Raw genomic sequence first — 253,007 nt, forward strand, 5'->3', positions numbered from 1 at the left:
ATTACTGTGCAAATACAGTCCTGCCACCAGAGACATGCATAAAGCTTGTAAATGTTGAAATAAAAGTAAATTTCTCCTACTTTTTGTCCACATCCCAAGGGAACCTCTTGGGCCACCATTTGGAAGGCCACTGCACTGGCTGTGGGAAGCTCTCGGAGGAGTTTCTGAGGTGGTCCAGCACAGCGTGCTCTGCCTTGGTCCAGGCAGAATGCGGAGCACAGATCAAAAGCAAGGACACAGGTCTAGAGTGGCCTAAGCGCCAAGCCCACCCATTCTCCTCTATCCCTCTCCAAGACCCCAGAGGAGGGCACTGGCACTGCCCTCCCTCAGCTGAGGCCTGATGGCAAGAGCCCTCCTGTCCAGGGCTGCAGCGAGGCACCTGGGCCCTGGGCTCCATCGAGGCCCAGACCTGGGGCTGTGCCAGGGCACTCTACTTGGAAACATGATTTTTTAAAGAAGCACATCAACCAAAGCTGAAGAGCCAAGCTACGCCTCTTGCAAAACTTGAGCAGTAGACACAGAGTTGGAAGGGCAGGGTCACCAGGAAGCCTTAGGGAGAAGTGCCCTCGCAGCTTTCAGATGCTTGCAGCCTCTGGCTTCAACTGGGAGTCAGAGGCGGGACCCCCACCATACGGGTGGCTCTCAGAGGTACCATCCCCACCTCTGGTCCAATCGCGCTTCCATGAGAAGCCCACCAGTGAAGGAGGAAACAGACAGAACAGGCTCCATCTTGAAAGCAGGACTCCATCTTGGGCGGACTGCAGACTTTGAGCTTTTTGCCCAGTATCTGTGGAAATTACATACCAACTGGAAAACCAGGCCCCCTGGATGGAACCCCAGGGCTCATAGCTAGACTCTATGTTGCCTAAGAGAATACCCTAATTATCTGTGTAACCGAATAGAATCATAAATTCTATTATGCTTATTGGGGTATGACCACAGGCCTATTGATAATTGTCCAGTGTTAACTACCTAGGCTTAAGGCATATGAATCACGGGTTAACTTTGATTGTATCTTTCTTTTCCTTTGTTCAGACTAGTTTCAGGGAATTTGGGGAGGTGGGTTTGGGCACATACACTTAGGGTATATAAAGTTTTCAGAAAAACCGGTCAGGGTCCTTGGCTGAGAGGAGACTCTGCCTTGGGCCCGCCGGTGTAATAAACTGCACTCCACTATCTGCATTGTCCTTCTGAGTGAGTTTGTTTCCCGGAACACGTGGCTACAACATTTGGTGCATGGGCCAGGAAACTCCTCTCTTTGAGGAGACAAGTCCCATTTGGGACTACTCCGAAGCCTCGAGGCTCGAATCTTCTAGAGGGGGGAAGGCGCCTCGCCCTTCTGGAAGGATTCTGCTTCTCAATGCCTGGACCTTTCACGTTAGCAGTTAGTGGACGGTAGCAAGGGAACTGAGCGCTCAGGTGCGGAGGAACCCACCTGGTAGGGTGGAAGACGGGGCCTGATCACCCCCCTAGGAGGGATTAGAAGGGGCACAGACCCACAGGAGCTTGGATTAGGCAAGTGGCAACGATTGCTTGGTACACAGGTTGACGAGCCTGTTAGGGTTTAGGAAGGAAATTTGTGAAGGTCATTTAGGAGGTGGTGTCCACGCCGTCTTGGGGAAAATTATTACCAAGCAATTGCCAGGGGATTTTTGGGAGAAGAAACTTGGTTTTTGTGTGCTCGTATTCTGCTCTTGTCAAGGAGGTGTCCCGTCTGCTATGAAATTCTTGACCCCCTTGGAATTGTCAGGCTAGAAGGAGGGGGATACATAAGTGAGTATGAATTGCCTTTTCCGGAGACGGCCTGGGACATGGGATATTTAACCCATCTGTGTTTTCATCCGCACCTGATCAAGCCCACCAAGGCAGAATGGACTTTAAAAGTTAAGGGAGAAACAGCCTTGGACCATGTGGTGTTCTGGTCGGCTGTGCTGACCAGCAGATGAAGGCATGCATATCCCCCTTTCTCCCTCTGGGATCTGGCAGGTAAGGCTCTTCCCACCCCAATTAGGAAGGAGGCAGAATGGCAATTTAAGTGTCATTGAGTGGAAATATCAGAAGTACATAGGGTGCTGAGAACTTCGTAGATGGAACGAAAAGGAAAAGTAGAAGAAGGTCTGAGAAGGTAAGCAAGATGGGAGGAGTGAATCTAAGGCAACTGTATTGGAGTGCAGGATTCAAAATTTAAAGAACGGATTTGGAGGAGACTATGGGGTGAAGATGAAGCCTAACCGGCTCCACATACTCTGTGAGGTCGAATGGCCCCGTGTGGGAGTAGGATGGCCCCAAGAGAACACCACGAACTTAAAAATAGTGGGAGCAGGCTATGCAGTAGTCACAGGAGAGCCGGGACCCCTGGATCAATATCCACATACTGACTCATGGCTCGGGTTAGCTCAAGACCCTCCTACCTGGACAAGGTTCTGTACCCAGAAGGGAAAGGGAAAAATATCAATGGCACAAAAATTGACTGATGATGAAAAAGGAAATTCTATAGGATTTGGACAGGGATGACCTGCCCCCTCCCCCATACTGGATAATGATGCGCCTGCCTCCCAGTGCTCCACCAGGACCAGAGTCTGCCTTAATGCCCGATCCAGGGCCAGGTGAAGTTCCTGCAGCAGCCACTTCTCTTCCGCCAGCTCTCCCAGAGTTCATAGAGCCGCCGTTCGTAGAGCTCCCAGCAATGGAGACCTCTGATCAATGCCGCCAGAATTCCACCTCAGCTGGACTTTCTAGATTGTATCCACCTCTCCCGGTGAGTACTGGTGGGAAGGGGGAAGAAAACACAGCAATTAGACAGAGGCTGCACTCCGCCAAGGAACAGAGGGAAAGAACCCCACTACAGATGCCCCTCAGAGAGCTACAACAGCCTCCAGTTCAGGACACATGGGGCACTACCAGCAGGCCCCTGTAGCTTATTATTACCAGAAATTTTCCTCTACGGATATATTAAACTGGCAGAGACACGCTCCACTGTACTTGGGGGAGCCACAAGCCGTGATTAGGCTAATGGAGACTATTTTTCGAACCCACCACCCTGCATGGGATGACATGATCCAACTACTAGGCTCCCTTTTCAGCACTGAGGAAAGACACAGGATCCTGAGGCCAGAAAATGGCTAAGAGAAATGGCACCTGAGGGTACTGCAAACCCGCAGTGGTGGGCAGAACTAGCCACCCCATGAGAGGCCCGATTGGGACTGTAACACAGAGGAAAGGAGGGGCCACCTGGAGAGGTATCGGGCGGCTATTTTATGAGTTCTCAAGAGGGGGCCCCAAAAAGCTATGAGTATCGCAAAACCCTCCAAAGTGATTCAAAGGGAAAGCAAATCACCCTCTGAGTTCTGCGAAAGACTGTGCGAGGCCCCCCAATCAGGCTTGCAAAACAAGTCCCACTGGTAATAGAACTCAAACCCGGTACAATTACGTCAGCACCTGCCTTGGGCCTGCCAGACCTTGCTAAGCCATTTACTCTTTATGTGACTGAAAAGGACAAGGTGGCTATGGGAGTGTTGTCCCAAATTATGGGGACATGGGACAGACCAGTGACTTGGACAATGTTGACACTGGGTGGCTGGGATGCTTATGGGCAGTTGCTGCAGTTGCCTTACTGGTCTGGGAGGCAACTGAGCTGACTTTGGGCCAAGATTTGTTCATAAAAGTCCTGCATGAGGTCAACACTCTCCTGTGAGGGGACCCCCATAAATGGCTGTCAACATCCCGGATTACTCAATACCAGGGACTGTTATGTGAGAACCCCCATGTTGCTACTGAGCCTTGTCAGGTTCTGAGTCTGGCCACTCTCTTTCTTGTGGGAGAAGGTGGGCGCTCACATGATTGCAAGGAAATATGCCAGCAGGCCTAACTTGAGAGACCAGCCAATCCCGGACCCAGATTTGGTCCTGTACACCAATGGCACCAGCCTGGTGAAACAAGGACAATGACTGTTGGGATATGCAGTAGTCATGGAAGAAACCATCATTGTGGCTAGCTCTCTGCCATCACACTGGTCCACTCAACAGGCCGAACTATATGCTCTAATCCAGGCCCTCCAGCTGTCAAAAGGACAAAATCTCAGAACTGCACTGCCTGCTCACAGGTCAATGCTGCCTCTTGGCACAGACAGGAACCTCCAGGGATTCAGGTAAAAGGCACACTGCCCTTTGAACACCTGGAAGTGGACTTCACTGAAATGAAACCTCACCGACACTACCATTACCTGCTGGTCATAGTATGTATGTTCTTGGGATGGGTAGAAACTTTTCCTACCCGGACTGAAAGAGCATCAAAAGTAGCCCAGTGCCTGCTTAGGGAGATAGTTCCCAGATTTGGATTTCCTACCAGCATTGGATCAGACAATGGCCCGGCTTTCATAGCTGATTTAGTATAACAAGTAAGCAAAACTTTAAACATCAAGTGGAAATTACATACAGCATATAGGCGCCAGAGTTCTGGGATGGTGGAAGGAACCAATCGGACACTTAAAGAGACACTCTCCAAGTGGATCTTAGAGACTGACTGCTCCTGGGTGGACTTGTTTCCGACGGCTCTGCTCAGACTCAGGATGACCCCACAGTCCCATGGCTCTTCTCCATACAAAATTGTATATGGGAGACCCCCACCCATAACAAAACAGGTGTCAACAAATTTGCCTCAAGTAAGAGGAGATGAGATTTCACAGCAGATGGATCAACTGGGTAAGGTAATAAATCAGGTAACTAAGTTTGTACAAGAAAGGGTGCCATTCCCTCTTGGGGAACAGATTCACGAATTTGTGCCTGGGGATCAGGTGTGGTCAAGGACTGGAAACATGACTCCTTGGCCCCACATTGGAAGGGTCCACATACTGCTGTTCTAACCAGCCCGACAGTAGTTAAAGTTGCAGGTGTCACTCCCTGGATCCACCACAGGAGGGTGAGGAGAGCATACCACGCAGACCCGGAGGACGCCAAGTGGACTACACGGACTACACAGAAGGACCCCACTGAGCCCCGTGAAACCACGATCATCTTAAAGAAGAAATAGAGATGAAGCTCTACAATCAACTGCTGCTACAAGGACTTGCTGGTATCATCTTGAGACTAACCATAGTTTCAGTACAAAGACAGACCTGTGCTATAATTAAAGTTGAATGTTGTGTATATAATCCTGATTTATCTGGCTATATACCAGCCACCCTAGATGACATGAAAAGTCAGGTAAAAGTTATATCTGATGATAATCTTCCTTTTTGGACTTCGGTCCTACCTTGGGTAAAGGGTGATTGGTGGAAAACTATACCATTGTTATAGTTGCCCTGATAGGTCTGCTTTGCGGACTGTTATCTTACAATGTATTATGAACTTTGTAACCAACCCAAAGGTTGATGTCGTTCTCCCAAATTGGAGGTTGGACAGTCAGGGTGCAGTATATCCCTATGAATGATGCTCATACTATGAGTTAAGAGCATCACGAAGGGGGAATGAAGGAGGAAACAGACAGAACAGGCTCCATCTTGAAAGCAGGACTCCATCTTGGGCTGGACTGCAGACTTTGAGCTTTATGCCCAGTATCTGTGGAAATGACATACCAACTGGAAAACCAGGCCCCCTGGATGGAACCTCAGGGCTCGTAGCTAGACTCTATGTTGCCTAAGAGAATACCCTAATTATCTGTGTAACCGAATAGAATCATAAATTCTATTATGCTTATTGGGGTATGACCACAGGCCTATTGATAATTGTCCAGTGTTTAACTACCTAGGCTTAAGGCATATGAATCACGGGTTAACTTTGATTGTATCTTTCTTTTCCTTTGTTCAGACTAGTTTCAGGGAATTTGGGGAGGTGGGTTTGGGCACGTAACACTTAGGGTATATAAAGTTTTCAGAAAAACTGGTCGGGGTCCTTGGCTAAGAGGAGACCCTGCCTTGGGCCCGCCGGTGTAATAAACTGCACTCCACTATCTGCATTGTCCTTCTGAGTGAGTTTGTTTTCCAGACCGCGTGGCTACAACACCAGGACTTGTCTTCTCCAGCCACAGAACCCCTCCCTAACCCAGGCCCTGGCAGCTGAGATGGCTCCAGCATCCTGGCCCTCCCCAGGACTTCTTGACATCCTGCCATCCCCACCACAGGGCCCCTTTGCCCAGTCGGGTGCCTCTTCTTTAAACTTTGTTCCTCCAGGGCCAGCATTAGGGGAGTGCCAGTTTTTGGCCTGCCTGTGTCATTGGTAAGTCACCCAGGGCCTCCAGGGCCTTCTTTCTGAGCCCACGTGCGTGCACCGAGGGGGAGGGGTGCTGGCGGGAAGGAAAGAGGGGTCAGGCCTCTTGGCCGCTCAAGTTCGACAGCCGCCCTCTTGTCCCCGCACCGGAGTTTTCCTGTAGGGTGTTGGAGCAGGGAGATGACCCCAGTCCCAAACCCTTCGGAGTCTGGGGTCTGGGGTCCGCTGGGGGTGGCACCAGAGCCCCCCGCTGGCTCCGGGAAGGCGGGAGTCGAGCCGGAGCTCAGCTCCCACCGCAGCGCTGCCGGAGGGGCTCGCGTCCTCCCCCTCGGGCTCGCAGCCACGCCGCAAATGCCCGGGAGTGTTTGACTCAGAGTCAGTTCCCCTTGGCGGGAAGGGTGCACACACGCCCCCAGACCCGCGCCAGCGCGGCGCACTCCTGTGCGGCCCGCGCGGCCCCGCACTCGGTGACTGCCAGTCCCCTCCTTCCGGGACCCCCAGTACCTCCGCCACACCTACGCCCAAGCCCCGCCCGGCCATCAAACTCCGGTCTGGAGGGCGGGCAGGCGCCGGCCGCGTCGCCCCCACCCCGCCCAGCCTTCACCTTGCCGGAATTGGCTCACGGACACGGGTTTGAGGGTTTGGAGCGGATTTATTTTTTTTCACATTTTTTCCAGCAGACCACATCCCCGCCCCCCGCTCGCGGTCCCCCGCCCCCTGCACATATACCCTACACACGCGCGCACACACACACACACACACACACACCCGGCGCGCACAGACAGACACGCTCCCTCCCTCCGGCGCGCTCTACCACTCGCCCGCCCGCCGCGCACGCAGCCGGCCCCGGCTCCCCGCGCCCCGCGCCCCGCGACCCCCGCCCCGCCGCCGCCGAGCGAAGCCGGGCTGGGCTTGGAGCTGCTCATGGAGAAAGTGCCCGGCGAGATGGAGATTGAGCGCAGGGAGCGGAGCGAGGAGCTGTCCGAGGCGGAGAGGAAGGCGGTGCAGGCGACGTGGGCCCGGCTCTATGCCAACTGCGAGGACGTGGGGGTGGCCATCCTTGTGAGGTAGGTGTCGCCCCGGCCCGGCCGGGCCCGGAGGAGGGACGGCGGCAGCGGCTCCGGGCAGAGGCGGGCTCGGCCCGGGTCCGAGCTCGGGCGCCACCTTCCCAGCTGCGACTGGGGCCCGGGCCGGTCTGGGGATTGCGGGTAGCCTGGGGCGGTTTGGGGTGGGCGAAGCCCTGGCCGAGCCCTTCCTAGCTCTGGGCGAGGGGCTCACCAGGAACTAGGAACTAGACACAGAAGGGAGGCATCTCCATCCCCCTCCTCTCCCGGGCCTCAGAACTCCTGGTTCAGCCAGCCTTGCCTACCTCGCCGCGACCTCAGCAACCCGCAGCTGTTTTGGACACACGTTTTACGGCCTTTCCAATAGGGGTCATGGGGGCTCCCCATTCTAGAGACAAGAAAACTGAGGATCAGCCAAGGAGGACAAAGAGAAGCAAACCCCTCTCTCCAGCTCAGCCCCTTCCCCTGTGCAGAGACCTGAAAGGGCTTCGGAAAGGGCAAAAGAATAGAGGTCAGAAGAAGTGGACCCCAGAGGTCCCACTTTCCTAGCTGGTCCCTTCCTGCCCCTGGGGCCGGGCCAACAGGGAGCTCCCAGGCGAGGTGCAGGTGAGTGGAGAAGTGAACAGTCCCTGCGGATACAGGCCCTGCTGAGTTTGATGGAGGGAAAGGGAGAAGCTTGGGGAGACAGGGCCCCATCCTGAACCCCAGATCTGGGGAGGAAAGGTCATGGGTCTTGGGCTCAGGGGTCATTCAGGAACCACATGCCCCCGAGGGATGCACACACAGAGTGACACTGTTATTCACACTCCTACACACCAGTCAGTGCACATGCATGCCATCCCCACAGAGTGCATAAGCTAGTACCTGACTCCAGCTCCAGATCACTGCTCTCTTCCCACACATGCTGGTCCCTGGGGGGTGCAGGCATGGAGGCCCCAGACCCACACTCACCCCCCAACTGTCTGTCCTTGGCAGAGGGAAGCTATCAAATCTAGGACAGATCGGGGCAGTCTTTTAGTTTAAAGATGGGGTGAAACCTCCCATTGGAAAGGACAGTTGAAGTGCATGCCTGTCTCCCAGGCTTGGCCCCATCTCTGGCTCCTCTTTTTCTCCCACACTCTCTCCCTTCTGCCTCCCCCAAGCCTGGGACCTACCCAGCTCCATAATGATGTGCCCTGATTCCAACTTAGTAACAGATTTTGGAGGAAAAAAAGAGCAAGCAGCACTCTTGAGGAGTTCCAGGAGGGCGCCCAAGGAAGAGACAGCTATTTGGGCAGCTCCCAGGCTCAGAAACAGCCGGGGTGATGGGGAAGTAAGAGGGGATTTCAGGTTCCCAAGCCATCAGACATGGGAGTTGCATCTCGGCACTATCAAGCACCCACACGGTGGGTCGCAGAGTCAGAGATGCATCAGGCTGCATCCAGGTGGGGAGGGGCGGCGCAGCTTTTAGCACTGAGGCCTCAGGATGCACGCGGATACCCACACAGGTCACTAGGAGGAAATGAGGCGAGGTTAACAGGACCATGGCTATTTTTTGTCCCCACACCCTGCCATTTGCCAATAAGGACATGTAGAGGAGGGCACGGCCACTCACTCCGGTATTCTTGCCTGGAGAATCCCATGGACAGGAGCTTGGCGGGCTGCAGTCCATGGGATCGCAAAGAGTCAGACACGAATGAGCAACTAAGTCCAGCACAGAAGATGTGTGCACAGTTCCGCTCCTGGGATCCCACCCAACTTCCCCAAGAAAGGGGAGTGAGGAATTGCCGAGGAAGCAACTGAACCCCCGAGGTGTTTCTGGAGGGTCTGAGCTCTTGGCAAGGTTTTCTTTCTCTCTGTGTGCCCCTCTAGTTCCCTGGGGGGAGCTAGTTTCTCAGAGGGGACTGGGTTGGGCTGGGGAGGTGTTTACCAAGTGCCCAGGCCCACAAGTAACCCAAGAAGACCAAGATAGCAGTTAGATCTGGCTTGCTGATAACCCCCGGCTACACTTCACCTGACCCCACCTCGGTTGCCCAGAGCCCAGCCCAGCCTGGGAGAGAAGCTGGAGGAGCAGACCCTCCGTCCCACCAACCTCCCTTTTCTTTCACTCCTGCACCTGCTGTCTGCCCCAGGGTGGGCGGTGTTAGGGGGCAAGACTTATAAGCTTCCCAGGGCAGGCCCCTCCTCAGATCCTGCACCCCACCCCCCGCCCCCGTTTTGTCCTGACTACCTCCTGATGGGCCATCCACAGCTCAGGTGGAGCCCGAGACAGTAGCCCTGGGGCCAGTCTCACCCCCTGAGGGGGCAGCAGCCACAAGGAAGGGAGCAGAGGGGCCGCCCAGACCCCACACCTCCTCTCCCTGCTGGAAGAGACCAAGAGGGAGCACCCATGCTCCAGGGGGCTCCCCTCCCAGTTGTAACTGCCGCCTTCCCCCTCACACAGACAGGCCTATTTCAGGCTCTCTTGGAAGCCCAGATGCCTCTGGAAGCTGAGAAACTCCCCAAGGCTGGCCGCTGAGGCTTCTCCCAGCAGCAGCTCAGGCCAGGACTGAGAGGGTCAGGAGTAAACACAGGGGGCCCGGGAGAGACCCCAGGATGAAGGAGCAGAGCTCAGACCCTTAGACTCTCATGGCTCAGAAGAGGGACAGGGCAGGACTGTCCTTCCTTGGGGCTGTAACGTGGTGCTGGGTGTTGTTGGGCAGCGGACCCACTGGGTCCCAGGCCACCATCCCCGGCAGAGCAGCCTCTGAGATAGACTGGGGACGTCATCAATGTGGGAGCTGCTCCTGCTCCTTCCTGGTCCTGCTACCCACTCCGCTGGGCAACCTTGGGCAGCAATTCCTCATTGAGGATATGGAGATAAAAACAGTGCCAACCTCAGAATGGTATCCCAAGGATTAATGAGATCGTATATTAAGTGCTCAATAAATAGTCCCTGTTACCTCCTCGTCATAATACCCGCCTGGTTGTGGCATTAAAGGAAACCCCAACAAGTGGACATCCTCTGAGTGTTGTTAGAAATTAGTGTTCTTATTGCCGTGTAAGAGCTCCAAAGTCAGAGATTCCCCATTTAAAGCCAGATTGTGTTTTTCATAGCTGTCCTTCACTATGATGCTTTTTCCCAATGTATTTCCAGACCCATCACCTCATTTGTCCTCACCAGTGTATCTGTGAAGTAGCGAGCAGGGGTGCGGGGACTCCTCTCACACTTTTGCAGACAGAAGGTTGTGAAGCAATTTGCCCAAGGTCACGCTTGGCCTCTGAGAGGGGCCCTCCCAGCTCTCCATGTGGACTGTGTCCCGGTCACTCCTCCGCCAGCCTCCGTCTCATCGCCTGCAAGGGTGGTGGGGGCCAGCTGTTCTCCCTGCATCTATCCCAGCTCTCAGATCTGAGACCTGCCCCAAGGGTCATTTTAGCAAATTACCAGTTCTCTCTGATCACAAAGGGGGACACTCCGAAGGTGTGAATACAACCTGAAAAAAACAGGTCCAAGACAGTCCGTCCTTTTTCTGAGGCTTCAGTTAAGTTACATAAGTTCTGATCGAGTCTGGCCACGAACCTCCCTGTCCCTACTGGGAGGGAGATGGAACGCGAATGTCATTACCACCATCCTGCAAACCACAGGGCCCTGGGCCAGGGTGAAGGGTCAGAGGGTGCGTGAGACCCGGGCTCTGCTCTGGGGCTATGGGACCCAGACGGGTAGAAAGGGAAAAAGCCGTGAAAGGTGGCAGGGAACCCACTGATGGCCTTGGAAGGAAAACAGTCACCCTGGGCCGGGCTGTGTGCTCCGAGAGAGGCCCAGCTGACACGGGGAAAGAAGGAGGGAGGTGGTCCATTGTGTGGAAGGGCAAGCCAGCTCACCCGAGGAATCTTTTACCAATGCTAAGTGAAGCTGTCCCGCTGGAGCATAGGGGCAGAATATGGACCCCATGTTGGAGAAGCAGGTGTGGGACAGTTTCTAAGAAGCCTGGAATCTTAAAGAGTTTTGACTGTGTCTGGTAGGACAATGGTGAGCAATGGAATGTTTCTGAGCGGGAGAGCGACCCAGTGAATGTGATGTCCTGTGTGCTGAGTCGTGTCTGACTCTTTGCACCCCCTGGATTGTAGCCCTCCAGGCTCCTCTGTCCGTGGGGATTCTCCAGGCAAGAATACTGGAGTGGGGTGCCATGCCCTCCTCCAGGGGATCTTCCCCACCCAGGGATCGAACCCAGGACTCTCGCATAGTGAATGTGATATTTGGGGGTAATTAGACAATTGCAGATAAACCCGAGAGGGAAGGGGAAGATCACCCTGGGGTCTGCCCCAAGGTGTGCACGGGCCGGCTGGAGAGGTCAGATGTACGGACAGACTGGAAGGACTTACAGAACCACACCAGGCAGGTGACATCAAGCGATGTACTTAATAAAATCAACCGATGACTGTTTACTGCAGGCTGAGGAGGGACAGGGTAGTGAAGAAAGGGGCGGCGTTGGAAGGGCTGAGTCTCATTTCTTCCCTTCCCTTCCGTGACAGGAGTTAAGTCATAGTTGGGGCCTTCCTTTGTTTAGGAAGAGAGCTCTGACCATATCATAACAAAGGCCTTCACTGAGCACCCTGCATCCACACTGTGCCTGGGAGCTCTCTCATCGCCTCCTCCCAACATTCCACAAGGACTCTCAAGAAAGGAACAGTGACGCCCATTTCATGGATGAGGAAACTGAGGCTCAGAAAAGTTAACTGTCCCCCAGATCAGCACCAGCCCGTGATTCCCAGAAGGCAGGCTCTTCCCCTCTCACCTGCGACTGGAGCAGGCCTTGAAAAGCGTGTGGTGTTTGGGAAGAAGGCAAGAGGCAAGGGAGCAAGAAAGGCAGAGACCTGGCACAGGACGTGCAGATCTGACTGCTGGAAGAGGCCGGGACCCAGGGAGGGGCTTCATGTCAACCAGCTCGGCCAGAGGAAGGGCCGGTGTTTGAGGGACGGCTGCAGGTGGTGGCGTGGGAGTGGGTCCTTCCTCCTCCCCATCACCCTCTCCCACCTGTGGGAGCTTTGAGAACCAGACACCCTCAGGACCCAGCCCCATCCTGCTGCCCCTCCTGGGCCCTCCCTGCACCCCCTCATCATCCAGGCACTGCAGGGTGGGGCCCGAGGCCACCCCCTGCTCAGCACCCACCTGCCGCCTCCTGCAGGTTCTTTGTGAACTTCCCATCGGCCAAGCAGTACTTCAGCCAGTTCAAGCACATGGAGGAGCCCCTGGAAATGGAGCGGAGCCCGCAGCTGCGGAAGCATGCCTGCCGGGTCATGGGGGCCCTCAACACGGTGGTGGAGAACCTGCATGACCCCGAGAAGGTGTCCTCTGTGCTCGCCCTGGTGGGCAAAGCCCACGCCCTCAAGCACAAGGTGGAGCCCGTGTACTTCAAGGTGGGTCCCTGGATGGGTGCTGCCACCCAACGGCAAGCCCCATTCGGCTCCCGAGCCCCTTGGTCAGCGACAGCCGGGGGTGCCACCCAGCCTCTTTTCCCGGCGTGGCTGTCCCCTGGAGGGGCAGCAGGGTGGGGCTGGGTCCTGAGGGTGTCTGGTTCCCAAAGCTGCCAGATGCTGTGTCCTGAATGATGCCCTCAGCCAACCACAGGATTCTGCGGGCTCTAGGGGGTGGGGGGTGGGGGTGCTGGGGTTCACTCCCCTCTGCCTTCTCTTCGTTCTCAGATCCTCTCTGGAGTCATCCTGGAGGTGATCGCTGAGGAATTTGCCAGTGACTTCCCCCCTGAGACGCAGAGAGCCTGGGCCAAGCTTCGTGGTCTCATCTACAGCCACGTGACCGCTGCCTACAAGGAAGTGGGCTGGGTACAGCAGGTCCCCAACGCCACCACGTAAGGAGGCAGCCTCCCTGCCGTGTCCTCCCCTGTCCCCCGGCTTCCCACCTTTCCTGGCACCCAGGGGCTGACCACCCTCCAGGGCAGGGACACTCCCAGGGAGAGTGGCTCTGGGGTGGACACAGAGAAGAACAGGCATGATAGGAAAAGGCCCACTCATGCCAAGGGCCCCAGACAGATTCTCCCTGAGCAGACCCTCTCCTCCCCTAGAACTGGGGGGGGGCACGCAGAGCACCCCAAGACCGAGGCTGCCCTGGGCAGAGAGGCTCAGAAGGTTCCTGGCAGGAGGCTGGCTCATCAGGCCCAGAGGCGGCCCAGGCCAGCTCTGGCCACTTCCTCCCTGGGTACCCATCACATGGGGCTGTTTTTCATCTCGTGCTGAGCAGCGCTCCCTCCCACCTTGGCCTCCAAGCAGGCCGGAGCCAGGAGAATCACGGGGATGCACGCACGTGCCGAGCCCACTCGGGGCCAATGTGGGTGTCCCTCCCACGCACACCAGCAGGGCGGGTGTAGGGGAGGGTTGCTTCCGGGCTGACTCCGGAGTCCACATTCCCAGTTCTGGGGTGAGGGCCCTGGGGACGGGCTCCGAGAGGGTGGCCAGTGGCCTCCGGGTGACTCCAGCTGACTTGGAGCACGCGGGGAGGGCTGGCCCCTAGACGTGGCGGCTGGGAACACTCCAGCCTCCCTGGGCCCCAGTGGGGCTGGGGCTCTGGGAGCTCAATGGAGGGGCGGAGGCCAGGCCAGGCTGGAGGCGGGAGGTGGGGAGAGGCGCGGGGGCGGGAAGGGAATGGGAAGCAGGGGTCAGCCAGAGGCTCGGGACACGCGTTGGAGAGAAACAGTCCCAGCAGTTTCCCAGGGAAGAGGCGGCGTTCCCCCCGCCCCCCCGGGGCTCCAAGCTGGGAGCTGGCCCACGGGGCCGGCCGGACCTCTGCTTGCAGGCGTCCCCGCGCAGCTCAGGTCCTCCGAGGGCAGCCTGGCGAGGCCCTGCCTCCCGGCCTTCCTGCCACTGACCACCCTGGCCCCCACCCTCTCCCGCTGCCTTCCCTGCCTCAGCACCACTCAAGGGAGCAGAGCCCTCGGGGACTGCTGGCAACAGCCAGGGGGCCGCTCCAGATGTTTGCAGCTGGGCCCTGGCTGGCCCCAGATGCCAGAGAGGATGGACAGGAAGCCGGCAGGCTGCTTTTTACCTGCTCAGGAGGTGCTGGCAGGGCCTGCAGAGCTTCCGGAAGCAGCCGGAGGGGCCGGGAGAGGGTCAGAAGGGGGAAGGGGGTTTGCCCTCCCACGCCTCTCCCCAGGCAGGCTCTGCCGCCAAAGATGAGTTTGTTTACAGCCAGGAGAGGAGACTTCCTGCTTCTAGAGAAAAGGGCTTTTTTATAGGGGCCTGGAGAGCCGGGCAGAGAGAGCTGGCCGGTGCGAGTGAATCAGAACCACATGGACAGCATTTCCCGACACGAAGCCCCGTCGCCTCCCCTCTCTTGCCTCAGCCGGACCCCTGGGACCGAAATCTTGCCAAACCCTAAACATTAGGAAACCGCCGAAATCTCTGGCCTCCCCCGTTTCTGCTCCTGTGGGCTCAATGGAGATGGGCTGGCATGCCCTCCTGGGCCTCAGCACCCCACGTTTCTGAGGGAATCCCCTCATCCCTTTCCGCACTCTTGTCTCCTCAGGGCACAGATGTAACCCCCAAGAGAGTGTGTCTCCCTGGGCTCAGGGCCTGCAGACCCAACTACTGCTGAGTCCAAACGGGCTCAGAGGGCGGGACGGAGTTCCAGGGCAGAGTTCTAGAAGGCCTCCATCTAGCCTCGCTTATCAGAGACGCAATATTGGGCCAGACGCCATTGTTTATTGAACTGTCTCTGCTTAAGGGTGTGTGTGGGTGTGTGAGCGTGTGTGTGTGTGTGTGTGTGTGTGTGTTTGATGGGGGGTAATCAGGAGGTGGCACTGGGGGTAGGGGGTGGTGAGTGCAAAGGGGACACCCACAGGTGGCCCGAGGGGGTACCACAGGCCAACCTGGGAGTGTCCGCATCTCACAACTGAGGACAAGCGCTCATGTTTGTATGGTTCTTTGCAGTTTGTGAAACACTTTCAGGCAGTTCCATCACTCAGTTCTCATGGAGGTGGGCGTTGCAGGCAGGACTCAAGATTCAGAGGAAAAGATCTGGGGCTCAGGGGGCTGGCAGAGGTCGTACCGCAGGTTCCTGGCAGAAGAGGGCCTTAGAAGCTGGGAACAGTGGGCTCCTTTCAGGGGAGCCCACGTGGGTCTCCGGGAGGATAGTGTTTGTCTCACCAGTCCCTGACCCCTGGCCCCTCCGCGAAGGTCCCCTGGCCCCACGCTGAGGCCCTAGTAACCTGTCACCTCCTTCGGTCTCATCCACAGCCCACCGGCCACACTGCCCTCTTCGGGGCCATAGGACCCCCTACTTCTCCCCCGTCCCTGGCAGCACCTTGAGCAGAAGGCCGAGTTCTGAGGACCCTCCTTGACCCTCCATCTCTGGGTGCCAAGAAAGCTGGAAGAATCCCTGACTCATCTTCCTGGAAAGAGGCTGCCTCCGCCTGGGCCACAGTCCCCCCTGGAGCCACCGGGAGGTGACACCGGCTACCCGGATGCCGACTCCAAGGGCGCCAAAGCGGGTGGCCTGTGGGGATGGGGGACCCTCCCTCCTTGAAGAGCCGGGCACACCCTTCTTAGCTTTTCTACTCACTGTTAGAGACCAGCGGGGATCAGGGACAGGTCTGTGAGTCACTCGAGGAACGGAGAGTCCTGTTTCTATCTGCCTGGCCACACGCTGGTCTGGTCTCCGCATCACTTATCTAGAGTACCATGCACACGTCTATTGCATATACAGATATATTCTATATACAACCTATATAAATATATATATATATACATACATATCTTATAATGTGTACAGTGGGGCCCAGAGGCACGTATGAGGCTTCGGTTCTGCCCACCGAGGGGTCCTGGCAGCTTCTGGGCAGAGATCAGAGTGTTCTGGAAGAGACGATGGGGGTCCCACAGAGGCACAGAGAAGGCCACGTGGCAGGGCGGGGGTGACACAGCTCGCCAGCAAAGTCCAGACCCTTCTCTCTGACCAGCTCCCCACATCCCAGCTCTCCACTCGAGGCAGAAAGGTTTTGGCGCGCCCTACCTCTGCCTCCTACAAAAAGGAGGTGGCTTCCTGACTTGCCCCCAGATGGGCTGGGGCAGGCAGAGGGGGCCGGAAGTTCTGGACGGGGTGACTGCAGCCCGCAGGGGAGGGACCGTGGTCAAGAAACCTGGAATGCCGGGTTCCATCTGCCTTTGCCGGTAAGACAGTGGGAGGGAATCCAGGCTGCTTGTCTGCCAGGCAGGGCGGTGGTGATGGGACCAGATGCCTCTGTCTCGTCCTGGCGCTCTGAGGGCCACGGGCCTTCCCTCCCCTGCCTCGCCTGGATGCTGGCTGGCGGTCGGTCCTGTCCATCCATCCAGGTCGGCATTGCTGGGGATTCCCCCACCCATGTGTGCCCCTGGGTTGTGCGTGTCGTCCTCAAGGATGCTTCGCTGCTGTGGTTTCCCTGCCCGCCTCCTCCTGTCCCGTCTTCGTGCAGCCGTCCGTGTGACTGCCTGTCCTCCTTTTGTAGTTTCTGGCATTTGTAACCAGACCCAGCCGTGTCATTAAACAGACTCGTTCTTCCCGTGTCTGTGCACGCTCATTTGGTCTTTTCCTGCCATCTGCCCCTCGCCTCTGTCTCCCCATCCTGCGTTCAAGACCGGGGCATTTTTCTTGGAAGGTGACCTCCCCACCAAGGATCCCCCTCACCTGCCTTGGCTGGTCGCGGGCCCCCCTGACTGGGGCTCACGATGGTGGTGCGGGTCCCCCTGGTGGTTCAGTCGGGGTCACAGAGCTGCAGACTGGAAGCTGGGCTCTTGAGGGGTGGGGTGGGGCAGAAAGGAGTTTAGGCTTGTTTTAAAATGTCCGGGGGACTTTTCACCTTTTGTTCTGGAAATCTCCCTGGTGCGGATAGCATAAGCGAGGGAAGACTCCAGGGAGAGATGTTCGGAAAGGAAGATCCTGCTAGTTTAGAGAGCCAAGCAAGCCAAGGGCGAGGCCTTGACCTTCCAGACCTGAGCTGGGTGTCCCATACCCTGCTTGCTCCTTGAGGTTCATGGGTGGGGCAGCCTGTGGGCGTTTGGGAAAGTCTGCCCTTATAAGCCCTATCCCCCCAGGACCACCCTGAACCCTCAGCTCCCAGCCCCTTCTGCCTCCCACTCCACAGCCTCAGGCCAGACCTGCCCAGCCCCCACCCCTGATGGCGGCAACAGTCAGCAGCACAACTCCCCGAGGAGCAGAGCAGAGCAACCGGGAGGTCACCACCCCCGGGGTGGGCTGCAGGGGAAGCAGGAAGTAGCGTCTGCCCCTGGGGAGGGCTCCGGCTGCCTGGGAAGATTCAGCTGACATACAAGGAAAGTCTCATCTCCCCAGGCCGTGAACTCCTTGAATGCAGGCTGAGCCTCCACTGCCTGGACCTGGCACAGCAGAGGTGCTGGATAGCAATCCAGGGAATAAATAAATTTCGCTCTTAGAAAGCAAGACCAGTACCTGGGGCCAAAAATGAGATGGGCGCTTCACCGACACAGGCACACAGGCGTGGGTGTGCAGGGTGGAGAGGATGGATCGAGAGCAAGGCTTTTCCAGGGACAGAGCGCCTGGCTCTGCAGGGACTGTCTCCCTACGCTGTGTGACCTTGGGCAAGTCACTCAGACTTTCCGAGCCATGGGTCACCTCTGATTTAAAATAGGAGTGAACATGAGAGCTGTCTCGTGAGGCAGGGATGAGGAGACCGAGGATGCATGCCAGGGTCCTGGGGACGTGGGAATGCTCAGGACACAGTGACCGCCAGGTCATTGGAAGCAACAAAGAGAAGGACAGCGGGGCGGGGTGGGCGAGGAGCTGGCTAAGATGAGTGACTGCCAGACTTCCAGGTTCCGGGCCTCATGGTGCCTGGTGGGCTCAGACTGAGCCAGAGCCAGAGGGCTCTGGGTGGGGGTTGGGACCGCCTGGCTGTGGTCCCCACAGTGGCTGTGACTAAGAGAGGAAGGGGCATCTGTGGTCGGACGTAGGGGGTATTCTCTAGAGAGGAAAACCCCTCCCCATTTCACTTCTCTTGACCCGGAGGGGCCCCGGAGATGGGAGTTTTTCTGGAACGCGGCCCAGGAGAAAGATTCTCTCCACTGCCCACCCCACAGAGGCGACACTGGCAACTGGTGAGTCACCTTATAGTTGGGGAAGGGGTGTTGCTTGAGGAGGGGGCTGATAAAAGTCTGAACAGAGGCGATGATGCTCCGCAGGGCTCACCGGGTCCTGCGGGTGGCAGGCTGGAGGCAGGGGGCTACCGGGTACAGGAGCAGTGACTGACGTTTTGTTCTATGCTCTGTGCTGAGAAATAACCTTGTCGCCGACCGAGCGGAGCAAGTGGGTCAGCTCCCCTTGGCGGTGAGCGATGGGGTGTCAGGAACGCGGGCGCAGAGGCTGTCTCCTTCCCTGCCAAGCGGACCCGGTGAGGCAGCCCCACAGTGACCCCTGCTGGCCGAGGCGGGAACGTCACGCTGGAAGAAGCCTCAGCCTAAGCGGGCGGGCCAAGTTATTTGTATTTTCCTTCCTCTGGGGCTCACCTTCCTCTGACTCTTTATTTTTGGCCGCGCGTGGCTTAGTTCCCCGACCAAGGATAGAACTCAGGTCCTCGGCAGTGAAAGCCCAAGTCTTAACCCCTGGACCAGTGGGGAATTCCCTCTCCCTTGCTTTAGAGGAAGTGGTGCCCCAACCAAAGTGAAGTCGCTCAGTCGTGTCCCACTCTGTGCGACCCCAGAGACGGCAGCCCACCAGGCTCCCCCGTCCCCGGGATTCTCCAGGCAAAAACACTGGAGTGGGTTGCCATTTCCTTCTCCAATGCATGAAAATGAAAAGTGAAAGTGAAGTCACTCAGTCACGACCCCATGGACTGCAGCCTACCAGGCTCCTCCGTCCATGGGATTTGCCAGGCAAGAGTACTGGAGTGGAGTGTCATTGCCTTCTCTGAGCCTAAAGCCAAAAGAAAAAGTGTACACCCCAAGTATATTTATGAAAATATCCTCCCCTGTTTTGACCCAAGGGGGAAAAAAGTAATTTTTAAAAGGCTATACACAAAGCCCCACATTTCCTAAGCTGCTAGGTTACCAACATCAACAGATAAACTCACTTAATTGGAGACACAACAGCCACACAGGGGTTACTAAAACAAACAACAGGGACTTCCTTGGTGGTCCTGGGGTTGAGAATCCACCTGCCAGGGCAGTGGGCATGGGTCGGACCCCTGGTCTGGGAAGATCCAAGGCCCTTGCCGCAGCCACTGAAGCCCTCATCCCTAGAGCCCGCCCTCTGCGACAAGAGGAGCCACCTCACTGAGAAGCTTGGGCGCCACAGCTAGGCAGTGGTTCTGCCGGTGGCGGCACCTGGAGAAAGCCCGTGTGCAGGAGCAGAGACCCAGCACGGCTAGGGAAGAGGAAAAAAAAACAGTGGCCTGTCTTTGTTTAAAATTTTGAATTTTTTTGTTCATCATGGATATTTTTGTTTTAATAAAGTTTTTTTAAAATATTGTATTTATTTCCTTTGATTACTGCTCCCATCCTTAAATATTGTGTCCCAGGCGAGTGCCTCATTCATCTCACTCTATTCCCAGCCCTTTCTCAGTACATCCTTTAAGACACCCCAACTGAAAAACACTCATCTTTGGCCTCAAAAGTTCCCCTCCTCTAAAGCAAGGGAGAGGGAATTCCCCACTGGTCCAGGGGTTAAGACTTGGGCTTTCACTGCCAAGGACTTGAGTTCAATCCTTGGTCGGGGAACTAAGCCACGCGCGGCCAAAAATAAATAAAGAGTCAGAGGAAGGTGAGCCCCAGAGGAAGGAAAATACGAATAACTTTGGCCCGCCTGCTCAGGCTGAGGCTGGCCAGCTGCACTCCACAGGGCTGCAAAAGAGTCTGATATGACTTAGCAACTGAGCACACACCCTCAGACCATAGGGGAACAGCAAGTACCACCAAGAGCCAGGGATGAGTCCTGAGTAACTGCACAAGGGCAGGTGGGCAGGCCTAGCCCTGGGTCCTCCAAGTGGACTGATCTCATGGAAAGGAGCAATATCCTCACAGCCCAGAGTGTCCTCAGAGCCCATCCTGTCTCACCCATCCCTCCAATGTGGACATGGGGAGAAGGTAGTGAGGAGGGGTGGGGGAGGGGAGGAAGGAGGGGGAGAGGTGGGGGGAGGAGGAGGGGAGGGGCCTCCAGGGGCAGGTGGGAAAGTGTGCCCTTGACCTCGTGTAAGTCCAAAGACAGAACGTGCAATACCATTCCTTGTTAAAAGCAACAGGTTTATTATGCAAAAACCAAAAAATTTAAGTGCGCTTCAGAAAATGTAGCCTCACCCAGAATCCATCACCCTCGCCCAATCTTCCAGATTTTATGATGCTTGAAATTTTTATACGTAGCTTTAAAAATAGCATTCGCGGGGGTTTTTGTATGATTACGAAAGCAATACATGATCACTGCAGGAAATTTGGGGATGAAAGGAAAACACAAAAGAAAAAAGTCACCTGTGATCCCTTCAAGCAGAGGCAATTCATTACTGTTAGCGTTTTGGTCTAAATCCTTGCAGCCTCTTCCCTGTGCTGACATACCTCACACCTGCCATATACGTATTGCGTTTTACGTCAAGTTGGGATCCTATGGTTCGCGTTGATTTCACCGAGATCTCTTTGCTAAATGGAGCCTCTTGGAGTTTGTGCAAATCAATGGTTTATGTCCGGGTCACATGGTGTCGATGACAGCTGACTCCACAGCGGCACATGTGCCAGACATGTTTCCAGGGAGATTCTGACTGGCCCTTAGTTTGTGTGTTTGGGGTTTTTTGTTTGCTTGTCGTATTTTGTTTTAAACGTGTTTTGGCTGCACTGGGTCTTTGTTGCTGTGTGCAGGCTTCTCTAGTTGGGGCGCTCAGTCTCCAGATCACATGGGCTCAGTAGTTACAACACGAGAGCCTAGTTGGGGTTTGTGGGGTCTTAGTTCCCCAACCAGGGATGGTGGAATCTGGGCCCCCTGCACTGGGAGCATGGAGTCTCATCCAGCGGCCCAGTAGAGAAGTCCCTGGGTCCTCAGTTTGAAATGACCCAGGGAAGGAGGCCACCGTCTCCTCCCAGGGAACCAACACAGAGCCCCGTCCCCAACCTGCAGTTTCCACTCCCACCCCGGTGTCTTCTCCACTCAGCACCCAGAGGAGGAATAAGACTGTATCAGCCCTCCGCTCACTCCCATCAAACCCCCCCACCCACCCCCCCCCACACACACAGCTTCACATGGTCACACTCAGAGCGCAGAGTCCTGGCCTGGCCCACTGGATGGCACCATTTACCCCGGGGCCCATCTCTCCAGCCTCATTTCTGTTTCCATGCTCCAGCCCCACTCACCTCCCTGGTGCTCCTGAGAGGCACACGTGCTCAGTCCTGCCCCAGGGCCTTTGCACCTGCTGTTCCCTGTGCCACGGTGCTTTCCCTCTGCCTCATCTCATGGCTCTGTCCTTCCCTTCACTCAGGTCTCTGCTCAAAGTTCATCTCAGAGAAGCCTTCCCTGGCCACCTCTCCAATGCAGCAGGCCCATCCCATCCGTCTCTCTGCGCCCTGGTCCAGGTATCCTGCTGCTCTGACCATGACCTGATATTACACTTTGGCTTGTCCGCTTCCCTCATTGCACAGCCTGCCACGAGGGCATGAACCTCACGTGTCAGAGCCGGACTAGGATGAGGTGAGTGAGGCACTTGCCTCTGGGGCAAAACTTACAGGGCATCTCAAACCCCGAAAATCAAGAGAAATCTTTTTTTCTGTCCACACTCAGAGGCATGTGGGATATTAGTCCTCCGGTCAGGAAACAAACCTGCATTGAAAGTGTGGAGTCTTAACCAATGGACCACCAGGGAAATCCCAAGATAAATCAAATTTTAATGCATTTCTTTTTTTTTTTTTTTGGCCATGCCCCTCGATTTGTGGGATCTTGTTGCCTGACCAGGGACTGGACCCTTGTCTTTAGCAGTGAAAGCACAAAGTCCCCTGGACCACCAGGAGAGTCCCCTAGACCACCAGGAAAGTCCCTTGGACCACCAGGAAAGTCCCCTGGACCACCAGGAGAGTCCCTCCTGCAATATATATATATTTTTAGATAGAAGTTAATGCCCACAAAATCCGTGATGGAAAAAAATCAACATTTTTAATGAAGACAGGATCCATTTTTCCTGCCCTTCTGTCCTGTTTAGATCCGTCCAGCTACAGCTGACGCTGGGAAACATTCCTGAATGAATTAAGAACAGCCGGGGAGAAAGCGGAGTCGGGTGGAGGCTGAAGACTGGAGGCAGGTGGACAGAGGGAGGAAGGACAGAGAGGAGGGGCCACCCCGAGAGGGGCCAGGCTGGGAGTCTGGAGGAGCCCCCTGCCCGGAACGCAGCTGGGGAAAGAGATTAGGTGGAGTCCTGAGAACCGGGCAGGGATGAGAGGCAGGGAGTTTTTTACTCGAAAACTGGGCTCGACTCGGTGGACATTGAGCCAAGAGACACAGTCAAGCCAAACAGTGGGAGAAGGAAGCATTTATTACTTGTAGCAAGGAGAAACTTTGGGGAATCTTCCCCAAAGCAGCAAAAACGGGGACATTTTTAAAGCTAAGGGTATGAGCATATTCATAAAGGGGGTGGGGTGGGTACATGTATATTCATGAAGGGGTGGGATTGAATGGTATATGTATATTCATGAAGGGGGTGGAGCAGAGGAAAATGAACGCATCGAATTGGGGCAAAGGTCAAAGGAGACCAAACTTTAGCTGATTGAAGTTATGAGGGTCAGAAAAGGTCACCAGCATCATTCTTGAGGTTCTGGTTGACCTTGTGGCTGAGGGGTTTAAATTCTGCAAAACAGCTCAAGAAAGGGCTCCAAGCTAATCTTTACCATTGAAACAAAACCTGAAGTCTTTACAACTGATTTATTATCTTTGCTATTATTACTTCTCTTGCTTGATAACATTTTTTTTTTTTTTTTTTAGCTGCATTGGGTCCTAGTTGTGGTTGGCAGGATATAGCTCCCGGACCAGGAATTAAACCTGGGCCCCTTCTATTGGGTGTGCAGAGTCTCAACCTCTAAACCACCAGGGAAGTCCCTTGCCTGCATTCTTTTGTTCTCTTAAAATCACTAGTTACTAAAAAAAAAAAAAAAATCACTAGTTACTGAAACCTGTTCAGCAAGCACTGTGGCCAGGCTTAGATCACAAAATGACTTTTCAGCCAAAAATAGCATCTCTTCTGCCAAGAAAGCCGTGCCTAGTTCCGGGGACCCCCTACCCTATCTACTAATAAGTTGGGCTTCTTAAAGGATTGCAAGAAGCTCTGACAAGGAGAGTCAGAGCTAGAGCTGGTGGTGTGGTTTTGGTGGTTGTTGTTATAGAACTTGAATAACTCAGTGTGTTGGTTTCCTGGGCTGCTAGAACAAATGACCACAAACTGGGTGACTTAAAAAAGCAGAAACTTTTCTGCTTCTCTCACAGTCTGGAGAAGGTATGGGCAGGGCTGCACCCGCTCTGATGGCTCAGGGGAGAATCCAGGTTATTGATGCTGCTGTTGAGTTACCCAGGCGTGACCGACTCTTTGTGACCCCATGGACTGCAGCATGCCAGGCCTTCCTGTCACTCATCATCTCCTGGAGTTTGCCCAAGTTCATTTCCGTTGCATTGGTGATACTGTCCCGCCATCTCACCCTCTGATGCTCTCTTCTGTTTCCGCCCTCAATCTTTCCCAGCATCAGGGACTTTTCCAGTGAGTCGCCTGTTCTCATCAGATGATCCAAATACTTGCACTTCAGTTTCAGCATCAGTCCTTCCAGTGAATATTCAGGGTTGTCTCCTTTAAGATTGACTGGTTTGATCTCCTGGCTGTCCAAGGAACTTTCAGGAGTCTTCTCCAGCACCACAGTTCGAAGGCATCAATTCTTTGGTGTTCTGCCTTCTTTATAGTCCAGCTATCGCAACCAGACGTGACCACTGGGAAGAGCACAGCGTTGACTTTACAAACCTTTGTCGGCAGAGCAATCCCTCTGCTTTACAACTCTTTGTCTAAGTTTATCGTGGCTTTCCTGCCAGGAAGCAATTGCCTTTTGATTTCATGGCTGCAGTCACCATCTGCAGTGATTTTGGAGCCAGGATATAGGGTCCCCTCCAAAAATCCGTATGTTGAAACCTGACCCTTCAGGTGCTGGTACTCGGAGGTGGGGCCTTTGGGAGGTGATCGGTCGTGAGAGTGGAGCCATTGTGATGAGACTAGTGTCTTTATCAGAGGGATGCCAGAAGCTCCCTTGTCCCTTCTGCCCTGTCACCTGCTGCAGCCTGTCACCGCCCAGCGACACTTTCCTAATCATGTGGCCCCAGTTCAGACCCAGATGAGTCCTGAGATCTCACAGAAGAAGCAGCTGATGGCCGGGGAGGGAGGGGAGTTGGTTAGTGAAGTGGATTAGGGACCTTGGATCTGAGAGTGAGGGGAGCTGGCGGGAGATAGCGAGTGTTTGTAGACGTCATGTGCTCAGCTTCTTCTGATAGTGTGCAGGGCCCTGTGGGCTTCTGGGCACAAGGCCTTTCTGTGTTTCCCCACTTCTTTGATTCCAGGAAACTGCCTTTATTCAGCCTCCATGATCTTTCCTGAGTTCCAATGGGCAGATTCAAGCAGTTGTTGGTAAGGGGAGAGGATGGGAGACCAAGGAGAAACAGTCAAGAGCAGCCTTGGGGAAGATCCTGTTTCTTCACTAAGGGACACACACAACAATTTATTTGAGCTGTTTTGCAGATACTAAACCCCCTTCCAGGTGGGAGAAGTCCATGATTAAAGAAGTCATGTGCTGCCCACAAGTATGGAGCCCCCCAACCAGTTGGACCCAAAGGTTGACGATGCCGACTCCTACTTACCTCACCACCAATCCATCAAAAGAATGTCCACAAGCTGATCATGCCCTTTTTGGGCAATTAAAATAAAGCTTCTCAGTGTGTCCAAGTTGGGATACATGGAGACATATGAGTCCATTGTGTCCCCCTTCGCCTGGCAAAGCAATAAAGCTATCCTTTTTTATATCACCCAAAGCCCTGTCTCCAAGATTAGATTTGGAACCAGTGTACAGAGAAGCGGAGCTTTCAGCATCACTTCCTGTTCTTCTTCTTCTTTTAATATTTATGTATTTATTTGGCTGCACCGGGTCTCAGTTGCAGCACGCAGGATCTAGTTCCGTGACCAGGGATCAAACCTGGGAACCCTGCATTGAGAGCATGGAGTCTTAGCCACTGGACCCCCAGGGAAGTCCCCATGTGCTCAGTTTCTTATTTCCAAACTGAGATCTAGGCTGATAGTGAGGGGATCCAGGTGTTTATGCACACACATACACACATACACACACACACACCTCTTAGCTAAACAAAATCATACTTGAGGCATTATTTTGCAACTTGCTTTTTCACTTCGAATATCTTCATATGTGTTGCAGATGGTCTTAGTCCATTCAAGCTGTTATAACAAAATGCCATATAGATTGGCTGGCTTATAAACAGCAGAAATTTATTGCCTACAGTTCTGGAGGCTAGAGGTCTCAGATCAGGAGCCAGGTTCTGGAAAGAGCCCTCTCTGGGGTGAGAAGTTGGCAAACTTCTCATTGCATCTTCTTGTGGCAGAGGGGCAGGGGAACTCAGGGTGGGGGGGTTCTTTTTATTTGTATCTATTTGGTTGTGTCAGGCTTTAGTTCCAGCCCATAGGATCTTTCATTGCACGCTTCTTGCTAGCTGTGGCACACGGACTTAGTTGCCCCATGTCATATGGGATCCTAGCTCATGATCCAACCCCAGGTCGAACCCACATTCTCTGCATTGAAAGGCCGATTCTAAATCACTGGACCACAAGGGAAGCCCTCTTAATACAAGGGCACTAACCCCATGCATAGGGCTGCCCTGGTGGCTCCGTGGTAAAGAACTCGCCTGCCAGTGCAGGAGACATCAGTTCGATCCCTGGGTCAGGAAGATCCCCTGGAGAAGGAAGATTCTTGCCTGGAGAATCCCATGGATGGACTGGGGGTCACAGAAGAGTCAGACAGGACTTAGCAACTAAACAACAACCATCTCATCCCATGAGAGCTCTGCTTTCATGACCTAATTATTTTTAAAAAGCCCCACCCCCAAAGCCTCTCCTTAGGAGTCAGGTTTCAATATATGAATGGGGGGAGGTGCAAACAATTATCTACAGCAGAAGTCTTCCTGGCTCAGTGGGTGGAGCCCAGCCACATTCTTTAAGGGTGCTATTCGGGACTTCTTTGTGTGGATGTGTTTTAGGGAAAACTCACTCACTGTCTCCTTCTGCTTACGCTTGCAACAGTTCTGACGCCAGATGTGTGGGTTTTCACACCAGGCAATTCTGACCCTAACGGCCTGGGTTAGCAGACACCCCATAGGTTCAAAGTCCCAGCCCCACAAGACTGTAAGCCATGGGTCTGTAGGTTACCTACAACTTGTGTCTGACTCAGCTACCAATCAGAGGCTCCAAGGACCCCCTCTTTGGGTTTGATAATTTGCTGGAGGGTCATAGAACCCAGGAAAAGAGTTTACAAACTGTTGCCGATTAATTACAAAGGATACATTTTTAAATTTTAATTTTATTTTTCACTTTTTTTTAACATTTGAGTATAATTAGCCCCTGGGACACTGGACACCCCAATACTTCTCCTGAGGAGCAGGTGATCGGGCCTTGACGGGGGCTCATGGTAGAAATGGCTCATGATGTTGACCTTTCAAACAAAGAATAAAATCACAATGACCCTTGAGACTGACCAAATTGCCCAAACGACATTCTGTTTCGATGATGGTGGCTACCATCTCAAGGCTACAAGACCACTGGATTCCAGACCTCCGGCTACGAGACTGCAGGACTCAGCTGCAGGCTAAAAATTAACCATCCCTTCAGAGCATTCTTCATTGGCGGGATATAAGAAAGATCCCATCAGAAAGGGAGGACAGTGGTTCTCTTTAAGGGCCAGTCACCCTCTCGTTTTCCCTCTAATAAATTTCCTTTTCTTGCCTGACTTCCCAGTTCGCTCTGTTTTTCTTCACCCTAGCCTTCCATTCTGGGAGGGGAGATCCACCGCAACATGGTGGCCCCCTCCCTTGGACCTTGCCGTGAAACCGAGATGAGCTCCAGGACAGGACTCTCCACTTGCCTTGCTCGACTGACATCCACACACCGGCCCACATTTCATCCCTCAGTTGCAAGGGTGAGTGAAATCCCATTCTCTCTCTCTCTCTCCCACCCCCTTTCTTGTTTCCAAGTCCTAGAGCTAGGCCGGAGGATCCCCATGGACCTCACTTTGAAATAGGGGACGCCCATTTCAAAGCAGACTATTATTCCTCTCTGAGAAGGTCCTGAGAACAGAGACACCTTTTCCCTGGGCCCTTTCTCCTCGCTTTCTCCCACCCTCGTCTAATCTCCCTATTTGGCCACAACAGGAAATTCTCAATCCCAGCCCTCAAGGATTATTCCTCTAGGATGCTTTCTCTGAAACCTAAAAGCCTTGGGCTTCCAATGGGAGATAACCAAAAAGCCTTATTTACTGTTCTAACACTGGCCGCAATACAGACTTGATAACAGGTCCCAATGGCCAGAAAACAGAACTCCCGATTATAATACTCTATGGGACCTCGAAAACTTCTGCAAGTGGTCAGAGATCCCTTCTGTTCAGGCTTTCTTTGCTCTCTCTGCTCTAGACCCTCCCTCTGTGAATCCCGGTCTGCTTCTCAGATGCACTTAGCCTACTGTGGGCCACATCCTCCGCATACAGTGTCTCTCGATCCCTGTTCAGACTTTTCTTCTTCCTTCGACCTTTCCAACCACAGCTGCGGTGCGACCCTGTCACTGCGCCAGATCCAGTTCCACAACCTCTACCTTACACCCCCTTCTCCCTCCCTCCTTTTCTATCACAGGCCGCCACGCTCCCGAACCTCCTCCCCTGCCTGTTCCAAAGGCAAGCTCTGAGACCCCAGCCCCACTCTCTACCCTGAGGGTCCCAAGGCTCTACCCCAACCTCCTTAGATCCCCTCCCGGTAGCCTGTCCTGAACAATGTTAAAACAGGAAACTTCCCCGCAGGACCCCGCTCCTTCCCCTGCCCCGACTCCTCTTTTCCTGGAAGCAGCTGGAGCAGAAGGCTTTGTTTGGGTTCCCGTCCCAGCCTCCCTCATCAATCTATCGCAAATCAAAAAGCGTCTTGGCTCCTTCTCCTCTGACCCCGGGTAATTCTCTAGAAGAATTCAAGTATCTTACCCAGCCCTACGACTTAACCTGGCAGGATCTTTACATCCTCCTTCCCTCCACTCTCCTCCCCGAAGAGAAGGAACAAGTATGGCAAACCTCTCAAGCTGATGAGACACACAGGACTGAGGACACGAAGCCCGCAGGGGCCACGGCTGTCCCCCCCAGAGGTGAGCCCAACTGGGATTATCAGGCAGGGAGACCCGGGCCAGCAGCCCATCACGTGGTTGCTTGCCTCACTGTGGGCCTTCAAAAGGCAGAACATAAAGCCATCATCTTTGATAAGCTCTGGCTAATACCTCAAGGGCTAGACAAAAACCCGGCACAATTTCTAGCCAGGTTAACAGAAGCCCTACAAAAATATACAAGATTTGATCCCACTTCAGCAAAGGGCAACCATTGTCCTTAACACCCATTTTATTTCCCAATCGTCCCCAGACATCTGAAAGAAACTAAAAAAGGCAGAAGGCCCTCAAACCCCCCAACAAGATCTTTTAAATTTACCCTTTAAGATTTTCAATAATCGGGAAAAACAGGCAAAGCTAGAGAAGGCCCAACGAGATAAGGCCAAATACCACCTTTTAGCCACTGCCCTGCATGGCTCCAGATTTCCATCAACCAACAAAGGCAGGAAGCCATGTGGGCCCTGCTTCAAATGCGGCAAAGAAGGCCACCGGGCTGGCTCGTGTCTAAAGCCAAGGCCCCCTCCAGGCCCGTGTCCCAGCTGTGGCATAAAGGGACACTGGAAAGTCGGCTGCCCAAATCCCCCTTAGGGATCCAGACATCCCCTCCTGGCCCCGAGCAGCAGTCCTCTGACCCAGCTCTGCCCAGCCTCCTCGGACTCGCTGTTGAAGATTAGAGGTGCCCAGGGCTCCAGGCCCCGACTCTCGCCACCTCTAAGGAGCCCAGGGTAACTCTCACAGTGGCAGGTAAGCCGATCTCTTTTCTCATCGACACAGGGGCCACTTACTCTGCTATGCCTGCCTACTTGGGAAAAACCAAGGTCTCCCAGGTCTCTGTTATGGGGGTTGAGGTTTTAATATCTACACCACGAATAACCGAGCCTCTACCTTGCACATTTCAAGATACCCCATTTTCGCATTCTTTTCTCATACTCCCCTTAATGCCCCACTCCTATTCTTGGAAGAGACCTTCTCACAAAATTCAAAGCTTCTATTACCATCCCAACCCACCTTCCAATCTAGCCTGGTTACTGCTCCTTAACACCCACCACCTCCGCAACAACAGGCTCCTTTCTGTTTTCCTAGACAAAACTCTGTAAACAACGGTTACCGTCAACTAGGAACCATAGCACCGCACCCCTGTAATAACACTTCCCGTCTCTCCTTCCCTTCAGGCCGATCGGTCTACCACGACTCGGGAACTGCAGGACATTCTTTTGCTTTCTCAGAGAGACTTCCTTCTACGCCTCTTGTAGGGGCTACGCTGGCAAGTTCACTGTCAGTTTCAGAGACTACTAGCAAGTTCCCAGAAAGACTCCTATTTGCTATCGATTTCAGCTGTTGTCTTCTTACTGCTGGAATGTTTTTCTTATGTGGAGCCACCGCCTATTTACGTCTTCCCACTAACTGAACAGGAACATACACCCTGGTATATCTGACCCCAGATACTTCTATTGCTCCTAGCAATCAGACCCTCCATATCCCGCTAACTCATAACTGACCCCAGACGGGCAATTCAATTCATTTCTCTATTGATCAGTTTAGGAACAGCGGCGGGGATTGGGACAGAGACCACAGGACTCACAACCTCTTTAAATTATTACCAAAGCCTTTCTAAAGACCTCACTGAGAACCTAAAAGAAATAGCTACCAGCCTCATCACTATCCAAAACCAGCTAGATTCTCTGGCAGCTATGGTCCTCCAAAACAGACGGGGGTTAGACCTTCTAACATCAGAAAAAGGGGGCCTGTGTCTGTTTTTGGAGGAAACCAACAAATCAGGCGTTGTAAAGGAAGTAGCAAGAAATCTGACAAACAGGCCTCAAGACTACGTCACCACCTCAGGAATTCGTGGGAAAACTGGCTGAACAATTGGAATTGGATGCCCTGGGTCCTACGTTTTCTAGGCCCTCTCCTCTGCTGCTGCTAAGTCGCTTCAGTCGTGTCCAACTCTGTGCAACCCCATAGATGGCAGTCCACCAGGCTCTCCTGTCCCTGGGAGTCTCCAGGCAAGAACACTGAAGTGGGTTGCCATTTCCTTCTCCAATGCATGAAAGTGAAAAGTGAAAATGAAGTCACTCAGTCATGCCAGACTCTTAGCGACCCCATGGACTGAATCCTTATTCTAACTTTCAGCCCATGTGTAATGGGTCTTCTTTCAAAATTTCTTCAGGATTGCTTACAAGGCTTCACCAACCCAACTATCCATAAGCTACTTCTAACTCACTCAAATTATCAAAATCTTCAACCCCACATAGATCCCCTTGACCCACATTCCAGCCTTTTCTTATCTTACCCCCACGATGTCCCTGTCCCCAAGGAAGCAGTTACAGAAGATTGACCTTCGGCCCTTATCCTAAATCAAAAAGGCTGGAATGATAGGGTCTACATGGGGGCTCATTGTTAAGATGGCTCATTATGTTGACCTCGCAAACAAAGAATAAAATCACAGTGACCCTTGAGACTGACCAAATTGCCCAAATGATTTCTGTTTTCTCACTGGTGTCTACCTTCTGAAAGGTACGAGACCATCAGATTCCAGACCTTCGGCTACATGACCACAGGACTCAGCTACAGGCTAAAAATTAACCATCCCTTCAGAGAATTCTTCATTGCGGGGTGTAAGAAAGACCCCGTCAGAAAGGGAGGACACTGGTTCTTCCCAAGGGCCAGTCACCCTCTCGTTTTCCCTCTAGTAAATTTCCTTCTCTTGCCTGACTGCCCACCTCACTCTCTTTTTCTCTGCTCTTGCCTTACAGCAGGCAGTTCTCAGGGTGCCAGGGGTCTTGTAATCCTCAAGCACCCCTGAAGAGGATCACAGGACAACCTGAAAGACATTCAGGATGGCAGGGGGAAGAGCTATATAGGCTTTAGCATCTTACCGACACTCACAAGCCCTCTTAAGAGGCGCGCCCGACTGCCAAGTGTATACAGACCGAAAGGAAATCCCCCTGCGTCCCTTTGACCACAGGTGGCATCCCTTGGTGCAGTACCCCGTAGCGACACTAGGTGGCGGCCCTGCACCATCAATGCCAGGAGCAAGCGGCGGGAGATCCTGGTTCCCTTCTCCGGAAAACCCCTCAGTTTCACCCACCCAAGTCCATTCTTTCCTGACTTTGTCCTGTGGAGCCCGTGGGTGAGGGGAGGTAAACCTGGAGCATAAATGGAAAGGAACTCTAGGGTCTTGTGTTGGCTAAATTCTGAAAAGAGAGGATGACTTTCTCAACAGACCCCACCATTTGGGTCTCCAGGTCCCACCCTCTCCAGTCCCTGGACTCTTAGCAGCCTCCTCACTGGCCTCCCCATCTTCATCCAAACCAGTCTGTTACTGTGTGGTCCATGGAAAGAGCTGGAAAGAGTGTAGGACTTGGGTCCAGCACTCTCTTCTGGGCTCCATCAGCCGTGTGGCCTTAGGCACAGCCCTAAACCTCTCTGAACCTCAACAAGAAAGTGGGCATATCCCTTCATTCAATAGAACTTCATTGTGTTCTAAAAAAAAATTAGAGGGAGGGGATATATGTATACATATTGCTGATTCATTTCCGTGTACAGCAATTAACACAGCACTGTAAAGTAATTACGGCTGTCAGTCATTCAGTAGCGTCTGACACTCTTTGAGACCCCACGGTCTCTATCCATGGCTCCTCTGTCTGTGGAATTCTCCAGGCAAGAATACTGGAGTGGGTGGCCATTGCCTTCTCCAGGGGCTCTTCCTGACCCAGGGATTGAACCTGGGTCTCCGGTACTGCAGGCAGATTCTTTGCTGCCTGAGTCACCAGGGAAGTAATTATACTCCAATAAAATAAAAATAAATGAGCCTGTAGGAAGAAAAAGAAATTTAGTTTAAATCCTAGCTATGACTAACAAAGAAACCGCTAATATGTTACTCCCCAGGAAAGGTATGTCATCAGAGCTTTTTTGAGTTTGTGAACTGATGACTTCAAGGTCCTTTGCCCTTCTCTCCCAAGGGTCACGATGTCTCATCTCCTTGAATCTGAATGTCACGAGGGAGACTTGGGATTGCTCAGACGTGAAAGGAAGCCTGTCATTCTGCTGGGTTGGGGAACCGGTCAGTGGTTTCTCCTCTCTGCTGCCTTCCTGCAAAGCTTCTCATTTTAAAGCTGACTGTGTGGTCTTTACTCACAAAGCCTGTTTCCTCATTGTAAAACTCGCCCTGACCTACCTTGCAGGATCACTGTTGAGACTGAAAAATGTAAACATGTCTGACAAAGCCCCCTTTCACAGAGGGCTATATGAGTATAAAAGAGTAGAATGCAACTTCTCAATTAAAAAAAAAAAAAAAAACCCTCCACTGGGACTTCCTTGAAAGTCCAGTGGTGAAGACTCCATGCTTCCAGTGCAGGGGGCATGGGTTTGATCCCTGGTGGGGGAACTAAGATCCCACATGCTTCACAGTACAGCCAAAAAATAAAAAATAAACCAACCTCCATTACTTACAAGATAAAATAAAAACACTTTATCCTGATCCATCAGAGTCTCCAGCACATGCCCACCTGCCTGCCCAGTCTTGCTGCTGTCCATCATCCTCCCAGCCCATCCTGGGATGCAGCCCACCCCAGAAACCAGAAGCTTTCCCCCAGAATCACCCCTGTGTCTTCCTGCTTGTTCAGTCCACCTGGAATGCCCTTTCCTCATTCCTCCCTATCAAAATCTTCCCTATATCTTTAGGCCTGTTAAAAGAAAAGCTTAGACTGTGCTTTTTGGTTAGAAAAGTAATGCATGCATATGGTATGGAATGAAAAACAAGTCTCTGTTTTTCTCCTCTTAATTCCCCTCCCTCAAATGCAAGGTCACGCCACAAGCACACTTCCGGGAGTTTATGTGGATCCACCAGCACATAGATGTACATTCTCTTTAAATGTAGGTAAATGGAATTATCACTTCCCTGGTGGTTCAGTGGTAAAGAATCCACCTGCCAATGCAAGAGATGCAAGAGACTTGAATTTGATTGATCCCTGGTTTGGGAAGATCTCCTGGAGAAGGAAATGGCAACCCACTCTCGTATTCTTGCCTGGGAACCTGCCATGGACAGAGGACCCTGGCGGGCTACAGTCCATGGGATCGCAAAAGAGTTGGACATGACTTAGTGACTATACAACAACAAATGGAATCATACTTACATATTAAATATGTAAGTATAACTACACTTATATATATACATGTAACTTGGATGTATTCCAAATCAACATAGAGAGAGGTGGGCTCCCTGCTTTTAACAGCTGGGTGAGGGACTTCCCCGGCAGTCCAGTGGTTAAGACACTGCGCTTGCAATGCAGGGGTCACTGGTTCCATCCCTGGTTGGGGACTAACATCCTACATGAGCATTTCTGAGCATTTGCCAGAAGCTACAGTCAGATGGTGACTAGGTTCAAACACCAGTTGCTCCGTCAACATCTCTCCCTGCGTCAGTGTTCTCATCCCTACAAAGGAGACGATAATCGTGGTACCACTTCCGGAGTTGTCTTGAGTATTACCTGCAATAACGTGTTATAGCCCCTGGATCAGGGGAAGGACTCAGGATGGCTGGCTGCCCTCTCCTTCCCCCTCCGATATCCCATCTACCCTATGGAGTGCCAAGCTTTGCGCGTGGGCCCTGGTCTAGCCTAGTCTGCACCCCGCAGCTTCCCCGGATGTGGATGTGGATGTGCATAATAAATAAATGGCCCCTGCAGGGGCCGTGAGGAGCAATCCTCCAGCTTTGGCCTGACCCCCACTCCGCAAGGCCTGGGGGATGGGGAGGAGTAGAGGTGCCTTTCTCTGGATGGTCCACAGCACCCCCGAGTCCCTCCCCCTCTTTCCTTACCATCCACCCCCATCCGGGTCAGTGATAAATAGCAGGAAGGTGGGGGTCAGGAGCTTCATAAAAAGCCAAAGCCCTGGCCCACCCTGGGACCAACATCACTGTCTGATTCTGGTCCCCACAGAGACCAGACACCGTCTGCCTCTCCCACCCCTGACCGGTGTCTCACTTCAAACTTGGCTCCTCTGGGCCAGCCATGTCTCTCCAAGGGGTGGGTTTGGGGGGAATAAGAGCCTGCTCAGGGCTGAGAAAGGGGCATTTGGACACAGAAGCTCACCCCAGATCTCACCACCGCCCCTGCACCCCCCACCAATGATTTTATTTGTCTAGTCTACCGCAGGAGGCTAGGCCAGAACATCAGCATCCGGAGGAGGGAGCATGGGCACCTGGGCAGCCAGACCCCAACCAAGGGGTGGGAAGGCCAGGACAGAGTGACTGGGCACCAGCAGGGCGTCAGTCGGGGCCACACACACCAGGGGGACCAGTTAGCTGGGTCCTGAGGAGAGATGCCTCTGGGAAGGGAGGGTGCAGGGGTTTGGGCCCGGCTGCAGGGCACATGCTTGAGACGTCCTGTAGGAATGGGAGGGCAGAGGAGACTCTGCCTGCCCCCACCCCAGTGGAGCTACAGGGCCAGGGGCGAGGCTGCAGCAGAGGAGGGAGGCTAGGAATCAAAGCTGAGATCTCTGGGCTGAGAGCAAGTAGAGAGACTGGCTCAAAGTTGAGGAGACACTGAGGTCCTCCTGTGGTAACAGTAACAGCACTAGCAGCTAACGATAGCAGCTGCTCACAATTATGAGCACGTGCCTCCTGCCCTTCAAGAGGTTTCTTACAAGAGACAGGGCCTACGTTTCAGTTCAGTTCAGTCACTCAGTTGTGTCTGATGCTTTGTGACCCCATGGACTGCAGCACACCAGGGTTCCCTGTCCATCACCAGCTCCCAGAGCTTGCTCAAATTCATGTCCATTGCATCGGTGATGCCATCCAACCATCTCATCCTCTGTCCTCCCTCTGTCCTCCCCTTCTCCTGCCTTCAATCTTTCCCAGCATCAGGGTCTTTTCCAATGAGTCAGTTCTTTGCATCAGGTCCCCAAAGTATTGGCGCTTCAGCTTCAGCATCAGTCCTATTTTTTTTATCAGGGCTTATTTTTACCTCCATTTTTATTTGTTTATTTATGCAGGATCTTAGTTCCCCGACCAGGGATCGAACTTAGGCTCCCAGCAGTGGAAGCACAGAGTCCTAACCACTGGACTGCTGGGAAATTTCTTTTACTCCCATTTTTTAAATTTATTTGTTTATTTTTAAAATGAATTATTTATTTAATTCAATTATTTGGTTGCACCAGGTCTTGGCTGTGGCGTGTGGGATCTAGTTCCCTGACCAGGGATTGAACCTGTGCCCCCTGCCTTGAGAACACAGAGTCTTCGCCACTGGACCACCAGGGAAGTCCCTTATCCCCATTTTAAAGAGAAGGAAGCCGTAGGCTCAGAGAGGTTGAAGGAGCTGAGTGAGGTACAGTGGCAAGCCCAGGATCTGAGGCTTCTGTGGCGGTAGAGATGCCACCACCAGTGGTTTCACAGGTAAGAAGGTGGGTCCAGGGTGGCTACTATGTTGAGAACAGGCTCAGACGGGATCCGCGGCCGGGAGGCTGACCCCGCAGTCCAATCTCCAGATCTTGAGTGCTGTCCTCGGACGCAGGCACCCGTGAGAACCAAGGTCCTGCCCCATTAGGAAGGTTCCGTGTCATTGGGCCAGAGGCCACACGGGTATTTTTTTTAAAACTGGGCCTCCCCTAAAGGAGATTCCTGGAACTTTACCAGAGACCCCGCCGCCACACAGGCACTCAGTGAGGGCTTCTCCCAGGAGCAAACCCTAGGTCCCCATCTGTCCTCGGCGCCAGGCCTGGGCGCAGTGCCGGGGGCGAGTGGGCGGGGGAAGTTGAGTAAGACCGGGTCTCTGCCCGGCCGGGAGCCTTCGCTGCGGCAGGATGCGGGGGAGGGCGCGTTTGCGGTGGACGAGAGTCTAGAGCAGCGATGGAAATCAGAGGAGGCGTCCTGGAGGCGGCAACCGCAGCAGGACTTGCAGGCGAGACTCTCCAAATGAGTTTGAAGGAACGCCTGAGGGCTTAAAGGCCCGAGGGAACAGGCTCGTTTGATCCAGGGATGAAGGCTCTGGGAGGAGGCTGTTATTGGAGAGGTTTCTCTTGGAAGCTGACGGGATGATGGCACTTCAGACCTAGATTATACGTTTTATTGGGGGATGAGAGGACGGCGCCCGGAAGAGAGTAGCTCCGGCGGAAAACAGGGTTCTGCCCGGGCGGGGACATCACTGGAGCGACCGAGGAAGGGCAGTGCGACCCTGGAGCCGCAGAGGATGCTGGCCTAGGGGACCGAGCTCGGCCCCGCCCCCAGAGCTCGGCCCCGCCCCACCCAGAGCTCGGCCCCGCCCCACCCAGAGCTCGGCCCCGCCTCCAGGACCCGGACCCGCCCAGGCGTCCGGCCCCGCTCCCGGCCCCGCCCCCGCCGACCGCGCGCAGGTAGGGAAGAGGCGGAGCGCTGGGGCCCCGCCCCCGGGAGCCACTACCCAGCGGCTGGCCGGCGCAGCTAGGAGCTGAGTCCCGGGGACTTGGGGCCGCAGGGAGGTGAGCGCGGGGCCCCGGGAGGGGTCGGTTCGCGGCGACTGGGCACCGGGCGCCAGAGGGGCCGCGGGGTCGCGCCCGGGGCCGCGGTGAGTGACCGGCGAAGGGTCCGGCGCTGGCTCCACGTGGGCCGATACCCGAGGCCGGGGCTGGACTGGGACGGGGCCCTTGGACCGGGTCTGCTGGCCCCTAGGCTCAGCTCGGATAAGACACCTCCCGGGTCCCTGGGCCACGAGTCACCAGAGGCAGGGACAGGATGATTGGGCCGCAGTTTAAAGTCCCAGGAGGAAGAGCGGGGGGGAAAGCCCCAGGGCAGGACCGCGCAGTCCCGCCTCGCCCCAGAAGCGCCCGGAATTCAGACCTTCCCCGCCCCTCCACTTTCTCCTGGGTGAGCTGCAGCGACCGGGGAGTTTGTTCGGCCTCGCCGGGGTGGAAACAGGTGCCGTAGCCAGGCCGGACCGGAGCTCAGAAGTTGGACCCAGGAGTCCTGACTTCTGGACAGAGGGGCTTGAGTACTGCGTTGAGTTAGAGAGGAGTATGTCTCTAGAGTATAAGCCCCTAACTCCAGGGCAGAGAGGAGCCCGGGGTGGAAGGCCGAGGGAGAAGGCCTGGAGTTGGAGCCGAGAAGGGAGAGTCTGAGGAGGGGAGGGCTTGCGGACTGACACCCCACGTGGACTGGCTGCTCTTTCCCAATGGCTAGCCTTAGGACCCTGTGTGGGTGGTATTTGCTGAAATGTAATGGGCCCAGCGTCTGTGTCTTGTTACGGTCACTGTAGGTGAGGCAGAGCAGGGTGGAAAGTGAAGCTTCTTCAGAGCAGTGACCCTCAAACGTGCCTGGGGGAGTGGTTTGCCTGCCAGGGGACATTCAGCAGTGTCTGGAGAAGTTTTGGTTGTCACACCTGGCGGTGGGGTAGGGAGGGTGAGTGTTGTGGCTCCCAGCATCTAGCGTGTAGAGGTTGGGGATGATGCTAAACATCCTGGAGTGTGCAGGACAGCCCCCTACCCCATGAAGAGTTATCCAGCGGGAAGTGTCAGGAGTGCTGTGCTGAGCTTGGAGCGGTACCCGGTTCATCAGGTTACTTCTCACTGACTGCCCCTCCCTGCCTCAGTTTCACCAGGTTAGAGGAGGAAGAAACCCAAATGAGATAAGCAGTAAGAAGGCGTGAGGGCAGTCCTGTCCCAACAGCAGGCTGCCCTTGGTGCCACCAGCCTCTTTCCTACTTAAACCCCAGGCCCTGCATTAAGCAGTTCTGGGTGCCATGGGGAGGGGCTGGAAACAGGGACTCTCTCACAGCTGGGTCCTGGAGTGCTTCACCCCCAGAGCACCTCCCATGCCGGGTGAGCCAGGGCAGCCCTGGGGGTCAGACATCCGCACAGTGTGGAGGGTGGGAAGGGGGTGAGCTCTGTGCTCAGAGACTGCCCAACCCTTGATTGCTGGGCGGGCCTGGATGCCTGACACCATGTGACCAGTTGTCATTTTCCCTTCTGAACCTACTCCTAACTCCTCAGTCACTTATATCAGGAAAATAACATCCAAGGAATAACAGGACACATTCCTTACCGCTTCACAGTCTGCTTCCCTCCTGCAGTAAAAAGTTCCTCGGTGGCTGTGGGAACCCTGGGTGAGATGAGAGACCCAGGGTGGGCCCTGATGCTAGTGCAGCGAGGCGCCCCCTGCTCCTGGTGTTAGCAGAGCCCCAGTGAGAGATGGGGCTCACCGGAGCCACAGGCCAGGGGGTTTCCCGGTAGGGACAACTCTGAATTAATTATTTGTGTTGGGCTCCCCGCTGTGCAGGGAATTGCAGCGGGGGCTGTCATAGAGAGGGCAGGATGGGATGAAGCAGCTGTCCACGCCCAGGAGCCCAGGCCCCCTCACTACCCTCCCTGCCCACTTCTTGACAATCTCCATTCCCACGCCCACCCTCCATCCTGTTTACGTGTGGTTCCTGGCCTTCTCACCTGGGAACCCTGGTGGGGTCGGAGTGGCAGTTTCTGGTTTGACTTTTGCTTTGGGGGGCTTCTTTTAATCTTTTAACTTTAAAAGGCTGGAGTGAGGCTTTCACCTTTTCAGCTAAAACAAAAACAAAACCAACCTGTAATAGCGACCTCCCATCTTCTGTGTGCCTCTGAAGGCATAAAGCAGCCGTCAGACTTGCACAAAGCTGTTCAGGAAGTAATCAGCAGGGCCTCACGTTGAACCTGGGCCACCTCTTCCAAGTCCAGCCCTAAAACCCTGTGCCACCAGCTGGCAACAGAGTACCAGGTGACTTCTACCTCATTTACTCATTTCTGAGCTGCAGCAGTACCTGGTGTAACACACTTGGACACACACACACACAGGCAGACGCTCACTGCCCAAAGTGGGGACTCCTGGTCCTCTAAGAGGAGGAATGAATCATGCCATAAATGCACTGTGGGGGTCGCTGGGGTCCAAGCCCAGCTCCGGGTCAGGGGTGGTGGCCAGAGTTCTCTGCAGGCTGTGTGACTTGCTGTGTAAACTCTTCCCCAGGTGAGGCCTCAGATGAGAGCAGGAAGTCAAGGGATGGTATGTTTATGCCTGTGACTTGGATGAGCCATCTGGCACTTCCCTGTGGGTTGGGATGAGGGGTGGCAGGATTAGGATGGCCCCGCCACCTGCCTTGTGCAACATCGAAGGGGATGTACACTCCAGACTGCAGGTCCTCTCGGGTCTCCGTGACGCCCACTTTGGAGCAGACCTTAGTGTTGCCCTGGCCACCCTTGGGGATTTCCAGAGTGAGCTCACGCCTCTGCTCCCGATTTCCCATCCAGCTGGGCCAGCCTGGGGGAGGAGTGGTGACCACAGTGGGGAGGCTGCGAAGCAAGGGCTGCTCTCAGGACCAGCATAAAGAGAGCATTTTCTTCTCCGCATCAGAGCAGTACAGACAGCCACTGTGTCCACGTTCCCTCGTTCAGTAAGTTTATCTAGGGACCCAGATGCAAGGCTTGCGGTTTCAGAGCCTTGGGAAGGCACATTCTGAACCTTCCAGGAAAGTTGTTGTTCAGTCACTCAGTCATGTCCGACTCTTTGCGACCCCATGGACTGCACGCCAGGCTTCCCTGTCCTTCACCATCTCCCAGAGCTTGCTCAAACTCATGTCCATAGAGTCGGTGATGCCATCCGACCATCCAGAAAAGTGGCTGGCACTAAGTGGGCAGCTCAGACAAGGGGGACCCATCAGGGATGCTGGCCGGGAGGGTGGGGGTGGCAGTGGGAGGGGGTGATTCTCAGCTGGGGGAGCCAAAAAGCAAGGCACAGGTTCTGGCAGGTGCCTGGGCTATGAGAGTGTGGTCAGTAGGATGGAGGGGAGGGTCCCTTAAATAGTCTGTGCCTCAGTTTCCGCAGCGGGGTCACAATGGTCTGCCTGGGAGGATCCCAGTGGTGGTTCATGTGAAGCTTGGGCAGGTGTCTGGCTGCACGAGGAGCATGGTGAGGGAGTAACAGAAACATCACAGTAACAGGGACATGTCCGTGTGCCCTTGGGATGGACTCATGGTGAGGCCAGAGGTCTTACCATGGCCTGCTGGGGGGACAAGCTGAGAACAGGCTGTGGAATAGCATCGTGGCTGTGTCATCCTCTAGAAGTAGCCGGGTCTAGGGTGGGGGGCCTCAGCATCATGGAGGCCACGGGAATGGAGGGTGGGTTTTGGAGGGAGGGAAGGGAGGACCAGGCTGTGAACCGCTGGCCCCCACTCTCCAGTGTGTGCGTCATGTTGCTGGGTGGGGTGGGGGGTTTTGTGGAGGCCGTGACCCTCAGCCCTGCTCCCCGCTGGCCGGGCTGTCTGGAGCCGGGAGCCAGGCCAGCTTGGCTTTCTCTGCCTCCCAAGTGTGGCCCCAGAGCTTGTGCCACGAGGATCCTCTGGTGGTCGTCCCCTCTCCTGATGGCTCTCCCAAGGTCCTGCCCCTGGGTGCAGACCCCAGAAGGCCTGGAAGAGAAGGGGGACCTGCGCAGGACTGGGTAGAAGCCGGCCTTGGAACTGCTGTCTTGCCCGAGCCCTGGCTCATTAGCTGATGGCTTTATCAGCCAATGACAATCGTGAGATAAGGACAAGGATGAGAGAATGTTTGTGAAAGCCCTAGATAAGCTGGGAAGTGCCACCAAGCGTTAGATGATGTCATTTCTACTTGGGGGGGCGGGGAAGGACTCATGAGTCAAAGGCCTGTGCACCCCAAACTCACTCCAGCTCCTGAGTCACCACCCCCTTCTTCTGCCACTTCGCCTCACCAGTATCCAGATGGCAGGAGGCCATAGCCCCACGGCCTAACTGTGTGACCTTGGACAGGTGCCTTTACCTCTCCGAGCCTCAGTTTCCCCACCTGTCAGAGATCTGCTGCCTCTGGGCCGCTTGGCTCAGATGTAGAAACCAAGTCAGCCATGGTGGCGGAGGCCAGCCAGGAATAAAAGAAGCTACAAGTTACCCTCCACCAATGTTCCCTGGCGTTGGGCATTCACCACGTCATGTCATCTCTGCTGCATCACCCCATTTCACAGCAGAGAACACTGAGGCTCAGAAGTCATAACTTGCTCAGTCTTCCAGTAGATAGGAGGCCAAGCTAGAGTGTGAGCCCTCTCAGCTCCCATTTCTCGATAAGAGGACCTCAGTGGCTCCAAAGCAAGGTGGAGAGATAGAGCTGGTAATGTGTGCGGAGAGCCCCTCTGGTCTGAGGGGCCTGGCTGGCCCACGTCTACGCAGCAGGCGTCAGGACTGGGGCCAGCTTCTTCCAGGGATGGAGCAAGCCCCAGGGCAGGATTCTGGGAAGTCTGGTTTATTAGCTCCTTAATGACTGTTTACAAGCTGAAAAGTGTTTGCCTGGCATCTTCGCTCCATGCTAACGGCCGACCCCAGCCTCCAGGAGTGAGGGGCACCCGGGGCCCTGTCCTGAGTGTGTTGAGGTGAGCGACCCTGGGCAGCCCAGGGCCCAACAGTGGCTGAGTGACAGCGGGCGAAGTGTTTAACCTTTCTGTGAATATCAGGCTTTGTCCCTCAGCTCCCCAGCCTCCCAGGGTGACCCCATAACACACTGAAGCTCAGAGACGCCAAGTGGCTTGCTTAATATCACACAGTGCTCAGGACTGGGCCTCTGACCCCGTCTCCCCAAGTGGGACAGCGTTCTCATTGTCTGGAGCCAGGCCACAAGGCGTGGATGGGAACTGGGTGGCCTCCGCCCTCGCAAGCTCAAGACAGAGGCCTGCTCTGTGTGCCGGGGCTGGTCGTGTCTGCAGACGCCTCAGGGTCCGGGAGACCCCAGCGGGAGGGACATGGGCCTCTCCTCCTCCCCTACCCGTGTTGCACCCATCCCCCGCAACCACTGAGCATGTGCTAGGTCCTACTAGTTCCAAGGACCAGTGGAAACCCAGCTCCCAGTACCTGCAGATCCTGAGAGAGGCAAACTCCTCATGAGTATTTGGAGCAAAGCCTGGTTCACGCCAGGTCTGGGTCAGTGTGGTGCCCAGCGATTCATGTGCCCCTCACCCCACCAGGCTCCCTCCTGTGCCCTGGTATCCAGCCTGGATGGACCAGAGCCTTCCGGCTGTGCTCCAGGAGCAGTAGAACCAGGAGGGAAAAGACCAGCTTCCCAGAGGAGGCCAGGCTGCCAGGCAGAGCATCCCAGGACCCAGCCGCTCCATCCCTTCCCGCTGTTGTCCTTGAGCGGCCTTCGGCCCCCAGCCGCTGGAGGCTGCTACTTGTCTGAGGTCTGGAAGGTCTCTGCCCAGCTGCTGTCCCTGGTCTGCTTCCATCAGCAGCTCCTGGAGGCCAGAGATTCCCAATGGGGCCTCCGGGAGGGCACCGTGGTGGACAGGGCACAGCATTGTGGTTGGTTGGGGCCATCTGGTGGCATTTCCCTCCCAATAATGCCTGTCCCCATATGTTACCAGCAGTGCCCTACACCTTAGGATGGGGGGCCATGCGGCTTGGGCAGTTCCAGCTGGGTTTTGGAATTGGGGTCCCTACAGGGGATGGGGCATTCACATCTCTGCCGGCCAGCCCCCCACTGGTGTGTGGTCCTGAGCAAACCTCCGGGTGGTACGGGGTGGGGGCTGGGAACATGGCAACCTGTCCTCCTTGCCCCTGCATGCTCTTGGCAGTGGCCTGGAGCCTGGCGCCCACGTCCCGGGTCTGTGGTTGGCCATGACTCTCAAGCTACCCCAGCCCGGTCGTGGGAAGCCCGAGCCTGGTTTCGGATGGGGAAGGTCACCAGGCCCTTGACCCTGCGCTCAGGTTCTGTATCTTCTCGAGTTTGAGCAGAAAGCAGGATCAATCCAGGCCTTCCTGGGCCAGGGCCCTCTGTGAGTGGGGCCTCTCCCTGTGGTTGGGGCGCCAACCCACAAGTGGTTTCATTTTTCCTCTCCGTTGAGGGTAACTGGGCTGAAGGGCGGCCTGTGAAATAAGTCTGCTGGCTGGCTCCCCTGGGGAAGCGGATGCCTGCCAGGAGGCAGGGGGTCCCGGGGAGGGCTCCCGCTGGCCTCTGGAGACAGATGGGCATCCCCTCCCCACTCTCCTTCCTCTAACTCTGATGGTGGGGTTTGCGGCCCCAACCTGGGACACTTGCCTCCCTCCCTTTTCATCTGTCCATTTTTGGTCTTCCTGGTCCTGTCCGACCCTCAGCTGGCCTTCTTGGCTCTTTCCTGCCAGGCTCTCCTATCCACACTCACTCTTGCCAGGGCAGGGAGGCATTCAGGGTGAGTCACTGGCTGCTCAGGCCAGCGTGGGGCCGCGGGTAGGGATCCTGGCCAGGTGGCACCTTTTACGTAAGCTGCCCCTTGCCGCAGCCAGAGCAGCCCCCCGCTTCCCCCCGGCCCCCACCCCAGCTCAGCAGAACCAGGGCTTGCACTGGGGGATTGCACGCCGCCCGAGGGCCCGCTTCCTCCTTGCCGCTTTCTAAAACCGACCCGGTTTCTAGAATGGCTGTGGGGAGGAAAAAAGCGGGTTTCAGTTTCTGTGACAGGGAAGCAAGAGCGGGGAGAGGCCACTTCCTTGCCCCCCGCCCTCACCCCAACATCCTGTGATTCAGCGGGGGGGACAGGCAGGACCCAGCTGCCTGGCCGCCTCCCTTCCCTCCAGACTGCCCGCCTGCCACCAGCTGGGGGGAACCTCTGGGCCAGATGGTGGTTTCTTCTTCCTCTGTTCAGGGTGCCTGAGGCCCTCGCTTTGGGGGATCCCCTAACCTTCCTGACCTTATGGTTCAGAAAGCCCCTCTTGGGAGGGGCTGCTCATCCCTCCTCCCAGGGCCCCCTCCCTCCCTTGTGTCCCCACATCTGGCCACACTCAGGCTGAGTCCTTGTGTCAAGTTGCCCTGCCTGCTTCTGGCTCGGGAGGTCCTCAAAGCCCCAAGGGGTGTGGAAAATCCATCCACCGTGAGCAAGACCCGGGGATGGCTTCAGAAACCTGCTGGTGTGTTGGTGTGGTGGGGGTGGGCAGATGGAGGGAGAAGCAGGACACCAGAGTCAGATTCCCAGGGATGGAACCACACCTGGGGGCAGGGGGGGCGGGAACGGTGGGCCCATGCAGCCTGGGGAGGGGGCACCTGCCCTGGTAGGGCTCTGGCGGGGGACCCGCTGCGGGGAGGCCTGGCTTGCCCTGGCGGCTGTGGCTGCCAGGACAGGGCTCAGCTGGTGGTGCCCGGCCCCGCCCTGTGGGGAAACCGGATTCCCTGGCGAAACCAGCGTGCAGTGTCTGAGTCTGCGTTTCTGCCCTGTGTGTCTGATCCTAGGCTATGCCTCTGGGCGTGGAGGCGGTGGGGTTTCAGACCCTGGGTGTACCTTGGGGTGACTTGAACTCTGTACTGCACTTGCTCTGGGTATGTACCCCCCTACTCCAGGCTGGACCCCCTTCCTCTCCCCAGGCCCCTTTGGGGTCTCCTGGGTGCCCTGGGACTGAAGGCCTTTTTCTGGGACAGGCCCCCACCAAGGCCAGAATTTTTATGGGCAGGTGGCAGTGGTCCAGCCAGGTGGGTCCAGCCCTCAAACCTCCCCACCCCTGACCCATGGGCTGGATGCTGTGGCAGGCCTGGCGGGGGGCTCTCAGAGAGCAGCGGATGTGACTGGGTCAGGAGGAAGCCTGGTCCCAGGATGTCACAATTTCCTCTGCAATGAGCAAGCACTTTTGGGGCGCAGGAGATAAGCATTGGGCGGGGTAGGCGCTCCCAGTGCTCCCAGCGCTCCAGCACTTTTTCTGCCATCTGGGCTCTTCCACGCCCTAGACTTGGGTTATGGCGGGTGCCCAGAGTCTGTCCACAACCCCTGAATCTACCCCAGGCACCTGCCACCCCCAGCTCCTCCCTCCCTGAGTCTGGAGGCAGGGGCTGGGCTTCGGGTGCCCCCACCCACCGTGTCTGCATCAGCTGGGGGCATATCCCCTCTGCAGGGGGAGAGTGACTGGGGCAAAGTGGTGTGTTTATGCCCAATATGTGGGCTCAAGGATGTCACGGCGGTACATCATTTTGTCCAACCCCCCTTGCTCAACAGAGAAGGAAACTGAGGCCATGAAGGTCACGCTGCTTACAGGCCAAGGCTCTGGGCACCACACTATGAGGATGGTTACATGGCTCCACGTGAAAGGCGCCCCTGCCCTGCCTCTGCTCTCCAGGACTGGCCACTTCTCTTTGGGACTGCTAGGATTTCCCTGGGGTGGGTCCAGTCCCCCCACCCCCAGCCTTGGATTGGGTCTGCCCTTCTTCTCATCAGGAGCTCCGAGTCAACCAGGGATCCAACTGTTTGGTGACCTTACTGAGCTCAGGCCTGGCAGCCCCAGACTCACCCCCAGCCTCCCCCCGCTGCCTCCACTCGTCCTTGGTGTCAGTTTCCCAGGGCGGTGCCCGCCTGGTGCCCTCTCACTGCGCCCTGGTCCGAGGGGCAGCCCAGTGGGAGAAGTTTCCGTGCTGGGGCCCCAGGAGAGGCTGTTGTCTTGGAGCAGTCCCCTGAGTGGTGCCAAGTGGCGTCTGAGGCGCCTGCCTACTGCCCGTCTGCCCTGGGGTGCAGGTCAGCACTCCCCACACGTGGGAAAGAAGGAAGAATGCCCAAGTCTTGGTCAAGTCTTAAGCAGGAAGCATCCCGGGCCCCCAGCTGGGCCTCAGATAGCTCTCTGGCACCCACTCTGTACCCAGAGCTCTCATCTGCAGTTGTAGGACTAGAGGTGAGAGGCCCTGCTCAAAGCCAGAGGACTGCTGCCGTGAGGAATCGGGGGGTCCCGGGCCCTCCCCCAGCCTCCAGCTTACCCCATGGTGGCCCCTTGGGCACCTCTGGTGACCCCAGGCCACTGAGGAGCACGGCTTGCAAAGTGCTGAGATGTTCGACCAAGTTTCTCTCCAGGCTGGACTCTGCCCTGTCTCCCAGATAGCAGGCTTTCTGGCTGCAGGTGTACTCCTGATTTAGGGAGAAGGGGCGCCTGTGGCCAAAGAGGCTTCGGGCCCTGTAGCCAGAGCAGCCTGAGTCCCAGCTGCTCCCCATCCTGGCTGTGTGAGCTTGGGCAAGTTACTCAACCCCTTTGAGCCTCCATTCTTATTCACAAAAAGGTAGTTGATAATATCTACCTCAAAGCAAGTTTTGAAGACAGAGTAGGATAATGCAGGTAAAGGGCAGGCAAGGCCTGGCCCACCTGGGGCCTTGACCCCGTCCTGCCCGCAGCAGCCCTCAGGGGCTCCATCAAGGGGCCCCTACTCTACTATACCAGCATGCCCACTGTGTGGACTTCTCAGAAACAAAGGCATGCCCTCAAGCTGTTCACTTTTTTTTTTCTTTCGGCCGCAGCACACAGCATGTGGGATCTTAGTTCCCCAGCTGGGGACCAAACTGTCCCCCCCTGCAGCAGAAGCACAGAGTCTTAACCCCTAGACCACGAGGGAAGTCCCACGAGTTGTTCACTTTTTAATCCTTTTATGGTGTGTATGTGTGAGTCACTCAGTTGTGTCTCTTTGTGACCCCACAGACTGTAGCCCACCAGGCTCCTCTGTCCATGGAATTCTCCAGACAAAAATACTGGAATGGGTAGCCATTCCCTTCTCCACGAGATCTTCCCAACCTAGGGACTGAACCCGGGTCTCCTGCATTGCATAAGTGAAGAAGATTTCACCTAAACTAATTGTTAAAGAGCCAAAACATGTCTGAATCCTTTAAACACTGCCTTGAATATCTGCCTTTGTTTAACTGAAAAGAAATCTTGATCAGAAGATAGCCAATAATGCCTGCGTTTTTAAAAGTTCAGTGTTTCTAATGAAGCTCTCTAGAAACAAGAAAAGAAAGTAGGGAGCGTATTGATTATGGTTCCCAGCCCAGAGGCCGGGTCTTTATGTGGTTTTGTTAGGTACACGCCCAGAGGCCCCTGGCGTCTGGGCGCTCTAAAGAACCTAGCTCATCATCACAAGGGGAGAAGAGGGGTTATTTCTTAATCTCCCACCTTTGAAGCTGGTAGAATTATCCCCATTTTATAGATGAGGAGACTGAGGTCAAGAAGATGGAAAGATACACTGGTCCTGACATACCCCCTTGAGCCTGCCTTCACTTCCTTATAGGCTGTGAGCACCAAGGAAACAGCCCTGCATGACCTGGAGTCATCTGTCTGTCTTTCCATCTGTCTCTGCATCCAGCCACCTCTCCACAGAGCTGAGACTTGACCCCAGAGCATCTCTGCAGAGTGAGGAAAGGACTAGAACATGCTCTAAAGTCCTCAGCAACAAGACCCAGGGAACCACAAGCTCAGCCCACAGCCTGAAGGTAGGTAACTGGGTAGCCGAGTAGCATGGACCCCAGGTACCAGCTGCTTTCCTTGCTTGCTTATCTGACTTTGAACAAATATGTACTGATGCTACCCCGTGGGCCAGCACTCTGCTGACAGTAGGGATTCAGCTGTGAATAAGGCAGAAAGAGGGAGACGAGCAGGGTGAAGCAATGGAGAGACACATGGGGTGGGAGGGGTGCTGCCTCAGGCAGTCAGGGGGTGCTCCTTGGAGGAGGTGGCACTCAAGCTGGGACCAGAATGATGAGAAGGAGCCACCTGCTGTGCACAAGCGCTAATCTGATCTGGAGAGAGCCAGCAGGGTCCCAACCAAAGGCCCAACATTTATGGAGCACGTAACTTTTTTTTTTTAACCATCTTTATTAAGATATAGTTCACATTCAATTTATACAATTCATGTAAAACTCATCTACTTTAGGACATTTTCATCATCTCAGAAGGAATCCCCCGTCCTTTAGCTGTCACCCCCAGCCCTAAGCCATGACTCATTCTTCAGTGTATAGACTTGCCTCTTCTGAACTTGCATTTGGACCCCTGGAGTATGTGTTCTGTCTGTGTCTGGCTTCTTTCATTTAGCGTAACGTGCTCCAGGTTCATCTCTGTTCAGCCTGTCTCAGCGAGTCATTCCGCTTTGCGGCTGAGTAATAGTGTCTTGTGTGGATTTAGCACAGTTTGTTTACCCATTTGTAAGTTTTTTCTTTTTTCCCCCATAGATTATAGTGCCCTGTTTTAAACTTTTATTTTGTATTGGGCTATAGTTGACATATCATGTGTTAGTTTCAAGTGTATGGCAAAGTGATTCGCTTATACATGTACGTATATCTATCCTTTTTCAGACTCTTTTCCCATACTGCAGATTTTTTTTTTTTTAATTGCACTGGGTCTTTGTTGCTGTTCACGGGCTTTCTCTGGTTGTGGCGAGAAGAGGCTCCTCTGGGTTGTGGGGTGCGGGCGTCTCTTTGCGGTGGCTCTTCTCATTGTGGAGCACAGGCTCAGGTGCTCGGGATTCAGTAGCTGCAGCACGTAGGCTTGCTGGTTGTGGCTCAGAGGCTCTAGAGTGCAAGCTCAGAAGTTAGGATGAACAGGCTTAGTTGCTGCGCGATATGTAGGATCTTCCAGGACCAGGGTTCAAACCCGTGTCCCCTGCATTGGCAGATGGATTCTTATCCACTGTGACACCAGGGAAGACCCACTGCAGAATACTGAGCAGTTTCCTGTGCTGCATAGTAGGTCCTTGTTGATTGTCTGTTTTGTATATAGTAGTGAGGAGGAAGGAAGGAACGGGTGTGTGCTCAGTCCTATCCGACCCTTTGTGACCCCGTGGACTGTGTAGCCTGCCAGGCTCCTCTGTCCATGGGATTTCTCAGGCAAGAATGCTGGAGTGGGTTGCCATTCCCTTCTCCAGGGGATCATCCCAACCCAGGGATCGAACCCTCGTCCCATGCGTCTCCTGCATTGGCAGGCTCATTCTTTACCTCTGTGCCACCGGGAGCCCCAGATATAGTAGTGTGTATGTGTTAATCCCAAGCTCCTAATTCATCTCTCCCTCTTCCCACTTGTATTTTGATGAGCGTTTGGCTTGTTTCCACCTTTGAGTTCCAGTGAACGTGGAGCTGTGAACATTCCTGAACGAGTATCCGTGGGCAAACCACCTAAGTGCGTGTCATGCGTGCAGTCATGTGATGCCCGGGATGTCTCTTTAGGGGAGGGGGTTACTCCCCCCCATAAGGAGAGGACCTAGGTGACCAGTGATCAGATGCAGGTCAAACCCCGGGCTACCCAGCTCCTGTCTGTGCTTTTGACCATGACCCCCCAGCACCTCCTAATAGAGCTTGGCAGGTGTAGGGCAGTGAGGGACCCCGGGTGGCCTGATTGGGGTGAGGGTGGGGACCAAGGAGGAGACAAAGTGGACGAGGGGCCCAGCAGCCCCGGTGAGAAGTTTGGACTTGGTTTTAAGTGAGAACTGGAGATCCTGGCCTAGTGTTGAAAAAGGCGAACTCTGCCACTGGGTGGAAGTGGTCCTGGGGTGGGGGCTCGAGGGGGCAGCAGGTCAGGAGGAGTCAGGAGGCTGCTGGGACCCTGCAGGTGAGAGGCGATGGTGCCTCACCTGGGGGCCAGGCAGGGGTGAGGAAGCAGGCAGGCTGGAAACAAAGGTGGCCGCTGTGTTGCCCTGACATCTGGCACCCTGGCCACATGTGGCCCCACCCCGATCAGAAGATGGATATGAGGGAAGAGAAATTAGACCTGCCCCAGCAGCCTTGGGATGCAGGGAGAGGGAACAGCAAAGGATTTTAGCAAGACAGAGGTCACAGGGCAGAGTGAGAGGTGAAGTGGAGAGACTAGTCAAGTCAGAGGGTGTTCGTTCTGTTGGGTCAAAGAGGGTATGGGAGTCACTGGCACCTGGGAGGATGGAAAAGCCCCAGATGGGGGTAAATTGCTACTTCCTCCTGGCTGGGCCATTTGGAAAGTTCCACTGAAATTCAAGACACACTTATTCTTCAGTCCAGTCATTCCCCTTCTACTGTTTGTCTGTTACAAAACTTGGAGGTGGTGCTAGTGGTCAAGAACCTGCCAATGCAGATTCGTAAGGAGACAGGGGTTCAATCCTTGCGTCAGGAAGATCCCCTGGAGGAGGGCATGGCAGCCCTCTCTAGTGTTCTTGCCTGGAGAATCCCAATGGACAGAGGAGCCTGGTGGGCCACAGTCCATGGGGTCACACAGAATTGGACACCACTGAAGCGATATAGCATAGCACAACACATGTGTGCTACACATGATGTAGGAGCACACATGTGTAGGAGCCTACACATGATGTAGGCAAGGGTGTTCCTTGACACTGGACACAAATCTAAGCAACCATCAGTCTGGAGTTAAATAAATCTTGGTACATTCCATTCTTAGAAACATTTCCAGTCTTCAAGGCAGATCAGGTAGATCTGTCTGCGTTGACAGATAAGGATGTCCATGCTGTCGAGAAATGATAGACGTGCATGTAAAGTGTTAAGTGGCCTTCCCTGGCGTCTCAGTGATAATGAATCTGCCTGCCAGTGCAGGAGATGCAGCTTTGATCCCTGGGTCGGGAAGATCCCCTGAAGCAGGAAATGGCAACCCACTCCGATATTCTTGACTGGAAAAATCCCATGGACAGAGGAGCCTGGTGGGCTACAGTCCATGGGGTCTCAGAGTTGGGCACGACTTAGCAATTAAACAACAACAAGGAAGTGTTAAGTATTGTGTCCTTTTCCAGGTGCAGAGAAGTACCTGGCGGCATGTTCCAAGCTCTTTCCTGGAGCACGGGGTGACAGGCGGGCCAGCAGTTCACTTTCTTCTTTAGTCGTCTGGGTCTTTTTTTTCTTTTGCAGTGCTCATGTATCATTTTTATCATTAAGATGTAATATTCTTCCTTTGTGAAAAGAACAAAGTAACAGACAGATGGCAGTTTCATTTATCTTTGAAAGAGGAACTTGGTAGTCTGGGGGGACAGGGACTAGCACGGCGGCTTTCTCATGTTCCCAGGAGTTAGGTTGGACCTTCTCTTCCTCGCTCGCAGCCCAGGGATTCCTTCTCTGAGAACCACCCTGCTCCCTGCACAGATGCGGGTCCCTTATATGAGGGCTGCCTGGAGCCTTCTCCCTGTCTTCCCGAAGCCCTGCCCCAGGCAGGGCCCTTTGTCCAAGGAATCTGCCTTCCGGCCCCCTGGCCTGCTCTAGCCAGACTGATGGGCAGGCCAAGATCACATCCCTGGTCCTCACATTCCTTTCTGGGTGTGGTCCTCGCCTGAAGCAGAGAGACCAGAAACGGAATGAGGTGACAAGTTGGGGACCTCCCAGGCTCCTGCCGGCCTAGAATGCAAATGAAGGATGAAAATAGACCTTCTCACCATACCCCACCCAGCCCGATTCAGCGTGCTGCTGTGTGGTTTAGTATCGGAGTCAGTTTTGAACCAACTGTCCACGGGTTGTTCTCAATCTAGGCTGTCCGCCGTAGCACGCCCTGACACCCTACACTGTCCCCGTGTCCCCCCTGTCCTGCCGCCTCTCGACGATACACCTGTGCCTCCTCTGTTTCCCTTCCAGCTGCCCTGCCCCCTTGCCCACCATGGCCTCTGATGACAAGAATGGCGAGAGGGTCTCCTCGGTGTCCAGCAGCCGCCTGCAGAGCCGGAAGCCGCCCAACCTGTCCATCACCATCCCTCCGCCTGAGACCTCGGCCCCGAGCGAGCAGGCCAGCATGCTGCCCCAGGTAAGAGGGGCCCCCACTGTGTCCCCTGGCACCTTTAGGGCAGTTTCACTTCCTGGAAGGGGGCCCTTCCGGAGCCTGTTGGAGCCCCTGCTGTAGACTTCACCCCCTCCTTCCTGGCCCCCAATGTCACTGGGAGTGACTCCTGAACTCAGGAACTCAGTCTCATGGCCAGCCAGGGAAAATAGGAAACTCTTGTCAGTCCCACCTGGGAATTGGCTGTTTCCGGCCCCAGTCCCTTCTTTTATTTATTTTTATTAGGCTATGCCAGGTCTTAGTTGCAGCACGCAGGATCTAGTTTCCTGGCCAGGGATTGAACTTGGGTCCCCTCCACTGGGAGCACAGAGTCTTAGCCACTGGACCACCAGGGAAGCCCATCGGCCCCGGCCATTCTGCGGGCGGTAGACTGTCTGTGACTCAGGGGAAGGGGCACCCCGACTCTCAGCGTTCTGCTTGTGCAGGAGAACGGGGATGAATCAGCGTTCCAACCAGTGCTCCATAGAGTCCATCGAGAATCTGCTGCTCACAGCGTGGGCTCCCACGCAGCCCAGGGCCCCGGGGAGGTGATCTCGTGCCACCCACAAAGCCAAGGGCGCTTTCAAACACGCAAAGCCGGGCCAGCCTACGGCTTAGCCACGGCCAGGACCTAGAGGGGGAGCCCTGGATGGGGACCTGGGGAAGTGAGTGCCAGGCTCCCGGACACACTAGAAAAGGGCCCATCTGACCCTCAGAATGAGAAAGCGGCTCAGGGTCAGCTGGGGTCGAGGTTTGTCCTGTCTGGGTTTTCACATCGGAAGCCAGAGCAGAGGCAGCCGGGGAGGCTCGGAGCTCCACGGAGTCACAGCCCGTCTCCCTCTCCCGCCTCCAGGAACCCGGAGGGCAGAGGCCCAGGAACCCGGCCCTCCTGAAGAGCGTCAGCCTCCAGGAGCCGAGAGGGCGATGGCAGGAGGGTGGCCCGGAGAAGCGTCCTGGCTTCCGCCGCCAGGCCTCACTGTCCCAGAGCATCCGCAAGTGAGCACACATTCCGCCCCTGCCTACATGCTCCCCCATGCAGCAGACCCCCTTTCCCCACCCGACGGACTCTGACACTCTGAGGCCCCAAGCCCCTTTGTGGGAGGCGTGGACAAGCAGCCTATGTTCTAGGCCTGGGAAACTGAGGCCCGGGCGGCTCTGTGCCTGGCAGGAAGACCCAGCAAGGAGGCTGCAGAGGGTCCAGGAGCTGGGGGTGGACCCTGCAGTGCAGAGCAGCTCCCCCCACCCCCAGCTCAGCCCTCAGGCCCTGGACTTTATTCCCCCGCCTCTGCCCGTCCAGTCCCTGGACACTGAGTCGGGGGGGTCAGTCTGCCCCCCACCCCCCACTGCACCCACACATGTCCTGTCACCTCCCACTGCACACACATGCACACACACGCGCCCTGTTGCCTCCCCACACACGTGGCCCGCCGCCACGGTGACATGTGCCCTGTGCCCTGTCCGCCCCCGCAGGGGCGCAGCCCAGTGGTTCGGGGTCAGCGGAGACTGGGAGCTGAAGCGGCAGCACTGGCAGCGCCGGAGCCTTCACCACTGCAGCGTGCGCTACGGCCGGCTCAAGGCCTCATGCCAGCGGGACCTGGAGCTCCCCAGCCAAGAGGTGCCCTCCTTCCAGGACACCGAGTCCCCAAAGCCCTGCAAGATGCCCAAGGTGGGCTCCAGCCGGGGACAGGGCCATCAGGGGCCCAGTGCCCAGCGGCCTCTGCTCACCGCCTCCCTCCTGTCCAGATCGTGGACCCCCTGGCCCGAGGACGGGCATTCCGCCACCCAGAAGATGTGGAACGGCCCCACGCCCCACACCCGCCGCTGACACCCGGGGTCCTTTCCCTCACCTCCTTCACCAGCGTCCGCTCGGGCTATTCCCACCTGCCCCGCCGCAAGAGGATCTCTGTGGCCCACATGAGCTTTCAAGCTGCTGCAGCCTTGCTTAAGGTAAGGACACCTGTGCCCGGCCCGCTCCCTCTCCCCCCTCCCAGGCACCTGCGTCTGTGCCAGGGCAGTGGCTGCTCCGGGATCCCTGAGCAGAGAAGGGGGCTACAGCCCAGCAGGCAGACTCACCCACATCCGTCTAGCCCAGCTTCTCCCTAGTACAGGCAGCTGGTTCTGCACCAACACACACACAGGAGAAGTAGGAGGTGAAATGTACAGTCACCGCTCCCTGACCCGTGTTTGTGGAACCCCCGTTACATGCTGGGCATGGGGGCACCGCAAAGAGAATTGAGCCAGTGTCCCTGCCCTGGAAGAGCCCTCAGCTCGGGTGAGGGGAAGATGTCACCATGCGGTGTGACAGGCGCTGGGGCCCACCCAGAGGAGAGGCTGCCCTGTCTTGCCCAGGAGAGGGGCTGATGTCAGAGAGGGCACTTGGGAGGTATAAAGAAAGTTTCACCAGGAAGGGAACAGCATTCTCAGCAGAGGGAACGGCCTATGCAAAGGCCTGGGGGTAAGAGGCAGTAGCAGGTAGTTTTAGTGAAGGGTGGTCACAAGAGGAATCATGGGAGGTGGGATCAGAAAGGTCAGCAGGGGCCCCGTGGGTTGTGCCAAGAAGCCCGAACCTCGGGAGTAAGGGTGCAGGGTGAGTGGTGGGGTGCCAGGGGTGCCAGGTACCCAAGCCTAAAGGCGGGAGGTTGCCAGGAGAAGTTGGCAGCCAACTGCGGAGAGAGAACCGTGTGCAGGCCGGGGGAGGAGCTGGAGCCCAGTCCCGGCCTCTGCAGATGCTCCTGCTCTGCGCAGGGTCCCACCTCCCCAGGCGGATGGCCTTGACACCCCTTTGGCGTCGGGGCAGGACCACCTCCCGTGGGCCTGACGCCCTTGCCTCTGCCCCACACAGGGGCGCTCGGTGCTGGAGGCCACGGGACAGCGGAGCCAGGTGGTCAAGTGCAGCTTTGCTTACCCCAGCTCCCTGGAGGAGGACGCGGTCGACGGGGCAGAGACATTCGACTCCTCGTTTTTTAGTAAGGCAAGCATGGGGTGTGTGGGCCCTCGGGGTCAGGGGGCTGGGGTGGGCGGGAACTGGGGGAAGAGACCCGGCCTCCCATCATGCTCTGCTGGGAGCCCCTCAGATATCCAGAAGCCTGTCCGTGGGATTGGGGTGCCACCTCTCGGAGCTCCCGGGCCCCCCATCTTTCATTGGCAAAGCAAGGGCCTGGGGTGGGGCAGATGCCAGCGGAAGAGTCACTATCAGGGCCCGCAGACACATGTCTCCCCTTCCTCTCTCCCCGGGAGCCTGTCCAACATTGTCCTGCCCTTGAATTGAGCTGTTGGGGGGGCAGGGCAGGGGACAGTAACTCCTCACACTGTCTCTTTCTGTGTCCCCGACTCCACCCCTACCCCAGGAAGAAATGAGCTCCATGCCCGATGACGTGTTTGAGTCGCCCCCACTCTCCGCCAGCTACTTCCGGGGGATCCCACACTCAGCCTCCCCAGTCTCCCCTGATCAGATCCCCCTGTGAGTTCTGGGCAGTCTTCCCGGTGGAGCGTGGTGGTGGCCCCGGGTGTGGGGGGCAGGGTGGAGGGGTTCCCCAGATTGCAGGTCCCTCCTGGTTCTCCCCTCGTGGGAAGGAGGGGGTGAGGGTACCTGGCTGAGACCGCCGTTCTCACCAGGAAGGAGTCCAGCCGAGCCCCGGTGCCCCCCACCAAACGCGGCAAGCGCATCGCCTCCAAGGTGAAGCACTTTGCCTTCGACCGGAAGAAGCGGCACTACGGCCTGGGCGTAGTGGGCAACTGGCTGAACCGCACTTACCGCCGCAGCATCAGCAGCACGGTGCAGCGGCAGCTTGAGAGCTTCGACAGCCACCGGTGAGCCGCCGGCCGGGCCTGCCCGCTTTGAGACCTGGGGGTGCTCACTGTCCCGGCGGGCTGCTCCCAGGAGAAGGCCCAGGGAGAGGGGCTGGGAGCCACCCAGGAGGGACCGAGGGGCTTCCAGATCCCCCTGGGCCCTCTCCCGGAGCATCCCTCCTTGTTCAGCGAGCCTTTGATGAGCACCTCTTATGTGTCGGGGGAGCAGGGTCAGTCCCTGGGGTCACCCTGCGAGTGTGCACGTCACCCAGGAAGAATTGTCGGGTGTTGCTGCCTCTCCTTGCAGGGCCCGCTTTCTCCTTGGATCCCAGACAACAAGCATTCACTGAGTGCCACACAGGCCCTGGGACAGCAGAGCAGGGCAGGTGTGGTGGATCAGAGGCGTGGTTTGAAGCATTGATCCCGAGTGAGGGGCCTGTGGAGAGGGACTATGTACAAGACCTTTGGGAAGCCAGAGGATTGGGAACAGGCCATTCTCTGTGTACAGTTAGCAGCAACCTGATAGACATTGAACCCCAGATCACAAAAAATTAAGTGATGGCAGTTGTGAAGTGTGTCCCGGAGGAGGACAGAGAAGGAGTGAACAGAGGGTGGGGAGGTGTGTGGTCAGGAGGAGCAGCAGTCAGCTGGGTGAAGAGAGACGGGGCCAAGGAAGCATCGTGTGCAAAGGCCCTGGGGCTGCAGAGCACGGGGTGCCTTCCCAGAGCTGCAAGAGAAGGAGAGGAAGGAGGCCAGGAAGGTGGGCAGGCGCAGCAAGGCCTGGCCACCAGTGGGAGTGGGCAGCGTTAGACTTGATTCCCAGAGCAGCGAGAAGCCACGGGGAGGGTTTCAGGGGGGAGAGAAAGGCATAGAGGTGCGTGTTAAGAATTGCGGTGGTGGACGAGTCTGAGCAGAGCAGTGGAGGGTTGGGAGCAGGTAAGAGCTGTCGGCAGCTGGGTGTCACAGGCCTGAGGGTAGGGGCGTGAATCCAGCTCTGCTGACCCAAGGCCCTGCCCACAGGCCCTACTTCACCTACTGGCTGACCTTTGTCCACATCATCATCACGTTGCTGGTGATCGGCACGTATGGCATCGCTCCTGTGGGCTTCGCCCAGCACATCACCACCCAGCTGGTGCGTGGGGCTCGGGAAGGGGGTCTCCATCCTGGGAATCCTAGCCTCCCCTCCAAGAGGCATCCTTGTCTTGGGCTACCCGGTCCCTCCGAGGCACAGACCTGGCCCAGGCAGGAGGGGCTCTGGGCTCTCTTCTGCCTTGCCTCTCAGCCCCTTCCTGGAAGCCCTTCCCTGGGACTAGGAAAGCCCTGACCCTGCCTCCTTCCGCCACTGCACCAGGTGCTCAGGAACAAAGGTGTGTATGAGAGCGTGAAGTACATCCAGCAGGAGAACTTCTGGATCGGCCCCAGCTCGGTGAGGGGCCCAGGCACGGAGGCATCTCAGCAGGGAGCCACCTGCCTCTGTCACCCCCAGCTGGGCAGAGAGGGGGGTTGTGTCTATCCTGGAAGCCCTGCTCAGCAGGAGCACCCTCGGGAGGAACACACTGGCCAGGTCTGGGCCTGAGCTTACAATCCCCACCCCGGCGGCCCCCTCCCCAGATCGACTTGATCCACCTGGGAGCCAAGTTCTCGCCTTGCATCCGGAAGGACCAACAGATCGAGCAGCTCGTGCTGCGGGAGCGAGACCTGGAGCGGGACTCGGGCTGCTGTGTCCAAAACGACCGTTCGGGCTGCATCCAGACCCAAAGGAAGGACTGCTCGGTGGGGGCCTGGGCCCTGCAGCCCCTCCTAGCCCCATGCCGTCCCGAGCCGGCTCCGCTGGGCCCAGCCTGGGGGAGGGGCCAGCAGGGGCAGTGTGAGCACACTGCGTCCATCCTTCCGCTGCCCTGCGTCCATCCTTCCGCTGGCCTCCCTGGGCTCACGCCCCCTCCCTGGCTTCACATGCCCCTCCCTGGCCTCACACCCAGTGTAGGCAGCCTGCACAGGGAGGGTATCAACCTCCCCAGCCCCAGAGAAGTGAAAGCTAAGTCCTAGGAGTGTCAGCGAGGGGTGGGGGTCTGGGAGATGAGCCAGAGGCCTGGACAGTAGGGAATGAGCCCCTGCCCTGGAGGGGCCCCTACCCATGTCCTTGTCCAGCCTGCCATGACCAGCCCCTCCCCATCCTCCAGGAGACTCTGGCCACTTTCGTCAAGTGGCAGGATGATACGGGGCCCCCCATGGACAAGTCTGATCTGGGCCAGAAGCGGACTTCTGGGGCCGTGTGCAACCAGGACCCCAGGTACCCATGGCTGAGCTCTCTGAGAAGACGAGGCTGAGTGTCATGTAGTTGGTGCCACCCATTGGGGTGCTGGCCAGTGGGCATGGCAGGCTGGGGGTGCTGGCCGGGGGGCATGGCAGACTGGGGATGCTGACCAGGGGGTGTGGCAGGCTGGGGGTGCCAAGGCCCCACATTTTGCCCCCTCCAATCTCTACTTCCAGAACCTGCGAGGAGCCAGCCTCTAGTGGTGCCCACATCTGGCCCGACGACATCACCAAGTGGCCGGTGAGTGAGCGGGGAGGAGAGCAGTCCAGGGAGGGCAGGGAGGCACCTGGCCACCGCACAGCCCCATCCCCGCTCCGTGCCCCTCCCGGCAGATCTGCACAGAGCAGGCCAAGAGTAACCTCTCGGGCTTCCCGCACATGGACTGCCAGATCCGAGGCCGCCCCTGCTGCATCGGCACCAAGGGCAGGTGAGCCGGCCTGGACCCTGGGCCCGAGCCCCTGTGCTCCTCCTCTGCCGCTGTCCCCGCTGCCGCTCCGTCCATGCTGTGAGGGTCCCTGAAGAGGGGCACCCATCCTGCCAGTGATGCCTGCTGCGGCCAGGCACTGGACACCAGGCGAGGGATTGGGACTCAGTCCCCTGACGTCCTCCCTTGCCTCCCTGTCCCCAGCTGTGAGATCACCACGCGCGAATACTGTGAGTTCATGCACGGCTATTTCCACGAGAAGGCCACGCTCTGCTCCCAGGTGAGGCGGGGCCCTGGGCACGGTGAGCAGCCTTCACGCCCTCCTGCAGCGGGTGTCCAGGCCCAACCCCGCATATCAGGGCCTTCCATCCAGCCGGGTCCCAGGGACTGACCACCATGCGCTCGACCCAGGTGCACTGCTTGGACAAGGTGTGTGGACTGCTGCCCTTCCTCAACCCCGAGGTCCCCGATCAGTTCTACAGGCTCTGGCTGTCTCTGTTCCTCCACGCTGGGTAAGAGGCGCCTCGCTGCCCAACCCCCAGGCCCCCATGGTGCCCGCCCACCTGGACCCCTGGAGGAAGGGCCCCTGAGCCAGGGCACAACCTGCTGGGCCCCAGTGCCCCCCAAGTGCCCGGCCGGTGGCCACGGGTGGAAGCTGATGTCCGTGTGTCCCCGCCCAGCGTGGTCCACTGCCTTGTGTCCGTGATCTTCCAAATGACCATCCTGCGTGACCTGGAGAAGCTGGCCGGCTGGCACCGCATCTCCATAATCTTCATCCTCAGCGGCATCACCGGCAACCTCGCCAGCGCCCTCTTCCTCCCGTACCGGGCAGAGGTGGGGAACTCGGGGCACTCTGGGGAGTGGGCGGGGTGGGGCTAGCCCTGCCACTTCCTTCCCTGCCCCCCCACCCCCACTACCCTACCTGGGTCAGCCAGAGGGATGCACAGCCCCCGCCGTGTCAGGCTCAACAGTCGATGGACAGCTAAGCTGGGGGCTTCCTGGCCAGTTCCTTAGTCTGTCCCTGGGCACAAGGGAGCAGCGATGCCCCCAGGTCACGTGTAGAGGTCACCTCCAGAAAGACCTTCCTGGACCGCCCCCACCCCCAGCCCCTGCTTCATTTCTCTCAGTGACCGTGACCGCCTGCCACTGCGCCCCTTAGCTACAGGCGGGGCCGTGTGAAGTCGCCCTTGTGGGGCCGTTCTTGCTAAGAAAGCAGGGTTCGTTGGTCGGTTCCCCCTCATGCTCCGGGCTGGTTCAGTGTCTGTCCTGCTCGCTGTGCCCACTGTGCGCATAGTAGGGTGTCTGCAGAAAGGGTGGGGGGAACGAGTCCAGCTGGGTTCCGGCGGCACTGGCTGCACCTCCCCCTGCCACCTCGGCCCTCAGCTTCGGGGTCCCCACCGGAGGAGCTCACGGACAGGATGACGTGGGTCCCAGGGTTCCAGCCTGGCTGTGCCCAGGGCTCCCCGCTGGCTCCCGCCCGGCGCCTGGAGGTGACCGTGTCCGCGCCCCGCCCGCCCGCCCCAGGTGGGCCCTGCAGGGTCGCAGTTCGGCCTCCTGGCCTGCCTCTTCGTGGAGCTCTTCCAGAGCTGGCAGCTGCTGGAGCGGCCCTGGAAGGCCTTCCTGAACCTGTCGGCCATCGTGCTGTTCCTCTTCATCTGCGGCCTCCTGCCCTGGATCGACAACATCGCCCACATCTTCGGCTTCCTCAGTGGGCTGCTGCTGGCCTTCGCCTTCCTGCCCTACATCACCTTCGGCACGAGCGACAAGTACCGCAAGCGCGCCCTCATCCTGGTGTCGCTGGTGGTCTTCGCCGGCCTCTTCACCTCGCTGGTCATCTGGCTGTACGTCTACCCCATCCACTGGCCCTGGGTCGAATACCTCACCTGCTTCCCCTTCACCAGCCGCTTCTGCGAGAAGTATGAGCTGGACCAGGTGCTACACTGACCACCTGCCCGGTGGGGCCGGCGTGGCTGCTCCCACCCAGCTCGGAGGATGTGGGGACTGTGTCTGGACCGAGCTGTGCACCTGCACAGCACCCTGCCCACACCCCAGAGACCCCATGGGGCTGGCCCTGCTCCCAGGAGCTCCCTCCCCCAGGAGAGGCCAAGTCCGAGGGGAGACGCTCCTAAAGGTGGGCTTCTTGTGGGGCCGAGGCCCCCTTCCTCAGGCCTGGGCTTGGGGACACTCGGAGCCTGTACATCTCTGCAGCTCGGGGCCCAGGCCCTGACAGACCTCCACTGCCCGGTCGTCAGGACCCCTCCTGGTCCTGGGATGCTGCTCAGCCCCTACCTCCGGCTCTGCTGGTACGGTCCCCACCCCACCCCATTACTGTGAGCTAGCTCCTCCTAGGGATGAGGCTGGGGTTCCTGCCAGGTTCCCAGCCCTGCCTGGCCATGGCCCCCCTGCCTGTTGTCCCTCCCCTCTCTGCCCTGTGAGTCCATGCCCAGCTTCCATCAGCGGCCTGGTGAGCCTCCCCATTACGCTCCTGGACCAGACCTGGTGGGAGAGGCTTTGGCCATGGTCTGGGACAGAGAAGGAGCAAAGAGACGCAGCTGGACTGGGAAGCTGAGAGCCTGGGCTGTAACCCAACAGAAGCTAAGCCTACCAGCCCACCCCAGGGCCTCCAGGCCCTCCCAGCCCTCCCAGCCAGCCCTTCCCCTCGAGTTAGTGTTCAGCTTCCTGGGGCTGGACTGATGCCAACCAGCTCACCACCCTCTGCCTCACTTCTGCCAAGAAAGGGGCAGGGCCACCCTGTGGACCTGCGCCCAGGGGTTGCCCAAGGTCAATCAGGACTTTTTTTTTTACCAATTTATATCATGGTCGTAATTTTTTAAAGTAACGCTAACTTTGTATGGACAACGTCTGAAATGAATTAAATGATATTCTTTAAGATAGAACTAGCTTTTGACCTGGGGCCTCAGTAAAATAAAAGCTGGAATTTTAGCGGTGGGGTGGCGGGGGTCAGCCATGAGGAGCAGGAGTCAGGGGTGTGACCCAAAGGAACCGTGGAAGCTTGGGGGACTTTCGAGGGATTTGTTAGGGGCAGAAACCAGGTTGGGGTCACCTGGAGGGTTTCAGGAGGTGCGCTGAGACGATGCTGGTAAATCCTTGGACTCCCGCGCTGCCCCAGCCCCAGCTGCTTGTAGAGATAGTCAGGGGTCTGGCTGGGTGGAGGGGAGGGCCGGCCTGGCAGAAGCAGTGCTGGAGGTGGGGGTGCAGCTATTGGCCATTCACTGCACATCCCCCCAGCCCTTCACTCCACACCCGACGGGGCACAGGCACGGTTACTGTGGGCAGGGAACCTGGGGCGCTGGGGTGATGGGACAGCTAAGAGGTGGCCCCTGCCCTTCCCTCCCCGCCGGCTGCCCCTACTCCAGAGCTGAGGACCAGACAGGGCAGTCCTGGGTCTGCGGGGATAGGGTCTCCTTTGGTGAGACTCAGAAGCAGGGCTGCAGGATGCCTCCCACTGTCCCCAGTTCACAGACCCAGCATGTGTGGGCGCAGTTTGGATGCAGGGGGTCCAGAGGGCCTGGCATGGACAGAGAGGAGCACACAGTACTTGCGCCCCAGGAGGGCACCCGGGTTGGGAGCAGCCGCCCCGCCTTCTCTTTATTTCACCCATTCTCTCCGTTCCGCCATCCCCTGGGAATCACCACCTCCCTTCAGACCAAGCAGAGCATGGGGACGGTAGGGCAGAAAAGGGGACCAGCTGGGGACAGGGTAGGAGCCCCCGACTGTGGGCTCCCCAGTGGGGCACCAGGTCAGGGTTGACTGTTCCGGCGCAGGGCGGCGTGGCCCCACAGGAAGCAGTGCATCTCCGTGAAGGTCAGTGAGCCCACGACGATGGCACATGGGCCCGCGGGATGGAAGCCGAACCTCTGGTAAAAGGGCACCAGCGCGTCCTCGCACATGAGCAGGGCCCAGCGCATGGCCAGCTGGGCGCCCACGTGGTGCAGGTAGCGCCAGAGCAGGACGGAGCCCTTGCCCTGCTGCCGGAAGCTGCGGTGCACGGCCAGCGCGTGCAGGTGGGCGCTGTGGCCCCCGGGCCTGTGCAGTGCCAGCGACTCCTGGGCCGAGGGGTGGACACGAGTCAGGGTCGCCTCTGTGCACCCCAAACCACCCCCGCTGGGCTAAGAGCAGCTGCCCCGAGAGTCTCCAGTCAGCCCCCTTCTACCCAAGTGAGGAGCTGTGTCCCCAGCCCCTTTGTGGTCCCCCTCAGGAGAGCCTTGAGCCCCAAAGGACTGGGCTGTCTTGCCAGGAGAAGACGCACCATGAGCTCCCGTGTTGGATCTGGAGGAAGACATCCCAGCCTCCCGCTCCTCCCCCATCTTCTGCCTCCATGGGAAATGGTCTCCTCCTTTCCTGAGGCCTTCCCCGGGCCCGGGCAGGTCACCCCCATCCTCACCTGAGTAAGTCTGTCCTCGTCCCACAGGGAGCCGATGATGAAGGCCACGAGGCGGCCCTCCACGAACCAGCCCAGGGACAGCTCAGGACACAGGGTCAGGAAGTGCTGGACCTCGTCCAGATTCAGGGGGCAGTTGCCGGAGACAGAGATGAAGGCTGCGTCAGGAAGCGCGAGTGGGTGACCCCCCAGTGCACTGAGCATCTGCTCAGATGCTGGGTGGGCTCCCCGGGTCCCCAGGCCTCCCCTGGGAAACCATGGGATTCAGGGCTGCTCTTCCCCCCACTCTCCTGAAACACGCATGTGCTCCTGCACACGCACAAAACACACCGTCAGACACTCTGGGGGCCCATCTGCCAAGGACAGGGGACTCCAGGGTCTTCTCCCCAAGGGCAACAGCGGCAGGGTTCAGCAGAGTCCTGGACCCTGGGGGGCCAGGGGGCTGCTCACCCTCTCGCTCAATCTCGAACACGCCGGCAGCGTCCTCTGGGGTGAGGCAGCGGAACTCATTGGCAGGGAGCGTGTGGCGCCGCTGGCGGCCTGGGGACCCTGGGATCCCAGAGGGCAGGTGCAGAGGCGAGGGTTTCAGGCAATGGACGCTCGGTGTGGACATCCTGGGTATGGCTGCCACCCAGGGGGTCGCCAGCTTCAGAAGGGGCCTGTGTGACAAGGAGGGTCCCTCCACACCTGTGGGAAAGGGGCGATGGTCAGGGGGCTGGTCCTCATCTCCCAGGGGGCCGTCCAGGGCGATGGCACCTCTTGCCTCTCTTGTAGGGGACCTGGAGTGGGGAGTCTGGGTGCTAGGGCGGAGCGGGCATGTAGGGCATCGATTCCTCCTGCCTTGTGCCTGCTCTGGCTCCTTGGGCCCCTTTCTGTCTGTCTCCCTGACCCCCATCTACGTGCAGATCCAGCTGTGCCTCCATTACGAAGCCTGTAATCTGGGAGTTGCCCTCCCCACCCTCCTCCACCTTCTCTCCCCTTGTCTCCAAGCCTCAAGCAGGGGACTCCTGTTCCCGGGAGCCTGTGGGAGGATCCCACTTACCAGGACCACAGGGCCAGTTACCCTAGAGGCCGTCCTTGGGCTCAGGAGCCAGGGAAACCCAGGACCTGCTTTTGTAGCAGGTGTGGCCGGGCAGCGCATGACAGTGTCCTCAGAGGTTTCTAAGGCAATGCCCCACCTGCACGTCACTGCAGGCAAGACAAAGCCAGCAGGGCTGTGCCCTGTCCCCAGCCTCTGAGGGCAAAACCTTAGGCTGGCGTGCAGAACACAGAGGGGATTACAGTAGCTGATGAGGCCCCAGGGGTTGGGGAAAAGATCACTTGGGACTGCTCAAAAACAAAAGTCAACCGAGTCCATTCTAAGATCAAATTGGCTTTATTCAGGGATTCATGAGTCAGAAAACTAAGATCATAGCATCTGGTCCCATCACTTCATGGGAAATAGGTGGGAAAACAGTGGAAAGAGTGTCAGACTTTATTTTGGGGGCTCCAAAATCACTGCAGATGGTGACTGCAGCCATGAAATTAAAAGACGCTTACTCCTTGGAAGGAAAGTTATGACCAACCTAGATAGCATATTGAAAAGCAGAGACATTATTTTGCCAACAAAGGTCCATCTAGTCAAGGCTCTGGTTTTTCCAGTGGTCAGGTATGGATGTGAGAGTTGGCCTGTGAAGAAAGCTGAGCGCTGAAGAATTGATGCTTTTGAACTGTGGTGTTGGAGAAGACTCTTGAGAGTCCCTTAGACTGCAAGGAGGTCCAACCAGTCCATCCTAAAGGAGAGCAGTCCTGGGTGTTCATTGGAAGGCCTGATGCTAAAGCTGAAACTCCAATACTTTGGCCACCTTATGCAAAGAGTTGACTCATTGGAAAAGACCCTGCTGCTGGAAGGGATTGGGGGCAGGAGGAGAAGGGGAAGACCAAGGATGAGATGGCTGGATGGCATCACTGACTCGATGGACATGAGTCTGAGTGAACTCCGGGAGTTGGTGATTGACAGGGAGGCCTAGTGTGCTGCAGATTCATGGGGTCACAAAGAGTCGAACACAACTGAGCGCCTGACCTGAACTGAACGTGAGTCAAGCACCATCCCACCTGGCAAATAGAAAGTTCAGGGCTTCCCTGGTGGCTCAGTGGTAAAGAGTCCGCCTGCCAAGGCAGCAGACACAGGTTCGACCCCTGATCCGAGCAGATCCCACTTGCCGTGGAGCAACCAAGCGCCTGCATCTCAACTGTTGAGCTTGTGCTCTAGAGCCCGGGACCACAACCACTGAGCCCCGGCAGCCTGGAGCCCCTGCTCTGCAACGAGAGAAGCCCCCGCAACGAGAGGCTCGTGCACCACAACTAGAGAGAGCCCGCGTGCACCGACGAAGACCAAGCACGGTCATAAAGAAGCAAATAAATATTTAGAAAGGCGTTCCAAAGAGTTGTACAAAATCGGAGACGTTCAAAGGCTGAAGGGACCAGGAATGAGGAGAGAGCTTATAAGGAATTCCTTGATGGTCCAGCGGTTGAGACTCGGCTCTTTCACTACTGGGGCCTCAGTTTCAATCCCTGGTCGAGGAACTAAGATCCAGCAAACCAAATGGTGCAGCCCCAAAATTAAAAACAAATTTTTTTTTTAAATGAAAGAGCAGATGAGGTCTATCAGGAAGAGTACATCACTAATGGTGACCAGGAAATTCCAGATAGACTGGTTTAGCATTCCAGACCTGAGAGAGGCAGAAGCTGCCAAGAGGTTAGGTGTTAAAACCTCAGTTTGGTGCAGCTTAGCACTAGGGACTCCATTTTGGGCCTGTCATCGATTTCTAAACAGTGTTAAGCCTCAGGGGTCAGGCTCTAACCTCTGCTCTGGTGTTTGCTGGTTGGCTGGGGCATCACCCTCTGTCCCCTGGGGACCTGGGCACACCCTCCTCTGAGGGTCCTTCCTGCCCTGGCAGCCCAAGATTGCTGCATTTATAGCACTTGATACCTGCTGAACCCTGGATCAGAGTCTCCTTTAATCCACATGACAGCTCCGCCCAGTGAGTATGAACCCCATGTCAGAGAGAGGGAAACTGAAACTCAGAGAGGTGAGGCGACCTGTATGTTACCCCCAGGGCTGCTAGGCCCCATTGATTTTCGCAGCTGTGACCAGTTCACAGCTTCGCCTCTCTCCTCGTGGTCATCAGTGTCCTCCAGTCAAGGTCTGCCAAGCAAAGGGAGCTAGTGAGCCACCTGTCAGCTCAAATCTGCTTCTCAGATGGGCAGGTGGGACCAGTGAGCCTGGAGACACACATATGGCTGTAGCTGCGCTGTTCAGGCCTTGCTGCGCCCACAGGGACAAGCCTCTGAAAGGCCTCCATCACTGACTGACCCGCCACTGAAGCCCTGTCCACATACATTACCTCCTCCATGGTGTAGATAACCAAGGTCTGGTTCTGCGTGTGCACCTCTTTCTGAGCGCTCTGGGGAAGATCTCCAAAGGCAGGGTGTGTGTGCCAAGTCACTTCAGTCGTGTCCGACCCTGTGTGACCCCGTGGACTGTAGCCCACCAGGCTCCTCTGTCCATGGGATCCTCCAGGCAAGAATACTGGAGTGTGTTGCCATGCCCTCCTCCAGGGGATCTTTCCGACCCAGGGATGGAGCCCAGGTCTCTCGGGTCTCCTGCATCGGCAGGCGTGTTCTTTTGCCACCTCGGAGGATCAGTGCCTGTCGGGGGGTGGGGCTTTTTTAAAAATCCCAGCTGTACCCCAAGTGGCATGCAGGATCTTAGTTCCCCGATCAGGAGTGGAACCTACGCCCCCCTGCAGTGGAAACTCAGAGTATTAACCACTGGACCACCAGGGAAGTCCCCTCAAAGGGAGCTTTGGGGGAGGTGCTGGAAATGTAATGTTACGTTCTTAAATTTAACTTGTGTGATTTTGTGCATATTTGTTCTACTTGTTTACTTAAATATCCGGAAGACTGCTTCACTTAGCAGGTCCACTCCAGAGTTCCTGGTCTCCCTTGGCCTCACCCCATGCCCAGGGCTGCCCTCTGGTCTTAGTATCTGATGTGAGCTTTCCCTCCTAAATCTGGAGTCTCAGCAAACTGCCTCCTGCTCCCCTCTCCTCTGCCGCTACCCCAGCCCCTCTTCAGGCCAGCAGATGGCCCCTGGCTTCCTTTTCCACCCCCAACTCACACCCTTCCTGCAGCTCTCAGCCCCTCCCTAGCCAGCACCCAGCCCCATTGACACACACCGCCTGCCCTATCGGCCCTTAGCTTCTACTCCTGCACAGCAGAGCTGACCCCTGTCCACACACCACAGGAGCCCCTGCTCTCACCAGGATCTGGGAGGCACTCCAGTGCTGGCCAGGCCAGGTGCTGCTGGGCCCACCCAGCCCTGGTGCTGGAGTGACCTCAGATCAGCCCAGGTGCCCCCGCACCCTTTCACCCAGGGCCCCTCTGCTGTCTGAGGCCCAGCAGAACCCCCAGAGCTCACATGACCCCTGCTCACCCCACCTGCCACTGGGCAACTTCCTGTCTGGACGACTGGACTTTTCAGGACTGACCAGAAGACTTCCTCAGGTTTGGCCTTCACACCTGCTGGGAGGAACATGTCCAGGACCTGGGCTGGGCACCCCCACCTCCAGCCTGGGGTCCCAGAAAAGGCCTCCTCTGATAGGGGCTTCCCAGGTGGCTCAGTGGCTAAAGAATCTGCCTGCCAAGCAGGAAGATGTGTGTTCCATCCCTGGGTTGGGAAGATCCCCTGGAGAAGGAAATGACAACCCACTCTAGTATACTTGCCTGGAGAATTCCAGGGACAGAAGCCTCACGGGATACAGCCCATGGAGTTGCAGAGTCAGAAACCCCTTAGCCACTAAACAGCAAAGCTCTTCTTAGATCCTGTGGCTCCGCCTTGCCCCCTGGTGGCTGATCACAACAGCCTGGAGCCTTGAAGAAATGCACGCTGTTGAATGCACCTCTTTTGTTTGGACACCATATGGCCTATGCTTTCTGGAAAACCCGTCTAGGCACATGGATCCTCAGAGAACAAGACCAATAGGATACAAAACACAGCTAAACTGGGGCATGGCTCCCATGATGGGCAGGAAAGGGCAGGGAAGGGTGATCACGAGGCCTCTCTCCTGGTCAACAGGAAGAAAATGACAATACCCTATTGCAGGGAGAGGGTGATGGGAACAAAGATAAGGGTGCCCTCTGCAGTGAAATCAACATCAAGAGTGACAGCAATAAAAATCTGCTGAGGTTTTTTTTGCCCTAGCCCCAAAGCATGTGGGTTCTTAATTCCCTGACCAGGTATTGAACCCAAGTCCCCTGAAGTGGAAACGCAGAGTCTTACCCACTGAACTGCCAGGAAATTCCCTACTGAGGCATTTCAGATCACTAGACTCGGTAGTCAGAAAAGGCAGTGGCACCCCACTCCAGTACTCTTGCCCGGAGAATCCCATGGATGGAGGAGCCTGGTAGGCTACAGTCCATGGGGTCGCTAAGAGTCGGACATGGCTGAGTGACTTCGCTTTCACTTTTCACTTTCATGCATTGGAGAAGGAAATGGCAACCCACTCCAGTGTTCTTGCCTGGAGAATCCCAGGGACGGGGGAGCCTGGTGGGCTGCCATCTACCGTCTATGGGGTCGCACAGAGTCGGACACGACTGAAGTGACTTAGCAGCAGCAGCAGACTCACTAGTGATGTTTCCTCCCCATCCCCTGGGCTGTAATTGAATTTGTCAACCAAGGGAGTAGCTTCAGGTGATGTCAGTTAAGTCTGTCCAATTTAGTAAATGAAAATGCAGGACACCTGGTGAAATTTGAACCAGGTATACAACAAATACTTTTTAAAGAATGGATGATTCCCAGGTGGCGCCTAGTGGTAAAGAACCCGCCTCCCAGCACAAGTAGACTGAGAGATGCAGGTGCGATCCCTGGATGGGGAAGATCCCCTGGAGGAGGGCGTGGCAACCCACTCCAGTGTTCTTGCCTGGAGAATCCCCATGGACAGAGGAGCCTGGAGGGCTACAGTCCAAAAAGTCGGACACAACTGAAGTGAGTTAGCACGCACACATACATGTGATATGTAGAACATTTTTATACTAAAAAAGGAGTTTATCTCAAATTTCAATTTCACCAGAGGTCTTGAATTTTGTCTGGCAATCCTGTTTGTAAGGTATGAGAAGGGAAGTGGTCAGCCTGGGCCGGTAAAGGGCCGTGAGGGAGCCAGGGAGAATCACAGGTCTGCACGGGGCACAGAGCACAGGGAAGTGGCTACCTGAGCCTTGGGCTGGCTGGACCCTTTGGCTACCAAACCTCATACAGTTATCGCCTTCTTTTCAAAAGTCCACATTCTGCCATTTCACTTTTATGAAAGGCTTACATTAATACCTGTTTTCACTAACCAAAAGAAGTCTGAAGAGGATTTTCACTATTCCATAAAAAGAGGTGAAAATCGAAAACAGCATTGGGGGGTTGTTTGGCAGCGAACAAACAACGCAATAGCAAAAAGCCCGAGGGAAGACGTCCAGGAACCGGAGAAACCCTTGACTGAGGTTTTCACTGTGATTGCCAGGGCTGCAATGATTACAGGAAAACAGGACTAATTTTGAAACAGCCTGTGGGTTTAAGGCCGCTCTGCACGTTGACTGCCTGCCGAGGGTTCTATGATAGAACAACGCGTGAGTCTAAGCAGTCAAGCTTACTGTCCTATTCCCAGCCTTCCCCACCAGCCCCACCAGCCCCACCAGCGACATCAGGCACAGCAGACAGCGACCCTGACCTTTGACTTTGAGGCAAGCAGGCCTAGAAGACACAGCTGTTAGTGACCTGCCTGCCCTGATGGATTCAGACGGTGGTGAGATGTTATTAGATGAACTGCCTCCTCTCTGTCTTGCAGCCCAGTCTCAGGTACCTTCCTCCCCTGCCAGCACCAAGACTGACCCTAACCCACTGTCATTACCACCTCTCAGCCTCCCAGTGTGTGCTGTCTTCCCCATTCTGGTGAGTAAGTCTAACTGTCATACATTATTTCTATTCGATAAACGCTGTGTGATTATCTTATTATTCCTGCCTTCGCTTTATGTTAGTGTTATTTTAGGTTTTATGTGCTATTTGGTATGATTTGGAAGGTTATTTGGGGGATCTGGGAACACTCAAAAGTGGTTCCATATAACTTAATGGTAATTGCTTCTTCACTTTACGCCCTTTCAGCTTACAAAGGTTTTCATGAGAACTCCCTACTTTCCGACAGTGGGGGAAACCTGTAATGTATACCCTAGTTTGATGCCCCCTGCTGTGACTGGCACCTGTTCAGCTTTCCCTTCTTCAGAACCATGGTCCTCATGCCTGGCTGCCCATTAGAATCCCATGGGAGCTTTAAAAATATTCCAATACCTGTCTCACCCTCCGAGATTCTGATATTGAAGTCCTGGGATGGGACTCCAGGCCTGTGTACCTTCCGCAGGGGATTCTCCTGTGCAACTTGGGCTCAAAATCAGTACTCAAAGTGCCTGTTCTCCCAACAGCCTTTTAGTCATGATTTTGCAACCTGTTTGTCTTCCTGTGGGGAAAGAATGTGGGTCACCCAACAGAGGTACCCAGCCTGTCGTGTGCACAGAGCCCGGGAGTTTCAAACCTCTGTAGCCCCAGCCATTGTTTCCAGTGGAGTCTGTGGCAGTGGGCGAGAGTATAGCCGGACCAAGAGCTGCCTGGCTGGAACTTATGGCAGTGCACACGTGGGTTGAAAGAGAATTTCCAGACACATGTATTGCAGAAAGGAGTGAGTTTATTAAGAACAAAGAGCAGAGATAACGTGGGCACTGAGAGCACAGCAGGCCGACATCTCCTGACAGGCCAGGGAGAGCCGACCCGACGGAAGGGAGAATAGAGTTTATTACTGGGAGATGCTGTTAGAACAGCAGGTGCTCAAGGGAGGGACGACGCTTTTCGTGGGTTGCTGTTGTTTTCCAGTCACTAAGTTGTGTCCGACTGTCCGGGACCCCCTGGACTGCAACATGCCAGGCTCCCCTGTCCTTCACTATCTCCAGGAGTTTGCTCACACTGATGTTCATTGAGTCGGTGATGCTATCTGACCATTTCCTCCTCTGTCGTCCCCTTCTTTTGCCTTCAATTATTCCCAGCATCAGGGTCTCTTATGGGTTAGTAGACAGTGTTTAAAGCCTCAAGACAAAGAAATTTCTTGCTGGAGAGCTGACTTTAGGTGATTGGTTAGAGCGCTATAGGGTGAGCACTGGCTCACTTGACTCATCTGGGGTCAGGAAGCTGGCTGGTGATGATCGGGGGGCTTTTGGCAATGGTAACAAAAGGGTTCAGTCCACTTTGGAGGTGACTGTGGTTCTGGACTCTGCTTCTGCGGCCTTGGGGCAGGACTCCACAGAACTGCTGGGAATATGTAAGGTTCCCCAGAGGACCCTGCTAGAATAATGGGGGGCATGATGAGGGCCCCCACAGGGACCCTGGAATGAAATGGAATTCCCGCAGAGGCCTAAACCCACAGTTCAGCCCCCTGGGCCCTTGGAAACCCCACCCCACAGGCCTTCCCTTCCTGGTCATGACATTTATCTCTTGTGCCCACTCCACTGCCTGTGGCTGTTCAGAGGCCTTCTGGGGCTCTGCCCAGGCTGGGGGCTGAGGGGGCAAGAGAAAAATGCCATCTACCCGTGAGGCAGTCACAGGTGACACCACTGTCACTCCAGTGTAGAGACGAGAGGCCAAGGCTGGGTAGGGGATGCAAAGTCAATGCCATCAGATGTGTCCGAGTGGGGACTCCGGCTCAGGGGCTGCGTCCCAGGCCCCTGGTGATGGAGTTCTACTCTCTATGCCACGGACTCCCTCCAGCACCAGCCCCCTTGAGAGGGTCCTGCAATCACGGCTCCCCCGGCTCTGACTCGGCTCACCTCTCGCTTCTTCTCCCCAGGTGCTCCCCTTTAGGGATCCCATTGTCACCTCTTCCACCAGATCTCCTCTGGGGCCCCCCAGCCTACAAGACAGGGCTACACACACCTGGGTGCCAGCTGCGGCTGCCCACCAGGTCTCTCCCACAGGCTCTGTGGTCCCAGGCAGATCCTGGGCAATGGTGGGCTCCTGCTCCAGAACATTCTGTGACAGTGGAGCCAGGTTGTCAAGGGCACGTGGAGAACCCCAGAGGACCATGGGACCTGACTGCCCACCTGCCCAGCAGAGCCTCCCTCTGACCCGGCTGAGCCCCCACCCCACTAACGCTCTGTAGCGGTGAGATGACCAGACAGACCTGGCTGTCTTCATGAAGGAGAGGACGTTGGAGTCTCAGTATGGGAAGGATGTTCTGAGGGGCTGCATGTCCCCACAGGGAGAGTGGGGGCTGAGCTGCGGGATGTTCTCTCGGGGCCGAGGGTAGGCAAGATGAGCCGATAACCAGAAGAAAGGTAAGGAGACGAGCAGACCCAGAATCAGGAGCATCACAGAACCCAAGGAGTGGCCAGTAGCATCTCCTGCAGCCAGGAGTGCAGAGAAGAGCTCAGCTTCGCCCTGATGGCTGCTGGGAGTCCTTCCAGGAGAGAGGGGTGGGGGCGGGTAGGGGCCAGAGGCACCAGGGTTCCTCTGGGTGACAAACCAGAGGTAGCAACAGAGCAGAGGACATCGGTGAAAGGTATACTGACCCACCAGCATGGCCAAGGCCTGGAGAAGTCTCCCCACCCGACCCTGCCTCAAGCACAGAGACAACGGTAGCTCAGAGGCACCCAGGAGGCCTGGCACAGGGTGGTACTGACCACCAGTCTGGGCCAGGCGAGCAAGGGCCGCGTCGGTGTCAGGGTCCCAGGGAGCTTCTCAAACGGGGCCCCACCTGCTCCCTCTCCTCTTCCATGTGACAGCTGTGAGGTTCCCACTGCTGATTCCTTAATCCCCGGATGAGAGGGAACAGCCGAACCCCTGATTCATGCTCCGAGGTCACCTCTATGCTGGGACCCCGCCCTTCACTCCGCCTCTTCTCTGCTTTCTCTCCGTGACCTTGACCACCGCCTGCCAGCACATCCCACAGCTGCGAGTTAGGCCAAATGAAGTCGCCCTCCTGTGACCCTTCTTGACCCTAAGAGTCAGCAGTTTGTTGATCAGTTCCTCCTCAGGCTGCGGGCTTGTTCAGTGTCTGTCCCTCCCAACGTGAGCCGCCCGGAGCAGGCTGCCTGTCCTGCTTACAGCCCTGGACGTCCACACATTCGGTGCTCAATGTTTGCAGGAAGTGGGGAAGGGAGGAGTCCAGCCGTATTCTGGCAGCTCCAGCAGCACCTCCCTGTACCCCGAGGCTCTCGGCTTTAGGGTCCCCACCCTGGGAGGGGACAACACATAGGATAACCCGGGCCCCAGAGTTCACGCCTGGATATGCCCGGTCCTCCCCGCAGGCTTCCAACTGGCACCTGGAAGTGACCATGTGCCCTCCCCACCCACCCTGCTCATCATCTGGCTGTAGGTCTACCCCTGGCCCTCACCTGCCTACCCTTCACCAGCCGCTTCTGCAGAGAAGTACAAGCTGGACCAGGAGCTACACTGACCACCTACCCGGCGGGGCCAGCACGACTGCTCCCACCCAGCTTGGAGGAGGCAGGGACTGTGTCTGGACTGGGTTGTCAGCCTGCACAATGCCCGCCCACCACACATCCCAGAGACCCCACGGGGCTGGCCCTGCTCCCAGGAGCTCCCTCCCCAAGGAAAGGCTGAGTCTGAGGGGAGACACTCCTGAAGGGGGGCTCTTTGGGAGACCGAGGCCCCCCTTCCTCAGGCCCAGGGTGGGGGACACTCAGAGCCTGTGCATCTCTGCAGCTCGGGGCTGAGGCCTGACAGCCCCTGTGCTGCCCTACCATTGGGAGCCCTCCTGGGGGTGGGCTGCTTTCTTCCAGGGTCCTGAGCTGCTGCTCCGCCCCCACCTCCGGCTCTGCTGGTACAGTCCCCTCCTCATTACTGTGAGTGTGCGTCCTGGGGACGAGGCTGGGGTTCCGGCCACGTTCTAAGCCCTGCCTGGCCACGGCCTCCTGCCTCTTGCCCCTCCCCATAGCAGAGTCAGGGTCTGCTGGGTGGAGAGGAGGGCTGGCCGGGCCAAAGCAGTGCTGGGGTGGGGATATAGCACTTGGTCACTCACAATGCCTCCCTGCTGCAGCCTCGGGAAGCAGAGACCAGAACCCGCCCCGGGACTCAAGGGTGTGGTACACGGCGCCCCCGTGATTGTCCCAGGAAGCATGCCCAGCGGACATTCTTGGGGCGGCACGTGCTCTCTGCCCCGCTTCACCGCCTACCCCAGCGTCCGATCCCACGGAAACAAATAAGATATTCCTGATCAACAGCAGAGCCTTAACTTTACTCCCTCTTTAAGGTGAGCTAATCCAACTCCCCTGTATAGCTATTCCCTAATGATCTCATGTGACTTCTGCCAATTAAAGTGCGGGCTGAAAGGGGCCATTTTGTCTTCCTGCCATGGTGGGGGGAGGGGCCTGACTCCCCGCTGGCCAAATTATATGTGTCTGTCTTTTCATTACGTGCTCAGCCCCGTTTCAGGTCTATCTCACCCGCTGTGCAGGACGCGGCACCACCACTCAGTCCTTCACCCCCCACCTGATGGGATGGAAGTTACTGTGGGCAGAGGACCCAGGGCACCTGGGGTGGTGGGGAAGCTGGGAGGTGGCCCCTGCCCTTTCCTCCCCATGGCTGCCCCCACTCCAGGGCTGAGGACCAGACGGGGCAGCCCTGGGTCTGCGGGGATAGGGGCTCCTTTGGTGAGACGCAGAAGCAAGGCTGCAGGATGCCTCCCACTGTCCCCAGTTCACAGACCCAGCACGTGTGGGCGCAGTTTGGATGCAGGGGGTTCAGAGGGCCTGGCATGGACAGAGAGGAGCACACAGTACTTGCGCCCCAGGAGGGCACCTGGGCTGGGAGCAGCCTCCCCACCTTCTCTTTATTTCACTCATTCTCCCCGTTCCACCATCCCCTGGGAATCACTGTCTCCCTTCAGACCAAGCAGAGCAGGGGGACAGCAGGGCAGAGAAGGGGACCGACTGGGGATTGAGTAGGAGCCCCCGACCATGGGCTCCCTGGGGAGTCAGCGGTCACTGTTCCGGCGCAGGGCGGCGTGGCCCCGCAGGGAGCAGTGCATCTCCGTGAAGGTCAGTGAGCCCACGACGATGGCACATGGGCCCGCGGGATGGAAGCCGAACCTCTGGTAAAAGGGCACCAGCGCGTCCTCGCACATGAGCACAGCCCGGCGCACGGCCGGCTGGGCGCCCACGTGGTGCAGGTAGCGCCAGAGCAGGATGGAGCCCTTGCCCTGCTGCCGGAAGCTGCGGTGCACGGCCAGCGCGTGCAGGTGGGCGCTGTGGCCCCTGGGCCTGTGCAGTGCCAGCGACTCCTGGGCCGAGGGGTGGACACGAGTCAGGGTCGCCTCTGTGCACCCCAAACCACCCCCGCTGGGCCAAGAGCAGCTGCCCCGAGAGTCTCCAGTCAGCCCCCTTCTACCCAAGTGAGGAGCTGTGTCCCCAGCCCCTTTGTGGTCCCCCTCAGGAGAGCCTTGAGCCCCAAAGGACTGGGCTGTCTTGCCAGGAGAGGACGCACCATGAGCTCCCGTGTTGGATCTGGAGGAAGACATCCCAGCCTCCCGCTCCTCCCCCATCTTCTGCCTCCATGGGAAATGGTCTCCTCCTTTCTTGAGGCCTTCCCGGGGCCGGGCAGGTCACCCCCATCCTCACCTGAGTAAGTCTGTCCTCGTCCCACAGGGAGCCGATGATGAAGGCCACGAGGCGGCCCTCCACGAACCAGCCCAGGGACAGCTCAGGACACAGGGTCAGGAAGTGCTGGACCTCGTCCAGATTCAGGGGGCAGTTGCCGGAGACAGAGATGAAGGCTGCGTCAGGAAGCGCGAGTGGGTGACCCCCAGTGCACTGAGCATCTGCTCAGATGCTGGGTGGGCTCCCCGGGTCCCCAGGCCTCCCCTGGGAAACCATGGGATTCAGGGCTGCTCTTCCCCCCACTCTCCTGAAACACGCATGTGCTCCTGCACACGCACAAAACACACCGTCAGACACTCTGGGGGCCCATCTGCCAAGGACAGGGGACTCCAGGGTCTTCTCCCCAAGGGCAACAGCGGCAGGGTTCAGCAGAGTCCCAGACCCTGGGGGGCCAGGGGGCTGCTCACCCTCTTGCTCAATCTCAAACACGCCAGCAGCGTCCTCTGGGGTGAGGCAGCGGAACTCGTTGGCAGGGAGTGTGTGGCGCCGCTGGCGGCCTGGGGACCCTGGGATCCCAGAGGGCAGGTGCAAAGGCAAGGGTTTCAGGCAGTGGACGCTCGGCGTGGACATCCTGGGTGCGGCTGCCACCCAGGGGGTCGCCAGCTTCAGAAGGGGCCTGTGTGACAAGGAGGGTCCCTCCACACCTGTGGGAAAGGGGCGATGGTCAGGGGGCTGGTCCTCATCTCCCAGGGGGCCATCCAGGGCGATGGTGTCTCTTGCCTCTCTTGTAGGGGACCTGGAGCGGGGAGTCTAGGGGCTAGGGCATGGATTCCTCCTGCTCTGTGCCTTCTCACCAGCTCCCTGGGCCCCTTTCTCACTCTCTGAACCCCTGTTGATGTGCAGTTCTTAGGGGCGGCTGTCCCTCCCTTACAAAGCCCATGAGCTGCACATTCCCCTCCTGTCCTCTGCCTCCTTCTCTCCCCCATCCCCAAGCCCTAGGCAGGGGACTCCTGCTCTCAAATTCTAGGAGCCCAGGGTCCAGGGTTCCACTTACCAGGACTCCTGTGTTACAGGAGCTCTAATGTTCCCCCCACAGAGCCACCACTCCGGGAGCTGTCCACAGCCTCAGGACCAGAAAAGCCCAGACACTTGTGATGTTGATCTCAGAGATTTCTAATCCCCTGCCTGCCCCACCCCCACGTTACAGGCAGATGCAGCCAGCAGGGCTCTGCCCCCCCACCCCGCACGCCAAGCCCTGTCCCTGCTGGCTGAGGCTGAAACCTCAGATGGCACGTGGATATGGAGGATTACAGTGGCTGGCTGAGGCCCCAGGGTTTGGGGGGATGAGCACGGGGCTAAGCCTCGTGGGTCCAGTCTAATCCGTGTCCTGGCGCCAACTGACTGGCACAGGCGTTCACACTCTGTCCCCTGGGCAAGCCAGCCTCTGAGGGTCCTCCCAGCTCTGGCAGCCCGAGCGTGTCATCATTTAGAGGACTTGCTCAGTGGCTGATCAGAACCACAGAACCAGAGGCAAGAGGCCAAGGCTGGGTATGGGATGCAAAGTCAACACCATCAGATGTGTCCAAGGGGGGACTCCGGCTCAGGGGCTGCGTCCCAGGCCCCTGGTGATGGAGTTCTACTCTCTATGCCACGGATTCCCTCCAGCACCAGCCCCCTTGAGAGGGTCCTGCAATCACGGCTCCCCCGGCTCTGACTCGGCTCACCTCTCGCTTCTTCTCCCCAGGTGCTCCCCTTTAGGGGTCCCATTGTCACCTCTTCCACCAGATCTCCTCTGGGGCCCCCCAGCCTACAAGACAGGGCTACACACACCTGGGTGCCAGCTGCGGCTGCCCACCAGGTCTCTCCCACAGGCTCTGTGGTCCCAGGCAGATCCTGGGCAATGGTGGGCTCCTGCTCCAGAACATTCTATGACAGTGGAGCCAGGCTGTCAAGGGCACGTGGAGAACCCCAGAGGACCATGGGACCTGAGTCTCAATATAGAAAGGATATTCTAGGGGCTGTGTGTCCCCACAGGGATGCTGGGGCTGAGCTGGGGGATGTTCTCTCTGGATGGAGTAGGGGGGCAGGATGAGCCATTAACAGGAAGAAAGGTGAGGAGACGAGCAGGCCCTGGATCAGGACACATCCCAGAACCCAAGTACTGGACAATCAGCAGCATCTCCTGCAGCCAAGCGTGGAGACAGGAGCTCAGATTCTCCTAACAAGGACACCCCTGATGGACTTTACGAGTCCTTCCAGGAGAGGGGGTGGGGGAGGGTGGGGAACAGATGCAGGGGAACCACTTTATGGTGACAGAGCAGAGGCGGCAGCAAGGCAGAGGGCACTGGCAAAAGGCATAATGACCTGCCGGCGTGGCCAGGGCCTGAAGCCTCCCCTCACCCAGTCCACCCCACCCCCAGCACACAGCGTGCAGCAGCTCAGCTGCACCTGGAGGGCCTGGCACAGGGTGGGGCTGCACCTGATCCCCGCCACGTGTGACAGCTGCCCGGTTCCCACTGCAGGACCCCAGGGAATCCACCTGGGGGAAACTGAGAGCTGGACCCCATGAAAAACTCCAACGATGCCTCTGAGACCCCAATTTTCCCACCAGAGCAACTGAAAGGCCCAGACAGGCAAGGAAGACAGCATTCAGTTCAGGCACTTGTGAAACTGTAAGAGCTGTGTTGTTTGGTGGTTTTGAGGGCAGCATCTTTCTCTCATTCTTCCCCTGCACTTAAGATCTGCCCTGCACAGAGTGCACAGAGCACATTTTGCCTAATCATATTTACCTTTCCAGCCTTCCCAGGTGGCGCTGTGTTGAAGAATCCGCCTGCCGATGCAGGAGAGGTGGGTTCGATTCCTGGGTCAGGAAGATCCCCTGGAAGAGGAAATGGCTACCTGCTCCAGTCTTCTTGCTTGGAGAATCCCATGAACAGAGAAGCTTGGCGGGCTACAGTCCATGGTGTTGTAAAGGGTCAGGCACGACTGAGCGACTGAGCAAAAATTGACCTTTCCAAGCTTAACCTGTCACTAGATGATTCTCCAGGGGATGGAGACCGAGATGGAGCATTGTGTGCAGGAGGTTCACCCGGCAAGCTCCCAGCAGCTTATAAAGGCCTGGAAAACAGAGATTGCATTGAATGCGTGGCAGCGAGCTAGATACATAGACTAGATTCTCTCAGCTAGGTGTTGATTCTTCTGCTGATGAGGATGACGCTTAGCTCCTCGACTGCCTGTGGATTTCTTCTGAAGCCTCCTTTGGATAGATAGCTCCTCTCAGCTGCCACCCCTGACCTCGGACGTGGGGTGGCTGCTCCTTGTGCTGTCGCAGGCTGGCACTCTCGGATGCCGCCCCTGACCTCGGACATGGGGTAGCTCCTCTTGGCCGCCGCCCCTCAGGCATGGGGTCCTCCTGGCTTCTGCCCCATGTCCAAGGTCAGGGGCGGCAGCCGGGAGGAGTTACCCCACGCCCAAGGTCAGGGGCGGCGGCCGAGAGGAGCAACCCCACATCCAAGGAGTGGTGGCTGCGCGGGCATAGGAGGGCCTAGGGGAGCTACTCCACGTTCAAGGTCAGGAGGGGCGGCGGTGAGGAGATACCCCTCGTCCAAGGTCAGGAGCAGTGGGTGCGCTTTGCTGGAGCAGCCGTGAAGAGATACCCCACATCCAAGGTAAGAGAAACCCAAGTAAGACGGTAGGTGTTGCAAAAGGGCATCAGAGGGCAGACACACTGAAACCATAATCACAGAAAACTAGCCAATCTAATCACACTAGGACCACACCCTTGTCTAACTCAATGAAACTAAGCCGTGCCCTGTGGGGCCACCCAAGACAGGTGGGTCATGGTGGAGAGGTCTGATAGAATGTGGTCAACTGGAGAAGGGAATGGCAAACCACTTCAGTATTCTTGCCTTGAGAACCCCATGAACAGTATGAAAAGGCAAAATGATAGGATACTGAAAGAGGAACTCCCCAGGTCATTAAGGTGCCCAATATGCTGCTGGAGATCAGTGGAGAAATAACTCCAGAAAGAATGAAGGGATGGAGCCAAAGCAAAAACAATACCCAGTTGTGGAAGTGACTGGTGATAGAAGCAAGGTCCGATGCTGTAAAGAGCAATATTGCATAGGAACCTGGAATGTCAGGTCCACGAATCAAGGCAAATTGGAAGTGGTCAAACAGGAGATGGCAAGAGTGAACATCGACATTCTAGGAATCAGTGAACTAAAATGGACTGGAATGGGTGAATTTAACTCAGATGACCATTATATCTACTACTATGGGCAGGAATCCCTTAGAAGAAATGGAGTAGCCATCATGGTCAACAAAAGAGTCTGAAATGCAGTACTTGGATGCAATCTCAAAAATGACAGAATGATCTCTGTTCGTTTCCAAGGCAAACCATTCAACTTCACAGTAATCCAAGTCTATGCCCCAACCAGTAATGCTGAAGAAGCTGAAGTTGAATGGTTCTATGAAGACCTACAAGACCTTTTAGAACTAACACCCAAAAAAGATGTCCTTTTAATTATAGGGGACTGGAATGCAAAAGTAGGGAGTCAAGAAACACCTGGAGTAACAGGCAAATTTGGCCTTGGAATAAGGAGTGAAGCAGGGCAAAGGCTAATAGAGTTTTGCCAAGAGAACGCACTGGTCATAGCAAACACCCTATTCCAACGACACAAGAGAAGACTCTACACATGGACATCACAAGATGGTCAACACCAAAATCAGATTGATTATATTATTTGCACCCAAAGATGGAGAAGCTCTATACAGTCAGCAAAACAAGACAGGGAGCTGACTGTGGCTCAGATCATGAACTCCTTACTGCCAAATTCATATTTAAATTGAAGAAAGTAGGGAAAACCGCTAGACCATTCAGGTATGACCTAAATCAAATCCCTTATGATTATACAGTGGAAGTGAGAAATAGATTTAAGGGACTAGATGTGATAGATAGAGTGCCTGATGAACTATGGACTGAGGTTCGTGACATTGTACAGGAGACAGGGATCAAGACCATCCCCATGGAAAATAAATGCAAAAAAGCAAAATGGCTGTCTGGGGAGGCCTTACAAACAGCTGTGAAAAGAGGAGAAGCGAAAAGCAAAGGAGAAAAGGAAAGATATAAGCATCTGAATGAAGAGTTCCAAAGAAGAGATAAGAAAGCCTTCCTCAGCGATCAATGCAAAGAAATAGAGGAAAACAACAGAATGAGAAAGACTAGAGATCTCTTCAAGAGAATTAGAGATACCAAGGGAACACTTCATGCAAAGATGGGCTCGATAAAGGATAGAAATGGTATGGACCTAACAGAATCAGAAGATATTAAGAAGAGGTGGCAAGAATACACAGAAGAACTGTATAAAAAAGATCTTCAGGACCCAGAAAATCACGATGGTGAGATCATTCACCTAGAGCCAGACATCTTGGAACGTGAAGTCAAGTGGGCCTTAGAAAGCATCATTAGGAACAAAGCTAGTGGAGGTGATGGAATTCCAGTGGAGCTATTTCAAATCCTGGAAGATGATGCTGTGAAAATGCTGCACTCAATATGCCAGCAAATGTGGAAAACTCAGCAGTGGCCACAGGACTGGAAAAGGTCAGTTTTCATTCCAATCCCAAAGAAAGGCAATGCCAAAGAATGCTCAAACTACCGCACAATTGCACTCATCTCACACGCTAGTAAAGTATTGCTCAAAATTCTCCAAGCCAGGCTTCAGCAATACAGGAACTGTGAACTTCCAGATGTTCAAGCTGGTGTTAGAAAAAGCAGAGGAACCAGAGATCAAATTGCCAACATCCACTGGATCATCGAAAAAGCAAGAGAGTTCCAGAAAAACATCTATTTCTGCTTTATTGACTATGCCAAAGCCTTTGACTGTGTGGATCACAAGAAACTCTGGAAAATTCTGAAAGAGATGGGAATACCAGACCACCTGACCTGCCTCTTGAGAAACGTATATGCAGGTCAGGAAGCAACAGTTAGAACTGGACATGGAACAACAGACTGGTTCCAAATAGGAAAAGGAGTATGTCAAGGCTGTATATTGTCACCCTGCTTATTTAACTTCTATGCAGAGTACATCCCGAGAAACGCTGGGCTGAAAGAAGCACAAGCTGGAATCAAGATTGCCAGGAGAAATATCAATAACCTCAGATATGCAGATGACACCACCCTTATGGCAGAAAGTAAAGAGGAGCTAAAAAGCCTCTTGATGAGAGTGAAAGAGGAGAGTGAAAAAGTTGGCTTAAAGCTCAATATTCAGAAAACTAAGATCATGGCATCTGGTCCCATCTGGTCCCACTTCATGGGAAATAGGTGGGGAAACAGTGTCAGACTTTATTTTTCTGGGCTCCAAAATCACTGCAGATGGTGACTGCAGCCATGAAATTAAAAGACGCTTACTCCTTGGAAGGAAAGTTATGACCAACCTAGATAGCATATTCAAAAGCAGAGACATTACTTTGCCAACTAAGGTCCGTCTAGTCAAGGCTATGATTTTTCCAGTGGTCATGTATGGATGTGAGAGTTGGACTGTGAAGAAAGCTGAGCGCTAAAGAATTGATGCTTTTGAACTGTGGTGTTGGAGAAGACTCTTGAGAGTCCCTTGGACTGCAAGGAGATCCAACCAGTCCATTTAAAGAAGATCAGCCCTGGGTGTTCTTTGGAAGGAATGATGCTAAAGCTGAAACTCCAATACTTTGGCCACCTCATGCGAAGAGTTGACTCATTGGAAAAGACTCTGATGCTGGGAGGGATTGGGGGCAGGAGGAGAAGGGGACGACCGAGGATGAGATGGCTGGACGGCATCACCGACTCAATGGACGTGAGTTTGAGTGAACTCCGGGAGTTGATGATGGACAGTGAGGCCTGGCGTGCTGCATTTCATGGGGTCGCAAAGAGTCGGACACGACTGAGTGACTGAAATGAACTGAACTGAACTGAACTTGGATAGATAAGCTGAATGTGGTCTTGTCCTTATTTAGGGTTTTCAGTATCTGCCATAGTACACAGTTTCCTAAGGAACCTTCCAGACCTTTCTGGAACGGAGGCATCAAAAGCAGGGAGAGATCGCCACCTCCTGGAGAAAGAAGGGACCTACAGCTCCCTAAGGATCTGGAGCCCTGCTGATTTTCCAACAGAAAAATCCTGGGAGCCCCACACATGACATTCAGTTTTCTAGTAACCACATGAGAAGATGCCAAAAGAAACAGGTTAACTCGATTTTAATAGGACATTGTATTTAACCCAGTAGATAAGAAGTATTGTCATTTCAACAAATAACTGATATAAAATTATTACACATATTCATATTCTGTTTTTTTTCCTTATTATACTGAGTCTATAGCTTGGTAATAAAACTATCTTGAATCATAAAAAAGAGTACATAGTACAAATTTATGGTATGGTGTGGTGCCAATTATATGTGAATCTATACTTGACCCTTTTGTTTTAAAAAAATATATCATTTCTATAGTATATAATTATATATTTATTATAGAATAAATACAAAATACAGATGAAGGATGACAAAAAAAGTCGTGTGTATTTTATATTTACAGCACACGTCAGTTCAGACCAGCCACATTTTTAAACGATGCCTAAATAACTGTATTTATTTATTGGCTTCACCAAGCTTTAGCTGCAGCACAGGGACTCTTAGTTGTGGCATGTGGGATCTAGTTCCCTGACCAGGGACTGAACCCAGGTCTCCTGAATTGGAGGCACCGAGTCTTAGCCACCAGACCACCAGGGAAGCCCAAGATCAGCCATATTTCAAGTGCTCGAGAGCCACATGTGCTTAGGGGCTCCTGCAGAGGGCAGCCCAGATCTAGAGACTGAAGTTTAATGAGACAGCAAAATCTTGGGGAAGGGGCAGCGCATATGTATGTGTGTGCGTGTGTGTGTAGGGTGAGTGTGCCTGCGTGGGGTGTGTGTCTAGGAAAAATGGAGAACTGGGGACTTGAGCAAAGACAGAGGTGTGCAGTGACCTGTTGGCATATTCGGGGCCTTTGAGAGAGGCTGGCTTGTTTTGCACAATCATTTAACAGAAATATTTTTTTTAATTGAAGTATAGTTGATTTACAATGTTGTGTCCACTTCCGCTGTACAGCAAACTGATTCAGTTATACACAGATATACCTTCTTTTTCATATTTTTTCCATTATGGTTTATTACAGGGTATCGAATATGGTTCCCTAGGCTCTACAGTAGGACCCTGTTTTTTATCCGTTCTATATGTAAGAGTTTGCATCTGCTGACCCCTAACTCCCAATCCATCCTCCCACCCCTCAGCAACCTCAAGTCTGTTCATTCTCTGTGCCTGTGAGTCTGTTTCGTAACAAAACTCATTTGAGCACCTACTATGAATCAGACCTGTGCTAGATTTGGGAATACAAAGGTACAAAGAAGACACAGTACCACAGGAGAGACAGGCATGCAAATGAATGGTCCTAATAGAGTGAAATAAATGCAGTCAGGCAGGTATGATTAGGTAAGTGGAGGAATTAGTGGGCACATGGGGCTCTTGGAAGACGTCATAAGATGAAAAGGAGTTTTTTACGCAAAACCATGGGCTGAAGCAGAGGAATAAAAAAAAGCCAAGCAAAAGCACAGAGGCACTGGAAAGTCAGGATCCTGGCGTGGGCAGCTGAGGCTGCAGCATGGAGGGTGTGAACTGGGTGCAGAGGTGGAAGATGTGATGGGAGGCAGCTGGGAGAAATGAATGAAGGAATTCCTGAAGGGCCCTGAGTACCACTCTCTGAATGACCGTGGAGAACCACGGAAAGACACTAAGCTGAGGAGTGTTTCTATGCCAGTCTTCCGGGAACAAGGTGGTGAGGGGTGGAGATGAACTAATAGCAGCAGCTGACGTTGATCAGGCTCCTATAGTGTCCAGGCACGGGCAAAGCATCTCCGATCCTTCATAACAGTTAAATTCTAACTGCCTTATCTAGTAGATATTGCTAACATTCCCAAAGGAAACCAAAGCTCAGAGAAGTAAAATAAGTTGTCCAAGGTCACCTAGTGAGTCAGCGGCAACACGAGCTTCAAACCCAAGTTCACTTAACTCCAGAACCTCAGCCGTAACCACTGCACCATCCCATCACCCCAGCCCCATCGGACCCTTACAGTGAAGCAGCCAGGGGCTATTTGCGTGTGAAAAGGGAGGGTGGAGGGACCAGGTTCTGGGCTTAGCTGACTTACAGAGCTCCATATCAAAGGCTGACCCTCAGGTGGCCAACTTGGTACCTTGGACACTTATCCAGGTAAGTGTCCCTGCCATCAACCTGGATGAAGACTCTGGGAGAAGGAAAGGGTTTTACGGAGAAGATGCCACTTTGCTCCCGTGGCTGGTCATCCAGGAAGCGCCCATGCTTTGGTGGTGGGGCAGTGGTGGTGAAGAGTGTGGCATGGTTAAGCCACAGCAGCCCTGTTCCTGTTCTGCAAGCTGGTCTGCCAGATTTGCTATCCTTGGGCCCTGAATCCTCAGGAAGGAGGGAAGCTGGACGAGCCTGCCAATCCTCAGCTCACCCTTTCCACTGTCACCCCCAGCACAAAGGGTTTCACCCTGTGGACTGCAACCCATCCTCATGGTCAGGAGTGAGCGGCCAGCCAAAGACCAGCTGCTCCAGGTCTTCATTCTGATTGTACTGCAGGGTGACCTTGGGCGTGTCCCGCGGTTAGTTCACCCAGGGCATCAAAGCAAGGAGGAGTGAGGCTCCAGGAACAAAAAGAGCCTTTAAAAAATTTTTTTAATGATGGTACTGATGAACCTCTGGAGGAGGAAATGGCAACCCACTCCAATGTTCTTGCCTGGAGAATTCCATGGACAGAGGAGCCTGATGGGCTACAGAGTCGGACACGACTGAGTGACTAACACACACACGCACACACTGATGAGCCTGTTTGCAGGGCAGCAGTGGAGACGCAGACATAGACGACAGACTTGTGGACACAGCAGGGGAAGGAGAGGGTGGGACAGATGGAGAGAGTAACAGGAAACATTAACACTACCAAATGCAAAATAGATAGCCAGTGGGAATTTGCTGTACAACGCAGGGAACTCAAATGGGTTTGGCGACAACCTAGAGGGGTGGGAGGTGGGAAGGAGACTCAAGAGGGAGGGCACATATGAATACGTATGGCTGATGCATGTTGATGCATGGCAGAAACCAAAACGGTATTGCAAAGCAATTATCCTTCAATTAAAAATAAATTAAAAAATTTTTTTTGCCTGAGCTGGGTCTTTGTTGCAGCATGAAAGCTTAGTTGCCCTGCAGCATGTGGGATCTTAGTTCCCCAAACAGGGATTGAACCCATGTCCCTTGCATTGGAAGGCAAATTCTTAACCACTGGGCCACCAGGGAAATCCTAAGAGCCCATGATTCTAGAGCAAGCCGCTGGTGGAGCTCAAAGGCATTTCTCCAGCCAGCCACTGAGGGTGTGGGACGGCTCCTCAGGGCCACACCCTTCCTGTCCCCCTTTCCCAACCAAAGACCCCAGTGCTGCAGGCAGCCTAGAGCTCCCAAACACTCATTGCAAGGTGGAAGGGACATCTCTGGGCCCATCTGGATTTCCTCCTACTCAGAGGTTTGGAGAGGCCAAGCAGGGTAGGGTTCCAGTAGGGGGCAGCGTGGGGCTCACCATCACTTGACGGTTCTGGAGAGGCAGCTGTGGCCAGTTAAGGCAGGGAAAGACACAGCCTGCTTCACGGGGATCTGTTCACTTGGCTGCCAGTGACTTAGCAGCAGCAGCAGCAGTGCTTACTAGGCACCAGGTTACACATATTAGTGCGAGGATCCACCAGCTTGAAACAGGTTGAGCAAGGGAGGGATCAGCATTTGCAATCAAGGGCTCTTGCCTACAACCTAGCACGTTCCTGGTAGTGGTGGGGGAGTGGGGACAGCCCAGTCTGGGGCGGTGCTTCACAAAGTGGGGCTGATATTTCCTCACTCACAGGTTAAATCTATGTAAAGATGGGTAATCTATGTAAAACACTTATCATAGTACCTGGCATTAAGTTACAGCTCAATACATGGTAGCTATTATTAGCCATTATTGTAAGAAGCTGCAGAATAAACATGGCACGTCTTCCTGGAGTGCTAATTTTACTCAACGATTAGGGAGGAAAGGACATTCTTATTATATTAAAACAAACACTGGCATAAGCTGGAGAAGAATGCAAAACTCACTTAGATTTTTGACATCAAACAAAGATCTGCCCTGCCCCTTCTAAGATCTTGCTCACCCCCCATCCCTTGATGGATACAGAGACTCTGAAGGAACTCCCTGGCAGTCCAGCAGTTAGGACTCTGAGCTTTCACTGCCAAGGGCCAATGTTCAACCTCTGGCTGGGGAACTAACATTCCGTAAGCCTGGAGGCCTGGCCAAAAAAAAAGACAAGACTCTTAACTTGAGTCAGGAAAGCTGGGTTCCAACCTGACTCTACCAGTTGCCCTTAAGGCACTGAATTCCTTGGGCCCTGCTTCTCACTGGTAAAATAGAGTTAATTACACCTGTATTTAGAATTGTGAAAACAAATAAGATCATGTGGATGTGTCTGCCACAGTGCAGGTCAATAATAAGTTATCAATAAATGTTAAGTGATCAGGGGCCAAGGAGACAGAGCTAAAGGGACATGGTAGATGGAACAGAAGCTACTATGTCACTGCTACTAAGCCTCCCAAGTCTTTATGGGGAAAGGAGTAGGGAAGTGTGTCTTTACAGCAATAATTCCAGATGGATATTCTGCACTGTGGTCTGGGATAGGAAGGCCATGACTTGGGAATCAAGCTTTGTCTCGCCATCATATCCTCATTTCCCCTTAAGTCTTTTTTTCCTGTACCTTAGTATGTGAATTTTCCAAGATATATGTCCACTGACAACCACTCCACGCTCAGTAATATATCAATACTCTGTAAGTACTTAACTCAGGGCATCTCAAGTACTCAGGTTGCCATCTGCACTTCATGTGTGCTTTTTTTAAATTAAAAAAAAAGTGTTTTCCCTTTCATGAATGCTCATAACTTTTCCATGAGTATAGTTCTATATCCTCGGTAGCCTATAAACTACCCAGTGCCTTTTCTGAAGAACCTAAATACTGAAATATTGACTTATCTTGCTAATTTACCACTTGTGGTCTTGCAGAAAATTGTGAAAAAAAAATGATTTAAACTGAGAAAGGTGAGGAGGGCCATATCTTGAGTATTCCTAATTTCCTTTCAACAACCCAGCATGAATCTGTCCTCTGAGAATGTATCTAAATCTTTTGGAAGTTACTTAGGAGAGACACATCAGTATAATTACTTCTGTTTTATAATTACTTTTAATATTTTAAAATGGCAATCTGGAGCAGACTGTAAGTCTAAGAATTCTGCCAGTCTAGAATGTTAGTCTAGGCAGGGGGTTTGAAATATTATAATAATGTAATATATAAAAAATTCCTTTATTGGGGAACTATATGCCAGGCACTGTTCTATTTCACTTACTCCTCTCAACTGCCAGATCACAGAGGTACTGCTATTACCTCTCCAATTTTACAGATGAGAAAATTAAGGTGAAAAGAAGTTTATCAGCTTGCCAACTTTATAAGGTTAGTGTCTATGCCCAAAATTGGAATCGACAGCTTACACTCTTAATTACCCCTCTCTCCTCCTTCTTGCAACACATAAGCCTCAAGGAGCTTTGAAGTCATCTAGATGAGTTTAAAGCCAAACCATAGGGGCCACTAACACTTGCTTACGTTTCCAATCTTTCTCTGGGACTTCACCAATTCCTTGACCAGTCCCTAAGGGGTCATGACCTTCCAGGCTTTGCAAAGAATTCCCTAATGCAGTACACTCTAGATACACTCTATATTTAGCCTTGCTTACAAGCTGCATTGGAGTTGCCTTTAAGCTATTTAATGTGTGTATGTTTCGTCTTCCCAACTAGATTGTAAACACCTAGAGGACAGAGGCTGTATCTTGTTCCTTCTGTATCCCTCCCAGTACCTAGAAGTAGACTGGAGACGTCTAGGGAGCTCATTAAGTGTTGCGGACGGTCTCCGGACCATCCTCCGCCCTGCCTCGACCCCTCCCCTCTTCCTCGGTGAGCACTCCACTTCCCACTCCTGGGTCCCCACCCCTGTCTCCTCTCTCCGTCCTTTTACTCCCTCTGGCCCCGCCCCGCCCTCGTGCAGTGCATCCCTTCACACCCCGCCCCTCGCCCGCGGCAGAATCTCCAGCGTCCCCTAGCGACCAGACAGTAGCCCCTAGCAACCGCATCTCGGTTCCCTGACGACGGCGGCACGCAGCCACGTCAGCGCGCCGTGGCCCCGCCCCCCGGCGCCGGCAGGCCCCGCCTCCCCGTGCCTTTTTCGCCGCTGCTGCTGCCGCCGCCGCCGCCGCCGCCGTCGCCGCCGCCGCCCGAGACTCGCGCAGCGCAGTTATGGCGGATCCCGCAGCGTCCGCGCCCGCAGCCCCGGCTCCCGCCCAGGTCCCGGACGCGCCCCCGAGCCCGGACGCAGTCCCCGCCCCGGCCCCGGCGCCCGCCGCGGACTCGGGCTCCGGGCCATCCTCGGACTCCGGCCCCGAAGCCGGCTCGCAGCGGCTGCTCTTCTCCCACGACCTGGTGTCGGGCCGTTACCGCGGCTCGGTGCACTTCGGGCTGGTGCGCCTCATCCACGGCGAGGACTCGGACTCGGAGGGCGAGGAGGAGGGCCGTGGGAGCTCGGGCTGCTCGGAGGCGGGGGGCGCGGGCCACGAGGAGGGCCGGGCCAGCCCGCTGCGCCGCGGCTACGTGCGCGTCCAGTGGTACCCGGAGGGCGTCAAGCAGCACGTGAAGGAGACCAAGGTGCGGTGGGCCGGCGGGCGGGGGCCGGGCCGGGGGCCCGGCGGGGGACCGAGTCGGCCGCTCGAGCCCTGGGCCGAGAGGGGAGGCGTGCAGGGCGCTGCCCGGTAGTGGTGCCACACTGCAGTGGGGCCGAGATGGGAGGACAAGCCTCCGCGGCAGGGACGCTCCGGTGCAAAGTCATTGCACCAGCCCTGGGCCACCGGGCCCCGGGCTTCCCCCACGCGAAAGACTGGCAAGCCCGTGCCAGGCTGCTGCGGTGTCGGCCTTAAGATCCTGTATGTGAACCCAGTCCGGTGGGGGAACTCCTGGGGCAGGCACGCTCTCGGCCTTACACCAGTGCGGCGTTCTTGTGACCCCCCAGAGCAGCTACCTACTGCATTGTGCATCCAGAAAGGAAGGCCGTGCCGGTCCGTGCAGGGAGGGGTTGTGGGCATTCCAAAACAAAAGATAGAAGTGAAAATCTCGGCCGACCTGAAACCCCAGGAAGTTCACTGGATTGCAGAATGCGTTATTATGGGTGAAGAAAACCAGCCCCTTTGTGTTTTAGCTTGTTGCCTGGTTTTAACTGCTGCAGGGAACTTTGAGTAAAATCATTAACAATCGGAGCCCTGATATTAATAGCCCTGGTGGTGCAGGGAGGGATGTGGCAGCTACTGACTGGAATTGATGACTCTCTTAAGTATAGTTGGACTTTCTTGGGGGGGAAAAAAATACTATAGAACCCTGGATGGAGAGGAGCCACCCATTTGGAAACCTGAAGGATTTGTCTTACCTGAGGCCATTAAGCAAATAGCAGACTCCCCCGTTCATCATCATAAAATTTAAACCGTGAACCAGGGTTGGTTTGGTGGCTTTTCACATCTTGTTTTCCCCGAGTGTTGAACTCCTATCAGTAATTCACAGACACACACGCCTCTTGTATCTTTCACCCCTTTTTCATCTCCTCCTCCTCCTCTCCTTCAAGAAAACATTTCTTGGCAAAAATCAGGCCTGGACTGTTTTAGCTGCCCGGGATGTTGAGTGGTCTGATTTCAGGGGAGGGCACTTTAGAAGTTAATCAGGGTTTCTGACCCAACGGGAGACGAAGGCGACCTGCACAAGGGTTCTGTGATGACCGGTCTGGCTGGGAAGAAGTCCCCACTCTGGAAGAGCCTGTGATCTATTTCCTAGTGGCAGAAGTCACCACTGATACCAGCAGGGTCTTTTTCCCAGCCAGTACATGCGCATCCATGGGCACAGAAATCCTTGCACAGGACCTCTAGCTTCCCCTCAGAAAAATAGGGATCAGGCAGTAGCTTCTCTGAGTCGGAGAGAAAATGATAAGTTCATGCAGAAGTATGTGGAATAGATGACCTTTTGCTGCAGAATGCCAGTTAAAAATCACTACCAGTATTGTTGGGGAGACAAGACTTTTTGCTCTATACACCGCGTTTGTGTGTGGTCACACTAGCGAAGGTTGTCACACTGGTGAAGGGTTGCCACCGTCTTTCCATTGGTTCTTAAAAAACGTTTTCCCTAACCATCTCCTCTAGAGGTTTGTGACTTCTGGGATGGAGCCCGCTGGACTCTGTCAGGGCCTCCTGCCCTGGGACTCACGGCGGCAGGCCCGGCTCACCGCTGGGAGCTGCAATGTTTATCCGTTGTTGTTCCTGTTCATCTTGACTTTGGTGGTTAACTTTGTTTACAGTTATGGTCAGTCTGTCTCCTCCCCCAGTGTGTAATTATATGAAGTTTGACTTAAAATAATCTATTTTGGAATTAAATAGAAAATAAGTTTAAAGCCCCAGGTTGGGTATATCTTGAAGCTGCCCTCTTGCGACTTGCTTTGAATTCGGTGAAGTCCATCGTGGCCCCAGTGGGGATGTTTTCTTTGCTCTTGTAGTTTCTGCCACTTCTGAGCTTGGCGGAACCTCAGGAACTTGGGGATTCTAGGATGGGGTGACACGTAGTGCCCATTCGTGGATGGCAGGACGTAGTGCTTCTGTCTGGACTTGAGAATAGGTTTATTGGTGGGGAAGAGGAGAGTTATACCTGGTAGGTAGCTCTTTATTACCGTGAACCATAGGCACAGATGGCCCTGACCAGTTCTGCTTCTGAGGTTTTGCTCCTGAGCACCCATTGGGTGGTGGGGTGGGGCCTGGGACCGTGTGACATTATGGTTTAGGAAGATTTTCCCTCTCAATTCCCACTGCTCATATACCCATTGAAGTGACAGTGTGCTGTAAAGACCATTAGACCGAGAGTGAGCTTTCAGGTTCTGATTCCTACTCCATCACTAATCTGGTTATGAGACTTGAGAACCCAGTTATTGATAGGATGAAGCAGTGACAGTCTTGGGAAACTTCTTTTTAAAGCTGCCAGCCATTGCCATTTTATAAATAGTGTCCTTTTAATGTGAATTGTTTGGTAGGCTGTGGAGTGTTTTTTGTAGTTTTTGTTAATATGGCAGACAGTGAGTACTCTTAGTTTCTTAATTTCTTTTAAGTTTTTAATGAGCAAATTGAGAAAGAGAGATGAAGAGGACAGTCAACAAGTCCTGTCGCCTCCTGGCCACTACCGTGAAAGTTATCAACAGAAAGATAAATTGTTCTTCCTGGAAACTGCAGGATTTCTGGTCTGACTCCTGAGGCTTCAAGCAGCCAAAGTTATAAGCTTCTTTAGGACTTAAAAAGAGGCACGCAATCTGTGCCCCTTCCTTTCCTTGCGCTCCCGACCCCTTCAGTGTGATAGCTGATTTATCCATTTGAGACTTGTCCCATTGGGCCAGGGGTGTCCTGTGTGGAGACTTCGGCCTTCCCATCAATGGTCATCCTTTGAGTAGGTTTTTGGAATGAAGCCGAGTGCTGACAGCCTCTTGCCCTTCTTGCGCGTTGGCTAAACATGGTGGGTCATTCTGATCTCCACCTGTCATGGTTGGACAGAGCAGCCTCTGTACAGAAGAGCGCCAACTGCTGTTTGTCTGAGCAGGTTTCGGGCCTTCCTGTTTACCCTCCTTTGCTTTCCTGTCTCTTGTGCGTCGTCTGTTGCTCTTAGCTGCCACAGTTTTCACGGTCTGTCTTTCATGATCACCCTCCTTTTGTGAGGTGGTGTGTGTTTTTGTGTGTGGCATTCCTGGTGACAGGTCCCTCTGGAATTGGCTGTTGGGTTTATTTTTGGCTCCTCCTCAGGCCAGCATTTCCACGGGGAAAGCTATTTAGTGTAGCATCATAGCGTGTGAGGTTTGCTTGCCTCACTGGTCCAGTGCTGGACCCATTAAAAGCAATTGTTCTCAGTGATGTAATAGGAAGAAGTTATGTAAGGTTAACCAAGGTGCAGGACTGAGTGCATCGAATTGCATTTTATTCAGGTAGGATCACAGTGCTGTGGCATCTCACCACTATGCTGTGATTTTAACCTTTGTCCCTTGGCTTCTGGTTTCTAACTCCTAGGCCCCAGTGTCTTCCTGGCTTCTCTGGCCCACTGCCTAACTCAAGGGCACTTTCACCCGATGAGGGACATGTGTTTGCGTCCTGTGATTGGAAGTAAAGACCTTTGGGTACTTTTGCTGGCTGTCACCTACTCTGAATGACCTTGGTCTCGTCACTGCCTTCTTTTCTCTGTCTAAAATAAAATACAAGGTCTGTCTTTCTCGCCACTGAACTGAGCCTGCACAGGTAGAATAACCAGAAGCTTAGCTGGGTGGTGCCCGGAGCAGCCTCTTGGCTGTTGGCAGACACTATCCTGATGTCCATCAGACAGGGCCAGCCCTGTCCCTTCAGGAGATCACATCCATGCGTCACAGGGTGATGCCCCTCCCCAGAGAAGCCAGAAGGTGCGGTTTGTTTCAGTGATGTAGGAATTCCTGTTTGATGATGTTGCAGTTTACGACCTGGTGGATTACACCTTTGACGACTTCTTTAAGCCTCTTCTATAAACACTCATGATCTTCACTCTTGTTACTTTACAAGAAAACAGTAATGGACATTTAAAGTAACACCTGGCAAAGTCTGCCAGCCTCCAGGAGGGGGATGGAATGAATGTGTGTATGTAGGTATATGTATCTTCTAGAATCCAGGGGCATCTTTTGAAATTCCCAAAAGACAGGAAATGAGATTGTGAATTACAAGGATGGCAGAGTATTGCTTTTGTATTTAAAGATTACATAATGCTGGTTCTTCTTACTGTGTTACTGTGTGCTGGGCACGCGATAAGTGCTTTATGCGTATCGCTCACTTAAGTGTACAACACCCCTGGGAATTAGGTACTATTATTATTGTTTAGAGGAGGAACCCGAGGAACAGAGTAGTTGTGTAACTTATCTGGTCACACTGATAATAGTGGAGGAACCCAAATACAAGTGGAAGTAAATATAGTTTGCTGTCACCTGAGGTTTCATAGGTCGTTAACTAGAATCGAGTACCCCCATCAAACATGAGTCACTGCCCTGTGGTTGGCATTAATCATCCAGTCTTTTCACACTTGGATGTCCCAGTGGGCTGGGAGGGAGCCACAGGCGAGGAGAAAGGGCAGGGTGTTGGGATGGGTGGAAGGTGGGCCAGTGGCCACAAGGGAGGCCATCTTGGTCAAGAGCAGAAGTGTGGGGGAAACACCCTGTCTGTGCTGCAGGCTGCTTCCCGCCTACTTTTGTCATTCATTTCCTAGCCCCTTGGTCGTTATCCAAACAACTGTCAGAAGACACTTTATTTCTAGAGAACCTGTGAATACCCCTAGATGTTGAGTGAAAGAAACCTGTGCAAGTCTGATTCCTTGCCCGCAGGTGACCGGCCTTCCTGTGTTGTCTTAGACGAGGGCGCTGTCAGGAAATCCATCGTGACCTCCTGGCCCGTCTTGCTGCCATCGTCACCCTCCCGCTGGGAATGCTGAGTCATGAGCCAGGTTCAGGTGGACTCCCTCAGTCCCCTCTCCTGGGCCAGCCCCTCCCCCGTCAGGCTGACTCCGCTCCGCACCTGTTTTTGCTTTAGGCCACTGAGGTCCTCTGGTGCTTTCCCCTTCCCCGTATCCCTGGCAGTCCTGCCTTTCTGTTTGTCACTTTCCTGTTCTACTGAGAGGAACTTTTTCTTTTACAACTTTACCCATGGGGCCTCATGGACTCCAGTGGGACATCCATGGGGCCAGCGCTTTACAGAAGGGCTGCGGGTGTAGTGGGTGATGTGCATTGCCATCGCAACAACGCTGGACCCGTGAGCAGTGCAGCCGACCCTGCGGTCCCCTCGGAGTTGAATTTACAGTGATTTTGGTGATGAGCGGGTTCTCTCTTAAAGAGTCTTAACCCTTGGAAGACAGAGTCTGTGCTCCTGTTCTGATTGAAAGAAGCTTTTCGGAGTTTGCTGCCCAGATCAGAGTGGGAAGATGCTCAAGGGGGGAAATGGCCAGCAGGACCGTTTCCAGAGTGCTTTTCGCTTTACATAATGCTGTCACTCACATCGACTAGCAGTTTGGTGTTTTTAACCGTAGCTCCTCCCTGAGGCTCCAGCGGCCCGGCGGCTGGATGCCAAGCCCTGAGAAGGACGAGGTTGTCAAGCTCCTGAGCCCACAGTGGCAACTCTGACTGAGCTGGAACACACGTTCAGAGTTGCTTCTCTCACTGACATTTCTGCCAGCCTCAGGGGGCTCTATTAGGAGCCACCTGACACGTGTGGTTACCAACAGCGAAGAGCGAAACGCTTACTGGAATTTTTTGTAGTTCAGAATAGAACTGAATCATGTTAGTGGATGACCCTCTGAATGTATCTACTCCAAGGTTATTTGCCCGTGTTTTGCTCGTCAGCTACACCCTGCGGTTGAGGGTTTCATGTCCTTCGACCCAGGCTGACTGATTTGAATGGATCTCTTGGTCCATTGGGTCCGCAGGTCCACTGTGTTCTTCTGAAGCAGGATTGTGAAAAAGGTCTTAGGATTTAAACATTGAGGCAAATGATAGCTGTTCAGAGGGGTTCAGCTCAGCAGTAGGTCCTGGGATGTATGTCTTTTGGGGGTTAAATCTAGTTGACTGGCTGAGGGGTTTTTGGTGTGTTTGCATATTTTGAAAGACTGAAACATTTTATTTTCTGCAGCAAGATGAAAGGAACTAGACACCAGATCACTTATGGTTTAAGTTGATAGCATAGCTATATCTGGTAAAAATTCATTCTGACTATGACAATCTGAGCAATTAAAAAAATTCAAGATACCGAGTAGTGCTTCACAAAAACAAAAAAAACAAACTGCAGTCAATCCTATTCAACAATAAAATGAAAACCCCCAGCTCCTGGAGAGATTTCCTGCAGTCTGAAGAGCGTTCTTCATTTGCATCCTGCAAGTGAGAGCTGGTCCTTCACACTCAGCAGCTCTGATGAGGTTCTTCCTCCTAGCTTTAATTTTAATCCTTTTTTGTGGGAGATGCTGCTGTGATGAGGGCTGGCGGAGCTGCCTTGACAGGCATGTCCACGGGACTATACTTACTGGCCGCCTAAGTGCAGGTGGGAAGAAAGACAGACACACACATCTGTGTCTCTGGTGTGGCTTCCGGGAGCATCAGGACCTGACATACTCCGGGCTGAAAGCAGCTCTGACTGTTTAATTACTTGAGGGAGTTTGAGGGCCCTGAAGGCTGATGATGTCATCTTCAGGACAAGGGAGAAAAAGCAGCTCACCCTCCCCCAGAGTGCTTTGGGGGCACCCACCACCCCCGGGTGAGAAGGAGTGTCTGCCTCCATTTCCCCATGACCGGAGCATCCCAAAGCCTTTCTCCTTCTGGCCTCCCACTGAAGCGTGTGAACAGCTCTCCCGAAGGTCACAAAGGCCTAGGGAATTCCTGGTCACGGTACTTACAACTTTTTCTCAGTCCCTGCCCTGCTGACCCTCCAGCCTTGTCAGTATGGTCCATCAATCGCCCTCTTAATGGAAACTCTCTTCCATTGAGTTCCACTCTTCTGGCTGAAGTGAAGCAGGTAAAACTGCTTTCCTCTCAGGAAATTTTGGAGAGTCCCCGCTCCTCTGGGCTTTTCTTCAGCACTCTCATCAGCCTGCTCTGCTGTGTGCTGTGCTTAGTTGCTCTGTCGTGTTCGACTCTGGTACCCCTTGGACTGTAGCCCGCCAGGCTCTGCTGTCCATGGGGATTCTCCAGGCAAGAATACTGGAGTGGGTTGCCATGCCCTCCTCCAGGGGATCTTCCCAACCCAGGGATCAAACCCAGGTCTCCCACGTTGCAGGCGGATTCTTTACTGTCTGAGCCAGCAGGGAAGGGCTGCTGGCACCTGCATGTCCGTCCGTACTCGCTCATTCCCAGCTGCTTCCTCGATGTCTCCATCCTGTCATCTAGAACCTCCGACTTTGCGAGTGTTACCTGCCCTCTCCACCCGCAAGTCTGTCGAATTTTAAACATTTCTTTTCCCAACTTTTTATTATGAGACAGTTTTAAACACACAGAGAAGTTGAAGGACTAGGCCAGTGATTACTAATCACCAGCCACCGTGAGTCAGCAGTTCACCTCATGCCAAGTTTGCTTTATCTGTGTCTGCAAGAGTATGTAAATACACTTCCTCCAGAGCCCCTGGTGAGTCAGGAGCAGCCGCTGTGACGCTCACCTCCAAGTACTCAAGTGTGCATCTTCCAAACATCAGAACACTTGGGATCATTTAAAATTCTCCTTTTGGGGCTTCCATTCTGACCCTTTTTCCCTGTGATAAATAATGCTGCTAGGAAAATGGGTGTACAGATATCTCTTTGAGATCCTGTTTTTCAGTTCTTTTGGGTATATACCCAGAAGTGGGATTGCTGGATCATATGGTAATTCTGTTTTTACTTTCTTGAGGAGCTGCCGAACTGTTTATCCATTGCAGCGATACCATTTTGCATTCCCACCTGTTGGGCACAAGGGTTCCAATTTGTCCACACCCTACATTTGTAATTTTTGTTTATTTATTTATTTTTTGATAGTAGCCATCGTGCTGAGTGTGAGGTGATACCTCATTGTAGTTGTGATTTGCATTTCCCTAACGCTTAGATGAGCGGTGTTGGGCATCTTTTCACTTGTGTGTCTTCTTTGAAGAAACATTCATTCAGGTCATCTGCCCGTCTTTGACTTGAATTGTTTTCTGTTGCTGCTGAGTTTTAGGGGTTCTCTCTATATTCCCTGGTAGCTCAGTCAGTGAAGAATCTGCCTGCAGTTTGGAAGACCTGGGTTCAATCCCTGGATCAGGAAGATCCCCTGGAGAAGGGAATGGCAACCCACTCCAGTGTTCTTGCCTGGGAAATCCCATGGACAGAAGAGCCTGGTGGGCTGCAGTCCACGAAGTCTCAAAGAATCGGACACGGCTTAGCGACTAAACCACCACTCCATATTCTGGACGTTAATCCTTCGTCAGATGCCTGATTGCAGGTGTCTTCTCTCTCCGTGGGTGTTGCCTGTTGCTCTCTTGGCAGTCTCTGGATGCATAAAGCTTGTTTTAATTTTCCTGAAGCCCAAGTTGTCTGTTTAGTTTGCTTTGGTCGCCTGTGCCTCTGGTGCCAGGCCCCGTTCTCGTCTGTCGTCAGATCTTTGTTGGAAATGCCCCTTGCGTGCCCCGCAGGTCCTCTCTCCTGCACTGGTTCTGCGCTCTGACTGCCCCAGCCCGGACACGCCTCCTGTCCTCCGGACCCCTTTTCAGCCCAGCATGTAGGGTGAGCTCTCCACCCCCAGCCTCCTGTCCTGCCTTCACGTGGCTTCGGGGCTCCTCACCTACTCTCAACAGTCTTCTGCCCCTTCATTTGAACCCCAGGTCACCTGTGCTGTTCCCTGGAGTTATATGATCATACAGCTGAACACCCCTCGTTCTCTCCCCGGGTGGGGTGCTTCTTGAGAAACGGGGCTTTCTGTGAAAGCTTACTTTCCGAATGACTCACATGGAGGAGTAACTCCTTCAATTAAAAATGGATGTAACCACCCTGTTTACCTGTGGGGCTAGGGGGAGTAGGGAGAGCATGGTAAATGATCCCTAGTCACACCTGCGAAAGCCGATGGCGTGGAATCACCTGGCTCTTGTTAACACAGGTTCTTCTGACACTCAGACTGGGTTGGGCGGGCCCGAGGACCTGGAGGGGAATGTCCTCCCTGTGATGCAGAGTCTGCTGGTTGGAACTAACTACCCTTTGAGTTGGACTGATGTATAGGTGCTTAAAAACCCTGTTGTAGTAGATTCAGTGTTTTAATCTGCCCCACACCCCAAGTTTTAAGTATATATATATCTGATTTGGGGTCTTGTCTCCCCTCTGCTTTGTCTTCTAGTAATAGTGTTAATGCCAGAGATTGCAAAAGATGGGCCACAGGAGGGAAGGGACATTGAGTTGCCCTCGATAAGCAGGCAGTGCTTTCAGGTCCTAGTAGCAGAAAAACCTGTTTTCCTCCCCTCTACCCTTTCCCCTGGGCTTCCCTGGTAGCTCAGATGGTAAAGAATCCGCCAGCCAAGGCAGAAGACCTGGGTTTGATCCCTGCATTCGAGAAGACCCCCTGGAGAACGGAATGGCAACCCACTCCAGTATTCTTGCCTGGAGAATTCCACGGACAGAGGAGCCTGGCGGGCTGCAGTCCCTGGGTCCCAAAGAGTCAGACCCGGCTGGGTGACTAAGCACACACACACTCCCTTTTCCCTACTGACCGGTATTTATACGCAGCTGTCTCTAAGACGTGTCGTTGGATTTAATTTCTTTTAGGGGTGAAACTGTATGACAGTTGTTATGAGTAGAATGCAGCCAGTCTGAGAGGAGAAGGGCTGGAATTGCTGTCTTGTGTCCAGCCCGTATCCGTGGATTGCCAGCTCTGCGCCAGGCAGCATCATGGTTACTTTGAGTGTGTCATCTTTCTCTTTACCTAAAGTGTCAGAGACCCGGGTTTCCCAAGGGCTCAAGCAGGTGATGCCCCTCCCGTAACAGCACCGTGGACAGAGTCTTGGTTGTGCTGTGTCTTGGGTGCCTGGAAGCAGCCACGTGAAGAGGGATACCCGCTGTGGAAATGTGTATTCAGCCTGTCCCCCATCTTTCTTTTATTCTTATCATTGTCCTATTGCATGTCTGCATTATAAACTCTCTTGAGGTTTATAGGAAAGTTGTAAGGACCATGGTATACCCTTCTCCCAGCTTCCCCCAAGGTTGACATCTTATGTAATATGGTACAATTGTCAAAAGCAAGAAGTGAGTCCTGGTTCCACACCATTAACTGAAATACGCACTTCTGTTTGGATCAGTTTTCCACTCCTGTCCTCCTTTTGTTCCGGGATCCAAATCTATGACTCCACATTGCACTTAGCATAATTGCCTTTTGAATGTTGGAAAAACCATTCTAATTGCTCTTGCTCTTTATCTAATCCACACTCCATCCTTTGCCCTGAGTCATTGTATTGAAGAATTTTGCTCAACAGCTTTTGATGCCGGAGAGAAGGGGTCAAGCTCTCTAGAAAGAAACAGTTGGAAGCCACAGGAACCATGGACGGCGCCGGAGGAGAGCAGAGGGCAGCCGCGGGTGGACAGGTGAATGCAAGGGCGTGGGAGTGTAGCATCCAGATCAGGTGTGCGGGGAAAGTGCAGGCTCAGTGGCCTCTTGTCAGTCTCTGTGATCATCACTGAAGAAAAACTGGTAGGGTTATTCTCTTATTTGTCTTAGATGACAGTCTGTTTTGTTTTGCTTTTTTTTCTGATTGCTCAAGTTATTTTGAGTTACTTATACATACTTAGTACACAGTTGCAAGAACATACAAAAACTGGTTTACGAAAGTCACCTATAATTCCACCACTCAGCTATAACTGCTACTTATCATTGCAGTGGGTGGTTATTCTAGTCTGTTATGAGCGTATCCATATTTGTTTAGAAAAGTGCTTACAGTGCTCAATCCTGGCCCCACGCCACTTAACAGACTTAAAATGGACCATGTAAATAGACCGTTTGCACATGTCCAGGGGAGTTCAAGTTTGCAGTACTTGGGTATCTCCACAGAACAGGGGAAGCTTTAAACCCAGAGAATCGTCTCCTCTTTGCTGGTCTGTGTTCCGGAACACAGCATTCCCACGACAGGCAGTGCCGTCTGCGTGGAAGCCCGGTCACGTTTGTTGCTGGGCAGGCGACCCCACCTGCTTTGTTTGATGTACACTGATTCTCTTGGGCTCGAACCTAAAGACTTACTCCTAGGTTGTATTTTATGAAGTGAATTTTAAAAATGTATTTGGTTATTTTATTTTTTGCTGCCCTGGGTCTTTTCGCTTTACGTGGCTTTTCTCCAGTTGTAGCCAGGCGGGGGGCTACTCACTAGTGGCTGTGCAGGGCTTCTTGCTGCAGAGCATGGGGCTCAAGGTGCATGAACTCGGAACTTGTGGCTCATGGGCTTAGTTGCCTCACGGCACGTGGGATCTTCCTGCATCAGAGGCCAAACCCATGTCCCCAGCATTGGCAGGCCAGATTCCTATCCACTGAGCCACCAAGACAGTCCCCAGATTGTATTTTAGAAACACCACCAGTGATGGATACTTTGGCCGCTTCCACCTTGCTTCAGCCTCGGGGCCTCAGTTCCGAACCTTCTGCGGAGCCCACGGTGGCGCTGGTGCGCTGTGGGCGCCTCACAGGCTTGTTCAGCCCTTCAGGGTCCTGTCCTCTGTTGACTGGCTCATCCCATAAACTACATTCAGATGCAGTTCCCCCTGCAGTTTCTGCATTCTCTTTATTAGAATTGTCGCCCATACCTTGGGGCCTTCATATTCTCCCCGGTTGGGTGTTCAGAGGCAGATATGTTTCTTTTTGGTAACATTTTCATTTCACAAAGAATTTTTGATACCGTGATTCTTAATGTCCATAATTCCATCCGATGGATGAAGCTGTTTCTTGGATCCGTCTCTGTCAACCAGCTCAATTGTTGTCAGGTTTTCAGTTTTAAATGATGGGACTAACATCTCGTACTTTTTCTCTCTCTTTGTCTAGCTCTGTAAGTTTCTTAGGTTAAATTCGTAAATGAAATCACTGGTCAAGGGGTAGGAGTACATTTTTAAGACTTGATTCACTCTGCTACACTGCCCTCCCCCAAGTGGTCTCCACTTAAACTTCCATCTTAGAACGCCTGTTTCCCAGCATGATGCTGAAGCCTTTTGTAACTTAGGCAGGAGCACCCAGCTAGTTGGCAGTATCTAGAGGACTAGAGCACAAGTCAGCTGACTGTGCCCTGGTTGCCAAGAAATAAGCCCTTCTTGTGCCAGGGGTTGGCGCTGAGCTCTGCGGGCCGGGCGGGCCAGTCTGTCGTGCCTTCAGCTCACGGCGAGCATTTTCTGCAGGCAGAGGGCTGGACGAGGGGGCAGTGGGTAAAGCTGGGGTGCAGGAAGTGCTCCCTGGGGCTTGGAGTCGTCATGGAGACCTGTGATGGCTCCACGTCCACAGCTCGCCCCGTAGACAGAATCTTGGACAGTTTCTGGGACTGGACGAGATCACCCTGAGCACCACTCAGCATAGCGCTGGCTAGCAGCTGCCGCTGCCGGGGAGTCGTTCAGCTCTGCTTCAGTTTTCTGGTCATGTTTGGGAGCCCGCACGGTAAATATGATTGCAGTTCCGAGGGGGGATATTGCTAATTAGCTTGCCTGCCCTTTAAATTGAAATCTTAATGCTCTTGTGTGTGTGTTTAAATAGATAATATATGCAGATGGAACAACATTCAAAAGACTTAAAGAGGATGTCATGAAGTATTTCCTTCCTAACATTTCTTCTCCCCAGAGACCATCACTATGACCAGACATAGTCTGTTCTAAGCATATATATTTAACAAGACTAGGCATATATTAACACCCCGCTGAGAATGTCTCTGTGATGGTTCTGCAGCAAGACTGAATTAATTAGATTTTTTTTTCTTTTTTCAATATTTATTTATTTGGCTATGTGGGGTGTTAGTGGGGTCTTAGTTGGGGCATGTGGGATAAAAATGTTCCCTGACCAGGGACTGAACCCAGGCCCCCTACATTGGGAGGATTGAGTCTTAGCCACTGGACCCCCAGGGAGGTCCCTAATTAGATTTTTAAAACTATTTGCTACTTCTTTCTCCCTGCTCCTGCGTTTTACTAAGATGCGATTGATGTGCAGCTTTGTATAAGTTGAAGGTATCCAGCATAACAGTTTGACTTAAATATATCATGACATGATGACCAGATTAAGTTTAGTGAATATCCATAGTCTCATAGATACAAAATAAAACAAGAGGATTCTTTTCCTTGTGGTGAGAACCCTTAGGATTCACTCTCAACTTTCATAGATAACATACAGCATGTTAGCCACATTTGCCACGGTGAACATTGCGTCCGTAGTACTTACTTACCTTATAACTGACAGTTTGTACCTTTGACCACCTTCGTCCAGGTCCCCCTCCGGATTGCCCCTGGTAACCACAAATCTGATCTGGTTTTCTGAGTTTGTTCTTGAAGTGTATTTGACCTACAGCACTGTTAGTTCCTGGTGCACAACATCCTGTTTCAGTATTTTTGTACATTTCAAAATGGTCTCCGCTATTCTCTGCTTGTTCTGACATGTATGTATATATATTTTCCTCCACACCTCCCCCCCCCCTTTTTTTTTTAAATACGATGGCTTTCTGGACAGCTGTCTGCACTTGCCAGGTCATACTCCAGGCCGGCCTGGGTGGGGTTCACCCTGTTAGCTTTGCGATGTTGAGTGATGGACTTAAGAGTGTCCCGTCCCTGGCCTGTACTTCCCCACTTTCTCCTCTCTGCACGGGCAGTGTGCCATGTTGAGTTGGGTACCACAGGGAGAGACCACGGTGCTGTTGGGGGCAGTAGGACCAGCGTTTATTTTCTCTTGGCACCTGCCCCCAAGCCCTCTGTCTAGGGTCTTCTCAGTAGCCAGAGGTGCCACTGATGTGAGTGGGGGCTATTGGCGGTCCTTGAATCAGAAGACCCTTGGTGGAGCCCAGGATGGGCGGGGTGCGGAAGAGGGGAGGGGAATGACAGTTGTGGTTTGGTTTGTTTGTTTGTTTTCAAGTTTAAATGAAAAAGCATTCCCGGAAACTTCCTAGTGCCTTTTGTGTCCACTCTTGGCATTTTGTTCACGAGGCTTGAAGGTTCAGGCTGGGGCCACCCCAGAAATCCTTCCAGAAGCCAAGGCTAAATAAACTCTTGTGAGGACCCTCCACAGCCCCAGAGCAGACCGTGCCACGGGCAGTGGGCTGTTGCTGTCTCCAGGGCAGGCCTGATCCTAGCGCCCAGGCTCTCTTCCCTGTGGCTCCAGTGAGACGTTGCCCAGGTGGCGCAGCGCACAGAAGCACTGTGTCCTTGGCAGTAGTTCCCAAGGTCGGCGTGTGTTTCCCCCATAGAGGGGCTTCCAGCTTCCCCGCCTCCCATGGACACTCCTTAGGTTCCCCTCTTCTGTGCTGGTGACCCTGGACCACAAGGGCGTGATCAGTGCAGGTGGGTCTGGTGAGGCCTGGGGACGGTTACTATTGGCTGCATCCGGGTTTTAGGGTGTCGAGGTCCATGGCAGCAGGGAAGGGACTGGAGGGGTGATCAGATTTGGTTTGACTCCTTAATTTTGTAATTGAGGCACTAAGACCCCGAGGGGCTAAGTGGTTGAGATCAAGGTTGATGGGAGCTACAAACGGATACCAACACTAAGCCTTAGGAGAGAGAAGTCCACAGGGGGCACCCGTCTAATTCTGAGTAGAAGTCGAGGGGGTCAGTGGTGTTGATTTTAGTTTTCTGGTGATTTTAGTTGTAGTGGAGACAGTTTCTGGTTTTTGACTTGGAAAATAAAATCTATAGTACAGAGGATTTAGGGGATTTACACCATGACTCAAGAGACATATTCCAAGAAAACTTTCTACTCAAGACCATACAACCAGGCAGCTTAACCTGGGCTTGGAAAAAAAAAAAAAGAAAAACAACAGCCACCAGCTTTCAGTTCAGTTCAGTTCATTCACTCAGTCATGTCCGACTCTTTGCGACCCCATGAATCGCAGCACACCAGGCCTCCCTGTCCATCACCAGCTCCCGGAGTTCACTCAGATTCACGTCCATCGAGTTGGTGATGCCATCCAGCCATCTCATCCTCTGTCGTCCCCTTCTCCTCCTGCCCCCAATCCCTCCCAGCATCCAAGTCTTTTCCAATGAGTCAACTCTTCGCACGAGGTGGCCAAAGTACTTTATTGAGATATAACTCATATGCCCAGGTGGCACTAGTGGTAAAGCACCCGCCTGCCAATGCAGGAGACATAAGAGATGTGGGTTCGATCCCTGGGTCGGGAAGATCCCCTGGAGGAGGGCATGGCAACCCACTCCAGTATTCTTGCCTGGAGAGTCCCACGGACAGAGGAGCCTGGCAGGCTGCAGTCCACGGGGTCGCAGAGTCAGATATGATGACGCAACAGACCATAAAATTCACTCTTTAAGGGAAGACAGTTCAAATGGTTGTTAGTATATTCAGAGGTTGGTACACCCACCATTACAGTCTAAATCTAGAACACTTTCATTACCCCCCAAGAAAGAAACCCTATACCCATCAGCAGTTACACCACATCCCCCTCTCCTCTCAGCCCCTGGGAATAACCAACCCCTGGGAATAACCACTTTCTGTCGTTGGGGGTTTGCTTGTTCTGGACGTTTCATATAGTTGGAAACATAAAGAGTCAGCCTTCTGTGTCTGTGTGGCCTTGTGTGTCTGACTTCTTTCCCTTAGCCTGTTTCCGAGTTTCCTTCATGTCGTAGCACATAACAGTGCCTGCGTGCTCAGTCATGTCTTTACAAACCCATGGACTGCAGCCCGCCGGGCTTCTCTGTCCGTGGGATTCTCCAGGCAGGAATACTAAGAGTGGGTTGCCGTTTTCTTCTCCAGGGGGTCTTCCTGACGTAGGGATCAGACCCACGTCTCCTGCATTGGCGGGAGGATTCTTTACCACCGAGCCACCTGGTAACGGCACAGAACAGTGCTTTGTTCCTATTTACAGCCAGGTGGTCATCCACTGTGGGCTTCCCTGCTGGCTTGCTGTTATCAGGCTTTGGATGACAGCCATCCTAGTGGGTATGCAGTGGTGCCACATTATGATGCCATGTGCATTATGACTAATGATGCTGCGTCTTTTCATCTCCTTGATCGCCGTTTATGTATTTTCTTGGGAGACCTGTCTGTTGAGATACATCCTTTGCCCATTTTTTAGATCGGGTGATGTGTTGACTTGCCTCTGAGACCCTGCATTTGGGTCTTGTCTCTCCTTTAGACCCTGGCAGGTGGGCCCCCTCCTGTGGTAGGTGCCCTGTCTGTGTCCCTGGGGTCTGTGCGAGGTGTCTTGCTTTACACTGGGATCTAACTTCCTTTCCTGTTTAAGTAGCGTTAGGTGATTGAGACCCGTATTAGACTGAAAGATCTTTAGGTTCTGCATCTTTCTAAGAGCAAAGTTCTGATTGCGGTGCCTCTGGCGCTGCACAGTCCTGTAGAATGAGGGTGGGGTTGTTGAATGGGGCGTCTTAGACAGCGGGGCAACCTTGCACATATGTTCCAGTCGCTTGGAGTATGCATAGTATGCCACTTACAATTGAAGGTTGTCAAAGGCATAGACGGCACCGTCTTTTCTTCCCCCTTGACTCTCTCGTAGTACAGATTGTAATATTTCTTATGCGGTAGGTGATGAAATGGGGTTCTCCGGATAAAGAATTCATCTGCCAATTCAGGAGACGCAGGTTTGATCCCTGCATTGGGAAGATCTCCTGGAGAAGAAAATGGCAGCCCACTCCAGTATTCTTGCCTGGAGAATTCCACGGACAGAGGAGCCCGGCAGGCTACAGTCCATGGGGTCCAAAAGAGTCGGACACAGATGAGTGAATAAACAATAGCAACAGTGATGATGAGATGCTTGTTGGTTGACGTTAATGTGCTTTGGTCCCCGTCGTTTCTGGAGCCGTTTGGCAGGTGGCCGTGCTGAGACGGTGCAAGGATGCCTGTGTGTGACATGGGCCTTTGTCTGCAGAGGCCCTGGGCTTTCCGAGCGTGTCTTGGCTGCCGCCGCTTCACAGATCCTCCCTCCTCGAGCGGCATGGCCGGCTGCCGAGGGGCACATGTGCTGCTATTTATGCCCTGCGACTTTCTCAGTGGTTGTTTTGAGGTTAGCATGTAAGAATCTCATCTCATTTTGTAAGTGTGTGAAGTGTTGATTCCCCACGCCTGTTGGCTAACAATGACTGCAAGTCCCTCCCTCCCAGAGCCCAGCTTTGTCCTGGATCAGTTCTGATTGGAAATCACAGCCATCTATGGAATTTAAAGTTTCTTTGACATTTGAAACAGAAGCCGTTTGTAGGAGCAGACAGGTGGCCCTTTCAGAGCATCGAGGGAGTTTCAAGCGGAGTTGTGCTTTCTCTTCTTGTCCCCCATTTCGAATCTTGGCGCTGCCATTACTGGAAGAGCCTGTCAGAGATGCCCTGGTGTCCAGTAGCTGGTGTGCACGTACTTGTAGGGGAGTGTTGAAACTGGAAATTTCTAATTTGAGTTTGTGATTTCTCGTTTTTGTTGGCATGTTACCATCTCTCCATCTTCACACACGTCCCATTGTTGCTGCTGTTCAGTCGCTGAGGCATGGCCGACTCTCTGTGACGGACTGCAGCACGCCAGGTCCCCCTGTCCTTCAGCCTCTCCCAGAGTTTGCTCAAGCTCGTGTCCCTTGAGTCAGTGATGCCATCTAACCATCTCATCCTCTGTCACCCTCTTCTCCTCCTGCCCTCAATCTTTTTTAGCATCAGGGTCTTTTCCGGTGAGTCAGTTCTTCGCATCAGGTGGCCAAAGTATTGGAGCTTCAACTTCAGCATCAGTCCTTCCAACGAATATTCAGGGTTCATTTCTTTAGGACTATAAAAGTGAAAGTGTTAGTTGCTCAGTTGTGTCCGACTCTTTGAGACCCCATGGACTGTAGCTTGCCAGACTCCTCTGTCCATGAAATTCTCAAGGCAGTAATACTGGAGTGAGTAGCCTTTCCCTTCTCCAGGAGATCTTCTCAGCCCAGGGATCAACCCTGGGTCTCCCCCATTGCAAGCAGATTCTTTACTATCTGAACCACCAGGGAAGCCCTTTAGGGCTGTGGTTGTGTGTAAATACTTTGCAGAATTCAGGTTAAGGAGCTGTAGTTGACGTGGCATGCTTGGGTTAACATGGGTGATTGAACACATTCATTTATTTCCACTTCCTCCAGAAACCCTTCTAAAATGACAGTAAAAGAATTATTTAAATGTCTAAACCCAACGAGGACCAAGAATAGGAGAGAAGACAATAGACAGGAGGCTTCAAGCTGTGGAAGATTGTTGGTGGAAGGCAGCAGAGCAGGCGCTGAAATCCGCAGCTACCTGCCCAGGGGAGCAGTATGGAAGCCTGGGGTCCCTCAGTGCTGGGACTGTGTCTGGGCCTGAAGATGGGACGATTCGCTGACAGTCTCCATGGGAGGAAATGAAGCTCCCCAAGTTACCTGTCTGCTTGTACCAGCTAGAGAATAATTATCTCCTCTGCTCATAAGAACAGAGGCTGATGCTCTGGAGAAGTCCTCAAACCAGACACTCTGGACGAGGCACCTCAGGCAGAGCAAAGTGGGCAGCCAAACCCTGAAAGGGGATTCAGGGAAGTCTGTCCAGTTGAGGGGAAATCCCAGAGCCTGAGTCCAGGCAGGGCCCGGGGTTGGAGGACTCCCCTCTGAAAGAAGAAGTGGCGTCGGAGACAGACCTGTGGTCGCTAGCGCTTGGCAGGCCCGCAAAGCAGGAGCTGGATGCGTCAGCTACATGATCAGTACGACTCCAGAGGCTTGCTTGTGTGCACAAAGCTTCCATCATCTTTTTATTGCCTCAGCTTTCCAATTTTTTTATTTTGAAATAAATGTAAATTCCTAAGAAGTTGCAATAAATGGTCCAGAAAGGTCCCCTGCACCTTCCATCCAGTTTGCCCCAGTGGTTACATCGTACGTAACTACGGACAAAGCCAGAAAATTGCCATGTCCCGGATGCTTGTGTATGTAGCTTCACGTAACCACCACAGCAGTCAAAGTACAGGCCTGTTCCATCATCACAAAGAATTCCCTGATGACTCATTTAAAGATAGGGATGGACAGCAAGGATCACTGCCTGTTTTCAAAAGGTTCCCAGCACGAAGGGTAGAGGCCAGAACAAGCAAAGACAAAGATATATCAGAGGAAACAGCTGATAACTGCAAACAGAAAAGCCCTCAAAACACATAGTGAATAGCCTCAGAGAAATAAGAGTCAGTATTTTGTCAGGGAAATAAAACAGGATGCTATAAAAGTCAGAAGAGGAAATAATTCTTAGAAATTAAAAACACAACATTAGAAGGGAAAAAAGTGTTGACAAAGACTCCCAGGAAATAGACCATCTGACATCTAGGCAATCTGTAAAGAGAGGGAAAACAAAGGGCAGAAATGTATCAAAGAAAGGAGAAATGTTTCCAGAATTGATGATCACAAGGTTCCAGGGTGGTGAATGGGAAAAGTCCTAACTGGCACATTCCTATAATTCCAGAACACTGGGGATAAAGCTTCCAAAGTGACCAGTCACTAAACAAGTCTGGGAATGAAGATGCATCGGATTCTCAACTTCATGGGAAGCCAGAAGGCGACGGAGTAGATTTCCAGTCTGACGTGGTAGATTAAGCTAATGTACAATAGAACCACTCTTAAGTGCAGTCATTTAGAAGTGCTGTGTAAAATATAACAAAGGTGTTAAATATAACTGAACATATAAGAAAGAAATGAGATAACAAGACACAGAATCAAAGAGGGAGCCTGAAACCACAGCAGGCTGGTAATGGCATGGCAGCTCTGGGGTGGGGATGTGTGTGTTAGTCACTCAGCTGTATCCAACTCTTTGAGACCCCATGGACCACAGCCTGCCAGGTTACTCTGTCCATGGAATTTTCCAGCCAAGAATACTGGAGTTGGGTTGCCATTTCCTTAGTCAGTTCAGTTCAGTTGCTCAGTAGTGTCTGACTCTTTGTGACCCCATGGACTGCAGCACACCAGGCTTCCCTGTCCATCACCAACTTGCTCAAACTCATGTCCATCAAATCGGTGACACCATCCAGCCATCTCATCCTCTGTCACCCCCTTCTCCTGGTTTCAGTCTTTCCTAGCATCAGGGTCTTTTCCAGTGACTCAGTTCTTCACATCAGGTGGCCTGAAATATTGGAGCTTCAGCATCAGGCCTTCCAATGAATATTCAGGGTTGATTTCCTTTAGGATGGACTGGTTTGATTGCCTTCCTGTCCAAGGGCCTCTCAAGAGTCTTCTCCAGCACCGCAGTTCAAAAGCATCAATATCTTCAGTACTCAGATTTCTTTATGATCCAGCTTTCACATCTGTACATGACTGCTGGAAAAGCCATAGCTTTGACTGTAGGGACCTTCATCAGCAATTCCTTACCCAGAGGTTAAACCCACATCTGTGTCTCCTGCATTGCGGGCAGATTCTTTACCCGCTGAGCCATCAGGAAAGCCCCGGGGATGTTTACTGGGCCCTGAAACAAGCCCAACAATAATGTAACTTTGGATTCTTTTAAAGATGTGTAGAATTGAAATAGAAATCCCCATTAAAGGGCTGTTAAGGGGGAAAAACAGACATGAGAAAATCTCCCCCATGGAGCCAGAGAAACGATGAGGAAGTTTATCACTGTCTTGCACTCAGGTGCTGGGGGAAGTCTCCTGTGAGCGATCGAAACATCCGAGTCTGAGGTCTGTGTTATAATCCCTACGTGATTTAGGAATCCCCAGGCCCGCACCAGGCTGGTGATACTCCTGGAGCCACTTGTCGAAAGAAAAGCAAAGAGTTTGTAGAACAACCCTTGCACAGCTCAGGCCACCTGGAATCCTACAATTTCTACAAATTATGAGCTCATGCCAATAAATTATTAAACATATAGAAATCATAAGCTAGAGTCAGGTGTCGCAACAAACAGGAGGATTTCCAACATTTTACAACTTCAGATGATAGAAGAGATCTTAATATAATGTTTACGGTGATCACAGGGCTTAAAGAAAGATTAGAAATCAAGAAAAGATTAGGATACAGTACATTTTAAAGAGGCTGTTTTTTTTTTTAAGGACCACATACAATCTCTATGATAAAAACTCTAGCCATTGCATATAAAACCCAACAGAGATGTTAACCGGCAAAATAGACACACCCCAGGAGAGAATTATGCATGAGCCAGAAAAGAGATCTGAAGAAGTTAAGTGGACTTAAGCACAGAGATCCAGAGAGGTGGTGCAGAGGGGAGGACGCAAGGAGGACCCGGGCCGGCTCTGATGGAGTTCCCAGAGGGCTCAGCCACATCTTAAAAGCAGCTTGAGAGGAAAACAGAGATCGCTCCCAAGGCTCAACAGTGAAGCTCAGCAAGTGTCTACAGAGTAATAGGGAGGTCAGTCCACGGTGGAAGAAAATCTTCACGAGGACGGTAAGACCAGCATATCATTCTGTCGTGAGAACAGAATGCAGGCATTGATTCAGGAGAGAGGGACATGTGTATGCCTGTGGCCGACGCATGTTGGAGTATGGCAGAAACCAACACAATACTGTAAAGCAACTACCTATCCCCCAGTTAAAAATAAATTAATTTTTAAAATATATAAGCATTTTCATAGAAAAGGAACCCAAGTTTATTCACTCACAGACTCTCACTGGACTTCAGGAAGAAGGAAACTAAACCCAGGTCAGAGACGGCAGAAACTTGTGGTCGAGCTGAATCATGGTCAGCATGTAAAACTGGGGTCGTTACTGACTTGAGGAGAGTTAGAAACTAAAATGCTGACACAGCGGTCAGTGGAAATGCAGGAGAGGGTCATGGGAGTGAATACGAAGATCTTTGAACTGTTAAGGAAGAATGGGAGGGCAGCTGGTTTCCTCTAGACTTTCTGAGTCGGTCGGACACGTTAGGATGTTCATAGTAGAAACAGGATCAAGAGCCTTCAAGCCAATAGAGGGAGAATGTTCAGAATTATAAAAACTAGGTCATCTCACTGGAAAAAAAGAGGAAAGAGTGCGGTAGACAGAAAGACAGGTAACGGAAGGAAATCCGCACAGATCACAGTGAATATAATCGGAGCAGCATCGCCAGGTCACACCGGAGGCTCTCAGTTTGGACGAGCAGAGCCCTCGACGCTCTGTGGGAGCATCACAACCAGCCAGTCGCCTGGCAAGTGTTTCTGCCCAGCCCACAAGGACTGGAGGGGCGTGCTCCCGCGGACCTTCCTCCGGAAGCTGGGGGGAGGTGTGCTGCACCCAGACCAGGGGGTGTCCTGGGATCCAGGCCACGAGATCCACCCAGGCAGGCATTGGAGAGGGGCTGGAATCTGCAGGAGGGAGAGGGACAAGACCAGAGCCGTCCTGTTAGACGGGGGCCCCCCGGGGGTGGGGTGGAGGGCTGATCCCTGGGCCGGGCCGATGACCACAGTCCACGTGTGACGGGACCCTGCCCTTGAGCAGCGGCTGTTCTAGTTGGAGGAACAACTCACATGTTCAGAGGTGGCGGCCAGCAGAGGGTCTCTCGCTGGCCATGCACGACATTTATGAGGCTGAAGCCTAGCCCTGCAGCCTGCCTGAGCTGGCACAAGGCTCGGCTGCCCTGTGGGACAGCCAGCCTTGTGGAGGAGGCTGGACCGGAGGCGCCGCCCTGGTTACCTCACAGGCTGCACTCTCGAGATCTTCCCTGGGCAGCTCCCACCAGACCTGTCTTCGAAGTCTTAAAGAGAGGCCCTTCCCCAGCCCACGTCCCCTCCCTGGTCCCTCCTTCCAGCCTAGTTCCTGAAGGAGCTGCCACCCTCTGCTGCCTGCTTCCTGGGGGGCCAGTGGCTCTCTGGTGGGGGTGCTGCTGACCACTGCCTCTGTCCCCAGCCCAGTTCCCACGGGTTCCTCCAACGCTGTCTGCTTCCAGGGCGGGGCAGGTGCTGCGGGAGAAGGAAGCGGGGCAGTCAGAGAAGGCCTTCCTGATGGGGTGACGCCCAGGCAAAGACTGGAGTCAGCTGTCTGGGCCCGTGTAAAAGCCGTGACTGTCACCGTGGAGGCGCCTCGTGTGTGACTGCTCATTGCACTTCATGCTCCTGGCTCCTCCCAGCCTGATGTTTCGTTAGCACCAGGCACACGCAGCGTCTGGCATCTTCGTAGGTGTGCAGACTGTTGTGTTAGTGTGTGGATAGATGGATGGCTGGTGCACAGTCGCTTGAGCAGCCTGTGACAGATGTCAAGGGAAGCCAGCCCAGGCTTCTGCAGGGTGGGCTCTGTCCCTGCCCCGCCGCTGGGGGAGGAGAGGCGGGTCTGGAGCCCAGGCCCGAGGGAAGCGGGGTTCACGCTGGGTGCCCAGTCGCACCTTCTCCCTGTGTGGTTCACTGCACAGCTCTGTGCTTCACATCCCGTTTCAGGGCCATTCAAACTGACCAGTGAAGTAAGCCCTGCAATCGTTGGCAGAGCATAAGCAGGGGCGGGCAAGAGAGCTGCCATTTCCATTACTCGCCACATGCCACTCGTGTCCTGGGGGCTTCCATCTCAGAACCATCACAGACCTGCCACCTGCCATCACCCTCACGTGACTCAGCTGGGCCTTGGAAGGATTGTGGCAGAGTGCTTGTTCCATCTTCCCCCACTTAGATTGATGGGGGTTCCTGGATGCAGCCTGCAGGAGGTGGGGAGGATTCTTCAGACGCCAGCCTGGGGTCGTCTTCTGGTTCTTCTTCACACTTCTGGTTCCGCGGCCTGTTTGCCAGTGATGAGGGCCCAGGGATTAAGAGAAATAAGGCCAGCCCTGGTCCGAGGGGTGGGCTTTCCTGGTGGCACAGTGGTGAAGAGTCCCCCTGCCAATGCAGGAGATGCGGGTTCAATCCTTGGATCAGCAAGATCCTCTGGAGATGGAAATGGCAACCTCCTCCGGTGTTCTTGCCTGGGAAATCCCATGGAACAGAGGAGCCTGGCAGGGTACAGTCCATGGGAGGGCAAAGAGTTGGACACACCTGAGCAACTTAGCATGCATGCAGGTTGGAGAGAGAGCAAGGCTGAGACGTTTCTTGTAAAAGGTATATACCGTGTACCCTGGCAGGTCTCCAGCCCTTCTCAGGCAGGGGTGCTAACGCTCCAGGGCGTCCACCGAAATGTGTTAATGCATTTTCATCGATGCTGATTGCTCCGGTCCCTCAGAGAACAGAAAATAGTCACCTTCTGTGCCCTGAGGGTTCAGGTGACATGACTCTGGCCTTTCTGTCTTTGGAGGAGTTGGGAGCTTGCAGGACCGAGCTGGGTCTCTGGCACCTGTAAGTGTTTCCTCCTCAGTGGGTGGTGGCGAGCCCTTTCCTTGTTCCCAGCCACGCCAGTTACCACACGCTCAGCCCAGAAGCCGGCTGCTCAGTAAGCATTTGTGCTTCGTTCTGTTAGAAATCTTTGCCCAGAGGGCAGGCTACCCGATCCTCCCCTGGTCTAATTCTGGTGACATGGGATGGCTGAGAAAGGAAGACGTGACTGTCGAGGTGGGCGCTGGTGAGCGGTGAGGCCAGTCAGCTGCTCCCCGGCGGGGGCAGCCTGTCTGTAGGGCTCCGGGTGGCTATGCCGTGGACTGAGGGCATCAGGCCAGTTCAGAAGGCCGTCAGCACTTTGGGAGCAGCTGGCTGTGGGACCGTTGTTCAGGGATGTGAGGCCCTGGCTTGCTTTCCATCCCAGGGCGGGGCGGTGCTCACCTTGCTTCCTCCTCGCCTGTCTGTGCCTTGGCCAAAGCTCTTGCTTCCTAGGCAGGGGGGGGGGGGGAGAGAACATGTTTGCAGCCCCCCACCCAGTTTGTGTTAGAAACATGGAGTTTGGGAGTTGAGGAAAGCAGAGGATCACAGTTATTCCGGGGCGAGTCCTGGAAGTCCCTGCCCCCTGGTGTGGATCTCCCTTACCTGCCCGCTGGGTGGCTCAGGGAGTGGGTGGGATGGGGGCACAGAGCCCTCACGGATGATGGAGACAGAACTGCCCAGGAGGCCAGCCCCCCGCCACCGCCCAGCCCACCTCAGTGAGAACCTGGCCCTGGAGGAAAGACAGCCTTGGACCAGGGCTCTGGTGTGTATTTTTACTGCCTTTTCCTCCTATATCTGCATTTTTTAAAATAGCAATGCTGAATGAATCCCTGTCAGTCTGAGTCTGCTGTGGAAGGTAGGATGCATTTCGCAGGGAGTGTGGCTGTTGATCAGCAGCAATTCTCAGCATTTGGGAGCATGGACCACAGGCGCTGTGGGCTCTCCTGTGGAGAAGCGTCCCCAGCCTACCACTGCGGGAACAGGCCCAGCTCTGCCGGCCAGCGATGACATCATCTTGAAGGTGATGTCACTTTTCTTCGGGTTTGAAAGGAGGGAGGTGAAGAGAAGGGGGCAAGAGCATCTGGGAGCTGAGGTCCCGGTGGTCATCCCTGAGGACTGGACCAGGCAGAGACTGGGCTTCCTGCCAGGATGGTTCTTTCTCAGACTCGGGGTTCTTACCTGCAAGGAGAGCCGCGTTCAGTGCACCAGCTCCTGCCCGTCCGGTCACCTAGCTCTAAAATCCTCGTGGTTTTTATGGCTGTAGTGTGGGGCCCGGAGCTGCCTTCCTGCCTGGAGGTCTCCACCGTGGGAAAACCAAGTCCCCTGGGTGTCCGGGGACACGTGCTGGCAAGTTCCGCTCTTTGCCCCCTAGGCAGCAGCCCGCCTGGGTCAGGTCCCAGGGCTCTTGGCCCCCAGGGTCTAGGGCTTTGTTCTTGGCATCTGTCTGGAAGCTGACAGAGGCCAAGGTCTGGACCACCTGAACAGAGGTCAGAGTTGGGGCCACATCATTTAGAGAACCTGGTCCCTGTGTGTGCTCAAGGGCTGACCCACTGGAGTGTGTCAGGGATACTGGGGGAGGTGTTGGGGGTGTGGGTGTAAGCCCAGCCTCACTTTGCTTTGCTAGTTATTGTAATCCACCTCACTTTTGCATCTTGATCCCCAGGTTTTTTATCTTTAAATTTAAAAAGTTAATAACAGGGACCTCCCTGATGGTCCAGGGGTTAACTACAGGGGACAAGGATTCGATCTCTGGTCAGGGAACTAAGATCCTGCTCAGGCCATGGTGTGCGGCCAAAAAAAAAAAAAATCTAAAAACAAATGTCCCTGAGTAGTCAGGGCCCTCTTTTGTTTTAGAAGAAAGCAGAGCTGTTTTAACCAGGCTGGTAATCGGACTCGCCCAGGGAACATTAAATAGATTGCTGGTTTCACCTAGAGGTCCATTCAGTAGGTTTGGGATATCAGGAATCTGTATTTTTGAAAGCACTCTGCAGATTCTGATGGTTGCTTTAAAACTTAGTCCTCCTCCCAAGGGACCTGCCAAGGTGGCGTCCGCTTTTCTTCATAATCTTTTGCTATTTCAGCACTGCTGGGTTAAATATATCTAGACTTCTCCATTGTGTTTTTATGGGGCCATTGGTTCGTTTCTACCAGTTGCCCTTCAGAGATCAAACACAGTGGTGGGTGTTCAGCCAAAACACTGCCTTGCTGTTGCTGATTTTAGGGCTTGGCGTCTGCAGGTGGGTGTCCAGTGGTTGAGACGCATTTTGAATCCCTCACTCTCAGAATCGTGTCCTCCTTCAGACCTGTGATACTGTGAATTCTAGCTGAGACGTCCTTCCTGTGTGAGACCTAGAGGAGCTCAGAGGAAAGAAGTTTCGTGCTTCGTCAGACAGAAAAGAAAATCAGGCCAGGGCCTCGTGTGTTGGCATCTGCTCACTGGTCACCCCTTCTCCTTCGACAGCGCAGGGGCTCCGTGAGGCTCCAAGGCTGGTCCTGGTGGGGGCCGGGGACGAGGCTCACTCCATGAGTGCCAGCTCTGGGACCACCCCCTGCACGCCATCTCCAGGCCCTTGGTGCTGAGCGGGCCCTGAAGACTCCTTCCCTCCCACCCCCAACCTCACTCCCCCGGGCCCGAGAACGCCCGTGCTGACCCCTGGCCCGGTGCCGTCTTCTCCTTACCGGGTCCCTGGATCACACCTCTCCCAGGGTAGGCATCTCAGTGCCGCCGTGCCACCAGCTGAGCTCTCTGTCTCCTGCGCGTTCTGATTCACCCTCGGCTGACTCTCCTTGATCCACCTCACTCTTGAGTCATGGAGATGGGTGTGTCTGCTCTTATTGAAAGGGGAGGAGAATTGTGACCATATAAACAAGAAGGTGGTGACTGGCAGACTCCGTGATTTCCTGAGATTTTCTTTGAAAGAGCTCCCTGATACTGAGATCCTTTCAGTTTATACAAGACTTTTTAGAAATGCCCTCTAAATCAAAATGCACCTGTATGTTAATTTTTCCCTCTGTTTCTGTCTTTGTAGATGTTAATTTCGTGTATATGTTTCCTCCAGCTGAGGTCTGAGTTCACGGGGAGAAACCTTCAGGGGTCTGCCTGTGGGGTTCCCAGCCTGGGTCATCGTTCTGGGAGCTAAGCTGACATCAGACACGTGGGGGTGGGGGAGGGGTCTGGAGAGCAGCGCTGAGCCCTCTCTGGGCCTGCTCTCTCTGCCCACTCAGGGATGCCCAGCAGCCTAGCCATGAGGACAGGCCTGAAACCATGCTGCTGACTTCTCCTTTATCTCGAGGAGGGAGTTCTTCTCACTCTGAAGCTTCCTGTCTCGTACCCTCCTCCTGAATCCAGGAATCCTGGGCTCTTTGGACCTTTTTGGAGCCAGGCTGATCAGGCTGGGGCCAAGACACTGAGGGCAGTGCTGAGTTCTTGAAGGTGGGCGCTGCCCTCCCCCTGATGCTGTAGCATGAGAGACCCAGCTCTGCTGCCTGGGCTTCCACTGGTCCACTGCCAGGCACAGCTCCCCAGTCCTTCCCTCCCACTTAGCAGGCGCTTGGACTCGGTCCCCTTTCTCTGTCCCCTTGGGCACGCTGCGCCTTGGGCCGTCTCCGCAAGCTGGCAGGCCACAGCTGCAGTTTCCAGGCAGTGATGCAGTCATGATGGATTGCCTGGCCCTAATTGCAGGCTTCTGGTCTGCGGCATGCCATCAGAGCAAGGGGGCCCTGGGGACAGGGCCACCACCCTGGGAGGTGAGAGTGTAGACGCCTGGCCAGCATAGCTTTCATCTGAAGGGGTGTGTGTGGGGGGGTGACCTTTGCCTACATCTTTGATGGACGTCTCCTCTGCAGCCTGGCCCTTCCCACCTGCCCTTTGGCTACAGGAGTTTTTGTGTTATTTACTCGTATAAGTGTTTTTCAGGTATTTTCATTTTGTTTCCCCCCAACTAAATGTAAGTTCTGTAAAGCTGGGACACATACCTTCGTATTTGTACTCTTATCTTGTTCTGAAATCTATAGGAAACACTAAAAAACTATTGAATTGATCGCCCTCAGTCTTCAAATTCAGCGGAGCTTCTGCTGAGTGGTTTCTGTAGCATGTGATTGACAGAATTTTCCAGCGAGGGGCACCAGTGTTGGTCTGTTCTCCCACTGCCCAGCCGTTTCCAGCTTTTCTCCTGCAGGCACGTGAGGCCCTCTGGCCATTTGTGTTTGCTAGGATCGAAACCTTCAATCCTCAGGTGGGCAGCTTGCTGATGGCTGGATTTTTAGGGACTTTCAGTCACATGATGGTCAACTGCTGTGAGAAAGTCATTACTCTGGCATTCGCTGGGCTCACTGGCCAGTCAGGTCCCCAGATCCATTCAGAACTGAACGCTGGCAGTGGAGCCCGGCTCCAGCCCATAGTTAGTACCATTCGCTGCCACGCCCAGTGGGACTGTTCTGAAAGCCAGCATACTGACATTTTAAGTAAGGTCAGAAAGAGTTAAGAGTTTCCCCAACCCCACAGTGTCTCCGTGTAAACGTTTGGATCCTAGGATTTTTTATCGTTTGCTTGGTTCTGGCTCTGGACGAGCTTCTGACTAGAAGAGATGTCTCCCTCCGCTTGATATAACTGGCTGAAACCCAAGCCAGAAAGGACCCAGCCAGAGAGGATCCTCAGGGCAGCTGGGTAGGGTGGGGGCTCTCAGACGCCTTGAAAGTGACCCACCATTGACTACACCTTTTACGTAGTGACCCAGGACTCATGTATGTTATTTATGCAACTGGAAAAGTTTTCTCAAGACAGTACTCACCCTTCCTGTATGTGATAAGCCCAGTGTTGGCCATGACCCACTAAATTGATTTCATAACCCACTAACAGGTCCGAACCCTCGGTTGGAAACAGTGTTACTCAGGAATTCCTGGCGGCCCAGTGGTTAGGGCTTCCCACTTTCACTGCCGACGGCCGGGGTCAGGGATGGGGATCGCACAGGCGTAACTGCATGGCAAAAGAGAAGAGAAATCTCTGCTCTAGGGAGCATCCATTCTAGGGTTCCCAGGGCTCTTTCAGGGTTCTGCCCCGAGGGGCAAACTTCCAGTCTGCCAGCACAGCTTCTCTGGCCTCCAGATTGCATTTGTGTTGGAAGGAAGGAGTCAGTATCCCTGGGCCTGCCCTTGTTCTTTCCCCACCCATCTCTGCACCAGATCCTTCTACGTCCTTAAAAGACTGTGTACATCCCTCGTTTCACATTTTGTAATCTTATCAAGCCTTGAATCCGTAGGAACATTAAAAAGAGTTTCATTAACCTCAGTCCTAGGTTTTAGCAAAGTTCCTATTGAATAGTTTTCCTCTAGTCTCACCCCCCAAACTGAGCTGGGCTTCTCAGCCAGTGGCCAGTGTGCCCCGCCCCTGTCTCTGCAGTGAGCCCGGGCTCTCACAGCCAGGTGGACCCAAGGGCAGCCGGACTGGGACCTACTGCAGCCTCTGTGACCTTGGATGAGGGAGCGAGGGGAGCTGGTTAGGGGACCCGAAGTCCCTCACCCCGCAGTGATCACTGTGCTGGCTCAAGGGGCAGGAGGGATCATGTGTCTCGGATTGTTTTTACCCCTTGGGAATAGCAGGCCTTTAGAAATTTCCAGCACTGGTCTGACCTCATCATATTTCTTTGAGGAATCGTTCTTTGAGTCCTGGCCTAGGTAAACAGCCTCATCGCCCAAGTGTGTCTGCTGGACCTGCCACTTCCCCGCACCACCCTACCCCACCCCAGGAAGGGCCTGACTCAGTCCATTGACTACAGCCCAAACCGGGGTCACAGCGGGCGCATCCCCGCCCCCCAACACACACGCCATCTTCCACGTCTTCCACTCACTCGCCAGGGGCGCCGTGTGGGGCTGGCAAGGGGCTGGCCGACAGCTGGTCCTTGAGCTCCAGGTTCAAAGCTACCCGCATTATCAGTTGAGGATCTGGTGCGGCCTACATCACTAACCCCTGGAGAAGCCCCCATGGTTCTCTTGCTGTGGGTCTGAAGGACACGTCTCTCCTCCCCCATGTTTTGGCCTCCAGAGTTTGACAGGACAGTGGTGGGTGGGTGGCTTCCAGCCTCAACACAGACGTTCACGCTCCTTTCAGGGCCCTCCTTTGCCTGTTGTCCAACTTCCTACTGCTTCTCCTCTCACGCTAGGGGCCCCGTTAGTGGGTGCTGATCTTAGGGACCAGGCACAAAGGCCCCTTTTATCCCTCGAGCATGTGCTTGGCCCCCACTGAGCATGCCAGCCCGTAGGACCACCCAGTCCTACAGGATGTGATGTTCAGATCCACTGGAAAGGAGCATCTTGTTTCAGCTTCCTTGTGTATTCAACCAGTTGATCAGCCTTAGTTTGTCTTTTTCTCTCCTTAGAACATTTTTATTCAGTGATTTAGGTTCTTCCAGGTCAGCTGGGAGCAGTGTTGTGATTGAGGGTCTAGACCCTGAGCTGCGGCACCATCAGTGCCCAGCATCAGAGCTGTAGCGCAGGGGAGCTGTGTGCGCCTTGAGCGGCCCAGGGGGAAGGGCCAGAGCCCCTGGGAGCCCAGAAAGGGGTGGGGTGGGCGTGTGAAGCCTCCCTGCAGGCGGCGGTCCCCCGTGGGGCCCCCTCCTGTGCCACCACACTGCTTTCCAACTTGAAGCTCCCCGTTAGTTCTGACCTCAGGAAGCAGCCGGAGAGCGATCCCTTAACCCACCCCCGGTGTCCGCACCACCGCACTCCCCTGGGGGCAGCCTCCGGGCTCCTCAGCCTCCGCACCGATGATGCTTTGGGCTGATCATTCTCCGCCGTGGGCTGTCCTGTGGTTTGTTGGATGTTTAACAGCATCCCTGGCCTCCACCCACCAGGAGCCCCTTCCCCCAGCCTCAACAGCCAGGTATCCCCAGACATTACACGTGTCCTCTAGGGGTGCAGTTGCGCAGTTGAGAACTCTGGGCTGCCTGGTCCCATTGCCTGCTCTGCAGCTTCTTCTCTGCCCAATTGCCTGGTGATTCTCCCAGCATGCCCCGCTGCAGAGACCTGCAGGGGCTTCCGCCTCGCTCAGGGTGGACTCCCCCCTGTGCTTTCTCTGAGGCCCGAGACACCCGGCCTCGCCTCCTGTTCACTGTTGCTGTCACAGCCTCTGCTGGCCATTGAACACTCTAGGCACACGCCGCCGGGTCTTTGGGGCAGTTCTCTTGTCTGCTTGGCAAGCTCCCTCCCTTAATACACTCAGACCTCTGGTCACACGTCACCTTGGAATGGCCTTTCCTGATCACCCACTTAAATAGCTTACTCGTGCTCACCTCGTTCCTGTGCTTCACTGAACGGAAGCTGAGTCAGAGCAGGACCTGTCTCAGCAGTGCCTGTTCTCCTGAAGCCTGGCTCCCCCACCCCCAAAGGTGCAGGAATCCCGCCCCCCCCCCCAAGGGTGGCAGGCATGTCGTTTGCTACTCGTTTCCAGAGGAGGCAGTGGAGGCAAAGGACGTATGTTCTTGGATTCCACCAGGCACATCCCTCAGACATGTCCCAGAAGTGTCTAAGCACAGGGAATTAATTATTATACCCAGGATCTTATAATAAAATAAATGTACCAAGGAAAAAATCTCACAAAAACAAATCTCCATGCTATACACTTGAAACTAACCCAGGATTGTAAACCAGCTGCTGTTGCCGTTGTTCAGTCGCCAAGTTGTGGCCGACCCTTTGCAGCCCCATGGACTGCAGCGTGCCAGGCCTCCCTGTCCCCCACCATCTCCCGGAGTTTGCCCAAGTTCATGTCCATTGAATCGGTGGTGCGGTCCAGCCGTCTCATCCTCTGTCGCCATCTTCTCCTTCTGCCCTTCAGTCTTTCCAAAGTAATGCGTGTTCGTTTTAGAAACCACCTGTAGCCCCTCTTCACTCAGACACTGTGTCATTTTGGTGTGGTGTCTTTTTTTTTTTCTGTTCAGAAGCTTCTGACAGCTACAACTCTCCTCCAGAAATGTTAAACCATAGTTGACCACCTCAGAGCTCGTTCAGAATTCTAGAGCTGATCGTGATAAAAACTACATCAGAGTGCACCCAACAAAGAATGAGACTGTCTGGCTTAGTCTTCCTGTGATCCTGGCCGTTTCCTGGAGCAGGCACAACGCCCCCTGGTGTCAGCACTGTGTCCGGCACCTGTGGTCTGGGTACTGGATCTCTGGAGGGCGGGAGGAGCAGAGGGCACTCTGCTGAGAGAGACCAGGAGGCTTCCCCCACCTGTGGCCTTGGCCTTGGTGGGTGTTCAGGGGCCCTCATGACGTCCACCAGCTGAGGCCACGACAGCTGCCTGCCATGTGTTCCAGAGATGAGCAGAGCAGTTACTGCTTTTACAACCAGGACAAGGATTGCTGTCTTGCAGAGTGCATGGAGCTGCCAGAAGGGTGGTCTGCTCCGTTCTTGTCTCTACAGCTCTGGGAAGGGAGGAGCTTTTTCTGTGGTTAAGAGAATGGACTCTAGCTGGACTGCCGGAGTTCAAGTCCAGGCCGCACCACTGTGGAGCCGTGTGCCTCTGCATGCGTGACTTCTCTGCTCTTTGTCCCGGTCTCCTCTGTAAGGCCAGGATGGTGTACTGATTCTGCGGGGTTGTGGAGGATCTCTCAGGTTAAAACGTGAACTGCTTGAAGACCGCGTGGAACGTGACACACACGAGGTGTGCTGTCGCTGTGGAGAGGCCTCCAGAGCAGGGGTTCCTTCTAGAGCCTGTGAGATGCCGGGAGCACATGCCCGGAGCAGGGAGAAGCGAGGAGGACGAGGGGAAGGCCCGGTCCGTGGGTGGCACCCGGCAGACGTGCAGAGAGCGGTGCCTGGTGTGGGGGCATGCGGGCGCCCAGGAGGCAACACTGTGGAGCAGAGAGGAGAGCCTGGCAAGTCATCCTGCCCTCCCGGGCGTCTTGTGCTCTTCCGGGATTCCCAGGGGAGGGCACATGGACAGAATCGTGGCTCCGGCGCCCTGCTCTCCTCCCTGCCGTCCCTGCCATTCCCACTCGGCACGCACTGTGTCATTGTCATTGTCCTGCAGGATTAGAAGAGTCTGGAGACCCAGCTTCATGGTGGGAGGGAATCCGGCTCTGGCAGGAGGCCGAGTGCAGGTCGGGAGAGCCCCACCCGGGGACACGTTGGCTCCCCAGCCCTGCCTCTCACCCCCCGGGAACTGTGTGACCTGCCTGCCCCGCGTCCTGGCAGCACTTCTGCAGAGGGAGGAAGGAGAAAGCCCGCCCCTGGCCTGGCCGTGATGCCAGCTTTCATGAGCTGTGGCATTCTTGCTTGGGCCTCCGAGCAGCAGCCTCAGCGACCCCTCCGCCCACAGGGGCAGCAGGGCTGGGCCACGTCCCTGCCAGGACTGCAGTGACTCAGGGTTCGCCCCGGGCCGCTGCCATCCTTTCCTCAGGATGCTCTCAGGGACCGACCCCGACGTGAGGTGGGGCTGCTGTGCTTCACGGCCAGACGCAGGGTCACCTCCCACCCCTCGCAGCACAGCCCCTCTCCAAGAGGGCTTCCCCTCGCTGCAACTCCTGGTTTCCATGGCAACTTGGAAAGACCTGTAGTTGTGGTTTTTTGAAGTCTGAAATGAGAGCCGAGGTTTGAGATAGAGCAGGACGGCACGCTGAAAATACCGTGTCCTCCCCGGGCGTCTGGACCCAGAGGGTTAGAGGACGGGAGGTTGGCTGAGTTAGCAGAACGGCACCATCGTTCCAGTACCTTCTTGGCAGAGTTCCACATGGCCCCTTGAAGCCTCCTGGTATCTCCCAGGAGACCCCTCCTGGGGTCTCGGAGCCTGAACTTGGGGTCATCAGCCTGCACCTGGGGGCAGCGGAGGCGGGTGGAGGCATCATAGTGGGCGTTGGCTGAGCGCTTACTGTGAGCCAGGCCCCCGGTGGCTCTCTGTGCTTTCACCACCTTGTGAATCTTCTGAGCCCCCGGGGGCTGCAGTGCCGTCTCTCAGATGAAGGTCCGCTGTGCCTAACCCGGGGCTCCCTCCCTGTGGGAGCATCTCCGTCACCTGTTGGTGGCAGGCCCGTTGCTTCCGCTTTCCTTGTTTCATAAGTTACATTGCACGGATGCCAGGGTTTTGGTGACCTTGAGTGTGTCTCCCTTCTCAGTACCTCAGGCCACCTCATGGAGGTCACCTTTCCAGGCCCCAGGTTCTGCGGTGGCGAGAGTAACCCTGAGGGTCTTCAGCTGGGTGTCTGTGGGAACAGCTCTTCCCCCTCCTCATTTGGGGTCTTGGAGGTTCTGAGCTAGGAAGGTGGGCAGTCCCAGAGCCCCTTCATTCCCAGGATGCAGTGAAGAACCCCAGAGGAGCTGCCCCAGGCTTGGGGGCCCAGTGCAGAAGGTGGGCTGGCTCAGTGGAGAAGCTTTGGGCTGTTGTGGGGATCCTGTGCCCAGGGGCGGGTGGGGGGACAGTCGTGGAGGGAAGGGGTCAGCGCTTGCTGTGCAGCCGGCCAGGCTCCAGAAGCTGGCGTCCTGAGTTACTCAGCAGCCTGCAGTGCTCCGCCAGGCTGTCGATAAGGAGCAGGCTCCGGCTAGCTGTGCAGGATAGCCCAGATTAGAAGGTGGTGCAGCTGATAGCCGCCTTGGGGTGTCCTCTGGCCCTAAGTCATGCTCCTCCTCCAGCCCACCCTCCCCAGCACTCAGCGGCAGGGGCGCGGGGCAGGCAGAGGTGGAGGTAGGACTCCGCTCGTAGCAGAATGTTTTGCTCTCATTTAAGTGAGGCTGTCTGTGGTCTGTCGCTTAGCCACCCTTTCCAGTGTGATCAGTTCCCTCCGATGAGCCCGACTTTCGCCTTGGACCGGGGAGGCTGCCCCTGGTCTGTCCCTGATCAGAGTGCGGTCCTGTCCCCTGATCCGGGTGCCGGGGAGGGGCACGTGGGATTTGGGAAAGCCTGGGGGAACTTGGGGTTTTTGTGCTTGACTGCAGCTGGGAGGAGACCATGCCCCATGTGACTGGAGGCCGAGCTCTCACTCTCTGCCCTCTGTTCCAGCTGAAGCTCGAGGACCGCTCCGTGGTGCCCCGCGATGTGGTCCGGCACATGCGCTCCACTGTGAGTCCCCATCCCACCTGGTGGGCGTGGCCTGGGGCAGGTCGGGGCGGGTCTGGGTGGGCCCCCAGGGTGCCTTCCCTGGGCCTGGATGCCTTCCCGCCTGCAGGACAGCCAGTGCGGCACCGTGATCGACGTGAACATTGACTGCGCTGTCAAGCTTATCGGCACCAACTGCATCGTCTACCCCGTCAACAGCAAGGACCTGCAGCACATCTGGGTGAGCCCCCCGCCGGCCTCCCCCCATGGGGCTCTAGCGGCCAAGCCCAGCACTCAGCCTCTCCTTGCAGCCTGGTGGCGCTTCTTGCGAGTCAGCCATCCGGACTTGAGGTCAGGTGGCGCTTTATGTCTCTAGCAGACAAGGCTGGTTTCCTTTCTCTTCTAAGACTTTTTGTCATCATTTTTGAAACAAATTTTTTTCCAGTAGTTTATTTATTTATGCGTTTACGATTCCAAACTTGCTGAAGGTCGTAGGTGCCGTGTCTCCCGCAGCGGCACATCTGGTGCGTGTCAGCACCTGCTCCTGCCTGTTCTCCCTCTTGCCCACCCCTCTCTCCCCCACTCTCTCTTTTCTCCTCTTTTCTGAAACTTTGTTTTTAACCTTTTTTTTTTTTCTTTTGCACCACCATGCAGCATGTGGGATCTTAGTTCCCTGACCAGGGATCGATCCCGTGCCCCCTTGCATTGGCCATGTGTTAACAACTACACGGCCAGGGAAGTCCCTGCTTTTCTGAAACATCTGAAAGCAAGCTACAGTTATGATGCCGTCTGCCCCCTGAGTGTGTATTTTCCCAAAACAGAAAAACTCTCCTATTTAACAACCATTCAGACCCCCACATTAGGACCTTGACCTGTTACTGTCCATCCGCAGACCCCACTCAGTTGTCCCAACAATCTCCGTTTTCCCCTTCTGACCCGGACTCCATCAGGAGCACACACTCAGTCGTCAGCTCTTTGATCTCCCCCAGGCTGGAGTGGTTCCCGGTCCTGCTTTGTCTCCCTGTCCCTGGTGACCCTGAGCATGGGGCCATCCGGCAGTGCCCATGACAGCCTCGGGCCCCACGCTTTTGGCAGAACTGCCCCAGAAGTACTACTCAGCTCTTCCCTGGCCCTGGAACGTGCCTGGGCCGCAGTGTGGGGATGTTCTCTTTGCTCCCCAGTCGTGTTGAGCTCTGCTGAGCTGCCTCCCAACAAAGTCAAAATTCATCCCTTTGCCAGTGATCATATTGGTTTTGTGGGGAGATATTCCAGGATTGTGTCAATAAACTGGTGCTTCTCAACCCCCATCCACCAGCCTTAGCCTCCATTAACAACTCCCACCTGACCCAGCCGGCAGTCTGATGGCTGCCAAACGGTGATTTCATGACACCATCACTGCCTGCTTTGTTATGAGTTTGGCATTCTACCACATGGAAGAGGTGTACTTTCTGTCCCATTTATTTCTTCATTTTTTACATCAGATGCAGAGACTCCTGTTTTAGTCATTGGTTGTAATCCATTACTTGTTTTGTTGCTTCAGTGATCCCACCCAGATTTGGCCGGTAGGAACCCCTTCAAGCTGGCATCTGTGCTCTTTTGACATGTCTCCACCATTTTTTAAAATAACACTTTCTTACTTTCCCTATCGTATTATTTCTGATCCAGCCTAGAATCAGCTGTTTCTTCAGCAAGCCCTAGTTTCTTTCAAAAGCCATGGTCTGGGTGCAAGCTGGGTGTGCTAATTGCTCCTGGGCCCCATTCAGGGCAGCACTAGGGAATCCACGTATGTGTACGTAGGTGGATACGCACACACGTCTAAATATGCCTGTGCCCATCCTGTGTACGTATTGAGATGTGTGAGTTCATCTTGATGCCTCTGACCCCAGTCAGCTCCTCTGTCTTCCCTTGCCTGTGTTAGTGACTGCTGTCCCCAGCAGGGAGAGACTTGGCTCTTGATATCCTCCGTATAGTTATCTGTTTATTTAAATCATTTTACTGTGTAACCACCCACCCCAGCCCACTCCCACTCACGTGTCCTGTGTCCTCGGAAGGCTGTCCAGCCTCTGCCTCTGTGGGGGCGAGCAGCTGGGGACTCTTGGGGCAAGCTTGCTGCACAGTTACTGGGTCCGACCCACATGGAGCCTTCCTGCCCTGTCTGTGGGGCCAAGAGGAACGGGGGTTCCGGACACCAGAGTCCTCCGTCGTCTCTCACCGCCTGTCTCCCTGTCTGCAGCCCTTCATGTACGGAGACTACATCGCCTACGACTGCTGGCTGGGCAAGGTCTACGACCTGAAGAACCAGATCATCCTGAAACTGTCCAACGGCGCCAGGTGCGGTCTCCCCACCACGCAGGAGCCCTCGCAGGGCGGGGCCTCTGGGGAAGGGGCCGGGGTGTGTCCTAGGTCCCCCGAGGGCCGTTCCAGGGGCTGCGGGCCTCGCGTCTTAGGGCCCGACCGCGGGCTGGTCTCCTTGTTAGCCTGGCTGGATTCTCTGGCTCAGTTCCTGGTCTTCGCTCTACCCTGGCTTGGGGAGACCCTCATCGTCACATAGGACCCCCAAGAGGGGCTGATGCTCTCCTTTAGGCACTTTAAGGGAATGAGCGCTGAGATCTGCTGGCTGAGTCCTGTTTGTTTTAGAGAGTTCCTTGTTCCAGTGCAGGGACTGAGGTGTGGGCGGAGGGTGAATTACCCATTTTAAGGCCCGTGGAGGCACTGACGCCTCTGGACAAGTCCTGTAGACACTGACCAACCCCTTCTGGGGTCCTGGCTGCCTCACCTCCCCTGAGACTCAGGCACTGGGTCGGGCGCCCACCAAGCCCCCGCCCCCTATTGCAGGTGCTCCATGAACACGGAGGACGGCGCCAAGCTCTACGATGTCTGCCCGCACGTCAGCGACTCTGTACGTTGGCTCCACCCCAGGAGCCTGGGAGGCGGGGTGGGGGTCACGTCTCCTGTTCCTCAGCCCTGGGCTCCACAGGAGGGAGCTTGGGCTTCTCGGCAGAGTGTGGGGGGCTGGCCCGGGGCGACCAGCGGTCTCGGCCAGTGCTTTCCTGGAAGGAGGGGCTGTGTGGCAGAAGGTGAAAGCTTTGGTGTTTGCAGGAAGCAGTAGAACTTTCTTTGCATTTTGTAAACTTTTTATCTCATCCTTTCAAAATCTTCCTTTTTCTTGGAGTGTATGCAGTATTTTACTGTGATACGACATTTTAGAGCAGTGGTAAATGACAGTTTGTAAATAACACTAGGAGTGTGTGTGTGATCAAGCAGGTTTGGGGACCCCCGGCCTTAGAGCTTTGTCCCCCCAGACCAGCAGCATTGTTGTGGCCCGAGAGCTTGTTATAAGCAGAATGGGTCAGCCATGCCTTTTAGTGAGTAAAACCCCTGGTGGTTTGTGTGCATCTGAGGTCTGAGAAGTGCTACTCTGCAGTCTTGGGGGTGTGGAGCATGGAGGCCTGGGGTGGACGGCAGGTGCCCAGTAGGGGATGCAGGTGTGAACACTGCTCCCCTGCTCCCGAAGAGGCAGCGCTCACGGGCCCCCCTCTGGCCCCCAATCCTGCAGGGTCTCTTCTTCGACGATTCCTACGGCTTCTACCCGGGCCAGGTGCTCATTGGGCCTGCCAAGATCTTCTCCAGCGTCCAGTGGCTGTCAGGCGTCAAGCCGGTGCTCAGCACCAAGAGCAAGTTCCGCGTGGTGGTCGAAGAGGTAAGGAGAAGGCGTGGTGGGGAGTGAGGCCCTGGCACTCCCGCCCAGCCTCCCTCGCCTGGAAGGGGGCTACTCTGAGGACGGGGGGAGCCCGGGCTGAGCGAAGGAGGGAGGTGGCCAGTGGCAGGTACGCTGGGCCCATCTGGAGGGGAGGAGGCCTCCGTGACCTCTGGGAGTGTCTGAACTACGATGAGGACCTGCTTCTCGCTCTGGAGGACAGCTGCGGAAAGCGAGAGGCAGTAGGGTCTGCTGACTGGGGCCCTGTCCCACCCCCCTTCCCAGGTGCAGGTTGTAGAGCTGAAGGTCACCTGGATTACCAAGAGCTTCTGTCCAGGGGGCACGGACAGCGTCAGCCCCCCACCCTCTGTCATCACCCAGGAAAACCTAGGCAGGTAAGCGGCCCCAGCACGCCCCCTGCTCCAGCACCCCCAGAGGTGGTCCCCAAGCAAGTCTCTGGGCCACAGGCACAGATGCCGGGGGGGCTGCCAAGGACCCCCTTGCCCAGCGCCCGCCTCTCCCCTCTCCTGCTCGCCTCCCAGGGTGAAGCGTCTCGGATGCTTTGACCATGCTCAGCGGCAGCTTGGGGAGCGCTGTCTGTATGTCTTCCCAGCCAAGGTAGAGCCGGCCAAGATTGCCTGTGAATGTCCAGAAAAACACTGCGCCCAGGGGGAGGGCTCTATGGCCAAGAAGGTATGTCCTCGGGGTTGGGGCTTGGCGGGCGTTTGAGGAACTGGCCTTGAGCCATTTCCACAGCAGGAAGGTCTGTGCTTTAGGCCTTGGGGGGCAGCCCTGATGACCCTTGCAGGCCAGTTAGAGGTATACAGCCGTCACCCCTCGAGCGAGCTGCCTGGAGTCAGCTCTCCATGGCGCCCACCCTCCCCTCTGCCGGCAGGTGAAGCGCCTCCTGAAGAAACAGCTTGTGAGGATCACATCTTGCTCCCCGGACGTCCAGTGCTCCAGGGACCATTCCATGGAAGACGCAGGCAAGAAGGGGGTGGCCAAAGCCAAGAGCGAAACGGGCTCCGCCAGCCCCGAGGAGACGCCCGATGGGTCCTCCAGCCCAGTGGAGATGCAGGACGAGGGCCCAGAGGAGGCCCACGAGGCGGGCGAGCAGCTGCCCCCCTTCCTGCTGAAGGAGGGTGGGGACGACAGGCTGCACTCGGCTGAGCAGGACGCTGATGACGAGGCCGCCGACGACACGGACGACACCAGCTCGGTGACCTCCTCAGCCAGCTCCACCACCTCCTCCCAGAGCGGCAGCGGCGCAAGTCGCAAGAAGAGCATCCCCTTGTCAATCAAGAATTTGAAGAGGAAACACAAGAGGAAGAAGAATAAAATCACGCGCGACTTCAAGCCGGGGGACAGGTAGACTTGGGGGCACCCTCTTTCCCGGCTGGGTGTCCAGCCTGAGACCGTTCCCTGGCACCCGCACGCAGGCGGGCTTACGGGTGCACACGTGGTCTGAAGCCCCATGCGGGCTCAGGGGTGCCTGGGGTCGGCCAGGTGGGATGGAAGGATCTGAGGACAGGAGAGGGAGAGACCAGGGTTGAGGGATTCTCCGGAAGGAGATGCTGGGCATGGAGACTGCAGGGGAGCAGCGCTGTTTCCTTCCTCCTGCCTGAAGCTGAGTTCCAAGTTGCCAAGCCCACAGAGGGGGAGGGAGAGTCCCTGGCCTTTGCTCACGGGCCCGCCTGCAGGGTGGCTGTGGAGGTGGTGACCACGATGACCTCGGCGGACGTGATGTGGCAGGACGGCTCCGTGGAGTGCAACATCCGCTCCAACGACCTCTTCCCTGTGCATCACCTGGACAACAACGAGTTCTGCCCGGGAGACTTCGTGGTGGACAAGCGAGGTACTGCCAGGCGGGGCTCAGGAGGCAGGGTCATGAGGTCTGGCAGCAGGCCTCCCCTGGGAGGTGGCTCCAGCTTTTGAGGACAGCGCAGCCTTTCTGGGTTTCTCTGACCAAGCCAGGGAAGCAGTGGGTCCTGGGCCCCTGTGCTTGACGTGCAGCCGGTTGGGGTGGCGGCCGGTGCCCCCACCGGGGTGCCTTAGCTCACCCGTCGCCTGCACTGGGTCCGCAGTCCAGAGTTGTCCGGACCCCGCTGTCTACGGCGTGGTGCAGTCCGGGGATCACGTGGGCCGCACGTGCATGGTGAAGTGGTTCAAGCTGCGGCCAAGCGGGGATGACGTGGAGGTGAGCAGGGGCCGCCCCCGTGTCTCCTTCAGGGTGGGCTCTGTTGAGCTGGGCGTAGAGCCCCCGGGCTCACGACCACCCATCCCACCCTAGCTGATCGGAGAGGAGGAAGACGTGAGCGTCTACGACATCGCCGATCACCCTGACTTCCGGTTCCGCACGACCGACATCGTCATCCGAATCGGGAACACTGAGGACGGAGCCCCGCACAAGGAGGACGAGGTAGGGCGTCCTGCGCAGCCGCTGCAGTACCTGTCGTTGCCGCCAGGGGGCCTGCGCGTCCACCCCGCGTAGGAGGCGCCCTGCCCCGCCCTGCCCCCTGTAGGGCCCGCCTGCCGGTCTGCACAGCTGCTCCCCGAGCTCCACGGGTGGTTTCTTGGGGGCGCCCAGCCCTGTCCTTAGTGCTGTGAGCGTGGTGGCAGGTGCCGTAGGAGCACAGGAGAGGCCTGGGGAGGTGACCCTGAGCTCGGCCCCAGGGAACAAGTGGGGACATGCAGTGAGTGCAGTGAGGTCAGGCAGATTCTGGGCAGGGGAAAAAGGGTTCCAGAGTCCCAAGGCTGGAGCCTCATCCGGGGAGCATCCAGAGAGACCAGGCTCAGTGGACAGCTTGCATTGGCGGTGTTTCAGCCGGAGGGCCGTGCTCTCAGTACTCACGGTGGCCTCTCGGCGGCGCCCACATCTCTCCCGTTCTCACCCTTGGAGAGCTTCCCCTGACCCTGTCCTGTTTGCCCTGCAGCCATCGGTGGGCCAGGTAGCCCGCGTGGATGTCAGCAGCAAAGTGGAGGTGGTGTGGGCTGACAACTCAAAGACCATCATCCTGCCCCAGGTGAGGCCCCCGCGAGCCCATGGCTCAGCTCCAGACTGTGACAGACAGGCTGAGAGCTCAAGGCCTTCCTGGCAAAGGAATCTTCTTTGGGGGAGCAGGGTCTTGGGGAAAGGAAGGGCAGTGTTACACCCAGAGCCCTGGATGAGAGTCAGGAGAGCGGAGAGGCTGCCCGCAGCGGGCCCGACCGTCCCGCCCCACCTGGCAGGCTCCTGGTTTCCAGGCATGTCTACGTTCTCACAGATCTACCTGGATCCCTATCTCACTGCGCTCGGAATGCGCAGGTTGTGCCCTGTATCTTACAGGGCCTTCCCCCAACACTTCTAGGAAACTATCACAGATCGGGGGGGAGGGAATGGACGGGGCTTTTGCAGCTCCATTTCTGTGCCCCCTTGTTTGATCTGATGCTCACACCCCAGCTTCCCTCTCCAAGCGCCAGTACAGGATGGACGAGGGGTGGCTCCCCCTTTGTCCAGGAGGCCATTCCAAGAATAGGAACAAGAGTCACAGAGTCTGCCACGGTCCAGCGGACCAAGTGCACTCAGTGACGAGGTGGCTAGAACTGGCATTTGCTGGGCCCTGGACCCATGGGCTGGGCTGGGGTGCCTCCCAGAGGCCTAGGGACCACCTAGCGCAGAGGCCCAACTGCGAGGCCAGAGCAGGAAAGGGAGGAAGGGTAGCAGGGCCGCTGAGGCCTCAGGGCCCCCAGTCGGTGTCAGCTCTGAGGCTCGGGGTCCCTGGCAAAGGGCCTCTGCCCAGCCCACGTCCCATCTCCCCTCAGCACCTGTACAACATCGAGTCTGAGATTGAGGAGTCGGACTACGACTCGGTGGAAGGCAGCACCAGTGGCGCGTCCTCGGACGAGTGGGAAGACGACAGTGACAGCTGGGAGACAGACAACGGGCTGGTAGAGGATGAGCACCCCAAGATAGAGGAGCCCCCCATGCCCACCGCCGAGCAGCCGGCAGCCCCCGAGGAGGACAAGGGCGTGGTGATCAGTGAGGAGGCTGCCACGGCCGCCATCCAGGGGGCTGTGGCCATGGCCGCCCCCGTGGCCGGGCTGATGGAGAAGGCGGGCAAGGATGGGCCCCCGAAGAGCTTCCGGGAGCTGAAGGAAGCCATCAAGATCCTGGAGAGCCTCAAGAACATGACGGTGGAGCAGCTGCTGACAGGCTCGCCCACCTCCCCCACGGCGGAGCCTGAGAAGCCCACGCGGGAGAAGAAGTTCTTGGATGACATCAAGAAGCTGCAGGAGAACCTCAAGAAGACCCTGGACAACGTGGCCATCGCCGAGGAGGAGAAGATGGAGGCGGCGCCGGAGACGGAGCGCAAGGAGGAGAAGCCCGAGGGGCAGTCGCCGGTGAAGGCTGAGTGGCCCAGTGAGACGCCGGTGCTCTGCCAGCAGTGCGGCGGCAAGCCTGGAGTCACCTTCACCAGCGCCAAGGGCGAGGTCTTCTCGGTGCTGGAGTTCGCACCCTGTGAGTTCGCCTGGCCTCATTCCAGGGCCAGGGCACCGTGTCCCTGGAGGGGCCCCCAGTCCCCATGCCAGGAGAGGGCGGCGGGGCAGGGGGGCTCTGTCCACCCGTCTGGGGAGCACGTTCAGCTGCTGCTGCCCCTCCAGCTGGCGTTCCCAGGCCTCACCTGAGGGACTGACTACCCTCTTTCCCCCTCTAGCGAATCACTCTTTTAAGAAAATTGAGTTCCAGCCTCCAGAAGCCAAGAAGTTCTTCAGCACAGTGCGGAAGGAGATGGCGCTGCTGGCCACCTCGCTGCCTGATGGCATCATGGTCAAGACGTTCGAGGACAGAATGGCAAGTAGGCGGGCGTGGGCGGGCACAGGCATCCAGGTGGGCGCTCAGGAGGCTGCAGCCTTGGGCCCTGGGCCTGCAGGCCTGGGGGCCACCCGTGGGGCTGCCTGCCTGCAGCCCTTCCTCACAGGGCGGGAGAAGCTCTGACAAGACTCCCACAGCTGTCTCTAGACCAGGCGGCCGTCCTTTTAAAGCTTAGTTTAAAATTATGTAATACATTACTTGACTTTTTTCTTTTTTTGAAAAATTAGAATGTTACAGGAAAAGCTGTATTATCCTTTGACCAGTCCTTGCCCCGCCCCCAGGGGCAGTGATTTTAGGAGGCTCACCTCTGGCCCAGCCCTGGAGAAAGGGGCCATGGGAAAGGGACCACAAAGAGGGATGCTGTGGGAAGGGGCCTGCCGGCATGCCCGCTGGTCCACTCAGCCCCGGCAGTCACTCAGCTGGTGGCTCACCCAACACGTTGCCCTGGCGACGGTGCCCCTGCCCCAGCCCTCAGCCTGGGTCTCTGATGTTTGTGCGGAGTCTCCTTAATGACTGACAGAGCATTTTCCTCGAGTCCAGATCCTCTTACCCCTCCAGTTCCCTTGAAGCCAGTGCAGTCTTGCCATCCTGGAATGATGTTTTCTCTTATTGGCCGTCACTGTTGCTGCCTTCATGGGGTGGGGGTGGAGCAGGGGGGAGGTCACAGTGGTGTTTTGAGGAATGCAACTTACAAGTAGTAGTTTATTAAAAAAAACCTGGTAAGATAAAAACCAATTTGGAAAATTCCTTTCATGCCAGGAGTTAAAGAGGTGCCAAGTGGGTCTGTACAGAGGTGTCTGCATTCAGCTTCTCTGTTGCTGTCTGCGGGTGTCTGGATCCCAAGGCCGCTTCCGCTCCCACCACAGCCACACGGCGCCCTGGAAGAGACTGGAAGCGGGCTCCACGTGCGGGTGCCCACTGCCTGCGTCAGCCTCCCTGCTCTCTCCCTGTACCCCCCTCTAGGACCTCTTCTCGGCCTTGATCAAGGGCCCCACTCGCACCCCCTACGAGGACGGCCTGTACCTGTTCGACATCCAGCTCCCCAACATCTACCCGGCCGTGCCCCCCCACTTCTGCTACCTCTCCCAGTGCAGTGGCCGCCTGAACCCCAACCTGTACGACAACGGGAAGGTGTGCGTCAGCCTCCTGGGCACCTGGATTGGAAAGGTGGGTCGGCGCTGGTTGGCGGTGAGGGTGGGGGCGGGCCGGTCCCGGCAGGTGTCTGGGACACAGCTGATCAGTTTGCACCGTGTGTGTGTGCTGCAGGGGACAGAGAGGTGGACGAGCAAATCCAGCCTTCTCCAGGTGCTCATCTCCATCCAAGGTACGGTGGGCGGGGCGTGGCTAGAGGGCACCGTCACTCTGGCCGTGGCTCCCCTTGACCTCCCATCTGGGGGTGGAGGTCGGGCCGGCCCTGAGGGACTTCCCCTTCTCTCCCGCAGGTCTAATCCTGGTGAACGAACCATACTACAACGAGGCGGGCTTCGACAGCGACCGAGGCCTACAAGAGGGCTACGAAAACAGCCGCTGCTACAACGAGATGGCCCTCATACGCGTGGTGCAGTCCATGACCCAGCTGGTCCGGCGGCCGCCCGAGGTCTTCGAGCAGGAGATCCGGCAGCACTTCAGCACCGGCGGCTGGCGGCTGGTAAACCGCATCGAGTCCTGGCTGGAAACCCACGCCCTGTTGGAGAGGGCCCAGGCGCTGCCCAATGGGCTCCCCAAGGACAGCAGCTCGCCGGAGCCACCGGCCATGGCCGAGCTCTCAGACTTCGGCCGAGAGGAACCTGAGGACGGGGGACTGGCCCCTGGGGAGGCCTCCCAGGGCTCAGACTCGGAGGGCCCGGCCTCAGCCCCCAGAGACCACACGGAGCAGGCCTCAGAGGCCCCACCCGATGCCTCGGTGCCGCCCAGCGTCAAGCCAAAGAAGAGGAGAAAGAGCTACCGGAGCTTCCTGCCCGAGAAGAGCGGCTACCCTGACCTCGGCTTCCCCCTCTTCCCGCTCTCCAAGGGCTTCGTCAAGAGCATCCGGGGAGTCCTGATGCAGTTCCGGGCCGCCCTGACGGAGGCGGGCATGCCCGAGAGCGCGGGGGACAAGTAGCCAGCAGCCCCGGAGAAAGGCACGTGGCCGCAGGGAGAGGCCGCCCCCCTTCCCTCTCCTCTCCTGTCCCCAGTGCAGGCCCCCCGCCCCCCGCCCTTCGCCCCCTCCTTCCCAAGGTGAGTTTGCTGCTGACGTGCAGGAAGTTTCTTGAGATGCTGCCATTTGTATTCCGAAGCAATCTTCCAACAGGCGGGTGCCCTGTGGCAAAGGAAATCGGAACCGCGCGGCTGATTTTCCCCTGTAGTCCCAGGCAGGGTGCCCCTGCACTTCCTCCCGCGCCTTCTCACCCTCAGGACAGGGGTGGGCTCTCCCTGGGGTCTGACACAGGAGAACACGGGCCGCGTGGACGTGCCTTGCATGAAGTGTGGGTTGCCACGGCGGTCGCCCCGGTCGACTCTCGAGTCCCAATGACGCTTCCTGGTGTCCCGGGCCCACCTGTCGCCACCGCCTGCCAGGTCTTCCCTTGCCCCCCAGCTCCACCACCCTCCCCCAGAGCGATGCCGATGCCGCTGACCCCCGGCTGGGCCCTGGCCTGTTGAACTTGCTCTGTGCGAGACGTGGGCACCAGGCCAGGTGCAGTGAGACGCCCGGGAGGTGATGGCCCTCGCGTGCTGCCACGGGGTGAGGACAGGGAGCTGCTGCTGGGAAGACACGGCTCTAGGTGCCTTGCCCTTCCTGCCCCTCAGGGCGAGGGGGACCACAGCTCTGGCTTTGAGGTCCCCGGAGGCGGGGGCAGCAGCACAGATGAGGGCCTCTCCCGTGGAATCGGGCCCTCTCCCCTCCTGTGTCCAGTGCTCACGCTGGCAGGGGTGGCACGCAGCTCACGGAGCTCAGAGCGGGCCAGCCCTCTCCCCGCCCCGGACAAGAACACAGCCTGTCAGCGCTGCGCTTACAAACCGCAGGCTCGACGTGGCAGAGTGGCGGCCAGCAGGGTTCTCCCTCGCAGAGCTGGGCCCAGAGGTTTACAAGTTTTCTAAGCGTTTGATAATGTGAAGCTCCAGGTGAAGGGGATGCCGTTGAGCACATTGCAGCTATGTAATTTTTGGTGTATGTAATGTAATATTTAAGGTTGAAAGAATAAAAAAATATTAACTCTTACTAGGAAAAAAAAAGAGACAAAATAAGAAGCCAAAGCATGACGTGTCTTGTCCGCCTTACGCTGGCTCCACACCTGGGCCGCCGCGAGCACGCAGCCGGCGGCAGCGCGGGGAAGGCCAGGGGCCAGGCTGGGGCTGCGGTGATCGGAGCCCAGAGTCGGGGTCTTATTTGAGGATCACCCAGAGTGACTGGCGGGGCTGTGCTTCCCGGTGCGTTGTTCACGTGGAGATGTGAATGCCTATTGCTTAAGATATCTGTATAAAGTGCTGTGTGATTAAACTTTTTTTTTTTTTTACTTGCATTTTTTTCGGTTTGGCTCATTACAATGTACAAAACAGACAAGGTGGCACCATTAAACCTGCCTCTGCCATTCATCTGGGCTCTGTTGCCTTTCTTTCCCTCGGGGGCACCTCACACACCCTCCCCAGGGGAAGGAAAGGTCCCTGTGGCTGGGGGGCAGGGGGTGGGGGGCATCTCAAGGCAGCAGCCCCTTCCCCACCTAGCCCACTCCCAAGCCTCTTCATCTCCCATCAAGGACTCACAGGGGCCGGGAGATGAGGGTCTAGAAGTTCAGTGGGTGGGTGCTCTTGCCTCTGAGCAGGGCCTGGGTCCTGGAGCCACCTTTCAGCAGGGCAGCAGCAGCATCTCTGGTCCCCGGGGGCCTCTGACCAGGTCCACCAGTTCAGCTCCTTCCAGATGCTGGAGGGGGCTGGCCTGGGCTCAAAGTCACTCTTGATGGCTGGAATCTGCCCCTCCTCACCGCTGCTTCCATTTAAACCCCAGCCCACTGCTCCCCAACAAGGACAGATGAGGGCAGGGGAGCCCCAGAGCCTGCCCTGGACAGACGACAGACTCCTTGTAAAAAGGGGGACAGCTCTCTGCTATTTTGACCTCTGTTGCTCCTTGCCAGATTTCCCCAGTGCTCCTAACTCCGGGACAGTCTCCCTTTTGGCTGAGATGCGCTGGCTGTATGGCCCTAGGTAAGACTTGCTCTAAACCTCAGTCTTCCTACCTGTGCCAAGAGGCAGTTGGCTCCAAACCAGACTGTATAATCATCACTGGGGCAGGGCCCCAACTCCTGCAAAAGCAGCCTGGACCAGCTCTGGTCCTGTGCCCACTACCAAAATGACTTCCCAGGGGCTAGTACCACACACTGCCCCATCCAGGAGGGACCACTGGGCTGGTCATCAGGTTAAATTCTAGAGCCCCGGCAGAAGCAAGACCCCACTCTCTGCACCCCCTAGGATAAGACCAGCAGGCTGGGAATGTCACTTTATTCAGATCTGATTTGAGGGTGGCTTCCCTGCTTCTACCCCAACACCATCTGGCCTTTGGTGGGCAGAGCCGGTCTTTCCCACCCTCCTCCAGCGTCTCCTCCTCCTCCTCCTCCCAGCTCACCACGTGTGCTGTGGACAGGCCCTCCAGTCCTGGGGGAGGAGGGAGAGAGGGGTGGGGGGCCTGAGCACAGAGTAAACCAAGTAGACAAAGGCACTGGCAAAGCCCACGGAGTCACCGGCGCTCTGCTGGGGGCGGCCTCTGCTGAGACTTCCTGCGGGGTGAGGGCTGCGGTTTCAGAGAGGGTGGGGACTCCCTGTAGCCACTGACCATCCAGAAGTAGTTGGGGAGAACCTGGCCCTGGACAGCCTCACTGATCAGCAGTTCCCCATCCACAGCAAACACACCCTTCCCATCCTTGGGCTCCAGGCGGAAGGCAACCACGGGCACATACACCAGGTGGGGGCAGTGGCACTCCATGTGCCTGCCTTTCTCCATGGCCAGGAAGAGGCGCAGCAGCGTGGCCCGGGACACGCCGGCGCGCACGTAGAACAGATGCATGGTGCCGGCTGAACAGCGGCCCATGGGGGCCGTGAAAAGCTCACTGGCCAGGTGGGAGTGCAGGAGTGCCAACACCAGCACGAAGTCCTGCTCCGGCACCACCGTCCAGTGAGGAGGCACTGGCTGCTCCAGGGGCACCACGTGGGTGTCCGCGGGGGCCTGCGGGGCCCGAGCCGGGGAGGGGCCCCTCCTGGAGGCCAGCGTTTCTGCGGGCAGGTAGGCCAGGGTGCCCCGGTAGGTGCGCAGGGCCACCAGGCGCAGGCAGGTGCCTAGAGTGAAGCGGATCTCGCCCAGGCGCCGAAACTTCTCGCTCTCCAGATCCACGTCGGCGATGAAACCCCATGCCAGGCTGAGCACGGAGAAGAGGCGCTGCCCGCAGGCGGTCTGCAGGGATAGCAGGTCCATGGGCGCCAGCAGCCGGCGGCACAGCAGCTGCGTGCAGTTGGTCAGGAGGTCTTCCTTAGTCACCTGCTCATACCTGCAGGGGAGGGAGTCAGATGAGGAGGGCCCTTACACGACCTCCCCTTCCTCCTCCCGGGGAGCTGGGGCAGGCCAAAGTGACCCTGAGCCCCTGGAGGGAGTTGGAGAGAGAGAGAGACAGAGAGAGACAGAGACAGACAGAGACAGACAGAGAGAGAGAGAGAGAGAGAACCCTGGAACAGAGGCTCAGGGCTCCAGAGAGGAGTGGTGGTTCGCGGGCACTCATAAAAGAAAGCCCTGAGGGGAAATAAGGCCGCTTGGACCCTGGCTCTCACCCGGCGTAATAGTTCAAAGAAGCGGCCACCGCATTGCCAGAGCCGGCCGGGAGGCTACACAGGGGCTTCTGGATGGCGGTCTCCCAGTCAGGCCGCTCCATGAGCCCGTTCACCACCTGTTAGAGCACAGGCGGCCTCAGCCTGGGAAGCTCCCCCCACCCGCCTCGGCGCCCCCACGACCCAGACCCAGGCCCAGCCTCTGCTGGGAAGGCCTGACCTCATGGATCAGCCCGTCCCCGGACATGACCACCAGCGCGTCCCAGCGTCTCAGGTCCTCGGCGCGCACCAGCTCCCGGGCGTGGTTCCGCCGCTCTGTGCAGAGGGCGCGGCTATCAAGGTGGGAGGTTGGAGGGGCGGGTCCCCTGGCTAGGGATGCTCCCCGCGCCCGCTCCCGGGGAGACACTCACCAGTGAGCATCAGCGTGAAGGAGACGTCGGCCTGGGCCAGCAGCGGCTGCACGTGGCTCCAGAAGAGCTGCAGGGCTTTGCCCTTGCCCCCGCGCGGATTTAACAGCACCAGCACGTGGCAGGGCCTTGGGAGCGGGTTCCGGGAGCCTCCCGCTGTAAGCATAAACCAGAACCCGCCACTAGGGGCTGAGGATCACAACGCGGGCACCCGGGTGGAAACGCAGCGCCTGAAATCCACGGGTAATGGATCCAACTGAGCCTGGCCAGCGGCAGTGGCCTCCAGCGGGGCGCTCCAGCGGGAGCCCCACGCTCCACACCCAGCCAGTTTGGCTGGACTCAGACTCCCAACCAGCTTCTGGTCTCGTGGGGGAAAGGGCTTCTCTCCAGGGTCCCCAGCCCCTCTTTTGTTCAGTTGACTCCGGCCAACTTTCCTCACCGGGGAGAGAAGGGATCCCCCTACAGGCCTTCCCCTCCAGGCCCCCACAAACCTGCATCCATGACCTCGCCCCCTGGCCCCCGCTGCCGAGGGGTCCCCGGCACTGTCCGGACGCTGTCCGCAGCGGCGGCTCCTGACTTCAGCTCCTTATCGGTGCTGCCCAGGCGGGCCTCTCGGTGACGGCTGTGGGGCTCGCCCTCCCCGCCCGCGTCATTCCCTGCGGTTGCCGGATCTGAGGGAGAGGAAACCGCGCTGGTGGAGTCTGGAGCGGCCCCCTGAGGTGGGGGGCGCCCCGTTAGGTTCTGGGACCACGCTCTGGGAGTCGCGCGCACCGGCATCGCCTAGTTTTCCGAGAGGTCCAGAAAGCCGAGGTCCAGTGCCACCAAGAGCGCTCGGGTCCTGGAACTGAGCTCCCACCCTCCCCAGGGGGAAAGGGTCTTTTCCTGAGAGCCTGTCTTTTCTAGGACCTCAGGTTCCGGCCCGACGATGAGTCAGAGCCCGGGCTCTCTCCGTGGGATCGGGTCTTCAAGCCCCTCCCCGGGGGCCGCCAGGGGGAGGGGAGTCCAGTTGCGTAAAAAAATCCCAGAAGGTAAGTGGCCATCGCCGCGAGCGAAGTTCGGGGAGAGGGATCCTCGGCCCGAAACAGCCGGGTCGCCGTGTCCTCTACCCCGAGCTCTGGAGCTGCCCGGATCGCCGCACGCGTTTCCAAGGGCCGGGCTCTGCGGTGCCGCGCGCAGCGCTCGTGGAAGCGGCGCCGAAGTCGCGCGGAGGCTGAGCCGGAGCCGGGCCACCAGCCACCACCTCCCTCAGCCAGAGCCGAGTGGGCGCGGAGGCCATGTGCTGCACGGCAGCTCCCCCGGCCCCCCCAGGAAGCCAAGAAGAGCGAGACAGCAGGGCAGGCGGCCAGCCCTACCCAGTCGGTCCAGTTTCCTGGGGAAGCGCTACCTCCGTTCCCCACAGTGGCCTAGGGCTGAACACAGCCGGTCCCGGGCTCAGCCTCGCATCTGCGGAGCAACCGGAGCGCCGAGTAAACGCTGACTGCGCGGCCTCGCTGCCTCCAGTCTCAAACTTTTCGCTCAACTTCGGGGAGGGCGCCGTGCCTAGCCTCCCGGCCTGGCCACGCCCCGCGGCCCAGGCGTTCGCGGGGGTGGAACCCGCGCCCGGCACGGCGCAAGCCAGCCGGGCCCCGGCCTCGCCGCTCCGCCCCCGCCCGGTCCGCGCCCACGGTTCGGCCAAGCGCGCAGCCCTTTGGCTAGGTCTGGGGACTCTCGGACCCAGAAGGAAGGCGAGCGACGCGGCCTGGCGGGAGACCTGGAGGCTGCTGGCGAGGCGCGGAGCCCCAGGCCCGGCCACTAGCGGCGCGCCGCGAGCGCAGCGTCCCGGGCGCGCGAGGGTGAACGCGCATCACAGGCCGCGGCGCGCAAAATCTGAGGGGCCCCCTGATGGGGCTCCAGGCGCGCGTGGCTCAGGTCTCTGGTTAGACCCTTGCCTGTCATTGGATAGTCTCCTGGTGGAACCTGCCCCGCTGCCCGCGCCCCCCAATCCCACCCTGATTTCGAGGTCCAGGCCCCGCCAGGTACCCCTCACTTCGTGCTGGGGTGTCGCTGCAGCCGCTCCCATCCCCCCCCCCGAGTTATTTTTAGCCTCCTGGACCGCACGGCCACGGAGCCTGAGACAGCCGGAGGAGCCATCCCCGGAGTGAGGGCCAGCAGCGCGGGGGGGACGCGGTCCGGAGGAGGGGGCCTTGGAAACCTCAAAAGTTGGGTGCTTTTCCCAGAGGACAACATCGAGGCTCTCCTGAACCAGCGAGCGCTCCAGGCCCCGCGTCCCTCACCCACCTGAAAGGACCTTGGCGGTGTAAACAGGCCTAGGCGACCCCATTTGGATTGGGGAGCCAAGCATGGGGGCGTGTCCTCCGTCGCCCCCGCTGGCTCAGCGGGGAGCTGCAAACTGGCCCGGGCCTCGGGTGTCAACGGGGTGTGATAAACACATCACCGGCAAGTAAGTGTCCGACCTGAAAGTGTCCACGACCCGCTCGAGTAGGCTCCCTGTGCCGGGGGGGTGGGGGGGGGGGGGGTGGGTAGTGTGTGGCGACCCAGAGGAGGAAGTTGCCAAGGTCAAGTTACCAAGTTTCTAACTCTCTAACCAAAATTAGAAAAGAGCAAACCGCTGTAGGAGGCTTAGCTGGTGCAGGCCGGGGCTGCAGGGTGCTCACGCGCCCACACCTGCCCCCACCCGACACCCATTCGCAGACGTCTCGCTTCCCATCGCCCCTGAAAGTCGAGAAGAGGCAGGTCTCGGCACGACTCCGAGGTACCCCTTTGCGAGAGAACCCAGGCGGCCCTGTTCCCCAACACCTGGCGGGGCGGGGCCCCGGGTAGGGGAGAGGCTCAGGTTGGGACGCGTGGGTCCCAGGGCCGTTGGCCTGGCACACGGCCGGGTGGTGGCCACCTCCGCCCTGCGCAGCTCTGGGGGCTCTCCTGGCTGTGTCGTGAGTGTCCCGAGCGCGTTCCGGGAAGGTGACTCAGCGATGCTTTCACGGGTCGAGAAACTGCGAAACTAAGAACCCGAGCGGGGAGCGGGGCGGGGCGTCATCACCCTCTAGTAGCGCCGCGACCGGAGTCCACCGAGGTCTGATCTTGAACCTCCAGGCTCCCCACCCCCCGGCCAGGAATCCGGCGCCAGGAGCCGAGCGCCGCGCTGCAGCCGCAGTGCCGCGGTCACGCGACGCGGGGACGCCAGCGCCGGCGGGAGGAGGGGGCTCCTTGCGGGAGCCCGGGCTGGATCCCTCGGCTCTCCTCTCCCCCTCCTCCCTCGCCTGCCTGCTCCTCCAGCCAGGACTACGGTCAAAGTCAGGGCTTTGGGCGCCTGGAAGACCCAGGACGCGGCGTGATGCTCCCGGGGATCTCGGATCTTGGAGGGGGGCGGCCTCCCTCTTCTCCCCGCGAGCGCTTCCATCAGTCCTGAGAAGCCGCTGCTTAAACCTCGGAGTCTGGTGGGACTCAGGCCCGGGAAGCGAGGACGTGGCCGTGCACGAGCCTAGTGAGAAAGCCCACCTGCCGCAGGGTCCCTCCGCCTCCCTAGCTGGAGCCCCCGGGGTCGTGCGGCCGCGCGGGGGCGGGGTTAACTGGAAACCCAGCGGCGAGGGAGGCGGGGCGGCCTGCTGGGCTGTTATCCGGCCTCCGAGAGCCCAGTGGGAGGGAGGTGAAGGGCAGAGCCCTCTGGCCCCGGTTCCAATCCGCACAAAGGCTCCTCTGTCCTCCCGGCCGCCTCTCCCCAGCCCCCGTCCCCACCCCCAAGGTCCCTGCTCTGCCCGCTTCATTCTCGTCTGTCACCTCCTCCCTCCGGCCTCCCTCCCTCCCGGCCCGCCCCACCCCCAGCCCCTCTCTAAAGAGCTTTATTTCATCTCCAGAGACCCTCGTCAGTACCCATGGCCCAGGAGACCGGATTGGGCAAGAGGAAGATGCTTTTCCCCTTTTGATAACTGGGGGAAGTGAAACCCTAAGAGGTGAAGGGTCTTGCCTAGCTAAGCCACTGAACAGCTCCCTACAGAGCTGAGAAGCAAACCCAGATCCCAGCCCCCAGCCCGGGAGGCCCAGCTGACCCCAGGCTTCTAGCTGGCGTTTGAGTATCCATCCGCTCCACGTGTTGCTTGCCACAGAGCTGCCTCACCCACCCCGCTGCTCAATCGCTCTGAGAAAGAGGAAGCATCTGGAAGCCCTCTCCAGGCTTCATCTTCCAGGTTCTGATTAAGCAACTGGCTGCTGTGGCCACAGGCCTGGCATGAGGCTTGATCTGTCTCTGTCACCAACCATCAGGTACACCTGTCTCAGAGGGGAAAGAGACTGCTGTTCCAACTCCCCCAGTCACCCTCCCTCCTCCTTGAGGGCAGCCTTCCCAGAACACACCTGATCCTTTTTTGTTCTTTTTTTTTTTTTTTTTTAGAAAAAAGCAAGTAGGCATGCACTGGGCCCAGCCCAGCTCTCTGGAAACTTGGAGCCAAGGCTGCCAGATGGCAAATGACTTGCTTTTATTAGGAGAGGTTTCCTGCCATCTCCTTGGCTACCCACTCCAGTATTTATTCTTGCCTAGTGAATTCCATGGGCAGAGGAGCCTGGCGGGCGACAGCCCATGGGGTCGAAGAGAGTTGGACACGGCTCAGCAACTAACATTCATTTCTTCATTCCTGCCATCTCAGCTGTTCCTGAGGTTCCAGCTCCCAGGCTGAACTGCAGGACCCCGCGGCCTGCCTTGACCTCAAGGGCTTTCTGCCTGGAAGGCTGCCAGGGCAGGGAAAGGGAGGTGTCCAGCCTGACAAACTGTTTTTAAGACTGGTCTCCTGGGATGGACCCAGATGTGGTTTTCCATTCTGAAATCCCAGTGACCCTGCCACGCATTGAGGGTGGCAGGCTGTGGGTGGAGAGGTGTGCCCTGCACGGGCATGCAGGAGACCAGACTGGTCGCATGAGATTCCTGACTTGCAGGCAGTGTTCCAAGTTTCTGTCTCCGTGGTGGTTCAGCTGCTCCAGGTGTGGTGGGGTGAGCCTGGCTTTACCTTGGAGGTGGCCTCCTCCTCCTCACAGACGTCCTTGTCGAGGCTGCCAGCCATCGTCTCCTCTGGGTCTCTGGACTCTGCCTCCCACACACCCCACATCTGAGCCGGCCTGCTCAGAGGGACACATCCCTTTCAGGGAAGTTCACTAGCACAGCCTCCCCGAAAAGACCTCACCCCCACCACTCATTTTAGCTGCTGGTCTGGCATCTGAAGGCATCTGTGTTAGTTTCCTCGCGTTGTCATAACAAGGTACCACAGACTGAGTGATTTAGAAATTTACTGTATCACGGTTCTTAAGAAATCCAAGATTAAGATGTCAGCAGGGTCGGTTCCTTTCAAGCCCTGTGAGGCAGTGTCTTGTTCCAGGCTTCTCCCCTAGCTACTAGTGGTTGACTGGCCAACTTTGGTGTTCCTCACCTGTATGTGCAGGCTTCCCAGGTGGCTCAGTGGTAAAGAATCCACCTGTCAAGGCAGGAGATGTAGGTTTGAGTCCTGGGTCTGGAAGATCCCCAGGAGGAGGGCATGGCAACCCACTCCAGTATTCTTGCTGGGAAATCCCATGGACAGAGGAGCCTGGCGGGCTACAGACCATGGGGTCACAAACTGGACACGACTGAGCACGCTCCCATAACCTGTGCATGCATCATGCAAGCTCCACCTTGGCCACCGCGTGGCCCTCTTCCCTGGTGAAAGATCTGGCTGAAATTTCTTGTTTCAGGGTCTGCATTATCTTCTGCGGGCATGTTCTTTTTCGAATGCAAATTACTCTGGGAGGAAAACCCAGTTAGTTATGAGGACTCTAGTGTGAATGGATGTATCACTTTTTAAACTAAAAAAAAATAAAAACAATACTAGGTGTCTCCAGAGAGGGCAACAGTGTAGGCTCCCGTGGGTGTCGCAGGAAAGGGATCTGGGAACTGGCCCTGCTCGCCTCCCACTGTTGGGGGAACTTGTTTACACCTGTGCTGCCAGGTGGCCTTGCCCAGGCTTGCACACCACCCCAGCTCCCCAACTTTCAGATCTTACCCTGCACCTTGGCTTATGGCATCTCTGGTTTTCTGAGCAGATGGGTTTCTTCCTCAGTCCTTAGGAGAACAAAGCTGGGTTTTGTGTTAGTGTCCTGGGCTCTCATTGCTGCACCGATTTCTCATCTTGCAGTTCTGGAGGTCACAAGTTTAGAATGGATTGGCAGGGCTGAGCTGTCTTCCTGTTCTAGCGTCTAGAAGCACCTGCATTCCTTGGCCGCGGATCCCTCCTTTCACCTCCGTGCTGGCAGTCTAGCATCTCCAAGTCTCCGTCTGACTTTTGCTTCTGTTGTCACATCTCTGACCTTCCTGCTCTGTGCTAAGTCATTTCAGTTGTGTCTGACTCTTTGCGACCCTAAAGACTGTAGCCTTCCAGGCTCCTCTGTCCTTGGGATTCTCCAGGCAAGAATACTGGAGTGGGTTGCCATTTCCTCCTCCAGGGGAATCTTTCCCACTCAGGGGATTGAACCTGAGTCTCTTACATCTCCCGCGTTGGTACGAGAGTTCTTTACCACTGCTGCCACCTGGGAAGCTCCCAGATCTTCCTGAAAGTGAAAGTCGTTCAGTTCAGTCGTGTCCAACTCTTTGCAACCCCAAGGACTATACAATCCATGGAATTCTCCAGGCCAGAATACTGGAGTGGGTAGCCTATCCCTGCTCCAGGGGATCTTCCTGACCCAGGAATCAAACTGGAGTCTCCCGCATTGCAGGCAGATTCTTTACCAGCTAAGCTACCAGGGAAGCCCCCAGATCTTCTTGCCTCCCTCTTGTAAGTTCTTCCATCTGTGATGACATTGGCCCCACCTGGCTAACCCAGGTTGAGTTCCCCTTCCAAAAGCCTTAATTTAACTTGGTCACAACTGCAAAATCGCTTTTGCCATATAAAGTAACATACTCATGGGTCGCATGGAACTATGACACAGACATCTTTGGGGGCTATTATTCTGCCAACCACAGTGGGGTAGGGAATGTCTGGGAATCATGTCCTTACTTGGCGCCAGAACCTTCTTTCTAGCATTCCACATATCCGCAGTGGTACCAGCTGAACACAAACCAGGAACTTGGTTTCCCTCAATTCGCATTCATCATGGTGGGGCCGAAAACATTCCTGCTGAGGTCATTGACACATGATTCTGTAGACTTTGTGGTCTTTGACTCATCAGACAGAGGCCCCTGCAAAGAACACCGGTTTCCATTTTTAAAAACTGCAAAGGAGGAAAAAAAGAAATTGCCCGAGAAGGAGCAAGTGGCATATTCACTAAACATAGTAATTATAGGATTGCAAATGACTTTTCACCTGAGGAAAGGGTGGGGCGCAGACCTGCCCATCCATTTCGAGTTTGGCAGAATTCCCCACTCTGCAGGAAGGGCTTCCACTGGCCCAGCCCACTGGGTACCACACAAAAGACATGGTCCTCACAGCTCCTGTCATGAAGCCTGGCAGTCTAGCTACTTTTACACTCTGTGATGAGGCTGGACCAGGCCAGCCACATGGAGAACGGTGGCTAGGAATATTTCATAGGTTCTTGCTGACATCAGCTCTGGTTTGGGCTCTCTACAGCGAGCTCTGGCCTGTCTCCAGCACTCAGTCCCACATCCTGGACACGCGTGAGGGAAGAGAAGTTCCCCTTCTGAGGCTGCAGCCAGCCCCTGCCCTACCCAACTGTGCTTTTCTTTTTAAAGAAATAATTTTATTTTTCTGTGTGGATCTTTATTCCTGGGCAGGGACTTCTTTCTCTAGTTGCCACTCCTAGTTGTGTGCAGGCTTCTCATTGCCGTGGCTTCTCTCGTTCTGGAGCACAGGCTCTGGAACACACTGGCTTCAGTAGTCTGGGCGTGTGGGTTCAGCAGTTGCAGCTCCCGGGCTCCAGAGCACAGGCGTTACAGCTGTGGAGCATGCGCTTAGGGGCCCCGCGGCATCTGGCGTCTTTCCAGATCAGGGATTGAACCCATGACTCCTGCATTGGCAGACAGACTCTTTACCACTGAGCTACCCGGGAAGCCCTCAACTGTGCTTTGAAATCACTTACTCATTTATACTGGTTCGGCTTCCCTGGTGGCTCAGACGGTAAAACATCTGCCTGCATTGGCGGGAGACCCCTTGGAGGAGGAAATGGCAACCCACTCCAGTATTCTTGCCTGGAAAATTCGATGGAATGAGGAGCCTGGTCAGCTACAGTCCATGGGGTCGCAAAGAGTGGGACACGACTGAAGCGACTTCACTTCACATATTGGTTCCGAGAGACGCTGTGTGACTGGTCGTCTCCTTCAAGGGAAGAGCAGTCAGCAACCGTGTCAAACTGCTTTGGGTGATTCCCAAAAGGAGAACTTCTGGAAAGCAGGAAGAGAGACCTGGCCGCTCTGCAGCCAGGCAGCAGGAACGCTGAGCCGCTTTTATTTGGTCCCCCACGTCCAAGCCAAGGGGATGGGTGTGTACACAGGTTTCCGGGCCTTTTTTGTTGTGCAGAGTGTTTTCCACTTTAACATCACTCCAAAGCTAAGCCGCGTCCTTGGGTTGTTCCCAAAGCAAACAGGCTGGACGCAGCGCTTTGGCGCTAATGGTCTGGGGTGGTTTCCTCCTACCTGGGAATGGACCACTTCCACAGAGCAGAGGTGACATCCTCTCTCACCCACCTCCGGAGATGGGGAACGCCCTTTCAAGGCATCCTGCTGGCCCCTAGTGGGCACCTGGGGTTGCATCCCTCTCGCCTCTCAGGCCTCCTTCACAGAAGCCAATTCACTGGAGGCCAAAGAGGGGCCAGCGCCCTACTTTGCCAAGCTGCAAAAAAAGATGGGTGCCTGGAGTGGGGCTTGCCTGCCCCTGACGCTCATTATCCACATCCCGAAAATAGACATTCCCCTTCCCTGGAGGCTGGCCTCCTGAAGGTCAAACCCTTCGATTCTTTCCAGACAGAACCCTGGTCATTTAAGTAATGATTACACAGGATGGGCTGGACAGCTGGGGCTGAGGAGAGGGGCCCTGGGGCAAGGGACATGGTAACCTCATTCCACACGTGTGCCCCCGAAGCTTTGTGCTGCCAAGGGAGTGATGCTGGGCCGATCCGACAGGAGAGCCACTTCCAAAAGTGGCTTGTTGTCCTTTTTGCTCCTTGCCCTAAAGTGCTGACCACGGCAACGTGACTGGCATCTTGAAAATGAGTCGAGATGTCATTTCTCCTTCAAGGCACCATCAGATGATCCTAGTAGCCGCCTCTGAAACTCCCTGTCTCAAAACAGAAGAGGGAGCCGAGTGATTACCTATCAAAGCTTATAGACTAAGGAGTAAAGTTATTTTTAAAGAAAACAAAAGATGGAATGGGCTTGGGAGGAGCATATAATGGGAAGCATATACGAAGAAAGTATCCTTTCTTTTCTGTGTCCGTCTCCTTCCTAGAGCTGCCATGAGCATGGTTCTGAACACAGAAGTCCTCGAGAGAAATGCTTGTGGGCTGACCCCTCCCAACCACAGCAGAGGATCCAGGGGAGGGAGCCCCATCTGGGCGCCAGGTGGCTGTTGCAGCGATGCAGAGAGCCCAGGAAGGACACAGTCAAACACCCCACCTCCTCCTGGCTCTGCGCAGCAGACTGATGGGTCCCGGGAGGGAGGGACAGACAGACGGCTCTGATGAGAGTTTAAAGGACGTATCCATCTTCTGGACTCGGCATGACCTAGAAAAATCCACAGCATCAACTTGGCATTTGCCAGCAAGCGCAAAGGTCCTATCATTTTAGGCTGAATTCCAGTTGCCACGTGACAAGTATCTGTGACCACTTGGTTCGCAAATTGAGGACTTGGAGCACTTAAGAAGGGAAGACAATCTAACTGTAAAACAGGATTAGCATGGAATCAGATCTGCCACCTGCATCTCTTGGCAGGAGTGCTATTCCTAAGGGGAGAGGCGTGTTGAGTCCTTGGGGGTGGATCCGTGACCCCGATTTGCAGCCATTAGCGGTACAGGAACCACACTGACTGGGGGAAGGCTGGCTGGCCGCCAGGAGCCAGGCAAACCCTAGGACAGTAAGGGCTCAGGCAGGACCCTAAGTGGAAGCGCAGGCTTCAGGCTTCATTGTACTCAGTTGCATCTGGCTCTCTTCAACCACATGGGCAGTAGCCCGCCAGGCCCCTCTGTCTACGGAAACTTCCAGGCAAGAACGCTGGAGTGGGTTGCCGTTTCCTCCTCTGGGGACCTTCCTGACCCAGGAATGGAGCCTGCGCCTCCTGTGTCTCCTGCATTGGCAGGTGGATTCTTTACCATTGAGCCCCCTGAAAGAACAGCAACATCATTTTAATTCTAAACCAAGACTTGGATATTATGTGTACTTAACAAAGATAGGCTGGTCACCCATGAAAAACTGGTCGTAACAGATGTGGAACAGGGTCTTCCCTGTAGCTCAGATGGTAAAGAATCTGCCTGCAATGCAAGAGACTTGAGTTCAAACCCCAGGTCGAGAAAGAACCCTGGGGAAGGGAATGGCTACCCACTCCAGTACTCTGGTCTGGAGAATTCCATGGACAGAGGAGCCTGGCAGGCTACAGTCCATGGGGTCACAAAGAGTCGGATAGAACTGAGCAGCCAACACTACTACTACTAATAGATGTGGAAAACGAATCTGGAGTACCCACCTGCCCTTGAGGAAAATATATGTTAAAAATTTTTTTATTGAAGTATAGTTGATTTACAATAGTGTGTTCCAGGTGTATAACCAAGTGATTCAGTTATACATATTTTCTGTTTCAGGTTCTTTTCCGTTCTGGTTATTATAATACATTGAATATAGTTCCCTGTGCTGTACAGTAGGTTGTTATTTTATTTTGTGTATATATCGTGGTAGTGGTGTGTATCTGTTAATCCCAAGCTCCTGATTTAACCTCCCCACCCTGCCCCAGGGCTTCCCTGATGGCTCAGTGGTAAAGAACTCTCCTGCCAATATAGGAGATGTGGGTTCAATCCCTGGGTTGGGAAGATCCCCTGGAGAAGGAAACAGCAGCCCAACTCCAATATTCTTGGCCTGGGAAATCCCATGGACAGAGGAGCCTGGCGGGCTACAGTCCATGGACTCACAAGAGTCAGACATAATTTAGCGACTGACCAACAACAACAACCCTGGCCCAAGAAAAATATCTTTTTTTTCCTCTTTGGCTATGCCGGGTAGGTTATGGGATCCCAGACCCTCAGCAGTGGAAGCCTGGAGTCCTAATCACTGGACCACAAGGGAAGTCCCAAAAAATCTCTTTTACAAAGGAGAGACCTGGGACTTCCAGGCAGTTCAGTGGTTAAGGTTCTGAACTCCCAATGCAGGGGACAGGGTTTCAGGAACTAAGATCCCGCATGCCACACAGTGTGGCCAAAAAAAAAAAAGAGAGAGAAACTCAAGGTTCCTCAAAAAATTAAACATAGATTTACCATGTGACCCAATAATTCCACTCCTAGGTATTTACCCAAGAGAACTGAGAACATGTGTCCACATAAAACCTTGTACACGAATGCTCACAGAAGCTCTGTTCACAATACCCAAAAAAGGCAGAAACAACCCAAGTGTCCATCAGTAGATGGACGGCTAAAAGAAACGTGGCTTATCTACATTAAGGAATAGTGTTTGTCCATAAAAAGGAATGACGTCCTGATCGGTGCTACACTGTGAGTGAACTTTAAGAACATGTGAAAGAAGTGACAGAAGGCAGACAAAAAGGCCATATATTGTGTGATTCCATTTAAATGAAACCTCCAGAATAGATAAATTCATCAAGACAGAAAGCAGGTTGGTGGTTGCCAGGAGGACAATGCTTAATGGACATGGGTTCTATTGGGGATGATTTTATTTCTGGTGATAGTTTTATTGTGGGTTTTATTTTGAAACCAGATAGAGCTCATTGTTGCACAACGTGAATATGCTAATTGACTTGTTTATTTCCTGTTATATGCATTTCTTCCCCTTTTTTTTTTTAAAAATGAGGGACTTGAACCAGCAATGTCCCTTTCAGGATCATTCTTCTGTGATGCACAAAAAAGTCCATTTCTAATGATGCAGTTTAAATTATGATTTGACGGGCTGTTAAAGAAAAACATTTGTTCTGTTATGCCCAGAGTCCGAGTCCCCAAAACTGAGAGAATAAGACGTCCACATCAATGCAAAAGCATGAAGGGGTTTTATTTCTAGCTCGAGCTAGGGCTCCCGCCACATCCAACATAGTGGAGTGGAGCAAGGAGCCCCGAGCCCAGATTTACAGCAGTATTTATAGGTTTTAGAACAGAGTGTCGGCAAGGGCTGATTGGCTGCAGGAGTTTCCTAGTATTTACTAATTGGCTAATCTTTATTGGCTGCAGGGGTTTCCTGGTATTTACTAATTGGCTATTGGCTGCAGGGGGATGTCTTTTACATCCTGATAAACTCAAACCAGGTTCCGGGGAGTATGCTGATTAGACAAGTCCTGGCATCCGCAGGGATGACCTCACTGGGCAATGACTCAGCTTTTCCCGTGAGTCCTACCTTAGTCCCTGAAGCCTATCATGGCGTTTGTTAGGTCCCAACATTCCCCCCTGTCTTTTGTTATACTGAGGAATCTTCCTCAGCATTTTGGGGCAGGGCCTGATATTGCTGCCTAAGTACTGGTACCTGGACTGTATTGATGCGCTCCTTAACAAATGTGATAGGTCTATTTAGGATACAGGGGCCAAGAGTGAGCTTGGCCAGGGACTACCTGATTACCCCTGAGTGATTCACATAACAACGTTCTTCCCCTAACAGAGCACATAGGCCCCCTGAGAGACTTCATACTCAAGATACTTTTTGGAAATTGGGGCGGAGGTCTCTTTCTTCTGTATCTTCTTCCTGCTGTGCATGGGCGTAGGCCTGCCTAGCAGAGCAGAAGTCTCTCTACCCGATCTAAGTTGGGGTTTTCCACATCTGAAACCAGCTTTTACCCTTGTAGTTGCAGCAATTTAGTTGGCCCCTCTCAGAGATGAAATAGACAAGGGCCAAACAAGAGACCTACCAGGATGGTCATCTCTGGTCCCCAGAAACAGAAGGCAACATTTGGGGTGAGGGTTACAGGGTCTGTGACCCCTTCTGATTGGTTGGTGGTGAGGCAACAGAGCAGTGCTCCAAGAATCTTGTGTTCAGTCTGAAGTTACCATCTTCCACCCGGGTGGGGGCTCAAAGACATTGTTATGCATACTTTTTTGAGTAGGAACTGGGACTCTGTCTGGAAGCTGTACCAACCTTTGTTTGTTTTTGTATCCCCTCCCTTCCCTGATTAGCAATTGTTTGAATCCATGCTTTGGAATTCAGGGAAGGCCAAGGAGGCTGAACAAAGTCTATATCCTACAGATAAGAAATGAAGAACACAGAGCAGATTTGTACTCCAGAGCCCCACAGAGTCCCAGTAAGTTTTAATTTTAGGGAACTAGGCAACAATGACTATGATAACTTCCTGTCAAAATGGGGCATAGGACTGCCCCAGCTTGGAGCAATACAAGCTCTAATCTGAAAGTACACCCAGAGCATCACCTATTTTTTAAGATATCTGAACTGTAGCTACTCTATTTTGACTTTTGTAAACTATTCCTTAATAGCCAAAGCAGATTTCACCATTAATGACGTCAGTGTTTCTCTAGATATGAGAAGATGCAAGAATTGGGACTCAGAATTTTCTCCTGAAAAGATCTGACTATCTGAAGGCCTGTTCTGCCAGTTTTCCCAGAGCACAGAGTGTCTCATTCCTGATTTTCACCCTGAACTCCTTTCAGGGGCATTGAAAGTCAGCAGTTGCAGTGGCCATGATTTAATCTTTGTAGATGCAGATGGCGAGTGTCAGTCTTCAGTTGGTAGAGCCCCTTTTTGCTCATAAACTTGACCATGATTATGAGGGGGGGCACTTCATGACCGTTTTATCCCATGGTGCTGAGCATGTCCATTCTCAGGTTTGGCAAAAGATTTTGTTGACAGGCCACTCAATGTGCTGTTACTGGATTAGGCCATAAAACAGTATCCAAAATTCTCTGGACCACCTGTCTTATTAGCTTCTTGGTCCAGGAAAATATTCCCTCTAGATATGGCAAGCAGCAACGAGAGTTACACTGTTATCATCAATCTCATATGGGACTATATATTATTCTATTAGAGGCCTCATACACACATTTGACAGTGTAAGAAACAGCAATTTTGTAAGACAGGGGAAATACAAATAACATAGCCAGCAGTATTAGTAAAGTCACAAGTAAGACTTAGGCTAAGAACTTCCATTAGATGTAGCCCAGTATATCTTCAGGTCATCTGACTTAGTCTGTCCTGTAGAATCTTTATCTTCCAGGGAAATTATATATTGGAATTAGTTTGAGAGGAAGATTTTCCCTACTCCCTGAAAACATAAGATTCAACCCCATAATTTTTCAGATAGAAGCCATAAAAGTTATAAGCATATTCGCTGGTTCATTCAGTCCTTTTGCTAACTTTTGTGAAGTCATCAGGTTTTCCATTAAAATACCAGGACATATCAGAATGTTAAAAACTCCATACAATTTTTAGGATATCTGTATTAGTAATTTTACCATACATTATAACCTGAATGGATTTATTACTCATCTAATAGTCTTTCATGTAATTTAACCAAATAAACACAGCTTAATCTCTCTCTTTGGGATGTTTCAGGGGCCCTCTGAAGCACCCCAAAGTTAGCTAGAGATATAAAAGCTCATATCTCATTTACATTTTTTAGAAGTTTCTTCGCTTGAGGTAATTTCCTTGTTGACAAACTTGTAACAGATATAATATTTAACCTATATTAATCCTAGGTACAATGAAAATATTCTACTTAACATTATTCTAAGACATGTCTATATTAGATAGGTCAACAAACAAACATTAATATCAGGTATTTAACATTGAATATTTCCCAGTTCATATGAACCTGGAATTAATTTAGAATTACTTGATTTGTAAGCACTTACCTTTTTTAAGCCAAATAAATAGAGCTCATATACAAAAATATTACCAAGACATATTTAGACAGTACAAGATCTAGCTTCAAGTCTTTTTTTTCCTTTTTCCTCAGTGTCAGATAAGTGTTCCTGAGAGCCCTGGTCTCAAGGCGCAGGGAAAGAAAATCAAGTGCTAACAAAATGGCGGCAGGTCTAAACCACATGGTTGCCAGACAAAGCAAAATTTCCTTTTCCAGGGGATCCTCTTGACCCAGGGATCAAACCCAAGTCTCCCATATTGCAGGCAGACGCTTTAACCTCGGCTCCACCAGGGAAGCCCTTAAATACAAAAATACAGTCTCTCAGAAAACCTCCTATAGAGACACAGAACTTCAGATCTAAGTACTAACATCAGTCATAAGGGACAAAGGAGTAGAAGTCGCTTGCCCCATGATTACAGAGAACACAGGAGACAAAATGAACACACAAAGAACAGAGACAATGCCGGCACTCACACAGACACGACAAACAGATAACAAATACACATTGGCCGAGAACACAGCACTAGGTCTTCCTGGGCCCCCCTGAAAGTTTCTTTCCCTCGAGGTAATCTTACCAACAAGGCGTCCACAGAGCCAGCCGCCTCCTCAGCACGGTGCCAGGCCTTGGCCTTACGCTGGTCTTAACCAGAGAACAGAGCCAGCCGCCTCCCCAGCACGATGCTGGGCCTCGGCCTTACGCTGGTCTTAACCAGCACCAACACCGGTGTTCAGATATCTCTCCTCCTAGTGAGGAAACCCCTTCTACCGGGAGAGTGTTATTCTTCCCAGTTAAAGGGATCCCAGACGAGCCCCCAAATGTTATGCCCAGAGTCCGAGTCCCCAAAACTGAGAGAATAAGACGTCCACAGCAATGCAAAAGCATGAAGGGGTTTTATTTCTAGCTCGAGCTAGGGCTCCTGCCACACCCAACACAGTGGAGTGGAGCAAGGAGCCCCGAGCCCAGATTTACAGCAGTATTTATAGGTTTTAGAACAGAGCGTCGGCAAGGGCTGATTGGCTGCAGGAGTTTCCTAGTATTTACTAATTGGCTAATCTTTATTGGCTGCAGGGGTTTCCTGGTATTTACTAATTGGCTATTGGCTGCAGGGGGATGTCTTTTACATCCTGATAAACTCAAACCAGGTTCCGGGGAGTATGCTGATTAGACAAGTCCTGGCATCCGCAGGGATGACCTCACTGGGCCAATGACTCAGCTTTTCCCGTGAGTCCTACCTTAGTCCCTGAAGCCTATCATGGCATTTGTTAGGTCCCAACAATTCCAGGCACTTGTTAAAGAAGGGTAAGCTGGGCTATATTCAGACCCTCTGTGATAGGGGCAGGGACCACTACCTTGGGGTCTTACAGATGGGTGGGAGGGAGCAGAGATTGAATTCAACTGTCAATACAAAGACAAGTGGGAATATAAGCCAAGGAGTAGGGTAGGCATCAGTGGGTGGAAGATCACTAAAAGGAACCATCAGGGATCAGGGGAGATTCTCACTAAACTGACCTGGCAGAACTTCCAGTGGCTAGGATGCCACACTCCCGTTGCAGGGGGGCTGGGTTCGATCCCCTTTTAAGGAACTGGATCCCACATACCACAACTGAGAGTTTGCATGCCACAACTAAAGAACCCACATGCCTCAACTAAGACCCGGTACAGCCAAATAAATTAATTAATTAAAAAAAAAAAACTTGCTGAAGGCAGGCCAGGAGGCTCAGACATCACCCGAGGATGCTGGACAATGGGGAACCCAAATATTTTGAAGGTGACCAGACCTGGAGGATGGGGGTTCTGGCTAAACTGACTTATCAGGATTCTTGTTACAACTGGACTTTGCATGGAAGGACAAAAGGGCCCAGGGTTTGAGACCTGGTCAAAGAGAGGGCTCAGGTGAGCTGGATTAGATCAAAGAGAGACTCTTGCTCCTTGGCACTGAGTTATTCGAAGTCTAGTATGTCAACTTCATGGAACCTCCCAAGGGCTCCTTCCTTCTCCTTACAGGGTGAGAGGTGGCCACCAGCACTTTGGTGGCTTTATTTGGAGGGACTTACCTTGTCTCAAAAGTTGTATCACCTTGTGGAGGCCCTAAAGGGCAAGGCTTGGTTTTCACTGGTTCTTTTTTTTTTTTTTTTCATTTATCTGTATTTCCCTACATAGTTATGAAGTATGTGTGGGGTTTTTATTTATTTTAGTTTTTAGGGGTTTTTGGACCCCTGCCGTCCAGCATGCGAGATCCCTGACTAGGGATCAAACTTGTGCCCCCTGCAGCAGAAGCACAGAGTCTTAACTACTGGACCAACAGGGAAATCCCTTGGGTTTTTTTTCTGAAGAACGTACATATCTGTATAACTGAATCGTTTGGCTATATGGGGTTTTTATTGAGGTATAAATATGTACAGAAAAGCACACATTATAAACTATGAATTTATGAACCAACACACCTGAATCAATAAAAGAACACATCCTAGAAACCCCTCGTGCTCCCTCCCAGCTCCTCCCCACCCCCCAACCACAATAACTACTCACACAGTGTATATTGGGGAAAAAATACTTAAAATTTAAACAAAGCAAACACATATTAGAGATGGAAAAAATTTTAATCCAGCACTTTTTATTTGTGAGTGAAGTCGCTCAGTCGTCTCCGACTCTTCCTGACCCCATGGACTGTAGCCTACCAGTCTCCTCCATCTATGGGATTTTCCAGGCAAGAATAGTGGAGTGGGTTGCTATTTCCTTCTCCAGGAGATCTTCCCAACCCAGGAAGGGAACCTGGGTCTCCCGAATTGTAGGCAGACGCTTTATCGTCTGAGCCACCGGGGAAGTTTATTTGTGAAGGATCTTCCAAATGGCTTAGACATGGTAAAGACAGAGCTGTCAGTTTGGCCTCAGGTTGCTCCCAAGGGAAAGCAGAAGGAGGCAGCTGGTAGTAGCCGTGGGATCAACTGATGGCCCCATCGCCTTCCCAGGTCAACTGGGCAGCACTTTGGCACCCCCCCCCCCCCCCCACCACATACGCACACACAGGGAGGCTTCCGGACTACAGATGCCTGAGCTCCATCTGCAGAGATGGTGATTTCACTGGTCTGGGCTTCAGAATTTTTCAAAGCTCTCCAGTGATTCTAATACGTAGACAAATTTGGGAACCACTGACTTAGCTTACAAGGAGGATGTGAAGCCTGCCTTCCAAGCAGGTGGGCAGACTCAAAAGCCTCCCAGAGATTCTGTAACTACCACAAAAATCCATCTTTTTCAAGAGCATCATGAATTGTCATGGTCCCCTTGACTATTTCACTTCTGGAAATGAGTCAGCTGTAGTACACAAGTGACACACACTCTTACAGCCTCTCCCCACATCCTCCCGGACGCCGGCGTGGGACTATGGGAACAGTGACAAAGCTGGCTGCCACCCAGGCTCCAGGAAAGTGGGGCGCCCGTGGGGGCTGGGAGGGTGGGGAAGGGAGGCTCTACTGTTATTACAGTCACTCCCACTAGGTGGCGCCAGATCAGATGCTCTTGTGAATATCTTAAAAAAAAAAAAAACTCAATTAAACCTTATTTCCCTGTGCTCCTTCTTAGTATTGAATTAGTATTTAATTACTGGTGGGATTCTGCTTTCCCTGAAAGGAAGATAAAGTTGCCTTACTCTCCCCAACTCCTCCAACCCCCCACCCCCTGAGGATTCTCACTGGCGGGGGTGGGGGTTAACCTCTGATGTTCCTGTTCCTCCCACCTAGACACACTATACCTTCATGATATGGGTCAGATTTCTAAGAACCTGACCTTGGCTCTATAGTGGTTGTTTGGAATAGTGGTTTAAAATTTACGGAAGAATGGGAAAGGCTTGACAGCAGGAAGAAATGGGCAGGGAGGGGAGAACAAGGAGTGGGGGGCTGGAATGCTTTCATGTCACCCATCTTATCAGCTGATACTGTGCCTAAGCTACAACTTGGGATTGGAAGAGTGTTTGGCGTGTATCTTTCCACCAGCCTGGATATGCCATTTATGCAAACCCTTCCTGGACAGTCACTAGAAAGACAATTAATTTTTCGTCCAAGAAAGCACCATATGTTTCTGAGAGTTCTTGACTCCCTAGGGAAGTGTTCTAATTACCTGTTTCCGAGTGATAAATCACCCTAAGATGTAGTGGCTTGAAGCAATAATTTACTGGGTCCTCTGCGGTATGGATGTGAGAGTTGGACTGTGAAGAAAGCTGAGTGCCGAAGAATTGATGCTTTTGAACTGCGGTGTTGGAGAAGACTCTTGAGAGTCCCTTGGACTGAAAGGAGATCCAACCAGTCCATTCTAAAGGGGATCAGTCCTGGGTGTTCTTTGTTTTTGTTTTTTTTTAATATTTATTTTTATTTATTTGGCTGCATAGAGTCTTAGTTGTGGCATGTGGGAACTAGTTCCCTGATCAGGGATCGAACCCAGCCCCCCTGTATCGGGAGCACAGAGTCTTAGCCACTGGACCACCAGGGAATTCCCCTGGGTGTTCTTTGGAAGGAATGATGCTAAAGCTGAAACTCCAGTACTTTGGCCACCTCGTGCAAAGAGTTGACTCATTGGAAAGGACTCTGATGCTGGGAGAGATTGGGGGCAGGAGGAGAAGGGGACGACAGAGGATGAGATGGCTGGATGGCATCACCGACTTGATGGACATGAGTTTAGGTGGACTCCGGGAGTTGGTGATGGACAGGGAGGCCTGGCACGCTGCAGTTCAAGGGGTCGCAAAGAGTTGGACACGACTGAGCACCTGAAGTGAAGTGAACTGCAGGATGACTGGACTCAGTTGGGTGGTTCTCACTTAAGGACTCATGTGGTTGCATGTCAATGGTCTGAACATCTGAGATGGGTCCCTCCCGTGGGACCCTTGAGGGGGGCTATCAGCTAGTTCAACTAGGGCCGGTAGCCAGAGCTCTTGCGTGGCTCCTCCAGGTGACATGGAGCCTGGGTTCCCAGAGCGACTGTCTCACGGGCATCATTCCAAGATGCCCAGCGGAAGCTGTGCGGCGTCTCATGCCCTGGCTTTGGAAGTTCCAGGCTGTCACTTGCATCACATTCTACAGCTCAAGCAAGTCACTAAGGCCAGGGCAGATTCCAGGGAAGGGAGCCAGGGCCCCTCCCCCTCGGTGGGGGAGGACGGGTCTATGGAGGCCATATTTAGGGACTCAGTTACTTATCTCAGGAAGTGGGAACTGGGACAAATTTAGGGAACTGCTTCACCCTGAAGGAAACTGTTTTTCAGTTTAAGAACAGACACCTTCAAATGTATTTTCAGGAACCCCCAGTGCCTGGTTGATCAAACCCCAGCTTCCTTGAGTGTCCGTACTTTAACTGGAACCAGCTACCCAGCCAGACAGCATTCATCCTTAAGCCCTCTCTCTCCATTGGAAGCTGCTGATTTTCCACTTCCTTCTTAATACAAGTGCTAACATTCATCACGCTCTTATTTTGTGCCAGACACTGTGCTGAGCAATGCATGCACTTAGCCCGTTCCATTAAGAAGACTTGTCTTGTTGAAGTGCCTGTTAGGAAAAGGTTGCTTGCTTGCTTGTTTGTTTCCAATAACTACCACCAGCTGTGTTCTGTCCAAACCCCTTGGTCACTTGAGTGTAAGGCTCCCTCTTAAGGCACCTCAATCTGATTCCACTTTTCCAGTCATTTTGTTTTTGTTGTTGTTATTAAGGCAGCCCCACTTGGGAGTTTAAGGCTTGTGCATTTAAAAAGTTAAACTTGGGACTCACATGTAGAGAACAAACTTACGGATACCAAGGTGGGAAAGGGGGGATGAACTGGGATCTTGGGATCGACATATGTATACACTAGCGATAAAACAGATAACTAAGGCGCACCTACTGTATAGCTAGGGAACTCTGCTTAATGCATGACGGTGACCTGAATTGGAAAGAAATCCAAAATGAGGGAATATATGTATATGCATGAGCTTCCCAGGGCTTCCCAGATGGTGCTAGTGGTAAAGAACCCACCTGCCAGTGCGGGAGACATAAGACATGCGGGCTCAATCCCTGGGTCGGGAATATCCCCTGGAGGAGGGCATGGCAATCCACTCCAATACTTTTGCCTGGAGAATCCCATGGACAGAGGAGCCTCATGGGCTACAGTCCATATGGTCACAGAGTCAGACATGACCGAAGAGCCTTGGCATACATGATCTGCCCAGGTGGCTCATTGGTAAGGAATCACTGCCAGTGCAGGAGACAAAGGGGATGTGGCTTGACTGCCGGGTCGGGAAGATCCCCTGACGTAGGAAATGGCAGCTTACTCCAGTACTCTTGCCTAGAGAATCCCATGGACAGAGGAGCCTGGAAGGCTACGGTCCTTAGAGTCGCAAAGAGTGGGACACAACTAAATGCCTGAGCACAGGCATACGTATCCTCAGAGCCGATTCACTTTGCTGTACTGCAGAAACTAACACAACACTGCAAAGCAACTCTGCTCCAATAAAAATTAAAGAGTAAAAATAAATTAAAAGTCAAACTTGGGAATTCCCTGGTGGTCCAGTGGTTAGGACTCTTCACTTTCACTTCCGGGGCCACAGTTTCCATCCCTGGTCAGGGAACTAAGATCCCAAAAGCCACCTGGTATGGCCAAAAAAATAAATAAATGAAGTCAAGCTTGTCTCAGATTACCCCTACCCCTGCCAAAGCACAGGCCTGAGGTTTCAGCAATGAAGCAGGGACCAAGCATACCTCTCACACCACCCTCCTCTCTGCTTACTTGAGGCACTGGGGAGAGAAATGGAAAACAGAGGTGCTTCCTGTGGTCACTGGCCTGGGTCTTTACTGCTGACCCAACTCGTTCTCTGGAGCAGGGTTTCTCATCCTCAGCACTACTGATGTTTAGGGCTGGATTATCCTTTGTTGTGGGACCCTGTCCTATGCATTGTTTGGCAATATCCCCGGCCTCACCCTATTGGACGCCAGTTGTTCAGTCCTAAGTCTTGTACCACTCCCCAAGTTATGCAACCAAAAATGTGTCAGCCATTACCAATATGCCCTGGTTGAGAACCAGTGCTCCTTAGACTTGGTGTGCCCAAGGGGGTGCCCCATGGGCCTAAAGACAGAGACTCTCTCCCACGGGGCTCCCCTGGTTACATATTCTTGCTGACCCTTGGCCTCATGTCATATTGCTCTGAGGTGTTCCCCTGCCCCCAAACCCCAGAATCCAATTCTAGACTGCCCTGGTGGTCCAGGGGTAAAGACTCTGCCTGCCAACGCAGGGGATGTGGGTTCGATCCCTGGTCTGGGAAGATCTCATATGCCACAGAGCAACTAAGCCTGTGCACCCCAAGTACTGAGCATGCGCTCTAGAGCCTGTGTGCCACAACTACTGAGCTGTCATGCCTAGAGCCCGGACTCTGCAACAAGAGAAGCCACCGCAACGAGAAGGCCAAGCACGAGCACCAGAATAAACCGTAGTCCCTGATGGCTGCAACCAGAGAAAGCCTGCATGCAGCAATGAAGACCCAGTGCAACCAAAAGTAAATTTTTTAAAAAGCCTCAAAAAACCACAAAGACTCTGCAATTCTGTCCGTACTCTGGATCCAGCTCTGGGGCTGTAGGGCAGTGGGGGTGGGGATCGCCCCAGTCCTTCGCCTCCTGGCTGACTGCCCACCACCCCAGCTCCCCTGAACACTCTCCAAACTTCAGGAGCCCTAGGACAGAGCCACCAGCCCATGGCCAAGTAGACAGCCAAGTGGGAGACAAGGTGTTCCTCTCTGCTGTCCCATCCGCTTGACAATGACTCCACTGTGTCCCCAACCCCCTTCACTCCCACCTGTTTCCCAGAAAAGCCTGTCAAGTCTTCATGAAGAAGCAGCCTCTCACCCCTCCTCCCTCCCTTTTCCTTTGGAAGCACCAACTACCCAGGGTTGGGCCAAACTTCACAGGTTAAGGGCTCCGTCCTCTGAAAGACCGTCTTCACTCAGACACCAGCCACCAAGTCTGGGGGTTCCCCAGGCCACACTCTCTTTTTACCATTTTGCTACAAACCTGGGGGTTCCCCCTACTCCCTCAGGTTTAATAATTCACTAGAGTGACTCACAGAAAAGTGCTGTACTTGCCATTACAGTTTAATGATCGCAAAAGGATACAAATCTGAACCAGTCTCGAGCAAGGGCTGGTGGTGGGGTGGTCCCAAACTTGAAGCTTCTGACATCCTCAGGGACATGTTACGCTCTTGGCACACCAGTATGTGACAGTATGCAGAGCGCTGCCGACCGAGGAAGCTCGCCACGCTGAAGTGTCTCGAGTTTCTATTGCTGTTGCTGTCACTGTTGTCCAGTCCCTAAGTCATGTGTGACTCTGAAACCCCATGGACTGCAGCATGCCGGGCTCCCCTGTCCTTCATTATCTCCCGGACTTGGCTCAAATTCATATCCACTGAGTTGGTGATGCTGTCTAACCATCTCATCCTTTACTATTCCCTTCTACTTTTGCCTTCAATCTTTCCCAGCGTTTTTACTGCAGTTTCATTATATATGTACCCCATTGACTGAATTCAATCTCCAGTTCCCCTCCCTTCCCCAGAAAGTGAAAGTAAAGTCGCTCAGTCCTGTCTGACTCTTTTGGACTGTAGCCCACCAGGCTCCTCCATCCATGGGATTTTCCAGGCAAGAATACTGGAGTGGGTTGCCATTTCCTTCTTCAGGAGATCTTCCCAACCCAAGGATTGAGAACCCGGGTCTCCTGCATTGTAGGCAGATGTTTTACCATCTGAGCCACCAGGGAAGTCTCCCTTTCCCCAGAGATTGAGCTAACAACACATGGTTTATCCTAAACCAACAGGTCAAGTTGGAGGAGTCCAGTGTGAATACCAGACACTCCCATCACTTAGAAAATTCCCAGGATTTAGAGGTGGCCTCCCAGGAACCAGACAAAGACCATCCAAATGCAGGGTTATACACAGGATTCATAGAGTCCGTGTTGCGTGGCATCTCCCAACCAGCCCCTGGCTGCTAGTTCTCTGAACGTACAATGTGGGGTGCATTTCACTCTTGGCAGTTGTTGTTGCTAAGTCACTTCAGTCGTGTCCGTAGGCTCTGGCAATTCTTGGAGAGCAGGAAAGATCCTGCAGGGTGCCTGCCTCCATCTTGTTGCATATACATCAGCTCATTTAGTCCAACCAGTCTCCCACCCCCATGCCCCTAGGCAGGTGTTATTGTGATCACCCTTCCACAGTTGAAGAAACGCAGGTGCAGGCTGAGAGACTCCCCAGGTGAACCAGCAGAACAGGACTGAGTGCGGGTCTGTCTGACTCCAGAGCTGCCCACTCACGAGGAGCGGAGCTCTGGCTCCCCCCAAACCCCTCATCCCCTGCCCCCCTGGTGTAGTCGTGCCAGCTCCCCTCACGGCCTCCAAAACACCTCCCTTCCTCCTGCAAAGCCGTGTCCTGACCCTCTGCTACGGGGCTCACCACTCCGAACCCTCCCCCTGTGGTCACCCACTCTTCGTCTGGGGCGTCTCTGGCCTCTGCTCTTAATCTTCCTAACTCCAAGTTCCGAGAAAGTGTAGAACATTAGGTTCTGGGAGCTGGACGCCTGCCATAATCTCTCTCCGATCTAGAGCGTTTTCCATCCGCGTCCGACCTCAGCCTTGACTCTCGCGGCCGCCCGGGACCACCAAGCCCTTCTCCAGGGCTGAAGTCCACGTGGCAGGCTGTCCTGCTCTCTCCCTCCTGCGGCCGCGCTGTCGTTCAGGCCTACCTTTAAACCCTTGAGCACCTCCTCTCACTCCTCCGATCCGCCGCCGTCCTGAGGCTGTGGGGAGGGGGAGGAGGGGCAGCGCTTAAAGTTGGGGCCACAAGCGGCTCCGTGATGCTGCCGGGACTCCGCGAACCCCCGTTTCTCCTCGGCCACGGCTCCCTTCCAGCCTCTGCCGCCAGGGGCGCTAGCCGGGCCCACAGGGCCGGCGGAGCGGGTAGGGCTGTGGCTTCCAGTCGGCTCCCTGATCAGGCTCCCGAGCATCACCCTGATGTTTGGTTCCAGGCTCCAGGGTCCCTGTGCTCGAGAACCAGCCTCTGTGCCTCACAGAAATACCGCACCAGCTGGGCAGTGACCCCTCGCCAGAGATCCGAGTCCCAGCTCCCTGGGACCCCCTCTTCCCGGCTTCTAAGGATCTCATAACCCCGACCTGTCCTCTTGGTTCCCCAGCCAAGGGGGTGGGGTAGCTGCTTCCTGTGGTTCCCCCAGAGTCTGCTTTCTGCTGCTTCTGTCCTGCAATACCCATTTAACCAATTCTCTGTTCTAAATTCTTTGTTAGAATAACGAATGTGCTTGTTTTCCTGGTTGCCCGTGACTAATAAATAGGTATGAACACTTCCCCTCTCCCTTCCCTGGGAGCTCAGAATCCACCAGTGCAGGAGACCCTGGTTCGATCTCTGGGTTGGGACGATCCCCTGGAGGAGGGCATGACAGCCCACTCCAGTATTCTTGCCTGGAGAATCCCATGGACAGAGGAGCCTGGCGGGCTGCAGTCCATGGGGTTGCAGTCCATGGGGTTACAAAGAGTCAGACACAATTGAGCCACTAATACTTTTCACCTAATTACCTCCAACATGCCAGACCCTGTTCTGCTTAACATGGATGGGCTCACTTAACTCTCACAAAACCCTTCTAAACAGCAATTACTATTATCCCCACTTCAACAGGGGAGAAAACTGAAGGGCAAAGGAAGACAGAATTATTTGCTCAGGGTCACACAGCTGGAAAGAGTTGGGCCCAAGATGGCACACACGTATGCACCCTCTCAGGGTGTCCCTGGGGCATTAAGTGAACACACAGTTTCCCAGTTTATGGATGGACTAGAGCTATTTTGGGATGTTTATATCATGTGGAGGTTTTGGCTATTAGAGATCCTGAATCACCTTGAATCTGATAAATTTAGTTTACTTGAGCCAGGAATCTTGCAGCTTTCCGAATTATTTGGTCCATGATTTGTTGCAACCTACCTCTTTAACGTTTGTTTGTTTTTAATAAGGTTGTTTTTGTTTATTTACTTGGTTGTGCCAGGTCTTAGCCCTGGAACATAGGATCTTCACTCTTCATTGATGTGGGATCTAGTTCCCTGACCAGGAATTGAACCCAGGTCCCCAAACTCCAGTACTTTGGCCACCTCATGTGAAGAGTTGACTCATTGGAAAAGACTCTGATGCTGGGAGGGATTGGGGGCAGGAGGAGAAGGGGACTACACAGGATGAGGAGATGGCTGGATGGCATCACTGACTTGATGGACGTGAGTCTGAGTGATCTCCCAGAGTTCACTGGTGATGGACAGGGAGGCCTGGCGTGCTGTGATTCATGGGGTCGCAAAGAGTTGGACACGACTGAGCGACTGAACTGAAATGAACTGATCCCCTGCACTGGGAGCTCTGAGTCTTAGCCATTGACCACGAGGAGAGTCCGCTGTCTCCTTAATGTTTATCTTCTATCTTATCAGCCCCTACTGACCTTTTTCCTCCCTTCATGTCTTTCACTATGAGCTCCCCCACCACCTTGCCAGTGCTGCTATAAATCTGGAGATATGGGCAAGGAAACATCTCGTTTGGCAGAACTCTAGAAGGCACTATGGTCTCACCTTGAACCAAAGTCTTCAGCAAGTATGGGTATTGGTGATGCCCTGAAACGTCTCTGACTTCCCAGGTAGAGCTAGTGGTAAAGAACCCACCTACTAATGCAGGAGACATAAGAGACACTTATGTCTTCACAGGTTCGATCCCTGGGTGGGGAAGATAGCTTGGAGGAGGAAATGGCAGCCCACTCCGGTATCCTTGCCTGGAAAATCCCGTGGACAGAGGAGCCTGGTGGGCTAGAGTCCATGCGGTCACAGAGAGTTGGACACGACTGAAGCTACTTAGCACGTATCTCCAAAGGCCTTCACCATGAGTTCCTGAAAACCCCACAACAGAGCGGTTCTGTCCTACTGAGACTCCACGCTGGATTCCATTTCAGACTTCCCAGTGGCCGTCAGGGCAGCTGCTCTCCATCACTGCCCTTGCTCGAGTTGGGAAGGGTCACTCCCGGCGTGCTTGGCTCTGTCTATGCAGTACTTTGCCCTCGTCCCCAGTGTGGTTTCTGGTGTCCTATGGAGAGAATCAGCTAAGAGATCCAAATCGGTATTATTTTTAGAACTAAAAATCATTTGGTCTCAGCTTGCTTAGTCCTGTTCAGGGAATGAAAACAGGGGAAAAATCTCATTTTTTTTCAAAGTTCAAGTCAGAGTAGTGCAACCTGGAGGCAACACTTCTGAATCGCTGCCTCAAATGTTTTCCTTTGTTGCAGAGACTGACCTTGTCTTCCAAAGGATTCATTCCCCGGGGACAAGGCTGAGTCTTTTGAAACACACCCCTCTTTGTCTTTGTCTGCCTGTTCTCTCGGACAACTCTTTGTGTCAAATCTGAACCTGTGCTTTCTCTTCCAGTTTTTAGAATAGATGAGATTATGTTTCCATAATTTATGCTGAACCTGCAGCCCAGTTAACAACAGGTTTTTTTTTTTTTAACTTGAAAACCGAAATTGAGTTGAATGCGGAAAATGTCATCTTGCATTGGACAGAGAGAAAGCTGTTTTTTTTTTTTTTGCAGGAAGTGTCCAGCAGATCTGGAAGATCAGCCTGTTCTTATAGAGAAAACTTAAAAAAAAAAAAAGAACTGGGCAAGAAAAGTCTCATTTCAAAAAGAAAAAAAAAATTATCTACAAAATTGAGCAGAGGTATTTTTTTCCCTCGGTTCAGACCTTGTATTGGTCAGGGTTCTCCAGAGAAGAAACAGAATTGATATGATTATCTATCTATCTAGAAAGCAAAACAATTTTTAATATTTATTTATTTGGCTACGCCGAGACTTAGTTTCAGCATATGGGCTCTATTATAGTTCCCTGATCAGGGAACAAACCCGGGCCCCCTGCATTGGGAGAGCAGAGTCCTAGCCACTAGACCACCAGGGAAGTCCCTAGAAAGCAAATATTAAAGAACTAAAAGGAAATATTAAAAACTCCTCAATCAGATAACAAGCAGATGAAGAATAATTAAGGTAATAAAGAATTTGAATACAACTAACAAACTTGATCTAACCAACAGATATAGGACATGCACTTCCAAACTGCCGAACACCTGTTCTTTTCAGGTGTAGGTAAGACATTTACCTACATAGATCACGTGCCGAACCACCAAGAGTGTCTCAGCACATAGCAGAGGACTGAGTTCACTTAGAGTGTGTTCTCTTACCAAGCGGAATTAAATTAGAAATCAGTCATAACTCTCTAGAAGTTTCTCAGAGTTTTAAAGTCAAGCAACACACTGCTAACAATTCACATGACAAAGAAGAAATCATAGTGAACATTCCAAAGATTCTCAGATGTAAAAAACCACGTCATTTTCAGTAAATGGCAAAGAGTTGAGAAAGCCACAGACCCAGGGCGTGGCCTATGGGGGGAGGGGGAGGGGAAAGCAGGAGATGGAGAGGGAGGCTCAGACCATGTCAGACTAGGGAGTCTAGCCTTGTAGGCAGTGGACAGCCCTGAAGGCTTTTTACCAGGAAATCTGCTGTGTGTGTGGAGGGTGGGCTAGAGCCGTTGGAGGGAAGGAAGGACAGAATGTGAAAGCGTGAGGCCAGCTCCGAGACCTCTGCCCAACATCAGAGATCAATAGCTATTTGCTGTGTCACATGTCAGGTCCATAAATACAAGCAGAGCCCTTACTATGTGCCCGAAAGGCACTACCGATCCCTGCTCCAAGTGGAGCGGGTGAAGCATCTTGGCGCCACGTAGATTGTCATACACAGATCGCTAACTGGGAACACTTCCAGCAGTGTAACCGAAATGTTCATTCTTTATGAAGCGTCACATTAAAACAGAGCATGTAGTTCTTGATGCCAGGCTAAGATTAAATGCCTAGCTTGACGGCACTTCCAAAGACATTCTGTACATAAAGCCCAGCCTCCTCCCTCCATGCCTGAGGCAGTCTGAGAGGGCAGCTGTTTCTCATCAGTAGCCCCCCAAATAGTTATTACAAATTCATCTCTTTTTTTGAAGGCTGTTTTTGGTGTGGACCATTTTTAAAGTCTTTACTGAATTTGTCACAACTGCTTCTGCTCCATGTCCTGGTTTTTTGGCCATGAGGCACGTGGAACCCCAGCGCCCCAACTAGGGATCAAACCCAGACGCCCTGTGCTGGAAAATGAAGTCTTAACCGCTGGACCACCAGGGAATTCCCCCTAATTCATTTTTTACAACCCTTCCAGCCTATCACTGGAGAAATAAGAGAAGTTTGTAGGAATTTAGACATTGAGGCTTTGTGAAGGTGAGGACTTCCAATCTCAAATTTTGTACATTTTTTTCATCAGAGACTTCTAAACATGAGATGTGCTGGCTAAACATGGTCTGTCTGGTCGAGAGACATAAGGATGAAAGAACACAGAGTCATCCGTGCCTTTTGGAGCTAACAGTCTGGTGGGGAGATAACTAATCACCCCAAAATGGGGACCGGCTGGGGACAGGCTAAAAGGCTCTAAGAGAAAGCTCCCAGCATACAGTGCTTTAAATTAGATAGATGGTGATCTCCTGTTCTCTGTGACCAAGCAGAGGTGGATGGTCCAGACCAGGCAGGGCAGGTCTGCCGGGGTCCAGCCCCGGTGCATCCAGGGTAGTTCGGAGGTGGGGACGGAATCGGCGTCCTGGAAAAAACTTATTTAATTACAGATATATAGAGAGATTAGAAACAGATAGTGTAGTAGGAGAATTAGTGGAGAAAAGAGGCTGAATAACTGGTTTACATGGAATACCAATCACCACCTACGTAGGCCACTGGCGTCTTTCCATTCTCCCAAAGGAGAGGAGGCACTGAGGCCTCCCCGGTCCGACCTCAGAAGCCCAGGCAGAATTAGCAGGCTTGGTGAGTACCCACATTTCAGATGGGAATTCAGCCAGGAAAACGGGGAGCGAGAAAGAAACGACACGGGGTAATCAGTCTTTCCAGAAACGGATCCGATTTCTTTATTTTTCAGGTTTGTTTATATACCTTTTTGTTATACATAGGGATGAATACAGAGTCACGCGGGGGTCAGCAGACCTGACCCTTGTCACAATCAGGTGCTTCATATAAAATTATACAAAGATCTTATGAGTTTCATCATCTTTTAGCCATGAGGTCTGCTGACATTTTATGGCCCTTTCTGATGTCGGTCAGTTAACCACAAAACTTATTTTTCCAGGGGTGATTTTTTCTTAAATCAGGCGCCACCCTCCAAATAAAGTTGCATTCCTATAGGGTGAGGGTGTAGTGAGTTACAATCAAGAAAGGAATTTACTTAACCTAAGGTTTAACATGATTAATCTTAAAGGTTAATACTTATTTCTCCTATACGCTGGTTATATTCATTATAAGGGCAGGGAACATGGAGATTTAGCAGCAAATATTGGCTCAACAAATGTAAACCCTTCACCAATGTTTCCCTTAAGATCTATTTTGTCTTAAGATAGTGATAAAGTTACATTTTTGCATAGCAAGGACACAGTGATTTATAACAAAGTACAGTGGTCTATAATAAAAGAGAAAATTCATTAACTCAAAAAGTCTAGTATTGCTAACATCAAAAACTACTGTATTTCCTTTTCTATATTCCAAATACATTGATTAATATATTCCCAGGTGCCTAAGGATATGGAGGCCTGATGGCAATCATTGACTCATCAATGAAAAAAGCCCTACGTTAATACTCCAAACTCTCTGTGCTGTTTATGATTGAGGGGTTGTCACACAAGCTAGTCTGTCAGCAGAGAGGTTTGACCTGAGACATCCTTGTCCCACCCAGGGCAGGGAATTAGCAGTAATTATTGGCAGGACAAATGAAAAAACCCTTCACCAATATAATTCTTAATCAACCTACTATACTATACTAATGATCTTCTAACTTCTCAAAAGAGTCTGTATTTAGAAAGTTTTAAAACATCCCGTGCCTCTCACAGTTGGGAGGCTGTAAACAATCACATGCGGCCGGACGAGCCTGATCAGGCAGGCCAGGGAACCTTCAGAGTTTGTAAGTTGAAACACTCTTATCACGCTCAGGAATTTTTATTAACTGGAGCTGCAAGTTAACTCCTTCTCTGAGAGAAATGGTTATGGGGGAGAGCTCCCCATAAAGTACTCTGGTTTTGGGGGTAGATGCTTGGGAACGGGGTTTCCTGAGGCTTGATCATGCCTCTGTGTATGCCAAGCTTCCTTCCTCATGACCTTTGCCATGGGCGGAGTTCCTCACGCTGGCTCCCAACACAGGTCTGCTTCCTGAGGTCAGCCAGCAACTCAGGTGATAAGCTGACTCAGCCGTTCTCAACACACGGCCTCCACCTCCAGGTCCACGGGGGTTGCTACAGTGGTTGTCATTTCCCAGCAGTGAAATGACAGACCAGGGGCACCAGATGCCAGCACATTGCACACATTGCTTCTATTCTCATTCCCTTGGCCAAATGTGTTCACGTGGCCACCCTAGCTGCAAGGGAGGCTGGGACCTGACACTCGCTGGGCTGGTTCAATACTGAAAGGAAGAAGGGAGATTGGGTACAGTCTCATGACTAGTGATCCTCACAATATACACATTTCTGAGTGTGAGTTCAGTTCAGTTCAGTTCAGTTGCTCAGTCGTGACCGACTCTGTAACCCCATTAACCGCAGCATGCCAGGCCTCCCTGTCCATCATCAACTTCCAGAGTCTACCCAAACTCATGTCCATTGAGTCTGTGATGCCATCCAACCATCTCATCCTCTGTCGTCCCCTTCTCCTCCTGACCTCAATCTTTCCCAGCATCAGGGTCTTTTCAAATGAGTCAGCTCTTCGCATCAGGTGGCCAAAGTATTGGAGTTTCAGCTTCAACATCAGTCCTTCCAATGAACACCCAGGACTGATCTCCTTTAGGATGGACAGATTGGATCTCCCTGCAGTACAAGAGACTCTCAAGAGTCTTCTCCAACACCACAGTTCAAAAGTATCAATTCTTCTGTGCTCAGCTTTCTTTATAGTCCAACTCTCACATCCATACATGACTACTGGAAAAACCATAGCCTTGACTAGAGACTTTGTTGACAAAGTAATGTCTCTGCTTTTTAATATGCTGTCTACTTTGATCATAAACTTCCTTCCAAGGAGTAAGCATCTTTTAATTTCACGGCTGCAATCACCATCTGCAGTGATTTGGGAGCCCCCCAAAATAAAGTCAGCCACTGTTTCCACTGTTTCCCCATCTATTTGCCATGAAGTGATGGGACGGGATGCCATGATCTTAGTTTTCTGAATGTTGAGCTCTAAGCCAACTTTTTCACTCTCCTCTTTTACTTTCATCAAGAGGCTTTTTAGTTCTTCTTCGCTTTCTGCCATAAGGGGGATGTCATCTGCATATCTGAGGTTATTGATATTTCTCCTGGCAATCTTGGTTCCAGTTTGTGCTTCATCCAGCCCAGGGTTTCTCAAGATGTACTCTGCATATAAATTAAATAAGCAGGGTGACAATATACAGCCTTGAGGTACTCCTTTTCCTATTTGGAACCAGTCTGTTGTTCCATGTCCAGTTCTAACTGTTTCTTCCTGACCTGCATACAGATTTCTCAAGAGGCAGGTCAGGTGGTCTGGTATTCCCATCTCTTTCAGAATTTTCCAGTTTATTGTGATCCACACAGTCAAAGGCTTTGGCATAGTCAATAAAGCAGAAAGAATGAAGGGACAGAACCAAAGCAAAAACAACACCCAGGTGTGTATGTGACTGGTGATAGAAGCAAGGTCCAATGCTGTAAAGAGCAATATTGCATAGGAACCTGGAATGTCAGGTCCATGAATCAAGGCAAATTGGAAGTGGTCAAATAGGAGATGGTAAGAGTGAATGTTGACATCTAGGAATCAGCAAACTAAGATGGACTGAAATGGGTGAATTTAACTCAGATGACCATTATATCTACTACTGTGGGCAGGAATCCCTTAGAAGAAATGGAGTAGCCATCATAGTCAACAAAAGAGTCCAAAATGCAGTACTTGGATGCAATCTCAAAAACGACAGAATGATCTTCTTTGTTTCCAAGGCAAACGATTCAATATCACAGTAATCCAAGTCTATGTCCCAACCAGTAATGCTGAAGAAGCTGAACAGTTCTATGAAGACCTACAAGACCTTTTAGAACTAACACCCAAAAAAGATGTCCTTTTCATTATAGGGGACTGGAATGCAAAAGTAGGAAGTCAAGAAACACCTGGGGTAACAGGCAAATTTGGCCTTGGAGTACAGAATGAAGCAGGGCAAAGGCTAAAAGAGTTTTGCCAAGAGAAGGCACTGGTCATAGCAAACACCCTATTCCAACAACACAAGAGAAGACTCTACACATAGACATCATCAGATGGTCAACACCAAAAACAGATTGATTATATTCTTTGCAGCCAAAGGTGGAGAAGCTCTACACATTCAGCAAAAACAAGACCAGGAGCTGACTGTGGCTCAGATCATGAACTCCTTATTGCCAGTTCAGTTCAGTCGCCCAGTCGTGTCCAACTCTTTGCGACCCCATGAATCGCAGCACGCCAGGCCTCCCTGTCCATCACCAACTCCCGGAGTTCACTCAGACTCATGTCTATCGAGTCGGTGATGCCATCCAGCCATTTCATCCTCTGTCGTCCCCTTCTCCTCCTGCCCCCAATCCCTCCCAGCATCAGAGTCTTTTCCAATGAGTCAACTCTTTGCATGAGGTGGCCAAAGTACTGGAGTTTCATCTTCAGCATCATTCCCTCCAAAGAAATCCCAGGGCTGATTTTCTTCAGAATGGACTAGTTGGATCTCCTTGCAGTCCAAGGGACTCTCAAGAGTCTTCTCCAACACCACAGTTCAAAAGCATCAATTCTTCGGCGCTCAGCTTTCTTTGCAGTCCAACTCTCACATCCATACATGACCACTGGAAAAACCATAGCCTTGACTAGACGGACCTTTGTTGGCAAAGTAAATTCAGACTTAAATTGAAGAAAGTGGGGAAAACCACTAGACTATGCAGGTATGACCTAAATAAAATCCCTTATGACTATACAGTGGAAGTGAGAAATAGATTTAAGGAACTAGATCTGATAGACAGAGTGCCTGATGAACTATGGATGGAGGTTCATGACATTGTATAAGAGACAGGGATCAAGACCATTGCCAAGAAAAAGAAATGCAAAAAAGCCAAATGGCTGTCTGAGGAGGCCTTACAAATAGCTGTGAAAAGAAGAGAAGCGAAAAGTAAAGGAGAAAAGGAGAGATATACCCATTTGAATGCAGATTTCCAAAGAATAGCAAGGAGAGATAAGAATGCCTTCCTTAGGGATCAGTGCAAAGAAATAGAGGAACACAATAGAGTGGGAAAGACTAGAGATCTCTTCAAGAATATTAGAGATACCAAAGGAACATTTCATGCAAAGATGGGCTCAATAGAGGACAGAAATGGACCTAACAGAAGCAGAAGATATTAAGAAGAGGTGGCAAGAATACACATAAGAACTGTACAAAAAAGATCTTCATGTCCCAGATAATCATGATGGTGTGATCACTCACACTCACCTACAGCCAGACATCCTGGAACGTGAAATCAGATGGGCCTTAGGAAGCATCACTACGAACAAAGCTAGTGGAGGTGATGGAATTCCAGTTGAGCTATTTCAAATCCTGAAAGATGATGCTGTGAACGTGCTGCACTTGATATGCCAGCAAATTTGGAAAACTCAGCAGTGGCCACAGGACTGGAAAAGGGCAGTTTTCATTCCAATCCCAAAGAAAGGCAATGCCAAAGAATGTTCAAACTACCTCACAATTGCACTCATCTCACACGCTAGTAAAGTAATGCTCAAAATTCTCCAAGCCAGGCTTTAGCAATACATGAACCGTGAACTTCCGGATGTTCAGGCTGGTTTTAGAAAAGGCAGAGGAACCAGAGATCAAATTGCCAACATCCGCTGGATCCTGGAAAAAGCAAGAGAGTTCCAGAGAAACATCTATTTCTGCTTTATTGACTATGCCAAAGCCTTTGACTGTGTGGATCACAATAAACAGTGAGTGTGAAGTGAAGTTTTAGTCGCTCAGTTGTGTCTGACTCTTTGCGACCCCATGAACTGTAGCCCACCAGACTTCTCTGTCCATGGGATTCTCCAGGCAAGAATACTGGAATGGATTGCCATTCCTTTCACTGGAAGATCTTCCCGACCCAGGGACTGAACCCGGGTCTCCTGCACTGCAGGCAGATTCTTTACCATTTGAGCTATGAGAATGTGACCAAGGTATATTGCAGGGAGAGGCAATGGGAGGAGACTTTGACCTTCTCAGAGACGTCAGAGTAGACTCTCCAGGGCTGAAAAGGAATGAGTGCTGACTGGGTGAATAGAAGGAGGCAGAGCTTCCCATTAGAAGGAACAGCACATGTAAAAATCCTGCAGCAGCAGGGTACAGGACCAGAGCAGGGCTGGAAGAGAGCCAATCAGGTTGATGCCAAAGGGAAGAATATAAGGCATGAAACTGAAGCCACAGGCAGGGATCAGACCTTAAGCTTTGGCTCTATTCTAAAAGTGACAGGGAAACTCTGATTCCTTCTGGGAGGAGTCACTATCAGATCTGTATATGTAAGTCCCAGGCTGGCTTATGTGGAGAACAGGTGAGCATAAAGAAGTCATTATGAATGGAACCCAGTAGGAAGGAGCTGGCTACCCTAGTGAGACACCTATCACAGGGCTAAGAAGGTGGGAGGGCTTCCAGAACTTTTGGAAAGTAGAAAACACAAAACTTGGTTGGTACCCCACCCCAGAACCCTCTTCTTCTGCTCTTTGTCCTATTTTTTTTCTTCTGTGGTAGCAAGGATAACATTCCTCCAAAGATGGTGACCTCCGGATCCCCTTGTCAATGAAAATAATCAATAAAGAATCTAAGGGACTTTCCTGGTGGTCCAGTGTTTAAGGCTCTGCACTTCCACAGCGGGAAGCAACGGTTTGATCCCTGGTCAGGGAAGTTCCATATGCCTCGGAACAAAACTAAACAGAAAACAACAACAAAACACTATAATAGGAAAAGAAAATAGTATTATTTGAGCCAAACTATAGGCTGGAAGACAGCCTCCCAGATAACTCTGAGGAACTGCTCCAGAGAAGCATGGTTTTCAGCACAGTTTTTTGTCTTATTAGGACAAACAACATCAAACAAGTCAGCAAGACATTCTTTCAAAATTGAAAAAAAAAACCAACAGATCAGCAGGAACACAGTGACTCATGGCCTTGTGCCTGGGAAGGGAGTCTTAGCATTGAAAGAGTAACCAACAGTGGCATCCCAGAGGGAGGCATTCAATCTTTACTTTTAACATGTACATTCTTTACTTTACCCCGATAAAGAATCTGCAACGTGGGAGGCCCGGGTTTGATCCCTGGTTTGGGAAGATCCCCTGGAGAAGGAAATGGCAACCCACTCCAGTATTCTTTCCTGGAGAACCCTATGGACAGGAGCCTGGCTGGCTACAGTCTATGGGGTCGAAAACAGTCAGACACGACTGAGCGACTAACAGTTTTACTTTCATTCTTCTGGTCAGTGTGCCCTTTTCCTTAATAATTAAAACAGATGTACACTGTAATTTTCCTAGGCCACTAACAGACTGTTACAGTCAGTATAAAATTCAAGTTAACTCATGTATAAGCCAGAATGACTTTCCATGCCTCAATATGTGAAAATTCATTTTATCATCCCAAACCAGCGAGTCGATTACGGTAAAAGTGACTTCACAGATAAGATGAGGTTAGGTCCTTGAGATGGGGAGATTTTACTGGATTCTCCAGTTGGATGCAATGTCATCACAAAAGTCCATAACATGGGGGCAGGGATGTCAGAGTGGGTAAAGATATGTGAATGGAAGCAAAGATGAAAGAGAGAGATTGGAAGAAGATAGGTTGTTGGTTTTGAAGATGGAGGATGGGGACCACTAGCCAAGGAGAGAAGTGGTCTCTAGAGAGTGGAAAAGGCAAGGAAATGCATTCTCTTCCAGAAACTTCAGAAGGAAATCAGCCTGCCAACACCTCCACTGTAGGACCTTTGACCTCCAGAACTGTAAGATGGTATAAGTTTGTGTCATTTTAAGCCACTTCATGGCTCAGATGGTAAAGAATCCACCTGCAATGCAGGAGACCCGGGTTTGACCCCTGGGTTGAGAAGATCCCCTGGAGAAGGGAATGACAACCCACTCCAGTATTCTTGCCTGGCAAATCCCATGAACAGAGGAGCTTGGTGATCTATGGGGTCGCAGAGTCAGACACAACCGAGTGACTGACACTTCACTGTTTTACTTTTAAGCCCCTTTGTGGTAATTTATTACCGCTTCAATAGGAAATAAATACAGCTTCTAACATACTATATAATTTACTCAATTATTATGTTTATTTTTCAATTTCTCTCCCCATGAGAGATGTTCCTCTCCAGGGTAGGAATTTTTGTCTTTTTTTTTTTTTTTTCTCTCTGAAGAATCCCAAAATACTTAAAATGGGCCTGGCAAACAGCAGATGCTCAGTCCATGTTGATAAATGGATATAGAAAATGAAGGAAAGGAAAGTGTCAAGGCTTCTCTGGCGCTTGATTGACTAGGAACCTCATGTTATGTTTACTCACAGAAGGAAGAAAGCAGCAGGTCAGTTTGAAGAGAATCAAGAAAATAAAGATGGGTTTAGTTTGAGGTTTGAGGGCTTCTGTGGGAGATATAAATAGACAGATATGACCTGAGGGACTTCCCGGCTGGTCCAGTGGCTAAGACTCCGGACTCCCAATACAGGGGGCCTGGGTTCACTCCTGGGTCAGAGAACTTGATCCCACATGCCTCAACTAAGAGTTGGCATGCCGCAACTAAAGATCCCAAGTGCCACAACTGAGACTCAGTGCAGCCAAAATAAATAAATATTTACAAATATATATTGCTTAAAAAAAAGAAGAGAAAAATGTGTCAGTAATTCTGCAGAGGCAGCTGGAATGTGAGTCAGGCTGCTAACAGGCCCTGGGGCAGTTCAGTTTCCAAATCCTGAAGCTTGAGGCTTGGGAGGCTTCACAAGAGTCACAATCAACTGATCCCTCAGGCTTAATGTCACAACAGGGAGAGTCCTCAGAATAAGAAACAGGAGATCAGCCTTCCTCCCCAATCCCGGGGCAACTGATAAACAGTGACTCAAACGTTTCCTCATCCTTTAACTTTCTTCTTGGATCTTAATTGACAGGGATAGATTGTGTGCCTCTGGAACTCATAACACCGCCCCAGACACTGGGAAAGACAAGCACTAAGTGGTACACGGTTTTGCCCTAAGAGGACTTACATCCAGACATTCACAAAACTAAATTAAAATAGAAGCAACTATACACGGTGTCATGCATGGTACGGTCCAGCCGGCGAGGGTGGCTTACTGTGGCTGAAGTACCTAGAAAGACCCAGTGGAGCAGATGTCACGTGACTGGGTCTTCGAGGGACAGGGGCACAGAGAGCAAAGACTGCCAAGAATGCTTTGACTTGTTCAGATAGCCTTGCCTAACGTACAGATTCCAGATTGCAGTCTGTTTGGGGAATAAACACTTGATACACCACCTTTTGGGTATTTTAGTATCCCAGGCAACCTCCCAGCCCAGCGCATGCGCCTCGCAGGGCCCTCGCGCAGTGTTACCATAGAGGCTCAGGGCTAGATCGTCAGCCAGCGCAGAGGCGGACATTTTGGGTCCTGGCAGGGAAAATTTGGACAGGCTGGCACCATTAAAAAGTCAGGCTGCACCGCCCAAGAACGTGAGAGCAAAAGAACCCCCTTGGGGCGACAAGATCAAAGTGGCGAAACGAATCTTTAATGTCTTTCTAGGAAAAAAATAAGCTTGTGGAGAGTTGCCCACCGCCCTGCCCTCATCTAAGATGGCGACCGTGCGGGCGCTCTAGCTGCGCCCTTCAGATTCCCAGAGGGGGCGGTGTCCTCGTCGCTATCTTTGAGGTGATCGGCGGCGCAGGTTGCTTCGCTCTCTCGTCGCGCCTGATTCCTCAGCGAGTGGCCTTTGGTACGAGGAGGCTGGCGGTCTCGAGACTCTCCCCGTCCCCCGCCCCCCGTGCCGTTTTCTCGGCGCCTTCGCTGCGCTGGCCTCGCGGCCGCCTCCGTCAGAACCGCTCCTCGGTGCAGCCCCGCGCGGGCCGGCTGTAACCGCGCCCCCGGGCCGGACGATGCCTAGGAAGCTGCTGCTGCTGCCCCCGCTCTCCGTGTCCTCCGCTTTCCGCGCCCCGCGAGCCTGCCCCGCCGCCCGCCCCGCCATGAACGCCGCCCGCAACGGCTACCGAGTCTTCTCTGCCAACTCCACGGCCGCCTGCACCGAGCTGGCCAAGCGCATCACCGAGTAAGGGGCGGGGGACGCGGATGTCCCAGGGGCCCCTTCCTTTCCGGGAGACCGTCCTTGCTACTCTTCGCCTCCGCATCCCCCGACTGGGGTCAGGGGTGATTTGGCCCCCTCACCGTGCCGCCCCCACCCTCACCCCCCACCCCAACTCTGCAGCTGAAAACACGTTGGGCTGGTTGACTCTTAACTGGCTTCTCCCCCAGCCCACCCCTCGGGTCGTTGGAGCGCCCTCCCTGCTTTCGGCTCCCCATTCCCACCTCCCAGGCGGTGGACCCCCCCCCCCAGATTAGAGCTTTGTGGGAGCGGGGGCGGCTCTGGGTTTGGCTGCTTTTCCCACGGTTGGAGTTGACCTCTGGATCTGATCGCTGCGGTTCCCAAGTCTCCCCACCCCGGGAGACGGAGGCCGGCACGTAGTTACAACATCGGGTGCAGTAGATGGGGGTGGCAGGGGGCGGCCTTGCAAGTGAAAGACCCGCGAGGCCCAAGATGCACGGACTGAAGCAGACGTGTAGGGGAGGGCCGTGAGAACAAGGCAACCCCAGGGGAGCAGATTTATCGCAGCTGATGATTGAAACGACAGGTCTCACCGTAGTCTGTAAGTCAGTTAGGTTCGATCAGTCTTAAGTCTTTGCTCTTTCACCTGTTCACCTAAGGAAGCCTCCAACCTCAAGTGGCCTTTGGAGTCTTAGGACCTTGGCCGTCTTGCCCCTGGGCAAGGGACTTGATTTTCCTGAACTTCATTGGTAAGATAGAGACAGTTCCTTCTACTGGACCCAGAACATTGTGAACATGAACCAGATAATGGTTCATGCATTCAAGCGTCTAGCAGAGCAGAGGTTCATAGTGGCCCTCTGAATAATACATGCTTGCTAAATGGCCTCTTTTCTAGTTGGCTCTTGTAGAGAGTTTCAGAGCCTATTGTAGAGAAAGAACCTTCTGAGCCCTTTGCAAATAAAGTTGTTTAAAAAATAAGCTTGTTTTTTAACTTGTAAAGTCATTTTCACGTTTTAAACAACTTATTAGAATTCTGTGGGGTTTTCAGAGTTTATAAGTCATGGCATGAATATATTTTAAAATTCTAGATGAAAGATGTAGAAGAAAGGGGAAACTTTAGTCATATTACCTCAGTAATGCCTGTGTTCTTTTTAGTTAGCTTTAAATGAGATTAGAAGAGTGTAAAAAAAACAAACAGTCCTTTTGCAGTCTACTACCTGGCTTCCATTCCTGACCACTGATTATTTGTCTTTCTTTTTGAGGCCAACTAAAACACTAATTTTAAATATAAAGCTTGTGTTTGTTTATTTTGGGTCAGATTTACCACAGTGGCCTTGCTGAGAGAAACCAGAGCGGGGAGGGCAGAATTAAATAGTCCGTGGTTTTGCCTTGGTCTTGTATTTGGTTCTTGAAAAAATTGTTCCAGAAAATTTTTAAGTTTTGACCATTTTTAAGTATGCAATTCACTGGCACTAAGTACATTCACAGTGTTGTGTGATTATCAGCACTGTTCATTTCTAGATCTTTTTAATCATTTCAGACAGGAACTCTGTACTCCTTAAGTACTAACTCCCCTTTATCCACCCATCCCAGTCCCTGGTAACCTCTGTTCTATTTTCTGTAGCTGTGAATGTTCCCATTCTAAGGTCCTCCTATACATGGACTCATACAATATTTGTATTTTTGTGTCTGACTTTTTTACTTAGAGTCTGGTTTTTGTTTTTTTTTTTTTTCAGTCGAGGTTTATCAATAATGTGGGCTTCCCTGGTGGCTCAGTGGTAAAGAATCTGTCCACAATGTGGGAGACCTGAGTTCGGTCCCTGGGTTGGGAAGATCCCCTGCAGGAGGGCATGGCAACCTACTCCAGTATTCTCGCCTGGAGAATCCCTATGGGCAGAGGAGCCTAGCCGGGCTGCCGTCCAGGGGGTCGCAAAGAGTCAGACACGACTGAGCGACTGAGCACACAGCACAGCATCTGTATTGTAGCATGGACCAGAATTTCATTTCTTTTTAAGACCGAATAATGTTCTGTTGTATACTTGGCTGGAGTGTTTTTGAACAGATTGCAGAATATAACAACCATTATCAACAGCCCTTATTTCACTCATAAGAATGGTAATACTGACCGATAAGAACTGAAAACAAACAAAAACCCATCATGAATTCCTTTGTCTACTCTCTTGTCTAGTCCTAAGGTATTTCACTGTGTGTGTTAGTCACTCAGTCATGAATCTTTGCGACCCCACAGACCATAGCCCACCAGTCCATGGGGGCAAGAATACTGGAGTGAGCTGCTGTTTCCTTTTCCAGGGGATCTTCCCAACCCAGGGCCTGAACCTGGGTCTCCTGCATTATAGGCAGGTTCTTTACTATCTGAGCCACAAGGAAAGCATATTTCCTAGTTTGTCTCGGAAATGAGTTTTCCACTTGGTTTGTTCTAATCAGGATCCAAACAAGATTCATACTGCGTTTGGTTAATGACATGGAAGTCTGATGCTTTTGACCACTGAGGCATTTACCTATGGCTTGTGTTTTTGGAATTATTGCTGCTAACCACGTATTTGTTGGCATCGATTTTGCAAGACAATTATTATTCGAAAATGATGGAACTAGATGTTAAACTTTGGTTGTGGGCTCTTCCCAGTAAAGCGGTGTATTACAGAATGGTGAGCACTGGAAGCTGCTCATGGAATGACAGCGGATTTTTAGTTCTTAATGAGTTAAATTTTCTAAATTTTTTTTTTTGGTAAGAGAATGCTGATGTAGTTGGAGAAGGCGATGGCACCCCACTTCAGTACCCTTGTCTGGAAAATCCCATGGACAGAGAAGCCTGGTAGGCTGCAGTCCATGGGGTCTCTAAGAGTTGGATATGACTGAGCAACGTCACTTTCACTTTTCACTTTCATGCATTGGAGAAGGAAATGGCAACCCACTCCAGTGTTCTTGCCTGGAGAATCCCAGGGACAGGGGAGCCTAGTGGGCTGCCGTCTATGGGGTCGCACAGAGTTGGACACGACTGAAGTGACTTAGCAGCAGCAGCAGCTGATGTAATTATTGTAGTCTTTTTGTTAAACACATGCCTGTGAACTGGAGTTTTTCTAAAAAGAGCCTTCATTCTTCTTTTTCAATTAATCTGTTTATTGTTTGGCTGAGTTACGCAGCATGTGGGATCTTCGTTCCCTGACCGGGGATTGAACCCCGGTCCCCTTCACTGGACTTGTGACTTCTCTGATGGTCCAGTAGTTAGGACTGTGTGCTTCTAAAAGGGCCTTAATTGCTTTTTTTCTGCCTTTAGGCGTCTTGGTGCTGAATTGGGGAAGTCTGTGGTTTATCAAGAGACCAATGGAGGTGAGTTAAACTTAAACGTTCTTTGTCCTTCAGGCTCTGTTTAATTGACTGGCATGTTTTTAAAAGGCGAGTGTTACTCATCTTTAACACAGAAGTCCGTTGCTCTTTAACAATAGGGTTGGAAGGTTTTCAGTACTTCTAAACCTTGACTGGCGAAGGCGATGGCACCCCACTCCAGTACTCTTGCCTGGAAAATCCCATGGACGGAGGAGCCTGGTGGGCTGCAGTCCATGGGGTCGCTAAGATTCAGACACGACTGAGCAACTTCACTTTCACTTTTCACTTTCATGCATTGGGGAAGGAAATGGCAACCCACTCCAGTGTTCTTGCCTGGAGAATCCCAGGGATGGGGGAGCCTGGTGGGCTGCTGTCTGTGGGGTCACACAGAGTCGGACACAACTGAAGTGACTTAGCAGCAGCAGCAGCAGCAGCAGCAGCAGCAAACCTTGACTTGTTGTTTTCTCCTTAAGTCTTCTTTCCCGTTGTTCCAAGGTAATGCAAATATCTTGTCATTTTAGAATGAAAAAAGCGATGGGAGGAGATTTTTCTTCCTTATTTTGCTGTATTTGATACATACATTCTACGTTTATCTGTCTCACTAAGTCATCAAATGGTGTTAAGAGCCATCTGTACTAGATAGGTAATGACTTACTTTAAAAACCTCTTGGAGTTAGTTTTATCTCTCATCTTTTCTCTCAAGTCTTGTCAAAGCTCACCACTCTTTTGTTGCCACCTAAGTTTTTTGTTCCGAACCAGGAGTAGGATGTGGGGCTCTTTAATTCCCAGCCCAGGGATGGAACCCGCACCTCCTGCAGTGGAAGCATCCTGGACCTCCAGGGAAATCCCCTGCCTGAGTTTCCAGGGAGAGCTGGAACATGAAATAATACTGCTTGAAGGCTCTTTGTTGATAGCCGTGTTCCCAGGAATAAACCCCCAGCTGGGAATTATTTTTGCAAAGTTGAAAGCCTTGGATTCATGTTTCTGTGTTTGCTCAGGAGATAATTAAGATGAAACTGATGTTTGGGGAGCTAGAAAAGCAAAATATTGGGTAGTAATGTAAAGCATACGTTCTGGAGTGTGTACAAGTTACATCTGTGTTATATAATTAACCCCCAGAAACCCTTAATCCAGCTTCCACACTCAATAGCTGTTAACTTGATGACTTCAGAAGCTTTCTTGCCAGGGCAAGTCAGGAGATGCTTATTTTGCTGTTGTTAAACACATGCCTGTGAACTGGAGTTTTTCTAAAAAGAGCCTTCATTCTTCTTTTTCAGTTAATTTGTTTATTTTTTGACTGAGTTGTGCAGCATGTGGGAATCTTAGTTCCCCGACCGGGGATTGAACCCCAGTCCCCTTCATTGGAAGTGTGACTTCCAGTGAAGGTGAGTGCATATAGGTGAGATAACTTATTTAACAGTAACAGATTTGGTTCATTGTGATGGCATTTGGGGGTCTCATAAATGAACCATTTGAGGAAAGGAGGGAGGTTTAGGGAGGGCCTTTTTCTCCATCTTCCCATCACTGTTCTAGGCCTCCTCTCTCTTTCTCGTCAAAGTAGCTTCTTAACAGGTCTTCTTACTTGCGTTTTCAGCCTTTAGTTTGTTCTGCTCCCCTCCAACAGGTTATTTCCACAATGCAAACGTTTTTTACTTACCTCTGTTTCGCATTTTATAGGCTAGAGTTCAGTCTCCTTAGCAATCATGTTGGGGCCCTTTGGGACCTAGTTTCTGCGCATCTCACCTGCTTCATCTTTGATCACACCCATCAGCATGTCTCGTGTGCTCTGATCAGGAATCCGTTTGGAATCTGCCTGCTTCTCTCACCACCTCCACTCCTGCTGCTCTGGTCCAGCGCACTGTCTGTCACTTGCCTAGGCTCCTTAAAAAACGTCTTGGAGTGGCTCTCTCCAAGTAGCCACTCCTGCTTTGCCACCATTTTCTTTACACAGTAGCCAGTGATCACACGAAGCCTCCAGTGGTTCTCCTGTCTACTTTGGAATAGAGTCCAGACTCTTGGGAAGTCTGGTCACGGTTGGCTCCCTGCCCTCGTCTCTGTGTCCTTCTCTTTCAGGCTGTCTCCAGATGCACAGTGACACCCCTGCCCCCGCTGTTCCACACTTGCGTTCCCACTGCATGGTCCAGCCTGTGGTGAGGCCATCGTTCCCAGGCCTTTTCTCCTTTCTCGTGGCTGGGCTTTCTCCTGCACGTTGGCCTGGAGCATTTGCCAGTCTTCGGCATTGCATTGTCTCTCCCGGGTCAGGATTTGTCCCCTTGGTCCAGTCCTCCTCTTTGGGACCCCAGCTCAGGGCCTGACACAGAGGAGGCCACGGCCTTGGTAAAAGAACAATACGGATATTAACCTTTGGCCGCCTTAATTGCTGAATACTTTTCCCTGAGCATCTTGTGTTTATTTAGTGATGGATTTTCTTTTCTGGACCCTGAGATTTTACATAGACCTGATTATTGCTTTTGCCTTCTAGTCTATTTTTGGCTTATTTTCCCCTGAGCTTGACTTTTTTTTTTTTTCCCCAGTACATGTCATTCCCAGATCTATTAAGAATTTATTTTGGTGCACTAAATGAAGTGTTGATTTCAGTTCAGTTCAGTCGCTCAGTCGTGTCTGACTTTTTGTGACCCCATGGACTGCAGCACACGAGGCTTCCCTGTCCATCACTAACTCCTGGAGCTTGCTCAATCTCATGTCCACCTAGTCGGTGATGCCATCTAGCCATCTCATCCCTGTGGTGCCCTCCTCCTGCCTTCAATCTTTCCCAGCATCAGAGTCTTTTCCAGTGAGTTGCTGTTTAGATTCCCCTTTACTCCCTCCAATTGCTGCCCAATTCTTACAGCATTCTTACAACATTCTTACAGCATGAAGTACTTTTCCTTAAAACTATAGAACATTTTTATTTTTCAGAAACAAGAGTTGAAATACAAGAATCTGTTCGTGGCCAAGATATTTTCATTATACAGACAATACCCAGGTAAGAGCACGACTTTATCCCTTTTCCTCTAAAAATCTTAGTGATGTACCTTGCTGTCTCTTCATGTGAATGTCAGTTTTCTCTAAATTGTAAATGTGTTTGTATGTTAAATGCTTTCTAAAATACGATATGTATGTATGTGTTTGCATGTATACAGACACACATATTGGGTCTTCTGGAATTCTTTCCATGCTTGTCACACTGTACTTAACTGCTGTGTGTTTACTTGATCATCTTTTCCAAGCTTGAAGCTCCTCAAGGACAAAATATCCTCCCTGCATTTGCCAGGGTCTGTCTGTTCCGCTCTACTGAAAGCCTTTGTTGTTGTTAAATGCAGTGCATAGCTGCTCTGGTTCATATCCACTGAGGCCCGTTTTTGCACTGCATTTAATTTTGCACAGTGGCTGGTACCCCCGACCATCTCTGTTGCAGATACCATCTACTGCTGCTCTCCAGGCAGGAGGACAGGCCCTGGGAGAATCCTGGCATGCCTGAGTGTGAACTTCCCCCGTGGGCTTGTCTCCTCTCAGCTCCTCACTGGGAATGGGGTAGGCGTCTTTGAAAAATCCAGAGCTTCACGTCTTGATCAGTTCAGTTCTTGAGATTGTGCCCAAGCAGGGCACTGGGTGCCGCGGCACACAGGCGCAGTACACGCATCGCTTTAATCCTCGTGTGTCAGTCCTACGTGGCCGCTCTTGTTTGGTCTCTGTGATTCTGAGATTTATAATAAGAAATATGGATTTGGTCTTCCTGTCCTGGCACAGAGCTCCTAAAACTGTTGGAACTTCCTCCTTAAGAAAAGCAGTCAAAGTATCTCCGTTATTCAGAACAAGCCCCCTTTAGTTACTCCTGAATTATGTTAATGCAGGGAGTTTCGGAAATCCCCTGGATAAACCCAGGATGGGGGCTGGTTCCTAGGGGCATCAACCTTGTGATGAGAGGGTGGGTACCTTCAAGCTAGCCCCCATGACCTCTGGGGAGGAGTTGAATCCATCTCCAGTGGCCAGTGATTTGACCACTTAGGCCGGTATCATGAAGCCTCCATAAAACCCCCAGAAGGCCTGGGTTGGTGAAGACGAGGGTGCTGGGAGGTGGGTGCACACAGAAAGGGTGGGGATGCTCTGCACCCTTCTCCCATACAGCATGCAGGATCTTCGTTCCCCGACCAGGGATCGAACCCGTGCCTCCCTGCAGTGGAAGTACCAAGGCCTAACCGCTGGGCCTCCAGGGAATTCCCTGAGTTCTTTTATTATTATTATTATTATTATTAATTTGCTCTAGCAAGCTAATCAGAGCTGAGGAGTGGGTCCTAGGAACCTCTCAATTTATAGCAGGTTGGTTAGAGACAGGTGACAGCCTAGACTTGCCCATATTTGAAGTGAGGATGGGCGGTCTCATGGGACTGGGCCCTTAAGGACACCCAGGTGATGTCCCCAAGATTCTGAGAATTACGTATCTATGGGAAAACCCCTACACATTTGGTGACCAGCAGTATTCAGTGTTGTGAATGTACAGAGAAGGAAAAAACCTTTTTCTTACAGTCCCCTCTGAAGGGATTGAGAAAGTTGGGCCTGAAGGAAGCTGAGGACCACAGGGTCATGGAGAGAGTGATCTGAACCCTAGTATAAAGAGTTTCCTTGTACACTGATAACTGGTAGCTACTCAGTATTTCATTTTTAATATTTTTTTCTGATTATAGGAGTAATATTCATCTCTAAACACTCAAGCTTTATAGAAACATGTATCAGAAAATAAGAATTCCCCAGCCCTCATCCACCCTGCTAGTCTTCTGAGATAACTAGTTTAAGCAGGTGTTTGTTCCTGTCTGTTGGATATGTACAAATTTAGGCTCCATCATTCAGGCGATCCTCAAAACCAAAATAAAAGCCATTTTAATTTCTCTGCATGGTTCAGATTTCAAAAGGGTGTGTAACGAGGCCTGCCTCTGCCCTCAGCCCCTCCGATTCCCTCCCTGGATGTGGCAGGTGTCACCAGGTTCCTAGGCATCCTTTCAGAGACTCTGTGTGTTCAAGCAGTTGCATGTATGTTTTTCTTAATTTTTTGCGTAGAAGGAGTTCCCTAGTGGTCCAGTGGTGAGCACTGTACCCTTCTACTGCGGGGGGGTATGGGTTTAACCCCTGGTTGGGGAACCAAGATCCTACAAGCCTGGTGATATGGCCAAAAAGAAAAAAAAAAAAAAATGCTTGTTGCACATTGCTGAACTTAAACAAATAAAGCCATGTATCATATCAACACAGAAAGAGCCACCTCATCTTTTAAAGATTCAGATTTTGAAACAGTCACAGACTTAGAGAAAACTTGCCTGTGCAGTACAGCCGCTTTAGACAAGCTTGCCAGTCTCATATCCCCGCCCCACAAATCACACAGTGTGTGATTCCTACAAAGGAGAGCTTGCTTTCTCTCTCCCCCCCCCCTTTTTTTTTTTCCTGCATCACATGGTCTGTGGGATCTCAGCTCCCTGACCAGGGATCAAACCTGGGCCCATGGCAGTGAAAGCTTAACCACCGGACCACAAGTTAGTCCCCAACGAGGGCATTCTCCTATATAGCCACAGTGCTGCCATCAAAATCAGGATACTGAGACCTCTATGTCATTATTACCTAAGGCTCAGACACCATCCCCAGTTGTGTGCTGTCCCCCTGGGCTCAAGCTCAGGCTGCACTTACTTGTCATGTATCTATCTTGTAGACAGTCTGGAACTGTCCCTTAGTCTTTCCTTGACTTTCAGAACTTTTGACACTTTTGGAAGATGTTGACACTTTGGGCAGTTGATTTTGTTGAGTGCCCCTCAGGGTAGGCAGTTCGTTTCCTTGGTGGCAGGAAGTTGTGCTTTATCTAATTATTGGTTTCCATACCTCATGGTAACCAAGAAGGCAGTAGAAATATTAAGACATGCAATCCAGGGTGAAGTTGGGGCAGTACTATAGACTGACCTTTATAGAAGTGGACGTGTTTTCCAGGGGAAGGACAAAATGAACGTGGAAAAACATGTTGGTTAATAGCTTATTGGGAAATATTTGTTGTTTTTTTGTGTGTTTTTTCCTACTCATGCTTAGTTGCTGTGGGGAGAGTGACTCTTAAAGGATAATATGACAGTAATTTTACATACTCACCATGTGGAAAGGCATCTCTTTGAAGCAGCAACACAGATACGCGTGATGCTTTTAGAAACCAGAACCCCGTCCTGAAGACGGTGCTGTTCCGTGTGTGTACTTGTTTTGAGATTATTTTAGAAGCCACAGTTGTCTTCCCTGGGGTTCAGTTTGGTGGTATCAAAGCAAAAACACCTTCACCGGACAGTTCCTGTATCTTTCAGGATGATGGGGATGGGAGAGGAAATTTGGAGAAAAGACAAAGAGAATATGTGTGTGTGTATCCCATGAAGAGTTATTGGGTTTGTCCCAATAAACAGTGTAAAACAACATTCTGTTGCCTAACTATAGAACATTTGAATGACAACAAAATTTAGTTAATTTAGTGGGGAATTTAGTTTTTTAGTCCTATCTGCCACACGTGGTTATATAGATTGCCAATCGGTGCAAAATGCACAGCTTAAAAGTTGCAAGTTAAGTTTTATTTGAGGACCTTACTCAGGACTATAGCCTTGGAGCCAGTCTCAGAGATGATACTAAGGAACCACTCTGGTGAGGTAAGAGAGGAACCAGGATATGTGTGAGTTTTTTTCCAGGTTGGGGGCAGGGTGGAGCAGGGGGAATAGGGTAAGTGAAACATCAGAAGATTATCACTGATCAGGAAGCAGAGACATCACAGTGACTTTAGTGCTTTTCTGTACTTGGGAAGACAAGGATTTGGGGTCATTGAAATTAGCCCTTAGGTATGCATCTTTTTATCTAGGGCCTGTTACCCAAAGCCTAGAGAGCTACTTGTTTTTCTCCATCCTGAATTCCCCTCAGGGCTTGACTCTGGTGGAAGTCAAGAGGTGTCCTGGGCAAGGCATGCAGGAAGGGGTCTGGGGCGTTTGCCTGCTCTCTCCCCAGCTCTCCAACCCGGAAGTTCTCTGAACCCCCTCCTTTTTGGGTTTTTACGGAGGCTTCATTACAGAGGTATGATCTATTAAATCGTTAGCCTTTGGTGATTGATTGAATCCAGACATCATGGGGTAGGACTGAAAGTTCAACTTCTCTAACACGTGGTCTGTTTCCCAGGTAACCAGTCTCCTTCAGGTGCAGTCCAAAAGTCACCTCATTAACATAACTAAAGACACCTTTACCTGTCTCAAAGCTTAGGAAATTCCGAGGGATTCCAGATGGAGCCTGAAATGGCAACCAAATAGGTATTCCTTACCGTAAATCACACTGTCACAGGGAGGTACTCAGGGAGTTCCCGGGTAAACTGAGCACTGGAACCAAGTGAACTAGATGGTAAGCTTTAGAAAGTGTTGTTTGAAGGACAAGTTTTCGTGTTTTATGTCACACATTCTAGTTTGTTGATATAACTGTTGGTGTTTAGTCGCTAAGTCATGTCTTTGCGGCCCCACGGACTCTGTGGAATTTCCCAGGCAAGAATACTGGGATGAATTGCCATCTCCTCCAGGGGATCTTCCCCACTCAGGAATTGAACCCATGTCCCCTGGATCGGCAGGTGGATTCTTTACCACTGAGCACATAAGACCACGACAGCTTACTTGCTGCAAGTGATTAATTGTTGGAGGTGGAGGCAGCGTACATCCTGCTCCCTGACCCTGTTCTCAGTACTTCCATCTGTGTTGCTGGTCTGTTTTTGCAGTTTTAACTGATAGGTATAGACGGTGTCCTTACGTTGCACTCACTTTTTGCCCATTGAAAATGAGAGAGCAGTAAGAGCCAAGGCTAATAGATGTGATAGTCTTAGGGAAGAGAAAAAGAGTTGGTAAACAATTAAGATTGTTCTGCTTAGAGATTACAGGCACTAGCCAGAATGTGCTGGGAACAGATAAACAAAGCAGAAGCTGCCAGCCAGTTTCTCTTGGCCCTGCTAACTCACACAGTACTGCCTGGGATCCAGTTTGTCCGGCGTCCCTCGGAGAATGGGTAAACCCCCTGTGACAAAGGCCCTTTTGTCGCCTTCCTGACCGAAAGGGAGTAGGTCATGGGAGGCTTTCCTTAGCCTTGATCTAGAGAATGTTGAATCCCCTGGCGCGTAGGTCATTAGGAAACGGAAAAAGTAAAAAGAAAATAAAAACCTCATGGGAGAGATTTAGTAATTAGTGGAAAGAAAGTTACTCTGAAATCAAGGCTTCTCCAAAACTTTTGTTCCTCTTGTTACACTCAATGTCTTACCATCCGGCCCTCCCTTAAGTGGTGCCTAAACCTTGTGGTGGATGGTTGTGTATTGTAAATGCTGTCACAAAGACAGCTGAAAACCCATGACCCAGATAGATATCCTTCCGGGATCTGTTTAATTAACTTCAACTCTCCACGTATTGTTGGCATTGGGATCTGGTATAAGAAACCACCACATCCAGTGAAGCTTTTTTAATGCCACACACTGCACCACACCAGTGGAAGGTTAAGAAAGCTTATCTAATGTCAGCAAGCAGTCTGTATGTGGAAGAGGCTTTTGATAGAGGGTATACGATGCCTGATGTTTACAGACGAACTCCTGAGTTACCTATGTTCTATCCTGAGTGCCGTGCTGGCTTCATCTGAATCCCCAGAGCCCACGGGCATCCATTGAGATGATCTGTTGTGGACTGGGAGCTCCTCTTCTCTGGGCTGAAGGATCAGAAGGGGAAGGGGACGTTCTCAGGTGAGTTAGTGTGCTCCTTCTAGGGACAGATTATTCCAAGGGTGATGGTGCGGGAGAGCCAGAGGACTCCCCCACCCTCAACAAGATGAGGTCAGCCTCTTTTACCATGTTACCTCCCCACCTAACACAGTACCTGATGCAAGGTGCTCAGTAATTATTTGGTAAATGGATGATGCAGGATGAAAATTGTTGAAGAGTGTGGAAAACTGACCGAATATTATGAATTCCTAAGTGTTAGGTTGATACAAATGTAATTGCAATTTCAGACCATGAATTTTAAATCATTATAACTGGGTTCAAACACATCTTTATTAATCAAAATAGGAACCATTAAAATCAACACATTTTTGTCAGAAGAATAAGTTGCCAGGAATAAGTTGGTATATTCCTGTAGTGTAAAAATCGGTGCTTTGGGATTCTACAAACTCTTGGAAAGCATTTTCTGCCTTCTGCTGGTCGTGGAAACTTTCCCTGCAGAAAGTTGTCAGGATGATTAAAGAAGTGGTTGTTGGTTGTCGAGAGGTCAGGTGAATATGGTGGACGAAGCAAAACTTTGTAGCCCAATTCATTCAACTTCTGAAGCGTTGGTTGTACAATGTACGGTTAGGTGTTGTCGTAGAGAAGAAGTGGGTCCTTTCTGCAGCCCCAGCTGCAGGCATTGCAGTTTTCGATGCATCTCATCGGTTTGCTGAGCATACTTTTCACATGTAATGTTTCGCCAGGATTCACAAAGCTGTAGTGGATCAGACTGGCAGCAGACCCCCAAACAGTGACTATGACATTGTTTTGGTGCAAGTTTGGCTTCGGGAGATGCTTTGGAGCTTCTTGGCCCAGCCACTGAGCTGGTTGTTGCTGGTTGTTGTATAAAACATACTTTTCATTGCATGTCCCAATCAATCCAATCGAGAGATGGTTCATTATTGCTGCACAGAATAAGAGAAGACATTTCAAAATGACAGTTTTTTTGTTGTTGGTCAGCTCATGAGGCATGTACTTATTGAGCTTTTTCACCTTTTCAGTTTGCTTCAAAGGCTGTTTGATCATAGAATGGTCATTGTCGAGTTCTTTGGCAACTTCTTGTAAGGATCAGCTTCGATGATGCTCTCGGTTGGTTGTTGTCAACTTCCGATGGCCAGCCACTGCGCTCCTCGTCCTCAAGGGTCTCGTCTCCTTTGCAGAACTTCTGAACCACCACTGCCCTGTACGTTGTTAGCCAGTTCCAGGGCCAAATGCATTGTTGATATTGCTAGTTGTCTCCACTGCTTTATAACGCATTTTGAACTTGAATAAGAAAATCGCAGGAACTTGCTTTTTGTCTAACGTTGTCATTTCCCTAGTTTAAAATAAATATAAAATACACAGTAATATGTTATTAGCAAAAAAACAAAGTGAGAAATGTGCATTAAAATGATGTATAATATAACCACATTTATTTAAGGAAGTATTCAAAACAGTGAAGTTCAACAGTGCAAAACTGCAATTACTTTTGCACCGACCTACTAACCTTGAAAGTATTTGATAAGTGTATTGTCACAATTATACCAAAAGGTTGTGTGTCTTCTGACCTTTTGATGCCAGACGTGGGATGTTATTAACTTGGGAATATAAGGGAGAAGAAGACTTCAGTTTATTTCAGAGGAAGGAAATGATAACTGGAAAATATGTAACCTGTTAGCAATCCAAAAGGAATGTCTCAGTTGACAGTTGCATCTTGAAGTTGAGCCCAGAATCAACTCTGCCTACCCTGTGGGAGAAATAAACACAGAAGCTTGTGACTGAAGCTTGAAGTAGTCGTGAAAAGTCCAGACTACAAAGGGGAGGTAGGAAGCCCCCCCAGTGAGCGTGGGCGCAGAGATGGTGTCAGAGTGAAAGGGTGTCTTTGTATCGTTAACTCCCAGGTGCTATTATTAAGTTTCTGCTGCGTTGATGGCAGGCCTTTCCATTTTGATCAGGTGATTCAAGAACTGAATAAATAATCCAGGGATTTCCCTGGTGATCCAGGGGTTAAGACTCTGTCTTCCAAATCAGGGGTGCAGGTTCGGTCCCTGGTCAGGTAACTGAGATCCCACATACCACAGGGTATGGCCAAAAATTAACATAAATAAATAAAACTTTTTTTTTTTTGTAAAGTATAATCTGAAGAGCCTGTTCCTCACTTGGGTGGGAACTTGGACATGGGAAATGATCTTCTTTATCTTGGAAAGGCAAGGGAAATACACTCCTAATGCAAAAGAAAGGGTGTTTGAGGACACTTGGACAATCCCAAGAAGAGCTGGGAGGAGGCTCGAGAGGGGGGTGAACTTTGGAAGGTCATCCTGAAGGATTTCAAGGCCCTTTAAGAGCAGAGCCTTACCTTATACTTGATCAGTCTTGGCAAAGGGTGGCACTCAACATTCATTAAAATTTGGAAATAGCCTTTCCTTTGAATACCTTTCAGATTCACATTTCCTTCTTTGTCTGGGTAATCTTTGTATCGCACGAGGCTCAGTGGTAAAAGAATCTGCCTGCCAGTGCAGGATCCACAGGAGAGTTGGGTTCAATTCCTGGGTCAGGAAGATTCCTATGGAGAAGGACATGGCAACCTGATCCGGGATTCTTGCCTGGGGAATCCCATGGACAGAGTAGCCTGGTAGGCTATGTCCATACCCTTTGCCTGGTAGGCAAAGGGTCCGACACAACTGAGCGACTGAGCACGCACGTGAGTCTGTATCTCAGGGAAAGAAGGAGTGGGGGAGATTTGGGGAAATTAACACCCAAGACCTTCCTGCCCCGCTCACCCTTCTCTTCACCCCAAAAAGAAAACAAACAAACAAATTATTTCAGCTAAATAGAAGGCCTGGTGGATTTTCCCTGGTGTTCCCAGGAAAAAGAGGTGCCAGCACCCTGGCCCGAGTTCAGATCCTGGGCATGGTACCAGCAGGTGTGGGTTAACTCTGGTCATCAGCAGTCAACATCTGCTTCACCTGCCACTCCCATGACCGTGTCACTGACAAGATCCAGGCAGAGATGATGGTGCTGTGAATGTCAGTAACCTCAGATGCAAACTAGAGTTCACGCAGCTCAAAAGAAAAGCAAACCAGCTTCTCCCTCTATTCAGGAGGTGCCATCCTAAGCTACTGAGATGATTCACATTAACACCCATCTTGGCAACCCAGGTCAGGTTGCTGGGATTGAGATCCTTGCCAGGGGTTAATAAATGACATTAATAATCCCAAAGGACAAATCTCACCTGTTTCAGAGACGTGAACACGGCCGTGATGGAGTTGCTGATCATGGCATATGCGCTGAAGACCGCCTGTGCCAGGAACATCATTGGTGTCATCCCCTACTTCCCCTACAGCAAGCAGAGCAAGATGCGGAAGAGGGGCTCCATTGTGTGCAAGCTCCTGGCGTCCATGCTGGCAAAAGCGGGTGAGTGCGGCCCACGCCCAGGGCCCTACACAGGCGGTTAGGACCCTCCCCAGGCCAGAGTAGTCCACCCCACAGCCATAGGTGGTTGGTGGATACCTATTTCTCTGAGTTTTGTTGGGTAGTTTCTTTGTCTTGCTTGCTTTTGCATAATTCTGGTTAGGGATCGTGAGCTTAGGTGTACATTTTTTTTCCTCTTTGTCCCACTTCAGAGTGACCTTGCGGCTTCAGGATTCTTTTCTCTCAACTTGGACTTTTTCCTCATTCTGCGTCCTGTTCATCTTATCATCATTGAAATTTTGGCTGACAATCTTGGCATTCAGCTGTGATCTTTTGAGCTTCAGGTCTAGATTTTGTTTAAACCTTAGCTACCAGGGGGATCAGTGATAAAGAATTCCCCTCTGCCAATGCAAGAGCCGCAGGAGCCACAGGAGACGTGGGTTCAATCTGATCCCTGGGTTGGGAAAGTCTGTTAGAAGACGAAATGGCAGCCCACTCCAGGATTCGTGCTGGAATAATCCTATGAACAGAGGAGCCTGGCGGGCTACAGTCCATGGGGTCACAAGAGTCAAATGCAACTGAGCACGCAATTCTGTGCATACATAGTAGTAAAGCTGGGGTTTTCTTTTACCATTTCTTCAGCTTGTACTCTCTTCTTCCTCCCTGATTGTCTTTCTGTACAGCAGATCATAGCAGGGCATTTTCATCGTATGTTTTTGTAGTGACCTACTTTCTGTTCAATGTAACAGCCTTTCAATTGTTGGGATTTTATTTGCTTCATGTTTATTTAAAAACTCAAATATAGATCTGAGTCCTCAGAAAACATACTTGAATTCCATTCTTTAAAAATGTGTAATGTTTTTGGAAAGAACAAGTAATTCTGGTTCTTTCCAAAGAAACCAGAAATTTTGCTCTGGAAGTTTTTCAGTGAGCTTGGCCGCTTGCCATGAATGTACGTTTTCTTTTGTTTAGCGCTGTTGATTAAAAGAGTATGTTTTCACTGTTTTTCTGTAAGCGTACTTCCTAACCCGTTCTCGTAGGACATAACACAGATTTTTCTGGACTCTTCAGTGTCTTATCCTTGTGTTTTGTGGTTTCTTTCTTTCTAGTATATATATTACTTTGCTTTTGCTTTCCTGCTCCTTCTGCATTTACCTACACCCCTTCAACATTTCTTCCTAGATTCTTTAATCAAGGCCTTACTTGTTTTTTACATCTATTTTTGCTCCAGTATTTAATGCCCTATTCATATTTTTGCTTCTGCCTGATTTTTCTTTTCCTGGTTTTCAGGCCCAAGCTAATGGTTAGAGTAGAAGAGAGCACTGTTTTTTCTAGGTTTAGTTTTCTAATCCACTTGGAAGGTTATAGGCTCCTTTACATCAGGCTTACCATTGTCTTTACTAAGTTTCGTTAAGGTTGCCAATAAGGTATAGAACCGGCGCACTTGTTCACAGTAGCCCCTGCCTTCAGTCTTCCGTGAGGAGGCAGGTATTGGGCATCTAGTTTGTGTCCACTGTAGCTGTCAATTTGTAGGGGTGAACTTTGTAATTTTGTGTTTTAAAATTTCAGGTTTAACTCACATTATCACTATGGATCTTCATCAAAAGGAAATACAAGGCTTTTTCAGCTTTCCCGTGGACAACCTTAGAGCCTCACCTTTCCTGCTTCAGTATATCCAGGAAGAAGTGAGGAGCACCAGCAAATACCCCCTTGTCCTCAAAAGAGACCCCATGTAGTTCTTCTCTGGTACCAGGTTTCCATGTTGGAAGGCGCAAAGGGTGATCACATGATCTCTTGCTGAAGTCTTAATGCCTGAGGCAGCCAGCCAGGGTTAGCGTTGAGGCACAGAGGATCTTTTATTTTTTGAAGACATTAAAGACAGATTTCCTTTTAAGTGTCTTTAGCCATTTGCTTATGTTTTCTAAAATGAAGGTTTTAAGAATTATTTTTTATCTTCTTGATGTAGCCTACTTTGGCCATGATGCTAACTGATAGGGATTAAAAAATGGTAACTGTGTGAATGAGATTCTAGCATACTTATTTGCTAATATGGATCATTTTTATAAGAGGAAAAAAGATGTAGTGCCAGCACCCAAGTATTTTTATTTATTTATTTTTTAATACCTTTTCAGTATTTTCTTATTTTTCCTCCAAATCTAGATTCCAAATTACAGAAATGCAGTCATTGTAGCTAAGTCGCCTGATGCTGCAAAAAGGTAAATAAGCCAGATACACTCATCCCTTTCGGGTGCTTCTGAAGTCAGAATGGGCTGTGTTAGTATCTGGGGTCTGTCCTAATAACAGCCTCTGAAAGTTCACAAGTCCAGCTTTCCCCCAAGTCATTGTCATACTCCAAACCACAGCTTTACCTCTAGTCTCCAAATAACATGAGTGGTTCTTGGAATCACTCAGTTTTCCCTTGGGAGAAAATGAAGTTCTTCCTTCAAGTTCTCAGCAAAAGGAAAATAAGAATGCCACAAGCGCCTTTCAGACAGTGGTTTTTGAGACCTTTTTGAGCAGAATTCTGAAGATGAGTGACTTCCCTGGCAGTCCGGTGGTTCAAACACTGAGTTTCCACTGCCGGGGTCTCAGCTTCCCTCCCTGGCTGGGGAACTAATATCCTGGCATGAAAAGTGGCCAAAAAATAGAGAAAAAACAAAGCCAAAAGCAACTAAAGGTGAATGTGCGGCTGTTGGGCAAAGAGTAGAACCAACATGACCAGAATCAGATGCCAGCCCACTTCCCCCCTAGGGTGCCTCTTGAGACATTTGCATTCTGGCCTGAGCCTCACATTCTGACTTGTAGAAACAGTTACTTTGTGTGTCCCTAAAAGGTGGACTGGTATTTTCATTCTGTGGTTAATGAAGTGATGAAAAAGCTGCACCTGGGTCTTCCTTCCCATGCGACTCACCCTCTTCCATTGGCTTCCTCTCAGGGCCCAGTCGTACGCGGAGAGGCTGCGTCTGGGCCTGGCAGTCATCCACGGGGAGGCCCAGTGTGCGGAGATGGACATGGATGACGGCCGCCATTCCCCGCCGATGGTCAAGAACGCGACTGTCCACCCAGGGCTGGAATTGCCGTGTAAGATCAGTCATGTCTTTTTTCTGTTTGTAAACTGAAGACAGTTTTGAATAGTATGAGTGGCTAGGAGTTCATTCCTACATGGATCTATTCTGGTATTTTCTGTTTTTCAAGTTTGAAATTTTATTTCTTTTTTTAGTATTATTACAAGTTTTAAATTTTATTTATTTTTTTAGTATTAATATGATTTAAAAATTATTTTATATTGGAGTACAGTTGATTTACAGTACCATGTTAATTTTTGAGTGTACAGCAAAGTGGTTTAGTTATTTGTGGTTGTTGCTGTTTAGTTGCTAAGTTGTGTGTCTGACTTTTGTGACTATATGGACTGTAGCCCACCAGACTCCACTGTCCATGGGATTTCCCAGGCAAGAATACTGGAGTGGGTTGCCATTTCCTTCTCCAGGGCATCTTCCTGATCCAGGGATTGAACCTGCATCTCCTGAATTGGCAGGTGGATTCTTAACCACTGAGCTACCAGGGAAGCCTAGTTTAGTTATACATTTACTATTATATCTATTTCACGTATTATACATATATATATGTATATGTGTATATATATATGTGTGTGTGTGGAGTGAAGTCGCTCAGTCGTGTCCGACTCTTTGCGACCCGTGGACTGTAGCCCACCAAGCTTCTCCGTCCATGGGATTCTCCAGGCAAGAATACTGGAGTGGGTTGCCATTTCCTTCTCCAGGGGATCTTCCCGACCTAGGGATAGAATTCAGGTCTCCCACATTGCAGGCAGACGCTTTAACCTCTGCGCCGCCCGGGAAGCCCAACATGTATCTATTTTTCAGATTCTTTTCCCTATACGTTATTACAGAGTATTGAGTAGAGTCCCCTCTGCTATATAGTCCTTGCTATTTTAAATACAGTAGTGTATAGATAACATATCTGTTAATCCCAAACTCCTAATTTATCCCCCTTCACACCTCTCCCCTTTGGTAACCATAAATCTGTTTCCTAAGTCTGTGAGTTTGTTTTGTTTTATAAATAAGTTCATCTGTGTGCTTTTTTCGATTCTATTTATAAGTGACATGCTATCTTGGCATTTTAAAATAATTGAATGGTATTACAGTGATTTCATCTTTTGTGAAATACTTCGTTACACGAATTTATAGGCATTGAGGACAGCAGAGCTGATCTGGGTAGCGCTTGGCTTTCCGAGAGTATGAAATCATTTTGGCTTTAGTAAAAAGTGGTATGTGTAGTGGTGTGAAATCTTAAGCGTTTGTATTTTGGTAAGATGGGTGATGGCGCTTCCCAGGTGGCACTGCTGGTATATACCCGCCTGCCAGTGCAGGAGACGGATGAGACACGGGTTGGATCCCTGGGTCGGGAAGATCCCTTGGAGGAGGGCGTGGCAACTCCAGTATTCTTGGCTGGAGAATCCAGTGGACAGAAGAGCCTTGTGGGCTACAGTCTGTAGGGTCGCAAAGTGTCAGATGTGACTGAAGCAACTTAGCACACTTGCACACAAGATGGCAAACATTTGTCAAATATCAGGCTTTCGTGATCAGGTAACTAGCATCTATTTTAGTGATGTAGCTCTTTTGACCTGATACCTGTTTTTTTTGTTGTTTTTAGTGATTTCATTTGTTGACTTATTTTTGGCTGTGCTGGGTCTTTGTTGCTGCGCGGGCTTTTCTCTCCTTGTGACGAGCAGGGGCTACTCTCTAGTTTGGGTGCTTGAACTTCTTGTGGTGGCTTCTCTTGTTGCGGAGCACGGGCTTAGCTGCTCCGTAGCACGTGAGATCTTCCCAGATCAGGAATCAAGCCCATGTCCCCGGCATTGGCAAGCAGATTCTTAACCCACTGCGCCCCCAGGGAGGTCCTGTGAGGGCCTGTTCTCTTGATGCTCTAATGAAGTCTGTCTCTTTTTTTAAAGTAAAGTGAAGTCACTCAGTCCTGTCTGACTCTTTTCGACCCCATGGACTGTAGCCTACTAGGCTCATCCGTCCGTGGGATTCTCCAGGCAAGAGTACTGGAGTGGGTTGCTGTTTCCTCCTCCAGGAGATCTTCCCAACCCAGGGATCGAACCCGGGTCTCCCGCATTGCAGACAGATGCTTTACCATCTGAGCCACCAAGGAAGACTCTGTCTCTTTTTTTAGTCGCAACCAAATTGCGTGTTGAGTTTGTGCTGCTCCCAACGCCAGTTTTGAGCAGGCACTGAGCGTACCAGGAGTGAAGCTTTTGTTTTCTTAGTCTTTTTCTTTTTTAAGCCTTGACCCTAGCCATGCCTGTTTTTCATTTCAAACTGACAGAATTTTGGGGGGGAAAGGTAGCAGCAGTAGCAGCAGCAGGCTCACCAAAGAGTCAACAGGAGAATCAGACTAGAGCTGAGTTTCTGTTGCGGTCTGACAGGAGATACCAGCTTGCAGTCTTTTTCTTTTTTTACAGAGAAAAATGGTCGAGAAGGGACCACATCACTTTAAGAAGTGGGGAGGTCAGCATAAGTACCTACCCCCGTGGTTTAATTTACAGACAGGATTTGAGGAAGGCTTTTCTGGTGTTGGTTGTTTACTTCCTCCTCTTTTAGGTAATGCTTCTACGCAGAGCCTTTGTGACTGCCCAAATTCAGGAAATTGCCCTTGTTTCCGGAATGGGAAATCAGGAAATGTCTGTTGAAGTTTGCCAGTAACATAGTGTTGGATTTCAGCCTGGCTGATGTGCTGGTATACGCAGAGGGACACCTGTTCTTCCAGGTTTATAGCACCTGTCAAGAGGAGTCAGCTCTGGTGGATGGCCTGCTAATTACTAACCTGTAGAATTACCCTGAATTTAGCCTCTTCCCCTTCCCTCACTACTCCTACAGTAGATACTTCAGAATTAAGCTTCCCAAGACTTCCCCTGTGGTCCAGTGGTTAAGACTCCACATTCCCAGTGCAGGGGGCACAGATTGGGGAACTAAGATCCTGCATGCCATGCAGAGTGGCTGGAAAAAAAACAGCTTTCCAAAAAAAGCAAAATGTCTATTCTGAAATACTAATGCCCGCTCAGTTTACTGGGGCTTCCCTGGTGGCTCAGCAGTAAAGAATCTGCCGGCAGTGCAGGAGCCTCAGGAGACGCGGGTTCAGTCTCTGGGTTAGGGAGATCCTCTGGAGGATGGCATGGCAACCCCTCCAGTATTCTTGCCTGGAGGATCTCCCCGTGGATAGAGGAGCCTGGCGGGCTGTAGTCCATGGGGTCACAAAGAGTTGGACAGGACTGAAGCACACCGCATGCTCAGTTTACTTAACCCCCTTTTCAGGGAGAATTCCTCTGTCCCTTTTGCATCCTGTAGTTGGCTTTGTATTGGGGATGGGCCTTTTTCACATGTAAATTTTGTAGCAGATAAGAAGTCTCAGCTTTAAGGACCAGTTAAATCAGAAAAAGATGATGGACTTGTGATTATTGTCTTCAGCTTCCTAATTTTCAGGAAACTGATTATGTCAGTGGTTTAGTTATCTGATTGTGAGGTTACATTCTTTGTCCCAGTAAGGTCACCTTGGAAGAAAATGAAATCAAGCCAGCTCTTTGGCAGCATTTCCCTGTTTACTTTCTACTTAGCGGCATTTATTTATGTTTGTCTACTGGAGTGTTTCTGTTCTGAGTGGCATTGCGGTGGGGCTCCTTCTCTGTGCGGGTGAGATCTTTCTAGCTCTGCTCCTCCACCCTCCATCCGGAGGTCCCCGTGCACCCAGGGTGGTCTGGGTCTTGGGCACACGGGGCTGCTGAGCCCTTGAAATGCCGTTGGTCCCAACTGAGAATCACCACGTGTGGAGAAGGCACACCAAATAGGAAGACAGTGATGAAAAAAAAAAAAAGTAAAATGTCTGTAATAAAGGTGCATATCGCGTATGTGTCAAAATGATAATATGTTAGGTATACTGAGTAAAGGAAAAATCTGTGAATTTCACCTGTTTCTTTTTGCTTTGTGATGTGGGTATGGAACATTTAAACTCGGCTTCCTTGCTGCTGGACGGTGCTCTTCCAGATAACCCATCTCTGGGAGGCCCCAGGTTGATTAAGGAAAATCCACACATTTTTAAATTGTCTGTCTGGGCTCTGCCACCCGTTCCAGGGAATGTGATGCGATGACATCATTCACCTAGTGACCCTTGGATGACCGGGGTCTTGTGATTTGTTTTGCTTTCCTAGTGATGATGGCCAAGGAGAAGCCGCCCATAACGGTAGTTGGAGATGTGGGAGGACGCATCGCGATCATAGTGGTAGGTCACCGTCCCCCTGCTGTGCAGAGATCACATCACTTTTAGTAGGTGTCCACCTTGGGATGGGTGTCCAGTGGTGATGGTACATTTAAATGGATCCGTCTAGTCTTGAACCCTCCCTAGCGCAAGTAGCAGAAACCTTTAAACCAGATGAACAGGGATTATTATTACAACTTACACATGTAAAATGAGCACAGTGGCAGCACCTGTAAGTAAACTCAGTTCCACAAATAACCTTTGTCTTCAGGGCTCTGGGTTCTGTGAAAGCAGCTGACCCTACTCCTCGCCCTGAAATCTGTGGGCCGTGGAGTGAGCTAGACGGGCCTCCATTTCCACCATTGGGAACGTGTGTCTCCTTTGTTACTGCAGCACAGTGCCTGTGCTCCCAGCTCTCAGCTGCTTCTGCTGGGCCACGGGGTCCGACCTTTACTATGGCTCACTTCATTGCTCTGTTGCCATCAGTTAACTTCCTCTTGGGCAAACAGTAAATGGGACACTGGCTGTGCGGTTTTCATCAGAAGTGTGAAATTGGGAGAGGAGTCTTGGGAGATCTCCTGAGCTGAAGCCGGGATGTCACGTGGGATTGTAAGGCTTTGCCGCACTCTCCTCAGAAGTTCAGTTTGCGTGGCTCTGTTGCCGCTGCTGAGGGCTGTTCAGTCCTGTCTTTGACCCGGGCGATGGCTCTGTTCTTCCACTGGACACCCTCGGAAGCGAAGCACAGAGAGGCATGTGTTTACAGACAGGGGTGGAGGGACCTCCTCGAGCCCGAGTGCGGGTCTCTCCGCAGGATGACATCATCGACGACGTGGAGAGCTTCGTGGCGGCTGCGGAGATTCTGAAGGAGAGAGGCGCTTACAGGATCTACGTCATGGCCACCCACGGCATCCTGTCCGCAGAGGCCCCCCGTCTGATCGAGGAGTCTTCCATCGACGAGGTCTGTCTACTCTCTTGGAGGTTTTAAATCTTGATATTATATGGAAAGAGCTAACGTTATTCCTGTGTAAGGGAGCCATCCTGGGTGAGCCATTCAGGGAGCGTCACTCAGTCCAGCGTAGAGGTCTGTCTGCTCCTGAGTCGTGGTTTGCTGCTGTCTTCTGGGAATAGTTCAGTGGCTCAGTCCGTGTCACTTCCTCCCTCTCCAAAGGACTGAAAGCACGTTTTGGGTGGCTAGCAGTCTGTCTGGGCAGATGTCAGATTTACAGTTAGAAATATGGGCTTGCCTGGAGCTCAGCGGTATAAAGAACACACCTGTAGTGCAGGAGCCGCAGGAGACACAGGTTCCCTCCCTGGGTCGGGACGATCCCCTGGAGGAGGGCAGGGCAACCACTCCAGTATTCTTGCCTGGAGAACCCCATGAACAGAGGAGCCTGGTGGGCTACAGTCTATAGGGTTGCAAAGAGTCGAACATGACTAAAGTGACTTGGCACGCATGCATGCCCGGTTAGGAATATATGTCTATTTTCATAAACACTTGCTCTCTGTACTTCAGTATAATTTGATTCTAAAGTAGCATGTCTCTCAATACCTAAACTCTTCTCTAATAGGAAGGTTTCTTGCAGAGCTGAGTCTCACCCTATCATTTCTGCATACATAGACCAAGACCTCCATAAGTTTCTCTTTTGAATACCTTCCCTTGTGTAGTGTTGGTTTTGTTTGTATAAACACACCCCGTAAAGTAAGGTTTTGAAACTTGGTCTGTGGGTACCAAATGTCAGATACACGTTTCCAAGTGACCACATCAGGCCACACAACATCAGTGACGTGTTTATTTTCTGTTACTGCGTCAACCAGGTGGTGGTGACGAATACTGTTCCTCACGAGGTGCAGAAGCTGCAGTGTCCCAAGATAAAGACTGTGGACATCAGTCTGATTCTTTCTGAAGCAATCCGGAGAATCCACAACGGGGAGTCCATGGCGTACCTCTTCCGGAACATCACGGTGGACGACTAGCTTTCGCGGCTGCCTTGGCCCTAGAGCTCCTAAGGAAAACATGTGAAGAGCAGTGCCATCAATAATGTACACGGGGTTTCCTTTCAAGGGAGGCACATGGTTTCTCTTGCCAAGCTTGGTGGGTAGGAGGCATTAAGATAAGATAGTCCAGGGGACAGCAGGGGTCGTGGGGGCGTGGCCTCAGCTGTCTGCTGTCGCCATCCTGTCTCTTAAAGTTAGATGCCTTCCTGAACAGGATCTGAAAATCTTGCTGATGTTGAAAGAGAGTGAAAGGCAGGTGAAATCCTGACTCGCTAACTTTCGTTCAGTTGTTTCCACCGCAGGGACACGTCCGTGTTAACGTTGAACCCGGTTAGGGAAGCTGAGCACCGTTCCTATTCCGCTTGTCGTCTCGCCAGTCAGCTTTCCCCAGGTCTTTTCTAGGGAATCCTATTTTTCTTTAAGAACCTGCTTGCCAACAGCCAGTGAACAAGGAAGCATTGGTGGTAGTGCTCCTAGGGAGGGCTTCACATTAGCAAGTCACGCCTATCTCTGGATCCCCACGCTGCTCTTAAATTGCAAATAAAGGAATTTGCTGTGTTGTTAGTGTCTTCGCTGCAGCGCTCCCCACTCTCCTGCCTTCTGTCCAGATGCTGCAGAAGCCAGTGCCTTGAATGCAGGCGGCCCAGGTCCATGGCTGGCCCCAGCCCTGGACAGACGTGCCCCTCTGCACATTCCATCCCCTTCCCCTCACGTTCCCTGAAGTTAAATTCTTGTTGAATAATAAGTGATATTTGAATGTTTGAATATTCATATCTGAATATTTGAAGGTTCTGTATTTGAAACCTAAGTAGTTGTTATTCTAATAGACCTAAACCGAACTTTTTCCCTGTGTGCTAGGTGACACTTAGGTTGGTTGCGTTACTTAGGACTGCACTTCATTTTTCTGCCAACATTTAAAATGACACAGTCCTAATTCTGTTATAGTTGACATCTTATTTGTCAGGTAGACTTTTTCTAGTCTGATCCAAGTCAGAACTGAATGAAATAGGAGGGAGCAGTGTCTGCCCGGAAATGAACTGCAGTCACTCATTTGTTCCATTGGTTCCTGAGAGATAATAAACGCCGATTCACTTACTTGTACCATTGCATTTCTCTGCGGGGAAGTTTCCTGGACATTTTTCTCCCTTTCCTAACAGCTAGGAAAGTTCCCCAGCCCACCATGGAGACTTGAGCACATTCCCTTTCTCAAGCACACAAAAAAGTTGCCTTCTGTTAAGAGTCCAAGTAGGAGGATCTTGAGAAAAGAACTTAATTGTGAAATAATTTCCCTGGTTGTAGAGGAAGTGCCATGGACTGCTGTTACTCAGCAGACTGGTTTTGTCCTGGAGGTTGGGCCAATGACCCTTCCCGGGTCTCTCTCATCAGCTGTCGAAGGGGAGGTTTGGAATTGAAAGCGAAGGTCCTTTTCAACCCCAAATTCCATTTATACCTCCTGTGAGTGTTCTCTGTGTCTCTAAGAGATTTTTAAATGTACTTATTTAACAGAAGCACTTAAGTGTACATTTCCTGGGATTAGAATTGGAGTATATTAGAATAAGCCCTTTGCATTGGCATTTGGTGAGTCCTAGTGTGTGCCTGTCATGATAGCAAGGCTCAGGGACGGGAGAATGGAAACATGAGGGCCCAGAGGTGATGTTCTGGCCTCAGCTAGTGTAGCAGCAGCCATATTCTTCTGGAAGGTTCTGAGCTTAGAGTCAATTCAGCCCACACATCTCACCCTGCAGTACAGCCAACACTCAATCCGAAAGCTTCAGCTATGACTCCGTGGCCTGGCTTTATGTCTTCTAATGTAGGAGTTTATGTGCACAAGAGACTGCAAAGAATTTTTCCCTATTCTTTGGCCACTCCTTGCGGCAGGTGAGATCTTAGTTCCCCAACCAGGGATTGAACCTGTGCCCCCTGGAGTGTTGAATAATGTCTCAACAACCCATCTGAAGGCCTGTTGTGTGTCAGGCTCTGGGAATATAATAGTGAGCAAAAATCCTTGGGTGGTTAACCCTCATGGAGGTTACAGACTCGTTTAGCTCCATTTCCAAGAAACACTGCTTTTATTTTGGAGGGAGGTAGGGAGTGAACACGGAGGCTTTCGATTTTACCAGTTCAAACTAAAAATTTGACTTTGAAAAGTAGTGAAAATCATGTCTAGTATAAGTGTCGATGCAGGTTTTCTGTACCTGGAAGGTCAACACTGAAAGCGGTACCCATTTCCTGGGGGACTCTGGTATGGGAGAATAAGCTTCAGTTGCTGAGAGCATCACTGTCCCCCTGGTCCTATCTCATCGGCCCTGCCATGTAATCAGGGGAGATGCTGGCACGTGACCACGTGAGTCTGTTCTGAGATAAGTGAGGCCAGGGCAGCACAGAAAATTCTGTCAGCTGGTGGCTAACTGGAACCACCTGGGTACTGTGACTGGTCTTTAAGTTACCTTCCCTTCTGATTGAGCAAAGATATGGGAACTGTGCCCAAGGGGCCAAGGTCTCACGACTGTGTCTCTTAGATTGCCATTGCCCTGTGAAGGGAACACACACAACCCAGTGGCCATGAGGCCTCTTAAATCTTTGCATTATTGTGACCCCCACCCCCCACCCCCGAGTGAATCAGCTGGAATCTAGGTGAGCTTAGGGGGCCTCCACCCTTCCACCCCCAAATTGACGTGTTCCCTGGGTGGGGGTGGGGGGCGTTTACTGAGAACAAAAATTCGTGGCACTTTGGGGTGTGACCAGGCCTTTCCCGACCCACTAGAACAGGCTTTCCTTGGGTCTGGGGTGGCTTCAAGGACCTGCAGGTCTCCGCGCAGAGGCCAACTCTCCGCGAGGCGCATTCTTCCGTGGAATCCCCGAATGCGCGTTGGGGCATCCACAACCGGGCAGCGAACGGGGGCCACAAACTTCGTTCCAAACGTCCGCCGGCCGCCTGGACACTGCACTCCCGAGTTCGAGCTCGGTGATCGGATGGCGGCGGGCTGACGGCAGAGGCTCTGCGGTCCCGGGACCCGGGTTTCCCGGGAGCGAAGAGTGGGAAGTCCGGTGGCTGGGCGCTACCTCTCCGGCCTCCAGAGCGGCTCCAGACCGAGACTGGTGCCCAGCGCGGCTGAACGCAGGGGCAGAGGCGCCCCGGGGCCTCTCAGGGGCCCGGAAAGGCCCGGGAGGCGGGGCGAGCAGTAAGGCGGGCAGGGCCGCCCGAGAAGGCGAACGATGCCGCCCGCGACGGCGGCCCCCTCGGTCTCCCTCCGGGAGCTGGCCGACCTCGCCATCGGCACCCCGGAGGTGGGAGCTGTCAATTTCACGGCCCTGCACACGCTCCTCGTGGCCATGCTCAAGAGCCTCAACCTGCAGGAGACGCGGATCGACTTCCAGTCTCCCATGCTCGACCAGAGCCGCTCCTTTGAGTCCCCACGGGTGTCGACCAGCACCCCGCAGCTGCTGGCGCCCAAAGAGAGGCGAAGGAGCAGCGTGGCCAGAGCGCAGACCCTGGAGACCCAGGTGAAGGACCTGGGCGGCCAGGTCCAGGACCTCGGCCGGCAGCTCAAGACCGTGGGGAGCCAGGTGCAGGCCATCGTGGCGCACGTGCAGCACTTCCCCACCCAGACTGATGGGCTGGACGACCGCGACTGGCTGGAAACGAAGGATTTGGCCCTGGTGACGCAGGAGAAGGGGCAGACAGGGCCGACGAAAGGCAGGAGTGACAGCAAGCCGGTCTTCCAGGTGGGTGTGCGGGCGGCCCGCCCAATCCAGGCCGCTCTCCAGCGCCCCGCCCCCAGGGAGCTGGGCTTCTGAGACACGCTCCTGGGAGGAGTCCCGGAGCCCGGAGTCAGGCGAGGGAGGGTCAGGCCCAGGCCAGGAGCCCCATGGCTCGATTTCTACCTCGCAGGGCCCCGAGCTGCTCCAGGACCTCATGAAAGACATGAAGATTTTGAAGGAAGCCCATCAAAAGAAGGCGCAGCCTGAGTTGCAGCCGGAGGTGAGGGCGGCAGGGACCCCACCTTGGGGAGCTGAGTGACCCCCTTCCTGGGCAGCCTCCTTCCTCCCCTCTGTTTACCCAGGGCTCACCCACCACTTGTCAGACACCCATGCGTCCTGAACAGACCCAGAGAGGGCCCAAGAACTTCTCAGAATGTTCTTTAAGTGACTTTCCTTTAAACTAGAATAAAGGAGCAAGGTGGTGGGTGTTAAGGGATAAATGTTTGGTCCAAGAAAAGAGAGCTAGAATGCAGAGGGTCATGAGTCACCACCCACAGCTCCCCAGGCAACAACCTCTCTCTCTCACTTGGATCTTTGTTTCCTTGGAGAGAAGCCAGGAGCCCTGAGCGTAAGCAAAGAGTCAGACATAACTGAAGCGACCGAGCACATTTTTAGATTTGGGGTTTGTCTTTGGTAAAGGCTGTTTGACCTTTAGATTCGTAGTTTCTGAAGGTTTGCCAAAATTCTAAGGAGCCACTTGCTGTTGATTTGCTAAGTTGTGTCCAACATTTTACAATGCCATAGACTGTAGTCCACCAGGCTCCTCTGTCCAAGGAATTTCCCACCCAAGAATACTGGAGTGGGTTGCTATTTCCTCTTCCAGGGAATCTTCCTGACCCTGGGATTGAACCCGTGTCTCCTGCATTTGCAGGTGGATTCTTTACCACTGGGCCACCTGGGAAGCCCCAAGGAGCTGCTTTAAGTGGTAGCGATTTGCTTTGATCCTTCAGAGGCACTTTTCCCTTTAAACAGTGCAGACTTTCAGATACCCAATCATCTTTGTTCTTGAGAGGCGAGGTCAGTCTGATTCCAAAGTCCCACTAGTGGGTTGTATGAAATGCATCCTGGGACCAAACAAAGGGTCCCACCCTCGCACCATTTTTGTCCAAGGCACTTAGCCCCCGGGTACCACTCACCATGCCCCATGTCCCTTCCTCTTGTTGTCTGGGAAGAGAATGGGGAGCCTGGCTTGGCAAGCTTCTCTGTACCTTGAGCTCCTCTAAGACCCAAGGACCTCCTTTCCTCTTCTGCCGTGTGTGTGTGTGTGTGTGTGTGTGTGTGTGTGTGTGTGTGTGTGAGAGTGTATGTATAGAGGCCACTGGAGGGGCTGTTTTGATCCTCAATCTCTGAACTCTTCTTCCAGCAACTCCTTCAACGGATTGAAGAACTGGAGAGGATAAATAGAGAAAGGGACGAATTCCTGGTAATATCAGCCAGTTCTGCGGGAAAGGGTGGTGAGAGAGGGGATTAGGGGGTAGGATGGTTGCCCAGAGCCTGGCCCCTCTCCTGGGGCTCACCCGGTTTCCCACCCCAGGGGTCTGCATGCCTTCATTCTAGGGTGATGTATGTCTCCTGCCTCTTGGGGTGCCGTCCCTGGCATGTGGGAACATTCTTTCCCTGCTCATTGGTCCATCTGAGGCCCACATGGGACAGGAAACCAGCCGCCCAACATTCACTGGTTTCTTGAAGGACAGTACTTCTCCTTGGGGCTTTGGAAAGACCCACCCCATCTTGTTCTGTTCTGTTCCTAAAGAGTCCTGGGATTAAACTAGGGGTGTGTGTGTTGTGTGTGTTCGGTGTGTGTGTGTGCTTGTCTGTGCGTGTTGTCTTTCACTGTCAGGAATTATTAAACCGGAAGCTGAGTAGGATGCCATCTTCAGAAGAAGCCACCATGGTCACCTGGGAAGAGCTGGAGCAGGCGATTACTGATGGCTGGAAGGTCTCACAAACAGAAAATAAGGGTGGGGGGTCCTGGGGGTGGGCAGTGGTCTTGGAAGGGGCCCCTGAACCTCACAGTGTTCTGTTATGTGGATATTTATAATTTCCTTCATGAGTTTTCTATCAATATTATGGATAGTTTTAATGTTTTTCCCCAAGCTATAAGGAACCCTGCTCTAATGCGACATTCACACAAGTGAAGGTATTCATAGGGTAAATTCCTAGAACCAGAATACATGTTTATAGTTTGGATAGCTTTGGCCAAAATTGCCTTTCATGGCTGTGGTTCTGATTTGGAGTTCCACGAACAGCAGAGCAGAGAACTTGTTTCTCAGTACCGGATTTTGTTTGTTTTTTTAAAAAATATTAATTTGCTGCATCAGATCCTGGTTGTGGCATGTGAAATATTTTTAGTTGCAGCATGTGGAATCTAGTTCCCCGACCAGGGATCGAATCCAGGCTCCCTGCATTGGGAGCATGGTGTTTCAGCCACTGAATCACCAGGGAAGTCCCCAGAGGATAGTTTTGATTTGCTTTCCTAGCTTTTCAAAGTTCCTTTAGAGTCTGTCCTAACACGCATGGGTCCCTTCACTATCAGTGCACAAAGGTGAGCAACTGTGGCAATAAAACCCGTTCAGGGAGCCTTTTGCTGATGGTGACTTGTACACACAGGTGGCATCTGCCTCGAGGCAGTGCATAGGATAACCAAACCAAGCTTTCTTTGTCTGAACAAATGACCCTCAAGGACAAGGATCAGGTGTCCTTTTGGTCTTGACATTCCTCTTCCTCTGACTTTGTGTATCTGGATTCCTCAGAAAGGGTCCCACAAGCAGGGGAAAGAGAGTGAGGCCTTTGGCGCCACCAAGTGGCCATCTGGGGTGCGCCGAATACCATCTTGGTACAAAGACACCCTTCTAGTCTCCTTGTTTTCTGAGGTCAGGGCCCTCTTCGAGGAAAGCAGCATCAGAGAGTTCAAGGAAGAGCCTGCAAACCAAGCGACCAACCTAGAAAAAGGTGGCCTCTGCTTTCACTGTCATTTTTTTTTAAGCCAAAGCTTTTTTGCATTTACCCACATATCACTATTCTATGTTTCGAGAGAGCAGCACATTCTTGGGGGTGCCAGCAGAAGACACCCGCAAGACCTAAAAATAAGCCTCGACAGAAGCGCCTCTTGACTTCTCACTTGTCCAGAAGTGAGAAAGTGTCAGGGTTCTGACGGCTGCTCAGAATCACGAACAGCCCCAGAAACAGATGAGAATAAATTTAAATATTAATTTCTGAGAAGCAAGAGTCAGTAATGATCATAATGAAAGCAGTGGAGAGTTTCACTCTCTCAAGCTGAGGAAATACAACACACTTGAGCCCAATTTTTTTTTTTTTTTTTGCTTTGTTGGCAGTAACTCTAAGGTGATTGTGAGGTACACTCTCCACCTGCATCATGAGTAGACAGGCAGGATTGAGGCTTGGATGTGAGTACAGGGGGTGGGGGTGTGTGTGATGAGTACAGAGGAGTAGATTATACGCTTGGAGATGCAGATGTGAGGAAGGACACTGTCCATGTAGCAACTACAATTCAAGGAGCTCAGAATTCATGTGGAAGACGCTCATCCCAGGACTTGAGTGTGGAAGGACGCTGACCGCTTGTTCCCAAGGGTGTGTTCTGATGGCCGATGGGGCAGGTCTTTGCAGCTTTGCTCATATACCCAGCGGTGCTGCTGATGCTTCTCTTCCACCTTCTTTTTCTCTCCTTCCTCCTCCTCCTCATGGTACTTCTTCAAGCAATTCTTGTATCAGTTGCATCCCTAGGGGAGAGGTCTTGGAGAATCTTCTGTAAAGCAGAGTGGACTGCCTCCCGTGATTCATCTTTTAGAATTTGATTTATTCTTGATTGCACGGGGTCTTTGTGGCTGTGTGCAGTCTTTCTCTCGTTTCAGTGAGTGAGGGTTGTTCTCTGGTTGCGTGGGCTCCTCACTGTGGTGGCATCTCACGTGGCAGAGCCAGGCTCTAGAGTGCGGGCCCAGTAGCTGTGGTACATGAACTTAGTTGTTCTACAGCATGTGGAACCTTCCTGGACCAGGGATCAAACCAGTGTCCTCTGCATTGGCAGGCAGATTCTTTAGCACTGGACCACCAAGGAAGTCCAGAGGCATAGAATCTTAACCACTAGACCACCAGGGAGCCCTCTTGGTCCCCTATAGATAACCTGTTTTCATAAACAATGCCTCAGACTCTGTCTCTGTACGTGTATGCCTGTTCTTTTGTGAGAGTCAATACAGACAGTTCCTATCTATGGAGTTTCTGAGTCTGTGCTTTACATTTTAAATGCATGGTTTACTTTCTCTACTGTGTACACTTCTGCGGCCAGCAATGGGTCAATGGTGGAGTAGACTTTATATTGTAAACTCAATAAATTACTTATGTCCTTTGTTTCTAGACACAATAAAAGTTGGAGTTGATCACGTGATTTAGCAGGTTTCCCCCAACCTTTTTTTTTAAATTTATAGTTTGGCTGTGCTGAGTTCTCATTGCCATGTGTGGCCTTTCTCTAGTTGTGGCGAGTGGGGAATATCCTCTAGTTGCAGCGGGTGGGTTTCTCACTGCGGTGCCTTCTCTTGTCGTGGTGCATGGGGTATCTATGCCCGTGGGCTTCAGTAGTAGTGGTGTGCAGGTTTAGCTGCCTCACGATATGTGAATCTTCCCAGACCAGGGATGAAACCCATGTGCCCCTCACTGGCATGTAGATTCTTAACTACTGCACCACCAGGGATCTCCCCCCTCCTGTCTTCTATGAGGAAAATTACATATAAGGAGACCATTTACAAATGTACAGACTCAAAAATCTGGAGAACTGCCTTTCAAGGGTGTCAAAGGCAGTCTTTGTGTCCAGCTTAGTTTTGTAAGGGTGCATGTTTTTTCCCCAAGGGCTCTAAATCATCTTCATCAGATACCCCAGACTTCCTACCCTCCTATCATGAGTACTTTTTCCTTAGAGACACTGATTTCTTTCTTCCTCTTTCACCAGACCTCAGAGTCATCAACAGGACTTCAGCGGCACAAAAGACAGAGTTCCATAACGTCAAGTGACCTAATTGCAAGTGGAGTCTCCACAAAGCATCCAAGTGATGACCAGGCTGTGGACTCTGCTGGTTTTATCACAGACAACACCTTTTCAGGAAGCAGTGGCATAGGATACCCCTTCGATGGGCCTCCTGGCAGGGAACGAAGCAGAGTTTCCTCTGCCACTGGGTTTCCGGCTAGAGAACAGCACTTAAGGGCCCGTGATGAAGCTGGCCTGGCCAGACCCCATCCGCCATCTATGTCCCAGTTGAGGGCAGAGCCAGATCGCCGCCGGTCTAGAGAGAAGCACAGCTCAGGGCATCTACGCAGAGATGAACGGGATGCCCACCTTGGCCCAGTGTATCAGGATGCGTCCTTGTCCAGAGATCAACACCCTCAGATGTCCCCAGATCAGCACAGGGGAGTGTTTGCTAGCCAAGGCCACCTCTATGCAAGGCCAGATCAATATGGATTCGGATCGTTTGATTCAGATCAGCTTGAATTGCTGTATCCCAGCACTTACATGCCTGGCATGGTTCCCATCAGTGTGGATCAGGTTGGAGTGATGCTGCCTGGAATGGATGAGCAGGAATTGGTAGTAGCTGGCATGGCTCAGAGTGATGCGGTGCCACCATTGGTACATGGCAGAGATCAGCCAGGATCAGAACAGCCTGGTACAGTTCCGCTTAGCACATATCAACTTCCTGGAATGGATGAGAGTGGTATGGGACCACTTGGCACGTATCAGTCTGGGGTGGTACCTCTTGGTGTAGATCAGCATGGATTTGTAATATATCCCATGGATCAGCAAGTTTTTGTACAGCCCAGTTTGGGAACATCTGGCTTCATACAACCTGGCACAGAGCAGCATGAAATGATCCAGCCCGGTGCAGGCCAGGCTGGTGTGGTGCAGCCCGGCGCAGGCCAGGCAGGTGTGGTGCAGCCCGGCGCAGGCCAGGCTGGTGTGGTGCAGCCCGGCGCAGGCCAGGCAGGTGTGGTGCAGCCCGGCGCAGGCCAGGCTGGTGTGGTGCAGCCCGGCGCAGGCCAGGCAGGTGTGGTGCAGCCCGGCGCAGGCCAGGCTGGTGTGGTGCAGCCCGGCGCAGGCCAGGCTGGTGTGGTGCAGCCCGGCGCAGGCCAGGCTGGTGTGGTGCAGCCCGGCGCAGGCCAGGCTGGTGTGATCCAGCCCAGAGCAGGCCAGGCTGGTGTGGTGCAGCCCGGCGCAGGCCAGGCAGGTGTGGTGCAGCCCGGCGCAGGCCAGGCTGGTGTGGTGCAGCCCGGCGCAGGCCAGGCTGGTGTGATCCAGCCCGGCGCAGGCCAGGCAGGTGTGGTGCAGCCCGGCGCAGGCCAGGCTGGTGTGATCCAGCCCGGCGCAGGCCAGGCAGGTGTGGTGCAGCCCGGCGCAGGCCAGGCTGGTGTGGTGCAGCCCGGCGCAGGCCAGGCAGGTGTGGTGCAGCCCGGCGCAGGCCAGGCTGGTGTGGTGCAGCCCGGCGCAGGCCAGGCAGGTGTGGTGCAGCCCGGCGCAGGCCAGGCTGGTGTGATCCAGCCCGGCGCAGGCCAGGCTGGTGTGGTGCAGCCCGGCGCAGGCCAGGCTGGTATGGTGCAGCCCGGCGCAGGCCAGGCTGGTGTGGTGCAGCCTGGCGCAGGCCAGGCTGGTGTGACCCAGCCCGGCGCAGGCCAGGCAGGTGTGGTGCAGCCCGGAGCAGGCCAGGCTGGTGTGGTGCAGCCTGGTGCAGGCCAGGCTGGTGTAATGCAGCCTAGAATGTATCCGCGAGGTTTGGTGCAACCTGGGATGTATCCACGAGGTTTGGTGCAACCTGAAATTTATCCACGAGGTTTGGTCCAACCTGGTATAGATCAGCCTGGTTTCATGCAGCCTAGAATGTATCCACGAGGTTTGGTGCCACCTAGAATGTATCATCGAGGTTTGGTGCAGCCTGGTGCGGGTCACCCTGGTCTGGTGCAATCTGGTGCAGGTCAAATGGGTGTGATCCAACCCAGTGCAGGCCAGCCTGGTGTGGTGCAGCCCGGTGCAGGCCAGGCTGGTGTAGCGCAGCCCGGTGCAGGCCAGGCTGGTGTAGCGCAGCCCGGTGCAGGCCAGGCTGGTGTGGCGCAGCCCGGTGAAAGTCAAGCTGGTGTGATCCAACCCGGTGCAGGCCAGGTTGGTGTGATCCAGCCCGGTGCAGGCCAGGTTGGTGTGATCCAGCCTGGTGCAGGTCAGCCTGGGTTGGTGCAACCTCAAGTGGATCAGTATGGTTTAGTACAGCCTGATAGAGGTCGACATGGCTTTTTTCAACCTAATATATCTATGCCTGGCTTGGTCCCACCTGGGGCATATCCTCCTGGTCTGGTCCAGACTGGTGCCTATCCAGGTGGTTTGATCCAACCTGGGGCCTATCCACGTGGCTTCATGCAGCCTGGTGCCGATCAGCAGGGTTTGGTTCAGCCTGTAATAGATCCACATTGGGGGAGGCAATCTGGCACAGGTCGAAGCATAATACCACCAGGCACAGAGCTTCTCGGGTTTCCAACATACCGTGCTGATTTTCGAAGTTTTACATCACCACGCCCATACCAGCAAGGTGTGGCACCTCCTGGCAGGGATCAGTATGGTCAGGTATCATCACTCCTATCCAGTCAAGGTCTGACACCATCAGGTACAGACCGAGAAGCTTTGGTACTACGAGAAATGTATCGACAAGGTTTGCAGCAGCGTGGCCCAAGACCATTAAGCACAGCTGTAGGATCTGCACCCCAGGATCAACAGCATTTGGAAACACCTGAACCAGAGCAGCGTGACCAGGCTGTTCCCGACTCTATCCCAGACTCCCAGGGCCTAATGTATGGTGGCCCAGGGTATCAAGGTGTAGATCAGCACGTCCAGGTAGGTGTGGGTCCAAAAGAACTATATGTTTTAAGCCAACCTGGAGTTTCTATTCAGACTTCCCCAGGCCAAGAGGCCCCCGTTCCCAAGAGCACATACTCCCTTGACTATCTGGACCGAGGCTCATCCGAAAGGAGTGATACTCAGAGTGAGAGACGTGAGTCACTGGATAAACTGGCTCCCAGCTTCCCCATAGCCGTGGAAACATTTCGTATGATGGGAGAGATTATCGCCCTCTACATGGAGCTTAAGGAGAACATAAAGGACCTGAATGAGGAACAGGCTGGCCTAACGGACTTGGAGAAGATCCAATACCTGCTGGCACTGATGGGTGGGTGCTGCAGGCACAGAGGAGAGGCCATTTTCCTCCTCGGTTGATTTCATCCTTTTCTCCTCCTGTGCCTCTTGCCTGAGACCCCCGAAAATGGCATTTCCATTCTCAGCCATTCTGGGTTCTCCCATAGCCTTTAAGGGTCCAAGTTGTTGGTGTTTAGTCACTAACTTATGTCTGACTCTTTGCAGCCCCATGAACTGTAGCCCACCAGGTTCCTCTGACCATGGGATTTCCCAGGCAAGAATACTGGAGTGGGGACTTCCCTGGTGGTCCAGCGGTTAAGAATCCGCCTTCCAGTGCAGGGGAACATGCGTTCGATCCCTGGTCAGGGAACTAGATCCCACATGTTGCAGGGCAACTAAGTCCGCACACCAAAACTAGAGAGAAGCCCTCGAGCCACACGACTAAGACCCTGAGTGCTACAACTAAGACCTGATGCAGCCAAATAAATAAATATTCAAAAGAAAGAAAGAAAGAAAGAAAGAAAAAGAATGCTGGAGTGGGTTGCCATTTCCTCTTCCAGGGGATCTTCCTGACCCAGGGATCGAACCCATGTCTCCTGCATTGCAGGTGGATACTTTACCACTGAGCCCCCAGGGGAGCCCTGAAAAGACACTCCTTTCTTCCCATCCCCTCTCTACCCCAGCCCCCAGGAAAAGCCAGATAAACGATCCATGTTGTTCTTCATTGTGAGGCTGGGATTGGGAGCCATTAGAAATCTGATTTTTCTGACTCTAAGATCTCTGTTCTCCATAGTCAAGAAGTCCATACCCCCTGACCTGCAGGAACAGCTGAAGACCTTAAAGGCCTTGACCAAAGAAATTCAACAAGAAAAAGCAAAAGTAAGGGAAGGTCCACCTGCTTTGCCTTCCAGTGCCAACAACCCCACTTCCCATTTTCATTTTCATGGACTGCACAGTCCTTTCACCTCTGTTACTATCACATGGATCTTTACAGTCCCCTCCGATGGGAAACACACCCCAGGTTTGAGCGTGTTTCTTTCCTGAATCTAAAACCTGACATTCAAAGCTATTAAGATTCCACTGAGCCAGCAAGGTGGCCTGGGCTCCTTTCATTACATGTGGTCATTTCCAGTAACCCCCACTGTCCCTGGAGCAGCCTTGGAGTTTGTGGGACTGTCTGGGGCCAGCAGTCATGGCGAGGGGCTGTTAGGTCTTCAGCCCTTCTCTCTGTCTCCTTTTAAGGTTTTTATTTTGAGCTGGATGATATTTAAAGTCATTATTGAATTTGTTACAGTATTGCTTCTGGTTTTTTTATGTTTTAGTTTTCTGGCCCTGAGGCATGTGGGAATCCTAGCTCCCCTACCAGGGATTGAACCCATATCCCTTGCATTGGAAGGTGAAGTATTAATCACTGGACTACCAGGGAATGACTGACTCCCCAGTCATTCTCTTAACGCCAGCTCTCTACATCCACGGGCTTCCCTGGTAGTTCAGGTGGTAAAGAATGCACCTGCAATGCAGGAGACCCTGGTTCAGTTCCTGGGTTGGGAAGATCCCCAGAGGAGGGCATGGCACCCTACTCCAGTATTCTTGCTCCCATAGACAGAAGAGCCTGGCGGGCTATACTCCATGGGGTCACAAAGAGTCAGACACAACTGAGCGACTAAGCAAAAGCATCTTCATCCACGGGGTAGACGGACTGAATGTCAGGAAGGGACCTCAGGCTTTGCTAGAGGATTGGATTAGGATTAGGGGGTGGGGTGACTTGCCTGGTGGTCCAGTGGTTAGAACTCTGTGCTTTCGCTGCCAGCAGCCTGGGTTTGATCCCTGGTTGGGAAACTAAGATCCTGCAAGCCTCATGGTATGGAAAAAAAAAAAAAGAAAAAGCAAGGATTAGGGAATGAGGGAGGAGCTTGCTGGGCCTGCAGAGGTACATTCAGAAAGCAGAGATCTCAAGCCTGCCTGACACTCCTCTTCCATTGGATTTGTAGATGGAGAAGATGAGCAAGATCCTGGAGGGTCATGGGGAGAAAGAAATAGGAAAGGAGGAGAAAGGTAGCCCGCTGAACCTGCAGCTGGGTGTCCTCAGGTAAAATCCCCCAGCTGAGTGCAGCTTGTGTCCTGGTATCACGTGTTCTCAGCCAGGGAGGCAGTAGCAGCCTCTGGTCCCCTCGTTCCTGAACCGACTGCTATCTTTGATCCGGATCACGTCTGCTCTTCAGGTTGTCCGTACCTTGTTCAGGTTGCTAGTGGAAGTTTCCCACGTTCTTAAAACAGTTCAGCACCAGGACTTGGAAGAGCACTCCTCTCCCCGGACAAAAAGCTCCCTAGATTCTGTCCACAGTTGGAGGCTTCAAAGCATTTGCTGGAGCCCCTCGGAGCAGTCTCTGCGCAGGGCCAGGCCTCACCCCCTTGAAGCCTTTCAGCCGGGCACACTGGGCACCCGCCTCCACGGCAGGCAGGGCCTAGGATGCTTTAGGCAGAGCTTGGAGAGGGGATGTGAAAGAGCGCCGGGCTGCCTCCTCCATCCTTGAGGGCCGGCGCTCTGCCATGCCGGGCCCCGGCCCCTGGGCGGGTAGTGGGGCTGGACCATCTCTTGCGCACACAGAGTCACCATGGCCGACATCGAGAAGGAGCTGGGCGAGCTGAGGGAGAGCCAGGAGAAGGGCAAGGTCAGCATGGAACATTCGGTCTCCGAAGCCTCCATTTACCTGCAGGATCAGGTGAGGACCTTCAGCCCACAGGGACAAGGGCCCTTCTCAGAGCTGGCTGAGGGCGTTGGGGATGCTAAACGCTTATCTGATATGTACTCGGCAAGTATTTTCTCCCTTTCTGGGGGTTGTCTTTTCACTCTCCTGGGAGTGTCTGCCTTTACATCGTGAGTGTTGGTCACCCCAGAATGTTCCCAGTGAGGACTGTCTGGACTCAGACCAGCTCTCTGAGTGCCCATAGAAGGATCAGATGGGCAAAATCATGGGCCCAGGGGGCTCATGATGGGAACCCCTTTATGCTAGAGGCCCCATTCAGGACCCCCACCAAGTTTGCCAGGACGGCGGTGTGCACCATTTCACAACCCAGAACTGACTGTCTTGGATAGGATGGCAGTAGATGGTGTGTTTGAGAGTCACGTGTTATCCCAAGGCTCAGGCCTGAGCTTAGCCACCTCTGGGGCTCCGCAGGGCCACACCTGGAGGGCATCCACCTGCCACTGGGCAGGCCTAGCTCCTGACTCTCCAGAATAGCGTTGACTCTTCTGGTGGCAAGAGTCATGCTGAGCTCAGGCCCACAGGAACCTGGTTGAAAATACAGACGTGTAGAGGAAATTGGGAAGGGCAAACTTCCAGGCCAAGGGGCCAGTCTGGCCTGGGCCACTACCTGTCTGTCCTTGTGTGTCTTTTTTGAAAAAGCTTTCTTTCTTGCCTGCTTGGCTTTGCTGGGTCTTCTTGGCTGCGTGCGAGGGCTTTCTCTAGTTGCATTGCACAGGAGCTACTCTTGAACGCAGTGTGAGGGCTTCTCAAGGCAGCGTCTTCTCTTGCCGTGGAGCGCAGGATCAAGGCGTGCGGGCTTCAGGAGCGGCTCTAGAACGCTGGCTTAGTTGTCGTGGAGCACCAGGTTAGTGCTCCTTGGCATGTGGGATCTTGCCGGACCGGGGATCAAACTGGTGTCCCTTGCTTTGCGAGGCAGATTCTTAACCACTGGACCACCAGGGAAGCCCTCTGTCTTTTGTGTCTGTCTTTGCCTCCGTGTCACTTTCCGTATCCATCTTTCTCAAATACCGCTGTATCTCTCTTGCCTTCTGTATTCCGTCAGGTTTCTTTTTTTTCCATTTTTTTTATAATTGGAGGATAATTGCTTTACTATGTGGTGTTGGTTTCTGCTGTACAACAACACAAATCAGTAATAATTATATATATATATCCCCTTCCTCATTAGCCTCCCTCCCCCCTCCCATTCCACACCTCTGGGTCATCACGGAATGCCAGGCTGGGTTCCCTGTGTCAGTCAGCTTTCTTATCTCTCACACATGGTCCAAAAGGGCTGCCCCAGGCCTTACAATGTCACATGCTTCCACAAAGGGGGGCCCTAGGTTGGCTCAGCCCCTCTCCCCGAGGCAGGCACCACGTCACAGGTCTTTGGCTAGTCTGGTGTCTACCCAGGACCAGTCCTTTATGGGGACAAACTGGGACCCTGGGATCCAGAAGAGAGCAGGAGGGCCAGTGGAAGGAGTTTGTTCCCACCCAGGCCGTGAGAGACCCCTGCAGTGGTGGCACTGGTCACATTCTCTCTCTTTTTTTCAGTTGAAGTATAGTTGACCTACAATATCACATCAGTTTCAAATGCACAACATAGTGACTCAGTATTTTTACAAATTATACTCCACTGAGGGCTTCCCAGGTGGCTCAGTGATAAAGAATCTGCCTGCCAAGCTGGAGACACGGGTTTCAATCCCTGGGACAGGAAGGTCTCCTGGATAAGGAAATGGCAACCCTAAACGACTAAACAGCAACAGACTCCATTGGAAGTTATTATAAAAGAATGGCTCTATTTCCCTGTGCTACACAATATAGCTTGGCTGCTTATTCACACACAGTAGTTTGTACTTCTTAGTTCCCTCCCCCTGTCTTGTCCCTCCCCTGGCCCTCCCCCAGCTGTAACCACTAGTTTGTTCTCTAGGTCTATGAGTCTGTTTCTGTTCTGTTCTATTCACTAGTTTGTTTTATTTTTTAGATTCTACATATAAGTGACAACATACAGTATTTGTCTTTGACTTACTTCACTAGGTCCATCCATGAAAGCGAAGCGAAAGTGTTAGTTGCTAATTCATGTCTGACTCTTTGCGAACCCATGGACTCTTGGCCTCCAGGTTCCTCTGTCCATGGAATTCTTCAAACAAGAATACTGGAGTGGTTAGCCATTCTCTTCTCTAGAGGTCCATCCAAGTTGTTTTGCAAATGGCAAAATTTCGGGGTTTATGACTGAGTAGTATTCCATTTTAATATATAAACCACATCTTCTCAATCTATTGATGGAAACTTAGGTTGCTCCATGTCTTAGCTATTGTAACTAGTGCTGCTGTGGACATTGTGGAGCATGTGTCTTTTTGAATTCGTGTTTCCATTTTCTTCAGATACATAACCAGGAGTGGAATTGCCGGATCATACGCTAATTCTATTTTTAGTGTTTTTAGAAATTTCTGTACTGTTTTCCATGGTGACTGTACCAATTTACGTTCCCAGTAGACTTTTTGATGCTAGCCTTTCTGAGAGTTGTGCGATGATATCTTATTGTGGTTTTGACTTGCATTTCTCTAATAAGTAGCGATGTAGAGCATCTTTTCATGTGCCTGCTGGCCATCTGTATACCTTCTTTGGGAAAAATATCTATTTAGGTCTTCTCAGTTCAGTTCAGTCACTCAACCGTGTCCGACTCTTTGCGACCCTATGGAGTGCAGCACCCCAGGCTTCCCTATCCATTACCAACTCCCAGAACTTGCTCAGCTCATGTCCATCAAGTCAGTGATGCCATTCAACCATCTCATCCTCTGTTGTCCCCTTCTCCTCCTGCCTTCAATCTTTCCCAGCATCAGGCTCTTTTCCAATGAGTCACCTTCTTCATATCAGGTGGCCAAAGTATTAGAGTTTCAGCTTCAGCATCAGTCCTTCCAAGGAATATTCAGGACTGATCTCCTTAAGAACTGACTGGTTGGATCTCCTGCAGTCTAAGGGACTCTCAAGAGTCTTCTCCAACACCACACTTCAAAAGCATCAATTCTTTAGCGGTCTGCTTTCTTTATAGTCCAACTCTCACATCCATACATGACCACTGGAAAAACCATAGCTTTGACTGCTGCTAAGTCACTTCAGTTGTGTCTGACTCTGTGCCACCCCATAGATGGCAGCCCACCAGGCTCCGCCATCCCTGGGATTCTCCAGGCAAGAACACTGGAATGGGTTGCCATTTCTTCCTCCAGTGCATGAAAGTGAAAAGTGAAAGTGATGTCGCTCAGTCGTGTCCAACTCTTTACGACCCCATGGACTGATGCCTACCATGCTCCTCCTTCCATGGGATTTTCCAGGCAAGAATATTAGAGTGGGTTGCCATTGCCTTCTCCATAGCTTTGACTAGACAAACCTTTGTTGGCAAAGTAATGTCTCTGTTTTTTAATATGCTGTCTAGGATGGTCATAGCTTTTCTTCCAAGGAGCAAGCATCTTTTAATTTCATGGCTGCAGTCATCATCTGCAGTGATTTTGGAGCCCAAAAAAATAAAGTCTGTCACTGTTTCCATTGTTTCCCCATCTATTTGCCATGAAATGATGGAACTGGATGCCATGTTCTTAGTTTTTTGAATGTTGAGTTTTAACATTGAGAGTGAGCTTTTTCACTCTCCTCTTTCACTTTCATCAAGTGGTTCTTTAGTTCCTCTTCACTTTCTGCCAAAATGGTGATATCCATCCATTTTTTAAATCGTGTTGTTTGATTTTTGAATGTTGAATTGTATGAGCTGTTTATGTTTTAGATATTAACCCCTTACCAGTCAGATCATTTGGAAATATTTTCTCCCATTCCATAGGTTATCTCTTTGTTGGTGGTTTCCTTTGCTGTCCAAAAGGTTTTCAGTTTAACTAGACCTCATTTGTTTATTTTTGCTTTTATTTCCTTTGACTTAGGAGGCAGATAAAAAAATGTTGCTACAATTTATTTAATTTTTTATAATTTATTTACTTTTGGTTGTGCTGGGTCTTCGTTGCTGCTCGTGGGCTTTCTCTAGTTGCGGTGAGCAGAGGCTGCTCTTCATTGCAGGGCACAGGCTTCTCACTGCAGCGGCTTCTCGTTGCAGAGCACGGGCTCTGGGCACATGGGCTTCAGAGTTGCTGCCTGTGGGCTCAGGAGTGTCAGGTGGGGTCGTTGCTCTGCGGCATCTGGGATCTTCCGGGACCAGGGATCAAACCCATGTCCCCTGCATTGGCAGGCGGATTCTTCCAGCGGACAATCAGGGAAGTCCTATTGCTACAATTTATGTCAAAAAGTGTCCTGCCTGTTTTCTTCTAGGAGTTTTATGGTCTTGGTTTTACATGTAGGTCTTTAATCCATTTTGAGTTGACTTTTTTGTAGGTGGCATTAGAAAATCACGTTCTCTTATTGTTATTTACATACTAAATGGGGAGAGAGCATGTGTGAGCCCACCGCTCCTCTGCCCAGGGCCTGGAGCAGGGCCTGTGTGCCACCAGGGTCCTCAAAGTGTGTGTGGACTGACTGACAGACATCATCACTCTGGGATTTAGCTAGAGGAGATACATTCTCACATTGCACCAATGGGCTGGCTGGAGAAAGGTACAGAAGCCCCCTTCCTGCAAAGGCTTAATCAGCATCTGCCCTCCCTCCCCTGGGAACACTATTCACTGTTTAATGGACAGACATCGAGCACCTCCCGTGAGCTGCATACCCTGCGAGGCACCGAGGCTCTGGCACCTGCCTGGATCACAGCAGGTCCGGGCAGAAAGGCTGGTGGTGGCCGTGTGGTGACCTGCTCACTGCCCTGAACCCGCCCTCTCTCCCACACCCAGTTAGACAAGCTCAGGACGATCATTGAGAACATGCTGGCCTCGTCCTCCACGCTGCTGTCCATGAGCTTGAACATGGCCCCGCACAAGCCCCTGACCACCCTGGCCCCCAGCCAGATCGACCCTGCGGCCACGTGCCCGGCCTGCAGCCTGGACCTGAGCCACCAGGTCAGCATGCTGGTGCAGCGCTACGAGCAGCTGCAGAACATGGTCAGCAACCTGGCTGCCTCCCGGCCCTCCAAGAAGGCCAAGCTGCAGAGCCAGGTGACGCGCCTGCCTCCCTCCTGGGTAGCTGCTTGGGGTGTGTCCGGGGGAGGGATGTTGGGTCACTTTTGCATGATGGAGCCCTTTAGCAACCGCCCAAAAGTGCCTGGTCTTTCTGTAGGGTCACAGCAAGGGCAGCCATTGAGCTGGCCCTGGGGATGGGACTGGGGGGCCAAGCTGGGTCCACGGTGGGATGGGGACAGTGTAGCTGGTGGAGGGGTGGAGCAGAGCCATGCTCGTGCCTCGGGGACGCTGACATAGCTTTAGTGCTTGTTGCCCGCTCCTTCACACTGGTCTTCTGGTCTGTTTCTCTCTTCCCCTATAAAGGGCAGGCCTGCTGGGGGGAGGGCAGGGAGGACCACAAGTCCCTGAGGCCTGTCTCTTGGACTCCAGAATTCACACTCAGCTCAGGGCAGGAGGGGAGACTGTAGACCACATCCCAACTCTCTGGGGCCCCAGAGCAGCTCACCACCTCACCTACACCAGTGGACCGGGTGTCTGGAGGCCACTCCATGGGGAGGTGGTGGGCTATGATGGCAACCTAGGAGGCCTAGAGTGGGGTCTGATGTCCGCCTGTCCGCTGGGTGATGTTCTAAGGGCTCCCCTGTCGGGGGGGGGGGGGGTGGCAGCACCCCAGGTGGGCGTGGGGTTGCTGCCCCAGGGAGCCTGCCTCTGTCCTGCACAGGATGAAGAGCTGCTGGGCCACATCCAGAGCGCCATCCTGCAAGTGCAGGGCGACTGCGAGAAACTCAGCATCACCACCAGCAACCTCATTGAAGACCGTCAGCAGAAGCAGAAGGACATTGAGGTGAGGGCTGGCAGGGGGGTGGGGGCGGGGCTGGGGCGCGACCGGTTCCCTGCTCCTATTCTCTGCTCCCTCGGCCTCCCAGGTGTTGTACCAGGGTCTGGAGAAGCTGGAGAAGGAGAAGGCCAACAGGGGACACCTGGAGATGGAAATCGGCGTGGTAAGGCCAGGCCTGAAGAAAGGCCACCCAGGGAGGTCCCATCGCTCCCACTCTTGAACAGGCAGAGAGAGGAGAGGAGCCCAAGGTGGGAGGTGGGCTCAGCATCAGAGTTGAGCTACGTGGAGCAGGGCCCCGCTGTGGCTCTCGCCCATCTTGGTGGGGGCGCGTCTCGTCCCCGTCTCTGGGCAGAAAGCCGACAAGAGTGCCCTGGCGGGCAAAGTGAGCCGCGTCCAGTTTGACGCCACCACGGAGCAGCTGAACCGCATGATGCAGGAGCTGGTGGCCAAGATGACCGGGCAGGAGCAGGACTGGCAGAAGATGCTGGACAAGCTCCTGGTGGAGATGGACAGCAAGGTGACCCGGGCAGCGCCACCTCCTCCGGGCACTGCAGACCCCCACCTGCTTTCTCAGAGCTCACCTGGTCCCCGCCCCCCACTTCCTCCCCCAAGCTGGACCGCCTGGAGTTGGACCCGGTGAAGCAGTCGCTGGAAGATCGGTGGAAATCCTTGCGACAGCAGCTCAAAGAGCGCTCTCCACTCTACCAGGCGGACGAGGCAGCCGCCATGCGGAGGTGAGGCCTGGCAGGAGAAAGGGTGGGCCGGCTGGAGGGTCCCCATGTGTGTTCGGAGGGACTGGCGGATACTATCTGGGACCGTCCAGCCGTAGGAAGGCACAGAGCTTGAAAAGCTCTTGTAGCTCAGGCTGATTCATATTATAGCAGAGAGAGGGAGGGGAGGGGGGCGGAAGGCTCTCTGGTCACAGGTGGGAGAGGGTTCACAGCCCCCAGAACTCAGCTCCCAGGGGAACAGGCCCCAGGCCACCAGAGGCAGAGCCTGGGCGGGGTGAGTGCTCCTGGGGGTGCCTGGCTCGAGGCAGCTTCAGTCTCAGCATTTCCATTCCTGGCCACCAGAGGGCCGCCAAGGCTTACACAGGGCACCCACCCCCCAGGGCCCTTGAGAGCCCTGCCGGCTTTGGGTTAGGGTAGATGGGTGCTAGGTGTGTGTCCAGAAGTGGGCATCTCTAGTAGCTGATGTGTGCAGGGAGCAGGGCCCAGACCTGCCTCCGGTGGCCTGGGGGCCCGTCCCCCTGGGTGCTGAGCATCCAGGCTACCAGCCAAACCTGAGTTCTCCATCCCTCCCTTTGGGGCCCTCTGGGCAGGCCCCCACCCTCTGCGTGTGTCCCATCCCTCACAGGCAGCTCTTGGCACACTTCCACTGCCTCTCATGTGACCGTCCCCTGGAGACACCCGTGACTGGACAGTGAGTGCCCCCAGCGCGTGGCGGTGATGGGGGCGTCTTCTGTCCTCCCCTGCCTGCCTCCAGCTCGCCTGCTCCTCCTCTCTCTGGTCCGCTCCATGCCTTGGGCTGCTCTTACCCCTCGGCCTTCAGCCCCTGGGGCAGGAAGGCTCCTCTGGCAGGTGGAGCGTTAGGAGGGGGTGATGGGTTTGGACACTGGAGTTTCTCACTCCGACCCTCCTTCCCTGCCCCTGCCCAGAGTCATCCCCATGACTCCTGTGGGCCCCTGCCTGCCCGGGCACCGCTCTGTCCGCCCCTACACGGTCTTTGAACTGGAGCAGGTTCGGCAGCAGAGCCGCAAGTACGGGCGGTGCCGCGGGGTCCTGTGAGGGCTTTGCAGGGGGTCTGGAGGGCGAGAGTGGGGACTGGGGCGGGGTGATGCTAGGGCGCTTTTTGAAGCAGCTCCCAGCTCTTCCCAGGGCGGGAGCATCAGTGCAGGAAGTGCAGACCTAGTAACCACCTGCCTTTGCGCCCCTGCCAGGCGTCCTGGTGGGACATTGCCTCTGAGACTTCCCCTCACCCCCCCACCCCCACCCCCACCCCCACCCTTCCCCTGCTCACACTGGGCCTAGGAGGAAGGCAGGGGGCGGCTCCATGAGTGTGAGATGAGTGGTAGGGGATGTGTTTCATGCCCTCTGGGGCTCCTGCCCTCCTCCCACAGACTTTCCAACTCCTGAGGCTGGGGTGTTCAGCAGAAAGGCTGGTTTTCAAAGCTGCCCTTGGAGCCCACGGGGGCCAGGGGTGCGAGGGGGCCTGATGGACTGGGCTGCTCTCCCCTCTGGCTCTCCTGCATGCTCTCGGCTCAGGAAACCCTCCCCTGCAAGCCCGGCCCTGGTCCCTGGGGTTCGGTGGAGGGGGCTCCCACTCCACAGGGCCCTGCTTCCCAGGGAGGGTGCTGGGGCGCAGCTCACCCCTCCACTGGGCCCGCACCCCACAGCCTGAAGCTGGGCAGCAGCGGCTTCCTGCGGGGGGACCTGGGGCAGGTGGAGCGGAGCGTGGGGCGCCTGCGCACCATGCACTCCAAGATGCTCCTGGACATCGAGAAGGTGCAGATCCACTTTGGGGGCTCCGTCAAGGCCAGCAGCCAGATGATCCGCGAGCTGCTGCAGGCCCAGTGCCTCAGCTCCCCCTGCTACAGACGGTGGGTTGGGGGCCTGGCACCAGGGAGGGCAGAGAGTGTGTGCGTGTGTGTGTGTGCGTGTGTGTGTGTGTGTGTGTGAGTGGGGCACCGGGGAGGGCAGAGAGTGTGTGTGTGTGTGTTCGTGTGTGTGTCCCTGTGCGTGTGTATGTGTGTGAGAGGGGCACCGGGGAGGGCAGAGAGTGTGTGTGTGTGTGTCCGTGTGTATGTGTGTGAGTGGGGCACCGGGAGGGCAGAGAGTGTGTGTGTGTCCGTGTGTGTGTGTGTGTCCCTGTGTGTGTATGGGTGTGAGTGGGGCACTGGGGAGGGCAGAGAGTGTGTGTGTTTGTGTCCGTGTGTGTGTATGTGTGTCCGTGTGTTTGTGTGTATGTGTGTGAGTGGGGCACCGGGGAGGGCAGAGAGTGTGTGTGTGTGTGTGTGTTCGTGTCTGTGTGTATGTGTGTGAGTGGGGCACCGGGGAGGGCAGAGAGTGTGTGTGTGTGTGTGTCCGTGTGTATGTGTGTGAGGGGGGCACCGGGAGGGCAGAGAGTGTGTGTGTGTGTCCCTGTGTGTGTGTGTATGTGTGTGAGTGGGGCACTGGGGAGGGCAGAGAGTGTGTGTGTTTGTGTCCGTGTGTGTGTGTGTGTGTATGTGTGTATGTGTGTGAGTGGGGCACCGGGGAGGGCAGAGTGTGTGTGTGTGTCCATGTGTGTGTCCGTGTGTGTGTGTGTGTAGAGTGGGGCCTCCATGTAGGAGAGAGTATGTGATTGTGTATGTCTGTGAAAATGTGAACATGCATATGTGTGTGTGAAAATGTGGGTGTGATTATATGTGTGTGAACGTTTATGTGTGTGTTTTTGAGAGAATGCAAGAGAATGTGTGTGTGTGAATGTGTGTAAACATGTGCAAATGTGTTTGAGAATCTGTGAACACACGTATGTGAATGTGTATGTGTGTGAATGCGTGTGAACAAGTGTGAGAGAGCATTGTTAAATGTATGCTGTATGAGCAGAGGCATGTGTGTGATGGTGCAGATGCATGTGTGAACGCCTACGTGTGCGTTGAGTGTGTGAGAGAATGTGTGTATGTCTGCGAACGTACGTGTGAATGTGTTTGAGGATCTGTGAATACATGTGTGTGGATGTGTGTATGAGAGAGAGAGTGTGTGTGTGTGTCCCTCAGGAGGCCACCCTGCTCGCTCACCCCCAGCCCTGTCCTGGCTAAGCGGTGGCCCCTGGAGCAGCCCCCTCACCTGCACCCCCCGCCCCAATGAGGCGTGTCCTGGGACACACCCGCTCCCCGTGACTCCGCCGTCTCCACCGCAGGCTGCCAGACATGGCTGATTACAGCTACTCCTCCGCACCCCGGCCCTGTGGGGGCAGCCACACCCTCACCTACCCCTACCGGCGCATCCGCCTGCAGCACCTTTCGCAGGGACTGTACCCCACCGAGGAGATCCAGATCGCCATGAAGGTGGGGACACTCCTGGGAACCTCCAGGGAGGGCCCCCCAGCCTCCCAGGTCCCTCTGGAAAAGCAGCCAGCAGTCCCCTGCTCGGTCCTCAGCCTCGGGTGTGGTTTCTTAATCAGACCCAGTCAAAGCCTCGGGTTCTTTTCCTTTCCTGGGAAGAAGACAGCCATCCCGGCCACCTGGCCCATCCCCTTCACCCTGTCACTCAGCCCCTTCGAGGGCTCTGAGCACCGTTTGGCTCAGAGAGGGGACGGGAGGGGCACTCAGGCGGCAGGTGGCCATGGGTACCCACCCGTCTCCACAGCACGACGAGGTGGACATCTTGGGCCTGGACGGACATATTTACAAGGGACGGATGGACACAAGGCTACCGGACCTCCTGAACAAAGACAGTGAGTGTCCAGATGGCCCAGAGGCGCTCGGGCTCCTTGCTTGGGTCCCGCAGGGTCTGTCTGGCTCCTGGAGGCCCCTGCACTTCTTGGGGCCACCAGACCCCAACTGCCTTCTTCCTCCACCTCCCTGACTCCGAATGCCCCCAGGTCAGTGTTTGCAGAAGGGGGACAGCTGCCCAGTCTTAGCCAATCAGCAGGAATGTCATGGCCCCATCTTTTCTGGCCAGGCTTCATCCGCAGGCTGTCACCCCAGCTTTCCCACCTAGGCCTCTGTTCCCAGCATCACCCATTCTTCAAAACTCTTCCTGAGCCCCTACCACTTTGTGAACCTCTCGTGTTCTGGAATGTCCCCTTCCAGTTGGCCATCCTGGATGTGCTTTGTCACTTCCCTCTGGGTCTGACAGGTGTGTATGCATCTTTCTAGTCACTTCCCCTCCCGAACTGTAAACCCAGGGTCAGAAGTCACCCAGCACCTGGCACGGGGCTGCTGTATGTGGGTAAGATATCGGAGTGAGTGGATGGATGGATGGATTGACAGATGGCCAGACAGACATAAAGGGGGATGAAGTGATTGTTATTGCTCAGTCACTAAGTTATGTCTGACTCTTTGTGACCCCAGGGACCGCAGCACGCCAGGCTCCCCTGTCCTCCACTATCTCATGGAGTTGGCTTAGATTCATGTCCACTGAGTCGGTGATGCTATCCAACCATCTCATCCTCTGCCTCCCTCTTCTTTTGCCTTCAATCCTTCCCAGCATCAGGGTCTTTTCCAATGAGCAAAGTGCTTGCTTATAAAGAGCATTTCCACTAATTCAGACTGAGAAGGGCGCCCACTGAGGCAGGCTGAGACCAGCAGCCCGCCGCGCTCTCCCCATCCCTACAGCCCCCTCAGAGCGTATCTCAGAACTGATCCTCCCCGCTCCGTCTCCCGTCAGACGCGGGGATGAAGCATAAGACCAAGCAGTCCCGGGCACACGGGCATCGGCAGCAGTCCCTCAGCAACAGCGGCCAGCTGCCCTCGCGGCCTCAGAGCGCCCAGACGCTGGCTGCCAAAGACTCAGGTAGCTCCTCCCTGGACAGAGGGTCCTTCTGGGTGGCACTGCCCGCCGACCCTCCTCCTTGCCCTGTCCGGCCCCTCTCCTGCCCGTGGCTGGTATATACCCTTATTCCCCTGGAGAGAAGAAGGGCCTGGGAGCCGAGGGATGGGATGCGAGGCAGGAAAGAGAAAACCCTTCCCTCCCGGGCGCCTGCTTTGTGCCAGGTCTGTGGGCAGATACTGTCACTGCTCCCATTTCACAGAAGAGGAAACAGGGGTGGGCTTGCGGCCCAAGCTCTCGCTCCAGGCCCAAGTCCTTCCCCACTACTCATACGCACCGACTTTCCTGGGCCTGTGAGGTCCCCAGGGCCCGTGCTTTCTCCAGAGGGGCCAAATCCGGCCTGAAAGCCGGAGGGCTAAGTGTTCCCCTGGGGTTTGGCTACCCATGGGGGCCAGAGAGGGACACCAGACTGGAGCCAGGGGACTAGACCACTTCCCGGTAACTCTGAGCATGTCTCCCCCTCCTCCTGGCCAGTTTCTTCATCTGTCAATAAAAGGGTGCTGGATTCTGGCTGCTAAGTTAGGAGCTCCCCTGCAGAGTCTAAGAAAGCTGCTGAGTTTCTTCTCATGAAACCTTATGTACCCACAATGCTTTGCAGCTACTTGCTGGAGGCCCAGGGAGCCCCACCGCACCCCTGCCCAGGTCTAGAGCCGCAGCCCGAGGTCCTCTGCACCAAGCTTTCCAGTTCCAGCCCCCAGTGCCTGCAGGAGCCAGAAACCAGTGCAGTGGTGGCGATGTGCAGCCTCGCCTCTGCCAAGGGTTCCTCACTGCTGAAGAGCTTTACACGTGTGAACCAGTAATTTTAATCCTCACGTGTTAAAAGATAGGGACCATTGCTGGTCCCACCTACAGCTGACAAAGCCAAGGCACAGCGAGGTTAAAGTACATGCCCAAGGTCACACAGCTAGAAAGTCGCAGAGCCGGAGCTCAAAGCCAAGCTGTCTGGCCCCAGAGCCAGCGTTGGTGATGAAGGCAAATAGCCTGGGGTGGAGGATTCAGCAGGAGGCAGACAGCATCGGTGGCCTTTGGCTCTGGCTCCTAAGACTGTTCTTGGGGGAACTTAGCTTCCTTCTCCCTGGCACCCCAGTGTCCACTCTAAAGGCACATTATAGAAGCAGGAGGCGGGGGCTGTCTTAAAGAGAAATTCCTGCCCTGACTTAAGTCAGTGTGCCCCTAACAGTCCCTGTATTAATAGAGGGAATGTTAACAAAGAGGCAGGCTCTTGGCCCCTGAGTTATTTTAACTCAGAGTATAAAGGAGTGTGGCTTAGGGGCTCGTAAGAGAGCTTGACCTTCCAGCATGATGTCCTGGCTCAGCCTGGTTAGTGGGGCTTTGGGCAAGCCGAGGTGCGCCGCTGTTGGGCATGGGAGTCAGCCTGAGCCATCCAGGGCCCCTCCTGTCCTGCAGCTCCTTCCCGTCATCAGAAAGACAGACCTGTCTCCACCGAGGGCCGCCTTTCCCAGCTGAACCCAGCCCACCTACCCGGCGAGACGGCAAACCTGCCAGAGGGGCTGGACGTGCACAGGGACGCACCTCCTGGGGAGGGGCTCGAGGAGCCCACCCGGGGGCCGCGGTCCACCTCTGCTCACTGAGTAGAGCTATAAATAAATGCTTAGGAGAAAGCTCGGGGCCATGAGGCTCCTCTGGTCCTGGTTCAGGTGGGACAGTGGACTTCTTGCAGCCTGACAGACGTGGCTCCCCCAAACAGGGCCAGCTGTTCTCCGAGGGCTCCAGGGCTTCAAGAGGACTGAGTATAGCACCCAGGGTGGGGAGGCGGCAGCACAGGCCAGACCCCAGGCTCCGGGGACTGGCAGGCCTACAGGGGGTTGGCCCTCTCTCGACCTTGGCTGGACCAAGTGCTAAGGCCTTCTCTGGCACAGGCACCGCCTTCCCTCTGGGTAAGTGCCCAGGGCCCTCTGGAGGGTTTAGATGCTTCAGGTCCGTGCTCTGCTCAGGCTGTACCCTGGGGTGAAGGTTTAAGGGTGGCCGCCAGCAGGCTTCTGGCACATCCTGGGGAAGATGGGGCCACCAGCACCTGGGAAGGTTCCTGGTTGCCATCCTCTCCAGCTTGTGAAACAAGGGGCTTACCCAGGTGGTGCTGGTGGTAAAGAATCTGCCCGCCAGTGAAGGCGATGCGAGACGCGGGTTCGATCCCCAAGTTGGGAAGGTCCCCTGGAGAAGGAAATGGCACCCCACTCCAGTATTCTTGCCTGTAGAATCCCATGGACAGAGGAGCCTGGCGGGCTACAGTCCATGGGGTCACGCTTGGAGGCTGCAGCAGATACAAGAGGGGCTGCTGGGGCCAGGCCGTGTCCCTGCTCCCCTTCCCTCCCCAGGAACATAGAGAACTGTCTGTCGGCCTTGAGGCCTGGCCCTTGTCCTGCTGCATGTCAGCCTTAACAGATGAGGGGTCAACTGTAAGGGACAAGCCCTTGTCCCCAAAGCCCCAGGGACAAGGGGAGAATTGCCTCCCACCCAGATAGTCTTGGAAGCAGTTTTCTGCCTTCAGATCTATTCTCATCAGCCCCCTCCTCAAAGGTGGGGTTCCCTCCCCCACCCCCAGGCCCCTCTGCCAGTGAGAGGCCTGCTTTAGAGGTGTGAGGGGAGGGGCGACAAAGAGCCACAGGTGGGCATGGCAGGAAATAGCCCAGAAAAGGGTTTCAGTGGAGGGTGGGGCTCTCTGGGGGTGTCATGGGTGGAGCAGGCACTCCCTACGGGAGGGGGCACCCCCCCTCTTCCCCATCTGCTGAGATCTGATTCATCATAGAACCCCAGAATCCCAGCAGGCACCCAGCACCCTTTGCTCTGCAAGCGGGAGGCAGGCGAGGCCTGGGCCCTCCTCTGCTCAGTGTCCTGGTCTAGAATCCAAACTCACCAGCTTGGCGGGGAGGAGGGAGGAGCAGCCAGGCCCCCCACCCACCCCGATGCCCCTGAAAGGACGAGGGGCCCCCCCACTCCGCTTCCCCACACCTGGGCCGCCTGCCCGCCCTCACCCAGCACTGGCCGCCCACGTGCCCATGAGGGGCTTCCCCTTCCACCCTGGGAAAGCACAGGTGGGCAGAGTGAGGGGTATGGGTGGGAGGAGTCCCACGGATCTCCGACCAGGAAACAAAACTGAAAGGACAAACCCAGCCTCGAGCACATGGTCACATGCAGAGTGGGTGGCCGAGGGCAGCTGCATCCCCAGTCCTGCTCCATACCCACAGAGGGGCTGCCCCACAGCAACCCCGTGAAGACACAAGGGCCCAGTAGTAGGGTGGGCCAGCCAGCCAGGTGGGGCCCTTCCCAGGTGTTCCTGCACTTTGGGTCTGAATATCCAGACCCTGCAGGCCTGGTCGACAGCAAGGCCCAGGCTGCCAAGAAGGAAGGGAATGTGTCCAGTCACACGTGCTGGAGGGGTCTGGGGTCTGGGTGGGGGGCGGTAAGGGGCTCAAGGAGGAACCCCAAGCCTGGGCCCTGCAACCCAAATCCTGCATTTGGGTGGACCAACTCCGTACCCACCTGGCCACCTGCGTGGTAGAGTCTGAGGAAGGGCCCCACCAGGCCAGGAACTGCCATCACTGCTTTATCCTAGCCCCTTGGGGACCCAACTCAGGCCTCTGGCTCCCTGAGAGCTGCGGCTGACCTCTGGGATGTGGCCACACAACACGCACATTAGGACAGGGTGCCCCGAAGGAGCTTGGGGGCAGAAGAGCAGAGAGGGCGGAAAGATACCTTGGCGGGGGGGACAGGCTAAAGTGTGGGGCCACCATCGGGCCCCCCAAGGCAGGAGGGCAGCTTCCCCCACCACCAACTGCAAAGACAGGGGCTCCAGGGCTAAGGCTCAGCCTGTGGTGGGCTGTGAGGTGGTGGCCAAGGGCCAAGAGGAGAGGGTCACTATGACCAAGCCAGAACCTGTTCCTCCTTCTTCCCACCCCAACCTATCAGCCCCCTTGTCAGAACACCCGACCCCGCCGCATGGCCATGGGGCTGGTCCCCTGAACCGCAGCACAGCCAAGGGCCCCCCACCCCTCTGCCCAAGGAGCACGCTCTCTGTTCCAAGGCAAATAAAGGCACCACAAACCAGGGAAGTTAGAAAAGTCTCTTTTAAGTTTTAAATTAAAATTTCACCCTGGTGAGATGATTTGATTTGGGAACTCCATCCAAAGGCAAGCCCTCCGCTCTGCTGTCCACGGCCGGGGACACAGTGGGAGAGGCAGGGCGGCCCTGGGGTTGGGGGCTGGCTCACAAGTCCTACATGAGCCCTGCACAGCTAGCCGCTGAGGCGACACGGGCTGGAGCACCGCTGACCGGGGGTGGGCAGCGGCCCCCACACCTTCAGACACCCAGCACCACCGGGAGTCCCTCCCACAGCTGCCACGGGGAGTGGGAAGGCCGTGGTCCTTCGCCCGATTCCAGAAGGTGTGACCTTTGAAAGGAGGCAGTGAGCAGACCAAGTGACTACAGTCACACCACCTGGCTCCCCAGCACCTGCCCTGGGCCTGGCGTTGGAGGAAGGGGTGCTGGCCCACTGGGTGGCTCCCCTGGCCTTTGCCCGCTGACCCAACACCCTGTCGGCCAGCCCCACTCTCACATACATTAGTTATTTTTATATATTCATATATATATTATAGTTATATATTAAAAAGAGGAAAAAAAAAAACTTGCCTGATTTGAAACTCCTGAAGGATCCAAGTGGCTCAGGAAGTTTACTGTCCCCCCACCCACAAAAATTCTCTTATATAAAATCTTCCAGTGCGATCTTCAGGAAACCCCCGCGCGCCCAGCTTCCCCCCCGCCCCTGGATTGCCCCCTAGCTCCAGCCCAGCGCCCGGTGGCATCCAGTCTCATCTCTGGCCGTCCATCGCCGCCATGGCTTTCTGCTGCGTGCTCCCCTGCTGTGCTCCGGGGGGCCACGTGGGCTGTGGGTGGTGGAGGTGGTGGAAGCTGTGGGCCGTAGGGGAGGAGGGCGGGATCCAGGCGGCCTGGTGACTGGGCGGGGACGAGGCCCAGAAGGGGCTGAAGTTTGCAGGGGGTGAGCAGGCCACGGCAGTCATGGGGCTGTTGCTGCTCTGCAGGCCCTCGGAGGCGCGAAGCTTTGAGAACATGGCCAGCGCGTCAGGGAAGTTGGGCGGTGTGGCAGGTGTGTTGCTGGGGGTACACATCTGCTGGGAGAGAACACAGGGGTTTCGAGGGCTGCCCAAGTGGGCCCCCCTCCCCAATCCCCAAGCCACAATCCGAGGTCCTACAGAGCCTGCCTTCCCGTGGGGCTCACCCAGGCCTGACCCTCTTTTATTTCCCATTGTTCAGTCCAAAAGAGGTTTCAACAGCACAAAAGCACTCCTTGCACAGAGCCGCTAAAAACCAAAAACATGGGGGCAGATTCCTACAATTTTTGTCAAAACCAAAGTGTTTCTTTTTTGAAAAAATATTTATTTGCTTGGCTGTGCTGGGTCTTAGTTGCAGCAGGTGGGATCTAGTTCCCTGACCAGGGATAGAACCTAAGCCCCCTGGCATTGGGAACACAGAGTCTTAGCTACTGGACCACCAGGGAAGTCCCCAGAGAGTGTTTCTTGATGCTTGGGAATGTCGCCCCAAGTGTCAGAAGCAAATGGTTAATTCCAGCCAGGAGCTGGAATGGTTAATTCCAGCCGAGACAAGGGAGGAAGCCCAGGGTACCACTGCTTAGTGCTTCAGCCTGGGTGAAAACCCAGCTGGCTCTTCAATAACTTGCCCTCAGATGTCCTGGGGAGGTCAGTCAAAGGAAGACAGCCAGATCCGGGGTCTCCCTCCAAGGCCAGCCCAGGGGGAGCTGTGCCTGCCTGGCAGCAGTGCTGGTCGGCGGGCGTCAGGGCCTCTGCCTCATCATCTCATTTCTCACGGCAATGCCAGGTCTTTCTGATTATTCTCTCTGTGATAGAGATGCGGAAACCGAGCCCCAGAGCTCAAATCAGTTGACCAAAAACACAGCAAGGCAGGGACTTCCCTGATGGGCCAGTGGTTAAGAATCTGCCCCCAATACGGGGGACTCAGGTTCAATCCCTGGTCAGGGAACTAAGATTGCACAAGCCACGGGGCAACTAAATCCACCTGCCCCGATACAGCCAAATACTTAAAGCATACCACTGCAGGACGCAAGCTGAGCAGCCGGAACCCAGGGGACTCCTAGGTCTTCAGGCCCAAGCTCTTAACCTCTACCCAGCCCCTGCTGCTGCTACTGCTGCTAAGTCGCTTCAGTCATGTCCAACTCTGTGTGACCTCATAGATGGCAGCCCACCAGGCTCCGCCGTCCCTGGGATTCTCCAGGCAAGAACACTGGAGTGGGTTGCCATTTCCTTCTCCAATGCATGAAAGTAAAAAGTGAAAGTGAAGTTGCTCAGTCGTGTCCAACTCTTAGCGACCCCATGGACTGCAGCCCACCAGGCTCCTCTGTCCATGGGATTTTCCAGGCAAGAGTGCTGGAGTGGGGTGCCATCAACTTCTCCGAGCCCCTACTCATCTGCAATTAGTTAATCTAGTGCAACTTCATGCCCAGGCCCCCCAAGGACAAAAACCAGCGATGTCAGTTTCCAGTGTCCCCGGCGACTCGTTGCCAGTGTCTGGGCGAGTCCACTCAGCCCCTCTCAGCCCTCTTCCCGGGGGTAGCTGCAAATATGCCAACCTCTGCTGTCTTCTGCCACAACCCTGAGCAGGGACTCCAGCCAGGAAGGGCAGGGGCCGGGCTGGTGTGCCGTAACTGGCAGTCTCCTTGCAAACACCAGGGACAGCAGACCCTCCCTCCCGCCCCTGCCATGTGGGGAGCACATAGGTGCCATCCAGGAGCACCTCGCGGGGGCCCAGGGAGGAGGCAGCTGAGAACACGGCCTGCAGAGCCTGTTGTGACCCCCACGGCCGCTTCTCCCTTTCCCAGGGAGCCATGGGAGCCCTTCTTTGAATTTCTCCTAATTTTAGCAACACCAGCCCCTCCCCCAGGCACAGGACTCAGGGAGCAAGATTTGAGGACTCTTCACCTTGCAGTCGGAGCTTACACAGCTCTGCAGTTAAAAACCCCAGCCCCCAAATGGGGACAGGCCCACGGCAGCGGGGGGAGGGGGGGGCAACCCTCTCTGATTAACTGGGCTGGCCCCTCCATCAGCAGCTAGGGCTCCAACCCGTGTCCTCTCTGGGGAGGCCACAGGACCCAGGGCAGCAGGCCTGGCCCCACCCAGACCACTTCCCTCCTCCCTTCACTATTCCTCCACCACCACCCCCCTTCCAGGGCTGACTTCTCGGCAGCAGGAAAACAATGAATGGGGGGTGGGGGCAGAAGCCAATTGCATCACAGCATCGTGACCGACTTCCCCGTCCACAAGCCAGCGATCTGGAGCAGGCCTGTGCCTGCCTGCCTGTGTGAGCTCAGGCAGCTTCCTTAACCTCTCTGGAGCTTCTCTCTGCTTCTATAAAGCCAGGGGTTTGGACCAAGTCCTGTGCAAGTCCAGCTCTACCTAACAGTTACGGAGAGCGCTTCCCAGCTCTCTAGCACACCCAGTGCCCGCTGCCCCCTCTGAACAGCCACTGTTTCCTGGCCAGTGTTTTTCTCCTCTTCCTAGCCCTTCCAAATCTAACCTGGGAGCCCATCCCCCTCTCATCTGGGAAGATGCCTCCAACTGTTGATGTCCAGTAATCTACCGGACTATTTATCAGTAACTCATGGCCTGGGGCACTTCTGGTATTTTTACGTAACATTTTCCTTTGATTTATTATCTCTTAAAAAAATGACCAGCTCCAAGAGGGCAGGGATGGTGTTCGTTCAGGTGCTGGTGAGGTACTCAATACATGGTACACTCATGGGAGACAACGATCAAAACCAGCAACAGGCCTCAAGGGAAGCTTCAAAAGGATTACAAACCCTGGGGATTTGCAGGGAAAGAGTAACAGAACCTAAAAGGATCACCAGTCCCGGCTCTCACAGGCGAGCCTCTCTGTTGAAGGCAGCCCAGAGCCGCTGAGCCGGAAGCCTGGGCCTTTTGAAATGACCAGTTGATGGAACAAACCTTGAGGCCCCCTTTGAGAGGACACGGAGGCAGCTTCCCCTCAGTCGGGTGCAGGTGGAGGCCCCCATGGAGATGAACCCCTCTTGGTTTTACCAAGAGCCTGGCTTCAACTGCCAATCCTGCGGCCAGCATAATTCTCATCATACTCCAGGGCAGTTTTGTTTTTTGATTTATACACAACAGGCCATTCCAAGAGAAAAGCTGGTTAAAGGGGTCAAAACAGACCCCCCACCACCACTTGTCCTTTGTAACTAGATGAATACATGGCATCAAGAACAAGACACAGCAGAGGAGCTCCTGGCAGCTTCTCCAGGCAAACGGCCACTCTGAGAAGGGAGCTGTGGGCAAGTACACTGAGCGTGAGAAATGGCAAAAAATACACTGCAGAAGCCGCAATAGATCCGGAGTGTGTTTTACCATCCCGATCGGGGGGCCCTCCTCCCCAGCAGGGCAAACTGGTAACTAGAGGGGGAGGAGGAGGCAGTCAAACCTCTGAAGTGAAGGGATGTCCTGTGCCCAGTGGAGAGCAGGATGCCTTATGGCCAGGAGGGCAAAGGCCCAGGCCTGGGGCCAACTTGGAAAAGAGAAGAAAGCAAATCCAGGCCTGAACCACTTCTGTTTCCTGTGCTTTATACGCCTTCACCTATAGAGATTAAACGCATTCTTGGCTTATCTAGTAAAAAACCTGTAAGTCTTCCAGGCGGCTCAGGGTTAGGTCTTTTCCCATGAACAGGAAAGAGTGGACCTAACTACCTGGGAAGAGCCCAGCTCCCAGGCCAGAATGGACTTGTCCCTTTCCTGTTCCCCGTAGAGCTGGGCTGTTTGGAAGAAGGGGGGGTTGCTGCCACTCAAGAGCAAGAAATGGTGCTCCATAAACAGACACCCCCAGGTCCCAGTCCCCGTGGGGTGGGGGGGGGGCCCATCGCTCCCGCCCTCCGTTTCCCCCTCCCGGGATATCTACTTATCCTCCGAGCCCCCTCCCCATACCTGCCTCCTGGCTACTCCTCCAGCCACCCTCCTGGCCCCTGGCCTAGGAAGATCGCCGGGGCACAAGGCCTCAGGTCGAGCCATAGTGGCCCCGGAGACCTGACCGCAAAGTTGGGCGAGCCGGCCGGCCCCGGGAGCCGCTCTTTCCTGGAAGACATTTTGGCTCTTTGTTTACAACGCGGCGCGGCGCTCCCCGGCAACATGGCTGTCACCGCCGGCGCCTGACAGCGGCCCCCGGCCCGCGCGCTCGGCCGCTCCGGTGCGCTGCGCCCCCGGCCGCCCCGGGTGCGCCGCGGTAGCGGCGAGGCCGGCCCTCCCGCCAGCCGCGCCCGGCCACACTTACCATCTGGTGGTGGTGGTGGCCGTTGGGAATGTTAGTTTCTTGGAAAAACGTGCTCAGGGCGGTCTGCGGACAAACACAGCGGCATGGTGGCGGTTAACGGGGGTCGAAGCCCACCCGCCCCACCGGCCGGGACCCTCCGCGGTGTCCGTGGCGCTGCCCTCCCGGGCCTCCGGGTCCGACCCTTTGGCCCGCAGACACGCGTCGCTCGGAGGGGGCGTCCCCCAGGCCCCGCGAGGGTCCCAGGCGGCAGGGCCCCACGCCCCACGCGGGCGCCGATCGCCGGACCGGGCGATATACATAGAGCTTCCCTGCCCCCTCTCCCTCCGCGACGCGCGGCCGGGCGCCCCGGCCTGCACCCCGACCCCAGCGCCGGTGGCCAGCGAGCGGGACTGCCCGGGAGCGCTGGTTCTCGGCCCACACGCACCTCGAACTGCCAGTGGGCCGCCTGCAGCAGCTGCTTCGCCTGGTCGGCCGCGCAGCCCGCGGCCAGCACGAACTGGTTGATCATGACCTGGTGCCGCAGCTCATCCATGTTCACCGACATGGCTCCGGCCGGCGCGCACTCCCGGGCTCGGCGGCCGCGGGAGGCCGGCTGCCCTCCGCTCGCGCTCGCCGCCGCCGCCCGCGGCCTCCGGACCCTCGGCCGCCGCGCCGCCCGCCTGGCGAGTGTTGTTGTCCGACTCGCGCTGCCGGCCGACACCACAAACAACAGCGCGGGGCGGGGCCGCGTGTCCCAACGTTCGGGGGCCGAGAGCCGCCGCCGCTGATTGGCCCGCTCCGCTCGGCCGGGGCCCGGTTCCCGTGCGGACGTTCCATTCGAATCCTGCGGCCTGCGGGCCCGCACTGTTTCTCTTTTTGCCTGGCCGCGCCCATTGGCGGACGTCGGCGCTGTGGGGCTCCCGGGCATTGGCCAGACGCTGTGTTTTGGCTCGCCTGGGCTCCTGATTGGCCCCGACCCGGCGTTTGGGGCGGAGCCGCGCCATCTGATTGGTCTCCCGTGAGTCTGTTTGAACTCAACTTGAAAACCTTGAGTGCCAGCTGATTGGCTGAGGCTCCTCTATTTGCTGTTGTAGTCTTGGGGGGTGGTGCGGCCAAGTTCATTCATTACTTCATTGAAACTGAACATGCTCAGCTGGAAAAGCAAGACAGAGTGGCTTTGACTCACTTCCTCTGAAAGATGTGGTCATCTCGAGAAACACAGTGATCAAAATAGGAAACAGAGTCTTTGAAGCTGCTCAACTCTCAAAATTGTTTATTTTTTTAAACTTTCAAGCCGCTTTACTTTTTTTTTTTTTTGGCTTTTTATTGAAGTATAATGTAATCTCTTCATGTCTCCTTCTACTCCAACACACCCCAAAAGCCCAACAGCCTTTCCCTACGTTTTTAGGCCAAAAACTTGGCTTTCTGAAGATGTAAACTAATGTTAATGTACATTAAATATAATGGAAAGGAGAAAATGAGACTTTCTCAGACACCAATATTGAAAACTAAAAAAAAAAAAAAAGTTTTTCCATAAATTAATTGACCTAACTGAAACTTTAATTTGTTTCTATACAGGTACTGGCTCTCAACTCTAGATATTTAAAAACAAAGTTTATTTATATACACTGAGCTTCCATCTTCTGAATTAGATATAACCTTCAAGTTTTGTGTTTGGGCATTGTCAGGATGGGGAAAGAACTAGGAGTTTAAGCAGATTGAAGACAGGCCAGAGAGTTTAGAAAGGTAAATAAACATTGCTAGGAATTCACTGTGAGAATTTCTGTTTCTCAAAAACTTTGTAAGTTCTGGATCTAAAATATCAATCAAAGAGAACATTATAATTAATTAAGAGTCTTCAGAACAGGAGGCTAAAAGAAAGGAAGCCATGGTTCTATTTTGACTTTGCCTGAAGTGGATTTAACTCTCCATCTAAGAAAACCTAACCATATTAAAGAAAAAAAAAAAGAATATAAATAAAGAAAAAGTTACACCCAATGTTTATGTACTGACGAAAAACAGCTTCGGGCACTATCATGAGTTTGTCCCATTTAGTTAGTCCCTTTGTTTGTTTGTTTTGAAGGAGCAGGAGTCAGCTTTTTGCCTGCCCAGGCCCATTTCTGTTGCCCTTAGCTACCTCCAAGTTTGCACGGGCTGAGACCTGGAGTGTGGCTGAAGAGTCAAGTACAGCTTGCAGCCCTTCCCTTCCAGTAATTGCAAGGTGAAAACAAAAGTGAGCAGCCAGCATTTGCCATTTGCCAGGGAGCCTGGGCCACAAGCAGCCTCAGAACAAGGAAGTACTGTCACTGTGCGGCTCCAGTTTTCACAAGTACATACAGGTGTCCAGCATGCCAGGGCCATGAGTAGTAGGACTGAACTGGGCAGAGGCATTTCAGGCTGCAGGAACCCTTATGACTGTTTGTTTGTTTTGACTATGCCTTGCAGCATGTGGGACCTTAGTTCCCCAACCAGGGATCAAACCTGTGCCCCTTGCAGTGGAAACGCAGAGTCTTAACCACTGGACCACCAGGGAAGTTCCAGGAGCCCTTTTGTTTTGTTTTGTTCAGTAGCTAAGTTGTGTCAGACTCTTTGTGACCCCATGGACTGTAGCCCTCTAGGTTCTTTTGTCCATGGGATTTTCCAGGCTAGAATGCTGGAATGGTTGCCCTTTCCAGGAAGACAAAGGTCCTGAAAACACCAAAATTGCCAAAGCTATTTTCTCTTGGATATCAATGCGGTCTGTTCTGAAGCTTTCTTTAATGTTTACCATTTACAGGGGACAGCTGTAGACACCCAGGAGAGGCATGGAAGACCAGGCCCCCGAGCCATTCTGGTTATCTGCTGTGGACATAAAGTCAACTTGGGCATAGAGAGCAACAGAATTCTGCCTCTGATTTGTAGCTGTGAGTAGTGGAAATGTTTAATCAATACTTTGGCTTCTGAGAATCTGTTTGGCAATGAATAGGAGTAGGGCTTTCCCTTCTCAGGCTGGGAAACAGGAGTGCCCCCCTCCTGGGAGCACAGGGAAAATGAATGAGGTCATGTTTGTAGAGGGCTTTGAGCTGTTGGGATGAAAGCAGCTCCCCAAGTGCAAGGTGTTATTAACTGAAGGTATTATTATTTTCATCTGAGAGGACAATGTGCAGCAGGCAAAACAGAGCAATAAAAACATGCCCATTAATAACCAATAAAGCACAGTAGTAGTCTCAGAAGGAACAAAATCCTTGTTACACCAATGGTCTAGGCTACAGAAAGAGCCACGATACAACTAGGAGAAACAGTCTTAGCCAGTATTTCCTCGGGGGCGGGGGAGGTGGGACGGGGTCCAGATAACAAGGATGTTGGGAATGCAAGTCACTGAGTTGGTGGAGAGACAGGCAACAATAAATAGCTGGATCGTCACAGTTGCAATTAACCAAGCATTTCTGGCGACCCAGGCATCTTTTGAAGAGTTTACTGTCGTTTAGTTGCTCAGTGGCGTGCAGCATTTTGAGACCCAGTGGACTAGCCCACCATATTCCTTAATCCATGGAATTTCCCAGGCAAGAATAGTGGAGTGAGTTGCCATTTCCTTTTCCAGGAGATCTTCCTGACCCAGGGATCAAACCCAAGTCTCGTGCATTGGCAGGCAGATTCTTTACCGCTGAGCCACCAAGGAAGTCTTTCAAAGAGTTTACTGTCTGTTAACTCATTTCAGTCCACTACAATCCAGAATCCCATTCCACAAGTGAGGCAATTAAGGCACAGAGGAGGGGAGGAGCTTACCTAAGGTCACAGTAGTAAACGCTGGAGTGAAGCATTGGCCGGTGTAGTTCCAGAACCTTGTAGTTAACCATTACACCACACTACCTTCCTTAATGTTGTAGTGTTGCCTCAGTGGGGCTCACAAAGAGCCATGAAAGGCACTGGGGCTTGCACAGGGGTTGCTTGCAAAGGAACAAGCCCCAGATGAGGAAGAGGAGGCATCTGCTCTCTTGGGCAATCATGGGGGAGGGGTGGAGAACTGACATTCCCAGGCCATCTCTGATGTACATTCCATTCCTATTTCTTTCTTCTTCCTCACTACTCTTATTCTCTGACCCAAATAGATCCAACAAAACTGAGAGAAGGACTTCCTTGGCGGTCCAGTGGTTAAAACTCTACACTTTCGATGCAGTGGGGCGCGGGTTTGACCCCTGGTCAGAGAACTGAGATCCCACATGCTGTGTGGAACAGCCAAAAAAAATTAAAAAACAAAACAACTGAGAGGGGGAACTTGAGGACTCTTGGTATGGAAGACCCACCGTATGCAGTCTCCTTGCTGAAATTTTGTACCCTTTGAACATCTTCTATGGTTTGAAACTTCCAATAGGCTTTGAGGCTCAGAGAGGGTGAGGAGCTTATTCACAGTCACTGCTTGAATTATGGGAGTACAAGGATTAGATCTCTCCTTTTCTTCCATTCCCTCCATCTTTCCTTCTTTCCTTCCTTCCCTCCCTTCTCAAATTCTTATTTCTTGTTTCCCTACTGTTGCTTCAAGATACCGAGACAATAGAACAAAGTGGGCGGGAGAAGCAGACAGATGTTGAGAGGAGAAGAATCATGGGAGGGATGTAATGTCAGGTAAGGAGGTCAAATGCGGACAAAGTTCGAGGGGCAGCTGGGTTAGGCTGGAGGCTAGGCATGCCTCTCCTTTTATGGACTTCTAATGAAATTGCCAACTCTTGCTTGTTTAACACAACCTATTTTTTTTTTTAACTGTTTTTTTTCTGTTGTGGTGGGTCTCAGTTGCAGTGTTTGGGCTTCTCTCTAGCTGCAGCCCGTGGGCTCTAGAGCACTCAGTAGTTGCGACACAGGAGCTCAGTAGCCCTGTGGCATGTAGGGTCTTATTTCTCTGACCAGGGATTGAACCCGAGTCCCCTGAATTGCAAGGCTATTTCTACTATATGATGGCTAAGGTAAACTTGACCACTTGTTTTTCTAGTCTTTTTCCTTAAAGAAAGGGCTTCCCTAATGTCTCAGATGGCAAAGAATCTGCCTACAATGCAGGAGACCCAGGTTTGATCCCTGGGTTGGGAAGATCTCCTGGAGAAGGAAATGGCAACCCACTCCAGTATTCTTGCCTGGAGAATTCCATGGACAGAGGAGTCCATGGAGTCGCAAAGAGTTGGACACAACTGAGCGACTAAATTTCCTTAATGGAGATGGGGGCTTGGTGTAGTAACATGTCTACTCCAGGCAAATCCCAGTCCTCCTCGGTGATCATTGAGATTTCTGTCTGTCGAGAATGTTCTCTGAACCCAGCTCTGTGCTATTCTTTATTTGGATTACCTTTTTAAATACAACAACCTGGTGAGGTGGGGACTGTGCATATCCCCAATTAACAAAGAAGAAAAGCGGGGTCAGAGAGGTAATACGTGACCAAGTCACCAGTTAGCTCAGGGTGGAGTTGAGGTCTGAACCCAGGTCCACATGTTTTCTCCCAGAGTTTATGCTCTTCAATATCACAGGCTCCTTTCTAGCTCTGCCCATCCGCTGGAATCCTCCTTCAGTGATAACAAAAACTGGTCTGTATTGTTGGAAGTAGTGGGAATGTTAAAGCCAGACCTCAGGGATGAGTTCATACTGGTTTATACCAGATTACGTTTCACTAGATGTCACATGTCCAAAGGGACAAAGGTCATACCACTCCCAGCAGAGTTAATGGCATTTCCCCAAAGCAGCACTGGTGGCCTGTACTCTGCGTCCTGTACCTGCCAGCCCTGTGATAAGCCGGCCCCACCTCTAGTTGCCAGGTGTGTCTTATGGTAGGTAGGTCTCTGGCAACCCTTTAGAAGGGACAACATCGGGGGGGGGGGGGGGCGGGGGGGCGCCTTGGCCAGAGGGCAGGAGACAGCCTTCTTAGGAAGGTCTTCCTTCTCTGGGGTCCTCAACTGTCCTCTTGGATTCAGGCACCAGCCTCTTTCTACGGGACAGAAATTGATGAGCCTGGCACTGGGCCTCTCTAGCCCCACGCATGCTTCCAAAACACAGGAGGAGGCCGGTTGTTATGACCGCCACTGACTCTAAGGTTTGAGACAGGCTTCCAACCTGGCACACCTTTGTTTTGAGAACTATATCCTGCACTAAGTGTGTAACCTATGCACAGTTTGAAGCATAATGAACAATCACCCACGTACCCAGCACAGAACTCAAGACTACTACCTCTGAAAGCCATGCCTCTCCTCAAATGCATATTCCTTTCCTCCCCAGACACATAATCCTCAAACTTGCATTAAGCATTCCCTTGTTTGCTTATTTTTTGTCATTTAATCTTATGTGTATGTGTTTCCAGACAAAGGTGATTATGAGTCTAAGAGATTGATTCCAGGGCACAAATGACTCACCTTTGCCTGGGCCCAGTCCCTCTCTCCCCTAACTCTGTTGGGTGAGCCCAACGGAGCCTCTGAGCAATACGAATCCCTGGCTCTTTTTCGTGACCTCAGACAGAGACGCTGATGCAAACTAGCAATCATAGGAGATAGTCCAAGAAAATTCCTTGGAGGAGGGAAATCTAAGTTGGGAAGGATTTGGGCAGATAGAAAGGAGAAAGAAGAGAATTTTGGTTTTTTTTTTTTGGCTGTGCTAGGTCTTTGTTGCTGTGTGAGGGGTTTCTCTAGTTGCAGTGAATAGGGGGGCTACTCTCTAGTTGCGGGGCACTAGGTGTGAGGGTTTCCATAGTTGTAGCTCACAGGCCCAGCTGCCCCTTGGCATATGAAATCTCCCCAGACCAGGGATCGAACCCCGTGTCCCCCGCACCAGCAGTGGATTCTTAACCACTGGACCACCAGGGAAGCCCAGAAAGGGACTTGAAGAGTTACCTTGAAAGCAAGTTCATAGCAAGACCCATTGGCGCTTCTGTTGGGAAGCTCCAGCTTCTACTGGGAAGTGGAGAGGGGAACGTTAAGCTTGGAGAGGCAAGGGTTGGAGTGGACCAGTGCTGGGCAGTGGGGGAGAAGGGGGCTAAAGTATCACTCCTTTAGCCATGAAAAATGGTACATCCTTCCTCAAGTTGCTGCCAAGACTCTTCGAATTAGGTTAAGCACTGTCTATGGGGTTGCACAGAGTTGGACACGACTAAAGCGACTTAGCAGCAGCAGCAGCAAGCTATGGGGTAACTATAATCCTTACTTGTCACCCATGCGAAGTTTGCTGTGGTTTGGTGACTTTCAAGAAAAACTGACCTCTGGGCAGTGATATAACAATCCAGCCTATGGGAGCTTCCACTGTCATGTAAACTACAGCCCTCAGGCTGCCTCCTGTTTTTGTAAATAAAGTTTTATTGGAACACAGCTACACTTATTTGCTTATGATTCATCTACGAGTATTTTTGAACTATAGTAGTTGCCGTATGAACAACAAAGCCTACAACGTTTCCTGTCTGACCCTGTGTGCCAGCCAGAACTTGGCAATGAGAGGGCTGGAGGGTTGCGCACTGGCAAGTAAGTGCTTTAGCACAGAAGTGGTACACCTCTGCTCATGGTTCATTGTCTGGAAAAATCACATGGCTACTTCTAACTTCCAGGGAGCAGCCAAGTCGATTCACCACACACCCAGAAGTAGAGAAGGAGGGACTGGTGAACATTAACAGAGTCTAAACGACCTCTGTGAGGCCCTTCCACAGGTACCAGGCTGTCAGGCAGTGAGGATGGACTCATTTTCCCTTGCTTATCTGTAAATCCCAGAGTCACAGAGGGAATATAGATGGATCAGGACTCAGCAAAATGGAGAGAAATATTGGAGAGGTCTGGAGTTTACAATGAGATGCTACTTGAGGTTGCAGAAATTTTCAGAAACACAGGAAGCCAGGATACATTGAGGAAGGAGAAAAAAAAGGGAAAGCAAGTCCTGGAAGGGAAGTGTTTGTTTAAAATAAAGTCCTTGGTTGGTATTGTTTTGTTTTTTGTTTTTTTCTTTTTCCTCAAGTTTTGTGGTAACAGGTACCTTCCTCCTTTGGGAACACAGGGCACCTTGGGGCAGATGATGGATATTCGCTATTTCCTGACCCCAAGAGCCCACGCCACATAGATCACTCTCTGGACCAAGCAGGGTGCTGTTAATAAACACAGGGCAGCTTTCCACATAAAGAGGAAGGAAGTTTCTGCTGAGAATGAGAACTCTGGGTTGTACACAACAGAACTGGGAAACTACCAGAACGCGCCTTTGTCACCAGCAATACCCATGTCCATCAAGCCCTGGACCTTGAGAGCAGCCAGAGGAAATCCTATGACCTGTCCTTGGGGAGCTGCCAGACCAGAGCTGTGCTACTGACTAGGCTGTGCACAGAGTCCAGTCATCAAACAGGATTGTGTAAGGAGTCAGGACTTCTGTCTAGACCTGAAGGCTCTTAAAGACCACAGGCAAAAAAATAAAATAAAATAAAATAAAATAAAATAAAATAAAGACCACAGGCATTACCAAAGTGTCTATAGGAGAGAAGTTTAAGGCCAAGAAAGACCTTGGAGGGGTATCAAAGGGCTTGTTGAAAACGGTCCTAATTTAGATAAGAAGAAGAGGTAGAAGGAAGTGGGATGAGGAAGGTAGGTTAAACTTACAGGGACTTCCCTGGTGGTCCAGTGGCTAAGACTCCACGCTCACAATGCAGGGGGCACCGGTTCAGTCCCTGGTCAGGAAACTAGATCCGACATGCTGTGACTAAAGATCCCACATGCCACGATTATGACCTGGCACAACCAAATCAATCAATAAATATTAAAAAAAAAAAAAAAAACTTGGAGAGGCAAAGTGAAGGTGAGGTGGAGAGCTGTCCCCGCGTGTTGCCCTTTTTCACTGGTGGCCCTACAGAGAGAACTACTCTGCTGGCTCGGTGACCAGCAGGCCTGGCAAACGGACAGGTTTTCCTCATGGAAGCTGGTAGGACCGGTAATCTGCGGGGAAGACCTGGGGCTTTAGGCTCAGGTGAACCTCAGGCAGGTTCCTGCTCCCTCACCTGGTTGAGTGAGTTTCAGGTTCCTCATCTGGGAAATGGGAAAAATAACCATACTTATAGCTTCAGGGTTGTTTTGAAGGTTAAATGAGATAACACATTCAAAATTTTTTGGATGGCGTCATTGTTCAAAATCGATTATTCTTTGTAAGCATTTAGCAAGTCATTTATTGAATGACTCGCATACAGGAAACGGGCTTCCCAGGTGGCTCAGTAATATAGCATCTGCCTGCCAATGCAGGAGAAGCAAGAGATTCAGGTTCAATCCTTGAGTCTGGAAGATACCTTTGAGTAGGAAATGGCAACCCTCTCCAGTATTCTTGCCTAGAAAATTCCATGGATAGAGGAGCCTGATGGGCTACAGTCCATGGGGTCGCAGAGTCGGACACGACTGAGCAGGAACGCACATGTGGGAGACACTATGCCCAGTCCTTCTGAGGGAGTCAAAGAAATCTAAGGCTGGGGGTGTGGGGCAAGCCCTGGTTTGCAGCTTTTGGTGGTTTCTGTGGTTTAAATAGTTCCATCATGGCCAATTTCAAGCTACTGGCAGTTTAGCAACTGGCTGGCAAAATTCCAAATAGTCCACTCTAGAGAGCAGGCCCCCAACCCAATGGGCTTTCTCTGTAGTTAGGAGATGACACATCAGTGAAAAATTAGCAATAGTGGCTGACAGATACACAGCCCAGTCCATAGATAGCTGATCTAGAGGGCCTTTGAGGGCCATGTTTTCAGGGTACAAGCAGGGTTTACTGAGACACAGAGGGAGAAAAGGGCTCAGGGAAAAAAATATGCATCTTGTGTAAGGTAACAGGGAGCCACTGAAGGTATATGGGTTAGAGTATATGATGATGATAGCTGCCTATCAGTAAAGTTAAGCTGGGAGTGATTTTTTAGAATGGATGAGAAGAGAGAGGATTGAGAGGCAGGAAAACCAGAGCGGAAGCTAATGAAATCACTAGATCTCTTTTCATACACAGATTGCATCTTGGACTAGGAAAGATAACAGTACACAATGAAGCAATATAACAAACATACACTTCGTGGAACATAATAGCAATCTGAGGCTTCCAGCAGTTTACCCTGAGAACCACGGTGGTGAGTAGCATCTCTATTTATTACTCTGTCAGGCTCAACACACAATCTTTGAAGAACCCCTGATGAAGATAGTAGGTGTCACTTAAATGAATAAGCAATTAGCTCAGGAGTAAATGTGTCTTGTAAATGAAGTCAGGCTTCCCAGGTGGCTTGGTGGTAAAGAAGCCACCTGCCAGTGAAGGAGATGTGGGTTCAATCCTAAGTTGAGAAGATCCCCTGGAGAAGGAAATGGCAACCCAATCCAGTATTCTTACCTGGGAAATTCCATGGACAGAGGAGCCTGGTGGGTTACAATTCAGGGCACTGCATAGAGTCAGACAGAACTGAGCATGCACACACACACACACACACACACACACACAGAGTCACGGAACTGGTCGGTGATCAAACTTTAGCGAAGAGCTGACTCATTGGAAAAGACACTGATGCTGATAAAGATTGAGGGCAAAAGGAGAAGGGGGCAACAGAGGATGAGATGGTTGGATGGTGTCACTGATTCAATGGACATGAGTTTGAGCAAACTCCAGGAGATAGTGAAGAACAGGGAAGCCTGATGTGCTGCAGTTCATGAGGTCGCAAGGAGTCAGACATGACTTAGCACCTGAACAACAGCAACAGACTTTAGCAGGGAAGCACCTTGAATGTGTATGTGACACTTTTAACCTATTTGCTTAGAATCTGATCTAGCCCTCAGGGGTGATCCTCAACCCTCTTTTCTCATCTGCCCTTTGGTTTCCATGCCTGGGAGGAGGTGTATGGCCCATCTGACCTCAGCTCCAGTTTCAGGGGGGTAGAGGGAGGGTGTAGGGAGACGACTGCTCCCTGCTTGAGCTCGAGCTCAGTACTGGGTAACTTCTGTGGGAGGGTGGTGTACCGAGTGTTGGGCCTGGCATCCCAACAGGTGAACGTGTATTCCCGCTGATTTGTCCTCTTCTCCTGGCACTAGAAGTCAACCTGCCCTGTAAATAAAGACACCAAACCAGCAATTCGTTTTTCCCACGGCGAGGCCCGGAGCACGGAGCCTTGGATCCCTGAGTTCTGAGCCAGGCAGCCACTGGCCTGACCTTGGGCAAGTCCCTTGCCTTCCTCAGGCTAGAACTACATCCGACCTGTCAGGTGAGGGGCCCTGGATTACATATCCTTCCGGCTTCTTCTAGACCTGACGCTCCAGCCAGCACTCGGTGTTGCCAAGAAACCCCAGGAGAAGGAAGAGAATTTGTTCTCAGCTTCTCCCTTTGATTTTCTGAGTAACTGCAGTTGAGCATAGAGGTGTGGGGGCTGTCAGCACTGTCTCTCCCACATTCTGGCTTCGCTGGCAGCAGGGGACAGATGCTGGGCTTTTTGCCCGCCTGGAGTATTTCCCCCAGAGGAGGCAGAGCAGGCAGCAGATCCAAAGTGGGCTGAAACATTAGTGGCACCTCCTTTAGCACAGATTTCATCACGGAGCATATGCAGCCCCAGATGCAGCTGAGCTCAAAACCAAAAGAAGGACAGGGAAGTGAAGGCAGAAGCGAATGTACCGAAACGAGCTTAAGGGCTCTGGTGTTTCACAGAAACAATCTGGGACTAAACTAAAGTGAAATAGAAGGAACTCTCCTGATTTCTTTAAATGAATGCTTGAATGGGATTAATGTCCCAGGTCTCTCCTTTCTCCAGAGGCCCGGGGAAGCAGGGCTGGAGGCAGGGTGAGGTGCCTTGCGGACACTGAGTGGCAACTTCAAGGTCACACCCTGGGCACCTCACTCTCCCCACCCAAGCCACACCAGGCGAGTGTAAACATTGTCTTTCATTTCAATCTCAACTTGAAAAATAGATTAAGAAGCTACAAACCCAACTGGAGTCTAAACAGTTGCCCTTTGTTAGAGGCACGCAGCTGAGCAGGAAATTAACAATGAGGAATTCACACTTGGCAAGACGCAAAAATATGAAAGGCCGATGGCTGATTTCCTAGTGGGCAAGGTTATCTTTCTCAACAGAGAGCTTTCGGTTGTCAGAGGAACAGTTTGCTGGGTCCCAAAACGTTTAGGATCAGGCCCCTGTGTCCACATCAGCCTGGCATGCCGATCTGGAGCAGGATGTGAAATTCTCTGCTTGTGGTTTTAGCTTGACTCCACTGAAGCCAAGGGCCAAGGACTGAGAGAGAGAGATGAGGGGCTATGCGTTGAGATTGGGCCCCTTGTTTGTTTGCTTTTTAATTTGGCTGCTCTAGAACTTCATTTCGGCACACAGAATCTTCGATCTTCGTTGTGGCACAGGTTTGGGGCGGTGGGGGGGGGGGGCGGGGGTGTCTTTGCTTTAGTTGTTGCATGAGAACTCTTTAGTTGTGACACGTGAGATCTTAGCCCCCTGACGATGGAACCCGAGCCCTCTGCATTGGGAGCATGGAGTCTTAGCCACTGGACCACCAGGGAAGTCCCTGGGGCCCATGTTTTGGATACTCAGGATAGCCAGAGTTCTAGCTTTCCTGTCGCCCAGCCCAGGCAGAAGGGTAAGGCAAACAGGCAAGAAGGAGCCTGTCATAGCTCCTTCAGGTCCCTGAGGCATGCCCCCCAACATCCCGGCTCTGCTGCCTTGGGAACTCCGTGCTCCCATTAGGACAGCATCTATCAGCTCTTCACCGGCAAGTTCTCTCTCTCCCTCCTGATGCGGGCATCTGTGAGAATCTTTGAAATTGGTGGGTGTGTCACAAAAGGTGGAAAATGCACGACGGGGCTGAAACCAGGACAGCCAAAACGAATAAAGTAAAGGCTCAAGGGGACTAGCTGACCTAGAAATTACTCGTCCCTCTGTTCCCTTCCCCGCAGGCTTCTCCTTTCTCCCTTAGACCCAAGGTGGAGAAGGGCTACGACCTGATAAAAATACACAAGCTTGTTACCTCCCTGCCTTCCTTGGATGATTAGAGGAAAACCCCTGAGACCCTTAAGCGCTGGCTTCTCTCCTAGGGTTCTCCCAAGGGCTGCACCCACATAAGCTTGGAAATGGTTAGAATGCCTTGAGGCTATTTACACAAAGGATGTGTGGTATTTGCGTGTAATTTCCCTGTGCGATCTGAGCCATCTCTCCTCAGACCATTTGTTCAAGTTAAAAGTATTTTTATGGCTCTCTTGATGGCTCTCACTTCTGGATTTTTCCTCTTGTCTGTGCCATCTTCTCCCTCAGGACCTCTCCTTGGCCCACATCTCTGGCAAGGGGAGTCTGGAGGCACCAAGCAAGGACCTGGGAGGAATGCAGGTCTTTCAAGGGTTTGCTTATCTCGCCTGCACCCTGAGCACCGGGGGAGGTTCTTTTTTCCAAAACGGTAACACTGTGTGATTACACTGTAGACCGTGGGACTCTAACCTAACTCACAGAAAATCTCTTTGATCTGGAATTTTCTCTGAACTACCGGCATCCCTTTCTCTTCTGCCTCCTGACCCTAGTCAGCCCGTTACCATTATCACTTCTTCTTTCTTTTTTAAGTCTTAACTCTTTTTTTTTTTTGGTTCTTCTGGGTCTTGGTTGCTTCCAGCGCGCTTTCTCTGATTGCGGTGAGCGGGGGCTAGTCTCTAGTTGAGATACTTGGGCTTCTCATTGCAGTGGCTTCTCTTATTGTGGAACACAGGCTTTTAGGTGTACAGGTTTCAGTAGCTGTGGCATATAGGCTCAGCGGTTGTGGCTTGGGGGTGGACTTAGTTGCTCTGGGATCTGCCCAGACTAGGGATCAAACCCACGTCCCCTGCATTGGCAGGTGGATTCTTATTCACTGTACCACGAGCGAAGTCCCGATCACTTCTTTTTTTTAAACTGAGT

At 53.1% G+C, this 253,007-nt stretch overlaps 9 protein-coding genes and 1 long non-coding RNA gene across 28 annotated transcripts; 6 read left to right on the forward strand and 4 right to left on the reverse strand.

Moving 5' to 3' along the window:
- The first annotated feature begins 6,958 nt into the window (after positions 1 to 6,958).
- CYGB (cytoglobin) lies at positions 6,959 to 16,774 on the forward strand. The gene is made up of 4 exons (XM_069543903.1): positions 6,959 to 7,270; positions 12,412 to 12,643; positions 12,929 to 13,092; positions 15,473 to 16,774. The coding sequence occupies exons 1-4, from the start codon at positions 7,128 to 7,130 to the stop codon at positions 15,504 to 15,506; spliced, it is 573 nt and encodes a 190-aa protein (XP_069400004.1). The 5' UTR covers positions 6,959 to 7,127; the 3' UTR covers positions 15,507 to 16,774.
- Positions 16,775 to 17,551: 777 nt separating this feature from the next.
- LOC138415375 (uncharacterized) lies at positions 17,552 to 31,110 on the forward strand. The gene is made up of 4 exons (XR_011247213.1): positions 17,552 to 18,340; positions 21,697 to 21,905; positions 27,275 to 27,430; positions 28,500 to 31,110. It is a non-coding gene; the product is annotated as an uncharacterized lncRNA (long non-coding RNA).
- Positions 31,111 to 36,991: 5,881 nt separating this feature from the next.
- On the forward strand, positions 36,992 to 61,531 carry RHBDF2 (rhomboid 5 homolog 2). 4 transcript variants are annotated; one of them, XM_069543908.1, is made up of 19 exons: positions 36,992 to 37,104; positions 47,705 to 47,831; positions 51,930 to 52,095; positions 52,961 to 53,103; positions 53,578 to 53,773; positions 53,851 to 54,054; positions 54,950 to 55,078; positions 55,455 to 55,567; positions 55,723 to 55,917; positions 56,917 to 57,028; positions 57,248 to 57,322; positions 57,508 to 57,669; positions 58,077 to 58,186; positions 58,387 to 58,450; positions 58,543 to 58,637; positions 58,839 to 58,914; positions 59,046 to 59,146; positions 59,315 to 59,468; positions 60,159 to 61,531. In XM_069543908.1, the coding sequence occupies exons 3-19, from the start codon at positions 51,952 to 51,954 to the stop codon at positions 60,576 to 60,578; spliced, it is 2,493 nt and encodes an 830-aa protein (XP_069400009.1). In that variant the 5' UTR covers positions 36,992 to 37,104; positions 47,705 to 47,831; positions 51,930 to 51,951; the 3' UTR covers positions 60,579 to 61,531. The 4 variants fall into 4 exon arrangements, with proteins under 4 accessions (XP_069400009.1, XP_069400005.1, XP_069400008.1 ...); XM_069543904.1 differs by having other exon boundaries at positions 36,998 to 37,104; positions 47,630 to 47,831; XM_069543907.1 differs by having other exon boundaries at positions 37,070 to 37,190; positions 47,630 to 47,831.
- An 815-nt stretch (positions 61,532 to 62,346) lies between these two features.
- On the reverse strand, positions 62,347 to 63,853 carry LOC138414769 (serotonin N-acetyltransferase-like). The gene is made up of 3 exons (XM_069542548.1): positions 63,487 to 63,853; positions 63,040 to 63,194; positions 62,347 to 62,701 (listed from the first exon to the last, which is right to left on the reverse strand). The coding sequence occupies exons 1-3, from the start codon at positions 63,647 to 63,649 to the stop codon at positions 62,396 to 62,398; spliced, it is 624 nt and encodes a 207-aa protein (XP_069398649.1). The 5' UTR covers positions 63,650 to 63,853; the 3' UTR covers positions 62,347 to 62,395.
- Positions 63,854 to 74,897: 11,044 nt separating this feature from the next.
- AANAT (aralkylamine N-acetyltransferase) lies at positions 74,898 to 90,392 on the reverse strand. The gene is made up of 5 exons (XM_069542190.1): positions 90,330 to 90,392; positions 78,507 to 78,834; positions 76,185 to 76,421; positions 75,739 to 75,893; positions 74,898 to 75,401 (listed from the first exon to the last, which is right to left on the reverse strand). Exons 3-5 carry the CDS (start codon positions 76,345 to 76,347, stop codon positions 75,096 to 75,098), a joined length of 624 nt encoding a protein of 207 aa, XP_069398291.1. The 5' UTR covers positions 76,348 to 76,421; positions 78,507 to 78,834; positions 90,330 to 90,392; the 3' UTR covers positions 74,898 to 75,095.
- Positions 89,048 to 136,979, forward strand: UBE2O (ubiquitin conjugating enzyme E2 O). Of its 2 annotated transcripts, none has more exons than XM_069542082.1 (18): positions 89,048 to 89,557; positions 124,822 to 124,881; positions 124,988 to 125,098; positions 127,091 to 127,188; positions 127,693 to 127,756; positions 128,414 to 128,557; positions 128,840 to 128,949; positions 129,097 to 129,172; positions 129,450 to 129,922; positions 130,255 to 130,409; positions 130,639 to 130,751; positions 130,845 to 130,973; positions 131,488 to 131,577; positions 132,356 to 133,052; positions 133,249 to 133,385; positions 134,370 to 134,573; positions 134,673 to 134,730; positions 134,849 to 136,979. In XM_069542082.1, the coding sequence occupies exons 1-18, from the start codon at positions 89,153 to 89,155 to the stop codon at positions 135,505 to 135,507; spliced, it is 3,783 nt and encodes a 1,260-aa protein (XP_069398183.1). In that variant the 5' UTR covers positions 89,048 to 89,152; the 3' UTR covers positions 135,508 to 136,979. The 2 variants fall into 2 exon arrangements, with proteins under 2 accessions (XP_069398183.1, XP_069398182.1); XM_069542081.1 differs by having other exon boundaries at positions 89,058 to 89,557; positions 129,097 to 129,247.
- An 883-nt stretch (positions 136,980 to 137,862) lies between these two features.
- SPHK1 (sphingosine kinase 1) lies at positions 137,863 to 143,330 on the reverse strand. Of its 9 annotated transcripts, none has more exons than XM_069542139.1 (6): positions 143,096 to 143,330; positions 140,092 to 140,271; positions 139,604 to 139,756; positions 139,414 to 139,508; positions 139,197 to 139,312; positions 137,863 to 138,919 (listed from the first exon to the last, which is right to left on the reverse strand). In XM_069542139.1, the coding sequence occupies exons 2-6, from the start codon at positions 140,099 to 140,101 to the stop codon at positions 138,115 to 138,117; spliced, it is 1,179 nt and encodes a 392-aa protein (XP_069398240.1). In that variant the 5' UTR covers positions 140,102 to 140,271; positions 143,096 to 143,330; the 3' UTR covers positions 137,863 to 138,114. The 9 variants fall into 9 exon arrangements, with proteins under 9 accessions (XP_069398240.1, XP_069398244.1, XP_069398235.1 ...); XM_069542143.1 differs by having other exon boundaries at positions 139,604 to 139,830; positions 143,096 to 143,283; XM_069542134.1 differs by lacking the exon at positions 143,096 to 143,330 and adding an exon at positions 141,878 to 142,695.
- On the forward strand, positions 139,791 to 204,833 carry PRPSAP1 (phosphoribosyl pyrophosphate synthetase associated protein 1). The gene is made up of 13 exons (XM_069542166.1): positions 139,791 to 139,843; positions 140,504 to 140,628; positions 167,183 to 167,309; positions 178,450 to 178,969; positions 182,259 to 182,311; positions 185,228 to 185,294; positions 194,302 to 194,474; positions 196,041 to 196,156; positions 196,632 to 196,687; positions 197,407 to 197,552; positions 201,697 to 201,767; positions 202,555 to 202,701; positions 203,559 to 204,833. Exons 4-13 carry the CDS (start codon positions 178,800 to 178,802, stop codon positions 203,715 to 203,717), a joined length of 1,158 nt encoding a protein of 385 aa, XP_069398267.1. The 5' UTR covers positions 139,791 to 139,843; positions 140,504 to 140,628; positions 167,183 to 167,309; positions 178,450 to 178,799; the 3' UTR covers positions 203,718 to 204,833.
- Positions 204,834 to 206,954: 2,121 nt separating this feature from the next.
- QRICH2 (glutamine rich 2) lies at positions 206,955 to 231,459 on the forward strand. 6 transcript variants are annotated; one of them, XR_011246871.1, is made up of 18 exons: positions 206,955 to 207,464; positions 207,631 to 207,720; positions 212,461 to 215,707; positions 216,467 to 216,552; positions 217,665 to 217,762; positions 218,282 to 218,396; positions 223,241 to 223,501; positions 224,187 to 224,309; positions 224,392 to 224,466; positions 224,656 to 224,820; positions 224,916 to 225,037; positions 225,660 to 225,725; positions 225,961 to 226,062; positions 226,699 to 226,902; positions 228,204 to 228,351; positions 228,653 to 228,740; positions 229,165 to 229,237; positions 231,245 to 231,459. XR_011246871.1 is itself a non-coding variant. In XM_069542074.1 (18 exons), exons 1-18 carry the CDS (start codon positions 206,955 to 206,957, stop codon positions 231,427 to 231,429), a joined length of 5,811 nt encoding a protein of 1,936 aa, XP_069398175.1. In that variant the 3' UTR covers positions 231,430 to 231,459. The 6 variants fall into 6 exon arrangements, 4 of the variants coding, with proteins under 4 accessions (XP_069398175.1, XP_069398178.1, XP_069398176.1 ...); XR_011246872.1 differs by lacking the exon at positions 231,245 to 231,459 and adding an exon at positions 229,676 to 229,761; XM_069542074.1 differs by lacking the exon at positions 229,165 to 229,237 and adding an exon at positions 229,676 to 229,801.
- A 2,445-nt stretch (positions 231,460 to 233,904) lies between these two features.
- UBALD2 (UBA like domain containing 2) lies at positions 233,905 to 240,038 on the reverse strand. Of its 2 annotated transcripts, none has more exons than XM_069542200.1 (3): positions 239,604 to 240,038; positions 239,180 to 239,242; positions 233,905 to 234,981 (listed from the first exon to the last, which is right to left on the reverse strand). In XM_069542200.1, the coding sequence occupies exons 1-3, from the start codon at positions 239,721 to 239,723 to the stop codon at positions 234,664 to 234,666; spliced, it is 501 nt and encodes a 166-aa protein (XP_069398301.1). In that variant the 5' UTR covers positions 239,724 to 240,038; the 3' UTR covers positions 233,905 to 234,663. The 2 variants fall into 2 exon arrangements, with proteins under 2 accessions (XP_069398301.1, XP_069398302.1); XM_069542201.1 differs by having other exon boundaries at positions 233,905 to 234,984; positions 239,604 to 240,024.
- Between the last annotated feature and the right edge of the window lie 12,969 nt (positions 240,039 to 253,007).

Source organism: Ovis canadensis, chromosome 11 (assembly GCF_042477335.2).
Source record: "Ovis canadensis isolate MfBH-ARS-UI-01 breed Bighorn chromosome 11, ARS-UI_OviCan_v2, whole genome shotgun sequence".
In the NCBI taxonomy this organism is placed as follows: Eukaryota; Metazoa; Chordata; class Mammalia; order Artiodactyla; family Bovidae; genus Ovis; species Ovis canadensis.

What these genes read in the sequence shown, in the direction of transcription:
- CYGB (XM_069543903.1), top strand. Translation starts at nt 7,128, where the DNA reads ATGGAGAAAGTGCCCGGCGAGATGGAGATTGAGCGCAGGGAGCGGAGC. An exon ending in GGGGTGGCCATCCTTGTGAG is followed by an intron (nt 7,271 to 12,411) that starts GTAGGTGTCGCC and finishes CGCCTCCTGCAG; the next exon opens with GTTCTTTGTGAACTTCCCAT. An exon ending in CAGGTCCCCAACGCCACCAC is followed by an intron (nt 13,093 to 15,472) that starts GTAAGGAGGCAG and finishes TCTCATCCACAG; the next exon opens with CCCACCGGCCACACTGCCCT.
- RHBDF2 (XM_069543908.1), top strand. Translation starts at nt 51,952, where the DNA reads ATGGCCTCTGATGACAAGAATGGCGAGAGGGTCTCCTCGGTGTCCAGC. An exon ending in CTGCTGCAGCCTTGCTTAAG is followed by an intron (nt 54,055 to 54,949) that starts GTAAGGACACCT and finishes TGCCCCACACAG; the next exon opens with GGGCGCTCGGTGCTGGAGGC. An exon ending in TGCATCGGCACCAAGGGCAG is followed by an intron (nt 58,638 to 58,838) that starts GTGAGCCGGCCT and finishes CCCTGTCCCCAG; the next exon opens with CTGTGAGATCACCACGCGCG.
- LOC138414769 (XM_069542548.1), bottom strand. Translation starts at nt 63,649, where the DNA reads ATGTCCACACCGAGCGTCCATTGCCTGAAACCCTCGCCTCTGCACCTG. An exon ending in GTTCGAGATTGAGCGAGAGG is followed by an intron (nt 63,195 to 63,486) that starts GTGAGCAGCCCC and finishes TTCCTGACGCAG; the next exon opens with CCTTCATCTCTGTCTCCGGC. An exon ending in ACGAGGACAGACTTACTCAG is followed by an intron (nt 62,702 to 63,039) that starts GTGAGGATGGGG and finishes CCCTCGGCCCAG; the next exon opens with GAGTCGCTGGCACTGCACAG.
- AANAT (XM_069542190.1), bottom strand. Translation starts at nt 76,347, where the DNA reads ATGTCCACGCCGAGCGTCCACTGCCTGAAACCCTTGCCTTTGCACCTG. An exon ending in GTTTGAGATTGAGCAAGAGG is followed by an intron (nt 75,894 to 76,184) that starts GTGAGCAGCCCC and finishes TTCCTGACGCAG; the next exon opens with CCTTCATCTCTGTCTCCGGC. An exon ending in ACGAGGACAGACTTACTCAG is followed by an intron (nt 75,402 to 75,738) that starts GTGAGGATGGGG and finishes CCCTCGGCCCAG; the next exon opens with GAGTCGCTGGCACTGCACAG.
- UBE2O (XM_069542081.1), top strand. Translation starts at nt 89,153, where the DNA reads ATGGCGGATCCCGCAGCGTCCGCGCCCGCAGCCCCGGCTCCCGCCCAG. An exon ending in ACCCAGGAAAACCTAGGCAG is followed by an intron (nt 128,950 to 129,096) that starts GTAAGCGGCCCC and finishes CTCGCCTCCCAG; the next exon opens with GGTGAAGCGTCTCGGATGCT. An exon ending in GACTTCAAGCCGGGGGACAG is followed by an intron (nt 129,923 to 130,254) that starts GTAGACTTGGGG and finishes GCCCGCCTGCAG; the next exon opens with GGTGGCTGTGGAGGTGGTGA.
- SPHK1 (XM_069542133.1), bottom strand. Translation starts at nt 140,377, where the DNA reads ATGCCGGTGCGCGCGACTCCCAGAGCGTGGTCCCAGAACCTAACGGGG. An exon ending in GGGCGAGGTCATGGATGCAG is followed by an intron (nt 139,757 to 140,091) that starts GTTTGTGGGGGC and finishes TTATGCTTACAG; the next exon opens with CGGGAGGCTCCCGGAACCCG. An exon ending in TCTTTGAACTATTACGCCGG is followed by an intron (nt 138,920 to 139,196) that starts GTGAGAGCCAGG and finishes CCTCCCCTGCAG; the next exon opens with GTATGAGCAGGTGACTAAGG.
- PRPSAP1 (XM_069542166.1), top strand. Translation starts at nt 178,800, where the DNA reads ATGCCTAGGAAGCTGCTGCTGCTGCCCCCGCTCTCCGTGTCCTCCGCT. An exon ending in CTGGCCAAGCGCATCACCGA is followed by an intron (nt 178,970 to 182,258) that starts GTAAGGGGCGGG and finishes TTCTGCCTTTAG; the next exon opens with GCGTCTTGGTGCTGAATTGG. An exon ending in CCCAGGGCTGGAATTGCCGT is followed by an intron (nt 197,553 to 201,696) that starts GTAAGATCAGTC and finishes TTGCTTTCCTAG; the next exon opens with TGATGATGGCCAAGGAGAAG.
- QRICH2 (XM_069542074.1), top strand. Translation starts at nt 206,955, where the DNA reads ATGCCGCCCGCGACGGCGGCCCCCTCGGTCTCCCTCCGGGAGCTGGCC. An exon ending in ATACCTGCTGGCACTGATGG is followed by an intron (nt 215,708 to 216,466) that starts GTGGGTGCTGCA and finishes TGTTCTCCATAG; the next exon opens with TCAAGAAGTCCATACCCCCT. An exon ending in AGCTCCCCCTGCTACAGACG is followed by an intron (nt 226,903 to 228,203) that starts GTGGGTTGGGGG and finishes TCTCCACCGCAG; the next exon opens with GCTGCCAGACATGGCTGATT.
- UBALD2 (XM_069542201.1), bottom strand. Translation starts at nt 239,723, where the DNA reads ATGTCGGTGAACATGGATGAGCTGCGGCACCAGGTCATGATCAACCAG. An exon ending in CGGCCCACTGGCAGTTCGAG is followed by an intron (nt 239,243 to 239,603) that starts GTGCGTGTGGGC and finishes GTTTGTCCGCAG; the next exon opens with ACCGCCCTGAGCACGTTTTT. An exon ending in GCCACCACCACCACCAGATG is followed by an intron (nt 234,985 to 239,179) that starts GTAAGTGTGGCC and finishes GTTCTCTCCCAG; the next exon opens with CAGATGTGTACCCCCAGCAA.